At 37.1% G+C, this 288358-nt stretch overlaps 2 protein-coding genes, 2 long non-coding RNA genes, 2 other non-coding genes and 2 pseudogenes across 22 annotated transcripts; 3 read left to right on the forward strand and 5 right to left on the reverse strand.

Moving 5' to 3' along the window:
* Nucleotides 1-39922: 39922 nt before the first annotated feature.
* BBS10 (Bardet-Biedl syndrome 10) lies at nucleotides 39923-43244 on the reverse strand. Its single transcript, XM_007088749.2, has 2 exons — nucleotides 42851-43244; nucleotides 39923-42417 (listed from the first exon to the last, which is right to left on the reverse strand). The coding sequence occupies exons 1-2, from the start codon at nucleotides 43033-43035 to the stop codon at nucleotides 40437-40439; spliced, it is 2166 nt and encodes a 721-aa protein (XP_007088811.1). The 5' UTR covers nucleotides 43036-43244; the 3' UTR covers nucleotides 39923-40436.
* Nucleotides 43245-47907: 4663 nt separating this feature from the next.
* OSBPL8 (oxysterol binding protein like 8) lies at nucleotides 47908-198772 on the reverse strand. 14 transcript variants are annotated; one of them, XM_042992790.1, is made up of 27 exons: nucleotides 198677-198772; nucleotides 149499-149607; nucleotides 145850-145929; nucleotides 138074-138244; nucleotides 135861-135899; nucleotides 129911-129947; nucleotides 119616-119753; nucleotides 93596-93666; nucleotides 87504-87581; nucleotides 85641-85742; nucleotides 83448-83651; nucleotides 80584-80668; nucleotides 79131-79302; nucleotides 75939-76176; nucleotides 75140-75324; nucleotides 71886-71967; nucleotides 71518-71616; nucleotides 69489-69585; nucleotides 64410-64508; nucleotides 62014-62111; nucleotides 60065-60154; nucleotides 58674-58810; nucleotides 56739-56924; nucleotides 56322-56409; nucleotides 53408-53513; nucleotides 51475-51577; nucleotides 47908-49455 (listed from the first exon to the last, which is right to left on the reverse strand). In XM_042992790.1, the coding sequence occupies exons 4-27, from the start codon at nucleotides 138095-138097 to the stop codon at nucleotides 49323-49325; spliced, it is 2691 nt and encodes an 896-aa protein (XP_042848724.1). In that variant the 5' UTR covers nucleotides 138098-138244; nucleotides 145850-145929; nucleotides 149499-149607; nucleotides 198677-198772; the 3' UTR covers nucleotides 47908-49322. The 14 variants fall into 14 exon arrangements, with proteins under 14 accessions (XP_042848724.1, XP_042848726.1, XP_042848721.1 ...); XM_042992792.1 differs by lacking the exon at nucleotides 145850-145929 and having other exon boundaries at nucleotides 119616-119744; XM_042992787.1 differs by lacking the exon at nucleotides 145850-145929.
* Nucleotides 92509-92639, reverse strand: LOC122240668. Its single transcript, XR_006220440.1, has one exon. It is a non-coding gene; the product is annotated as a small nucleolar RNA SNORA41 (small nucleolar RNA).
* LOC102958951 lies at nucleotides 108398-109417 on the forward strand (annotated as a pseudogene).
* On the forward strand, nucleotides 197552-214533 carry LOC107180234. 3 transcript variants are annotated; one of them, XR_001511000.2, is made up of 5 exons: nucleotides 197552-197797; nucleotides 198310-198478; nucleotides 199787-199924; nucleotides 211848-211937; nucleotides 214197-214533. It is a non-coding gene; the product is annotated as an uncharacterized LOC107180234 (long non-coding RNA). The 3 variants fall into 3 exon arrangements; XR_006220068.1 differs by having other exon boundaries at nucleotides 214201-214533; XR_006220069.1 differs by lacking the exon at nucleotides 214197-214533 and adding an exon at nucleotides 212403-212421.
* On the reverse strand, nucleotides 209334-238062 carry LOC122240392. Of its 2 annotated transcripts, none has more exons than XR_006220071.1 (5): nucleotides 237815-238062; nucleotides 233092-233227; nucleotides 229067-229160; nucleotides 226870-226948; nucleotides 209334-209408 (listed from the first exon to the last, which is right to left on the reverse strand). It is a non-coding gene; the product is annotated as an uncharacterized LOC122240392 (long non-coding RNA). The 2 variants fall into 2 exon arrangements; XR_006220070.1 differs by lacking the exon at nucleotides 209334-209408 and adding an exon at nucleotides 224807-225176.
* Nucleotides 238063-239802: 1740 nt separating this feature from the next.
* On the forward strand, nucleotides 239803-246549 carry LOC102960937 (annotated as a pseudogene).
* Nucleotides 246550-268505: 21956 nt separating this feature from the next.
* LOC122240694 lies at nucleotides 268506-268666 on the reverse strand. Its single transcript, XR_006220464.1, has one exon. It is a non-coding gene; the product is annotated as a U1 spliceosomal RNA (small nuclear RNA).
* Between the last annotated feature and the right edge of the window lie 19692 nt (nucleotides 268667-288358).

Raw genomic sequence — 288358 nt, forward strand, 5'->3', positions numbered from 1 at the left:
CATTCTCTTCAGTTACTGAGCACCTCCTATACACAGAGATTATTCTGGGCTCTGAGGAATACAAGGACAGAAAGATCTGGTCCTCTCCTTTAAGCGACAGTGCCATAGGAAGATGGACATATAGATGCACAAATACAAATCAAATTCAATTTCTAGAAAGTAGGTGTATATATATATATATATATATATATATATATATATATATATATATTCAAGCAGTGGAATCCAGGAAATAGAAATAGTTCTGCTCAGTTGGGGTAAAGGTGGTGATGGGAAATTCTATTTTGACAGAAGGCAAATGATAGACAGGAAGACACCAGTTTCAGGGCAAGATGTTAGCTCTGCAGCTTTTTGGTCTTGAGTTTTTGCATCTGAACATGATACATTGACAACCTCTAGGGTGGTGGTCGGAGAAAAGGGGATCTAGACAAACTGACTAAATTGACCTGGGCCTGAATTCAAGCCCCGCCGCTTACTGTGCCTCAATTTGCCAGTCTTCTCAGGGCATCCATTCTCTGACTGTTAATGAGAAGGATAATGACTACTTTTCAGGACCCATGGGGGATTAAATGGCAGTTCTCTTTCCTCCTTCTCCTTTTTAAAAAAAAAAAAATTGTTTTAATGTTTATTTATTTTTGAGAGAGAGAGAGACAGAGTGCAAGTGAGGGAGGGGCAGAGAGAGAGGGAGACACAGAATCCAAAGTGTGCTCCAGACTCTCAGCTGTCAGCACAGAGCCTAACGCAGGGCTTGAACCCACCAACAGTGAGATCATGTACGGAGCTAAAGTCGGATGCTTAACCGGCTGAGCCACCCAGGTGCCCCTCCTCTAGCCTCTATATTAGTCAGGTTCTCCAAAAGAACAGAAGCAAGAGGATGTATGTGTATATATATTTGTCATAGGGAATTGGCTTACATGATTATGGCGGCTGACAAGTCAACAATCTACAGGGTGAATCAGCAAGCTAGAGACCCAGACGAACCACTGGTGTAGTTACAATCCAAAGGCCAGCAGGGTTAAGATCCAGGGAGAGCTAATATTTCAGTTCTAGTCTGAAGGCAGGAAAAAGCCAGTATCTCAGTTCAAAGGTCATCAGGCAGGAAGACTTTCCTCTTACCAACAGGTAGGGTAAACCTTTGTGTTCTATTAAAGCTTTCAACCGATTTCACATTAGAGAAGCAATCTGTTTTACTCAAACTGGTCTCAGGAATCATCCCCCAACTATGCCTCCCCAAGGTCCAGTTACTGAAGAGTTAATGCCTGGAACAGTGGTGGACCTCCCGGAGCCAATGTCTGATTGGCTGGTGCCTTGGCCACACTTGCGATTAAATATGCCAATGTCAGCCCTGGCTCTCCCACTCACTCACTACATTGGTTCGAACATAAATGGCTTAACTTACTGGCCTTAGTTTCCCTTCTCACTGAAATGAGGAGTGAAAATACCATCTAGCTTGCTGACATGATATGAGGATTAAATGAGAATATAAAGTAAGTGTCCAGCATAGAGAAGGTACTCAAGAAACAATAGCTATTACCATTATTAAATGAGATAATCCTAGGGGTGCCTGGGTGGCTCAGTCAGTTGAGCGTCCGACTTCGGCTCAGGTCATGGTCTTGCAGTCTGTGAGTTCGAGCCCTGCCTCAGGCTCTGTGTTGACAGCTCAGAGTCTGGAGCCTGCTTCTGATACTGTGTCTCCCTCTCTCTCTGCCCCTCCCCTGCTCATGCTCTGTCTCTCTCTCTCTCTCTGTCAAAAATAAATAAACATAAAAAAAAATTTAAATGAGATATTCCTTGCAAGGCACTTAGCACTGTGCATAGAATTAGTGCTCCATAAAGATGAGGTATTGTGACCTCCTTACTGTTTAGAGAATAATAGAAATTATTTCAAAAATAATAGAAAATAAAATTATCTAGAAAAATTCTTCACTGATTGAGAGGTGAAAACAAAGGACTCCTATCTACTAACTCAAAAATTCTGCAACTCTATGGCAATCTTTGGCAGACACATGCCTCTGATATCTGAAACTGTCGTGCTATCTGAAATTCCTTCCAGAAGAAAATTCTCTCTGAGGATTGTTACGTAGGCTTTTCCACTGCTGATGGAATAATTTCAGATGCATTTGCACACTTAAGCAGGGTTAGCCATTAGAAAACTGACTGAATATTGTCTGTGCTCCAAGAGGGTAAGAACAGGAATACCCTGATTGTGCCCAGATGGTTTTGGCTACTTATGTGAGGCTACCTAGCTGATGCACTATGTTATCAGCATCGAATCAGGAAATGTTAAGCCAGCAAAAAGAGAATCCAAATCCTCCTTTGCATAGCCTTATAATGTGCACACCCCAATCTGGACCCTTCTATAGAAAAGTGGGATGATCTTCCTTGGCCTCCAAATCAATCCATGTGCTTGTCAACATCCCCATGGCCATGACTCCCACGTGCTGCTGCCAGCAGTGATCTTGTATTGGCATCTACGTTTCCTGATGGAACAATGGTCTCTTATTTAGGTGACCTTTTTAATACAATGGTCCAAAAATAAACATATGATATATAATCCCATATCAAATTCTAATTACTATAAACTTTCACCTTGCTTTTCATAGCCCAAACAAAGAGCCTAGACAAATTTCCTCCCCGCTTGTGACAGTGTCCCTGTTCCCTTGTGACAGTGTTCAGGATATGCTTTCCCAAACAGTGGCACCTTGATGTATTGAATATTTTAAGCTGAAGGAATTTAAAAAGTGACATGAGCAGAAAAGATTGTCTGCCCTTCCCCTGAAGCAGGATACAAAACCCTCAGGCAAGAAGTATCCTTCTTACAGCTGGAGGAAAGGAATGTCCTTATCTCGAAGACACAAAGAGGAATCTGAACCCACAGGCCTTGCTGCTTCCCCATGTTTACCACTGAGTTCACACCCCTTTTCATTCTGTCACATTTTCCCACGACTTTTCACTCTTCATCAGACTTATCATAAAAACACACCCAGGTTCTTCGGGTCTTCATTTCCTTATGAAGTCCCCCATGTCATGTAAAACTTATGTTACATAAATTTATATGATTTTCTCTTGTTAACCCGTCTTTTGTTACAGGGGCCCCAACCAAGAACTTAGAAGAATGGGGGAAAAAGATATTTTTCCTCCCCTACACTTGCTTCCCTCACATTCCCGAGAGGTCTTAGTAATTTATCTTCAGCCAATCATTGTCTCCCACACTGAACACACTTCCCCTGCCTAAAACTTTTGAGATCTAATACGTTTCATACCTCAGACTTTGCTGGACTTTAGAAAGGTAACATGGTATATATACTGTTTTGGTTTTTTTTTTTAAATGTTTCATTTATTTTTGAGACAGAGAGAGACAGAGCATGAGCAGGGGAGGAGCAGAGAGAGAGAGGGAGACACAGAATCCGAAGCAGGCTCCAGGCCCTGAGCTGTCAGCACAGAGTCTGACGCGGGGCTCGAACTCACAAGCCATGAGATCATGACCTGAGCTGAAGTCGGACACTCAACCGACTGAGCCACCCAAGCGCCCCTATATACCTTATTTTAAATAACACCTCCAAATGGGTCTGGGGAAACAACCCATAATTAAACACATTTATATTTTAGTAGCATATGAATATTCAACCAAATGGCATAAGGACCATAGGTAACCCCATATCATTTCAGGTCTGATTTTGCTACCATGTGAGTTTTCCAGAAACTTACAAGAAAATGTTTTATTTCAGGATTTTGACTTTGGAATCACTGATACAGATTTTGGTTCATAAAATAACGGCAGAAGAAACAACTCTTGCATTTTATATTTCCTTTCAAATTAATGGTGTCCTGTTAGTTACACTCCCAGCCTCTCTCCCTATGGCCCTACAGTCAGCCATGGGTATGGGGGAGAAGGCGGGGGTGCTGGGCAGTGATTAATCTAATTGGTACACTTGGCAAAAATAAACTGGGCATGCTCCACCCAGCTCCACACATTTTGCTCTTGAGAGGAAGTTGGCGCTCTGCCTTCTTAGGCCTTGGCCCTTTGCCTAATTCAATTATGATCCTTATTTCAGCTTCACCATTTATTATTATCATTATTATTATTATTATCTAAACATTTTTAAAGTGCTTTATTCATTTTTTAGGAGAGAGAGAGAGAGACAGAATGTGAGCAGGGGAGGGGCAGAGAGAGAGGGAGACACAGAATCCCAAGCAGGCTCCAGGCTCTGAGCTGTCAACACAGAGCCTGATGAGGGGCATGAACCCACGAACCGTGAGGTCATAACCTGAGCCAAAGTCGGAAGCTTAACTGACTGAGCCACCCGGGAACCTCTATTACTATCGTTGTTGTTGTTATTATTTTAAATTGTATTTATTTTGAGAGAGAGAGAGAATGTGTATTTGTGCATGTGTGAGTGGGGGAGGAGCAGAGAGAGGGGGAGAGAAAGAATCCCAAGTAGGCTCCATGCCACCAGCACAGAGCCTGATGTGGGGCTCCACCTCACAAACAGATCACGACCTGAGCCAAAATCAAGAGTCAGAAGCTCAATCGACTAATCCACCAGACACCCCTTTGTATTATTATTGTTAATGATGATGATATTTTGGCCTCTATCTGCCTTCCTTTGTTTTGCTTCTCAATTGGCTAAGAACTCAGATGAGAAGAGACCTGACCCCTCAAAGACTCCAGCGTTTGGTCCTTGGCTGGGAATGTTGAGAAATGAAAACAGTGGAATTTTTGAGAATTAAATAATTGAGAAATTAAAACAGTCACAGACCTGTGACTCTGGGGCTTGGATTTGGATGTGTGGGCGGGGCCTTTGACTTTAAGGTTTCTAAAGGTTTGAATTAGGCCAGGCAATTCACAGTTGTGCATGAAATCAAGTTGTAGAACTTGAGAAGTAAATGTCAAGTATATGTCAAAAGTATTCTGGAATGTTGTAGAAAAAAAAATCCCAGTCATGGAGTACATCTTAGATCAATCCTGGCCAGAGTGCAACTGATTTAGACAGAGACATGAGAAACAAACTATATGATTTCCCTAAAAATGGAAACATAAGGACTCGATAAACTCAATAACTCAACATGGTTGACTCAATAAAACTATGATCTCAATGAATTGGGAGTGGGAAGAGTAGAAGACAGGAAATGGAGGGAAAAAAGACAAAGAATCACAGACTAGTAGAGGACCACATGATACTATTTCAGGAAAACAAGGCACCAGGAAAGACAGGAAGTTGAAACGGGGGTTTTGGTAGTTTTTTTACAAGAAGATAGACAGCCCTGGGCCTGAAACCTCTCCGAGGTGCCTGTGCCAACAAGGAGAGTGAAACCTATAGGGATTCTAAACTTGAGAGGCTGGCGGACCCCATGGTCCTGATCTGTAGTCTTACTTGGGGCCCATGTACCTGCATTTACATGTGCTCTCTAGTTGATTCTGATACAGGTGGTCCATGGTCCACACTCTGGGAAATACAGATAAACTCAGGATTAATGATTTTTAATGATTGAAAGAAAAACATGTTACACATGCAAACACAAGCACTTCCTCCAGATCACAAGGTTAAATTCCAGGCCCCTGCAGAGCCTGCCTGTGGGCTCCACTCACAACCATTTGCCAATGCCCGCAATCTGAGGTTCTGACTCTGCCGTTGGATGGGCTTCTCAATTTCATAAGCCACTTGGATGGTAAGGAAGGTTCTCCCTGAATCTAAAAGCTATTTTCTCTCATGCAAACAGTTCTTCTAGAACACTGTGTAACTGTTTTTTTCCATGTTAGGGTAGGAAATAGGTGAATGCAATAGTCCTTTTTCTGGGTTCAGAAAAGAATCAGCACTTGAGTATAAGGAGAAGCTTAAGTTTTCCAAATGCCCCTCAGCTTTTAAAAGTAAAGTTTTACAAATATTTTTAAAAATACTTCCCCCATGCAGTTGAAATGTAATTACTTATATCAACATTTGCCATATAATAAATTAAAATGATCAAGGAAAGACCTACCATAGGTGATAAAGAAAGGTTATTCAATAGGCCTCTTTCCAACACTTAAGGGGCTGGGAGACAGACAACCTGCCTAATCCAACTGGTGCTCAGAATATGTTTACAAGGATGAAGTCCACTTTTTTTTTTCCATAGTCATTTTCTTTAATTACTATATTGTGTTCATGTACCCAAAGAAATGAATGGATTTGAAGGTTATTTAATACAACAGGTATTTCTGTTGTCTCAGAATTTCAGCTGAAATCCAAAGCTGAGAAATATAGCTAAGGAGTACAACAAGTTCTAAAAAGAGAGATGTGGGGCACTTCTACTCAGGGCTTGTTAAAAGTGGCCAGATGTGATCATATGGCCCTTAGCCTGTCACCACCTCCAGCTTGTCTAAGAGAAGGCTAGGGATTTAGTGGCAGAAAAAGGCTTTCTATAAAGAGAGTTGCCAAGGGGCACCTGGGTGACTCAGTTGGTTGAGCATCTGACTTCTGCTCGGGTCATGATTTCACGATTCATGAGTTCGAGCCCTGCTTTGGATCCGCATTGACAACCTCAAGCCTAAAGCCTGCTTCAGATTCTCTCTCTCTCTCTCTCTCTCTCTCTCTCTCTCTCTCTGCCCCTCCCCAGCTTGTGCGCTCTCTCTCTCTCTCTTTCTCTCTCTCTCTCCCTCTCCCTCTCTCTCTCTCTCAAATAAATAAATAAACTTAAAAAATTCTTTTAAAAGTATAAAGAGAGTTGTTGGTTAGGAGAGCAGGTTCTGGAATGTTCCTCCACCCTAAGCCAAGTGAAGGAAACATCAAGAGAACCTCTCAAATCTGCCAAGGGAAAGAGACAGCTCACCTAGTCCTCAATTAAATGCTCACTGGGATGCACCAGTTCTGCCACGAGAGCAGGAAATCTACACGTAACCATGAGAGTTTAGGTGTGTACCTGATGAAGACAGAGGCTGCCACAGATGGCCACTGGTGACAGGGCAAGGCGAGTGGCCTGATCTTGCGTGGCTTCAATGGGAGCAGGGGACAAGAGAGACAAGCCTGCACAAAGAGTTCTGGGAGGCCAAGTGGACACCAGGGAAAGAAGGTGGGCACAAGAGAAAGAGCTGCATGGGACTTATCCAAAGTGCGCATGACACACAGCAGAGAATACAGCACTGTGGAAGTCTGGAAGTGGGCATGAAGAGTGTCCTCCAAAGAATCCACAGACGTTCCTCACAAGAAAAGCAAGCCAGCATTTAGGCTTTTTCCATAAGAGAGAAGGCATTCAGTAGCCAAGAGAGATGTTCAAATAGCACTGGCTAAATAATCGCATTTTGCCCCATTTCTTGCCATCCGTCTTCCCCTCCACTCGTTGCTCTGAATGTTGAAGAGTTAGTAGCACCCGGGATACAGGAGAGGTTGTGCAGTCAGCGCAGACACCGGCCCTCTCCCGAGTCCGGGATTCTGAGTGCAGGTTAGGCATGAGCAATGGAAAGGGAAGGTGCTGTGAACTACAGGAGACAGCAAAAGTCTACCATTGGATCGGTCCAGATTTCCAAATTACTGGAAATAGAAGTGTTTTAATACTTGGAAGTGACAGGAGTTCAAGCCAAGAGATCTGCCAGAGATTTTTGTCCAAGGGCAGAGAAAGGAGAACCAACAGGACGTGTGATGGTTGTGGTAGAGGAAAAACAAAACCAAACCAAAACTGGACATTTCCTGATGATTGAATCCTCCTGAATCCTGCCCATTTGTGAAGCCAGATATTTTTGCAATGTGCACAGGCTGCAAAGGATAGAAACCTGAGAAGGCTATTGCTGTCATCAGGTAATGTAGACAAGTGTGGCAGGATTCCGGATGGAAGAACTCGTGTTTTGTTCTCTGCCTCTGCCAGGCTGAGAAGGTCGCTGGGCTCACTGGCTCCTTTGCCTCAGGGAGGTTTATGTTACAGAAATACAGGAAGACAATCTTTTCTTCAATCTTTTGTGAAAGGCTTTATGATTTTTGTGAAAATATTGGATAACCAGTAAGGAGAGGCAGAGAATGAGGATTATCTTTGAAGGCCAAGAGAGCCGAAGGATTCCCCACCCCCACTCCTATAGAAAGGGAATAGAATTCAGCTGGATCCATGGGAGGCAGGAGCCTGTCCCTCCTTCTACCAGCACCATAAACAGGAGGACAGACCTTAGCAGGGAAGAGTGGGCCATGGAAAGAAGGTATGTCCCAGACAATTGGCTTCCTTCAAGGAATTGCGAAGGCTCAGATCACGGGACCAAATGATGGGCTAGAAACTAAAGGCTCTTAACCTTCATTACCTGTGGATACCATGGCTTCTTAGATTCTCACTCATTCCTGGAGAAGATTGATTTTTCCCACTCATCTGGAGGCATTGGGACTCAGAGTCAGATATATATGGTGTTTGAACTGACATTTATTGACATTCTGAATTTTATTGTATTTTATTTTTAATTTTTTTTAATGTTTATTTTTGAGAAAGAAAGAGACAGAGCATGAGCAGGAGAGGGGCAGAGAGAGAGGGAGACAGAATCTGAAGCAGGCTCCAGGCTCTGAGCAGTCAGCACAGAGCCTGATGCGGTGTTTGAACCCACGAACCCTGAGATCATGACCTGAGCTGAAGTCAGACGCTTAACCAACTGAGCCACCCAGGCGACCCTTGCTGTTCTGAATTTTAGTTGTACATTTATTCCCACTACATAAGAAAAGAAATAACCAAACTATAATTGTCTTGATAAATGTCAGAGAGAGAGAGAGATGCTAAAAGGCTAAAAATACAAACAAAAAGGCTAAAAACAAGAGAACCTTTAAGCTGGGGTCATTAGAAAGTTACTTTATGGAAGATCCAAGGTTGCTGCATAGGATTCCAAATGACAGCAAGGATGGAGAGATGAGCATAAGGCATATCAGTATCAGCAAATGCACAGAGATAGAAAGGCCAGAGGGAAACAGTATATGAAAGTGCTTTACTGTTTTTATCTGTAGGAGATATTACATGGGAGATCAGGGATGAGAAATGAAATTGGGTGAAGCTTGCATGGGAGTCTGAGCATTTGTATTTATTTGGGCAGCAACAGGAAAATATTACTGGCTTTTAAGGAGTAATGGGACATGATCAGAACAGAGCTTTAGAAAACTTAATCTGTTAGAGATATATGGGATGGATGGAAAGAGAAAGTGATTGAGTGAGATGGGATGGGAAACAAGAGGCTATTGCTGTAATCCAAGCAAGAGGTCATGAAGGCCATGACAGAGCAGTGGTAGTGACCTTGGATCATAGAGAAGGCTGTGAAAGACATCAGGGAAGTACATCTTAGACCTGTGTGGGAACAAGACAAGAGGGACTTCTAAGTGTTGAGCCCAGCTGATGAAAAAATCATAATGCCATCATAGAAATGGGAAATAGTGGAAGAGGAGCTAATTTACAATGAACACACGTTCTAAATTTGAAGTTCAACATGATATCTGACTTTACAAGTAATAGAGATGTCAGGGGAGAGGAGGAGGCCAGAGACAGAGTTAGCAGTGCTTTCATAGCCAAACTGCCCATCTCCATAGCTGCCCCATAGTGCATGGAGGTCACCATGATTTGGGAAGAAGGAGGGAGGGGTTGGGCTGTGGCAACAGAAAGAGAGCTGAGGTACAGTACTGGGCAAAGAATGAGGCTCAGTCCAGATAATGATTCTGAAAAGAACAAGCTTTAAAGAATTTTCTAGTTTACTTGAGACTTTCTCTCATTTTCCTCAGTGCTTTCTTTAGCCCTGGGCCTTCATCTTTCCCAGAACCTTTCAAGCTTCCTGTATCACTTTTCTCAAAAATCAGGTGAATACACCTATACCTAAGAGCCAGAGAGTTCCTGAATTTGGAAAGATTCTGCCACTTTCAACTTGGTGGACCTGGGGAGCATTTCTTAACCTAATTTGGTCTCAATTTCATTACCTAAAAAAATCTTTTTATTACAACAAAATGAAATTAAAAGGTTTTTTTGTGGAGAAGAAATGCAATAATGCATAACAAAACACCCAATAGAGTGACTAATAAATATTAAACTCTCAACAAATGGTAGCTCCTTCTCTCCCATCCTGCACATGTCAGTAGTAATTCCTAGTACTGATAAGGACCTTTCAGTGGAGCAGTACTGAATTCCAAGCACCAGGATGCATGGAGACCTGCATCCTAGTCCTAGGTGAGCTATTTAGTTGGTTATGACCCTGGCTAGCTTCTCAACTAGGGCCTTCATTAGCATGACTGTTGGCCAAGAGCAGTGGTTGCTAATTTCTACCACCAAGGAATGTTTTGTCCTCTCTTCATGCCCTCCGTCTTTTGAAAGATTTTTCTACTGATCTGCAATTTGTTAAATCATTGATTCATTTCTTATGTGATCACCAGAATTACAAAACTGGATTGATAGAGTTATCAAAGCAGATTAGATAGACTTGATATAAGAAATTGTGCAATAGCTATTAGGATAAGAAATATGGCATATGGACACAATGACAATAGCTTGGAATGTTAGATTCCAGGTGGACGCCACTAGACAAGATAAGTTGATCTCAATGTTTCCCTCTAATGCTCTCTGAATCCATAAAGGAGTTTAGGGTTCCTGCTATGTGCCTTTTGGAGGACTCAATCATTGGTTTTACTCTTAAAGGCAGTAATTTAATGTAGTAGACCAAACATCTAAACATTCGGTATGATGGGCAATCAGAACAGATATTAGTGTGGGGTAGAGTAGTCAGATACAATAGATGTTTACAGGAAGTAGAGTTTTCCCCAGTTTTTTAATGATGGTTAAATTTTAAGTAGCCTGAAAAGGAAAGGGAGGCAAAGACTGGGGAAGGAAAAGTATCATAATAGGATGTACAGAAAAGAGAGGCCAATGGGAAAGAATCATTGTTCTCATTCTCCCAAATAAAAAAAAAGCATCTACCTCTGCACCATTAGTTTTGGACTCAGAAGTCCTTACTTCTGGATTCAGAGGAAAAAGCCCCAAATGCTTTGTGATTGAAGTCATTCTTTCCCTCTAGCTTCATTTCTAGCCTCTTTCTTCCCAAACTCCATGCTCTAGCCATGTCAGAAGATAATACCCCATCCACCAAGTATCTCCAGTCAATACTAGGGGGGGGGGGTCTTGATTGGAGGGGACTGGATCATCTTGATTCCTCCCTTACCCTACCCCCTCCTCCCCAATCAATCTTCCAGAGAGACCTATATATTCCATCTCTAGAATTTCCACCTCATGTTTATAAAATGCAAACCCGATCAGTCATTTCTCTGCTTAAAATATTTAATGGCTCTCCATCAGCTACAGAATTAAGTCAAAACTTCTTATCCTGGCATGCAGACTGTTTATAATCTAGTCACTGATTACCTTTCCAACATTATCTCCTTTGATTTCTTTGCTCCATGGAAAAATCTATTGGATAGGAAGCTTGAAATGTCTGGAAAAGACATAGGGGCTAAGAGCTAAACCTCTTCAAGTATCATACTTTCCAAGTATTAGAAGAGACAATGAGAGCTTAAAGTAACATAACAGTAATAGGGACAGTGATGAGAATATGGATTTAAGAAATATTTAGAATACAGGGTAGAACAGAGATGATTTAATGACGAGTTAGATTTAAGGATAAAAAGAAAAAGGCAAAGCTGGGATGATGATGATGATGGTGGTGGTGGTGGTGGTGATGATGACGATGGTGATGATGGCAACATCCAGAGATGTCTGCAACAATAACATTTTCTGTGCACTTACAATATACAAAGCATTATTCTAAAGGTGACATGTGTTAACTCATTAAATCTCCAAATTACTCCTATCAGATAGAATCTGTTTTTATCCACATTTTACATGTAGGAAAACAGAGGCACAGAGAGGTTAAATAACTTGTCTAAAATCACACAGGGAGTAAGAGCCAAATTTGTACCCATATAGTATGGCTTTGGATCCTGCACAATTAAGCACAACACAAAACTGCCTGTTTTGTCTTGTCAGACCAACTGCCATCTCCAAAATATGTCATACTCCTTTGGGTCTTCAAGTCCTCCCCATTCTTTGTGTATGAAATGCCCTTATCTTTTCCTTGGAGTAGAAAACTTCTGTAGGACACAGATCGATTGTTACCTCCCCTGAGAAGTCTCTGTGTTCTCCCCCAAGTGCAGCTATTTACTCCTTATTCCATTGTACCATAATACAGTGTGCATAATTCCACTGGTGCATTACATGACGTGGCAATTACTTGTTAATGTGTCTATCTCCCCTAACTATACTGTGAACTGCTCAACAGCAGAACCTGTGTCATATTCATCTCTCAACCCCCAGGCTCTAGGATCCTACTATGGCCTCTGGTTCTCGATCCACAGTAGGCATTCAATGTTTCTTTTTTTTTTTTTTTTTAATTTTTTTAATGTTTATTTATTTTTGAGAAAGAGAGAGACAGAGCATGAGCAGGGGAGGGGCAGAGAAAGAAGGAGACAGAATCTGAAGCAGGCTCCAGGCTCTGAGCTGTCAGCACAGAGCCCAACACGGAGCTTGAACCCACAGACTGCGAAATCATGACCTGAGCTGAAGTCAGATGCTTAACCGAGTGAGCCACCCAGGCGCCCCAGCACTCAATGTTTAAGTGAATGGATAAGTGAATGAATATATGAATAAAAATATGGAGGTGAGAATTGCTCCACACTGCCCTGTACTGATTGGTGATGGTGTGAGCTCTTAATGCAAAACTGGGCCAGAGATGTATAGTAGTGTAGTGATCAGTTAGAGTGGAGAGGTCAGAGATGAACTTGAGACTGGCATGCCTGAAGAGATTAGCAACATGACCTCCAGAATAGCCAAGTAGAGGAATATTTTTCCATTTTTTTGTGTGTGTCTTCTTCAATTTCTTTCATGAGCTTTCTATAGTTTTCAGTGTATAGATATTTCACCTCTTTGATTATGTTTATTCCTAGGTATTTTATGTTTTTTGGTGCAATTGTAAATGGGATCGATTCCTTGATTTCTCTTTCTGTTGTTTCATTATTGGCGTATAAGAACACAAACGATTTCTGGGCACTGATTTTATATCCTGTGACTTTGCTGAATTCATGGATCAGTTCTAGAAGTCATTGTTAAAATGTTGATACTACCCAAAGCAATCTACATATTCAATGCAATACCTATCAAAATAACACCAGCATTCTTCACAGAGCTAGAACAAATATTCCTAAAATTTGTATGGAACCAGAAAAGATCCTGAATAGCCAAAGCAATCTTGAAAAAGAAAACCGAAGCTGAAGAATCACACTCCCAGACTTCAAGACATATTACAAAGCTGTAATCATCAAGACAGTATGGTACTGGCACAAGAACAGACACTCAGATCAATGGAACAGAATAGAAAACCCAGAAATGGACCCACAAACGTAGGGCCAACTAATCTTTGACAAAGCAGGAAAGAAGGTCCAATGGAATAAAGACAGTCTCTTCAGCAAGTGGTGCTGGGAAAACTGGACAGCAACATGCAGAAAAATGAACCTGGACCACTTTTTTACACCATACACAGAAAGAAACTCAAAATGGATGAAAAACCTAAATGTAAGAGAGGAAGCCATCAAACTCCTAGAGGAGAAAGCAGGCAAAAGCCTGTTGACCTCAGCTGCAGCAACTTCTTACTCAACATGTCTCTGGAGACAAGGGAAACAAAAGCAAAAATGAACTATTGGGACTTCATCAAAATAAAAGCTTCTGCACAGCAAAGGAAACAATCAGCAAAACTAAAAGGCAACCGACAGGATGGGAGAAGATATTTGCAAATGACATATCAGATAAAGGCTTAGTATCCAAAAATCTATAAAGAACTTTTCAAACTCAACACCCAAAAAAACAAATAATCCAGTGAAGAAATGGGCAAAAGACATGAACAGACACTTCTTCAAAGAAGACATCCAGAGGGCCAACTGACACGTGAAAAAATGCTCAACATCACTCATCATCAGGGAAATACAAATCAAAACCACAATAAGATACCACCTTACACCTGTCAGAATGGCTAACGTTAACAACTCGGGCAACAACAGATGTAGGTGAGGATGCAGAGAAAGAGGATCTCTTTTGCATTGTTGGTGGGAATGCAAGCTCGTGCAGCCACTCTGGAAAACAGTATGGAGGTTCCTCAAAAAATTGAAAATAGGATTACCCTATGACCCAGCAATCGCACTACTAGGTATTTATCCAAGGGATAAATAAAACAGGCGTGCTGTTTTGAAGGAGCACATGCACCCCAATGTTTACAGCAGCGCTATTGACAATAGCCAAAGTATGGAAAGAGCCCAAATGTCCATCGATGGATGAATGGATAAAGAAGATGTGGTATGTATATACAATGGAGTATTACTTGGCAATCCAAAAGAATGAAATCTTGCCATTTGCAACTACATGGGTGGAACTGGAGAGTATTATGCTAAGCAAAATTAGTCAGTCAGAGAAAGACAAATATCATATGACTTCATTCATATGAGGACTTTAAGATATAAAACAGATGAACACAAGGGAAGGGAAGCAAAAATAATATAAAAACAGGGAGGGGGACAAAACATAAGAGACTCTTAAATATAGAGAACAAACAGAGGGTTACTGGAGGGATTGTGGGACAGGGGTTGGTCTAAATGGGTAAGAGGCTTTAAGGAATCTACTCCTGAAATCAATTTTGCACCATATGCTAACTTGGATGTAAATTAAGCAATAAATGAATTTAAAAGAAATAGCCAAGTAGAGAATGCTAAAGTCTGAGGAGGCAACTTGGGGAAGTAGACGCATTGAGAGCATCTTAAGATCAAGTCTGAAAGGAGGGAAAAAACTGATATTATTCTGGTTTCTGGACATTGGTTTCACCAATTCCCCTGCCATTTACTACCTGGAATACGACTGTCGTTTGCTTATTTCCTCTTTTCCAGAGCTTCTGAAAATATGTGAACTGTGGAATAGACACCATTACCAAAATTATCTGGAGAAGAAATCAACCAACTTTTGGAACTATCATGTAACAACCATCAAGTCAACATTTCCAGATGGAAGCCAAAATTGCTTGAATCCCCAAATATAATATCTGATCATTCATTTTACTCTCATGGCTGAATGGGCAGGATGCTCCTTTGGGCAGTCTTTATCTTCCATATCTCTCCACCCACTACTGTGGACACCATCTTATAGGACTTTCTAAGATCTTAAATGACCATTGTTTGTGAAAGGACCTTCCTTGTGTGCTTGGCTGCTGGAGCCATTTTGTAATCTGTTTCTCAAACTTTTCAGAAGAAATAGGTTAGCTCCCTTTCGCTGTGCGTGTTAATATCATCTTCCTTTCTCTCCATCGATTTTATCAGTGCTGGCAACAGAGTCACTTTGGATCCCCATTTGGAACTCTCTTCTGTTACTGGAATTCTAAGAATTTTTCTGGACAGCCCTCTATCCAAATGCCCCTGTGTAGTAAACATGTCTGTGCAAGAACTAGGGTTTAGTCCTAGTCCAGTGGTTCTCAAAATGAAATCCCTGAGCTAGCAGCATCAGTATCACCTGAACTTATACAACGGAATATTACTCGGCCATCAAACAGAATGAAATCTTTCCATTTGCAACAATGTGGATGGAGCTAGAGTGTATTATGCTAAGCAAAATAAATCAGTCAGAGAAAGGCAAATATCAGATGATTTCACTCATTTGTGGAATTTAAGAAACAAAACAGATGAACATAGGGGAAAGGAAGCAAAACTAAGATAAAAACAGAGAAGGAAAAATATCATAAGAGACTCTTAAATACAGAGAACAGACTGAGGGTTGCTGGCAGGGTGTTGGGTGGGGGGATGGGCTAAACGGGCCCTTAAGAAGGGCACTTGTTGGGATGAGCACTGGGTGTTATATGTAAGCGATGAATCACTAAATTCTCTTCCTGAAAAAAAAAAAAATCAAAAGAAAGAGAGAGAGGGAGAGAGGGAGAGAGGGAGAGAGAGAGAGAGAAAGAAAAAAAGAAAGAAAGAGAAAGAGAGAAAGAAAGAAAGAAAGAAAGAAGGAAAGAAATATAGAAAGAAGGAAAGAAAGAAAGAGAAAGAAAGAAAGAAATGCCAATTCTCTGGCCCCATCCCAGAGACATGCCAAAGACAGGTGATTCTGAGGTGGCCTAAAATTTGAGAGCTGCTTCCTTCATCAATGCACTCTCCCACTCTCTGAGACAATTTTACACTTTTCTCTCTCCTCCAACGTCAAATAGCCCCTCCCTCAATGCATTCACAACTTCTTAGATTCTTAATTCATTAAGAAAATTTGAAGAGAACTTTCGTGTGCTCCCAGCCCCAATTCCCCTGAGGAACCTGTGCCAGTACTCACACGTGGCTCCCTCCCTGCCACGGTGACCGGCCCAGCACTCACCAGTTCTGCAAAGAGGACCCCAGCCCCTCACCTGCTCGAGCTTGTAAGGTCCTGCCTTTGTCCTTCTCTCCCTTCCTATTGAGATGTTCCTGTCAGCACTGTGTATCTCCCGAGCTCTTTTTAAAAAGAAAAGGAAAGAAAAACAGAATTGTTCCCTTAACTCCACATCCGCCTTCAGCTAGTGTTCATTTTTGTGATGCCCTTTAAGCAAGACTTCATGGGCTTATCTTGGACACAGTGGCTTGCACACAGGAGGCTCTTAATAACCCACTGTTAAGTGAGCGGCTGTGCGAGTGCACGTGAACCAACTGGGAAGGGGGAAACTGCCATTTCAAGCAAACAAAAGAAAATCTGGCCGTAGGTGCTTCCAGCTTCTTAAGAGGTGGCGTATTCTTTATTATGGAAGAATAGACTTTTATCCTGCTCCCTTCCCACTTAAGAAGACTGATGTGCCAACGAGTTTGATCTTACTCGAGCAAAGACTAATTTCTCAGCCTCTGTGGGTACTCTGTGCTACTAAAGGGCAAATATCCTGAGAGAATGGTCTTTTGTTTCGAAAAGAGGCTTAATGAGGTTAAGGATTTACCAAGGGAGGCTTTCACGAGTTCAGAGCAGTGAAGTGGAGAATAAAACTGTTCTACATTAAAATGAGCGGTGTCTTACTTTGCTCGGGCTGCCATAACAAAGTAAAACAGACCGGGTGGATTTAAATAACAGAAATTTCTTTTCTCACCGTTCTGGAGGCGAAGTCCAAGATTATTGTGTCAGCAGGCTTGGCTTCTTCTGAGGCCTCTCATCGGCTCGTACATGACCATCTTTTCGCTCTGTCTTCACATGGTCTTTCCTTTGCATATGCCTGTGTCCTAATTACCTCTTCTTATAAGGACACCAGTCATATTGAATTAGGACCCACTTTAATGACCTCATTTTAACTTGATTGCCTCGTTAAAGACCCTATCTTGCCTTCTGTGACTGGCTTATTTCACTTAGCATGAAATCCTTCAGGTTGACCATATGAACCTGGATTTGGTTGTTGCATATGATAGGGTTTCCTTCTTTTAAAAGGCTGAATAATATGCCATTGTATGCATATGTTGGAGGAGGTCATCAAGAGGCTGTGACTGTCAGTTGACCCATGAACCGGCCCTGGGCAACTGGAGGCTTCTTACAGCCCTCCCCGGTTCTTACAACGTGGGTTCTGCTTGCCTTCCCTGCTCTCAGAGGCTTCTCCAAGGACATACCCTTGTGATAATGTTGTGCTATTGAGACCATCTGGATGGTATATATGACTGAACCCAGTTAAGCCTCTATATAAACTTTAAGGATTTGGTAGGTGGGTGCAGAAATTTAGTTATCTTGCTGCAGCCCAGGACAAGCCTCGTATGTAAGTTTCTGTGCTTGTTAAATCTGCCACCTACCAATCTGAAGTGGCCTGCCTCTTTTTTCCCTCTCTCCCTGCCCTTCACTATGGGGGCCAATTTCAGATTACACCTGGGGGGCTTGCAAATCAACAATATAAACAACATTTTCTTTATCCATTCAACCATCAGCAGACACTTAGGTAGTTTCTGTATTTTGGCTATTATAAATAACGCTGCAATAAACATGAGAACGCAGATATCTCTTTGAGATCCTGATGCCAATTCTTTTGGGTATATACTGAAAAGTGGGATTGCTGAATTATATGGTAGTTCTATTTTTAATTTTGTTGAGGAGCTTCCATACTGTTTTCTATAACAGCTGAACCAGTTTTACATTCCCCCCGCCCCCCTCCCCCCACACCATACAAGCATTCCAGTTTCTCCACATCCTCACCAACATTTGTCTTTTGGTTTTTTTTGTTGTTGTTTGTTTGTTGTTGTTGTTGTTTGTTGTTGTTGTTGTTTTGTTTGTTTGTTTTGGTAATAGCCAACCTCACAGTTGGGAGGTGATATCTCACTATGATCCCAGTATATAAAGAGTCTAAAATAGTCAAATACATAGGAGCAAAGTAGAATGGTGACCACCAGGGGTGGGAGGGAGGAGGAAATGGGGAGTTGTTGCTCAAGGGGTATAAACTTTCAGTTATGCAAGACGAATAAATTCTAGAGCTCTGCTGTACAACATAGTGTCTGTAGCTAACAATACTGTAATATACACTGAAAAATTTGTTAAGAGGGTAGACTCAAGACTGTTATGCAAGAGTGTAACAAACATGTACCTTATCAGTCCTGTGTTTTGGAGACTGTCCTGGCAGTCTGTTACCTAACTGACAAAGACAGCAAAATATCTTCATGATCTCGTGATCAATGTATTTTTTTAAACTCTTATGAAAACTATATAACTTAAATAAAAATCACAAAAATGGTATAATTAACCCTATGTAACCATCTAGTTTTAGACTTTATCAACTTTTCACCACATTTACTGCATCTATTTTTCCCCCAGGTTTTTTAAGAGGAGGATTTTTTTTTTTTTTTTTTTGAGAGAAAGAGAGAGCATGAGCAGGGGAGGGGCAGAGAGAGAGAGAGAGAGAGAGAGAGAATCCCATGCCCAGCATGGAGCCCAACGCAGGACTTGATCTCACCACCCCGTGATCATAACCTGAGCCAAAATCAAGAGTCGGATGCTTAAGTGACTGAGCTGACCAGGCACCCCAAGAAGAAGCATGTTTTATCTTGAATCATCTGCTGTGCTGTTTGGCATCGTGCAAGTACTGTTTATCTTAAACTTTGATAAATGCCTTGCTACATATGAACTTTTGGCATTGATGAGAAAATCAGAGAAACATGTACTGTTTTTCCCTTATACAGTAACAAAGGATGGAGAGGAGAGAAGAACCACAGAAATGGAATGTAAGGTGGACTGAGAGTTTAGTGGGACCAGGAAGTCTGAGCAAGGAGTGAGCACAGCAATGGTTGCAGCTTGGGGTTTGCAGAAATCTTGGGAAAGGCACTGAACTCTCCATAGTGTAAGATAGAGACTCAAGCCACCTCTGTTTCAACATTAAATATATAAGCAACTACATAGACTAGAGGACTTAGGGACACCAAGATGACAGTCAGCATGTGTTTAGGATGTACACTAATGAAGAAATGGATGATGGAAAGGACCTACTGGTGTGCTACTGAGTACCATACCAACTTCGGTATTTAAGCCCAAAGGGCCATCCCAGAACAAGAGAAAAGCATAATAAGTGGGGCATACGTGTACAATTCCTCTCAGTATGGAGACCTGTAATCTAGAATTTTATCTGATGCTCCTTCACCTGGGTCTGTAGTGAAACTTCATTTGGCTTTGCCTTTGCAATCACTGACCCTCAGCTTCTGTCTCCACCTCTGTCACAGCTATGAAGTGGGAAGCTATCTAGGAGGCTGAACTTCCACCTGTTTGTAGTGTTCAATTTTCCTCATTTGACCAATTTATCTCCCATTTGTGAGTAAATACATCCACCATGAGCTCTCAGGAGCAATCCCACCAGATCATGAATATTTTTATTTCCTTTTTTAAAAATTTTTTTAATTAAAAAATTTTTTTTAATGTTTATTTTTGATAGGGAGAGAGAGAGACAGAGCACAAGTGGGGGAGGGACAGAGAGAGAGGGAGACACAGAATCAGAAGCAGGCTCCAGGCTCTGATCTGTCCACACACAACCCCACGCAGGGCTTGAACTCACAAACTGTGAGATCATGACCTGAGCCGAAATAAGATGTTCAATGGACTGAGCCACCCCATGAATATTTTTATTTCTCATCTTTACTGAACCAAAAGTGATACATCACGTTTCCTAATATAAAGTGTTAGGATGAAATATCCAAATAGAAGCACAATGTGTCCAAGAGGCAGGTGGGGGCCAGATAACAGGGGTATTGGTTTTTACAGGTTTTTTTTCCCCCATGATTTTCAGGCTTTCCTACTTGGGGTTATAAGTCCATAATCAGATGTGTGTTTGTCTGATTTTGAAATCCAAACCGATTCCTTCCTACAGAAACCCTAGCTTCTGAGTAGCAGCCCATTTGTACATCCATCTCAAGTTGGGGAGCCAAAGGCTTGTGACAAGGTTTCCCAGATGACGTGCCTGGCTAACCTGCCACAATTACAATCCATGGGGAAAACCAGAAATTCCAGTGCCTATTATGTTGTTCCAATGCCCACCAATTGGGCTGGGGGACTGTCTGAAAACAGTATTTTTAGTTTGGCGGTAGTTTATAGTGTCATTTGGCAGGAAATGTCTGAAATTCAGTTATTCAAATTCACTTTTTAAGCCAGTCAGTAGAGCCTGTGTAGAAGATCAGATTGTACAGATGGAATTCTTGGCAAAATCTCTGGAAACTTCCAGGATTATCTGATTCTACAGGGGTCTGTGTCTTTCACTGTCCTTGACTATTTTGCCAGTCTGTAGAAACTGAAGTTAACCTGTAAAAGGCTGACAGAGATGCAAATAATTCCCATCTAAGAAATGCAAATGAATTTTGTCCAATGAGGATGTATTGATTTCTACTTAGTGCAAGAGGCCAGTTTTGCCTCTATCAGCAAATTCAATTCAATATTCCAGATTACCTGTAGATATGTTTTCCTTGGAGTCTCCTTAGAATGAGTTTTTTATTTTTATTTATTTTGTTTATTTATTTCTAATGTTTATTTATTTTTGAGAGAGAGAGAGAGAGAACATGAGCAGAGGAGGGGCAGAGAGAGAGGGAGACACAGAATCAGAGGCAGGCTCCAGGCTAGGCTCCGAGCTGTCAGCACAGAGCCCGACATGGGGCTCGAACTCACGAACTGTGAGATCATGACCTGAGACAAAGTCGGACACTCAACCGACTGAGCCACCCAGGCGCCCCTCCTTAGAACGAGTTTTTATTTCTTACTATAAGTTTCCTCATTAAAGAATGAGTAAAATAAAATCTTTGACACGTACTCATTTCATATTTGTATGAATCACATTTTTAAAAATTACCTTTAACACCTTGGTTCTCTAGCAACTTAGTTCATCCCCAAAAGTGAGGTCAAGGAGCACCTGGGTGGCTCAGTTGGTTAAGCTTCCGACTTGTGCTCAGGTCATGATCTTGCAGTTAATGAGTTTGAGTCCCACATTAGGCTCTCTGCTATCAGCGTGAAGACTGCTTCAGATCCTCTGTCCCCCTCTCTCTCTGCCCCACCCCACATCCACTTGCATCCTTTTTCTCTCTCTCAAAAAATAAACTTAAAAAAAATCAAAAGTGGGGTTGACAAGGAGTGAGGGGAGAACCCTGAATTTTTGACTGAGTATTTACCCAGAAGTGACTAGTGGAATGAGCTACTTGAAAAAATAAGATAATATTTACCCTTATTCCTGGATATAGAGGTTCTAGATTTGGGTTGATTTCAGTATAGAGTTATAAAAGCATTTTATGTTTGTATAGGCAAATTTGAGGACTGCTGTGATTCTCCTTTTTTTTTTTTTAAATCCTACCATTTTAACTTGTTCACTTATATAACAAAAAAAAAAATGGTAATAACAGATGTGCTAGGCTTAAGAAGCAGGATGGAAACTTGAACACCATTGGATATCACTCTGTCTCTGCCTCCATCTCTGCGGCCCACCCCCCCTCACCTCTCCAGCACCTGTTCCCGTGTTAATTTCACTCTCCCAGGCTGCCTTCTCCATCAGTTGTGGTCCAGCTGCTAGCATCTCAGCACCTCTTACTCATATTCTCTGTGGAAAAAAACAAGAGCACCATTAGCATAAGTCTTTTTCAAAACTGTCGGCATGAGAAGGAGCGTTCTAACTTGAGAAGGAGGTGGAATCTTGTATAAGGCTTCAGCAGGCAGGGTCAGCTGAAGTTCAGCTAGTTTCAAGAATATTTGTTCAAGGGTGGTACTCAGGGAAGGGAGTAATTATTCTGGTTAATGAACAGCCGTGTTTGGACAATTTGGATTTTACTAAGAGAAGTGGAAGGAACAGTGAGGGGTTGAGGTCATGTGCAAGAGGGGGTGCAAGCTACAGTGGACAGGGACACGGAGGGCCACAGTGGACACTTTATAGTTCTTCAGCGTCTCTTACACCTCATAGTCCTCAGACCAGAGAGACCATTTCCCCACATGCAGTTGGCTAAATCCTAGGGACGAATTTTGATTGATCGTGCTTATTTCTGGACCACTCACTGTGCTCAGGGAGTCAGAGCCAAGAATGAAAAGGCTGTTCCTAGGCAGATCCAAAGGCTAGAACAAGGGAGGAACAGCTCTTATAAGGAAGGAGTAGCCCAGACCTGGCCCATGGGGGCATCACAGTGAGTGGGACAGCCCCCACCCCTCATCCTTATCTGTGTTCACAAAACCCTCCTTTTCCTCCTTCCAGGTGAACAGCTCAATTTTGCCTTTAGGGGACACTGCTTAGGGGAGGACCACTCAGAGATCTATTTGCCTAATGCACAGAGATGAAAATCCTTCTGAGAGCAGCCCTAAGCACAAAAGCTGGACACGGCCTTCATGCCCAGATTTCTTCCACAATCCTGAGAACTGTCTAAATGATCACCATGGACACTTAGGGAAGATAAACAAGTTTGGTTTGAATAAACATCCCAATATTGGCAGTGTTCCCCGCCTCTTCATTCTTTTCTCTCTCCCCTTTCAGGTATTCAGTGCCCATAACCCCTTCTTTCCTATGATAGGGGCCAAGGGCAGGCTGCCCCAAGATGGGCCACTTTGGCATAAAGATTATTTTGAGTTAAAAGTAATCAAAACCCAACAGATGCAGGAAAAGCTCTCTGCCTCCCCCTCAGCTGCCTAAATTTATATTGAAAAGGAGAGTCTGTACCAGGAAGAGAGCTATTAAGAGACTCTCCTTTACCTAAGAAGCTTATCTGCATAATAGAGCAAACTTGCTTTTCCAAACATCTTTCACCTTCCTGCTAATGGGTTTTCTCCCCTTTGCATCCTCAGACCCTACCCCATCTTTAGCTCATATAAACTCCACGTTGCCTCATCATCTTTGCAATTTCATGTTTGGGTGGATTCCTTATATGTGTTCCTATTAAATGTGATTTTCTCCTGTTAATCTGTCTCATGTCAATTTGCTTCTAAGTCCAGCTGGGGCAGAGGAAGGCCTTCCTTCCCAACATGGTAAAAGTAAGACAGATCTGCCCTACAAACATAGTTAAAACAATTAAGATTCAGGGGAAGGAAATATTTGTCCTTATCATTTGTATTTTGCTAGAAGAACAAGTTGGTGACATATCATGGACTTTAAAGTTCAAATCCCCAGAATATGAATCTTAACTTCCCACTTACTTGCTCCATGACTGTGGGCAAATACTTAACCTCAGTAAGTTCCAGTATTCTCATTTGGGAAATGGATAGTAGTGCCCACCTCACAATTTAAAGGGATTATGGATATAAAGAATATATGGAGTATATTAAAATCCAGTCACTATCATTTTTTTCTGGTGATGATGTGGTGATAATTATGAAGGCACTAAAACCTCACCTATATGTTTTCATCCCCACTTACTATTTTTAAAATGGAATTTCGGGAATAGAAAGGAACTTGCAGATGACCTCAGCCAGTGGTCAAGCCTTTCTCAAGAGATCTCTGTCGCTCCAGGGCCAGGAAGGAGGGGAATAGGGTAAGGACTCATGGATGGAGAAGAGTAAACCTCTGTCCTGCAGAGCGGGGCTAGTGAGCCAGGGACAAAGGAATGCTCATTTTAGAGACTTGGATCCAGACTTGCTTTGTGTGTGTGTGTGTGTGTGTGTGTGTGTGTGTGCATGCGTGTGTGTGCACCCACGCGCGCACGTGCGTGATCATGGTGTATGTATCCATGTATGCCTGTGTGTCTGGATCTGTGTATGTTCATAGGACGTGGCTGTTAAATGGAATAGGACATCAAGAAATTATCAACACTGACACTGATTACAGATACTGGCAAGTTAGCAGTATAGAAAGGGGAAATGAAATTTGGCTTAGCTGTGTAAAAGTAATACTAATTATAGTCACTTACATCAGCCCCTCACCATTTATGCCTAATTACTGTGCAGCACAATCATAATCATGTGTGACATTAAGTATATGCCCAGTTAACTTTCATGTAACCTGTCTTGGTTAGGATCAACATATCTGTCCCACTTAGACACCTGCTTGGAGATACACCGCCTAAAGTCTTTGCTACTTTCGGGGCTAACAAGAGGGACTTGACTCCCTGAAGTTCTAGAACTGCCTGCCAGGTTGTACTGACAGTTACTCTAGTTTGGGAAAGCAGTCCTCTCAAACATACCTGAATGCAGGAGGAGGCACAAAGGATCTGAGGTTTTTTCCCTCTCCTTCCACACCAGAAGGTCTTCAGAGGGCCCAGGGAGTTCATCTCCCACAGCTGAGGGGACAGAGACAGAGAGAGTGAGAGAGTATGAGCAAGACATAGCAACAGAGAGATTTAGAGATAAACAAAGACATGCAGGCCAAGAAACAAGGAGCCGGTCAGAAAGAGGCGAAGGAGATTCAGAGACACAGACAGAGGTGGCGACAGAGAAGAAAGTAGACACAGATAGATATAAAAAGTGGGGGTAGAGGCCCAGAGTCAGTTCAGTGAGGAGAGTGAATTCAGATGCCTCTGCAGGCCTGGTTGATTTTCTCTGATAATTTATGATACAAAATAGTTCCCAGAAGCAGACTCAGACAATTCATTGGAGGGTCCCTCATTGTCCTGGATGGTGCAGAAACAGGAGGAGCAAGGTGAAAAGAAATGGGAGGTAGAGAGAAGAAAGATAGACAAAGACAGAAAAACGGAGAGATGGGGTAAGACAGATAGACATGGAGGGGTCAGGGAAAGGGAAGAGGGGAGTGAGGGGGTTAGTGAGTCTTCTGGATGCTTGGTCAGTACCAGGCTGTGGAGACAGAGAAACGGGGATATATTCATGACTTCCTTGTGGTGATAAAATTTCCATGTCCTTAATGCACAGTGGGGATATGATTCGTTTATTGGGCATCAACTATGCACTGGAACCAGGCTAAATGTTTTTACCTATACTGACTCATTGAATCCTCAAATGACACTAGCTGGCAGGTACTATCATGATGCCCATATTATAGAAAAGGAAACTGAGGCATGTAACCCGCCCAAAGTCACCCAGGTGGTAAATGAGATTCACATCCTGCCATCTGGCTGTAGATCCTATGTTCTCAGGCATGACATATCACCAGCAAAGCTAGCAGTAAAAACCAGTTAAGGGATCCATGATTTCAAAACATTCTTGCTTAATGATAATTAATTTTTAACTTTTAGAGAGAGAGAGCTAGTGGGGTAGGGGAGCAGAGGGAGAGGGAGAATCTTAAGCAGGCTTCACGCTCAATGCAGAGCCCAATGTGGGGCTCAAACACAAAACCCTGGGATCATGACCTGAGCCAAAATTAAGAGTCAGATGCTCAACTGACTGAGCCACCCAGGTGTTCCAATTTTATTAATTTAATATGCAAGTCAATCAACATTTCCAGAATGTAACATTTCATTCGCATGAAGACTTCAATATCTTGTTAGCTCAGCAAGAGAAGCAGGGGCAGAACCCTACTGTTGTGGCTGACAAAGAAATAGAAGGCTGCAGGGGTCTTATTCCCTCATGACTTTCACACAGTGAGATGGGCAGATTGCCGTGTCTCACCTCTGTAGGTCCTACTTCCGCAGTGAGTGTGGCTCCTGTTGCTTTTCCATTAAGTGACCTTGAAGACACTGGAATTTGGTTTCTCAGTGACTCCAGTTTTCCCTGTGGAAACTCAAGCAAAATCTCTTCATCAGCTTTCTGATCTGGTAATAAATAATGATAATTTGTAAAAGAACTCATTTGGTTATCATCCTTGGAGATTAATTGAGTAATTAATTTTAACCAAGTGCTTATGAAATATAAAGTGCTTCGTAACTCTTAAGGATTTATGCTCCAGTGTTCTTATTAGGCCGGCAGGGCAGAGATCCTCTGCTTCGAAATGAGAAGCTGATTATGAATGCCCCTGATCAGGGCTGTTTCTCACAAGACTGCACCAATCCCCACTCAAGAACTCATCGGGAAGGCAGATGATTGTCATTTTTTACTTGCCAGACTGAAACTCTGAGCACTGAACTGCAAATTGGAAGGAACCAGAAAGAATTTGGCTTCCTGGTTACTCAATTGCTGGTCGTGTGTGCACCATATTGATTTTTCAGTAGGGGGGATCTTTTCTGGGAGTGGTGGTGCTGGTGTAAATGGCTTCCTATGTCCGTGGAATCCTTGCCACACCAAGCACCAGGGGATACTGGCATGATTGTAGCCCGTGCTTCCTTTCCGTCACTGCTCACTTTTGAACATACTGACAACTAACACACACAGAAGGCAAGAAGGTGACCTTATTAGTTAGTGATTGAAACATAAACTTTGGAGTCATACAGGCTGGATTTGAATCGGGCATAACTGTTCCCCACCTCCCACCGTTTCTTCTGTGCAGATAACGCCTCAGTTCAACTTATTGTAAAAAATGACTATGCTAGAATCTTTAGAGCACTTGGTGACTGTGGTAGACAGAGCCAAAAAGATCTGTCCACGTCTGAATCCCCAGAACCTGTGAATATTATCTTATACGGCAAAAACATATATGGGTTACCCGATCATGGCAAACGATGTGATTATGTTAAGGGTTTTTTGAGGAGGTGTTTACCTAGGATTATCCACGTGGGCTGTAAATAATCCAGTGGCAAGTGTCCTTATAAGAGTGAGGCAGAGGGAGATTGGACAGAAGAGGAGGAAGCAGCAATGTGACCATGGAAGCAAGGACTGGAGTACTGTGGTCACAAACCAAGAAAGCCCTGGAGCCACTAGAAGCTGGAAGGGGTAAAGGACAGATTATCCCTGGAGTCTCCAGAGGGAGCACAGCCCTCTTGCCCCCTTGACTTCAGACTTCTGAGCTCCACAGCTGCAAGACAATACATTTCTGTTGTCTTATGCCATTCAATTCATGGTAGTTTGTTAGGGCAGCCACAGGAAACTAACACGGTGACTAATGGGATGAGGGAAGTGGTAACAGGGAAGCTCGTTTTGCTTGGTACCTGTTAGTGGCGTTGCAACAAAATAGTGGTCTCTTAAATTCCGCTGTGAAGTATTCTTGTTGATCTTAGAACGGCATTCACACAACAATGTCTTTTCAGAATAAAGATAGAGCAACCAAAAAGTCAGCATTTACATTAGAGCGACTTGATTTATTACCTTTGAAATTTTCCCTCCCTTCAGGCGTTACATCGTTGTGAGGACATGTTCCTTATAATGCCAAAAATGATACTATATGTAGTTGACTTTGATATGTGTTTATTCCCCCTGCAGAACACACACACTCACATTGAACTCACTCCTATGGACTGCGTGCAGGGTTTAGCTACAGCACCGCTAGATAGGTTAAATTTCCTTAGGACACTCTTCTGTTGATATTGCAGGCATTAATCCTTTTGGGGAGAAACCCAAACCCATATCGTAGAAAAATTCAATGTTATGGTACCCCTCCATTAAAGTGCCTGAATAAAAGCGTATTTTTTTTTAACCCAGGTTTATTGAGATGTAATTTATATGTAGCAAAACTTACCCTCTTTAGTCTACAGTTCTGTGAGTTTGAACAAATGCATAGTCTTATAACCACCACTGCAATCAAGATACAGAACAGTCTGTCATCCCAAAAATTCTTTCACACCCCTTTGCGGTCAGCTCTGCTTCCTAGCAACCAGGGTCTCATGACAGACACAGATAAGCAGGTGAGTTACCTCTCCTGCCTTTGTGCACAGTGCTTCCTTGGCCGTGGCCACACCAGCCTTAGTGGGTCCCTTGTCCTCTCCACACCTCCACCCTCAAGTTTTACCCCTCTTGTCCCTTTCAGCTAGAATACTCTTCTCTTTCTTTTGCACCTAGGCAGCCCCTACTCATCCTTGAGATCTCAGCTTTGACACCTTTTCCTCAGAGAAGGCTTTCCTGAGTAGTTCCAATCCCTCTCTGTTGCACTGAACACATGTCAAATGGCGATTTCACATTTGTTTGTGTATTCTTTGGTTAGTCTTCCCTTTAAACCATAAGCTTCCTGAGGGCGGGGACTGGGTTTTGCTCATGATCTAATGCTGAGCATATAATACAGTAGTAGGGGGGGTGCCTGGGTGGCTCAGTCGGTTAAGCATCTGACTTCAGCTCAGGTCACGATCTCGCGGTCAGTGAGTTCAAGCCCTGCATCGGGCTCTGGGCTGATGGCTCAGAACCTGGAGCCTGCTTCGGATTCTGTGTCTCCCTCTCTTTCTGCCCCTCCCCCCTTCATGCTCTGTCTCTCTCTGTCTCAAAAATAAATAAACGTTAAAAAAAATAAAAAAAAAATACAGTAGTAGGTACTCAATAAATACTAAGTAAATGAATCCATACTTTGAAACTAGTGATGTTCTAGATGTTTACTTTTGATTCTTTAAGATCAATATTATCATTGCTGTTTCACTTTAGTGATTTTTTTTCTGATGTGATGATCTTAAACCATACATTGTTAGACATTCCTCCTTTTACAAGGTGGACTCTAATTCCTCTCCCACTGAATGTAAGCTCAGTGACTCACTTCTAATAAACAGAATACAGCAGAAGTGACAGTATCATAAAAGGTATGGCACTTTCTCCTTGCTTCCTCTGGGGACACTCAGCCTGGGGTAAGCCAGCTGCCATGCCATGCAGACAATTCAGCAGGCTTATGAAGCCCACGCAGTGAGTAACGGAGGCCATCTGCCAACAGCCATGTCAGGGAGGGAATTGGATCCTTCAGGCCCCCATCAAGCCTTCAGACAGCAGCCCTGGCTGTAACCTCACTGTAACCTCATGAAAAACCCTGAGCCAGAACAATCCAGCTAAGGCCCCTCCCAGATTCCTAACCCAGGGAAACTGTGTGAGAGGATAAATGTTGGCTGTTTCACGCTAGTAAGTTTGAAGATGATTTGTTACACAAGAGAAGCTGAAAGAGGTGATGAGGGAAGAAAAGAACAGCAAGCGTAAGTAACTTGTTTTAAGGTCACACAACCAGTAAATGGCAGGTGCGAGATCCAAACACAGGTCACGTGGCTCCAAAGCGTGCTTCTCTGTGTCACACCATGCTGCCTCCTAAAGGTGCTTAGCATGACAAATGCAAAATCGTTGGGCTGCTTTACAAAATCTTTGCAGATTTGTTCATGTTACAGTTTCAGGAGGCTGCTTTCTGGATTTCCAAAGAAGCTGCTGACTGGAGGAGTTTCTCAGAAAAGAGTAAGTCAAAAGGCAATTCTAATGGAGAAGTTTAAGTGTACTGAACTATTTAAAGAATTTCTGTGAAGACGTTCTGTTGGATGAGTGGATTGAAGCAAGTTTGTTATAAATTTAAAAAGAGAAAGTTTAAAAACCTGAAAGTAACTTTTTTTTTCTTTAGCTCACTATTGTGGTGTAGTAAAATAGTTTTCACACTGTGAATGCATTATACTAGATTGCTCAATTTTTATATATTCTACGTATTGATGTGTTTAATATTTTATATATTACACATCTTTAATAAATATTTATAAATATATATATGATATATATATGGTGTATATATATATGGTGTGTGTGTATATATATACATATGATGTGCTTATATATATATATATATATATGTATATATATATGGTATACATGAGGGAATTACTGAAATTCGGTATTTCACTCAGATTTCCTAGTTATTATTCCAAAGGTCCATACCTTGCAGTAGGCAAAGATTTCTTCGACAGGACACGAAAGCAGGGATCTCAACATACAACCTTATGTAGCCATTGCAAGCTATTTACATGCCTGGTGCCCAGTGGTTTTGCAGTCTATGCTGATTAGCGCTAATACCTTCATTCCATCACCCTGGAACAACTCATTTCCCTTTCTCCTTCTATTCCTTCCCTCTTCTCAAATTAACAAAACATTTTTTTCACCTAATCACTCCACTCATCTTTACTGTCTTTCTTTATTAAAGCATTGTCACTAGTTTCCTCCTCACGAGTATTGGACTCTTTAAGCTAATTTATGACGAGATCCCCTGGCACCTGGAAGCAGGAATGTTGCTGCTCCGTGGAAAGTTCTGCAGTTGTGAACCAGAGACATGTCTCTCCATCCCTTGTATGTGATGTGCAGGAGATTTAACTTGAGAATTGCTCCTCGGTGGCAAGGAACATGGAACACTTTGGTTCTCCCAATAACTTTGCTTTTAAGAATCTCAAATCACCCTGGAGCTGGAAAAAAAATTAATAATGCCAAGTAACAGCACCTAGGTCTCCTTGGCTAAATAAAGCCCATTCCAGTGGTTGCTTTTATTTTTCTTAATTTTTAAAAATATTTTATTTATTTTTGAGAGCGAGAGACAGAGGCAGAGTATGAGCACAGAGAGGGAGACACAGAATGTGAAGCAAGCTTCAGGCTCTGATCTGTCAGCACACCGCACAACGCGGGGCTCGAACTCGTGAACTGCGAGATCATGACCTGCACTGAAGTCAGACGCTCACCCGACTAAGCCACCCAGGCGCCCTCCAGTGGTTACTTTTGGAGCCGATAACTAAAATCTCAGAATCCTGTCCTCTTCACAGCCCATCCCCCAACAGGAGCTCAGTTGTCTGTGACGTGGAGTTTGGCCTCTCTTTTCCATTCCTCTCCTGGGGCCTGCTTCCCAGCTGGTGGGGTGAGGAGAGGTGGGAGAGGGTTCAGGCACGTGTAGATGTGAGTGCTGGCACATTGGAGGTGATGGTGGGGACATGAGTAGTTCCAATTGGTCCTCACTGCTTCTTTACTGACCCTTGGCAATAAAAAGCTGGTGATGTCTCTGGCAGGGATGGGACTTTTGGGGACTCAGTAAACAACTCCCCTCTCACTGGGAGGCAGACCTGGGACTCAGGCTGAGGGAGACAGGAACACCACAGTAACTCCTGATAATGCTTATACTGGTCTGCAGGGCTTAAGGAGCTAAGTGAAGCAGGCGAATGGATACTCCATCTCTGCCTCAGACACATGGACCCAGTCACGATCCCCAGCCTTGCTGATTCCTGTTGCAGGCCTGCAGGGGGTGAGGCTGACCATGCTTCCTTTCTCATAACCAAGAGAAAGAAAGGGAGTGCCGAGTAAACACATAAAATTCTTCTACCCACATTCACCAGTCGGGCAAGTCCCTCTGCCTCCTGGGATGGGCAGTGAGTGAGACAAGAGCTGAGGGAAATCTCAACCAAGAAAGTAAAAAACAATCTGAATGCACATGTAGGAATATGTATGCACATTTTTATCTTATTTTGTAAGCAGCAGAGTGAGAGATATGGAAGTATACCTGGTAAGTAGTTCATAGGATTGCCCAGTTTGGCGGGTGGTGGCTGGGATACAATGTGAAAGGAGAAGAGGAACACAGTATAGAGAGATAAGCAAAACAGGAAAAATCACCAAAACCCAGTATTACAGTGTCATCACAATATATATATTATTGTAGTAAGAAGTGATATTCAGGGCACCTGGTTGGCTCAGTCAGAAGAGCATGCGACTCTTGATCTCAAGATCATGAGTTCAAGCCCCATGTTGGGTGTAGAGCTTAAATAAATTTGTAAAAATCTTAAAAAAAACAAAAAACAAAAAAAGAAGTGATATTCACAATATTTCAACCTGTATGGCATGGTTAATACTCTACCAATTAAAGTAGATACCAGGGGCGCCTGGGTGGCTCAGTCAGTTAAGCATCCAACTTTGGCTCAGGTCATGATCTCATGGTACATGAGTTTGGGCCTCACGTTGGGCTCTCTGCTGTCAGTGCAGAGCCTACTTCAGATCCTCTGTCTCCCTCTCTCTCTGCCCCTCCCATGACCCTGCACACGGTGCTCTCTCTTTCTCTCTCAAAAAATAAACATTAAAAGAATAAATAAAATGATGTTTAAAAAAATAAAGTAGATACCGAAAAACTGGGGCAGGATCCCTGAAAATTCCCTCACTGAACCAGGCGTTAATCTGAATTGTAGGGTGCTCCAAGGGGTCCTGGGAGGAGACCGGGAGACCAGGGTGGTAGGACGTGATTTTGAGGATTGCAGGGAGGGTGGCAGCACTTGAAAGGCTCAAGACCATAGCTATTTACTAAACCACTTCAGAAGCACGTCAATGTTTTGACAATGTGTACAGCTCTATCGAGGCATTCCACTTAAATAACATACTTGTTGACTTACTCATAAATTAACAGCAAATCCTTAAAATATAACTGGAAAGTTTTCTTCCTATACTATGTTATCTAATTCAACTGGGAATAGGCATAGCTTGTATGAAGAAAACCTCTGAATTCTGGGTGCTGGAGGATCACTTTAAAGCCTCACTCAAATGACTGGAAAGTTGATGCTTGGCTATTGGCTGGAAACTTCATCAGGGCTATGGATTAGGGCCTTAGTTCTTCTCCATCTGGGCCTCTCCTCAAGCTGCTTGAGCTTCCTTACAGCATGGTGGTTGGGTTCCAAGAGAACCAGGAGGTGGCCTTTTATAATCTAAGAAGTCACACAGTGTCAGTTCATTATAGTCTATTGGGCAGGGCAATCGTCCAATTTTTAGGGGAGGGGACCACTCCATGGGAAGAGTGTCAAGGTCTTTCAGATTCTGTGTCCCTCTCCCTCCCCGCCCCCACACACTCTTATCTCTCAAAAATAAATAAACATTAAAAAAAATAAAGAAGAGCATATGGCAAGGAAAATATGGGAGGAAATACAATACGCCACAACAAATTTCTGCTATGTCTGTGATATCCATAGTCCATGCTGGCATGGGTCCCAAAGGTCTCTGCTTTTTTCCATGCTGCCACACGAAGGGCAGCGATTAGCTTGTATAATTGAAAAATTGGAGGAAGAAGGGAAAAGTTGGTATTTTATAGTCAACCAAAGGAAGAAATAAAGTTAACATTTGTTAAGTTCCTATTTAACAACGTGGCAGGCTTTGTGTTGGGCACCTGTCATGGATCTTTATTAATTTCAAGATTTCAAGATCCTTATTAATCTTCACCACATAATATGGACTATTACTGACACTTCATAGATGAGGAAATTAAGACAGAAGAGGTATTTAGCAACTTGTCCAGCGATACAACCAGTAACTGATGGAGTCAGGATGGCAATACTGGACTGCTTGACTTCAAAGACTATGTTCTTTCCGCCATGCTGTGCCTCAGAATGTAGACTATAAACACAATCTGTAAAATGTCCCTATTTTGTTTTTTCTATGTAGTTAATTTTGTTTCTTATGCATACATAAAAGATCTTTTCTTGCTTCTCAAAAGGGTTAGAGTAAAATATGGCAAATAGTATAAATGTATGAATGGACTTCTTTTTTCTAAATAACCAACAAAGTCTTCTCAAGGAGCATTTAATATAACTCCCTTCTCAATTAATGCCCACGTTATCATTTGTCCATGTAAGAATGTAGAAATTACTACATGGGGGAATTCTATGAGAAACCCACATTAAGGGCACCTGGGTAGCTCAGCCGGTTAAGTGCCCAACTTTGGCTCAGGTCATGATCTCATGGTCAGTGTGTTGAAGCCCTGTGTTGGGCTCTGTGTTGACAGCTCAGAGCCTGGAACCTGCTTCAGAGTCTGTGTCTCCCTCTCTCTCTGCCCCTCCCCCACTCTCACTCTGTCTCTCTCTCAAAAATAAATAAACATTAAAAAATAAAAAAAAATAGAAACCTATGCTAATTATTATGCTAATTATATTGTAAGGTAATGTAAATTTTAAGACATATAGAGGAATTCAGTATGGGAGTTAATTAAGTACAAAATGATGGGTAAATTGAGATACAAGTTCCATGTTTTGTACATATGTACTTTAGGAATACATATTAATATTAAATATACCATGGGACTCCCTGTGTAGAGAAAATGGACATTTCTGTTGTTGCAGCAGGGATTTCCCTATAGTGGGGCACAGATAATGGAGTTCATCATAATTAGAACCCCTCAATCATCAATTAGGTGTGTTTGATCTGGGTGTAAAGACCTCTGTTGCAATGATCAGGGAGGTTTTCACTCAGATATCTATTTATAAGATCTGGCACTGGTGATGGCGGGGATAAGAATCCCCCTCTCTTACGTGGTGCTAAATCCAAATCTAAAGGAGTAGTGAATGGCAGAGACTGAAAGAATTACACATATTTTACCATACTGTTAACCCAAGCAGGGATGCGATTCAACCGTAACACAGTATGTCATCAATCCATGCTGCTGAGAGGCTTTTGACACTGACTTGGAAATAAAATTTCCTACTGAAACCTACTCTTTATTTTACTCATTTATTTTTTTTTATGTTTATTTATTTTGAGACAGAGAAAGAGAGAGGGGGAGGGGCAGAGAGAGAGGGAGAGAGAGAGAATCCGAAGCAGGTTCTGTGCCATTAGCACAGAGCTCGATGTGGGGCTCAATCTCACACACGGTGAGATCATGACTTGAGCGGAAATCAAGAGTCAGACGCTTAACTGATGGAACCGTTAGGCACCCCGTGGTCTACTCTTTAAAATGAATAAATGATTGTTCGGAACAGAGACATGCTAAGTCACTTGGAGGGAACAGAATGGCTTCCAGGCCAGCAGGGCTTTGCGGTGATTTAGTGTTTTATGAAAACACCGTCGTCCATCAGAATTTAGGCGGCTGTGAACACAAACAAAAATGGTCATTGAGGCAAATGTTGGTTGGGTCTATTTGATCATTGTTCAGGAGGAGGAAGCCTTAGTCTTTTAAATGGTCCACTCTTATTCATTCATTAACTGAACTTTATCAAGAGCCTACCCGGTCAGGCATTACCCTAAATGTTGGAAATATGGAAGTAAAGAAGTCAAAGTCCTTATGAAGTCTACATTCTAGTGGGGAAGGCAGTCAATACAAAAAAATAAACACACATAACAATAACATGTGCTCCGAAAAAAAGCTTAAGAAGGTAGGAAGACTGTGATGGGCAGTGATGAGGAAGGAAATGGCATTACTTTAGATTAAAAGGTCAAGAAAGGCACATCTGAACAGGTAACCTTAAGGCAGAGATTCTTGAATTAAATAAGAAAATGAGCCATATAAAGTTAGTGGGGAAGAGAGTTCTAAGTAAACACAACAGCAAGTAGAAAGCTCAGAGGTTGGAATGAATTTGTATGTTCAAAGAACAGAAAGGCCAGTTTGGGTACTCATTAGTGCTATTTGCCAAATGTGCTGGTTCTCTCTCCTTCTAGGTACAAGGTAAGATTGCATTAGCTAGTTCTGTGCATAGGTAGGACCATATAACTTATTTTAGACAGCGAATCATGAGCAGAAATGACATGTGCCATTTAACGGACAGGGTGAATGCAAGGCTGTCTACAACTCTTTTTTCTCTTTCTGGCATGATGATTGGAAATACTTCAGACAGTGACTGCTCCATCAACCAGAATCTAAGAATGAGGAAGAAAACAATGGGGGCAAAGTTCCCAGCTGACCCCTAATAGACATAAATGTGAGCAAGAAACAAATTGTATTGTGCCAAGCCTCTGAGATTTGGAGTTTTTGCCTCAGTATGGCATAACCTGTCCTAGTTGATATAGTCAGCGTAACTGATGGAAGAAAGCTAGAGGGAGAGAGGTAGGAGATGTCATCTAAAGGATAAGCGGTGGGCAGATCATGTGGAGCCTTGTAGATTATGATACATTTGGATTTCATTCTGCATGAAAGAAAACTCTTTGGAGAGCTTCAAGCTGGAGAATGACGTAACGACTTGCATTTTAAAAGAATCATTGGGAGCATCTGGGTGGCTCAGTCAGTTAAGCATCTGACTCTTGATTTCAGCTCAGGTCATGATCTCACAGTCATGGGATCAAGCCCCACGTTGGGCTGTGTGCTGAGGGTGGAGCCTGCTTGGGATTCTCTCCCTCTCCATCTGCCCCTTCCTTCCTAAAAAAAAAAAAAAAAAAAAAAAAAAAAAAAAAAAAAAAAAGAATCATGCAGTCATGTAGGGGAAGTCCTTATTCATGGGAAATACATAGTGAGGTATTTAGGGATAAAGTATAATGTCCTCAGCTTACTTTCAGTATGTTCAGTATGGTTTAGTAAAACATGTGTTTGCATGTATGTGCATGTGCACATGGACAAAGGGGTAAAATGGCAGTTGGAAAATCTAGATGAAGGGTATGTAGGTGTTCATTGTATGGTTTTTTCAACATTTTTGTGGATTTAAAAATTTTTAAATCAGAGCGCCTGGGTGAGCTCAGTCGGTTAAGTGCCAACTTCGGCTCAGGTCATGATCTCGTGGTTCATGAGTTCGAGCCTTGCATCAGGCTCTGTCCTGCAGCCTGCTTCGGATTCTGTCTCCCTCTCTCTCTGCTCCTTCCCTACTTGTGCTCTGTCTCTCTCTGTCTCTCAAAAATAAATAAACATTAAACAAATTTTTAAAAATAAATAAAAAATTTTAAATAAAAAATTGGGGGGAAATAACTCAAGAGAAGTACAAGATGAGACAGAAACAAAGGCTGTAGGAGGCTGCTGCAGGTCAGAGATGAGGTGATCTGGGCCGCACCAACAATTGTGAGGATCTGAAATCTATTTTATATGTGGAACCAGAGGATTTGCTGATAGACTGGCTGTGGGATGTGAAGTTTAGAGTCAAGTTGTCTCTTCAGGTTTTATCCTGAGCATGTGGACAGGTGGTGGATACCATTAACTTAAGACAGGACAGCAGGGAGAGAACCAGGTTTAGGGGATGGGAAATAGCAACCCTGTTTTGGACAAGTTAAGGGTGAGTCTCCAAGTAGAGACTAGGTTGGCAGTTCAGTGAGTGAGCCGAGGCTTCAGAGAAGAGGCTGGCTGGGAAAACAAAATTTGTAATAACCAGCACATAGTGGCATACTGAGAAATTACCTTTCTACCTCTTCCCTATGCATGTTCCCCCCAAATTACTGCCCCTACCCCTTTTAGTTTGTGTATCCACTTAGAGTTTAGATTGTCACCAATCTCTTTCTTACAAGCTGCAAGGAATAACTATAACATGATAGACAGACAGATAGATGGCTCCTGAGCTGTAGTTTTTGTTTTTCTGCTGCGCTGTGATGATGGGAAAGACCTATTCTATTCCTTTTGAGAGGGGGTAAGTAGTATCTGATGAAAGTTCAGGCTGCAATTGCATTCCTCCTCCCTCCCCTAGCGTGACACATGGACACCATGCCACTCCACTTCCAGTATAAAGTGATTAAATAGCTCCCCTGGCTTCAAAGAGTTAGGGCTATTCAACAATCTAATGCCTATTGTTTAGGGGATAAAAATAGCTTGTGCTGGCCCAGTGCAAAAAAATCAGGAGGTTCACAAAAGTTATCAGGGAAATGCATTTGTGGGAAGTGGTCATGTAACTTCAGGACACAATAATAAAAATCCCAGTTGAGAAGTTAGCACGTATTTGTCCTTTTCTCCCTTCCGTGGTGTGGCAGATTGTATTTTCCAAAGATAGCTGCCTCAACATATCTCATCCCACATGATCTTCTAATAATGTGACATCGACACTCTTGCCATTGAGTGGTGGGGCCTGTGTTCCCTCTCCTTGAACTTCAGCTGAACTTTGTGACTGTCTGAACCAACAGAATACAGTGGAAGCTGTCCAGCTAAGGTTGGGTAACCCCCACAACCATGGGAGGTAATAATATAGTAGTTCAAATCTAGTAAGTTAGTTTTGAAGTTATTCATTATGCAGCAACAGAAAACAGGAACATGGGCTTGACTTCATCTTTTATATTTTCTTTGGTCTTGATTAATTTATATTCAGATTTTACAGTAATTTTGTCTGCTCTTGTTGCAGGCAGGCCGTCTCAAATTCTTTGTGGAAGAGGGTTTAAATACAATGTAATTACATTTGTAAAAGTGCTCTCCTGTCTAACCCAGTGATGTAAACTCCCTGGTGTTATTCTGTAAATGATAAAGATAACCCATGAAAGCTCTATCACCATTTTTGAGGGATATTTTTTAAAAGAGATTAGAAGAGATTTAAAAGAAAAAAGATTGCTTCGTGTAGACCTGTTCTACATTTTCTGCTCTTTCTCCCCCAAAACAGATTCTTTCCCATGAAACTTTGACAGAAATAATTATGACCTCCTCTATGACGATCAAATGACTGATTCAGTCAACAAATAGTTCTTCAACAGACATTTATTGGCTACTATTGTGTGCCAGATATTAGACCAGGTGCCAAACATACAAAGGCCCAGGCCCAGCTTACAAAGGGGTTTCTGGACTCCTGATTATTTATAGCTATAAAATGCCTACCATATGCAAGGACATATGTCTGGGCAAGGACATATGTCTGGGCACAGCTAGAAAAGTCTTTGAATGCCTTCAATGATGGTGTATTTAAAATAGCAACAATAAAATAAGGTAAAACTATCTAATGATCTAACAGGCAATTTAAAAAGTGAATGGAAAAAATTGTACAGCAATATTACAGTAGGTTCATACATCTATGAATTCAGTACAAGAAACAGAATTAATTTACTCTCTCCATCTCAGAAATGAAATAATGCTATCATATGGCATAAACCTTAAAAAAATGAAATTACAGTTAATTTAAAAGATCATGAGATACTGCAAGATGTTAGTTTAATATGTTCTTAGTCATCGCTTTTTCAAGTTTTACTGTAATTAAAATTTTTAAATCAGGTTTCCTAAATTCAGTATCAATCCAAGATAGTGTCATTACCTTTTCAGGAAAGGGGTATGGAGGCAGGAACTACAGTTTATCACAGTGGAGTCAGCATTTGGCACATGAAAAGCACTCATTAAGGATTTGTTGACTTTGTGAGATGCCTGGGTGGCTCAGTGGGCTAAGTGACCAACTTCAGCTCAGGTCATGATCTCGTCGTTCCTGAGTTCGAGCCTCGCATCTGGCTCTGTGCTGACAGCTTGGAGCCTGGAGCCTGCTTCAGATTCTGTCTCCCTCTCTCTCTGCCCCTTCCCCACTTGTGCTCTGTTTCTGTCTGTCTCTCGAAAATAAATAAAAACATTAAAAAAAAAAAAGAATTTGTTGACTTCATAAGTTGGAAACATGTACTTAGGAGAATGGATTAAAGGTAATAGTTTTATTCAACAGGCACTTCTGAATACTTGGTATAAACATAGTGGTGTTTTGGGTGTTACAGAGAACTATTAAAAGTAGAGGACACTGTCCTTATCTACGGCTAGATGCACGTCATTTGCACTTATAAACCTTTATAATAAAATATAAATATATGAAATTCACATTAGAAATAAATAATTTTCAAATTCTTTATTACAAATTAACTCTGGCTATGCACCAAATATAAGAAAAACCAGCAAATATGTGAATTATTTTTACAAGCTCTTAGAGAACAGGAGAAAATACAGTATGAATTTCATAAGCTTTCTGAAATTAACTTTTAACTACAGAAATGAAAGTAAGTTTGCAATGCACAAGGTCATATTTCTAGTTACATATTCAGTGGTGTATGGACAGTGAAAAAAATATATCCAGGCTTTTCCACATAAAACAGAAATAAATAAAGGGATATATAAAAGTAAAAACTAATTTAGTTTATATGCTTCTTGAGAAAAGAAATCAAGACTTTTTATTCATTGCTTTTTAGAAATTAGAAATAGAGAAAATACATTATTTTAAATGAAGCAAATAATGTTTAATATTATAAACAATTAGAATAGGATGACATTTGAAGACCTTATCCAAATCTCAGATTAAATAATCCTATGAAGTAAATAAATACAGAAAGGCAAGGAGGACAGATGAAGAGAGTGAAAAAATGTACAGAAAAGTAAAAAGGACTATAAAGGAACACCCTCTCACATATACACGGACTAACACAGAGCTGAGACACAGGGAAATTCAAGGGGAAGAAAGACACACAGTCATATCTTGGCTTCCCTCATGTGGAAGGCTTCATCCTTCCAGAATGTTCCAGAATGTTGTCTAATATTTGCATCTGAATGTCTGCTAGCCTGTTACTGTAGTTCTTCTAAGGATTTTTTTTAAGTTTTGATGTTTTCCTAACTAGACCAAATTGATTTGAGAATCAGTGGTCACATTTTTTACTTTATGGCTTGAGTTGGGTTAAAATTTTGGTTAATAAAAAAACTTCCAATTTTATACTTCCTCTTCTGAATCTTGATCATAAACTTCCTGAGGTTGTCTCTTAATATTGATTACCAAATCAATGGTTAAAATTTTTGTTAAACATTGAAGAACGGAAGTTAGTAATTGGTATTTACTAGCTACTGATTCCAAACCTGTCTGACTGCTTACCATGGGTGGATGGGTTTGTATTGCATGGAGAGTTCTTACATATATTTGTGGAAAGCTATAGTTTCCCTTCTTAGACTTATACAGGATTTTGGGAATGCCTAAAAGAGCATTAGCTATTATCACGCTAACCATAGTTTCTTCTGATTGGTGACATTTTTTGGCGTAGTTCAGAAGATAGTAATGTAACAAAAACTCAAAATTACCACCCACTGGCAAAACACAACCTGCTGGTATAGATGAGAAGCAGTAACCGTGGGATGTACACATCTCCAGTGACTTCTCTCTCACTGGTAACATGCTTCCCCTTCCAGCAATTTCTGTGACTTGCAAATTTTCATCAGAAATTTCTATTCTAGTGTTTTCTGTTGTTGAATTAGCAGAATTACTCTCCATAAGTGGTTCACTGTCATCAACTATCCTGGTTTTGGCTAGAGATAAATATCTCAATGTTTCATCTGCCTGGTATGTATCTGTTGGTGTCACTTTTTGTATTGAACGTGGAATATGTGTTTCTAATTCTATACTTGGAACTACAAAATTTGAATATACTTTTAAATATGTTTGAGTTGTTGCCAGCTTACCTTTGTTCTTTACAACTGTGCCCTGATATGGGCTTTGCCTTGAGCCATTAACAATTTCTGGCAATGGTGTACTTTCTCTGCTATTCTTGTAGGTAAGAGGACTTGATGCATAATTTTGATCACTGGCTTGTATCATGTAATTTAGATCAAGGTCTTTAAATAACTGCCGAAGCATTTTAAATGCTCCATGTAAAGCACTTTTATGCTGTTCCACAAGACCCTGCACTGGTGCACAAAGTACTATACAGTGTGGTATAAACGAACATGTGCCAATCAAGCCAAGATGAACATACCTTTTGGATCTAAGGATAAGGGGCTTACAAAAATTCATCAAAGCAGTGTTACAGATTTCATACTGCGAGGAGGTATGCGGCAATACAAAGGGAGAAAGACCAACAACCCTCTGGATAAGAGAGACTTCTTCAGAGGATAAACACTCCACGACAGATATGCCATTCAGTCCTGCATAATAAATAACTAAATCTGGTTGTTTCACACTAGACAGCAGCAATTTTACATTCTGACTCTGTAAATGTTTCATGATTGCTTTTGTCCTTTCCATAATCCAAAACTGAGATGTCCGAAACTGTGCTTCTGAATTTAAAATAAACTCTGATCCAGAAGTTGAAAAAGGGGGCTGAATAGTCTCTGTTACTATCACTATTCTTATGTCACCATCTGCTGGACAGTATACAGAAAAGTCTCTATGAAGCACAAGCCCAGCTATGATCCTGGAATCTGAGACAGGAAGGCCAGTGACACCAACGTTCAACTCTATAAAATAGTCATCCACTAACTCAAATACTTCTTCATATCCACTTTCACAAGCCATACACTTGAAAAAGTAGTCACACATCAATTGTGAAATAAAGTTTTGATTATTTCTTCCCACTCTTCCACAAAAGTATGCTTCTAAGAGCAACTCTAAAGAGCTTCTACACAATGTTCTCTCTTTAGTGGATGAAGAAAAGATAGACAAAAAGTGTTTGCTTAAGTAGTGGCCCATAATATAATCTAATACTTGTGTCTGAAACTTCAGAAGAGCCTGAGAAATAAATTTCCACTGACAACAATTTTTCCAATGCCTTCTATGGGTTTGAATATTTTTGGAAATCAAAGAATCCTGTTCTTTGTCTGTGACTGCATGAAGTCCTCTGAGTAAGTGACAAAGAAAGATAATAAATGTTTTAGCACCATCTCCTGTTTTTCTTAGATGACTGGAAACACAGGCTACCATCATCCTGTACAAAAAAAGAAATAAAGCAACTCAGAATTTCAGCGGGCTGCCTTCTTACAAATAAATCAAGTCGAAACCATGGCTTCACAGGTAAAGGCATAAAATAATACTATCCTTTTGATGTCTTTAGTATTACTTTTTCCTTTTTTTCAAGTTACTTTGTTCTATTTCAAGATTCTGGGGTTAGGTGGAGCAGGGAGGAGGGGGAATCAATGTTCCTGGAAGTTTGGTAAGATTTGACGTCCCCAAGAACATTCCATTGCACACCGCTCGAACCCTGAGCATACAATAGTCTCACCCGAGGTCAGTCTTCCCAATAGTACATTCTAAGGAAGGGTCAGAAGATAGCCTGCGGTGCCCGGCTCTGGGCAGGAGAATGGGACAATAGTACCTGGCTAAGGGACACTATAACGAGGTGGAACGCGGGGCACGGGTACCTGGCTATGGGATGTTCTAAGTGTAGCGCCTCCAGAAGGCAGCCTCCATCCCGACTGATCAGCACCTCGCCGGTGGGCTTCGTACACAGAACTTGCCGCCCCTCGGGGCCCACGCAGCAGCTCACGATGGTCTCCAGCACTTCCGCCACCCGCAACGCCACCTTCGCGGACCCCGCGGCGGCCATAGGGCGTAAGAGCCGCGTGGCTTCTGGCCGCCGGCGGCGAAGCCCTAGCACCACCAGGAGGGAGGAGCCCGACGGAAGCGGAAGGGGCGGGGAGGGGGCTGTCAGCTGGCCCAGCTCGGCTCACTCCCCCCTATGACCCACTAGCGGAGTAGCCTGCTGTTCGGCCACCTGGGACTAGCGTTCCAAAAGCTCGCGAAGCTAGGAAAGCGGGCAAGACTTCCCGGGAGCTAGCTGTTCCTGGAGCGGAAACTGCTGGCCCTTTCCCAGCTCCCTGGGTAAATTCATTCCCTGCAGCGGCTTCAGCTGCCACCAAATCTCTCCGTCTCCCAGGAAACGTCCTTCCTCTCTGGAAGTCGGCACGCCTGGGGAGCGTATGTGAAGGAGGGAATGGGCACCGCGGGCGGACCGGGGCTCGTGCCCCACCCCTGACAAAACCTCCGCGTTGGACTCATGAATATTCTGTCCACAGTATCATCAGTTGCTTTTCTTCCCATCACAGAGGCCGGCTCGGGATGCAGGACGGATGGGCAAAGGCCTGGCCTTCACGGTCACGAGCTGCAGGCTTCATGCTTTCCGCAGGGGGCTTTGCCAGATTTCCTTGACGTGGATATCACTTTAAGTCCCCCAGCCACTACAACTTACTTTTTCTTTAGCAGAAGGGATAGATGGGAAGACTTAGCTACACTAGTGATCACTACTATGCCTTTAAAGCACATAAAGCACAGGGGCGCCTGGGTGGCTCAGTCGGTTAAGTGTCCGACTTTGGCTCAGGTCATGATCTCATGGTCCGTGGGTTCAAGCCCCGCGTAGGGCTCTGTGCTGACAGCTCAGAGCCTGGAGCCTGTTTCAGATTCTGTGTCTCCATCTCTGACCCTCCCCTGTTCATGCTCTGTCTCAAAAATAAATAACTGTTTAAAAAAAAAAAAAAGAAAATAAAGCACAGTGACCTAAGATTGGTGGGTACAACTGCAGAAGAAAACAGGCAGAAAGAACATACACCTGGGTTTGCGATGACACTTATCTGTGACATTCAGTAAGTAACCTCTTCCATCTCCAGTTAAAAAAAAAAAAAAAAAAAGTAGTATATAAAAGAAAACCTCACAAGAGAGTGAGAATGTTTGCAAAGAGCTTTTCTTTTTTCTTTTTTTTGTATGGTGCCTGGCATATATTAAGCACTCAACGATTATTTACAGCACCCCCCCCCAATAACTGTGATATTCAGTCGCGTATTGACCCACTCTCTCTACAAGAAAAGGATATTTTGTAAATTGCAGAAGAGCCAATTAGGATGATAGCACAACACAGGACGCCTATTACAGTGCAGTCAATATTAGTAACAAAATTACTTATCTTGCAGCTTTTTCATTGAGGTTGAAGAATGAGGGACTGTTCTCCTTTCCTCTCATCCCTATACATAGGCTAGGGAAAATCTGTAATGCCCTCCTTTCCATTCCCCCCAATTAGTAAGACAGAACCAACTATTAGCCAGAAGCAAGTGGATTCTGAGGAGAGAGCAAAAATGGAAGGGGAGAAGGACAGAGGAAAAGAGAGGAAAACCAGGCAGGAATGATTTGGAACTCACCTGATGTTGACTCAGTATGGACTAGTAAGTGATTTGAGGGAGGGGGAAGAAAAAACTTCTATATAGGTTTTGTATATATACTTGTTTAATGGTAACATTTTTTCTGGTTCTACCCATCACAAAGCAGCAGTGGATATAGCTATAGTATACTGATTGAAGCAGTGGATTAATCTAAAAACATTTAAAAGTGCTACCATCAGAGTTCTACTTAAGCGTACAGTGGAAGGAGAGTGGATATTGAAGTCAGACATGGATTCAAACTTATGCTTGCTATCACTTTTACTGTATAGCTTTTGGAGTCATTTAACTTCTCTGAGTCTCAGACTCTTCATCTATAAAGTCGGGCTAACTTCCACTTAGCTTAAGGTTATTATGAGTAGTTAAGAAGAATGAATATAAAGCACCAAGGAAAGCATACAATAGGGATTCTAACTATTAAATCCCTTCCCAGCCCTTCACCCTCCTTCACAACTACCCCTACAAAAAAAGATTTTTTTTTTCAATTTAAAAATTAGGATGAAGTAATTCAGTCACTATATGTTATATTCAAAGTCATTTGATCACAGTTTACTCTTTTTAAGAATTTTATTCAGAATGCCTACCTGTAGAAGCTAGCATAATTTTACAGATTAGAAAAATTCAATTCTTTTGTCTCTGCAAACATTTATAATAGGTTAGGAATAATAGATTAGAAATGTAATACATTACAAAACAGTTGCCTATGACTATCTGTACATCTACTATGCACCTTAGGGAAAGGATGTGACAGTGTGCTGTACTTACACTGCAGATAACACACTTTTTATTCTATTATACAAAACTGACCAGTGGTAGTGTCTGAATTTATAAATGGCTATTAAACAGGATATTTAACTTAAATGTATATTTAGCATGCTAAAAAGTGAAAAAATTTTCAACTGAAGTAATTCTGTGGCTTATCAATTCAAATGTTTCATGGCATTTTTCTTTAAATAAACATCAATATTGTAATACTAAATAATTTTACATGATAAATGCAAAAAGATAAAATTTTCTAAACATTTTAGAAAGTATGTTCACATTCATTTTGTCATGGGTTTCTTGTGGCTCTTCTAAATGTTAATCATATTAAGGAGACACTGGTCCTATACGATTTTAACAGTCCATCTTCAATTAAAAACTGTAACCAAACAAATAGTATGTTAAAGAGTAACAAAAAGTAACTTAAATATACTAAATTCACACACTATACGTAAACAAAATCAAGTCAAATTACATAAAGTCAAATGACACAATAGTGGCAGGTTATACATTTTAAAGAATTTCTTTATCCATGTAGTCATATGAAATAGAAGCTGAAATGTAAACTCAGTGATTTGTGTGGTGTTACCCCTTACTGGTTCAAATTGGAAAATTTGGTATAAATGCTAATATTAGTATTTTATTTCTGTACATGTAACATAATTCAAAATAATCTACAGCATCAGGTATGGCTCATCAATTTTGCCATCATCACCGTATATCAACCAAAAAAAAAAAAAACTCAAAAATATATTCATTGCTCGTTAGAAATGCTAAACACCGGAAAAAATGGAATTTTGTTTTCTTAAATATTTGACTAAGATATTCTTCAAAAAGTTAAAACTGCCTTCCACAGAATTTTATGTGTAGTATGGCACAAGTTGACACCCAAAACAGTGTGAATTCCATCAAAAAGGCACTGTTTACAATACTCAGAATAATCTGACAAATCTACTTCAATGATGTCTGAGAGTGAAGAATATACTTGAAATAGTTAAATAGACAAACCCTTATAAAAGTACAGCATTACTGTTTAAATATACTATAGCTATATAAAAGGAAATAAAATGACACAGAGAAATGACCCTTTATGGCAGTTAAGCCTATAAACACTTAGAATCATATTGTAGTTCTGTAACACAAAAATAACAAAAAGTAGTTCTTAAAGGCACAAAAGCGTGAATACTAAATGAGTGTTGTATTTTACAAGGCCAACTTTTTCAATGGAATGGTGACAAAGATTACACTGTACCTTTATAAGTGATGCAAAAAAGTACTGACATGAAATACAAGTGAAATATCTATTGCTGAAACTTACTTATTTCACATGCCCTATTTATTATCTGTTCCTGGGCCAGCTACACCTCACTAAATGGTGGATAATTGAAGGCATAGTACATTTCATAACTAAAACAAATGCACATGTCGATAATTATTACTCATGTACATTTTCATGTGAAAAAATAAAATTTTTGATCAAATGAAAAAAAAAGTGGTCATAAGATCTTAAATCCTAGAAACCATCATGAGGCTCTCAAACAACTGGGAACTGTAAATCACAATTTTTATGAATCCATGTTTGAAGGAGTATTAATCTCAGGTAGGGAACATTCAAAGTCAATTACATATATGGCTACATACAAAGTTAATTACGTGTCTTAAAGGATTCACATACTAAGCCTAGTATAACCACTGATCTAAAAACTAAGCCACCAATTCCTGAGTTTTGTGTTCAGTTCACAGAAAGGAACTCATACAACTAAAAGCATAAGAAGACTATTAGATTAGATGTATGCTTTCAGTGTATAAGAAACAGTCATGAGTTAACCCTGCTCTTTTTCATGAAAGTTTTTGACTCCTTGAGTAATAAGAACCCAAAACATCTGCTCTAAAAAGAAAAACATAAAGAACATAACTACCTTCCCAGTCTTAGAAGATACCTATACAAATAAAACACTATTTAGACCAAATGAAAAGAACGCACAAGTGGATAGGACTAAAACCCCAAAAGGGGGTTATCAGCAAAAAATTTTAAGTTTTCAGGGTTTAATGATGAAATTATTTTTGTGATCAGCCAATAAACTTATATATAAATACTAATTGAAACCATAAAAAGGATCAAATTGTACAATATTTACAAAATACCATATATCAATCAATAGGCAGTTGAGCATGACATTGGTAACAGAGAGTGAGGACAAAAACGACACAAGTATGAAATACAAACAAATCTCACCTGTTCTAGTGTAGACATATCTATACTTATACCAGGTATAGGTACATCTTACTTATATTTCAGTCAATTAAAAAAAGTGCTTTCACATGTACATATGGAATACAGCATTATTTTGCCCAAACTATATGGCTCTTCTTAAAACCGAAGACTAGTAAGATAGCTAAATTGGTAAGGGAGAAAAAAAGCAGGCTCTTTATCACTTTCAATTTTTGTAATTTAGCAATCATTCCTTGACTTTATATATCTTGGCATAAACAGTTGATTGTAATTTTGCTAGTGTCTCACAGTCTCTTCTTAGTCAAAGGCAAATGTAGCCAGAATAATTATTCTGACTTTTCATTAATAACCATTCCGAAAGGTATACTTTCAGGATTCTAAGACATATCTTAGGACAACATGTTCCTAAACTTAGCTACACTTGCAAAAATTGCTTCTGAGGGCTATAAATATTTATGACAAACATTAAAATATTAACCTGAAAAAAAATTAGGAAAAAGTGTGCCTGAGTCTGAACAAAAAAAATCTTGAAGTGTGGTTTGTCACAGAATGAAGTTACTGAGAACAGAGGAATAAAAAAAATTGAACCTCAGAACTTGATGCTCTTCTTAGATGCTCAACTTATTGCACATTTTAAAGAAATAAATTTTAATGTACACATAAATGCTACGACACAAAGTTTTTCTTACTGCCTTTCTCTTATTTGGCTTTTGAATAAAATATTGGTTATAATTTTTTCTATTCTATTTACTCACTGAATACACTAAGTTCTAAACGAAAGCTAAAATAAGTTTTTCATAATGAAAAACATAAATTATCATATGCCCTATAAACAACTCTAGAATTTGGCCTATGCTACTGGACCAACAGGGTTACAAGAAACAAAAATAAGAAAAAAGGACAGCAATTTTGACCACAATTTTTTAAGCAAGTGCTTAAGTGGTATTATATAGGTATAAGAAAGATATAATCAATAGATCCAAATAGCTGCATATCGGTTTTTTATGTTGATAAACACACACACAGATTTATACCTGTCTCTATAAATATTAAAATTCTAGGGGTTAAAAAAACTGTGTGTAAACCTTTAAAAAAGCAATCTGCCACCTTGTCTCTCTCAGTACACCAATTTCGACTACACTTTTTTCTTGCTGTTTCTAAGAACACAATTGAGCTGGGTGCTTTGGAAATGATATTTCTAACAGGACAGTGTTTTGAACTATTTATAATATGTCTATTATGCCATCATTTCCCATTCTGTAATTCCTTATTGATAAAAGTCTTGTGCCTGTTGTATGAAGAAAATAGACTGCTATGTATATAAGATTGATAGCATTTTTGTTATGAATGTTAATGTTATATCTCAGAACACACTATAGAATACAAAGACTACTGTCAGGTATACATAAGACACAATTGTGTATACATGTGGACTTATTATACTCACATGTAAACACACTGTCACAAAAGCTAGAAATGTTCTGGCACTTAACACATAGCTCACTTTAATGACCAAGAGTTCTTATTTCAGGTTAAGGAAAAAAGGTATGAAAGGTCAACACCTCTACATTTATCTCTAAGATTTTTGTTTTAGAAATATTGTGACATTTTAACAAAGACCAAACCAACTTGAACATTGGTCCCAGGCCAAATTTGATCATTCCAGTTCATTGATTCAATTGTAAGGAACTTCTACTTAAACATGAAGTTTATTATGACTTGAAGCAAAATCAGGAGGAAAATGATGAAGTAGTCTTTTTGTTGCAGAAAATAATCTGTGGCAGGTGTGCTTGAAACTAAATGATTTCGAAGAGCCATAATATTTCTACAAAAATAAGAAACAATAAATTTTAAAATTATTTGTCAAAATGTTAGCATGTAACTCACAATTTGATACGTGAGACTTAATTAGTAAAGTCTTAGTTAAGAGAACACTTAATTACATTATCTAAGGTAACTTGTTTAATCAATTACTACTACAACATCAACAGGAAGCTGATTATGTTACGTGAAGCCGTTATTAGGTCTTGTCTAAATCTACATTCCACATTGTACCAAATATATTACTCGATGATGTGCATCAAACAGAATTATTAAAGTTAGATGATATAAAAATATACCACTTTTCTCTGTTATCACAGTGGTTTTAAAACAAAAATTGTGCTTCTTAGTTGGTCTAGTAAAGTTCTTTTATCTTTACTTTGGGGAAGATAGAAGTAGATTTGGAGAAAAATTCTAAATTCTCTAAGAAAACATAATACAATAGATTTCATGACATTCCTAATTTGAAAAATGCTATATAGGCATTTCATATACTAACAAAAATAAAATGTTAATTTACTCATGAAATGAGCTTACATTATCCTCATGCCATCCTAAATGCTTTTGGCTTAAAAAAAAAAAAAAAAAAGCTGATTTCATTCCACCCCCCCGACTTCTACACTGGTATACCAGTATAGAGAAAGAAAGGAGGCAAATGAACAAGTAGGCTCATTAATTTATAAAGACAATTAAACTAGGAAATGAGCATTTTATATTAAGGGCTGATGATATCAAGATGCAGAAGACATGTTCCCTCCTCTAAAGGAGCTCATTGTCCAGTTGTGGGAGGGGGTGGTGGCCGTGTGGTAAACGGACACACACAATAACAACTCTGTAATCCAATAAACGCTCAAAAGTAGCATGCATAGGGAACTGTACAAGGACAGTGCAGGGATTAATAACTCTACAGGGCAATGTGGATAATTAGAAATGTTACAAAAAGGGTGACATGTGAATTATATTCTGAAGGATAAACAGGGATTTTCTTGATGGGCAGGGTGGGAGGAAGAACAATCTAAAAAGTGGATTCAGTGTGGGCAAAGCTCCAAAGATGAGACAGTACAGTATATTCTGGAGCTGTAAGGAGTTTCACAGAATTGGAGCATGGGACAGGCACAGGGGAATGGCAGGAGATAAGGCTATAAATGAAAAAAACAACTAAATGTAAGCTGTAAGATCACTAAGAACTGAGAAAATCTTTTTTTTTTTTAATCCTCTAATATAGTAATGGGAGGAAACCAATCTACACTCCTACTAGCCTTAGCAATGGGGCAGAAAAATCAGGAGTTCTCCTCCAAAGAATTTTCTTTTTTTTTTTTTTTTTTAATGCTTATTTATTTATTTTTGAGAGAGAGAGAATATGAATGAGCTGGGAGGGGCAGAGAGAGAGGGAGACAGGGAGTCCCAAGCAGGCTCTGGGATGTCAGTACAGAGCCCAATGTAGGGCTCGATCTCATGAACTGTGAGATCATGACCTGAGCCCGCTTAACTGACTGAGCCACTCAGGTGCCCCCTTCAAGGAACCTTCTTAAGTGTTAATGATTTTTTGTTGCTGGATCTGGGGAGGAAGGTGTGAGGAAGGGTCTGGGACTACAAAAAGAGCCCTCAAAGGTCTCAGGGTGGTGGCTATTTACCCCTTGCTATGCAAGCATTTCAATATGTCAACACATGATGCACTCCTATTAAATATTAGCCAGGTACAAAGGGACTGCAGAAACCTTTGCTAGCCAACTTTCTCAGAAACCACCCCTCTACCACATCCAACACACCTACATTTCTAGGTATGCTACAGCAATAAGATAAAGAGATTCCACTTGTATAATCACAGAGGAGAAATCACCACTCTCCCCCAATATTTGAATGGTGATGGAATTTCACAAGTTGCAGTTGTCAGGCGACAGAAGCCAATCTATCTTAATAGCTCAACAATGTTATAAAAATGTAAAGTTTGCATATGATTTCCTACATAACAGATTCTTAACTACCTCTCTAGACTTAAATAGCCACTGTCCATATATATTACCTTTTAATTTCTTCCTGCGTTTGTTTTATAGATTCGATGGAATTTTGAATGTCTCCCAGTTCTATCCCTTTCTTTCTTCTCGTATTTGGTTTTACTGATTGAGCTAAAAAGACATTTGGAATAAAGTTGATGAAAATAGCAAACACATTTAATTATAAACAATTTACATTTCAGCTTAATGAGCCTTATATAATAAAATTTTTCCTAGGCATTATTTTTATGGCTTAAAATGTAACATAATAATAGTAATACTCTGCATTTTTAAAAAATGTTTAGTTTTGAGGGGGTGGGGGAGAGGGGTGGAGAGAGAGACCGAATCTGAAGCAGGCTCCAGGCTCTGAGCTGTCAGCACAGAGCCTGATGCAGGGCTCAAACCCACGAGCCATGAGATTATGACCCGAGCTGAAGTCAGACGCTTAACTGACTGAGCCACCTAGGCACCCCAATACTCTGCATTTTTAAAGTTTCAATCATTAGTTGAATTTTTTTGTGGGATCAGTTACATTTTTTTTAACTAAATGAAATAGACAACAAACAGTTCATTAAAAATACACATATTAATTTGGGGGAAGGTATTACTCTCTTGTGTCTCTTGTCCATTTGCTTACTTCTGAAGAAGTCAGCTTCTTAAGCTCCCTTTTCAGTGTTTTATTAATTGTTATCTTTATTTCCCTGGTCACCCCAATTTTAAGCCTTTTCAGTTGATTTTGCTACATCTTCTACAAATTTTTACCGTCAACCAGTAAACTTTTTTTTTTTTTTTTTTACCTTCAAACCTCTCATATCATTCCTTCCTTTCCATTTTTGTTCATTTTGGTTCTCATTTGTAAAATAGGGATAATAATACTACTCAAACTCCATATGGTTGTGGTATGGTATGTTAAACATCTAGCTTGGCACATGTTAAGTACTTATAAATTACAGGTAAATAGTGCAGTGGATAAGAGAGTGAATTAAGGAGCCAAAATATCTTCATATATTACATGTATATATACTGTCTTATGGGATATGTGACCTTGTGCAGGTTAACCTGTATCTCAGTTTCCTTTTCTGTAAAATGGGAACAAAACAGCGTAACTAATATTCCCCGTCTAGTACATTGGTTCCATATGACTCCTACTTTTAAACTTTTATTCCTTTTTGACTGCAGTATCTTGATCCCACCCACATCTCTCAAGCTTAGACTGCTGTAATCCATTAGAAATCCTAATAATTCATCAGGGTTCTTTTAAAAACTGCCCTCAAAGTGAATTCAGCTCCCTCTGCGTTAAACTATTATTTGTTATCTACTCATTTCCCGGCATTTATCATTTATTCACTTCTAGTGTCATCTCTGTAAAAATAAGCTCCCAGCTTAGAGTGAGCTTAGTAGAGAACTATGGCTTTAAAAAACTGTATTTTCTCAGACATTCATTACTTTAATCCTTTCTTGATTATATGTCAGTGTAATTCAAGACATTTTACACATTATCTGGCTTGTACAAGAATGGCATACTAGTTAATCTAGTTCATAATTTTGATATAGTTATATTTTTACTTGTCTGTGACTTATAAACACTACAATAATTTAATCTAAAAGTGAAAAATTTTTTTGAAGCATGGAACTGAGTTCAAAGCTCAAAAACTGGTCCCTGCATTGAATCTAGGAAACCATCAACAACTTTTCAGGAGCTAACAAGATGTAAAAAGAACGAGTACTACAATGTGGTTCTTGATTTGCATGTTTTCCCTCATCTTTCCCTTGTGGCCTGGTCTTGCAATTTATCTATAATCTAAAACTGCTTTTTAGGCACACCATCTCTGTCCCCACCAAAACTCCCAAATTATCTTGAGTTAATATGAAAAATGCTTTTTATACATTAAACATAATACAGTAATATCCTTTTAAAAGTTTAGACGCTTATAGTGAATAGTCTGTAGTAAACATTTTTACCTTCACTTCCAGATGAGTCTTGGATATCAGGTTCTGGGGAAGAATAGCCTTTTGCCACTTTCTTCTGTTGCCTGGTTGGCTTATGTTTCATTTTTGGGACACTAACCTGAAGAAAAAGCCCAAACTATAATGTGAATTTGCAGTGAGTTTTGTAATTAAATACCAATGTTGTAAAACTGTCAAAACCATCAGTTCATGGGCACTTTAAGTATACTGAAATAAAAACAAAGATTAAATAGTCTAATTAAAACCTAACAAGAGGTGGTAACACTTATACAATCATTTGATCTTAATAGGAAACATTAATTCAGCACAAACAAGAAAAATATTAAAAAATATACAGTGAAGAGTTTCTCTTCACTCCTGACCTCTACTAGCAATGCAGTATCTCCATCACAAAATAGATACTGCTATTAGTTTGTATATCCTTCAAAAGACAATTTTATGTACAAATGTGAATACAGACGCCACCCTCCCCCCCCAAGCTTCTAATTGCACCAGTCAGTACCTTTTTCAGTCATACTTATCTTATTCCCAACATTAGAAACCTTCCCATTGGATGATGTTGGGTTTCCAATAAAATTATTTATTTACTTTTAATAATATCTGGATATTGCAGAAAGCATCTTATAATAAATAAAAATATTATTTGGCAGAGCATGATTTAAACCTACAGAAAGCATTTGAATGCATGCACAAGATTCAGAAGTATAGTAAATGTTCAACTAGGACTAAATTTTTCTTAAAATAATATACTTTAGAGTCTACCCTATTAATAGGCTTGCAATTCTGAAGGTCAATCCTAAATATAAAAATTCAAATTCAAGAGGAGAAACTAGAATTAGAAGGGTAAGGTAATTTACATGCTTAGAAAGAGGGAACCAGTCATCGTAAGTCTGTAACTCTATTCAGACCTGTTTACTATTCTAAATAGGAATTATCCTCTATTACCTATTCTTTTACAAAATTTTATTCAAAAGATTGAAATTAAAATAAAATTTCTATAATTTTATTATAGAAAATAAACAATGAGCAGGTAAGTTCTGGATTCAGCCTATACTATGCCCTCTTACTTCAAGTCATAGAGACCGAACACTGTTACATTAGAATCCAAATCCACCTTAGAGTAGGTTCAAATTGGAGATTGATGAAGGCTGGTGAGAAGTATTTAAAATGACAAAGGGAGTCAATAAGCTATGTCTCTGTATGCAAAGATTTACTGTCATCAGTAAACTCTACTTTTAGGAGGAAATACAGAAGCCCTGTCTGTCTCTACCATGTTAGTGTTGTTGAAGGAAGAAACAAAATTTTAAAATGTTTTAAAATTTCTAAATTGTAATAACGTGTGTGTGTGTGTGTGTGTGTGTGTGTGTATACACACACACACACTAAATTTTGTCATCTTAGCCGTTTTTAAGTGTACAATTCAGTAGTATTAAGTAGATTCACAATATTGTGCAAATATCACAGCTACTTCCAAAACATTTTCATCATCCCAAAGAAAGACTGTTAACAATTAAGCAACGACTTCCCATTCCCTCTTCCCTATAGTCAATAGTAACCTCTTTTTCACTTTAGTTATTGTATTTTTGAACCTCAGAAGTTGTTTGGTTCCTTTATATATTTTCTCTTTGTTGATATCCTAATTTTGTTTATGTATCTTTTTCTTGATTTTCTTTTGTTCTTTGTTCCTGTTTCATTTAACTCTTTGGGCACATTTAAGACAACTGTTTTTGAAGTCCTTGTCTGCTAAGTCTCGTGTCTGTCTAGATTTCATCAGGGATGGTTTCTGTCAATTTATTTTGTTCCTTTTAATGGGTCATGCTTTCATGCTTCTTTCTATGCCTTGCAATTCTTCATGGAAAACCCTGGACATCTGAGTGTGATAATGTGGTAACTCTGGAAATCAGATTCTCCACCTTCCCCAGGATTTTTCTGTTTCCTGGATTGATGAAAGCTATAGTACTCCATTTGTTCACAGAAGTTCCTAAACAATTTCTGCAAAGACTGTAATGTTGTTCATGGTTACTGAAATTTCTGTTCCTTAGCTTATGTTCGGTTAGCATTTTGACAGAAACTTCCTTGAACACCAGTAGCCAAATAAACCAAAACAAAAGACAAAAACGAAAACAAAAAAATACTCTCCCACTCTTAGCAGACTGTTCAGTGTAGGGGCACTAAGCCAGGCTTGCAGTGAGCTTAGGTGTTAGCTCAGTGTTCTTTCACTGTTCTTTTCTGAGCATAAGCACCTTACCTTGGACATTTGGTTTTCTAAAATCCCTGATGCCCCAGTTTTCCAAACAATCTCTCCCCAGCTTTTGTTCCTAGGCCTTACACAGTCTATTGTATTGTTTCAATGATAGTCTTTTGCCCCAAGTGTGTGCAGGATGTCAGTATGGTTCATAGCACTTCCAAGAAATGCCTGCAGCCTTTCTGCTTGGGCTCTGAGTTATCAGCAAAAACAGAAATGCCTGCCCTGTCAGCATCCTTAAAGTAGCCCCTAGACAGGTTAAAATAGATGTACACAATTTGTGAATAAGATCTACTCTGTTCCCTCTGGAACCAGGGCTCTCATTGAGAATGTGGGGGCCCTTCAAGACAACCAGTGCATCAGTGAGGAGCTGGGGCAAGGGCAAGTAAAAATAACTGCTTTGAAGTCACTTCTCTCTTGATTCGTTATTCACTCTGTTGCTGCAAACCTATTTTCCATAGTTTTGGCAAATTTGGTTCTGACAGCTCATGCTTGCTTTTTTGTTTCTTTGAAGGGAAAAGAGCTTGGAGCTGCCTATTCTGCCATTTTGCTGACTCAACATTTTAAATTTTGAAGTCAAATTTTGAACATTGGCTGCCAAAGATACTATGGGTTTGAAAAGTTCATATGCCTAGCAGATCTTGTTACTTTTTTATTACATACCATTGGAGTGCGATGTTTCACTTTGGTCTGGATAACACCATCTTTTTCAAACTGTATCATATCATTAAGTGGGTCCCACGGTCTAGTACTGCATAAATGAAAAAAAACCCATTTATCTAATAACGAAACACTCAAATACTTTTCCAAAAATGTTGTCTATAATTAGATTTTCATTAGTAATTATGAACCTAGCTGTAAGATTAAGAATTGTCATATCTAATCTTCTGATCCTCAGCTTATTTTATAGACCACTATCATGGCATCAAATTTACAATGAATGAAACATCAAATTTAAAATCTCATACTAATTTACAGATAGGGTTTAATAAAAAAAATACCCCAACAGTAAAAATTCTAGAAATAAAGGCAAAAAACAATGCTCATATACTGTTTGTTATTTATGTTTTAATTACTTACTCTGCAAACTTGTAATGCCATTCTCCTGTGAGTGAATCAAGCTCAAATAACTTGCATGCCCACTCTTCACTTTTTGTTTTCCGATCTCTGGCAGCTTGTCTTTGAGCTTCTTCTAAAACGTACTTCTCTTGAGTAGCTTCTGTTTGGTCTTTGGCATTTATGGCTCGAGTTACCCGCTGCCAGAGTCTAATACGTGTGCAAAAATAGCATTAAAAAAGCAAAAGAAAATCAAATCTACATAGAATAAACTTGAATCTCCTTGAGAGAAAAATGATGCCTACGTGGGTTTTTCGTTTTGACAAAACTTATGCTCACAGGCTTAGAAATGAGTCGAGATATAAAAAGTGGTGTCTTGAGTAGAAATACACAGTGGAAACTAAGTTTCTTCTTGCCAAGGAAAAGTTTTTACCTGGGTTCTTAAACATATGGTGATGAATGGTGCTGACCCAAGATAATAAGAATGTACTGAACGCTCAAGAATCTACATTTTTAAGTTCTTTGGATGATTCTTATACACACTGTATAAGATCCACTAGCCTCAAAGATCCAACACTGTAATGCCATGCTTTTCAACCTTGAATGTAGGAATTATCAGAGAACTTTTAAAATCAGAATCTTGAAAGAAGGCCCAAGTACTGGTTTTTTAAATGTTTTCTGGGTGATTGTAATGTGTAGCCAATGTTGAGAACCACTGACTGAGGTAAAATCTTTTCCCCTACTAAAGTGTAGTTTTTTTATTGGACAAATAAAACTATGACATCTATATTACTCTACCTGTGAAGACAGCATGTTGTGACTGAAAGAACACAGGTTTTGGAATCAGACAGACTTGGGTTGAATCCTGTTTCTGTCACTGCTTGGCTGGTGAACTAAAAGTTACTTATCCTAAGACTCGTTTCCTCATCTTTAAAATATGTGAAATTACATCCACACCTCAAAAATTGTTGTATGCTTTGCAAAGCTTCACCCTGGATAGAGGGCATCATGTGGTTACAGCTGAAACCATTTTTAGAACTGCCGCATACATATTCTTTCATTTCTGACGGCCCCAATTTTGGGTGCAAAAGAAAAGTACACAGACTTGAATCACCATGACAGAGAATGATATGCATGTGAGAACATGTAGTGAGGACTAAACTAGTGTGTAAAAAAGTAGAGTGTGTTTTACACAGAAAACTTCTAACACAAATAAATATAGTAAGAATAAAACTGGGCAATATTCATATAATTTTTTGGTTCAAAAGCATAAGAGATCCAGCAAGAATTCCATGACTTAAGAATAGAAACTATGACAGGGCGCCTGGGTGGCTCGGTCGGTTAAGTGTCCGACTTCGGCTCAGGTCATGATCTCGCGGTCTGTGAGTTCAAGCCCCACGTCGGGCTCTGTGCTGACAGCTCAGAGCCTGGAGCCTGTTTCAGATTCTCTGTCTCCCTCTCTCTCTGCCCCTCCCCTGTTCACGCTCTGTCTCTCTCTGTCTCAAAAATAAATAAACGTTAAAAAAAAAAAAATTAAAAAAAAAAAATAGAAACTATGTCTTTAATTATTACTCAACTAATGGAAGTCCTCTAGAAGCCTGCATATCCAGTGACATAGTTCATATATTTTGCAAATCAAGAATAATTAGTCCCATAATTTTATACAAACAAAAGCTTTTGTTTTTAAATAGGCCCTGGAGCAGATAAGAGAAAGGAAAAATGGGAAGTTTTAGTTTAGAGCTGCAGAAAACCAGTACGATTTTTTAACTAGTATGATTTGTATATTTATTTGACGTTCACATATACAAAAAAAAAATCCTGTCACATCGCACAAATGTTAAACTATTTTTGCTGAATTAAAATGTGACTGAAAAGTGACAGAGAAAAGTGGCCAACTATTGAGGGATTAAAAAATACTCTTCGATGTTCATGAAGTTGGCTGAAAAATGGTATACTTACTTCTCTGATTCAAAATCTCCCTGCTCCTCAAATTTTACAGTGTGCCTTATTAATCTCCACTGCTTAATGTCTGGTGTTGGATTCCAGAAGACCTCTGAATTATCAGTCTTTTTGTCATTAATAAAAACTTCACTGTCCTGTATTTAAAGAAATTAAAAATTAATGTAAAGAACTATCATTATTTAAATTAGGATTATTTAGTATAGTAATATAATAATTTTTTCCTGTACTTAATCCCACAGTTAAACACATTTCTAAAACAAATACAACTAGCACTTTTCTAAAAGCTCCAAATGTCTTGTCATTTCATAAAACCATTAAATAAGTACTTCTAGTCATTTAAAACTTTTGGTTGAACACACACAAAAAAAAGTTCATGAGATTTCACAAGTTTTACTTAATAAACAAATTTCCAACAATTACTTCAAAACCTCAACAACGATTTCTGAATTGTCACAGAGGAGCACAGTATTTGCTAACAGCTACAATGAGATGCTGCTATCTACGTACTCAACACAAACCTCAAAGAACCTTTCTTAGCATTAAAAATTTGAGTACAATCTTAGAAATTTCATTTTTTAAAAAAAGATAGTTTTCTCTTTTTTTCCAAATGATTTTTAGATAGAAGTAAAATTTTGAAATTACAGAGCATATGCGGCCTCTTGGTTGAATCTCCAGATCCAGTTTCACTTTCTCATCACATTTCTCATCACTTTCTGATTATAATGCAGAAAACAGCATACACTCAGTGTTCACAGTGACAGTGCATCTAGGCAGTACCATGATATACCTTTTCATTTAAGCTTCTCTTAACAAAATTAGGTAAGTGCCAATTTAGGTCAGCAGAGAAATAAATAAAAGCTGTTGCTTCCAAATACCACTATACCCTTTCCATGTCCCTGAAAAGGAACTGTAACTCTAATTGGAAATGCCTGTTTCTTCTAGGTGAGGGGCAGGACACTGCTCCGAGAAGCAGCCCTGGAGCCAGAGTGCACGGGCTGGAATTCTTGCTCCATCACTTTGAGCAAACTGTTTAAACTCTCTGTGCCTCAGTGTCCTCCTCTGTAATACGGAAACAGTATTACCCACTTCATACAGTTCTTCGGTATCAAATGAGCCAATACGAGTAACATTTTTAAACAATGCAGTATATTCTAAATGATAAGTGTTAGCTATTTTTATTGAATTAAACTTTTGGAAAGGTAAAGTATTATTACAAGACACTAAATATTGTTGATAACAGATCAATGCCAAAATATTTGTTAAGCTGAAGCTTATAGTGAATAGTGATGTTTTTAGCAATGGAATAAGTGAACTTTTAAAATGTGATTTTTAATTTTTTTCACAGAATAAAATTCTTTTTGTTAAAGCTAAAATAGAAAAATACTTACCCAATGGCCTTCCAAAGTAGCTAGGACTTCTTTTCCCAATTTAAGTTTCCCTGATATTTGATTAACACAGTCACTACTACCTAGAAATGGCTTTTAAAAGAGAAAATGTTACAGAAAGAGTTTACTTTTATCTTATATTTACATATAATGTAGACAAAAACAAACGAAAGAAGTAAGTATATAGTTACAGTGCTACTAAAGCATGAAGGGTGAAATGCTGACTCAAATTTTAGTCAGAAACGTTCAATGAAATCGGAATTTGTTGCTGTGGAAAAAATCGGCAAAAATAAACAGACTGTGTGAAGTCCAAATAAACATGTTGAGGAAGATCACAAATGATAACTCATGCTCTCTGCTCTCTCCTGACTCAACTGAGCTGTCAATGCTACGGTATGTTGAAGCAATAACAATTCAGTAGACTTAAGGGACTTAACTCATCTGTTAGAAGTAATAATACCCCTGCCTTCAAAACTAAACAGTAAAACAATACTTAACCAAAAATCCTCCAAAATTAAATTATAAGGAAAACACTTTGAGTTACTATATTGCCTTACTAATGTCACTCATCTGTGACAAAATTTTGATGTTCCAATCTAACCCTTAAAAGTATCATAAATTACTTAAAACATCTTTAGTCATGATTTTCAAATAACACTATCACCATACAAAAAAAAAATTTGCTAAGATTAAAAAAAAAACAACAACAAAGGGCACTGCACCAAATAATACTTAAAAGAGATACTTTTTATTAGAGCAAAGTTGCTGATCGGCTAGATAGCAACATAGGAGAAATTTAACAAATATTAAACAGTTCATATTCTTTGAATATAATATATTGTCCTATACCAATAGCAGCCATGGTGAAAAGGTCTTAAATTTCCCTTTCACTCAGAGGCAGAGAGAATTTTCCAAAGATGGCCATCTTCCCACTGAGAAGTGGGGTCCATATCTCTTCCCCTTGAAGTTTTTTTTTTTTTTTTAATTTATTTATTTTGAGAGAGAAAGTGCAAGTGGGGGAGGGTCAGGGACAGAGAATCCCATGCAGGCCCTGTACTGTCAGCGCAGAGCCTGACATGGGGCTCAAACTCATGAAGCATGAGATCATGACCTGAGCCGAAGTTGGATGCTTAACCAACTGAGCCACCCAGGTGCCCCTTCCCCTTGAATCTGAGCGAGCTTATAACTCTTCAACTAATAGAAAATGGTGGAAGTGATGTAATTTGACTTCTGAGACCAGGTCATGGATGGCAATACAGCTTCCACCCTGGTCACAACAACACTTGCACTTGGAACCCTGAGCCACCAAGTAACAAGTCTGACTACCTTGAAGCCACTATGCTGTAAGGAAGCCAAGCCAAATGGAAAGGCCACATATACTAGGTGCTCAGATCAGTAGTCCCAGTCTTTTAGTCTTCCCAGTCCAGGCACCAGACATGGAAGTGACTGAGCCTTCAGATTATTGGCCCCAGTTGCTGAGTCACTCACAACCTGCAAGGCTTCCCAACTAAGGCCCCAAACATGATGTGGCAGAGATAAGCCATCCGCAATATGCTCTGTCCAAATTATAGAACCCGTATGGATCAGAACAAGGTTGTTTTTAAGGCTGTGAGTTTTGGAGTAAATTGTTAGGCATACAATTCTTAGTGTACACAACTATAGCTCAAGCTGATACATGCTTTGTGGTATTTTGTAATGTTTTAATTTACTGAGAAATTTCTATCCATTTACTCTATATATCTCATTTGTTATATTATACCAACAGTTTTATTAATTAAAATTAAAACAAAAAAAATGATGGTTTTGTGTGGATTTGGATCTGCCAAGGCTGTCTTTTGATGAATTCTGTGTTCTTATATTTATTTTTTAATAAGGAACTAAACTGTGCTCTTTGTTCAATATTTATAGCACAGATCTTCTTTAATTGGGTGATACCTTCTCTCCCTACTAACCTTTAGTTTGAATTCAAGTATTGCACTGTATCCAGTTTTTTGACACGTAATATTGACTATTCCACCAAGCTCCAGTGTCATTGTGCCATAAAGAATTCCTAAAGAAAAAAAAACAATTTCGACAAAAGGTTGGAGAGAGAGCAACACTGGCTAGTAACCAGCAGAACTTTATAATCTAATCTTCTTCTAGGAAAAACCAATAATTCAAGAGCGTTCTGTCCCACCCAATAACAATCAGTAACATACACATAAAGTTGTTTCTGTAGGACTTAAATAGAGGATACAATTATTTGCAGATTTCATTCCATTTGTAGATGGAACTATTTCAGAATTCACATTCTTACTAAAATATATTAGCAATCCCCAAATAAATACTCACAGCACTCTTGTAATCATTCATGGACATGTACAGAGTGGTGAAAAATTTGAGTTGTCCAATGTGCAAACTGCCAGCTGAGGTTGAACAAGGTAACACTGCCTTCTGGTTTCATCTCTCATTTGGTAAACAAGTGCCTTTTTTGCAGTATATTTAAGTGCCACATTTTTCACATTTTGGTGCTTTTTGTTGGGGATTTTGTTGTTTAAAAATGACCCCCAAATGGAGTGCTAATGTACTGTATAGCCTTTCTAAGTACAGAAGGCTATAATGTATCTTGTTAAAGCTTGACTCAGGCATGAGTTATAGTGCTGTTGGCTGTCAGTTCAATGTTAATGAATCAATAATATATAATAAGGCGTCTTTGAATAGAAACAAGGTTAGGTATTGATTGATTGATGAAAATGTGTCAAGAGGCTCACAGGAACCTAACCTTGCATTTCTCCTAGGATCAATAGTTTAGTATTCTTTAAAACAGTGTTTGTGATGACTTTATGGAACATAGCTATTACAAATAACAAGAATCAACTGTATAAATAAGACAAACATATAAAAAATTCCCTCAAAAATAGGTTCTGTGGTGAAAAGTTGAGAAAATTCATTTAACTCTGTTAAACTATGTGTGTTCTTGTATGAAACTGTTAAGGCTGCCTTTAATATGCAAATGTACAATGTTAATTTCCAAGAGGGGACCAGACTATGCAATGTTTCTCATACTTATTTGGCTATGGAACTCCTTTTGTAAAGCAATTTGTGAGATTAATGATTTGGGGAACACATCTTAGAAAATACACAAGGGTAGAAAGCAATCATTATTTCCTATGCTCATTCACAAAGGGGTTATTATAATCTCCTTTTTCATGCCAAAAAAAAAAAAAGCCACTGGCATTGGGTATCTATATAAAATATCATTTTGTTTATTCTAAATGATATAAAATTTAAAAATATATTTCTTCTCAATTCCGTTCATAATTTCAGATATTTCACTTCATGTCTATTTTAAGAATCACACATGAAGCTCTAAGAGTTATCCAGCCTGAGGCCACAAGGTGGCCGCTCCTGTACTTCACACAAAGTAGGTCCATGTTACAGTCGATAGGAGTCAACAAGCCTAGAGTTTAGTCTCAACGTTCTTACTAAGTAGCTGATTTGGCCTTAGGTAAGATTCTTAAAACTCTCGGTTTTTGTTTCTGTGAAATGAGGCCACATTAAATAATTTCCATGTTTACATGAATCAGTCCCTAAAAGAGGATAAGTACCCAAAAAAGTTATTTTTAAAAAATGGGCTGGGAAGGAGTATACAGATAATGACCAAGCTGATGCCCTATAGTGTAGCAGTGCAGGTCACAGAGATCTTGACTCTGCAACATCCTAGCTATGTGATCTCTGGCAAATTAACTTCTGTGTGCCTCATTTTCCACATCCATAAAACAGAGACAATATTATCTACTTTATAGGGCTGCTGGAATGATTAAATGAGTTGATAAATGTAAATGCACAGAATGGCTGGGCACCTGGACTGTTGTAAATGATAGTTTAGTATCTTTATTTTAATTTTAACTATCTTTAATAATGGGGGGAAAGTATAATACATTAGTTTTTAAGAAATTGCCAAATGAGAATAAGAAACATTTTTAAAGTATTTAGTACACTGAGAATCAGGAAATTAAAATTTTAATAGGGGGTGGTAGTACAAGAAAATGAAAATCACTTTTGAAGATTTTGAAACAATGGGCAGTTTTATCAATTTTAAAACCTGCACATTAGGCAAATGAAATTCGATTATTATAAATCAGCCTCTTCCAACTAGGTATGTTTTATAAAAAGTCTGATGTAGGTGAATTAATTCACCACAGAAATATTCAGCAGATGATAGCAATAATCTTCAGTACCTATAAACCAAGGACACTTTCAAATGAAAGGCTGACTCCATCAATCAAAAAACACAACAGATTACAGCCATATACATTTACTTAAACAGGTTTAAGGAATATCTAACTCAAGTATGGGAAATACTTACCTTTACAATGAGCATACGGCATTGTCATGACATAATCTTCGCCTCTATTCAAGAAAGTTAATCGTGCTTCTCCTTCTAATATTGCGGATAATGAATTTCCTAAATTAAATATTATTTATTAAATTTAACAAAATCAATGCAACCAATTCAAAATAAAATATATTTAGGACACCCTTCATAGATCTACAGTGGAATGTCTTAAAAACATCTCAATCTCAATGTGCCCAAATATATATTTGTTATCTTATGTCCAAAACATACATGACCCATATTCCTGGTCTTATAAAATGAGCACGTTAAAAAGGTACAGTTATGTGCTTATTATGTTATTTTATATGAGGCTCTTAAAAATCTTAGAAGTGTGGGACGTGCAATAAAACATTGCTTTATGGTATGGCTTAATGTATCTAATGTTTGAATAAAAACATTATTATTTATCTTCAAGTTACATAGTTAAGGCCCAAGCTTTAAGTACTAAAACGGACACAATACTACTATAGATAATTTAGAAAAAGAAAACATAAGCACAAACCATCAAAATTCAATTGATGATAGAATTTCATGGTATTTTCTTCTAGCTTTTCTCCCAAGTGTATTTTTCTTTTCCCCTATCATCAGTTTTATTGAGGTACAATTTACATACAATAAATGACCCACTTTAAGTGTGTATTTTGATACTCTTGACAACTGTATACAGTCACGTAACCATCACCATCACAATCAAGATATGGAACTTTGCATCAGCCCCATAGAGTTCCCCCTTCCTCCAGCCTCAGGAAAACACTGGTCTGTTTTTTATCACTGTAGTTTTACCTATTCTAGAATTTGTATAGATGGAATCATAAAATAGTTTACAGTGTCCGACTTCTTTTACTTAGCAAAATGTTTCCCAGATTCATCCATGCTGTCGTAACAACATTTCATACCATTTTAACAACATTTATTTAAATTCTTTTTAATTTCCTCACCAATGCTTTTTAGTTTTTCAGTGTACAAGTCTTATACATCTTTTATTTTTTTCCTAAATATTTTATTTTCACATACTATTATAATTAATGAGTTGTTTTTTAAATTTCATTCTGCAAGTGCTCATTCTGAGTATACAGAAATACAAGTGACTTTTTATTTTGGCCTTGTATCCAGCAACCTTACTAAACTCATTTATTAGTTCTAGTAGTGCTTGGTATACTCTTGAGAATTTTCTATATAGATTAGGTATGCATATGGTTTTTAACTTCCTCCTTTCTAATCTGTATGCTTTTTCTTTAACTTGCCTACTGCACTGGCTACAACCTTTAATAACAATTTTATAAAGAAGTAGTGAGAGTCAACATCTTTGCCTTGTTCCTGATCTTACTTAAGTAAAAATTATTTAATTTTCACCTTAAGAGTATGAAGCTGGCTATTATTTTTCATAGATACCTTTAATCTAGTCCTAGTTTGTTAAGAGATTTTATTATGAGTGGGTGTTGAAATTTGTCAAATGCTTTTTCTGCATTTATTAAAATATAGTTTTCTTTTATTCTATTAACATGAACTACACCAGTTTTCAATGATATACCAACCTGTGCCTTTAAGATAAATCCCACTTGATAAACTGATCATGATATGTATCATTTTAATATATCCTTTTATGTGTATACTACTCTTCATAAATACTGATTTGTTACTAATTTGGTAAGGATTTTTGCATGTACTATATATTCATGAGAGATAATAATATGTACTTTTCCTATAATATCTGGTTTTGGGATTAGGGTATGTAAGCCTCATAAAATGAGCTGAGAAACATTTCCTCTTATTTTCTATAAACAGTTGTATAGAATTGGGTTTTTTTTTTTTGTTTTTGGTATTATTTCTTTGGTATATATTTTGGTATTATATATATTAAATTTTTTTTAATGATTTTTAATTTTTTTCTTCCAAAAATTTTTTTAACGTTTATGTATTTTTGAGACACAGGGTGCCAGTGGGGAAGGGGAAGAGAGAGAAGGAGACACAGAATCTGAAGCAGGCTCCAGGCTTCAAGCTGTCAGCACAGAGTCTGATGCGGGACTCGAACCCATGAACCATGAGATCATGACCTGAGCCGAAGTTTGACGCTTAACTGACTGAGCCACCTAGGTGCCCCATGATGTTTATTTTTGAGACAGAGAGAGACAAAGACAGAGCATGAGCAGGCGAGGGGCAGAGAAAGATGGAGACACAGAATCCGAAGCAGGCTCCAGACTCAGAGCTGGCAGCACAGAGCCCGACGTGGGGCTCAAATTCATGAGCCGTGAGATCATATCTGAGCCGAATTCGGACGTTCAACTGACTGAGCCACCCAGGTGCCATGGTATAATTGCTTCTTTAAATGTTTAGAAGAACTGAAAACATCTGGAACTGGAATATATCTCTGAAGGAAGACTTTAAATTACTAATTCAATTTCTTTCCCTGATTTAAGACTATTAAAATTTTATGCCTTTTTTGGGTCAGTTTGGTAATTTTTATTTTTCAAGGGATTTGCCCAATTCATCTAAGCTGTTCTAAGGAACATTATTGTTCATAATGTTTCCTTATCATTCTTTCAGTATCTGTAGGATCAGTAGTGATTCTGCTCACTTATTCCTGATTTGTACCTTTTTTTTGATCAGTCTACAATCAACTCTTAGTAATTTCTGATTTTCTGTACTGTTTGTCTACATTCTACACTGACGTCTGCTTTTCATTATTTCCTTTCTTCTACTTAGTTTGAACTTAATTAGCTCTTTTTCTAATTTCATAGGGTAAGAAGTTAGATCACTGATTTAGATCTTTCTTCTTTTCTAACTTAAAGTTATAAATTCCCCTCTCAACACCACTTTTGCCGCATCTCACCAATTTTGGTATGTTGCATTTTTATTATCATTTAGTTTAAAATATCTTCTAATTTCTCTTGCAATTTCTTCTTTGGTCCATGGATTGTAGAAGTGTGTTGTTGAATTACTAAATATTTGGAGCTTAAGTTGGTATCTTATTATTCATTTCTAATTCTATTTCCTTGAGGGGCGCCTGGGTGGCATCCAACTTTGGCTCAGGTCATGATCTCACAGCTCGTGAGTTAGAGCCCCATGTCGGGCTCTGTGCTGACAGCTCGGAACCTGGATGGAGCCCGCTTCGGATTCTGTGTCTCTCTTTCTCTCTGCCCCTAACCCACTCGCATTCCATCTCCATCTCTCTCAAAAATAAACATTAAAAGAAATTAATTCTATTTCCTTGAGGTTGCAAAACATACTCTGTATGAATTCTTTTAAAATTTATGGAGAGTTATTTTGTCATCAAATATCATCATTACCAGTGAAAATACCATATATATACTTAAAAATAATGTGTATTCTGTCATTGTCTGTTGTAATATTTTAGAAATATCAATTAGGGTAAGGTGGTTGATAGTGTTCTTCAGGTCTTACATGTCTTTGCTTATATTTTATCTAGTTGTCTCATCATTTGCTGAGGAGAGAGTGTTAGTGTACAACCATGGTTCTAGAATTGCCTATTTGTCCCCTTAATTCTATTTTTGCTTCATGTATTTTGAAGTTCTGTAGTTAGGCATATTTATTATTATGGTGATGTATTAAACCTTTTATCTTTATGAAATGTTCTTACTCTGTTAATACTTTGTCTTAAAATGTATTAATATAGCCACTCAACTGTACTTAATGCTTGCATAACACACCTTTTAAATTTTTCATTAACTACAAAACGTCAAGAAAGAAACAGAAACTACATGTTAAGAGGAATACACTCTATCCAGATGTCTTTAAGTTTAGCTTCATTTAGACTAAAAAAAAAAATGAATTCCTAGACCAATATAAACTTCTCTATACAAACAATTCAAAAACCAAATGGAAGAAGGAAGTTATCAAAAAAGTGCCCCTACAAGGCCTGAATTTTGTAAATTCTTTCAAAATATAAAGTAACAGATAGCTCTGATATACACAAATCATAATGTAACAGAAAAAAACAAGGCTAACTGCTGAAGTAATCCCAAAAAGTGAGCGATGCACTTGGTACTCATAAAAATTTCTCAAGCGCAGAACACATGCTCATAAAAGTCATTTATGTTATAATCAGAGGAGGGGCATGGAGGGACGGGAGGTAAGCGGGGAGAGAACAACCTAAATATAGAAGAAAAAAAATCATCTTCTAAAACAAGCAAAATGTAAAACTAGGCAAAAAACCAAAATCAAGACCCCAAACATCAAAACACATAATGGATACCTTAAAGAAAAATAAAGGCATATACCATATTCTTTTATCAAAAACTATTGTTAGATTTCCCTGTTATAGACCCATCTATGGTTCTCCACTCTATCAGGTAACCAGACCCTTAGTTTCTGTTGACATATTTTCCCAATCTTAGAATAATTATTTTTTTCTCTCAGATTTAAAATTCTTCATTTAATTCATTGATTTTTCTCCATTTAAAAATTAATTTAAAAAAACAAAAGCAATTAAGGTTAAATACGTTCTACTAGTATATAGCTTTAGCCATTTGCTTGTTTGAATTGTCATAGTTTTTAGATTAAGGTTTCCTACAGTAACCATATTTCACTATTTTCCCTTATACTAATGAAAGTTTTTATTAGTATGTTGTTTGGCCCAAGATTAATTATCATTACTGACTGACCCTGGACCAAGTATTCTAACTGTACTTGTATTCTTTCCCTCTTTATTCAAAGACTAAATAGAATGACCAACCCCTCAGATACAATGAGATAGAACAAAAACCTTCAGTGGGACTAAAAGCAAAAAAGTACATTATGCACTAAAATGGCTAAGAGTGGTCATTCTGTCTTTTGATAAATGGTGCTTGTGATGAATTTACACATATGTGATGAATACTTATACAAAATGAGTCCTATTTATGAATCATACTTATGAATGGGCAAAGAAAAACACTACAAAGGAAAGGCCATTATCCAAGTAAAGATGATACTTAAAATGACATATAAATTCCTTTCTGGAAACAACCCAAGACATTGTCTATAGAAAAGCTCACCAGGAAATACTACCTTCCAGAAAAAAGGGGCAGACTGAGACAAGGGGAAACTCACCATAGAACTTGGACTTAGCCAGGATACTACCACTAAGGCAAAATCCATCCTTTCGGTTACTAACATAAAAGGCAGATATTGGTGGATGATGGGACACCTATTGAACACAGAAAAAAACATAAAATAAGCAACATAAGCATATTATTGTACTATTGTCAAAGTTCAAGTCTTAACTGTATACTCTAATAATTAGTATGAAGAAATGTTTGGTAAGTGGTAAAATTAAACATTGATTATAGTAACCAGCCTCCAAGATATCTCCCAAGGAAACCACCTTCTGGTATTCACACATTAGATAGGCTCCTCTTACAGTGTACCAAACCAAGTTTGTATAAAAGTGATAGTATGTCACTTCTGAAATTAAGCTACAATGCACCATCCATTTTGGTCTCTCTCTCTCTCAGATCATTAGCTCTGAGCAGCCAGCTTCCATGTTGTGAACAACTCTACAGAGAAGCCCATATGGAGGGGAACTGAGTGCTCTTGTCAAAAGCCACGTGATGAGCTTGGAAGTGATATCTTTCAGCCCAGCTAAGTCTTTAGATGACTGCAAAGCTGGCTGACATCTTGACTGCACACTCATGAGAGACCCTGAGCCAGAACCACCCAGCTAAGCAGCTCTCAGATTGCTAAGCCTCACTGTAGGAGCTAATAAATGTTTGTTTTGAGCCATTAAATTTTGGAAGCCATTTATTTATACAGCAATGGATAACTAATACAGTGGCTATTTTTGTATAGATTACTTAATAGGCTGTAGGAAACAAAAGTTTTAACAAATGTTACTTCAGTAATCTAATATTTTCAAAATATATACACATTATGTTTTCTGAAATGAGTCAAAGCTAAAATCAAACTCTTCTCAAGCTTCTCAATTTAGCAAGGATTTACAATGAACTAAAATGCAAGGTGGCATAATCAGTTAAAAAATTAATACACAGATAAGTGGTTTCAATTTGAAAGGTATATCAAAATTTCTAGGGAAGAGGAAGGTTTTTCAAATGAAACATAGTCTCCTCATTCTTCTTAAACTTCTCATGAGAATTATTATAGTAAGGGGTCACTGTTATTGAGAAATAATGTCATATTCCTCAGGACCAGGGAGTAAAGGGGAGGACGGGGGAAAGATTGAGAATCATGAGTAAGATGTATATATGTCTAAATTAATGAAAGATTAAAACCAAGAAAAAATTTTTAAAGATATTTTATCTCTACCCTCAACGTGGGGCTCGAACTCACAACCCTATGATCAAGAGTTGCATGCTTCACTGACAGAGCCAGCCAGGAGTCCCAAAATTAAGAAATATTTTTGACTGCCTACTATATATACAACAAAAAGATTTGTAGGAAGGGCATTCCTTCGAGGAGCTGACAATTTGATTAGGGAAATAAATATTCTGTAAAAAGTTAATGTAAGTGTTAAAATAACAGCTTAATGGAGATCACAAAAAAGAATACAGAAGAGAGAAATCAGTGAGAGGTGTAGTCACTTGGATCATGAAAGAGGAGTAGGTTAGGGTTGATTTAGATGGAAAATAGCAGAGAAGAAATATTGGGATGGGAGAATTAAATTTAAAAATAATGAGGCAAAAAAGTACAGTATCAGGTTACCTAGTTGTGAATGCACAGACAGGTCGAACTACTGCCAAAGGTTCAGAAAGGCATCAAACTTGAGATTAATTTAGAAAGATAAGGAAGACCTTGAATGCCAGACAAACAGGTGTAAAATCTGATTTAGGAACTAGGAAACCACTGAACAATTTTGGTCACAAAGAAGACAAAACCAGTGTGGGAGGATGGCTCAGGAAACATAAAGATTTATTTTTGGTCACAGGATTCCATGACTATAATAGTAATACCTATAAGCATGGTGTTTAGTCATATTCAGTACTAAATGATTAAGTGCTTACCAAATGTTCACTAATAAGAAAGGTTAATAATCAACAGTGAGTTTACTGAGTTAATATTTTTTATTAAAATATCCCAGTAACTTCTGAACCAGTTTTGTTTCTGTAACATGCACTTCTAATACCTGTTCAGCAATATAAAATGTTTTGCTGTTTGTTCTGGGATGAATCCATAAACAACGGAAAGTCTCACCAAGTATAGGATTGTAAGGTTTCTTCAGTCCCTAGGAAAAAAACATACAAGTTTCAAAATACACATCTGGAAGATTTCACCTCCTCCCAGTCAAAATGGGTTTAACTCTTATCCTTATAAAATTTCATAGTAGAGACAGGAAATAAAGTGAAGTAACTTCAATCATAATATAGGTCTAAATGATAAAGTATTTTACAATTTTTCTAACTCAGAGGCCCTGAAATGCTTTTCAATAGATAAAGATAACATAAAAAATAAAGAACTCATATTAGGCTAAAGAAAGTTAAATATAAACATTACCTTTGGCTTTTTATAGAATCCTGACAAATACCATTTCACTACTTTCTTCAAACGGAAGTAAGGATTTTCTTCAAGAGCAGCCCTAAAAACACAAAATGGTATAAACAAAACTTTTACAAAATATCTCACAAATTCTCCCTTGTATTTATCAAGTAAACCAACTGAGTATATGATTGGAAAGTGTAAGTCATATTTAAAAAAAAAATTTTTTTTTAACATTTATTTATTTTTGAGAGACAGAGGGAGACAGAGTACAAGTGGAGGAGGGGCAGAGAGAGAAGGAGACACAGAATCCGAAGCAGGCTCCAGGCTCGGAGCTGTCAGCACAGAGCCCGATGCAGGGCTCAAACTCACAAACCGTAAGATCATGACCTGAGCCACCCAGGTGCCCCAAGTATAAGTCATATTTAAAACATATGGCAAAAACAACCATGTAAATCAGTCTGTAAGAATAACTTTTCATAATCTGGTTATTTTTCTCCCCATTTTTCCCATTGTTTGATACACCGCCCAGGTCTTTGTTCAAGTAGTTTTTACAAACTCTCCAAACCAAGGTTTTTCAAGTGGGGTTCTGGAGAGCCTTAGATATTGCCAGGGGTTCTGTGAGAAATTATGATTGAAAAAAATGAATGTATTTTGAGATTCAAGAACTGCGTGATGCCTAGTATTTGCAATGATGGGGCAATGGCCAAGCAGCCTCATCAACAATTTTGTGAGAGGTGTTCAGTTCCATATGTCAGAGAAGGATCACGTTCATTTGATTTAGTCTATTCTCAGTCACTTATTTCAATTAGAGGAGATTAAGGATAACTGGTGAATGCTGCCCTACAAGAAGGGAGGACAAGAGGTTGATATTAGCCTCTCCCATGCAAAATGCCCCCCTAGGAATAGGACTGTATATCCCTTGAGCTCCTATTACAAAATAGAGAAGTTTCAAATCACAAATATGGAAGTTTTAAGATAATTTAAGTCAATCAGCGCTATTTTTAGCCTTCAACCCTAAGTGCTACCAAATGATTTTCCAGAGTAAATAAATTCGATCATTGTAACAGATAATCAAAGAACAATTTTCATCTTAAAGAAATTTTTAGAAGCCATGACTCAGCTACCCCTTTACCCTTTTGCTATTGCTCTAAACTGCAAAATGTTGCAAAACATTGTAGATGTCAGAAGTGAATTCTGAGTTTTCACATGTATATGTATGCATATATAATATATACATTACAACTTCGTACATACGTATATTACAATTTAATTATTACTTCCTTCAAGCATGTCTGAAGGTTCAGTGTGTGATTTTTGAAGATGAAGTGTGAAATGGAAGAGACCAGGCTTAGGTTTACTGACCACTGTGCCAAGTTGAAACGCTGCTCTTACAGGGAGTAGCAACCTTCTGTGCTCTTCTTATCTTGATTTAAATTCTCTTGCTATTCAACTTTACTTGCTATTTTGTATTTGCATAGTTCAGAACGCAAAGCAACATGGAGAAGTATACACGTCTTGCCATTGTCCCATCTCTCCATATAGGCAACTTTTTTTTTTTTTTTTTTTAGTTTTTAACAAACAGTTTTCTTTAAGCATAAAGAAGCAAATAAAAATACGCAGCCTTCCTTTTCTTAAAAAGATAAAAAAGGAAGCAAACCACATATTTTTTGTACCTTGCCTTTTTCACATACACATAATCCTGGAGATCCCTCCAAATCAGGTTACAAACTTCTTCCTTATATGCAAATGCACCGTATGTTATTAACCCACCAGTCAACTGTGGCTCAATACTTGAGTTATCTAATCTTTTTCTATTACAAGCCCTACCACAACAATCTTGTATATACGTCATTTTGAATATGTAGAGATATATTTGTAGGGGCTGTTCCCAGAAGCAGAATTACTGGATCAAAGGACTGACTGCATCTATAATTCTGGTAAATACTGCCAGGTTCTTTTCAAAAGCACTGTGCTGGTTTGTGTCACGCAGCAGTGGCGGCAGCAGCAGCATACAAGTGCCTGCTGCCCCACAGAGCCTTGGCAACAGGGTGTGTAGCCAGAAAACTGCAACCTTTCAACTTAGGAAAGTGGGCATCTCTCAGGAAGATCTCACTGTGATTCATAGGAACCTGCCTCACACTCAGAGAAATGAATTTCTACACAGATAAAAGAACTATAATATATAAAGCAAAACTGGGGTATAAAAGCTTTTGGATTTTGGTCACTGTGATCGATAAAAAACAGTATCTTTTTGTTTGAATCTGCACTTTTCATATTTTGAGTGAGATTTACACATTTAAGCACTGTTTCTATTCATCTTTGAAGTACCTGGTCATTTCCTCTACTTCTTTTTCTATTAGGTTGCTGGTCATTTTCATTAAATTTCTAAGAGCCCTATTTATTTTAGGGAGATTAACAATTTGGGTATGCCTTAATTTGCAAAAAATCTCCCAGTTTTTCAATTATCTTTTGATTCAGCTTATGACTTTTGCAACGTTCACTAATGCAACTAACAGCCTAATAAAGCAACTAATAAATTCAATACAGATATTGATAAAGAATCTAAAAGCCAGGCCACAGGACCAGAACCTAGCATCTTAGAACATGCAGTGTCTTGAACAGCTGGAATGGGGGCAGCATGTGAAACCTGGAAAGGTATACATAAAGTTGATGTCTTTTACTGGTTCCCCAAGAAACCGCTGGGAAAGAGATCGGCAGTTCCTCCTCCACCTCCTTTACGCCTGCCTTCCCCAGAATTACATCCAGGATCAGCTGGCAGGAAACAAAGCAAAGATGAAAGTGGGGATTTATACCGTGAGCCAGCAACTGGCGGAGCATTCTGGTTGTGGAAAGCAGCACATCCCTCATGAGCATGCAGACAGGATAAGTACAAACAGAAGCACAAGCCCCAGGATGGGACCTGAACAAGAGCTTAGGTGACCTGGGGGAGAACAAGGAACGCTACCACCTCTCCCATGTTAGGTCAGGAAACAGGGAGCCTGTGAAAGCAGTACTGTCTGTCAGGTAAGGGATAGACTCCTTGTCTTCCTCACACTTGTGATCTCTCAATTCAACTGCATAAATGGAAACATTAGAGCCAAGTATTAAGTATTCTTCTTATTAAGGTCAACTGTAGAACTGGTGGAGAGAGGGACATCTCATTAGAGCCTAGTTTTGGTAAGGCATAACCACTGTAATTTGCGCTCTGAAAAAAAAATCTCTTAAAACCATGAAGCATCTTTCATTTTAAGAAATGAGAATCTACTTACTCAGATAAGAAATCTGCATGATAGTAATAATCTGAAAGTTTATCCAGGAAAGAACGAGGTTCCAAAATAAATGTCGGCAGAACCACCCTGGACAGGTCCATGCCAGGACGGACTTGTTTCAACAGTGTCCAGATAAGGCTTTTGTTTTCTTCAGACACAGTTTCTGTTTGAGAAGCCTCACCTGCCTTTAGCAATTGACAAAAAAATACTCAAATATCATATTTATCTCAGACACATTAGATATGTAAAAAAACAGCTGATGTTGAAATATGCATATTCTGTAAGACTATCCCAAGCATTCTTAAAATGGGAAATAACTCATTAGGTAGTAAGTCTATAGCTATAAAACTTAGGTAAAAAGAGTAGTTGTTAAGAGACATCAAAGTGAAGGATATACACAAAGAATTCATTACAAAAAATATTACATGCAATTATTTTATACCATATTCACTTCTAAGAATTAGCAATACCAGGAACATTACAAACTCATGTGTCCTTGCAATTCACATTGTACCTGGCAATGACATTAAGGAGTACTAGTACTATCCTATTTCAAAAACAAACCTGAAGAAAATGTAAACTTTAAATTTAATAGAATTTATTGGTACTCATGTGAGTACACATGTTATTTATAAATCCCGAGATATTTCACGTGTATGCAATTTTTAAAATAAAATAGGTATCATCTAAATGTTCTCTTTCAGAAAAATAAGCAATAGGTCAAAGAAACGTCTTCAATTTCAGCTGAAAATTTCCAAGGATCAGAAAACCAATATCCCTGAAAATCATAGACTTTTACCTCTCCTAGTTCTTCATGGCTCTGTTCAGTGTAGGTAGTCTCCTTTAAAGGCTCAACGGGCTCAGGTTCGATATAAGAGTCATCTTGCCTTTCGGATGTATCTGTGTCACTTTCTTCACTTTTCCCCATCACCTCATTGTCAGACTCATCATGTTCTTGATCATTTTCTTTATCAGATTTATCAGAATACATATCTTGGTCCTTAAAATGCTGCCTTTCAATTTCACTATCATTTAACCTTGAAGGTAAGAAATATTAAGAGAAAGAATAAAAGAGACAAAGAATATTTAATTTATAAATCAGAATGATATGAACATTTATTCAGAATTTGAGTGTCAGGCACTGTTCTGTGTTTTAGATAATTTTACTCAGTTAACACTCAAAAATAATCCTATGAGATAAGTAATATTATTATTCTCACTTTACAGATTAATAAATAAAAAAACAGAGAAATTAAATAACCTGGGAAATATTACAAAAGAACACTCTGAACTCTGCCTCTTTACCATTTAGGGCAAAAAGCTTCCAACAGTAAAGTTTTGGACTTTGCCTTGCTAGATTTTTTTCTTGGTTTTACAAACATCATCACTTGAATCAACCTGTCACTTCTGGCCTAAAGAAAAACTTCCAAGTCAAGATTATCAGATTCTCAAGTGAACTCAAATGAATTATGACTTTCCCTCTGTAAAGGTCTCTCCAAAGTCACTTGAAGTGAGTGAAAATGTAAAAGGTAAGTAATTATATCTCTTTAATACTTGACTCACAGGTTTAATCTTGAGAAAAAAAATCCAAGGAGAACTAGAAATGGATATTTCAGTTTATGGAAATAAACCTATAGCCTAAACAGATTAAGATGCTACCCCCACCCTAGTCATACAGTGATTAGGGTTAATAATCTGTACAAAATAGAACTTATAAAAAAAACTCACTTCCAGCTTCAAAAAATTAAAAAAACTTATTTTCCAAAATCTTCATTTGGATTCTAACCAAAGAATTTCTAATAGAAATTCATTCTTATGGTAATTATTTTCTTTCTTTCCCTTTATAATCATGTATTTTTTTTAAGTTTCTTTATGTATTTTGAGAGAAAACAAGCATGCGTGTGAGGGAGGGGGAGAGAGACAGGGAGAGAGAATCCCAAGTAGGTTCCTCGCTGTTAGCACAGATCCCAATGCAGGGATCGATCTCACAAACCGGGAGATCATGAACTGAGCCAGTTAAGAGTCGGATGCTTAACCCACTGAGCCATCTAGGCACCCCTATAATCATATATTTTAAAATAGCAGTCTAAAATTGCTGTCTCTGCTTTCTTATCACCTATTCACTCTTTAATCTCTCATGATCTGGTTTTCACTCCCCTAAATCCACTGAATCTGTTCCTTTAAAGGTAACTAATGACAGCTTAGTTGACAAATCCAGTGGCCTTGTATAATCTTCACCTTCTGTGACTTCTCTGCATTACAGGATTGTGACAATTATTTTTCTTAAAATGGTATTAGTGCCTCAGTTCCATGTAACTGGTTTGACTTTTTGAGCTCTCTGATCCTTTTTACCTCCTTCCATCTGTAAGATATTTTAATCTTCCTTGACCCTCTTTTATTTTCTCTGTCCTCTCTCCCCTTTGGCAGGCTTGCCAATTTCAAGCCTTTACCATCATTTGTTTGATTTTCAAACCTATGCATGCAGAAATAAGCTTCAGACCCATGTTTTTAAACACTTGGCTGATATCACTTATATGTCCTGGGGCCAATGCATCCTCAACATGTGCAATTATTTAATATATTATCATCTCCCAACATGGTCCTTTATTTTACTATCATCTTATCGGTCACTGAGATTTAAAACTTGTAATCTTCTTTAATTTTACCCACTCCCTGTCCCTTACATCTAGGCAGACTATGTATCTCAAAGGTAGGCCTCCACTTCCCTGGTCTCTGCATCTCTTAGCTCATGTTTTGTCATACAGCCAAATGAAAATGTTGCTATGTTGACTACCTTTGTAAAAATCTGTTATATTGATCTTCCCTCTGATTCCCTAGCTGAATGTTATCTTTCCAACTTCTAAATTCTCCTGATCCTGTATTACCCTACAGCATCTCTCCTTTGGTTGTTTGTGTCATTCTTATCTTCCTATCATTTATAGTTGCCTGCCATTTTATAGGTTTTAAACAAAAAAAACCATCTCTCCAGGATCAGAAAGCTAGTATGCTATTGCACTGGATTCAAATTTAGGATCATATCTGATACATCTCCCTATTTATAATGCAGTGAATAATACAGTAAAGTGTATGTCTCATACACAAAAGAGGCTCAAAAATTTAAATGAATAAATATGTGCAGATGAATTTTTAAGATTCCAAAATAAGAGCATTTAAAAATTATCTGGTATTCAATAAAAACAATGGACTATTTACAGCTGAAGAGCTTCAAGGGAAAAATCCTGGGAAGGGGCGCCAACAAACACCCATTCCTAACTTTGAGGAAAGTAACCTCAGTGCTGTTGGGAATAAGTAGCTTCAGAGCAGAGGCTGAATACTGGGGCAAGGGAGGAGAAGTCTAAGTTTCCCTCCAAAGCAACAAAAGAGATCTGAACCTCAACTAAGGTACTTGTTTGTTTCCCCAGGGAAATATTTTTTTTTAGTATTAACTACAATGAATGTTTCAGGGTATAAAACCACAAATAGGATACAGTTCCAACTTGAAACACCTGTGGTATAACAGGAGCATTCCACAAATACCAAGTAGAGCAAGTCAAGTGCCATTACCAAAAAAATTAAAAAGTGCTACAAAACAGTAATAGAAGAACAGATTATATCTCACTATTGTGAAGCAAGAAACGCTTTGCATTTGATGCAATATTTGAGATTGGTCTTGAAGAATGGGATTATGAAAGGAAAAAAGAGCAAGGAGGACTAGAAAACATTCTTAATGGAGGGAACACCATGTATAAAGAAAAGGTATGTATTTGGGAAAGAACAACTACTTCACATTAGCTGAAATAAAGGAAATAACTTTCTATACTTTATTATAGCAAATAAGCAAATGGTAAATCAGGCCTCAGACCATATAATGGGAAGAAAATAGCCACGTTCAATTCTAGATACACCACAAAAATTCTAGGCCTGCCAACTAACCTAGTGAATAACATCGTCCCTTCTAAAAATCACCAAATTAGTGGCAATAGCTACTTACTGAAAGTTGTCACCACTGTGGAGATTGTTAGCACGTAATAAGCCATACAAAGTCACATGTGTGCTCTCTGATGAAATGCTCAGGTCATGTTCCTTTCCTTCTCTGATCATTGTACGTTTAAGAAGACTAGAACATTTCAAGGCCAACTCCAAAGCATCCATCCAGCACCTTCCTAGAAGAACACAGATTCATAAGCAATATAGTTCAAGAAACTATAAAAACCAGCATCCATCTTAATTTAATACTGTTAACCTTTAAGCATACTATTATTTCTTTGAGAAACATTCACTGGAAAAGTTCACGTGAATATAAAATCTTGCAAGGATTTTTTAATGCAGTTTTTCAGTTTAGCAAGTGCTTTTCACAGACCAAGCATCTAAAAACCACTGGTAAATGAACAGTATATAGAACACATTAGAAAGTACACCTAATCTAAAATAAACACACTTTACTTCTAAAATCTTAGAACATTAACAGGTAGTATAATTTGTAGCTACCAACGAAGGTACAGAAAATACACTAAACGGGTTATGCTTCTACTATAAACAAACTTATCAAATTAATATTTTGTTTCTGATAAAACGTCTAACTTCAGGTTTACCACCATCCACTTTACTTATAGGTATGAAAATTCTGAAGTCATGGAAATAAATGCCTGTACAATATTGTCATTAACTGCCGCATTAGTAGAAACACTAATAACTTTATTTTTAAATTAAAATTTAGAACTGTATTAGCAAAATAAAAGTTAGTTGCTCTTAAAATGTATATATGTATTTCCATATCTGTTGGAAACATCAGCCAAGTAAAACGCTTTTCATAACATAAGCTTGTGCGTATGATATTTTAAAAATAATCATCAGGTAAAAGTAAACTCTAAAAGGTTACAAGATTCCCTAGGCTAAGTTAGTCTAAACTATAAAACATAAAAGTGAGGAAGAAATCCATTATCAATTATTAAGGTTTTAAAGCTAGTGTGACTTTCCCATTAAATAAGTTTTACCCTCTCCATATTGCTTCAAGAATTAAGTTACTAACTGCAGAAAAGTTTGTATTTGAATCTTCTATATAAAAAAACTCAAAACAGCATATACGTGTATAAATGTTAATTTTTAATAACAAAATACAAATAATATTAAATGTACCTCTAAAAGTACAAAACCTAGTGAGTTACCACAAAGAACACTAACGAAAGTAAGAAGAGTGTTAACATATCAATGGAGGATGAAGAAGAAAACTTTACGCTAATTCATCACTCAATTATACAGTGCTTCCTATCAGATTGTTGTCTACAAAGTTAATGTTTTTAGTGTCATAAGCAATTTATAATTACAATATGTCTGCTCCAGTACCATACTAAAGAGATTTTTCCCAAAGGAAAATACACAGTGGCATATAAAATAAACCCTTAAAAATGAGGGCCAAAATCTAATCCATCAAAATCTGTATTTACCATCTGACTCTGAAGTAGCTCGGATGATCAAGTAACTGCTAGGTAAGGGTTGAGTTATAGATCCAACTGCTTCGCCTTTGGGACCCTGAAAAGCAAAGCAAAGCAAAGCAAAGCAAAGCAAAGAAAAGGTGTACAGTTCATATTATGAAATCTCAACTTCATATTATCCACTATTACCTATAATAATCTAAAAGCAAACAAGCTTTAATTTTATGCTTAAAAAGTATTAGGTAAAGTTTTAAGAAAGTAAGTATTGAGGAAAGTTTTCCTCCTCCAACAAGTATACGTCTTTAATAGAAAGTTGAACAACTTAGAGCTATCATTAAACATGATCTCTATTTATGGTTCACATAGTAAAGAAAAACCTGCAACTTATTATACTAGACCAAAGTTTAATTTAACAGAGAATTTCCATCCCAAAGATACTAAGTAACATTAAATTTCTAGAGGCCTAAAAAAAAGCTGGAAATAAAATTTATAAGAAAAAGAGAAATGAATTTTGAATAGGTCTAGGGGAAAAAAAATCTCTATTTTACAACCATTGATATACTTGTTATAAAATACTTGTTATGAAATACTAACTAAAAAAGTTAATTTTATTTTTCCAGAAAGAAAATGGAATTTTGTCTTTGTTGTTGTTGGCGAGGGTTATTTGTTTTAGGAGTATATAGAACACCAAGAACCCTAAATAATTAGTATCTCCAAGGCTAATCTTAGGTGAACGCAGTTCTTCTTTGGGAAGGAAATCTGAGGATGAACTCACAGTATAATTTTGATATTAAACAATTTTAAGTTGTAAGATCAAAGAATAAAATGAATTTGAGAAGCATAAACATAAAGAAGGTAAAGATTCAAAATGAAAAAGTAGAAAAAGTCAATATAATTTTAACTAATACTGTAATATCCCTTGGGTATTTTCAAATAGCTTTCTAATTTATGAGCCAGTTCCTAGAACCATCACAGAGTAGGATCTAGTCACACTGCTTAGGTTTCAAGCTTGGTTCCATGCTAGAAAAATTTCTTAGGTAAACTCTTTAGGCCTTAATCTCTTTACCTAGGTAACAGGGGAAAATTATAACCTCCTTAAAGGTATGAAAAAAAGAGTCCATATAAAATGTTCGAGTCCCTAATACAAAGTAAAAACTCACAAATATTACTTTTACTTAATCATAGATACTGACTTTGAAGGTGTTTAAACAATATCCTGAGCATATTTTGCTTGTGGAAAATATTCTGATGATTGTCTAATTGTGCAAATTTTCCTCCCACCAGTATTGGGAATTCAATAAATTTGACATTAAAAATTTTTAATAATTTAAAAATTCATTAAAATTCTGGGGCACCTGGGAGGATCAGCTGGTTGAGCATTCGACCTTGGCTCAGGTCATGATCTCACGGTTTGTGGGTTTAAGCCCTGCATTAGGCTCTCTCTGCTGTCACCAGAGAACCTGCTTCAAATCCTCTGTCCCCTTCCCCAGTCACACGCTCTCAAAAATAAATAAAACATTAAAAAAAAAATAAAAATTAATTATAATCCTTACAATTCCTAAGAGTAGTAGTAAAGAATACTGTACATAAAAGGTTTTGAAAGGGTTTTTTTTTTTTCCTTACTTGAGAATCACATGATATATAGTTAACAGAGGTTCTATAGGTTAAATTCTTTCCCTATGGGAAGTACCTAATTCCAGAATGAAACTAACTCTCTAATCCTAAATTTATTCCTGGTATGACTACAGACTACTGAAATAAAGGTTAAAAGTCCAGGTTTTTAAGAGGTGTATGTATACTGCCTAATTAAGCAACACTTAAAAAAAAAAAAAAAAAAAATTAAGCTGAAACTACTTTAACTCTACATCTCAATTAGGTGGTTTTCCTTAAGGGAGAACATCTAAACCCTTTATTCATGTATAACTGATCTTCTTAGAAACTGAAACAATTATTGCTTTGTAAGAATTTAAACTAAATTCATTAATTCTGTTAGTGTATATGGAATGTCTGTTTGTAGAATCCCTTGGTAGTTAATCAAATAAGGCGTTTCTATTTTCCTGATTAAGTTTCTGCTTTTATAACACAGGAGTGATCACAGTTATGCTTTTTAGTTTTATTATTTTAAAAATATTTTTATTTATTTTTGAGAGACAGAGCATGAGTGGGGCAGGGGCAGAGAGAAAGCAAGACACAGAATCTGAAGCAGGCTCTAGGTTCTGAGCTATCTGCACAGATCCTGACGTGGGGCTTGAATCCACAAACTGTGAGATCATGAACTGAGTCGAAGTTGGACACCTAACCAATTGAGCCACCCAGGTGCTCTGGTAATTGCAAATTTTTAAAAACACACTACAAACTGAATCCCCATGGATAAGAGTTTATAAGGTACAAAGTAAATTTGGGAAACATTTTCCTCAAAAAATTTTAAGTCAGATCTTTTTATAGTTTTTTTTAATGCTTATTTATTTTTGAAACAAAGAGAGACAGCTCACTCACATGCAAGCGGGAGAGGGGCAGAGAGACAGGGAGACACAAAATCTGAAGCAGGCTCCAGGTTCTGAGCTGTCAGCACAAAGCCCCATGGGTGGCTCGAACTCACAAACCACGAGATCATGCCCTAGCTGAAGTCAGACACTTGACTGACTGAGCCACCCAGGTGGCTTAAGATCCCTTAAGTTAGATCTTAATGGTAGGTAAACAAAGCCTTTTGGTACACAATTCATTGTGGGTAGAGAAAAAAAGAGGAATAATGCACTTGAAAACAAGCAAATTTAGAAGTGCTTAGAGAGGTTAGCAATCATTAGGTTAATTGATTTATCTCAGTGCTACTCACAGATTGCCATCTTTACCTTTCACCTATATAACAAAGTGCTTACCTTCACCGCCCAAATAGACTGCTCCAAAGGATGAAAAAGTTTGAAACAAAAGCCGTCCTTTTTTGATGGACGCTCAATGATTTCACAGGCATTCAGAAGGACTGTTCCTACCCACTGACCATTTTTCTGGGTTTTATAAATCAGTAGCACCCCAGGTTTCAAAACACACCACAACTTGGTCCAACTCTTTAAAGTACCACGAATCTACAGAAAGATAAGTTAATTTAGGAAATAAAGCTGTTTTTATCTTTTTTGCTCCACAAGATACAAATTCAGTAATGGCAAATATCTAAAATTTCTACAACATATACACTTAAGATTCAATAGATTTTTTTTTAAGCTACTAGATGTCAAGGACTGCACAGAAAGACAAAAAGCATGGCTCCTGCTTCTGAAGAACTTAAAGTCTACCTAGAGGCTAGGTCAACAGTTTCAAAATAATGTGCCAAGTAGAATAGAATGCTTTTCCTAACCCTCCACGCCAGCTCAGGGGCCATTAAAATATACTTTTCCTAGTCCCAAGATTCTCTTCTTCTTACCGTCCATTGTAATTTTATTTGTGGGAGTATAAGATTATTCCATCTTTTAAGATTCTTTCCCCCTTTACCCCCTACATCGACAGTACTGAAGTCACTGCCAGCATGCACACCAGGCATTCCCTAAATATTCACTGAGTGGTAGGAAGAGGGAAGAACCTCCTTCGAGCCCCTAAAATTACCTTTTTTAAGTTACTCTGTTCTTAGTAATTACATAAAATGTGCCATTTAAGTTCTTGGAAAAATTTTAAAACACAGTTACATGAATCTCTCTCTAGTCTCAAAATGTTCCTCGTCCCAGGGTTTAAGGCTATGTCAATAGGTCTATAACTGGTTTTTCCTATCAATGTCTATTTCTGTCATCCGTTAAAAATGTTTCCATGCAAATCACTGAATTCACAATACTGAAAAGAATGCTAATCTACTTAGAATAAAAACTAGGATTATCCTTTTATTTACCATAAAACATCTGCTCTCTCAAAGCACTTACCTGAATTATGAAATAAATATAGGGCTCCCTAACCCCTGAAATAGGCATACCACAATAACTCTAAACAAGAAAAAGTTAGAAATGGGGAGTTTGGAGTCAGGAATGAAGAAGAGAGAAAATCTTTGAGAAAAGTACATGTTTATGTAAAAGAAACGGAGAGATAAGAGAAGCAAATGGAGAGTTACCCTGAGATAACATTTTGTATTTGGGACATGTGACAGTATAACATGGATGGAAAATGATCAGAATGAAAGGTTATGATTTAGAAAGTCAGCCAGGGGATGTGTTAGGGACACTTTTAGGGGGTTAGCTGCAGAAATCCTATGTTAGAAGAGGAAGCTTAGCTCTGAAAAACCCACATGAGATATACAGCATAAAGATTTCTAAGTAGAGTCAATATAAGTCAGAACGTGTCTTTAGCACAACACTGAAGAAGATCCCAGCACTACCTGAACTAACAAGGAAACTATCATTGGGTTCCCATTTTAGTAAGAGAACTTTGACAAAAGATCTCATAAGGATTATACGTTGGAGGCTGGACCAATGTTTTGGGAGAATAGAAAGCTTTCAGGGCTGGGGTGACTTTTAGATTAATGCCAGATACTAAAATTGCCTGGGAGACAGAGTCTCACAAGATCATTCTTACACTTTGCATTTAGTCTGAAAGATTCCTACCAAAGAAGAATGAGAAAGAAAGAGTAGGATGATAAAAAAGTAAATAAAAGTAAGTGGAAATAACCAGAGGCCAAAACAAGGTATGGAAACAACAATATGCATGTTTTTCTGAAAATTAATCCTTTCCAAATAACAATTTTTATATTAACTTTGTTTCATATCTTCTCAATAATGCATGCCACACCTATAAAAATACTAATGCTAATTTAAACAGCAAAATTAGATTATATAAATGTCACACAAATCAAAAAGCCCTTTAAAAAGAACTGCTATCCATTTTCAGTGTTATTGTCAAGACAGACAATATTAAGTTTCCTTCTCCCCATTATGACTAGAACAGAGAACCTCTGGGATACAATTAATAGTTTGCCAGTGAAAAACAATCATCCCAGGAGTTGTTTTTGTCTTGTAGGCTTTAGGTGCTCTTTGGGCTTTCCTATTCCTGTAGGTAAACATCCAGCAATTTGAATTCAAGCTTCAATACAAACTGACCTTCAACCAATCAGCCATAACAATAACAGAAGGATCTGTGATTGTACTGAGTAACTCCTTTGTGGCTCTTTTCTTTTCTTCTCGGTAATTTTTCTTTTGCACCTATTTTACAGAAATAATAGAAAAATTAAAAATTCACTAGAAATGGGCAATTTCTTTCCAAAATTTTTAGGTCTATAGAATGTAGAGTGTACAATTCTAAACCTCTTTTGGAATTCTAGCTTCTTAGGATAAAAGAACTTTTAAAGAGCTGGTAGGAATTTTTAGAGTTTAGAATCTTGTTTTTCTGATCACTAGCTCTGTATGTTTTTGAAGAATTTTACTTTTAGTCACACAATACTACATGAATCCAATCTCATGGTCAGAATTTCAAACAACACAAATAAAACTAAAGCTGTCTTTATTATACCCTATCCTATTCCAATCCTCAGAACTGACCACTGTTAACACTTCCAGAAAACACTATCCTTTCAGGCTTTTCTATGTACACAACCTAAAAAATATACAGTTTTTGTGGTTCTTTTTAAACACATTTTTAAAAAAGGTTCTTCTATTCAATATTTTTTGGAGCATTTCCATGCCTATCTCAGTAAGAGCTAATATTTACTGGGCATATTCTATGCACCAATTACTGTGCTAATTAGCACTTTACATGTACTACCTCATTTAATCTTTGAAATAACCTTGGCAGTAGGCCAATTATTATCTTTATTTTACAGATGAGAAAACTGAGGCACAGAGAGTAACTTGCCCAGGATCACACAGCTAGTAAGTCATGCAGGCACAACTCAGACAAAGGCAGACTGGCTCTAAAAGACATAGTCTTAACCACCATGCTATACTGCTTCTATAATTTTTCTTAATAAGTTCTCTCACTGATGGAAATCCACTCTGTTACCAGTTTTTCATTTTACAAACAATGCTATGATTATTTGCAACTGGCAATTTTGTTCGTTCTTTGTACTATGATGTAAGAAATAATTAAGAAACCACAAAGTGGTATTTATTCAATCAAAATATTAAAGTTTTACTTTCAGAAGTCACCTGTGAGATAGTCTAGGAAGGCAGGAGTGGATTAACATAGTCTCATTATTGCTCTGTTGTTATTACACAGATGAGAGAAGAGTAGTGAAAAACTCCCAGTGATGAACTTCTCTTAGCTATAAAACCTTCTTAGTTGCACTTAATAGTAAAGAAGTTTTAATAATTATACAACCAAAATACTTCAGACTTTGGTCCTTATTAATATTCATATCTGAATTAAGAGATTTAATATGGGATTGCAAATACAAATGCATATAGGATCAGATATGAGAAAAAAATGGGGGGTAAAATAGACCATGCAGGGACTTAGAGTGGACTGGAAAGCATGTTATTTCTTAAGGTCAAGGATCTGTGGTCATTCTGGAAGACAGTCCAAAAGGAGTATTTCTTAGACAGGGGTTGGAAATCTGAACTTGTAATTGTTACTGCGAATTTTTAAACCATTGTGTGGGTCAAACAAAATATCTATCTGTGGGCCAAATTCAGCCCATGACTTTTAGTAAACTTGAATGTCAAAAAGCATCACAGCTTCCCATCATGTGTTCTACAACACAGTGATATGCCTAACTCAGGTACAATTGTGCAGATACACCAGTCCTCAGCCTCTGGACGGCAAGGTGAGGCCTGAAGCGGCACTGGATGGTCATCAAGTAGCCTTTTCAGTTGACTCCAGTGTGCCACACAAATAGTAACAGTTTTTATGTGTGCCTGTCTGACATTATTTTTCTTTCTTTAGGAGATACATCTCTTTCTGTTATCCTACTTTCAAAAGCACAGGCAAAGCATAATGTTATTTATGAAATAGCTGTGGAAACTAACCTTGAGAGATTCTTTTTTTGTGAGCTTGCTTGAAGCTGAACTATCCTTCTCCGAGCCATTATAAAGTTTAGATTCAGACTGAAATCACAGGGAAATGAACAAAAGAGAAATAATAATTAAAACCTTCACTTATTCTATACATACAGCATATAAAAATTAATGTTAAAGCTATGTTTGTGACATTCTTCCCATTTATCACTGTGATACAGCCTATACAAATTATATACATTATACACAAATTATATACAGCATATACAGCCAAATACAAATCTTCAAATGTCAATTTTCCCTATAAAGCATTTGTGTTAAAAACTAATCCATGTTAAACCCACAAAAGTACTAAAATAAACGCTAATCAGGGGCGCCTGGCTGGCTCAGTCAGAAAAGGATGCAACTCTTGATCCTGGGGTCTTGAGTCTCAGCCCCACACTGGGTGTGGAGATTACTAAAAAAAGTAGACTTAAAAAAAACCTAGTCAATAAATTAAACCACATTATAAGATTAAATAAGATCATTTGTAAATTTTTGCATTCTATTTTCTAGACTATTTCTAGGAAACATACACAATTATTTATTCTTAAAACAAAAGTATCCAAAGGAATGTTAATTTTTTAACACTTAAAATATTCCAAATCAAAAAACCAAACCACTTGTATTCTAGCAAGTTACTGCACGTGCTGCCTTATTGCTACTTCTCCAATGGAAAGAAATATATAGATCTTCTGAAATTAGTATTAAAACACTATCTCATTTGTAGTGTTTAAAAACCAATATTCCTAACATCTATTTCTTCCTACCTATCCAGTGCCCCTTGAGTATTATGGTCTTAAACTTGTTTCCAGACTTTGTTTATATTTGTTTTCATTTGATCTTCACAAGAACCTTGAAAAATAGACTTAACAAGTGGTTTTATCTCCATTTTACAAATCATGATCTTCTAAACTAACAATAAATAATAAATATACAGGGATCAGAATCTAGGTCTCTTAATCCAATACTCTTTTAAGGAAACTACATTCTTTACCTGAATAAAAGAGCATAAACATGAAAACTGCTTCTGTAAATCTTGGAACAATACAATTAAACATGTTTAGTGCCTTGTGTTCTATGATTTTCATTTTTATCTATGGTTTTATCTATTGTTAGACACAGGTACTTAAAGTTCTAAGCGTGATCCTAGTGCCAAGAAAGTATGGGGGGCTTGATCCAAATGGTGGCTTTCAAATGCTGAATTGCCAATGTGCATATCACTAGGTGTGCTCACGGATAAAAAAAACCCAAAAAAACAAAAAACTTTGGGTATAAACTCCCTCACTCAATTTTAAAAACCATGAAGGCAGGGACCATATTTTTTCACCAATGATACCCAGGTAACACCTGGGGAAAAGAAAGGGCTCACCAAATACCTGATGAATTAATAAAACGAAAATTAAACTAGCATTTGCAACTCACTTCTTTTACCTCTCCTGAAAATGCCTCTGCTACTAGGTATAAAATATGGGTTATTACAGTGGTGGTAATAATAACTGGCTGAACTAGACAGAAGAGAACTACAAACTACTGGAGGTGGGGGTTAACCCAATTAAATTTTTGTTGAAGTCACTCCTTTCAGGACTAGACTTGAAACACCATACAATTTACTCTGAGAATGGCACAGATTATGATATCAAAACAATTTTACAAAATTCCTCAAGCCAAACAGGTCTCTGTCTTCTTCTTGCCGCTGAGAAGCCAAGGATGGCAAAGGTACTGTCAGAAGAACAGGATGACTTCTATTTCCCACAGCTTAATAGGAAAATGTGTGTTATAATGTACTTCTTAGATACTAGTAAATGAAGAATAAATGCTAATGAAAATTCATGGCTACTTATTCTTTACCAAAAACTATTCTAAATACTTCATCCTCACAGCAACCCTATGAGATAGTAGTAGTATCTCCCCTTTGCTAATAAGGAAACCAAGACTAACCAACTAAAAATAACTTCCCAAAGTCATAGGGGCAGTAAGTAGATGAGCTGGGATTTGTTCCCTGGTCTACCTAATTCCCAGTCTCAGGCTCTTGGCCACCTTTTTAATGATTTCTCACCTTTTAAAACTATTCACACAGACTCTCAGCCAGACTCAAATTTAAGATTTATCTTCACGAACAACAGGAATTAATGATTCCTTTGATGATTAAATGAGGTAGTGTATATGATGTGTATAGCGTAGTTGTATGTACTGTGTTTCAGGTTTGTGACTATCTCCTAGATTGCAAATGCTGTCAAAAATTTGACCTTTAAATGAACATTATATGAGAATACTTTCAACTTGCTTTGAAAACTAAAAAATACTACATATATAAGGGATGATGATGACAATAAGTTACTATGACTGTATCAGATATTCTGATTTGGAAAGTCCTTTTAAATGTCCAAGTAAATATATTTTTTATAGCAAGTGATAGATGATTCAGAGTATCTATAGATAGGCAGATGTACGGCTGAGGGGAAAATCAAGTCAATAAATAGATCTTGGCTCAAAAACCCACTATCCTTGTAACAGGATTCCTTTTATCCCACTAGACACAGTACCCTTGCTGGTAATTCCTTCTGTTGAGATGGACAACATTTCTTTTAGGGGCGCCTGGGTGGCTCTGTCAGTTAAGCACCTGACTTCAGGTCAGATTATGATCTCAGGATTCTTTAGTTGAAGTCCCACCTCTGGCTTCATGCTGACAATGCAGAGCCTGCTTGGGATTCTTTCTCTTTTCCTTCCTCTCTCTCTGCCCCTCCCCACTCCCCCCTCTCAAAATAAATAAACTAAAAACAAACTTTTAAAGTAAAAATTCTTTTAAAAATGCTAACAGGGTGGCACCTGGGTGGCTCAGTTGGTTAAGCATCCAACTTTGGCTCAGGTCATGACCTCATGGTTCATGAGTTCAAGCCCACATCGGGCCCTGTGCTGACAGCTCAGAGTCTTGAGCCTGTTTCAGATTCTGTGTCTCCCTCTCTCTCTGCCCCTCCCTCACTCGCATTCGGTCTCTCTCTCAAAAGTAAATAAACATTAAAATAAAAATGCTAACAGGAAGATGGGATGACTTCATTAACTGACTTTGCCAATTCACACTCATTTACAGAATGCATGAGAAATAGAAACCGTATTTTTTTAAATGGGGTGTAAAAAAAATTCGGGGGTAAAAAAGGGTGTATTCCAAAAAAAGGGTATATTCCATTGTGCTCACTGGTCTTAATCATGTATTTTAAGAAATAACTTAATCCCAAATCTTATGATCAAAATGGCAGTATTATTACTTTTTGTATCAAGTTCAGAAAAGTATACAGTTAAAATTATGATGGGCTCAGTTATGCATACTGATTTTTAAAAATTTTTTTAATGTTTATTTATTTTTGAAAGAGAGAGAGAGAGACAAAGTGCAAGTGGGGGAGGGGCAGAGAGGGAGACCCAGAATCCAAAGCAGGCTCCAGGCTCTGAGCTGTTAGCATAACTCATAAATTAAAAAAAAAAAAAAATTTTAATGTTTATTTTTGAGAGAGAGAGAGACAAAGTCAGTTATGCACACTGATTAAAGAAGGAATAACAAAACTTTAAGACTAAAATGTTCAGAATTCCATGTGAATGTAGTTTAATGACAAATGTATAAATTTTAAGATTGTTGTGAAAAACAAGAGAATAGGTTATGGGTTAAAATATTTAAGGACAAACTAGCAATTATGCATCTCTTCAGCTAACTGAATTAACAAGTATTAAACCTAAAGATGGAATCAATAGGTTCCAGCTTGGAAAATAACAGGATGAGTATAATCTTACTTACACTAGTTATCACATTAAGAATCCCCAGTCATTCGTTGTAATTCTTTTTTTGTTTTTTTTTTTTTCTTTTCAAGTAAGCTCTATGTCCAAAGTGAGGCTTGAACTCACAACCACAAGATCAAGAGTTGCACACTCTACCTACTGAGCCAGCCAGGTGCCCCTCACTGTAATTCTTATTCAAAGAAAGAAAATGAATTCTCAAATACCTACTATTAGGTACTCTGCCAGGCACTTGCGGTATCACAGTCTGGGGTGTGGATCTTATTTGCCTTGCACAGGCAAGAAAACTAAAGCCTCTTTGACTCTTTTGAGAGTTACTTAATTTCTCTAAGTTTCAGTCTGTTCACTTATAAAATGGGGCCGATATACCCGTATCCTCAAGTATCGTTATGAGAGTTAAGAGGACACACAGTAAACTCTTAATACAAAATAGCTATTAAAATCACTGTAATTAGTATCTATATAGGTAATGTACGTAAGATTCAAACTCACACTTTTTATTCTAAAACAGTTCTGTCCAACAGAACTTTCTGAATGACAGAAATGCCATATGTGGCTACTGAGCACTTGAGATGTGGCTAGTGTAACTGAGGAACTAAATTTCTAATTTCAGTTAATTTTAGTTAATTCAAATTAAAGAGTCATATATGATCAGTGCTGTTGTTCTCAAAGTGCATTTTTAAAGGCTGTGCTTTTTTCATTAATGCACCCTGCTCCAGTAAGGTATGTAAACTTTCTTTTCAGGCTCCCTGCTTTCTGTCGCCCACCTCCCAATTTAGAGACTTCATATGGGTGACTGCGATATGTAAGTATTTAAGTATTTAGGCTTCTGAATAGGAATACTGCTCTACTACATATTCACCAATTCTGGCATTAACTGCCTGAAAATAGGTCTTTACAGTTCTATAAATTTCATTGTATTTCTAGCACTGAAGACCCAAGATAAATTATTTCCTCTTTAATTTTCTTTAATAACACATCTCATATAAAATGATCAAGGGATTTCTCATTCATATGTTTTATATATATATGAATTACTATTAAACTTTCATCCCGAGTACTTTTACACATATGATATTTATGTAATGAATACTTGAAAAGTGTGGATAAAATTTATGTAAAATTATATATACATATCACTCCTCCCAATCATTCCCATGAATGGAAACAAAAATGTAGGGTTTTTTTCATCTTCTGTTTGTCACACATATGCCCACTTCAATTTTGTTAAGAAAGAGGTGTTTAATCATGGAACAGTTTCTCTCCCACAGCGGTATGCCACAACTGCTACATAAGAACAGCTGCAGACCAGTAGCTGTGGAAGAAAAATAAGGTTTTTTTTTTTTTTTTTTTAACGTTTTATTTATTTTTGAGACAGGGAGAGACAGAGCATGAACAGGGAAGGGTCAAAGAGAGGGAGACACAGAATCTGAAACAGGCTCCAGGCTCTGAGCTGTCAGCACAGAGCCCGACGCGGGGCTCGAACTCACGGACCGTGAGATCATGACCTGAGCCGAAGTCGGCCGCCTAACCAACTGAGCCACCCAGGCGCCCCTTAAAACCAAAATCCAGTGCTGAGAATAGCAGAGAATTTACTAGTTTAAGAAATAGGTTTTCTTACAGTCACTGAAGTTTGATTCCACAAACAAAAGCTGCTTCTGCTATTAAACCTGACCAGAAATAATAGTCAGAAGTCAAATTCCTTAAGAAATTATAGCAAACCTCGTGAATTAAGAAAGGAAAACCAATGTGTTACACAATGTTTCTCAAATTTGAATATCTACCCTTTAAAGAACAAATTCTCAACAGTAAGAATATGCACAAGTATCCCAGTTTGAGAATCACTAATTTAGGAAACTTTATCTTATTCTATCTAAGAAGAGATCTTTCAACTGCAGGCTACTGCAGGAGATCTTCAGCCTTTGGTAAAATGTATGTATTTTGATAGTCATTCAGATAAACTCAAAACACTTAAGAATTAAAACAAAACAAAACCACACACAAATCCTGAGAATTTATCTGAATGGAACCCTCAGACTTCGGTCTGTTACTATAATAGACATACCAGAAACAACAGAACTCTGGAGAGAACACACTGGTTACCAACAGACTGTATTCCCAAGTAACCAACAGCAGCCACACCAACCCCAGTGGATCATGGTTTAGATAAACCAACATAAAAACATGTCATAAAAATTGGATATGATTTTAGTGTAGTTCCTCATCTTAAATATTAGAAAAATGCCATAATAATGTATTTGGGGACAGCACATGCTTACCTTGCTCTTTGACATAGAAAGTGAAGATTCATCTTTATTTTGAGAAATGTCTTCCTTTCCTCTGTCAAAACCTTTAAAACACATTGTCATCATTTCAATATTACTATATAGCATGTAAGCATTAGAAAGTAGAGGCATATAAGTCATCCAATTTCAAATATACATTATATTTTATGAACACTGGTATAAAAAGCCTAGACCAAACATAGCGTTAAACTATTATAGTTTAAAAGATTTCTAAGGGATCATATGTAGCTTAGTAACTCTTTAAAATAAATTAAGGCTTACAAAGGCAATGAAGTCTTTTCCTGAATCCATCAACATCAAGCTCAAGACCTCTTTTCTGTGATCTCAGAACACTTTGCATAAATTCAGGCCTCGTGGAGCTTTTATTCTAGTGAGCTGTTTTCTAATGAAGAATCCTAACTGACAGAAACAACTCAACATACTTTTCACACCTCTTGCCAAATTGGAAACAACTCCAGAACTGGTTTTGAGAGACTAGGGAAAAAAATCTAGGTTGAGGGACAGACTTAAAAAAATCTAACAATGTGCTTACTGTGAGAATTACATGAGGATCCATTAGAAAACACTTAGCATTAAAAAAAAAAAAAGAAAGAAAGAAAGAAAAAGAAAACACTTAGCATAGCATTTTCCACATAGTACACATTCAGTTAATATTGACTCTTAAGATGATCGTTGGCACTAATGCTGCACAAATTGTAAAAAGATAAATCTAAAATACACCAATGCACTGGGATGAACATGCACAGATCCCTGCACTCATGTAACACATTAATGTAACACTGTGCCAAGGCAATTAACAAATTAATGTTATTATAATACAATGAGAGAAATGTTAATACTGAAATTTTTGTGTCAAGTAAAAGGAGTACTCATTTTAATAATGTTCTTTCTACTTTTGAGGGAAAGTATTATTAACTCTTCCCTATAATTATTTGTTCTAAGTCCAATAAAAGCCTGTATTAAATAAATATATATATATATAATTATTCATAAAGCAGCACTTAAAAAATCATCAGTAGCACCACTGCCTGAAGCATTTAGAAATCAGTTCTAACATACCAGTGATACCATTTATTCTGCATTTGGTTTATATTAGCTAAAAACAAATCCATTCCAATTTCCTAATCCAGAGATTTGGTTGAATTATTTTCTGTAATATGAAGAAGGAATCTCCCCCTGTCCTCCCAACTATGGTAAGGAGAAGGATCACTCAAACCCAATACTAGGGGGAAAAGAACTTTCATAAATGCAACATGAAATTTTAAATAACCAAAATTCTAGACTTGAGTATAAAGCAAACTGAAGTTATATATTTACTCAGAATAATAACATTTTGTTAATATGTAACCCTTGATACTAACAAACTCACATAAGTTATTTCAAAGATTTTCTACACATATGTACAAAAGAATAAAATTTTCTAAAAGTATATATTGTAAATATAAAAAAATGACATCATTTATTCTCACAAGAACAGACTTTCACTTCAATTTCTCTACTGAGATCTTGGGTTTCAGCTGAATCTAGCCCAATCCATTTATTAGATTAACACCCATTTTGAAGTAGAAACCATTCTACTTTCACACATTATTTTAAAAGCGTAATAGTAAATTAAAACAAAAGTGAAAGTTATAAATCTGAATAGACTTTGACATGCAAATAAGTCTCACAGAAAGTTTCTAATGTTAAAAAAGGACATCATAAACCTTTGTTGTATATTACCTGCCAAACCCAGTAAATGAATATACCACTTTATAAGATTCTCTATACCTCAAACTTGCCAATCGTTATTTTAGAAGCTGGCCCTGATGACTCCCAAGTTACTTAAAATTATAGAGGGATAAAGCAAGATGCCAAGTCTGGTCAAATACTTGGGAGTTTCAACTAAGGATAAATACAAGTAGATAATCAGCATAATGTGCAAGGAACGTACAAAAATGTTCAAAAGCCTTAAAAAGGAAATATTGCCAGATTGTACACTAAGTTTTCAAGGGTAATTCCAAAATAAGCAAAGCACAAAGTGTCACTCTAGACACTTTAGTCTGTATAAAGCTGGTTTCCTAAAGACGTGTAAAATAAAAGCATATTTATTAGAAGCAAAAGCCTACTTCTTAGGCTTTTATTTTCCACCATGTGTGGGTATTCAAAATACTTTAAAATTACTCCTTTATTTTATTTTTAATATTTATTTATTTTTGAGAGAGAGACAGAGTGCGAGCGGGGAGGAACAGAGAGAGAGGGAGACAGAATCTGAAACAGGCTCCAGGCTCCGAGCTATCAGCACAGAGCCCAACGCGGGGCTTGAACTCACAAACTGTGAGACCATGACCTGAGCCGAAGTCGGCCGCTCAACCAACTGAGCCACCCAGGCGCCCCACTCCTTTAATTTTTTAAAGTGATATTTATAGACAAAATCCTAAAGCCTATGACACATTATTATTGACCATAATTATTAATAATGCAGAACAGGGGCGCCTGGGTTGCTCAGTTGGTTAACTGTCTCACTCTTGATTTTGGCTCAGGTCATAATCTCCTGGTTTGTGAGACCCAGCCCAGTGTCTGGCTCTTCACTGACAGCACGGAGCCTGCTTGGGATTATTTCTCTCCCTCTGCCCCTCCCCTGTTCCTGTGCACCCACTCCTCAAAATCAATAAATAAACTTAAAAAAAAAAAAAAGCAGAACGGTTTCAGATCATGACTTTTTACCAAGTTTGTGTATCAGTGACTTTAGCAGTAAATTATCTTCCTGCTATTCTCCCTACTGCCTCAATGATACAGAGACCTATATCCCCATCAAAATGCTAAAACTAAAAAGGCTAACACTTTCCAAGTACAGATGAGAATGTGGAGCCTCTGGAAGTCTACTTGCTATTGATGAGAGTATAAAGGGGCATAACTACTTTGGAAAACTATTTGAAAGTATGTACTTAATCTGAATATATGGGTATTCTACACAAACCAATTCTAATCCTAGATATACCTGAAAGAAATGGTTGTATATATATCAAAAGAAAGTACAAAAATATTCAAAGCAGCTTTATTAATAGCCAATATCTGAAACCAACTCAAATGGCTATTAATAGAATATATTGCAGTATATTTACACGATGGAATGCTGCACAGCAATGAAAAAGAGCCAATTATTATTACAGAAAACAGACATAAATATTGAGCGAAAGAAGCCATGTCTTCCCATTTAAAAAAAAAAAAAAGCACACATTGTATGATTCCATTTATATAAAGTTCAGGCAATGGCAAATCTAATCTATAGTGTTAGAGGTTGTTACAGTGGTTTATCTTTGTTGTAGGAGGAACTGATTTGAGGGGCATGAGGGAGTCTTCTGCGGATTTGGGAACTGGTTACATGTGTCTATGTGTAACTTAAAATTCAAAAAGCTGTGCATTTAACTATATGTAAGTTATGCATCAATTAAAAAATAAATAGGGGCACCTGGATGGCCCAGTCAGTTGAGTGTCCAACTCTTGTTTTCAGCTCCGGTCATGATCTCACAGTACATGAGATCGAGCCCTATGTTGGGTTCTGTCGGGCTCTGCACTGACAGTGTGGAAGGAGCCTGCTTGGGATTCTTGCTCTCCTCTTTCTCTGCTGCTCCCCCACCAGCATTCTCTCTCTCTCTCTCTCTCTCTCTCTCTCTCTCTCTCTCAAATATTTTTTTTTAATGGGGAAAAATAAAAATGAAAATAAAAACTCACCCAGCCTTCTCTATTCCATTAGTTTATTAGACTTCCACTTTGACATCCTTCCTCACTTAGTCTATATCCCTTTAACCAATTTTCTACCTAATTCTGATTCATTCATCAATGATAAGTAACACATTAATGAAAACAATAAAGCAACCAATATCCATTTGTAAAAACATTTGTGATTATGACACTTATGCTAGTGCTTTAGTTTCTAATCTTTAAAACACCACAAAAAATTCCAAATGTTGGGGTGCCTGGGTGGCTCCATCAGTGAAGTGTCCAACTTCAGCTCAGGTCATGATCTCACAGCTCGTGAGTTCAAGCCTCACGCTGGGGTCTGTGCTTTGGATTCTTTGTCTCCCTCTGTCTGCCCCTCTCCTGCTCATGCTCTCTCTTTCTCTCAAAGATAAACATTACAAAAAAAATTATTAAAAAATCCCAAATATTAACTATTTTATAGAATTGAGGAAATCAAGGCTCCCAGAAATTAAGTAATTTGATTAATGTCAGTAAGTCAAAGTGTCAGAGCAGATAGAAACTTAGGTCTAACTTTAAAATTCATGCTGTTTTTATGGGGCACCTAGGTGATTCAGTCAGTTAAGTTTCAGACTCTTGATTTCCACTCAAGTCATGATCTCACAGTCATGAGATAGAGCTCTACATCAGGTTCTGCACTGGGTGTGGAAACTGCTGAAAGTCTCTTTCTCCCTCTCCCTCTGCTCCTCCCCTGCACGCACATGCTCTCTCCCTCTCTCTCAAATTAAAAAAATAAAATTAAAAAAAATAGTAAAATAAAATTCATGCTGTTTTTAGAATGCCAGGGTACCTCTGAAGACCTAAGGCCACCTCTTCTGATAGGCCTTGCTTTGACTGTGTAGGCATAGTTAGCAGTCCTCTTCTCTGAGACATAGAGCATTTCATACATTTGTACTACCATATTTATCACAATCTGCTTCAATTACTTTTCATGTTCATATTCCATACTTGACTGTGAATTCCTGAAGAGAAAGGTCTAATCCTTATTTACCCTTTCAAACACAGAAATTTGATAAATTGATCCAAAAAATAACAACAGTGTACTCTGTTACTTGCAATTATTTTATTAAATATGTGAAAGACAGCTTCAGAAAAATGCATAAAACATAAATGTGTAATTTGATGTATACAGTGAATATCTGCATAACTACCACCCAAATAAAAAACACAGAATTGCCAAAATCCTGTAAGATCCTCCCCACCTCCCAGTGCCATTCTTGATCACAATCCACTCTTCTCAAAAGTAACTACCTTGACTTTTGCAAACATTCTTTACCAGCATGTCAAGCAGGTATTTCATTCAGTTGCATTGATGATTAGAATCCTATTGCATGACTATATCACCCTTTATCCATTGATTGTAGATAAACATTTGGGTTGTTCCCAGTTTGTCTCTTTTATGAACAATGGTGCCACAAATATACTCTGAAACGTATCCTAGTCAACATATGTATGTGTGTGTGTGTGTGTGTACACACACACTGTATATATATATATGTATATGTATATATGTATGTATATATATACACACACAAATATGTCCGTGAGTTTCCCTAAGTTTAAACCTAGAAGCAGAAATTTTGGCTTATAGTATATGTGTGTCTTCAATTTTAAGGATAACAAAATTGTTTATTTTTCTACTAATAGTGTGTAAGAGTTCTCCTTTCTCCTTATTCATGTTCACATCAATATTGACAAACTTATTATTTTTGCGGATCTGTTGGGTGTGTATTATCAATGTGTATGTATATGTGTGGATATATATGTGTGTGTATATATCCATAAGGTTCTAGTTTGCAGGTCCCTGACTATTAACGATGTTGAGCATTTTCTCACATTAGTCATTTTAACTTTCTCTTTGTGAAGGACCTCTTTAGATCGTTTGTGCATTAAAAAACAAACAAACAAAACACAACTTATTGCCTATCTTTTTCTTATTGATTTATATAGCAATTCTGATGTATTTCAGATACTGCCCTTTACCAACTGTGTTTTATAAATAACTTCCTATTCTATGACTTGTCTTTTTATTCCATGTATTTTTTTTTATAAACAGTTCTTAATTTTAATGTAGTCAAATTTCGTCATCTCATCCTTTAATGGTTAGTGCTTTCTGGTCTTAAAGTCTTCCCTAAATCTGTGGTCATAAAGATATTTCCAAGTAGTGTAGTAATACACAGAGTTTACTTCCTCCTACTAATCCAATGGAATATTCTTTTTTTTTTTTTTTAATTTTTCTAAATGCTTATTTATTTTTGAGAGATGGAGTGTGAGCAGGGTAGGGGCAGAGAGAGAGGGAGACACAAAATCCGAAACAGGCTCCAGGCTCTGAACTAGCAGCACAGAGCCTGATGTGGGGCTCAAACCCACAAACTGTGAGATCATGACCTGGGCCGCTTAACTGACTGAGCCACCCAGGTGTCCCTGGAATATTATTCTTAAACAAATGAACACGCTGTCCTTAACTTCTACATTGTTAACAAAATACAAGTGTTATCATCATTGATAAAGTATAATTTTTTACATACTTCCATAATAATTCCATATAATCCCAACATATTTGTTAAGGTACAAGTGACAAAAAAGTAATTTTTTTCCCAAGGAAACTAAAATGAAAAGAAGGTTATGCTCAAAATAGTAAGACAAAATTATCTTTCAATGTCACTAGTGGAGAACCTCTCCTCTAATAATGTCAGATAGACATTATTATGCATCTAATTATAATTATAAATGCATCTAAATTTATTTTTCAGTACAATGAAATGTCCCAGAAGAAACATATGTTTTGTTTTGTTTGTTTGTTTATTTATTTATTTATTTTAATTTGAGAGAGAGAGAGAGAGAGTGCATGTGCAAGTGGGAGACAGGTGCAGAGGGAAGAGAGAGAGAGAGAGAGAGAGAGAGAGAGAGAGAGAGAGAGAGAGAGATTGAATCTTAAGCAGGCTCCATGCTCAGTGCAGAGCCTGACATGGGGCTTGATCCCATGATCCTGAGATCCTGACCTGAGCCAAAATTAAAAGTCTGAAGCTCAACTAAGTGAGCCACCCAGAAGCTCCTATGTTCTACTCTTGAACTGGAAAAACAACAACAACATAAAAAGCCACTTCTTTGAAGTACCTAATTCCATTCTATTTCTTAGCTGATAAAATATATTGAAAATAGCTTTCTATCATGGCTAGTTGCAATACAACTGTTGGTTGTAAAAAGGGGATGTGGAAGCATCCCTATGAATATGATTTTCTCTATTTCAAGAATCAGAAAACAAAGATAACCATTTACTTTTTCTTTCAAATAAATCAATCCAGGGTAAACTTTAGTATATTCTTTGAGAAGATAAACAGACAATTCTGCCTTTAGTTACCTAATTAAGTAAATACCAAACTTTTAAAAAGTGAAGTTTTCTGTTGTTTAGTAGAGTCACATGATTATTCTTTAATATTAAGTAGACTCAGTGCATGAAGGTTAGCAAACATTTGCTAGCAACCTTGCTGGCTAAAAACTGAAATAGACAAATGCAGAAACAGAACTAAGTCACACTGTAAAAGCAAATAGAGTATTTAATAACATTAAAAAATTTCAGTACGTTGTATTTTAAAAGCCACTTCTGATAAATACAAATACTAAAAGGTACTTGTACACCATTCTGAGAACATAAGAAGCATGACAGTAACCATGCTATACTGAGAAGACTAAACACAGATTATGAATGCTATTTACAGCTTATGCTACTTAGTTCAGGCCTATGGTTTCCAATTCTTTTTTGAAACACTGTTGGACAAGAAAATGAAATCAGTGACTTTATAATAAATTAATTGTCCAGGTAACACCTTCCATAAGGTGTTTCAGTATTTCAAAATGATGCATATAACCACCTGTCAGCACGAATCTTCACAAAAAGCCAAGAAAAAATACTTGTGTGAAAGTAGAAAATATAATTCAAATTTAACAAAACGTGTCAGAAAAATATATAAATGGTCAAAGCAAGCACCAGTTTCAGTCAGCATTTCTTTGTCAGGAGTATTAAAAGAATATTTTTATTTTAAAAGAAAAATATAACCTCAAAAGAATAGATAAAATTATGAAAGGATTTATTTAAAATTTTGAAAGGAAAACAAAGATTTTTAAATATTTTAAAATCTATATCCAAATATTTGCTACAATAAATCTTTTTCATACAATAAAAGACCAATTTATATCTACATCTTATTAATCATTTAATGTCTAAATCTTAACTGTCAAATGGCTAATTGCAATATTAAAAATATTACCTTAAAAATAACAATTTCTTAGCAAAACCTAATTATACACAAATACATCTAACAAGAAGGGAGGCATTTCAAAAATTATACTCAGGTAGAAAATTTCAGTTTAGTCAGGACTTGAGCTAATTAAAGTTTAAACTAAACATCAATTGTAACGTAGCTACTATTCTGCAGAAAACAGCCAAACAAGTATCAATATTAGATATTTGGGTTTCATTTGCAAAAGCCTCAGAGATATTTGTTTATTTATAGAATTTTACATTTATCTCAAGTCCAGAAAATGTTTAAATTTTATCGAAGGGTCATGATATTTATTTTTACAATTAAACAAAGATTCATGCGATCAGCATGCCAGATTTGTACTTCACTGAATCACTAGTTCTCAAGTTTGAGATTAAGAGATTGTAAGAGAAAAAATGGAAAAGCCAAGCCATATAGCAGCAGTCACTAAAACTGAACCTTTCACTATATAATCTGTTTCATTTAAATGAAAGCAGTTTTTAGACTTTAAAATACTAGTTTAATGAAAAGTCGGCAAGGAATTAAGAAAAAAGTGCAAGATTAAACAAACAAACCTGGCAATAAAGGAGAAAGTTCATTGTATCCTCCAAATGAAGCATTCCGGACAAGCTTTCGGCCATCAATTCGTGGAGGAAATAAAACAGGCGAAAACACAGTACAAGAAGAAAATCTACGTTGTTGTGAGCTCTCTTCTTTCATGGCTTAGAAGGTCTATTTAACGTATACGTTCACCCAGAAGGCTAATTAGATCAGTACAGCAACAAGAGGCTTTTCTCTCAAATCCAAATGTAGCGAAACCCACCAGCACAAACAAAGGACACACACATTTAACAGCAAAGGAGAAGGACCAGAGACTCAGATCAGCAATAAACAGAAAAGGCATTAAGCCATGCTAGTGGGTTTTTTCTTTTTTTAATGAACTGATAAACAAGAAAGGCTATTCCCCTAATGTTTCTCCTTTTTATCAAACCAGCAATGCCCTGAACTGAATTGGTGTCTTAGTAAAACAAAGCAAGATCAATACTTAGAGATTCAGGATGAAGTAAAATGCAACCCTTTTCTCACATCCGTTATGTTTTTGTAGTATCCGCCACACTTCCCACCTCTTCCGATTCTTTCTAGTTTTTGCTTACTTTAGAAATGGATATAAACACAACACTGTTTATCTTTCCTGACACCTCTAGATCTATATCTAACCTACTGCTTGCCTCAGCCATGATTAAGAATTCATAAGGAAAGATACTCTTTCAAGTGCAATTTTGATGGATTCTAACAGCTAAAGCAGAAAATAAATATTTAAGTTTTACCTCTAGCAAAGATACAGGAGTCATTGACAGCATTACTGCAAACCAATCAACAGAAAAGACTGAAAAGACACCATAATAATGCTGAATGCTCCAATACATTTTCCTTGAAACAGATAATGAGCTGCTATAGTTCGTCTTCACTGCATTTAAACTTTTCAAAATATATCATCTACCAATGAGGATTTTGCACTTAAAATTCTCCTATTTAAAGTAAAATGCAGCTTTATTATCACAATAATAAATGGAAATATCTTTCTTTACTAGGTTAATACTAAGTTACTAGTATTATCTCACATCATTAAATCTACAGGAAAGTACCAACAGCCAAAACAATACACTATGCTCTCTTTATAACTAACCTTTAACATTTCAATGAATTCTTTCCTAGTTATATTAAAATCCATTTTCCTTATTCTACCTTAATTGAAATTAAAAAGCTCTAGTCAATTACTTCCTCTATATATCCTGAATTTTTTCTGGTCAGAGTTCCAACCTAGAAATACACTCTCTTAGTTGAAAAACTAACTCAGTTACAACTGACTTAGTGGTTCATTTTTACAGGTACTTTACCATAAGATCTCAGTTTCCTTCCTTTTATTATGCATATGGCTCCAGGCTAGTTCTCTACTCCTATACAACAGCATCCTGTATAGTCCAAGACTGTTTCTCTTTACTAGACAGGACATTTAACAACAAACAAATTCAATTTCCTTTATGTAACGTGATCTTTCTTGGGCAAAGGCATTTCAAAATCAATTAGTGGTAAAAATAAGTTAATGGTTGATAATTACAACTACAACAGGGATTTGAGGGTTTTTTTTTTCCTTTCTCCATGTCATGAAATATAAATGACCATTAATTATAGACAAGAGAGAAATAATTATAATTAATTCATGCAGTGGTGCTTGCCTCTCAAGGCATTATAGTGTAATGGTTAAGCAGGATTTGAAATTAAATTGCCTGGGTTCAAATCCCAGCTGGATGCATTGAAGCAATTAAGTTAATTTATGTGGGTCTCTGTCCTCTCATTTATAAAATACTACTACCTATATTGTCAGGTTGTTATAAGGATCAAACTGGAGAATATATATAAAATCTAGCAAAGTTCCAGATTAAAATGGCAGAATAAAGACACTAACCTAATGTGTTCCCTCCTAAAACTCAACTAAAATTATAATAAAGGGTTAATTTTTTAAAACCATAAAAAAGTATAGGTATGTATCCCACAAGTATGTATCCAGGACAGGATACATTAACAACATATATTTGACACTGGAAAGCATGAAATTAACAAAGAGTCATTGTTTTGCAGATCACACAAAGCTTAAATCACAAACCAGCAATGACAAAAACTGAGAACCAGCCCTATTTATGCCAAAGAATCCTTTTGCACGTAATTGATACCAACAAGTTCCTCTAGATCAGAAATCAGATTAAGCTACTGATATCAGCAATTATTCTGGAATTAGGACAAAAATACAGTATAAGCAATGGTTTCAAGTTGGAAGGAAAATGACTTTCAACTTAGAATTCCATACCCAGCCAAACGATCAATTACATATTAGGGTAAAATAAAGATATTTTTACACATGCAAGACCAAAAATTCACTTTCCATGCATATTTTCAAATAATTTACTAGAGTAGTCCCTCTCACTTAGGGTTCATTAGGGCTAGTGCACTAAAATGTCCACTCTTCAAAATGAAGTAGTTTTTCTTCCATACATCTATAATAGCTCTAACCATGCACCATAATCCTTGGGAGAACTTAGAAAATACTCACTTAAATTATTTTCCACAGGCCTTACTTCCCTCAAAAGACACCACTTGAAAATGGCTGTACTACAATACATATTCTATCAAAAAGTGATAGCAAAAGGTGATACAGGAAACAGGATACTCAATGTAAAAGAGCTGTCATCACCCAAAAAGTCCTGTACCATTGTACTATTTCTTTGTAAACCATGGAAAAATTGTTTGGGTGAACTCTGCCCAATTTTTTTTCTGAATTTGGCTCTTGTCTTGATAGTACACTGGTGAAGTTTCTCCTCTTTGCCCTATGCCGTGATGTTTGGGTAAGGTGAGTATACTTCCAGTACACTGATTTTTTTTTTTTTTTAAGATTTTATTTTTTAGAGTTTTAGGTTCACAGCAAAATTGAGATCTCCCATATATCCACATAGCTCTCCACATATGTAGTCTCTCCTATTATCAATTTCCCTCACCAGAGTGATACATTTGTTATAACTGATGAACCTATATTGACATATCATAATCAAAGTCTATAGCTTATCTTAGGGTTCACTTTTTTTGATGTACATACCATGGGTGTGGACAAATGCATAATGACATGTATCCATCACTACAGTATCATCCCGAGTATTTTCACTGCCATAAAAACCTTCTGTGCTCTGCCTATTCATTGTTGCCTCCCTGTTAACTCCTGGAAACCAAGGATCTTTTTACTGTTTCCACAGTTTTGCCTTTAACACAATGTCATGTAGAACTCTAATGAATAACATTATTTCTAAGTCTCTGTTGTGTTTCATTTGTCTTTATTTCAGCACCAACACCTACTGTCTAACTTACCAGAGCATTATGGTAAGTACTAAATAACCCCTGACCCTTGCCTGGCTCTGATTCTTCAGGAGGGTCTTCACTCTTCTTTGCCCTTGGTTATCCTTAGACAGTTTAGGATAATCTTATCAAGTATCATGAAAAAATCCTGTTGAGATATGGATTCAAAATACATTGAACAGATAAAATCAATTTGATAAGTGCCATACTAAATAATACTGAATTTTCCTACTGGAAACATGGTATGTCTATTTAATTGAAAATATATCTCTCCATTTATTGAGAATACATCATCTTAATGTTATACTTTTCTACATAAAGATATTCTGTTAGATTTATTAGATGTATGCCTATGTACACCTTATTTTCTGTTGTTTTAAGTGGCATTTTTTGAACTGCATCTTTCCAACCATTTGTTACTGGTACACAGAACTGGAGTTAACATATATTCAGTAATTTTTTAATGATTTTAATAATTTATCTGTGAATTTGGGAGAGGTTCTATATAAACAACTATACACTAGCTGCAAATAAATTTTGTTTCCTCCTTTATTTTTTTTACATTATTCACTAGCTAAATTTCAAGTACAATATCGTAATGAAGTGTAGACGGTATACACTTTTTCCTTGTTCCTAATTGTTACAAGGTTAAGAAAGCATTTGTTCCTATTTCTAATTTGCTACAATTTTTTTTGTTTTACCATAATGGATGTTAAAACTTTCAAATACATTTTGTTAATGGGATGACAACATAGTTTTTCTCCTATAATCTGTATGTTAAATGACAATCACAGATTTTCTAATACCAAAGCCATCCTTATAATGCCTGAAATAACCCCACTGTGGTTATAATGTATTATTTCTTTATATCTTGCTTGATTCAACAGTTTGCTAATAATTTGTTAGAACTTCTTCATCTAAATTCATGAGCAAGAATATCTTGTAGCTTTTCTTTGTAATGTCTGCTTTCCATATACAAGAATTTTTATTTGTCCATTTCTATTCTAAGATGCCATCAACTATCAGCTACATTCCTGACTTCAGAGATGTCATAAAAATATGAGGAGAAGAAGACTGATGGATATTATTACATTGTAAAAGAGATCCCAAATTCAGAGATGATATCAAGTGTTTAACAATTGCCAATGGAGATTGCAAAACACTATCAATTAAAGATCTAACCCAATTTCAGAGATGTTAAAGTCAGAGGACGGGTACTGTTTTAGACTTAATGAAATACAGTATTAATGTGATATTGGAATTATATTTTTCCCTAAACATTCAGTAGAACTTGCTTGTAAATTTATCTGAGCCTATGATGTCTTTGTAAAGATAATATATATTACTAATTAGATAACAAAAATCACTAGAATTTCCTATTACTGAATAAATTTTGGGAAGTACTCTTTCTAGAAATTTGTTCATTTAATCTAATTTTTCAAATTTATTGGCTAGAGTTGCTGCCTACATTTTTAGTTGTGTCTTTTTTTCCTAAAAATATTTCTACTTTTTTTCCCCTTAATCCTGCTCATTTTGATATTTCTTATTAGCCTTTTCAAACAACCAACTTTATCTTTCCTGATAACTCTCACCTATGTCTATTATCTTTATTATTTCCTTTCTTCTACCTACTTCAGGTTCATTCTATTATTTTTCTAACACTAAGTTAAATGCTTACTTCATTACTTTTCAGCATTCCTGCTTGTCAAGTATTAGCACTGAAACTATTGTTGTTTAGATTTCCTGCTTGGGAATTGTGAGGCCTCCTTAATCAGAGGGTTGTTGTCTTTCATCAATTCTGAAAGGTTCCCAGCATTATCTTTCAATATTGCCTTCAACCCAGTAAATCACATTCTGTCATTTATAATTCCAGTTGGTGCAGATATTGGTTTGGATGGTAGGTAGTTTGTGTAGATTCTGACGGTGCCTTGCCTCCTCATGTTTTTCCTCATTTTTCCATCTTTGCTAGCATTTGGTACTGTCAGTGTACCCGATTTTAGCTATTCTAATAGGTGCATGATGATATCTCATTGCTATTTTGTTTACTGATTTTTAGTTATGAGCTCATATGTAATTTTTGGAGGCTTGTGCTTAAAACTCTCGCGTAACAAGTATCTGTGTTGATTCGTCTAGGCCCCTTTGAATACTAAAAACTCAAGATCATTTTAAACTAAATGGAGGGATGTTTTTGTTTTTGCCACAGAGACAGTGTGAATTCTGGCTCCAAGCCTACATGAGTATATTGTGTTTCTCAAAGTATTGAGTCTCTCTCTCTCCCCCATTCTACCTAGAGTCACATCAAAGAAAGGCAAACACACTAGTGTCTTCCTCTATGGGTATGTTTTCCAAGTTTGTTTTTGTTTTTTGTTTTTTAACTAAGAAGGACTTGTAATTTCACATGGAGAGCTCTCCAATCCAAATTTCCATCATGAATGGGCTGCAGGCCTTTTGTCCCTTTTTCTTGCTAAAACTCAAGTTTCAGACCTTCAGAAAACAGGACAAATGCTGGTTGCAGAGCTCATCATTTCTCTGGATTCCCACTCTCAATAACCCTGCCCCTCCTACTAATTCCCTTACTTTGCTGACAGTTCAATCACACATTAAAAATAGAATGTTGAAACACTGTATCCGAGTCTGAAGGGGGTGGCCTGAGGAGGAGATATGCTACCTGGTAAGGGACAGCCTCAGACAGCCTCAGCCTCTTCTCGGGTTATGCCTGGGACCTGCTGCCAGGGCGGCTTTTATCCCCATGGCTCTACATGGTGCAGTTTCAGCTTTCTTTACATCCAGAAAGAAAAAAAGTTGACACCTTGCATCCTGGAAGTTCATTTAAGACACTGAAAATTAGGGCCTTCTTTCAAATCTGGACATGGCTAATTGAGGAGCAACAAGACCCAACAGGCCAAATACTGGAAATAATATATGCCAGTTCACACTAGTACTTCTGGGAGAGTCTGCTGTTGGCAAATCAAGCCTGTAACTGCATTTTGTGAAGGGCCAATTTCATAAATTTCAAGAGAGTACCATAAGACACTGTTGTGCCTTGATGACACAACAGTAAAGTTTGACATATGGGATACAGCTGGTCAAGAATGCTACCATAGCCTAGCACCATGTACTACAGAGAAGCACAAGCAGCCATAGTTGTATATGATATCACAGATGAGTCCTCTGGCAGAGCCAAAAACTGGGCTAAAGAACTTCAGACACAAGCCAATCCAAGCAATGTAATAGCTTTATCAGGAAACAAGGCTGACCTTGCAAATGAAAGGGCTGTCGATTTCCAGGAAGCACAGTCCTACGAAGATGACAACAGTTTATTATTCATGGAGACATCAGCTAAGACATCGATGAATGTAAATGAAATATTCATGGCAGTAGCTAAAACGCTGCGCAAGAATGAACCACAGAAACCAGGAGCAAATTCTGCCAGAGGAAAAAGGGTAGACCTTACTAAACCCATGCAGCCAACCAGGAGTCAGTGTTGTAGTTACTAAACCTCCAGTTTGAGCTTGCTGAAATATTCTTCTGCTTCTTAAATGTTAAGGACAGTGGAATTAGAGCATTTAACCAGCCCAGTATGACTTTCAAAAAGAAGAGACCTATGACAGAGTCAAGTTTCTAATACAGAATTATTTTAAGTGTTTTGAACTTAATTTTTAATAACATGCAAGTGACCCTCTAATGTTTCAGAAGGAGGAGGGGGGAATGAGAGCTATGTATGTGCATATGTTTCTGTGGATGGTTAGGGGGAATCACTTCTCATCACCATGGATAGGCATAAATGAGGATGTAAACCCACAGTTAACCATCCAGTTCTATGAAAAAGATTTGGAACTTATCAATTAGGGTTTTTCAAAAAACTTTTTTTAGAAAAGATTCTAAAAACATTTTTGTTTAACTACAGTATTCAGGCAACTGGTAATTTCTCTTAGTATGCACATTTAAAACGTACATTCCATATTTTAACAAATTAACCACAAGAAAACAAACCCACATCTTTAGGGGGAATAAACGAACATTAGTGGAATCTAAATTATAGCCAGTCCTGGTATTTTTAATGGGGTAAAAAAAAGTCTAATGTAACCTCATCCTGTTTTAGGAATATGAAACCTAATAAATGCATCTTAATGGACAGTGTTCCTTTCAAACATGTGAACTCTTCAACAGAAATGCAACAAACCAGGTATCTGTAATTTCTGTTCAATCATTGTTGGCCATTATACACAGGTTTTGTTGTCTGGGAGCAGAGAAGGGGCTTTTGTTCCCCTTGGACATATTATTGTCAATGCACTAACAATTATGTACATTCAAACTTGATTATTTGAAATTTGATCTTCAGCCATACTATAAATAAGGTACTGCACTATAGTCTCTGTAAATGTTTATTACTCTTCTGTGATATTTACGAGTTGCTTAAAAGTATACAAAATTACGAAACAACTAATTTTTCCTTACTCTCCCTTTGAAAGTAAGGGGCTTAATTTGTTCCCACAAGGACTAGAACCATGATAAACAATGTACCAGTAACTTGTAACATAAGTATTGCAGTATGTTAGCAAAAATCTTGCAGACTTGTTTTCCAAAGTTCATTTTACTTTGATCAGTTCAGTATATTGCACTGTTTTAGGTATTTTCCTTATAGTATGAAATCTACCATGTGTCAGAGATGATTTAATCTATTTAAGTGTTGAACTGGTAGCACAACTTGTACATTTATAGTAATTCAGAATTAGTAAGGAAAACCATTCACCAGTGTTTAGTTTTATATTGAAGACAACTCATGTTGTCCCTAAATTCCTAATTATAAATTAAACTCAAGGCAGGGGCTGAAAATATCATTTTTGGTTTGTCTTGTTTTCTAGTATAGAACTCTGTACCAAACAGAATAAATAAAGGCCAGCTTGATGGAGGAGACCCTTGGGAAATCCTGTACTCCATAGGAGGAAATGTCCATTTGTCACAAACATCCTTCCTTCACTTGGAAAATATGAGTTTGCTAAACTTTCACTGTTGCATTCTTTCTTCTTTTTTAAAGTTTATGTATTTATTTTGAGAGAGAGAGAGAGAGAGAGAGAGAGAAAGAGAAAAGGAGAGAGAGAGAAAGAATGAATGAATGAATGAGCAGGGGAGGGACAGAGAGGGTGAGAGAATTCCAAGCCAGGCTCCACACTGTCAGCATAGAACCTGATGTGAGGTTCAAGCCCAGGAACAATGAGATCATGACCTGAGCTGAAATCAAGAGTTGGATGCTTAACTGACTGAGCCACCCAGGCCCCCCTTACTGCTTCACTCTTAAAATTTATGTATGTTCAAACTTACAACAACCAAAATGAAAACCGAAAAATTTCTATGAAACTGTTTATTTTCTCTCAGAAATTATGCAAATATTCCTTGGTAAATTAAATTCATATCATCTTGCTATAATAATACAGAAACGTGCCTCTCCATGCCTCAAATTAGGAAAGGAAAATTGTAGCAATCAACTCTATAGGTGAAACTATTTTAGCAGTCTTGCTAAGAAGGTGATCTCAACCTCTCAGACTTTGGAAACAAATGGGAGGAAATCCCAACCGAAAAAGCACTGAGAAACTAGTGCAAGTAGTACCTTATATATAATTCTTTAATGTTATCTTAAGTAAACATACACACACACACCTTTCTAAATATTTTTCTAGTTTTTATTTATTTTTGAGAGAGAGAGAGTGAGTGTGTGAGCAGGGGAGGGGCAGAGAGAGAGAGAGAGAGAGAGAGAGAGAGAGAGAGACAGAATCCGAAGCAGGCTCCAGGCTCTGAGCTGTCAGCACAGAGCCCGATGCAGGGCTTGAACTCACAGACTGCGAGATCATGACCTGAGCCAAAGTTGGGTGCTTACCCGACTGAGCCACCCAAGCGCCCCCACACACATACATATCTTAAGTAAATATAAATATGTACACACGCATGTATTTTAATTAAATACACACATGCATACACAAATACAGAGAACATTTATAGGAAAAACAGTGCTTTAGTACTCTTAATGTTAATCTTGCTGCTTTGTTAAAGAAGCAATTAACAAGGTCTGGCAATGGTAAGACAGACTCGTCTCATCTTTGCAAAGATGCTTAAAACAGAGCTAAATTATTTTCAATAAATGTTTTCAAAGTATTTCAGTTTTATCTACAGGAGCATAGGAACATTTGAAAAACACAGATATAGCAACATTTCACAGGAGGGATTTAGAAAAATATTGCGTTCTCATTTTTTTAATTTGCCAAATGTTTTAATTTTTTAATTATTTAATAACTTCCATACCTCTGAAGCAACTATCTGAACACAAGGAATTTCAAACAGAAAACAATTCTGTCTTAAGAAATAACTTCAAAAGTCCAACAGTGAGGATTCAAAAACTGAGAAGAAAATTAACATAACCTCTAACTTATATACTATTTGTAATGAAAATGACCTATGGCTACTAATCAAAGCACAGCATTTAGGAGAAAAAAATAAAATAAAAATGGTGGGGATAAATTCAGGTACTCTTTCAGGTAAAACAATTTTCATGAAATACAGCACATACATTCAAGACACATTTGTTATGTGTCTAGAGTCTTATCAGTGTTTAAGAATTGATCCTAGGAATAGCTTACCAAGGAAGGAGGAACTGCTTCGATTCATGGAGGAAACTGACTTCTTGGTCTCCTTTCGTCTATAAACCACTTAAATGAAGGTGTCACCTGAGACTTATACCAGCGATGTCTAAAACTGTCACCCTGGGGAATACGGTACAACATCTTCGCACTAGTAAACTCTGCAAAGAAAATCCCCCTTTACTTTGAAGTCTTCTATTAAGTAGTAGATACACACCCATCACATCATGTTTAATGCTACCAGGGCATTCAAGGTGAAGGGACTTTGAGGTTTCAGAGAATTTACTAAAGGATAACAGAAACTCACTGTACCTTTAATTCAAAGCATGTACCTTTTAATTCAAGTCTAGATAAACCAAGCATGGTCTAAATTAATTTAGCTAAAACTAGTTAAGCAGATAACTGATTAAATAGGTAACTTTTAGTTTTAAAAGTTTTAAAATTTTTAACATTTAAAAATTAATTTGAAACCTACTCCTTTAAGTTTTGACAAAACAACATTTTATATTCTCTCACAAAGCACTACAACTGAAAGATGGTTTTATAAAACTAAAAGTACGCAAAATCGCTTTTTATGACCAAAGAATGAAAGGGTAGCTACAGGATGAACTACAGTTAACTCATCAAGCTTCGATAACAACTGCAAATGTTCTCTAGAGGGAACAGAGTATATGTGAGACTATAATTTAGTCTCTAGGCTCCCTGGGCACTGTTCTTATTCAAAAGTAGAAGAAGAAAGGGGAGACAATAACCTAATAAATATACATATTTCTCTTTCTTGACAAACAACTGAATTACATAAAATATGTCAAAGAAGTCAGCATAAAACAAATACCATCCTATCTAAGAGACTGTAATCATTCTAAAGTTCAAACTATTTTTAAGGAAACTGGTATACTTAAGGTAAAAATCTGGCATGTAAATAAGTTCTGGAATAATCTCATTACCATAATTTAAACATATAACAAATAAAAGACTATCTTGATATGTGTGGGCTTTAGTGAGAAGAATCAGTCTCCCTAGTTTCTTCAAAAAAAAAGAAAAGAAAATCCTAAATCAATGGAAGGAAACCACACCACAACAAAAAAACAAAAAAACAAAAAAAAACAAAAAAAAAACAACTAACAACTTAACTGTTTTTAAGGGATAATGACCTACATTAAATTGGTATGAATCAATATGCATGAAGGAGACTCAGCCAGAAAACAGGAACAATCAGACTCTGCCATTCTAAAGTACCAGCAAAACAAACTTCTAACATGACAGCATGTATAAAACAAAAAGAAAACAGCTGACCCTGTAATTTACTCCCGCAGAGTGGAGTATTAAGACTATAGGCTATGACAGTCCTGAGGTTGAAAACTGCCTCTGACATTTACTAGTTTTGTGAATTTGAACAAATGTCTTAACATACCTGATCCTTAGTTTTCTCATTTGTGAAGCAGAGTAACTGCTTCTATGTTTTATGAGGTTGTTTCAACAGTTAAATATAATTTTGCACATAAGACTTTTAGCATATTAGCCAAACTTGGTAAGTGCTCAATAAATGGTAGCTAATAGCAAGAGTTCAGCAAATGGCACCAATATAATGCCATTTTTTCCTGATGCATTGTCATCCACTCTCTTGTGGGACTTTCTCTTTAGCAAACATGGGAACAATATCATAGATGAGATTCATGTTAGAGAACAGGTGAACATTGCCCCCAGAATTGCATCTATTCAGTAAAAAAAAAAAATGAGACTAAAGCTTCACAAGGGCAGGGACTAACACATAAAAGGTGCTCAATATAGGCATTCATTCAGTTATTCAACACAAAAGTACTTACCGTGTTCAAGTTACTATGTATGCTAGGAACAGATGAGTATTTTTTTTTAAAAAAGGACAATCTCTTTCCTGAGGAGCTTACTGACAATGTCATTTACTCTCCATACCTTTCTTCCATTTACATTAACCCTCCATTATTCTATCAATTCAGTATTCATCTGTTGGAGCTTGCCTCAGCCCCCAAAGCCACTTACTTACACACTGAGCTGTCCACTAATTCTGACATTTCCTCCTACAGATCCCACCCCCTCCACCGAAGCAATTAACCAAACTCATCCATTAAACCTCCACTCCCCTGCCAGCATCCCATGCCTACTCTGCCACTTTTATTGCACATACCTAGTAAAGCCTAACCTCACAAGACAATCTCACACTGAGACAGGTTAATATCAACCTCAACTGAGGCCCAAACACTATCGGGCACCCCACTACCATGGTTCTTCCACTTTCCAGCTGTGTTCCTAGGCCTGTCAACACCTCACCTTCACACTGAACCCCATCATGGTTGCCTCCTCTGAGACCTGCCCAACTAATTATGTATTTCTCTTTACTGACTTTGTCCTGTCAACATTTGGACATGCTCAAATATCGCCTTTCTTAAATATCAATTTTGCCCCATTGTCTTTCTCTAGCTACCATACACATTCCTCCCCTTCAAAGGCACAATTCCTAAAGAGTTTGCCAACTGTCTTCAATTCCTTATCTTTCTTACTCATCCTATTGCTCTCATCTTCTACCTTCATCACTGTCCCCAAAACTGAATTCACAAATGTTAGCAATGATATCTTGTCAATGGATCATTTTTCTTAACTGGCTTGACTTCTGAGCTGCACGTAAAACTACAGGTCACTCTTCCTCCCTCATAAAACCGTCTGTTTCATTCTTCTGGGATACAACACTCCTTTACAAAGCTCCTCTGCCAATACTTTCTCCATCATATCCTTAAATGTTGACATTTTTTAGGATGGTATTCCAACTACTTTTCTCAAGCTTCAATTCTTCCCAAACTTTTTACAACTTACAATGAGAAATATATTTTACATAAGTACACGTATGAGTGTATGAAGATAAAAATTTCACAGATCACACAAGCTTTGATCTTTTGATTCTATTTTACTTCATTTAAAACACAATACTGTCTGGGAATCTCTAAACTGATGCATATGGTTGTTTTAACCATCTCAATTACTCTATGCTGATGACTTCCAAATCTACACTTCCAGTGCAGAAGTGTCTACTAAACCCTGAACTCATAAAGCCAACCTCCTCAACATGCCATGTGGATAGCTCTAACACACTTCAAACTCACCATGTCCAAAACTGGAATCCTCAGCATCTTTCCCCCAAACTTGGGTCTTCCTCCATAGTTCCCTATCTTGGTAAACTTTTAAACTAGTTTCCCAAGCAAAATATGTAGGAGTCATTGCGGATTCTTCCTTCCCTCTTTCCACTGTCGCCTCCACCCAAATCATTCACTAATCCGGGACAAATTTTCCTTTTTTTATTCCTACAACTGTCACTCCCATCCAGGCTGTATTCACCTTACCTAGATAGTACAGTCTAGTAGTGAATCTTCTGATTGGTACTATATTCTTCCCAATTTATGAATATAATTCTAATCACTGTGTTGCCTACTATTATAGTTATCTATTGCTGTACCTTAAACTACACAAAACTTAGTGCTTTAAAACATTAAATTATTTGCTCACAATGCTGCAATTAGGCAAGTTGAGGTTGGTGGTGGCTTGTCTCTGATCCACACAGTATCTGCCAGAACACCCAATATGGCTTGTCACTCTTACGGACCTTCAGCTGGGATGACTATAGCAAGCTGGGGCTAGCTATTTTGGGCTTCCAGACTGCACGTTGAAAGGGTAGGGGTAAAGGAAGAATAAACTCCATTTCTTGATGGGCAAGTTGCAAGAACGCATAAAAAAAAGGCATGTAAGATGAAAGATATTGTTGCAGTCATCTTTGAAAATGAAATACACCACAGGCCACTTAATTCACATTCCTTCTACATCCAAAATACACTCAATGTCTCCCCCAAGCCAAAACATCATTCTATTATAGCACTGACTATAAGGCTGGGTCTAATTATTTAAATCAGGTGCAACTGCAAATGGTACTCCTTGGGTTTAGTTCGTCACATGTAGCTTCTCAGATGTACCTCCTCTGAAGCCAAAATCCCATCACCTCAAAAGATAGCTTCTCTGCCCCACTATAGTAAGCCTGGGGTAGGACTACAATGGACACTGGGGTTCAAAAGATGAAGGGGATGAGGAGTTACACAGAAGGCACAATAAATAGTCCCACAGCTGTTGTGAAATCTGCTTGGCACATGTCATCAGCAGTTTGATTAGAACAGTTATGGGGATGCCTGGGCGGCTCAACCGGTTGTGCATCTGACTCTTAATTTCAGCTCAGGTCATGATCCCAGGGTCATTGGATCAAGCCCTCCATCATGCACTGAGAGTGGGGCCTGGTTGGGATTCTCTCTCTCCTTCTGCCCCCTCCTCCACTTGTGCGCTCTCTCTGAAAAATTAATTAATTAAATAAAACAAACAAACAAAAAAGCACAGTTATGTTCTTTGAAAATAGTCCTTTGGGGCTCTTGACTCTGCCTTCTGGGCTCCTGGACTCATCCCCTGAGTCAGTCTTCCCATTTCATAAGAAATGGTCCATGTTTGCAACAGTGTAGTTTTCTCAGCCTGCTTCATGCCCACACAAGATTGGGATTCTCCCCACACACAAAGGCTCTTTTTAGTTGAACTATCCTTTTCCATCTACGCTGGTGGTGTTTCTATTAGCACCATTCTTGTAAAAACATTGTGAGTCTCTTATGAATTTTATTAGAATTAACTCAATTTAACAGATGCCACATCCACAGATTTCTTTGAGATAGCCAGTTCACTACTCTGGGCTATGTCATGGTGCTGTAGGACAGCGGACTTAAAAGCCTTAGAAGCTCTTCTGGCTAGCTGAGATATTCTGAAAAGTACACCTTTTAGACTCTTTAAAGCCCTTTTGAAAGGCTCCAAGAGACACTGCCTTTCTGAACTCTCAACACAGAATCTTACAGAAGCCTGATCTTGATTGGATCCTTATTCTGAGGCCATTTTTTACTAATGGCACCCTGGGATTTGAGAAGTGTTTAGATAAGTAAAGGGAAGGGAGAAGGCATTCATTCCATTCCATAGTGGAGGATACCAGGATAAATAAAAGCACAGTCTTGCGGGAGAATAGCAAAGAAAGTCATCCCGCTGGATTCATGATGAGGGGAAACACAAAATGAAATTGGAAAGGTAGAATAAAATCAGACAAATTAAGAGTCCTGATTACCAGATTATGGAATCTGGAATTTAATTCACTCCATAAATATTAATCAGGTGCAAATTAAGATATAACTGACACTAGAGCTGCTTTAAATGCAAAAATTAGAGGTTTACATGGGTCACTAAAATAATTTCTAAATGAGCTTAAGATGCTTAAGATGCTTAAGTACAGCAACAGCTGAAATATCAGCTTACAACTCAAACAGAATAATTTATTTAAAATAATCATAATTATTATTTATTAAACATTTCCCACTGAAATAAAGTACAAAATGATCATGTAACTTACTATTTACCAATTAATATTCATTTAAAAAGAAGTCACTAAAGCCTACTTTTAAAGAATAATTCATAGTCACAATCCCAAAACCCGAATAATTATAGAGACATTGTGATAGTTAAGACTCCAAATTAAATTTTTAAAATATTTGATAACCTAAGTATACATTAGCTTTAAAACACCAAACTTAAGTGCTTAGTTTTAAAAGCAGAAATCTTTCCACCATTGCTACTGTAGTACCGCAAGAGAGTTCAAAGCATCTGATTAAATAAACTGTGCTAAGAAGCAGAATTCAAGATATGAAATTTATCAAATATGAATTAGGAAGTGAGATCCATAATCCTTAGGAGTCCCCAAGACTCTTTTAGAGAGTCTGCAAGGTTAAAACTAGTTCCATAATAGATTTTCATCGTGTTGACGTTTGCACTGACGGCACAAAAGCAATGTTCAAAGTGCTAACACCTTAGCACAAATCAACACAGAGAGACTAACTGTTGTAGGGTCACTGATTTCTTCACTGCCATGCACTTACAGTAAATGGCCAGTTTCACTTACAGATGTTGTTGATGAAGCATTAAAAATTATTCATCTTAAACCCTGATGGTTTTAACATTTCTGTGTGACAAGATGAGAAGTATGCATAAAGTACATCTTTGTATTGTATTTTAAAATGTGTCAACACTTAGTAGATCTACATAATTCAGTAACTATTTCCCAAATGACTAATGCTTGATGTTAAAAAAAATCATGCATGAGTAAAGAACCATTCAAAGTTCAAGAGAGATGAATGGACTTTAACTTAAGAGAGTATGAAAAGATTATTGATGCGGTTTCAGATTCTACTCTGCAACCAATATTTAAGAAACTACCACTTGTGCGGTGCCTGGATGGCACACTCTGTTAAGTGTCCTACTCTTGATATAGGCTCAGGTCATGATCTCATGGTTCATGGGATCGAGCCCTGTGCCAGACTCTGCACAGACAGCACAGAGCCTGCATGGGATTCTCTCTGTCCCCTTCTCTCTCTGCCACTCCCTCCGCCCTCCCTCCCTCCCTCCCTCTCTCTCTCTCAAAATAAATAAATAAACTTAAAAAAAAAAGAAACTACAACTTGTCAAATTTTGGTGTGTATCAAAGACTATTTGCATTTATGTATAAAGCTATTAATGTAATCCTCCCTTTCCCGACTATGTATGTGTGTGAGGCCAGATTTTGTTCATATACTTCAGTCGAATCATTACATCATGATTGCAGAAGCAGATATGAAAATCTGGGTGTCTGTTTGTAAACTAGATATTAAAGAGATTTGCAAAAATTGTAAATAGTAGTTCTCAACCAATGACAATTTTGTCCCTCAAGGGACATTTGGCAAAGTGTCAGCTATTTCTGGTTGTATACAACTGGAGAAAATGCTATCGTCATCTAGTGGGTAGAGGCCAAAGATGCTGCTAAATACCCTACAATGCGCAGGACATCCCCCGCAAGAATTATCCAGCCCATAATGTTAATATTGGCAAGTCTGAAAGACCATGAGGGAAAAGAATACCACTCTTCTCAACACTTTTTTTTGAGGGAAAGGAAGGAGGAACATAGTTATTTTTAATAAAAACGTTATTCATATTAACCTGCAAAAGGCTTATTATTATAAATTTAAATGATTAAGTATAAACATTTTTAAAATTTCTTCCTTCTATTTTACGATAAATATCAATAGGTTAATCCACATAAAAGTTCTTTGAGGTCTCCAATAATTTTTAACAGTGTAAAGGAGTCTTGAGACCACAAAGTTTGAGAATCACTCAATTAGAACAGTATAACTAACCAAGTACACTGGGGAATATAAGAGGAATTAAAAGGACTCTAAAGGAAAATAAACTCATTTCAAGAGTAAAATAGATGACCAAAGCAAACAAAAAACCCATAAAACCAAATAGCTACAAAGAAAAAATTATGATAGACCTAAAATGTCATTCTCCCCTTATAACCACAACTAAATTAAAAGCACAATTTCTTACCCTGACTATGAGGACTTGCTGGACTAAAAGATGGCTGATACAAATCTTTGGTTGGTGTTGGATAAGCTTCTTTCCCTTGGCGCTGACTCATCTTTCCTGGTGTCAGATGTTGAGATTCGTCACTGTTTGCTACCACAGCTCAAGGAAAGAAGAAAAAAAGAATTAGTACTGATGTTACACATTTACATAATTACACAGTTAATAATACGGTACAGAACTATGATTGAAATAGCCTCAATAGTTATATTTGTTTTCCAACTCTGTACTTTAATAAATCTGCATAACTTTTATTTTCTTTTAATTGTAGTTTGCCATCAATCCAAGAGGAACTGATTGCTAGGTATGGGTCCAATTACACAAAATTTAGACATTATAAAAATGAAAATACAGTCAACTAAAAATGAAAGGTACTCCAAAGTTTACTATGGCCTTTTCATTGTGCTATTAACTCTTTACATTTGCCAATAAAGCAATAAGCAAGAGACAAAGTCATTTCATTAAAAAAAAAAAAAAAATGGGGGCACCTGGGTGGCTCAGTCAGTTGAGAGTCTGACTTCAGCTCAGGTCATGATTTCACAGTTCGGGAGTTTGAGCCCCATACTGGGCTCTGTGCTGACAGCTCAGAGCCTGGAGCCTGCTTCAGATTCTGTCTGTCTGTCTGTCTCTCTCTCTCTGCCTCTCCCCCCCCACCCCCACACTCTGTCCCTCTCAAAAATAAACAAACGTTAAAAACAATTTTTTTTAAAAAGAAATACAAACGGTCACTAAACATATGAAATACTCAACCTTCATTAGTAATCAGAAAAAATACAAATTACTAGCAATATAAAATATTCATATTCACTAGAATTTCTACTCTAATTTCTAATTTTCATGAAAAATAGGTATGATTCTTGTTTTAGAAACAGGAAAACTTGAGGTTCATTCAGAGACTGCTTTACCTAAGACTCAGTAATAGAGGTAAGATGTCTAACTCAGGAGCATTTGGTTCCAAAGTCTAATCTCTTAAAAGCTTGCTTCCCCAATAATCAATTTAAATAGTGTTTAAAGTCGTTATTCACCCATTTGGTAATGAAGAAGAGCAATACGCACTTGCAGGGAGGGCAGAAAAGAGAAAAATACTCAAATGAAGGAATAGGGCAAATTGTGATGAAATCCACAGTGCCCTAGCCATCTCCATGTCCATTCATTTTATGTTTCTGTGCTTTCTGCCTACAAAAGCTTAGCTTTATCTTGAGAAAGAATGATTCTGTCTTCACTACAGATTTAATTTGTAACTTAACCAGAACATCATGTTCACATTTTTATCACTGTATCTTTTAAATCAACTCCTTTAAATTAAATTGTTTTCTATTGTGCTCAAGTTTTCAAGATCTATATTTTAGCTCTGTACATTTCAATGTAAAAACTAAAACAAAACAAAACAAAACAAAAAAACCCAAAACACAAAAACCTTTCACTTAACATCCAAGTAAAGATATAAAAAGTTTATGTTCCCATCAAGTCCATAAAAAAAAGAATCTATACACTGAGGACTCCTGAATTTATCTCTTCCTGAACTAAACTCACACATCCAATTGCCTGCCTTACACTAGCCTCTACTTTTTAACAGGCATCTCAAATTTATCCAGAGCATAATTCTTGATTCTGTTTATCCTCCAAACCTACCACTCACTATTCTCCTCCACCACTTTCTCAGGCTAAAAACTTTAGATATATTCTTTTATTTTTCTCTTTCTTAAACACTTCACACCTGATTTATTTGTGAGATCTTTATAGATTACCCTCAGAATTTATCTTGAATCTTTTTACTTCTTCCCACTTCTACAATTATCACCTTATTCTAAGCCAACATTACCTGTCCACTGGATCACAGCAACAGATTTTTACCTAGTCTCCAGACTTACTGTCTTGCTCTTTGCTTGTTTAGAATTCATTCTCTACACAGAAACCTGAATAATCTTTGTAAATCATGAATCAGATCTGCACCACACAGAAATATCCTCAACGCTTTCCATTATACTTGAATCCCATGGCATACAAACTGAAAAGTGTCTGGCCTCTGCTTACCTTTACAATCTCATTCTCTACTACTCTCCTTAGTCACTTGGCTACTTGGCTCCAGCTAGAATGGCCTTCGTGGTATTCCTTAAAACATGCCATTTTGCTCCAGTGTCTGGGTCTTTCTATCTCTTGTTCTCTCAACCTGGAAAACTCCTACTGCAGAGGTTCACATTATTGACCCCTCTCTACATGTTGTCTGTGCTCTAATGCCCTATCTTCAACAAAGCTCTTCATCATGCCTATGAAATTTATCAATTCTTTTATTATTTTGGTTAGTGTGCACTCTGCCACGATTATACTCTATCACTTTATCATACATGATTTTCACTGTTGCTCTTATCACTATCTGAAATTATATCATTTGTTTATTGTCGCCTTCTACAGGAGACCATTAAATTCCATAAGAGAAAGGAGTTTTATCTGCCTTATATTTCCATAAATCCTCAAGTCCTGGTATGGTTCTGACATAATGAAGGTGTTCAATAGAGTCTTGCTGAATGAACCAATCAACAAATTTTATACCTTTATCAAACTTTATTATCATAAAGTAAATGGCAGCTCCTTTGGTTACTAAATCCAAGATCCACTTAATTCCTAAAAATTACTATTAAAGATGTATGGTATAGATGTAGGAAGAGACAAATTGACCTAAAGAACAAAACAGAGAGATCTCATAATCAAACCCATGCATACGCTGAGCCTAGATATACAACAGAAGTAGGGACTACCTTCATTAATGATACTAGGAAAATTAAGTATTGGAAAATCAGGTCCCTACCCTCATACCATGCACAAAGAACAGTCTTAGGAAAATTAAAGACATCACTGTAAAAAGCAAAACTTAAAACCTTTTAGAAGAAAATATAAAAAAAATATCTTTATAAACTTGGGATAGGGAATGATTCCTCTAAAAAGACACAACAAAGCACTAACCAAAAATAAAGAACTGATAAATTCCACTATATTAAAATTAAGATTTTAATCAAAAGGTACCATAAAAAGTTAGAAAGAAAAACAGGATATTTGCAACATATATAATTAACAAAGGGTTGGTATCCAGAATATGTTAAGAAAGATAACAAGCCTATAAATCAATTAGAAAAAGACCAACAACACAGTAGAGAAATGTAGGGATACATCAAAAAGAATAAAATACCTAGGAATACATTTAATCAAGAGGTGAAAGACATGTACAATGAAAACTATAAGACAGTGATAAAAGAAACTGAAAACACAAATAAATGGAAAGACAGTCCATTCTCATGGATTGGAATAATTAATACTGTTAAAATGTCCACACCACCTAAAGCAACCTACAGATTCGATGCAGCCCCTATGAAAATTCCAATGGCATTTTTCACAGAATTAGAACAAAAATTTCTAAAATTTGTGTGAAACCACAAAAGACTCTGGATAACCAAAATAATCTTGAAAAAGAAGAACAAAGCTGAAGGCATCATGTTTCCTGGTTTCAAACTATAAAACAGAGCTACAACAATCAAAACAGCATGGTGAACACACATAAATTAATAAAACTGAACAGAGGGCCCATAAGTACACCTGTGCATATATGGTCATATTAATTTGGGACAAAAAAGTCAAGAATATACAAGAAAATGGCAGTCTCTTCAATCAATGGTGCTGGGAAAACTGGACATCCATATGCAACAAAAGAAAGAAACTGAACCACTATCTTACATCATATATAAAAATTAACTCAAAATTAATCAAAGACTTGAATATAAGACCTAAAACCCTAAAACTCCAAAAAGAAAACATAGGCAGTAAGCATCAGACTTGGTGATGGTTTTCTGGACCTGACACCAAAAGCAGAGGCAACAAAAGCAAAAATAAACAAGTAGGACTACATATCAAACTAAAAAGCTTCTGCACCACACAGGAAACCATCAACAAAAGGAAAAGACAACCTCCTGAATGGGAGAAAATATTTGCAAGTCATATATCTGATAAGGGGTTCATGTCCAAAATACACTAAGAGCTCATATAACTCAACAGCAAAAAAAATAAGCAATTTGACTTAAAAATGGGCAGAAGATCTGAATAAACACTTTTCCAAAGACAAAATGGCCAACAGGTATATGGAAAGATGCTAAACATCACTAATCATCTGGGAAATGGAAATCAAAACCACAATGAGCTATTATCCCCTCACACCTGTTAGAATGGCTATTATCAAAAAGAAAGGAAATAACAGCATTGGCAAGGATATGGAGAAACATGACTCCCTGTGCACAGTCAGTAGGAATGTAACTTGGTGTAGCCAATTCACCACTGTGGAAAACAGTATGGAGAGTCCTCAAAAAGTTAAAAGAAACAACCATAGGATCCAGCAATTCCAGTTCTGTGTATTTTCCTGAAGAAAATGAAAACACAAATCTGGAAAGATATATGCACCCCTATGTTCACCATAGAATTACTTACAGCAGCCAAGACATGGAAACAACCTAAGTGTCGATTGACAAATGAATGGAATACTCAACCATAAAAAAAGAATGAAATTTTTGCCATTTATGACATGGATGGACCTTGAGGGCATTATGGTGAGTGAAATAAGTCAGACAGAGAACGTCAAATACTGTATTATCCAAGTTGAAAAACCAAGTTCATAGACACACAGACTGGTGGTTGCCAGAAGCAGGGCGGTAGTGAGTGGGAAAAATGGGTGAAGGGAATCAAAGGTTACAAACTTTCAATTATAGATAAATAAGTCATATTAATGCAATGTACAGAATGATGATTAATAATACTATACTGCATATTTGAAAGTTGCTAAGAGAATAAATCTTGAAAAGTCCTCATCATAAAAAAAATTCTGTAACTATGTGTGATGATGGATATTAATTAGACTTACTGTGGTGATCATTTTGTAATATATACAAATATTGAATCATCACTGCATACCTGAAACTAACATAAATTTGTATGTCAATTGTGTCTCAATAAAAAAAAATTTTTTTTAATTAAAGAAAAAGAAAAATGGGGCAGGGACCTGAACAGTGAATTCATGGAAGAAAAAATGCAAATGGCCAAAAAATATACAAAAAAGATGTTTATCCTCTTGGTAACCAGGAAAATACAAATCAAGATCCCAATGAAATAAATATTTTACACTCAGTAAAACTGACAAAAATTAGTAAGTCTGATAATACTAAGTGCTGATAAGGATGAGAATCAATGAGACATTTAAGCACTGCTGCTTGAGAATAAACTGATCTAAGCACTTTGGAAAAGAAATTTAGAACTACCTTATAAAACTGAACACCAGCATACCATAGGGATCCAACAATCCCACTTTTAGCTTTATACCTAGAAATAATACTCTTATATGTGTTTACCAAGAGACAATAAGAATGTTCAGAGAAAAAATCAAAACCATTTCAATATTCACCAACTGAGGGGCAACTGGGTGGCTCAGTCGGTTAAGCGGCCAACTTCGGCTCAGGTCACGATCTGGCGGTCCGTGAGTTCGAGCCCCGCGTCGGGCTCTGTGCTGACAGCTCAGAGCCTGGAGCCCATTTCAGATTCTGTGTCTCCCTCTCTCTGACCCTCCCCCGTTCATGCTCTGTCTCTGTCTCAAAAATAAATAAACGTTAAAAAAAAAATATTCACCAACTGAAAATAAATGGCTTTGTATACTGTGGTATATGCATTTAATGGAATAGCATATAGCACTGAAAAGGAATGTTCTATATCTATACCCCAAAACATGGCTGAATCTGAACATAAAATATTAACTACAAAAAAAAAAAATCCTAGAAAATGACATACAGCACTCTCATTAAATTAAATACCAGCAAAACTTAGTGACATATACAGAATTTAAAAATAAGTGCCTGCTGCTAGGAATTTACCCAAGAGATACAGGAGTACTGATGCATAGGGGCACTTGTACCCCAATGTTTATAGCAGCACTCTCAACAATAGCCAAATTATGGAAAGAGCCTAAATGTCCATCAACTGATGAATGCATAAAGAAATTGTGGTTTATATACACAATGGAGTACTACGTGGCAATGAGAAAGAATGAAATATGGCCCTTTGTAGCGACATGGATGGAACTGGAGAGTGTGATGCTAAGTGAAATAAGCCATACAGAGAAAGACAGATACCATATGTTCTCACTCTTATGTGGATCCTGAGAAACTTAACAGAAACCAATGGGGGAGGGGAAGGAAGAAAAAAAAAAAAAAGAGGTTAGAGTGGGAGAGAGCCAAAGCATAACAGACTGTTAAAAACTGAGAACAAACTGAGGGTCGATGGGGGGTGGGAGGGAGGGGAGGGTGGGTGATGGGTATTGAGGAGGGCACCTTTTAGGATGAGCACTGGGTGTTGTATGGAAACCAATCTGACAATAAATTTCACATATTGAAAAAAAAAAAGTAAGTGCCTGGCATCTCAGTTGGTTGAGCAGTCTGACTCTTGTTTTTGGCTCAGGTCATGATCCCAGGGTGGTGGGACGGAGCCCCGTGTCAAGCTTTGACTGGGCGTAGAGCCTGCTTAAGATTCTTTTCTTTTCTCTCTCTCTCTCTCCCTCTGCCCCTCTCCCCTACTCGTGTACTCTCTCTAAAAAACAAACAAAAACAACCACAAACAAACAAAAAACACCCAAAAATAACAAAAAATACACTTTTTAAAAAAGCAAAGAATGATGAAAAATAGAAACTAGTCATCACCTCTTGGGGGCAGGCACAGGGATGGACGAGAGAAGAAGTACATAGTTGAACATGAGGGATTTTTAAGACTCAGGTTCTTAAGTTGAGTAGTAGGTTCAACACATATTGGATGATTATGCTTTATAATCTACGTATGCTACATAGATTCATTTGTAGTATCAGACAATACTTTTTAGGCTAATTTAAAATACATTATGAGAAGAACAACTAATAGAATTAAAGTATGTTTCAGGATTCCATCAGTAAGATATAGGTATCTGTATCTTAAGTAACTTCACTATATAAAAAAGGAAATAGTCTTGAGAATTGTAAATTTAGTTGTATTCACCTCTAACTCCTTACCAGTTGAGGTATTACTATTTATGATTTTGAGAACCTTGAAGTGGGAGGGTTTATAAAAGTACTTAGAAAAACAATTGTTTCCTACTTGTTCTCTCTTGCCCCACTCACAAGTATTAACAACTATACAGACAAGTGGATTTGCAGAATAGAAAAATCATTTTGATGTCCTACATCATTTGTACAATCTTAGACTATTTGAATGTAAGCTCAAGTAAGGAACTCACGGTTTTGATTTGTACCCTTTGGCATAAAACTGACAATAAATACTTGCCAAATCACTGGACAGATTTTGATAAATGAATCACTGCATGATTCCAATACAGTTTCTGACACTACAACCGCCTCATCTACTAAAGACAGCATAGCAGTGCCCTCTCCTGGTTCTACTTTGTAGTAGAAATAAAGTAACCTATTTTGCTATTCATATTACATTACTATCTTAACTACTGTAGAAACTAACCACGCTGGAATAATTAATAGTAATATAATTAACTTACCAACTGCAACTTCTAAGGAGGATATGATTCTATAACTACTATCTTTACTTTCTGAATTCAATACATCAATATAAAATCTAAAGAATTTTCCAAGCTTCATAGCCTGGTATTGGTCCTCAATCTAAGGAAGCTAAAAATCAAGTTAAGTAATTATTTTAAAGTCATAAATAATTTCTACGTAAATCCTAATATTCCCCTTTACAGATGATGTACATTTTCTCAAATACTTGAAGAATTTAAGTATGTTTGTATATATCGTTATAGCTTTTTTATTCAGTACAAATCCTAATATTAATGAAATTACTTTTCACTCTAAAAGATACATGATCTCTAGTAAGTAATTATATATCCTCAGCTTTTTAAGAGTTGGCAGAATACGATATAAACTCACCTCTAATATATATTGTATATTTCATCTGTGTATCCAGAAAATGTATAATCACAATAAATTTTCTCTAGTCCAAGCAGAAATTAAAAACCTATTATAAAATCCAATTCCTAAAATAGGATAACTGTAGTTGGTATTAAAAATGCAACAGTAGGGCACCTGAGTGATTCAGTCAGTTAAGCAACCATCTCTTGATTTCAGTTCAGATCATAATCCCAGGGTGGTGGGATTGAGCCCCATGTTAGGCTCTGTACTGAGCATGAAGCCCACTTAAGATTCTCTCTCTCCCCAACTCGTGTGCATTATGTGAATGAATTAATGAATAAATAAAAATTATCTTTAAAAAAATGCAATTCTACTGGTCAGTTCATCATTGCCAATCAGTTCACCTGAGCCAACATCTAAATACATAAGGTAACTAAAGGACTTGAAAATCCATTGAAAATATCTGCCAGGTATCACAAGCAAGGCTGACAAGAAAACATAAAAATGTTTTCATATTTGTATACTTTTTTCAACCTTTAAAATTTCTACTATTCTAGGGGTGCCTGGGTGGCTCAGTCGATTGAACATCCAACTCTTGGTTTTGGCTCAGGTTATGATCCCAGGTTTGTGGGATCAAGCTCTGTGTCGGGCTCTGGACTGAGGGTGGAGCCTGCTTAAGATATATTCTCTCTCTCTCTCTCTCTCTCTCTCTCTCTCTCTCTCTCTCTCTCTCTCCCCCTCTCTCCCACTCATGTGCTCTCTCAAAAAAAAAACCATTCTACTATTCTAATAATGCTGGTTGTGTAATAAAAAATATATTTAAAATACTATGAATTGTTAAAATTAAGAATTTTAAAAAGGAATTTTAGCATATTACTTTAAATCACCTCTTTTTAGAAAAAAAATTACATTATATACTATAATCAATATTAGAGACAAATAGCAACCAATCCATACCAAAGAATTTTACAACTAGAAGAAAGCTTGCTATTTCACCTTGTTTAGTCAATGGGAAAAAAATGAGCCCCAAAGCATTGAGCTGACTTACTGTGGTCAGATAACGGTTTAAGAAGAAATACTAAAACTTCTTAAATCAATATAATTTCTACATTACGCTTCAATAAAGTTTAATTTTTGTCTGATTTATGACAGTAATATTTTAATTATTTGGTCAGATTTGAATTTAGCAAACTGATGGTTTCATCAGGATTTTTGAACTCAAAAGAATCTTGCTGAAGACACAGTGGCATAGTACCCATTTCTAACTCTTTTTGGTCATGTAAGTTCTTAGCTTCAGGCTCTTTGTCTAGAAAATTAATGCTTGAAGGGAAGTAGAAAAAATAGTTTCAAACAGAGAGGGAGGCAAACCATAAGAGACTCTTAAATACAGAGAAAAAACTGAGGGAGGGAGAGGGGAAAATGGTGATGGGCATTGAGGAGGGCACTTGTTGGGATGAGCACTGGATGTTGTATGTAAGTGATTAAGCATGGGAATCTACTCCCAAAGCCAAGAGCACACTGTATATACACTCTATGTCGACAATACACTCTAACTTGACAATAAACTATATTAGAAAAAAAGATGATATTTTAGGTTTCTTTTACCTCAGTAATACTATGATTTAAAAAAAAAAAAGTTGACCCTGTCACAATGCTCTAAAATTATCTATTCATGGGTGTAACCCCCCTGCTAGACTATAATGTAAGGGTACAGGCAGGGTGCATATTTTATTCATCATATATTCCCCAAAGCTAGCACAGTGTCTGGTCAAAAAAAATTTTTTTTCAGACATAAATTTAATGGGTACATCTTTTAAATCACTAAGATGAAACACGTTTAACTTATAAAATCCCAGAGTAAAAATAAATGTGTTTCATTACCAAATTATCTATTATGTAAAGATTGTGACAAAATAAAACAATATTTCTCATTTTCACATGAAAGTGAATTTCTTTCATCATGTCCAGTCTCAAAGAAGTCTGATCTATGCTTTATGATGACTATAGAAAGGAAAACTATGAAGAGGTCTTTTTCTTTTTAACCCCTCCCACTACGCCTGAAGATGAGGTCTAAAATTATGAATTAGATAATTTAGCTAAGTATATAATCCATCTTTAGACAATCAAGAAGCAAATACACAAACATTATCAATCTCATATGGGCACTGACAACAGATGGGCACTGAATCACCATTTATATTCTTTGCATTTCAGTGCTTGGGAAGAAAAGTAGAAGACTTCTTAAGAGAAATACTGTATGCCTTTTATAAGTACACATCAAAACATTCTGTCTCCAAATATGCCATTCAAACTTTGGCTACTTACTTGATGGCCCAAGGACATCTTTGCTATCACCAAGAAGCTTTTAATGCAGGGTAATTGAGCAGCAAACAAATATAATCCAAACCAGGAAGAAGCAAAATGCATCAGGATTGAAGCAGCAGTGAAACAAAAGGACAAGGAAAATAAGCATTAGTTTATAAGTAGAAAGCACATGCAAATCAATCCTAATAATCATAATTCACAAGGAATTTCCTCTGCCACACATAAAAAGATCTTGGCTTAAGCATTATAAAATATTTGTTTAAATTTTGGAAAATAAAGATGGAAAGGCAAAACCAAAATCAACCAAGTACTTTGTTTTGAAAATTATTCAAGTCAAAAATTACTTTCAAATTTTAACTCATGATATGGGTTAGGAGTGGTAAAAGTATTCAGAAATGTAAAGGACAGCCCAAAGTTATTCATTCTTTAAATGTAAGTGGTTTAAAAAATCTGTAACACCCATGCACTATTAAATATTAGTTCTGCATGCCATGAGAGCACTTAACACTACATACAAATTCAGTCTGTTTCTTACATAAAAAGAAAGGAACATTTACTAAGTGCTTATTATATGCCAAGCGTTGTGCAAAGAGCTTTTACAAAGACATCAACAAAGTAAATTTTTTCTCAAATACCAAAAAAAGAAGAAAAAAAAAACCGAAGAGGAATATTGATTAGAATGATACAATTTTATTGTCAGACAAAATTTTCTTGGGACCCACTAAATATGAAGTAAAGCACCTGGAGCTACTGGGCTTTAAGAAGGAAGAAGACCCAATTCTTAAATGAATAACATGCAATCACCTAAAAGAAACTGGGAAAGACTGGTGACCTTTTGTCTGGAAACTGTCTTAACATACAACATTATGCTAAATGTTGCTTAGGGACAAGTGTTTTGGTCTCCCTTGGCAGAAACAGAGTCTTCAGCTTTGGGGTGCCTGGGTGTTCAGTCAGTTAAGTCAGTCTGACTCTTGATAATTGGCTCAGGTCATGATCTCGCAGTTTGTGAGATGGAGCCCCACATCAGGCTCTGCGCTGACATTGCGGAGCCTGCTTGGGTTTCTCTCTCTCCCTCATTCTCTGCCCTGCTCATGCACTGTCTCTGTCTCTTTCAAAAATAAATATAAACTTGAAAAAAATAAAAGAAAGTCTTCAGCTTTACTTCAGCTCAAATACCAAGTACAGTAACATCAAACCTAAAGTAACAACAAAAATAAAAAATGCCCACTGATTATATTATTGCTTGCTCTTATTTGAAGGGAATGAAGCAAAATTATCTGTGACCAAAAAGAAAGGTAGCAGTTGTTCACTCTGCCTCCTAGGAAAAAACTCTTGGCCCTGTTGCTTCCCTAAAGTGATGGTTATTTCACAGTACTTTAAACCATGTTCTAATTCCTTTAAATGCATTTGCTCTAGTCATTTTCTGTAGTTTCCTATTCTTCTATAGACTGGTTTCAGCTTCACAGATAAACTAAAAAAATACAACTGGAATGACAACAAACTAATTGTGCTCAAATCCTTATTACTGATGACCATGTTACCACAACTCTCAAGCATGTGGAAAAAGATTAAAGTATTTGTGGTAGGCAATCTCTGCAAAGGCTCCAGTGATCCCCATATCTTGGTGCATAATCCCCTCTCTTTGAGTGTTTCTGGACTTACTGAGTCACTTCTAATGAACAGAATATGGCAGAATTGAATGGATGTCACTTTCAAGATTAGACGGTAAAAAGACTATGACCTCCATCTTGTTTATAGTCTGTTACTCTCTCTCAGATAGATCACCCTGGGGAAAGCCAGCTGCCGAGTCATCAGGCAGCCTGGCAGGGAAGCCCATGAGGTGAAAGAATGATGTCTGTCAACAACCAGTGAGTTTGTAAATGAATCTCCTGCCTTGACCTTTCCTCCCTCCCTTACACCCAGTCAAGCTTTCAGATGAGACTGCAGCAGCCACACTCCCCAGTAGCTTGACCACAACCATAGAAGAGATTTTTGAGCTAGAGACACCTAGTAAACTGCTCTTAGATTCCTGACCCACAGAAACTGTAAAATAATAAATGTTAATTGTTTTATACCACTTAAATTTTGGAATATTTGTTATGCACCAATAAATAACTACTATGATATTGGAAAACTGAAAGAAGTTAGAAAACTGACAGAGATAACCATGGTAAGCTTGACAAATATTTCATAGACATCCTCTAAAAATATCTTTCTCTATTGATATGAATAATTACTACTTTCCCTGAATTTACCAGTAAATCTAAATTTCTTAAAGGAAAGCAATGATTCTAACCACATATGCAAAGTTTGGAGTATTTAATTTCACAAGGCCAGTCATTTTTGAAGGTTTTTTAGTTGGTCTTCTATTTAGGGTAAGTGATTAAGTTCACTTTTATTGTACATATTCTCAAATTTTGTTAAGTAACAGCATTACGTCAACTTCTTTGTAGCTGTACTCCTTGCCTGTTTGCTCCCAGAAAATAATCCCTAGCATATACAGCAACTTCTGAATATTTGTTTCAGATTATGCTTTCAACATTATACCTTCAAGCATGTTTGGGTCATGTAAATCTGATTCTAATTTTTTTTCATATTGAGACACTGGAGAATAATCAAAATAAACACGGTCTATTCCTATTATTGAGCCATCCATTCAAATACTTGTGATATGATAGGTATCATACAGACAGTAATCATTTTAGGCACCAAAGGATACAGTGAACAAAAAAGACAAAAATTTGCCCTTTGGGGTAGTTATGTTCTAGTGGAAGATATGAGTAACAACATAGTAACAATTAAAAATTTGTTACATAGTATATAGTAAAAATGCTAAGGAAAAAAGCAGAAAATGAGGACACATAAAATATTAAGGAAGGGGGGGGGTCATAATTGAAGATAGGTTGGCCTAAGAATTCTTCACTACAGAAATGAGTAAAATGAGGGAGTTCAGCATAAGGACATAGAAGAGTATTCCAGGCAGAGAGAAGAACAAGTATAGAATGGAGGATTGGGATGAGAGCAAGTCTGAAGGGCTTGGAGAAGAGTAAAAAGGCCAGAGAGGCTGGACTAGAAGTACGAGAGAAGCAGGAAATAAAGTCAAAGAAGTAAATGAGTGCTAGACTGTGTAGGACCCAGTCAGGACTTTGGCTTTTTTTCTGAATGAGATGGGGAGCCACTGGATTTCTGAGAAAAGGAGTGACATAATTTGAATATGTTTTAACAGGATTGTTCCAGCTGTAATGTTAAGAATAGAGTAGAGGAACAAGGGTACAATCAATTAGGAGTTACCATAATAATCTACAGAAGAGATGAAGGAGACTTGGACCAAGGAAGTAGCAGTGAGGGTGAGAAGAAGTAGTTGAGTTCTGAATACATTTTGAAAAGTCAACAGGATTTCCAAACAGAGCAAGTATGAAATTAAAAAACAAAACAAAACAAACAAACAAAAACCCTGGAGGAATCAAAATGGTGTCAAATGTTGGGGTCTGAGCACCTGGAAGGATGGAACTGTCACTGTCGGAGATGGAAAGGACAGTGAGAAGGACTAGTTTACAGAAAGAAATGTAAGTGCTAAGTTTGGGACAGGTTAAGTTTGAAGTGTTTGTTAGACATTCAAGTTGAAATGTCAAACGGGGAGTTGGACGCACAGACCTGTACAGGGAAAGGTTCAGGTTTGTAAGAAACAGTGTAAATTATGATATGTATGAAGTTAGGGTATATGACCTGAATGGCTATTCACAGAAGACTGAAAAATGCCACAGAATAAAAGAACAGGCAGGCACTAGAAAACATACATTATAATGGAACAACGGAACTAAGAATTAAGCTGAAACACTCCAAACAAAAGTGGAAAAACAATAAAAAAAAATAAGCAAGACTTCAGAAACCTTCCCCAGAAGATTGTGGATGCAAAAGCATTAAACTGGGATACAAGTGAAATTATCTTCCCAGAATTGCCTGTAAGTGATGCCAATAGGAAAAGTGATTTAAGTAATTGAAGATTACATATTAATTTTACCATGTAACTTACATCACTGGTCCTGTGTGCAAGGCAAAATTGCACACTACACTTATTTTTACTGCTTTTAGGACACGGGCCTAATTCGCACAGTCCCATGTTGTGTAACACATGAATAAAGACAGTGTGAAATTACTGATGTGGAAACATTCCATATAAGTATCTTGTAAGATAGTTTAAAAAATATAAAGCTAGCCAACTCTTCTTGGCTTTTGTTAGAGAACCAAAATACTACTAGAATCTTGGAAGAATCCAGGAACTTTTCCTCACCGTGTTCAAAAAAAAAAAAAAAAAAGACCATTAATATATGATGGAAACATTTCCCCTAATTGAGTAACATCGTATTTATCATTATCCCTTCAACAATGTCCACACAGTCATTTCAACAATTTGTGCATCATATAAACAGATTCTCTATTTTGGCAGAAACTATGGATTGAAAATAGTAAAATAATACTAAGATGCCTAGCATTTTTCTATTTATTATTAATGAGTACACTATCAACTACTTTTAACTAAAAGCATGAAATATAGCCATTACCTAAATCTCTACCGGTTTTAGTCTACAAATCTCAGGAAAAGAGCATTATGCAAACACTGGGATTTTATTTTAATGTGCTTCTAAATATTTACCATGCCACCAACTAGCATACACCATCTTTCAGAAGTGTAAAGGAATAGGCAGAAAAAGTTCACAATCACACACTCATCCTGGGAAACCCCTTAATCCCAAGCAATTCAGGACAGATGACCACCCTAAAACACAAAATCAATCCTATAAGAGCTAGAGCTTGAGTCCACTGCCAGTAGCATAGCATCTCCCTCTTAGCATACATATTGATGTGACTTAAGTCATCCTCTGAGCTTAAGCCAAAGTACAGCTCATCAAGCATTGATACAACTTGAAAATAAAGTTTCAAGCAAGTAGCGCCTCTTCCCTCAATGAAGTTGATCGAGCTGTACTCAGAGAAGCAATCCTGCTGCAGCTGGCTTGCAGGAGCCACAACTGGGAAGGAGGATTATGTAACACATCCCAAAAGTACTGTATTTATTGTTATCTTTGGCCCTTAGAGTAAGAATCTTCAGTGAGAGATGTTTGTTCTTCTGACAGGAGTCATCTCTCTATACTTAACAGAACTTTTCCTATTCCTACAATCATCAGCAAAACACACACTGTGTACATTTTATCCCTGAGTTTTACAGGAGATATTTTACAGAAGTGCTTTTCTAGGAACTAGAGCTTATCACTGTTAGATAGAAAATATTAACTGTCCTGCTAAGCAGTTATTTTAAAATAACCTAATCATCCTTTTGACCCAGCAAATGCACTTCTAGGAGAGTATACCAAGATGATCATCTGAAATATCCAAAAAGATGTATCCATAGGTATTTATCACATCATTTGTAGTAATCTCCAACAGTAATCTATTATGAAATAAACAATAATACCTTCACATAATGAAATACTGTGTAGTCGTTAAATTTTTTTTCACTGACTGAACAATTCATTATATATTAACTTTTAAAAATAGGCTACAAAAAAGTTTGTAGGACTCTGCTTTTATAAAATTACATATGTAAGATATACACATATGAATAAACTTAGTAAATTACAGAGACCACCAGAATATTAAAAGTAGTTGCCTCTAGAAAGTAGAATTTTATTTATTACATTCTTTTGTATTGTTTAAACATGCCACATTTGTATGCATTATTTTTACAGTAAAAAAAATAAAATAAACCTATTTACATTTTGGAAAAAATGAAAATTTTAAAGCTGATCTTTTTAACTTATATTAGCTACCTTGTATAATGACATAATCATCTATGATAAAATACAGTGAAAAATATATTTTAAGAATCCAACTTTAAATCCTGAAAAAATATAAAAATGTTAACATTTCAAACATAGCACCACATATTACTCACTGTCTCTTGAACTTCAGCAACTTCTGAATATGGCAAGATCTAAAAAAAAAACAAATTTTCTCAGCAGTGATTTAATGTCATATACTTGAATCTGAATTTAGAGAGCACCCATGGTTTATCAAATGAATTAAGTGGTGCATTAATCTTTTAAGAAGTAGGAAAAAAGTGCAATAATATGTTTATACTGGAAACTAAATCCTTTAAAAAAAAAATTCTGAGGCTCCCGTAAATTCCAGTCAATCTGCCAATCTGTGAAGTCCTCTCTGGTCTGTTCTGGAGCTTTTCACAGTTCTGCCCTCCCTGTAGGCATATAATTCTACCAGCCTTTTCCCCATGCGAGCTTTCTCTTCCCTTGGTTCCTAAAGTACTCTACTCCTCTGGCTTCCCTTCTCCTATTTTCCTGCCTCTAGTTTGTTTTCTCATTTGGTAAGTGAATGGCCATCATCAGTGCTCAGTCCTCAACTATTTGTTGTTTTTTCTCTGCCGCTCTTTTCCAGTAGACTGCATTCATTCTCTAGGCTTATTTATTACCTTTATTTAGACAACTTTCAAGTTTCCTCTTCAGACCTAGTCTATTTCCAAATCTTCACTCCAAAATATTGCTACCTGTATGTTCAAACATTGCAAATTGACTTCTGGTTCTAAAATTCTATAAACAAGGGCACCTGGGTGGCTCACTTGGCTAAGCATCCAACTCTTGATTTCACCTTAAGTCATGATCTCATGGTTTGTGACACTAAGCCCTGCATCAGGCTCTGCACTGACAGTGTTAAGCCTGTTTGGGATTCCTTCTCTCTCTGCCACTTCCCCACTTGTTCAAGCATACTCTCTCTCAAAATAAATAAACTTGAAAATAATAAAATTCTGTAAGCCAATTTTAGAAATTATTTAGCTTGTTTTAGAAAGCATCTTTAGGTCAAAAACAGCACTCAGTAGCTTCCCTCTGAAATCAGCTTTGATGCCAATCTGCCCAAGTTTTCCAATGACAGCCTCTTTCTTTCACTCAGACCTAAACCCTTTAATAATCTGAGATTCTCTTTCCCCCCATCTTACGAAGTCATTACGTTGTGATGATTTTTACCTAGACAATGTCTACCTCACATCTAGTCTTTTCTTTCAATTCCCATCAATACTACTACCTAAGCCAGACCAATTATCACCTTTTCTCATATCCTTGCATTCAGTCTTACCTCCCTCATTCATTTACTATGCTAGGTACAGGAATTCAAAAACACAATAAAAACATGGTCCCCACTGCCAACAAGATCACTTGAGGAGGTGAAAGACACTTCACTCACCTTTCTCCCTCGACACTTATAGCCTAACCACCATAGTCTGCCTAACAGACCTGCAAACTCCACACTTGGCTCTTATCATTGCCTAGAAAACTACTTTTAGGATTCTGTTCAAAAGTAACTTCATCAGAAGACTTTCATAATATTCCCAGAAAACAGCAATACCCATCCCCTATTCTGCCATTCTCTATCCATCTTACCATCACAACAATCACCACATAACAGTATATATTTATGTATTTTTTTTTTTTTTTGTCTTCCTCCACTGGAATGTTAGCTCTACTGAAGTAGGAACTTAGTCTGTTTTGGTCACTGTTGTATCCCTTAAGACTAGAACAAAGCCTGGCACATGGCAGACACTCAACAAACACTGAATGATAAATGCACGAATGAAAAAAAGGTTTAGTCATTATTGTAACCCTAATCCCTAGCAAAGAATTTCTTGTATGTGGTTTGCTGAGTTCCTTTGTTTATGAGTCAAATTCTCTTACAGCAAAAAAAAAAAAAAAAAAAAAAAAAAAGTCTTACACATCTTTGTATTTTCCAAACTATAACATTCTGCATGCTTAATATACACAAAGAACTAATATGGACTTGAATTCTGAAATCTCAGTTTTAAGCCTAGCTCGATTCCCTGGGTAAATCTGAATAAATATCTTGAATTTAGTTCTCTTATTTGCTTATAAGATCTGTTCTTAATCCTAAAATTCTGTTATACAAACAATTCAACATAGAAAATCACCTCATTACCTCAATTCTTAAGATTATTTTTAGTTGTAATGTAGAGCATATTCATATTTTCTTTTCTTCTACTATTAGTCTCTGGCCATCATAAGCCCAAATACCTTTGTTAGGAATTCCCCCATCCTTTTTCTTAAATAATTCTGTCCTTCATAAATAACACTATTATAGACTCACCACTGATTTTTGGTAATGGAGCATAAGTTATATTTCTTCTGGTAATGGTGGTCTCTTGTTATGATTAAAGCAACCTCCTTCATCAAGGACTTCATATACAAGGGAAGTTCAAAATCGACTGTGTCAGCTGTTAACTAATGTCATGCATCTGGTGAGACTGCTTGGTGAAGTCTGTGGTTATAAAACCAAAAAAAAGTGAACTGCCCATTAAAAGAATGAAACCCACGACCTTGGCCTCTGACCTCATTAACATACTCTATATCTGACCTAACCATTCTTAATCACCTGAAAAGCACAAAAGAAACCATGTTAACACATCACAATCATGCCAAGTTAGATAAGACAACTGGTTATAGGAGACAGCTCATATACATAAATATTTCAGTATATGGCACTTAATCTTATGACCTATTTAAATAATTTTAATTTTCAGTCTGAAGTAAGAGTTTATTTTACTTGAAATTTCATTTTGGTCAATTCCTTACACAGATACATAAGCCTATATTCTATACTGAAGCATGACTAGGATCTGAATTAAGACATAAGAACCATATAACAAATACCTTTTTTTTTCTATAGTTCTATTTCTAACAAATCACTGATTAGGGTATCATGCTGTTCAGTATCAAGCCACAGGAAAGACTGATAATAATATTATGGAAACATCAATCTCCATGACTCATAATATCTACCATACATAAAAATGTAGTTAGCAACTGTTCTTTATGTTTTAGCAACAATATACTGCCTAAATGCCAAAATATGCACCCAAGCCAGAAAAATCAACATTAGTTACAGGAGAACAAAGCTTTGAGTTAAATAAAATAGATCACAGGGTGCCTGGGTGGCTCAGTTGGTGACTGAGCTTTTGGCTCAGGTTATGACCTCTAGTGAGGTTGAGTACCGTGTTGGGCTTTGGGATGACAGCTTGGAGCCTGCTTTGGATTCTCTGTCTCCTCTCTCTCCCTGACCCTCCCTGGCGTGCACGCTCATTCTCAAAAACAAACATTTAAAAATCAATAAATAAAATAGATCATGTATCAGATATTTTTCAAAGTACACATTAGGTAATGCACATACAAATTTTAAAAGGCTAGGTATGACACAGATCAATTTTTAATATAAAAACATTAGCCTCATTCAATGACAAGAATAACAAAATTAAGAGTATCTGTATTTAAATCCTAATATGTCCCACTGATTAGCTATGTGATCTTAGAAAAATTACTAACCCCTTCAGAGTCTCAGTTTCTTCATTTCTAAAAACAATAATATCTACCCCACAGTATTATGAAGAAGATTAAATGAGAGAGCATGTGAGACATCAAGTCAAGATCAGGATAACACAGTAAGTGTGCAAAAACTAATTTTTTTTTCTCTCCACACTAATAAAGTAACCCAAATATGGAAAGTACAAATTCTAGAACCAGGGAAAAAGGCAAAATCCAAAAGGGACATATTTCCCATTCAGCTACTACTACCCTACAGGTTAACCTAGATTATACAACTGCTTGCTTACTTGTTCTCTGAGCTAACTACCTCTATTTCTATAGTTCTCAATTTTGCCCATGCATCGAAGTCACCTAGGAGACTATAAAAAAGTACTGATGTCTGGGGTGCCTGGGGGGCTCAGTTGGTTGAGCATCTGACTTTGACTCAGGTCATGATCTCACAGGTCATGGGTTCAAGCCCTGCATCAGGCTCTGTGCTGACAGCTCAGAGCCTGGAGCCTGATTCGATTCTGTGTCTCCCTCTCTTTCTTTGCCCCTCCCCCTGCTCACACTCTCTCTCTCAAAAATAAATTAAAAAAATTAAAAAAATTTAAAGAAGTACTGATGTCTGCATCTCACCGTCTGAGATTTTAATTTAATTAAATAGGGGTGCAAACTGAGTACTGGGATTTTTCAAAACACCAGAGACAACTCTATAATGTTCAGCTGGTTACCACTGCAATAGTCCATAATTCTGCCAAGATCATTTTCCCAAGTCACAACTCTAAACAGGTTGTTTCTTAGCTCAAAAACACCAAATTCAATGGTTTGACATTACCTTAAAAAAAGAAAAATTCCAAACTGTAAAAATAGTATTCAAGGATTTGTATATGCTGATTCTAACATGGTTGAGTTGTAGTATAGGAAAATAATTAAAGCTTGGCCTGTGGAGCCAAAATGTATCCCAATTCTGCCACTTACTAGTTGTATGACCCTGAACAACTTACTTATCTCTCTGTGTTCTCCTATATTAAATGAGGGTAGTAATACTACCCTATAGGGTTATGAGAAAATTACATAAGTATGCCTTCAAAGAACTTGCGATCTCTTCTGGCACATGATAGAAATTTAACAAATGTTAGTTGCTATTCATTTCCTATAGTTTTATTTTCTACTAATTCCCCTAAAGCAACAAACAATATTGCCTATGATCTTACCCAAGTGCAAGGTACCCTGTGCACAGATGTGCTCTGTGAAGGTAGGTTAGTTTTCTAAACCCAGTAAGTGTTTGACCAAAAAGTAAATTTTAGGTGTACACACACACACACACACACACACACACACACACACACACTCATTTCCCCTCTCCTTTTCTTCATTGCTCCATCACTATTGTTTTTACCATATTAGACTTCTGAAGTAGTCTTAAGTTAATGAAAACCTACTAAGGTGATCTGAGGTCTGGATAAAAATCCTTCAATTGCTCTATTCTCCTAGACAGTTGAACAGGTAGAGATTTTCTTGAAATTTTAATCAAATTTCATCTTCATGTGTCTCTAACATGCTAAAATTCTAATCCTTCACATTCTAATCTGAAGTTTGATGGAACTCTCAGCTTATTTTTCTAAAAAGCAAGAAGAAATGTAAGATTCTTAATGGACATAATTTTTAATTAAGAGCTAAGTGTAGAGCAGTGGCTTTAATTATATTGTTTATAAAAAACTTAGGAGAAACAGGAAGTAAAAACATTCATGAAAAATCTCCAAACCACACTTTTAAAAACTGAATGACTAAATTATTTACGGATATTGAATAAATTATAAATTTTTAAGCCAGCTTTCCTCCTCAAGTCTAGTTTAGCAAAATAAATAGCTTTCTTTTTTGTTTATTTGTTTATTGGGGGGGGGGGACGAGCAGGGGAGGGGCAGAGAGAGAGGGAGAGCTGTCAGCACGGCTGATGTAAGATTTGATCTCATCACCATGAAATCATGATCTGAGCTGAAATCAAGAGTCAGATGCTGAACCTACTGAGCCACCCAGGAGACCAAAAACAAATAGATTCCTATTGGGTAAATTACATAATCTATTTACTTGTGAGTTAGTTGCCTTAATCATTCTACTTTTGCTTTTTAAACTAGGGGCATGTCACAACTGCCAAAGATCTTAATAGGAAAAATAAGTTAAACAGTGCTGCTGTTCTTTTGATTTTTTGGTCCCGATTCAGCCACCACCTCAGCCATTCTACATACAGAGAACACAAAACCAAAAAGAAAGTAACCAATTTATTTTGCAAACGGGAACTGAGTTACTTACCGGTGAAATAACCAATACGGTCCTTGAACCCATCCTTAAAAGTAGATAAATGGGAAGCAAACTCAGACTAGAAAGAGAATACAGTACCACAGACGGAGGTAAGACCAGGGGTCTGACAGTAGGAGGGAGGGTTGGAAGTCATCTTCCTGTGCACTTTTCTCTCACTAGTAATAAGCAGACCATTATCTACCCTGTCTTTACTACCAGGGCAGAACATGATTTAATACCAACCAGAGACATTAAACACAGTTCCAAACACTTTTTTTTTAAACTGTGCATGTCTATAGAGTTGTAGCATGCACAAAACAACACATGCAGGCAAAAAGGCTGACCACTATCTCTCACTGCCCTTTTCCCCAAATGAATTGATTACAACTAGGGAGGCAGAGGAGATGGACAGAAAAGTTCCCTAAGAAAAAGAATATATTGGTGGGAGGAGCAAATGAAAAATAATGAAGCAATGATTTTAACAAGAGATTCTCTATCCTAAGACATATATTCCTAGATTGACCAAAAGAGTCCCTAGGCTCTTTCCTTTCTATCTAGATCAGTATCAATCAGATAAAGCAATTAATATTCCTGAGAGAATATTATTTCCAAGGAAGTATAAACTCACAAAAATAATATCCTAAGGAGTCCAAATGCTATGAAAAAGAACTAAAGAACCTCAGCAGGAGAGAGAATTAGTGAACCAAGCCCATCAAAAACTTAAAATAACCATAATAAATATGCTCAAAAAGATGTGAGAGGATACCGAAAAAAGGAAGTCTGACCATACATCCACAGAGAAAACAGCTAGTAATACTGAGTATAAAAATACTATGATGGAATATATACCAGGTTTGAACAGCAAAACATGTACTACAATAAATGAGCTGGAAAAGTGATGAAGGAATTCAACACGAAGGCATAATGAAAAGAAAATATGGAAAACATGAGAGATAAAAGAAGCAAAAGGGCTACATTCCTAAAACAGGAGACCCCTACATAGGACATGATGGATTTTAAAAAGTAACAAAATAGTCTATCTTAAATAATTTTGAAAGTTACACAAAACGGATGAGTTTCTGGAAATTAAAAGACTGTATATAAACACTCTTCCAATTCCCACCCGCAGACATACATACTGTATAAAGATTAGAAAGAAATAAAGTATTATTTGTAGAGGATATGAATCAGACAAATCATTAAAACTCCTGAAGACAAAACACATGTATCTGTAAATGCCAAAATGAAAACAGCAACAAAACCAAAGCTCCTTGAAAGGTACAGCTCAGGGGCACCTGGGTTGCTCAGTTGGTTGAGTTTTGGTTGACTCCTGATACCGGCTCAGGTCATGATCTTGCAGTCATGAGATCAAGCCCTGCATTAGGCTCTGCACTGAGCATTGAGCCCGCTTGGAGTTTCTCTCTCTCTCTCTGCCCCTCCCCTGCTCCTACACATGCACTAGCAGGCTTGCGCTCTCTCTTCCTCTCTAAATAAATAAAAACTTAAAAAGAGAAATATGTAGATCATGTCTTAATGCTAGGTACAATTTTCAAATAGTCAAAGTTTAACTTGGTCACCACTCCCTCATTCCCGAAGGCCCTATCATTTCTTCTTCCTACCCTGTTCCCAACCCCCGTCACCTTCTGGATCCCTCTTTTCCTATCAGGTAACAGTCAATTATTCTTCTTTAAAGTGCTAGTTCCTAAAGGTTTAATTGAGGAATTCTCAAACCTTTGGGTCTCCAGATCCCTTCACTCTCCTAGAAATTACTAAAGACTCCAAAGACCTGTTGTTTATGTAGATTATACCTACTGATATTTGCCCTATTATAAATTAATACGAGAAATTCACCATCTCAGCCAAGTGATGAAACTAACATCAGAAATGACAAGTCAGGTTGACAGTATATACCCTTGACAATGATGTGATGAAATGGCATTTTACCTTTGAGGTCTCTTCCCCCAAACCCATAAGGACCAGTTTAATTAGAGAAAAACAGACAAATCTCAATTGAAGGACACCATGCAAAATATCTATACCAGTACTCCTGAAAATTGTCAAGGTCATCACAAACAAGGAAATCATAGCCAAGAGGACCCTGAGCAGACATGACTACTAAATATTATGTGTTATTCCAGATGGGATCCTGGAACAGAAAAGGACACTAGGTAAAAAACTAAGGAAATCTAAATCAAGTATGGACTTTAATTAATAATGTATCAATCTAGATTCATTAATTATATCAAATGTACAATAAATGGGTTAATAATAGAGGAAATTGGGTACAAAGTACATAGGGACTACAATTTTTCTGTATGCCTAAAGCTATTCTAAAAAATAAAGTTTATTTTAAAAAAACTGGTTAAGAAAAGAATTAAACTAAGAAAACCTGAAGACTAAGAATACACAAGCACACACTCCATTTCACTAGCCAGCAGATTATGACCTCATCACCTCACATAGTCTCTGGAAAAGTACACCATATACTCATGACAGAATGAGAAAAAGGGCAAATAAAATCAAATACCATTGTATTACTCAAAAAATTATTCTAATATCACAAACTTTCTGAAAGGGTCTTGAGGAGTTTCATAGTCATGTAAACATACTTGGACAAGTTCTCCAAACATAAAGGAAATACAAAAGATTGCTGGGTTAGAATTCTGCTAATGTACTGTGTAGATCACTGTTTATTTTTCTTTTTCAAAGATAACTCTTTCTCTGACTCCCATTAGAGTTTATTACAGTTCCATTATATCTGCAAATTTTTCACATTATATTATTCAAGCTTCTAATAAGTACAAGAATATTTAGCAAATAAAAAAGAAGATACAATAAGAATCTAAGTATTCATACAATAAGAAATAACTAAGTGAGGGGCACCTGGGTGGCTCAGTTGTTAAGCATCTGACTTTGGCTCAGGTCATGATCTTGTGGTGAGTTAGAGCCCCACATCGGGCTCTGTGCTGACAGCTGAGAGCCTAGAGCCTGCTTTGGATTCTGTGTCTCCCTCTCTCTGCCCCTCCCCCATGCATACTCTGTTTCTCAAAAATGAATAAATGTTAAAAAAAAAAAAAAAGAAAGAAAAAAAGAAAGAAAGAAAGAAAGAAAGAAAGAAAGAAAGAAAGAAAGAAAGAAAGAAAGAAAAATAACTGAGTCATATTTTCCCCACTCAGGAAGTTCAAACATTACAAATATTTAAGTACTAATTTGTAACTTTCATAAGTTAAAGAAGATAATAAAGCATAAAGTATACTTATCAAATTGTTTTATCCTTTTAAAAACTGTCTCCCTTTAGAAGTTTCAATAAAGTTGTAAAATGGCAAAAAGATTCATAGTCTAGAAGACAAAATACCTAACAAAATATAGGTTGGCTAGTTTGTTTGCTTGAAAAGTATGGACTAGGAGCGCCTGGGTGGGTCAGTCACTAAGCCTCAGAATTTAGCTCAGGTCATGATCTCACTGTTCGGGAGTTCAAGCCCCACGTGGAGCGCTGTAGGGCGCGGAGCCTGCTTCTGAGTCTGTGTGTGTGTGTGTGTGTGTGTGTGTGTGTGTGTGTGTGTGTCTCTCTCTCTGCCCTTCCCCCACTCACACTCTGTCTCTCTGCCCTTCCCCTACTCACTCTCTCTCAAAAGTAAGCATTAAAAAAAAATTAATCAAAAAAAAAAAGTATGGACGAGTCACAGTTATTCTCTCGAGCCCCCATTTTTGTAAACCAGTTAGGATATTAATTTATACCTTAGTGAATTAACATATCTAGGCAATGATCATCAATGGCTGCTATTAATACAAGAAGAATGACTAACATCATATGCCTCCTGATGGTAACACACAATACCCTTAATGTATTCTTGTCAAAAAAAAAAAAAATTTAACCTGAATTTGAGGAAGCCGTTCATTCTAATGACCAATTTGCAACAAACATAAGAGACTGATGAACACATGAAATAATCACCATGGGGAAATCCACATTGTGGGAAATTTAACAAGACAAACTACCTTATTTATGTATTTCAATAAGTTGAAAAGGAAAAGTTAAAAAGAGATGCAAGGGAAACTTAAAAGATTAAAAAAATCTCAGTGACTTATCAACCAAGTCCAACATAAAAATTATAAAAAAATATTTAGGAGACAATCAGGAAAGTTTAAGCATCGATTAGTTATGTGACTAAAGAATTACTCATTTTTAGGATTCTAATGTTGTTTATGGTTAAAGTTTAAAGAAAAGTCTTTAGATTTTATAGATACATACTGAAATACTTACAAATAAAATGATTTGTCCATAATTTGCTCCAAAAAAAATATGGAGTGGGAAGGTGGGACTATAGATGAAACAAGACTGACCTGAAATAATAATTGTTGAAGTGATGGGTACATGAGGATTCATTATATTAGTCCATCCTTTTCTAAATATATTTGAAATTTTCTATAATAAAAAGTTCAAGATAACACCATTCATGAATGTGTAATTAAAATACAAATTCTTATACTTAGCGAGCAGCTATTGGAAAGAGACAGAGCTGTATTAATATGAGAGAGAATGAGTACGTACATGACCAACTGGTGACTAAAATTTCTAGTTATTTTATTACTTCATAGAAGAAGATCTCTGGCCAACTAATCTTTGACAAAGCAGGAAGGAACATCCAGTGGGGGGTAAAAAAACAGTCTCTTCAGCAAATGGTATTGAGAAAACTGTGCATCAACATGCAGAAGAATGAACCTGGACCACTTTCTTACACCATACACAAAAATAAACTCAAAATGAATGAAAGACCTAAATGTAAGACAGAAAACCATAAAAATCCTAGAGGAGAAAACAGGCAACCACCTCTTTGACCTTGGCTGCAGGAACTTCTTATATGACGTATATCCGGAGGCAAGGGATGAATGAAGCAAAAGCAAAAGCAAAAATGAACTACTGGGACCTCATCAAGATAAAAGTCTTCTGCACAGCAAAGGAAACAATCAGCAAAACTAAAAGGCAACCAACAGAATGGGAGAAGATATTTGCAAATGACGTATCAGATAAAGGCTTAGTATCCAAAATCTATAAAGGACTGAACAAACCCAACACTCAAAAACAAATAATCCAGTGAAGAAATGGGCAAAAGACATAAATAGACACTTTTCCAAAGAAGACATCCAGATGGCTAGCAGACACATGCAAAGGTGCTCAACATCACTCATCATCAGGGAAATACAAATTAAAACCACAATGAGATACCACTCACACCTGTCAGAATGGCTAAATTAACAACTTGGGCAACAGATGTTGGCAAGGATGTGGAGAAAGGGGAATGCTTTTGCCCTAATGGGAATGCAAACTGGTGCAGCTATTCTGGAGAACAGTATGGAAGTTCCTAAAAATATTAAAATCAGAGCTACCCAAGGCCCAGCAATTGCACTACTAGGTATTTATCCAACGGATTAAAAAAAAAAAATGCTGATTCGAAGGGGCACATGTACCCCAATGTTGACAATAGCCAAAGTAAGGAAAGAGCCCAAATGTCCACCAGCTGATGAATGGATAAAGAAGATGTGGTGTATATATATACAATGGAGTATATTACTCGGCAATCAAAAAGAATGAAATCTTGCCATTTGCAACAACATGGATGGCACTAAAGTGTATTATGTTAAGCAAAATCAGTCAGAGAAAGACAAATACAGGATTTCACTCATATGTGGAATTTAAGAAACAAAACAGATGAACATAGGGGAAGGGAAGCAAAACCAAGAAAAACAGAGGGAGGCAAACCATAGAGTCTCTTATACAGAGAACAAACTGAGGGTTGCTGGAGGGGTGTTGGATGTGGAGGTGGGATAGATGATGGCCATTAAGGAGGGCACTTGTTGGGATGAGCACTGGGTGTTATATGTAAGTGATGAATCACTAAATTCTAATCCTGAAGTCATTATTACACTATATGCCAACTGGGATTTAAATAAAATTTTAAAAATTAAAAAAAAAAAGTTTACTAATATTTTAAAAACCAGTGCATGCAATTTTTAAGAACACTACTAACTCATACTGACATGCTGCTCATATTTTCAAAGAACTTTCCGGTTTCACTAGATCATACTGTCCCTATCAAGTAGTCAGAATGAGTATGCCTGCCTATATATTTTTCTATTGTAGTAGAATATTTGCCTCAACATTTTAGGAAGAAAAACTGAGATTCTGAGAAAGTATAAAGCCAAAATTACCGAATAGCCTAGGCTTTTTTCAATGTTTTATTGCCTCTCCTGCCTTGTATTTACCTTTTTGGAGAGAAGGGTTAATATAGCTAGTTATATCAACAGTAGTAGCTTTTATTTATTGGATATTTATAATGTCTCTGACTTTGTAATAGGCACTTTATAGATATCTTATCTCAATTATAACTTAAAACAACTCTAGAAGGTAGATATTACTATCACCTTTATATAATAGATGAAAAAACTGAAAACCTGGAGAATTTAATTAATTACCCAAGTTATACAACTAAGCAACCGAGGTTAGATTTTAACATGCAGCTAAATGTCTACAGAGCCCATGTTCTTATCCACTTCTCCTAGATCTAATCAGTAACCAGCTTAGGCTGTGCAGTTCAAAGGTGATATTTTATAAATAGGTAATTCAAAAGTAACTCTCAAGATTAGTTTCAAAAACAGAATATTTCAGTAGTTTACAATGAAATTATTGGTAGTATTACAATGAAATTATTGGTAGTATTCTCCCTAAAATAAGCTACAATATTTCACAGAAGCTTAATGAAGACAAAGAAAATTGTCTCATTGCTTTTTAAATATCTTGCCCAAACCTCTCAGTATCAACAGGAATTATTTTAAAAATGAATAAAACTTTATTAATACAGCACCAGTGTTCAGTAAAGAATTTAATACTACCTGTTTAGATATTAGTTTAAAAGATAACAAATTTAAAGCAATTCTATTCAGAAAGACAGGTACGGAGTCAACACATTAGTGGCAAAGTACTCAGAGACACCTCTTAAGCTGTGAGCTCTTAGAGAAGATAATTAACCTCCAGCTTAGAGCCCATTTCTCTATCTATAAAAGTAAGGATAAACAAATACCTACCTTTAATGGCTGTTGTGAGGACAGTCTGACAAAGTATACACTTAGAGAATAGCAACTGTTGTTACTACTGGCATTTTTATTATCACTAAGAGATTAAAAATATTTCAGCTAAAAGAAGTTAAGAAAGCCCATTAGTTTTAAATAAAATATTTATGGCAGAGTAAACATGTTCTAAGAGAAGGCTTTAATCTTAACTTTTTGCTGAAATCAGAGCGAAAATAAAATAAGCTACCATCAGTTTTCCTTTTATAATCACTGTGATAATAACCTTCATAAAACAAATTCCAGGTCCATTTTATTTTCTATTAACAAATTATTTTAAAGTTTAACTTTTTTTGACCCTTTAAGAAACTAAAACAAGTTTAAACCAGAAATCCAAAAAAGGCTGGGAACAAAGTAACACAAGTAAACAAAAGTGCATTTTGCTATCAATCATTAGACTATTCTTACCTTTGAGCCTGAACGAAGGACATTCACTAAATTAAAATTTATAAACATCTCAATATAATAGTGGCTTTCAATTCCACAGCAATATGAAACACACAAAAATCGGCCTCTGCATTAACCCAAAGAACCTACCATCCCAAGGGCTGGAACCAAGTCAATATAAGTAAGCAGAGAAAGATATAGGACAGAAATATCAGAAAACTGGGTTATGCTTCAATAAGTTTTAAAATATGTCATTTTCATATAAGCATAGGAGTTAAAGTGTTACTTTAAAATTCTTTTAAGTTTGTTTTAAATACATTTTTAAAATAAAACGATGGCTTGTATCAAACACTTTACAGCTAGATGATAGTACCTTATTATGCTGTATTTGAACCACTCACCAAAGTTTGATCAGGTTCTCCATCAGCCAAACCTGCATCCATAGTGAAAGAAGGTAAGTTTACGCTTCTCTTTCCATTAATCTTTAGCCATCCTGTAAATATGGAAATCCTAGAAGAAAAAAATTACATGTATTAGGACTAGTATAAAACTGTGATAAATGAGAAAAAAGAAGGATTAAGTATTTTAGGAGAGAGAAATTATTTTAGGCTGAGGTAATTGGGAAATCCAATAATGGGAAAAACAGATTTTGACATGGGCCTTGAAGAATAGTGAAGGTTCAGAGAAAAATGGAAGAAGGACAGACAATATTCCAAGTGAAGAGGCATAGCAAGAGCAAGGTTACAGGCATGAGACTGTTCAATGTTTAAAAAGATGTTTAAATCTACTTTACAATTAAGGAAATAAAATGTTCTTTTTTCATGATTATATTGGCAAAAACTTTTAAAAAGTGTGCTAATATCCAACACTGACAAGAATGTAGGAAAACAGGTATTCTCATACTTGTGTGAGAAGAATATAAATCATAACAATTTTTAGAAAGATAATTTAAAATATGTACACTTTAATCCAGTAATTTAGAGTCTAATAATTATGCCATATGTACTTGTTTATATAAATGCACAAAGATATATAAATACATCCAACAAAGTAACAGATATGATGGGAAGAACTGGAACAACCTTAATGTCAATCATTAGGAGTTTGCTTAAATTATACTATATACATACAATGGAACATCATGCCAGCAACTTCTAAAAATGAAGAAGGTGTTTTTACATACTCTTTATGTATTTACTTCATATAAACTAGAGAGAAGGCCACATTAGGTGGAAAAGGCAAATTACAGAACATTATTGATAAAATACTCTGCATTTTCCCAATTTTACAATGAATATGTATTACTTCATAGTTATTTTTATTTTGAAAGTCTTACAAGCACGTCTTTATCACAAGTCTTTTTCTTCCGAACTTTGCAAACAAAACCTCCAAGTTGAAGTCTTTTTTTTTTAATGTGCATTTATTTTGAGAGAGAGAGCAAGCACAAATGGGAGAGGGGTAGAGAGGGAGAGAGAGAATCCCAAGCAGACACCATGCTGTCAGTGTAAAGCCTGATGCGGGGCTCAGATCTCACCAAATGCGAGATCATAACCTGAGCCCAAATCAAGAGTCAAGATGCTCAACCAATTGGGCTACCCGTGTGCCCCCAAGCTGAACTCTTATCATATAAAACTACATATATTCAAAAGCCTCTAATAAACTCTCTAATAATTCTTCCTTAAAAGAGCTAATGAAACCAAAATCAACAAGTCAGCAGAATTCTAGTCATTTCTTGAAGTTCTAAAATCATTTTGTTTCTGCAAGTATAAAATAGCTTCACTGAAGTGTAAATGCTGGTGAAAATACTTCTTAACTGGGATTTGGAGGGCTGTCATTTGGTTTCTCTCATATAAACAATACAATTAGCCCAAGCTAAGTGAACTTGCAGTTTATAAACCTTAAGTATACTTCCCCACTATATGTATTACAATGCACCGTAATTATTTATTCTCATGATCTAATTCTCTTCAGGGACAAAGACTGCATTTTACTGATCTGTCTACCCAGTGCTGGTTCATGGTAGACATTTCATAAACATTTGTTGCACTAAACTGTCACTTCAATTACCTATATGAATAAAAAATAATCCAAAACAGATGATACAAAAATTATTTATGTCTATGTGATGCACACTATAATTCATGTTTGAATACTGACACACATATTCTAAAAATTGGCAATATTAAAAACAAAACGATAAGACACCCACTGGAAGCTTCAACTTCAAAAATATTTTACTGGGGAGCCAGGGTGGCCCAGTCAGTTAAGTGTCCAACTTCGGATCAGGTAATGATCTCACGGTTCATGGGTTTGAGCCTGCATCAGGCTCTGTGCTGACAGCTCAGAGCACACAGCCTGCTTTGGATTCTGTGTCTCCCTCTCTCTCTCTGACCCTCCCCTGCTCATGCTCTGTCTGTTCTGTCTCTCTCTCTCTCTCAAAAATAAGTAAATATAAAATTTTTTTTAAACTTTACCAATTTTTTCATCTTATCCATTCCATTCTAAGGATTCCTTTATTACTAGACATTATATTAGGCACTTAAAATGCATCAATGAAGGAGTTCCCCTCTACTTGGTAGATGGGATACTGCCTGATTCATAAATCATTTAATAAAGCCAATTAGATCTATAAAATAAAATTAAAATAGAGATGCCCAGGTGGCTTAGTCAGTTGAGCATCTGACTTCAGCTCAGGTCATGATCTCACAGTTCGTGAGTTCAAATCCCACATCAAGTTTTGCACTTATACTGCAGAGCCTGCTTTGGATTCTCTGTCTCCCTCTCTCTCTCTGCCCCTCCCCTACTCTCTCTCTCAAACATATATATTTTTAAAAATTATGTAAAATAAAAATACATCAATAAACAAAACAAAGCCCTACTCTCATGGAGCTTATATACTAGGAGACAAAACAATAAATACAATAAATTAGAAGTTATATGTTAGAAAGTGATGCTATGAGGACAGGCTTGGTGGCTCAGTCAGCCAAGCATGAACTCTTGATTTTGGCTCAGGTCATGATCTCACGATTGTGAGATCAAGCCCTGCATCAGGCTCCAAGCTGGGTGTGGAGTCTGCCTGGGATTCGTATTCTCTCTTTCTCTCTCTCTCTCTCTCTCTCCTTCTGCCCCTGCCCTTCTCTGGCGCTCAATCTCTCTCTCTCTCTCTCTCTCTCTCTCACACACACACACACACACACACACACACACACACACACAAAGCACACACATGCGCGCGCGCGCTCTCTCCCTCTCTCCCTCAAAAAAAAAAAAAAAAAAAAAAAAAAAGGTGATACTAGGAGAAAAAAATAAAGCAGGCTAAGAAAAACCAGGGAGGAAAGGGTTACAATTTTAAGTCAGATATTTATGGAAGGTCTCATTGAAAAGATGACATTTGACCGAAGATTTGAAGTAGGGAGGAAAATAGCCACGTAGATATCTGAAAAAGAGTTTTCAGGTCAGAGGAAATAGCCAGTGTAAATGTTGTAAGTGACTAACTTGTAAGTCTGAGGAAAAGCAAGAAAACCATGTGGCTAGAACAATGTGAGCAAAGGGAATAAAGAGCAGCAAGAGATATGATCACAGAGGTAAGGCCTGAAGGACTGAAAAGATGGCCATCAGACAAGAAGAAGACAGATGGGAGAGTAAGGTTTTTTTTCTTTGGGGGAATTTGGGAGGGGGTAAACAGGTGTTTGGTTTGGGGCATGTTAAGTTTGAGAGGTCTATTTGATATTCAAGTGGGTATGTTGAGCAAGCAGTTGGAAAAAATATAGCACCGTGAAGATTCAGATAGCAAAATGAGGGGCAAAGTTTTTGAACACGTTTAGTTTTTAAAGACATGAATGTATTCTTGATATCAGGTATGTGATAAATGTTTGTTAGCCTGTGAATAGCATATAGATACTATACTTCTCAAATGACTTTTTTTTTTTTTTTAATTTTTTTTTTTTCAACGTTTTTAATTTATTTTTGGGACAGAGAGAGACAGAGCATGAACGGGGGAGGGGCAGAGAGAGAGGGAGACACAGAATCGGAAACAGGCTGCAGGCTCCGAGCCATCAGCCCAGAGCCTGATGCGGGGCTCGAACTCACGGACCGCGAGATCGTGACCTGGCTGAAGTCGGACGCTTAACCGACTGCGCCACCCAGGCGCCCCTCAAATGACTTTTTTAAACCAGTATTTGGTTTTGCAGTAAGTTTATAATGAGGAGATTTGATTCCATGAGGAGTATTTTATACTTTAGCAATAGGCAGCTCTCGAAAGCTTTATGAAAACAAAACAGTAACAAAACCATACATGACAAGGAATATGTAAAACAGAAGTCACAAAATGTAAGGCAACTGGCTGTGGTTTTGGTTCTTCTTTCCAAACCAGTATTTCAAAATGTATACATAACAATGGAGTTTTAAGACTAGTCCTAACACTATGGAAAATGTGGCAACACTGAGGAATGACTGATTACAGCTGAGCAGCAGCCAACTACTCGACACAGGTAAACGTTCTCCAGTTTGCACCCACCTCTCACACAATATTTGCATCTGTACTTTTCATTGCTTCCCTCATTTTTTGCTACCTGCCTAGGTTCTGTAAGTGCTTGAGTTCTGACCACTCATTTAAGGTAACTTGTACAGAATCTTTGCTAAAACAAAGAAACACATTCAATAACATACACAACTGCTTTCAGTAGAGCAATTTTGTAAGCTCCCATTTTGGATTTCTTCTATCAGCCACCATCCTTTCTGTGACTAAGTGTTCTACCTATGCTTTCTGAGCTATCCCTTCTAGTACCTAATGATAGTAAAAGCCTTACTTATATATCAAGAACTTGTCCTGTCAGTCCTTCTGCTTGTCCCTAATGCTCAAACCCCACTGATTGTTAAAAAGGCCTTTCTCAGTCCTACCTCCCTAAAAGCTACCCTCCTCTATTTTACCTCCATTGGAAAGTTTCTTAAATATTCATGCTTCATTTCCTCTATTTCGTTCCCCTGACTTCATGCCTACATGTATTATGTTGGTTCTACACCTAGGTTAATCTGAAGCACAGATGTATGTGCATATATGTGTGTGTTGTACGTATAGCTTTTGATAATTTTAATTAATGTTTTCTTGACTTTATCCCAATTTATGATTAAAACAAATACTATGCCTTCCTTGACCATCACTGCCTGGAAATATGGATTTCCTGCCAATATAATTTTCACTTAACTGTACCTTCCCATGCTATATTAAACAAAAGGGCAACGATGGACATCCTTGTCTTATTGCTGATCTTAGGGGGAAAGCTTTCAGCTTTTCACCACCAAACAAGATGTTAGCTGTGGGCTTGTCATATATGGCCTTTATTATACTGAGGTACATTCCCTCTATATCTGCATGTTGAGATTAAACGGATGCTGAACTTTGTCAAACACTTTTTCTGCATCTATGGAAATGACCATATGATTTGTATACTGGAGTTTATTAATATGGTGTATCACAGTGACTGATTTGTAGATGTTAAACCATTCTTGCAGCCCTAGAATAAACCCACTTGATGATAGTGTATGATCCTTGTGATGTATTATTTCAGTTTGCTAATATTTTTTTGAGGATTTTTGCATCTATGTTCATCAGGGATATTGGCCTGTAATTTTTTCTTGTGGCATCTTTGTCTGGTTTTGGTATCAGGGCAATGCTGGCCATATAAAATGAATTTGGGGAAGAGTCCTCTCCTATACTTTGGAAGAGTTTGAGAAGGATTGATATTAACTCTTCTTTGAATGTTTGGTAGAATATACAAGTGAAGCCATCTGATCTTGGACTTTTGTTGGTAGGAAGTTTTTAAATCACTAATTTGATCTCTTTACTAGCAACTGATCTGTTCAGATATTCTATTTCATGAGGATTTAGTCTTGGTAGCTTGTATATTTTTAGAAATGTATTCATTTTTTTTTCTAGATCGTCCAATTTGTTGGCATATAATTATAATTGTTCCTGGTAGTCTCTCACAATCCTTTGTATTTCTGTGGTGTCAGTTGTAATTTCTCCTCTTTCATTTCTAATTTTATTTGAGTCCTTTTTTTTCTTAGTAAGTTTAGCTAAAGGCTTGCCAATTTTGTTGATCTTTTCAAAGATGCAGCTCTTAGTTTCAATGATCTTTTCTACTGTCTTTTTAGTCTCCATTTCATTATTTCTGCCCTAATCTGTTAGTTCCTTCCTTCTACTAGTTTTGGGCTTACTTTGTTCTTTTTCTGTTTCCGTAAGTGTAAAGTTAGGTTGTTTATATGAAATTTTTTCTTATTTCTTCAGTGAGGCGTTTATCACTATGAACTTCTCTCTTGGAATGACTTGCTGCATCCCACTAATTTTGGTATATTTCTATTTTTGTTTCTCTTAGGTATTTTTTAATTTAAAATTTTTTTTTAATATTTATTTATTTGAGAGAGAGAGAGAGAGAGAGAGAGAGAGAGAGAAAGTTCAAGTGGGGGAGGGGCAGAGAGAGAGAGGGAGACACAGAATCCGAAGCAGGCTCCAGGCTCCCAGCTGTCAGCATAGAGCCTCACATGGGGCTCGAACTCATGAACCATGAGATCATGACCTGAGCCAAAGTTGGACGCTCAACCAACTGAGCCACCCAGGCGCCCCTTGAGGTATTTTTTTAAATTTCTCCTTGACTCAAATGGTCAGTCAGTAGCATGTTGTTTAATCTCCACATATTTGTAAATTTTCCAGTTTTCTTCATGTAAATAATTTCTGGTTTCTAACCACTGTGGTAAAAATAATGCTTGATATGATTTCAATACTCTTAAATTGATTAAGACTTGTTTTATAGCCTAACATATGATTGATTTTGGAGAATGTTCCATGCGTACTTGAGAAGAATGTGCATTCTGTTGCTTTTGGATGGAATGTTCTATATGTCTACTAATTCCATCTGGTCTAAAATGTTTAAGGGCAATGTTTTCCTATTGATTTTCTGTCTGGATCATCCATCCATTGATATTGGAGTATTAAAGTCCCTTATTATCGTATTGCTGTCTACTTCTCTTTAGGTCTTGTTAATAGTTGCCTTTTACATACTTAAGTGCTCTCATGTTGGTGTATAAATATTCATAAATGTTACATCCTCCTGTTGGATTGATCCCTTTATTATATAATACTCATCTTTGTCTTATTACACTTTTTGTTTTAAAGTCTATTTTGTCTGATATAAGTATAGCTACTCCAGTTTTTAGTTTCCATTTGCATGGAATACCTTTTTCCATCCCTTCCCTTTCAGACTCTGTGCGTCCTAACATCTAAAGTGAGTCTCTTACGGAAGCATGCAGATCGGTCTTGTATTTTGTTCTTTTTTTTTTTTTTTTTTTTTTTAAATCTATTCAGCCACTCTCCAATCTTTGGAGAATTTAATCCAATTACATTTAAAATAATCACTTTTTTAATTTTTAAAAAATAATTACTACCATTTTGTTAATGGTTTTCTGACTATTTTCATAATTCCTCTCTGTTCCTCTCTTCTCTTACTCTTCCTTTGTGGTTTGGTAACTTTGTTTTAATGGTGTGCTTATATTCTTTTCATTTGTTGTGCATTTACTATCATTTTTTGCTTTGTGGTTATCATGAGGCTTACATATAACAACTTCTAACTACAGCAGTCTATTTTAAGTTGATAAGTTTGATCCAATTGTAAAGCTTAACATTTTTATACTCTTCCACAACCCTACCCCCCAAATTTAAAATTTAAAACCATGAGACTGGATGATATCTCCTGGGAATCTGTGCAGACAGAAAAAAGGACCAAGGTCAGATCTCTGAGGTACTTCAATATTAAAGGATCAATATTTATAGAATGAATCCCATTTTAATTTGCAGAACTACTCATATAGTTTATGTAAAGACTGAATTAACTAATATAAAAGGCAAAGAAGATACACACACACACACACACACACACACACACACACACACACACACAGTAAAAGTCAAATCATAACATGACTTTTTAAAAAGTGGGGGGGGGGGGGCACCTGAGTGGCTCCGTTAGTTAAGCGTCCGACTTTGGCACAGGTCATGATCTGGCCGTTCAGAGTTTGAGCCCTGTGTTGGGCTCTGTGTTGACAGCTCAGAGCCTAGCCTGTTTCAGATTCTGTGTCTCCCTCTTTCTCTCTCTGCCCCTCCTCCATTCACTCTGTCTCTCTCTTTCTCTAAAATAAGAATAAACATTAAAAAAAAAATCTAAGGAATTAGGAAGCAGGAAAAGAAAGATAAAATTAAGGATAAGTGCCCTAAATTCCTTACCTTTGATAACAAGAAGTTGAGATAAGAGACACTGCTAATAAGTCAAGAAACAAGTTTTTAGTATTTTCTTTCAAGCCAAAGATCACAACTAAAAGTATAAAACAAAAATCCTAGAGGAAAGGTTGACTGACTAGTGGCCTAAAGTATAAGCACAATAATTTTCCCATCGTTCAGAGGTGAAAGTCAAAAGATGTTTAAGTGATAATAAGTCTAAGAATTACAAAGTTTAGTTTTTTAAGTTAAAATGGTAATTAAACACAAATTTAATGGCAGGAGGCCCTAGGGAATAGGTTGAGAAGAAAGGCAATCTCTCCTGACACTTAAAAAAATTTTTCAACACTGTATGTTACTACTATAATCAAAAAGAAAGTCTAATAATTTTTTTTGCAGAAGAGTACAATATATCAAAATCCTGAAGGCTCCTTTCTCCAAATTGCCAGGCTAGAGCTAGGACTGCATCCAAATTTAAACATAATTACTAGCTAAATTCAAAGTTTAAAGAAGACTTTGTTCTCTCTTTTGTTCTTTTTGTTATCAGTACTTTAGATGTTGTTTGGAAACCTGGTGCCTCGTTGTCTACACTTAAACTAAAAAAGTTCCTAGAAAAGGTAATTTTTATAATAATTCTTCTCTATTTTGGGCTTAAATTGCTATTTCAGTCACAGAAAAAAGGAATGATCAGCCACTAAGCAAAGCTAACATCTTTAACACATGTCATTTAATAGTAACAACCTTCTGATGCTATAATGAATGATGGCTGCTTCTGAAGGCATTGACAGGTTGTGTACGACTGGTACGATCTCATAGGATGCCCCAAGGTTTTTGTTTTGTTAAAAATGTAGCAAAAACAAAAATTCTCAAAAGCAAGAATGCTTATCAATGAACACACCATACTTCCAAAGAATAACACACCGAAAAGTAGGATTGGATTCAAGAATTTTAATTTCACTCACTGCCAATTTGGCAATAATAGGTTGCAAATAAAAACAATTTGGTTTGGGGTGCCTGGGTACCTCCATCAGTTAAGCCTCTGGCTCTGGATTTCGGCTCAGGTCATGATCTCAGCGTTCCTGAGATGGAGCTCAGTGTTGGGCTTTGTGCTGACAGCGTGGAGCCTGTCTGGGATTCCCTGTCTCTCTCCGCCCCTCCCCTGTTCTCACTCTTTCAAAAAACAAAACAAAACAGAAAAACATTTTGGTTTAGTTAGTCTGAACTAATCTACAGTATTTACACTAAGTCAAATCCTTAAGGTAAGCCTAATATGAGAAATTCATTACATAAATGTGATAGTTCCCAAAAAGCACGCCAGCACCAACATCCTATTCATAAGTACTTTGACAAGGATGCCTGGCTGGCTCAATCAGAAGAGCATGAGACTCTTGACCTGCGGGTTGTGAGTCCAAGCTCCACATGGGGAATAGAAATTACTTAAATAAAACTTAAAAAAAAAAAGCACTTTGACAAAAAATAAAAATCATGTAAGTGAATTGCTCAATTAGAGCAGTCTGATATATCCAAATGGCTTTCATCTAAATTATTGCAAGATAATGTAATATATACATTTCTTACAGTGTAATAATATTTTAGCACCTATGAATTATGTTAAAATTCCTTCCCCTCTAAACGTAACAAGAACAACAATGATGATGATGAAATACACAATATATAGAGTTCAGCCAAAACAATACCATTAGCAATTTGCCCAGAGGAAAACCAACAGCGTTGGACTAAGTTCAATGAAAAACAGAAAATCACTACTACCAAATTTCTAGCAAGTTACAAACCAAATTCTATTTCCCAATTTCTCTAGACCAACCATTAATATACCAACCATTAATATAATTCATAAAACTTATGGCTTATAAGCCTTTACTTATGTTGCTTCATGATCAATTATATGCCCTTTGTAGGGCTCAAAATACATTCATCAAATATTTATTTACTTCTTGTCACGTAGAGACACTATTCTGGATTCTGGACATATATAGAACAATAATCATCATTCCTGTCCTAGCTGAAAGAAAGCAAAATAAACTGACTAGTACGCTACAACATAATGAGCGTATGACAAAGCTACATGCATGATGTTACCTATAGAAACACATAAGGATATTAAACTCAGACTTTTGGAGGCAGTAGAGTAAGAATACAAAAAGCAAAAACAAAACAAAACACTTTGCAAAGCCTTTTTATATTAAATAAAACAAATTAACTACCAGAAATAGAATACATAAATAATCCTAACTAGAATTAATTAATGCAAAATCTTTTATAAATCTTATAATCTAATGGCTTTTTTAATTTATGCAGACTATTTTGAACTTAAGTTTTCATTTTTTTTTTTGAGATTCATCTATTTGGCTTTGGACTTAGTGACAAACAAAACTAGTTTACATCATCTCCCAATCTATACTTAATTCTACAAAAACAAACAAAAAAGAACTGAAGTAATCTCAAATAAATTACTATACAGTTTACAATCCGCCTAAAAAAAATACATGTGGGAAAGGAATATATCAGAAATGTAACTGCCTAGTTTAAAAATAAATAAACTTTGGTTACAGCAAGACTCTATCACATATAAATCCCTGGACATTTTGCACAGTTGGATACAGGGAAGAACGTATGGATAGAGCTCAATACTTCCTTAAAAGTATCAAGCCAACCTGCAGAAAACTGCGTAAGATACCTTTTACTATACATTCATACTTCCCTTTTAAAACTTCAAGAAAAAAACTATTCTGAAGTGAAATATCTAGTTTTATAGGTTTTAAAGGAAATAGCAAAATAGTACCCAGTAGCAACCAGACCCACCACCCAGTCTGTGATCTCCAGTATTTCTCATTAAAAGACACCAGGGCTTCCTGGAGAAATGGCATATTCTAGGTCTAAGACAACAAATGCACAAGGTGAGCCTAGAGTATCTTACATTCCAGTATCTTGCATATCCAAGCAAGAATGCTATGAAAGTCTACCAGAGTTATATAGTGAAGACTCAGGAGCCACCTCAAAAGGGCTCCCAATAGCCAAAGACAGGACCACTTTGCAGAGAAAACTTATACCTACATAAGACAGTATGAAAGTCAAGGGGCTAATTATCCGATTCATATAGGGTTCAAAAACAAGACAAACTAATGGCATAGAAATCTAGATAATGGTTTATCTTTGAAGAAGCTGTATGGGATAAAGATAAGGATGGGACAAGGAGGTTTCTGAGTGCTATCAATGTTCCATTTCTACGCTCTCTAGAATATGCTTCTGGAAATAATTATAATTTTAAAAATTTAGGTCTTAAAAACATTTTACGCTGATTAATAGATAAAATTCTAATGATAAAGCTAAGTTATTAGTGTTTTATCAAATACTATGACAAATATTAAATATAAGTATTATCTACTTGTTGATGTATTCATTTATATTCTTCTATCATCTGGTACTTAAACTGTTTTCTAGTTTGTTTGTTTTTAATTTTAGAGGGAAAGAGCATGCAAGCAAGGCAGAGGGGCAGAGGGAGAGAGAGAATCTCAAGCAGGCTCCACAGTCAGCACAGAGCCCAACAGGGGGCTCAATCCCACTACCCTGGGATCATGACCTGAGCTGAAATCAAGAGTTGGACACTTAACCCACTGAGCCACCCGTGCACCCCGAAACTTGAACTGTTTTAAGAATGGTAAATGATATCTAATTGTATATATATATAGCACAAAAAGGTTATTTTTTTCTGAAGCAGATGAATATGGTAAATTTCAAATATTTGGCTTCAAGAACCTAAAAAATCAAAATGACATACAAGGAGCTTGCTTATAAGTTTAATAAAGACCACTAACAAAAAATATCTAATTGTATATATATATATAGCACAAAAAGGTTATTTTTTTCTGAAGCAGATGAATATGGTAAATTTCAAATATTTGGTTTCAAGAACCTAAAAAATCAAAATGACATACAAGGAGCTTGCTTATAAGTTTAATAAAGACCACTAACAAAAAAGTATCAGTTTCCCCTATTACTTACCTTCCACATACTGTTCTATAAAACATCTCCGAGACAACAACTCAAAACAAAAGGCTACAAGACCCAAAATATGGGTAATTTCATCATTTTGAAAAGCTTTGTGATAAACTACTTGGCATTAACAGATACTATAAATGTTTTCAAATGAATTAATGCACTTGAAAAATACATACTAATATCACACTAATTTTAAAAAAAGAACAGACAAGACCAAATGGATTCCACTTCTTCTCTATTACAGAGGTATTTCCTTCTCTTTGCACTCAAAGTGCTTCTAGTACATCTGCCTTCTTCATTTAGATCCAAAGCCCCATAAAGACAGTTTATACAGAGCACATGGTAAGTGCCAAGCATTATACTACCCCCAGGAGAGCCAAAGTACACAAAATACACATGGTCCATGACCTCAAGGACTTTACATGAGGTTATGGAAAATTTCTCATAGAAAATGTTTTAAGTTGGGACCTAAAGCATTAGTGGCAGTTAGCAAAGTAAAGAATGGCAAGCAACACATTCTCACCAGAGAATATGCACAAGCCCTTAGGCAGGAGGCCACTCACATATTCTCCCATACTTCCAGTAATACAGTGCATAGTAAATATCTCACATTATTGATAATAATCTGATAGAGGAGCGGTGTGAGAAGATGGAAGGGGGCAACGTGTATTCTGAATTTGATAACTGACATTTAAACATGCTATTTAGTTAGACGTTTTAAGAAATGACAATCAACTATTGGTTTGGGTCCATTCAGTAGCTATTTCTATTCGCCACAAGGTAATGTGGAAGAGAAGCAATTAGAGTGGGTAAAATTTTGATGTTTTTCCTTCTCCAGAACAAGAAAGTTGTCAAAAAAATAATGTGTGAGGCAAAAAGAGCTACATATTTCTTTCCATCACCTTATTCACTTGCCATCTTCTTCCTAAAAGCATTTCTTGTACTTTCAGAATCCAACAACAAGGTCCAAATCTCTCTTACACCTACTAAATCAGCACTTAAAATAGTGTGAATAACATCCTTAACTGTTTATAATACACACCTTGGGTTTTCACAGCGGCCAAATTCAATGCCTAATTATGCAAACATGCTGTGACTGTAAAGGAGTGTAAACAACAAGGCTAATGCTTCTGCCTACCAAAATGAGTTATTAAAAGTGGTGTGTGGCAGGGGGCATGTGGGTGGATCAGTTGGTTAAGTATCCAACTGTTGACTGTGGCTCAGGTCATGATCTCATGGTTGTGAGATCAAGCCCTCTGGCAGGGGAAAAGAGCCTACTAAGATTCTCTCTCTTCCTCTCCTTCTGCTGGTCTCCCCAGCTCACGTATGCGTGCACTCTCTCTGTCTCTAAATAAATAAATAAAGTGGTGTGGCAAATGTATTGAAACTGGAACCATCTGGTGAGAATGTAAAATGGTACAAATGCTGTCACAAAGAATATAGATGTTCCTCAAAGACATTAAAACTAGAATTACCACATAATCCAGCAATTCCACTTCTGTGTATAAACTCAAAAGAACTCTAAGCAGAGTCTTGAACAGGTACCTGCACACATCCATGTTCACAGCAACATTATTCACAACAGCTAAAATATGTAAGTGTCCACTGAAGAATGGTTAAGCAAAATTGGTATATACAGTGGCCTATTATTCAGACTTAAAAAAGAAGGAAATTCTGGTACATATTACGACATGCATGAACCATGAAGACATTATGCTAAATGAAATAAATCAGTCACAAAAAACCCACAAATACTGTAGGATTCCGCTTATATGAGTAGTCAAAATCATAGAGACAAAGAAGAAGGTAGGATGCCAGGAGCTGAGAGAAGGGGGAATACAGAGTTACTGTTTAATAGTATACAGTTTTCGGTTTTGCAAGATGAGTTGTTCTGGAGATGAATGGTGGTGACGGCTGCACAAGCACTGAACTATCATACACTTAAAATGGTTAAGACCAGGGACCCTGGTTGGCTCAGCCGGTAAAGCATGCAACTCTTGATCTCAGGGTTGTGAGTTCAAGCCCCATTCTGGGCACGGAGACTACTTAAAATACATACATATGTATAAACATATATATAATTTTTTTAAAAAATGGTTAAGACAGCAAATTTTAGATCATGTGTATTTTACCACAATTTTTCTTAATTTGGTGGGAAAAAGCAGTGTGATTCCTTTCTTCCTATTTAGAAATAACTTAATTAGAGATCAGATTCAAGACCTATCAACTTTCCTCAAAGATGACAGGTTTGACTGGTTCTATTTAGAAATAAATCAATTATGGTGGCACTGTGATCCCTTTCCATGATGCACTACTTATTCACACTGAATCATTTAAATCTAATGATCTCTTGTCTCATTTGTGCACAAAAGATCCTCCCCTTCCTATTAACAGGTTAAATCTTAAATCTTTCAAGTAAACTGGACTGTAACTTTGCTGCTTTTTAAGGACTGCTCATAAATTAAGTAGTTCTAGAACTCCTCAAGTTTTAGAAGAGAAAGAAAAGTTCTTAATAAACTAACACCTGAAAAAAAATGTCACAGGGTTAACGTACACTGATAAGGTCCTAAGCCACTATTTGACTTTTGTGAACTTTAAAATGTCTACTTCCGGGGCACCTGGGTGGCTCAGTCAGTTAAGCGTCTGGCTCTTGATTTTGTCTCAGGTCATGAAGTCACGGTTCGTGGATTTATGCCTGGCAGCAGACTCTGTGTTAACAGCATGGAGCCTGCTTGGGATTCTCTCTCTCCCTCTCTCTCTCTCTCTGCCTCTGCCCTGCTTGTATGCACACACACTCACTCACTCTCAAACAAACTTTAAAAAATAAAAGTAAAAAAATAAAATAAAATGTGTACTTTCAAAGTGAAAAAAAATTGGGACCACAACAAAATTAACTGCAGATCAAGTAAGACAAACATTTTAGGTTAAACTATGAGAAGAGGAATGAAAATGGAATATTTACCTAATGCATGAATAACTTATCTTTAAAGGTACATAAGAAATACAGGAAAATGGTTAGATGTTATAACATTTTAAACATTTAAAAATATATAAAAATTATGTAGGAAAAAATACAAAAGGAAAACTGTTAAGTTTAATAATAATGTACAAAAAAATCCCTTCAAGTATATAAAATCTTAAGGCCTCATTCATTTATTTCATATTTTTGAGTACTTACTATGTGCCAACCACTGTTCTAGGAGCTTAAGAATTAGAGTAAAGTGATTATCTTTGGAGGGGGAGTTACTGACAAGATGGGGCATGAGAGAACCTACTGGGGGACTGGAAATGTTTCGTCGCCTGACCTGAGTGGTGGTAACCTGGGTTTACACATATGTAAACATTCACTGAGCTGCACACCTACAATTTGTGCAATTTAGTATATGTAAATTTTACATCAGTTTTTTGTTCAAGTTTATTTATACTGCCTTCTATTTTTGCTAACTGTTCTTATATATACTACTTCAATTTGAATTCAAAGAAGCTTGCAACAAATTCCTGGCATAGCCAGAGTACTACACGTTTCAGCGTGATGACAGATGTTTTAAATAACACAAGAGGAAAAAACAGATGTATATATTAAAAAGAATATTACTATTAATAGACAAATAATTAAAGCATTGGGTTCTATTAACAAATATAGCACACAAAAGTATTAACTGAATTTTTTAAAATGTTTATTTCTCCATCAGCCACATAATTATGCTGCCAGATATGAACTTAACTATTTTTCTATCAGTGTTTCTCAATAGCCATTTGTATACCAACTTCACAATTTCTGCCAGTACTACTACCAGCATACAGTTATTTACTTAACTTTTTTACTTGTCTTTATTTTAAATCTAATTAGCCTTATCTAATAAAATCCATAAATCTATTGATTTGAGTCACAAGTTCCCATTTTCCTAATACACATAATACATAACTATAAAAAGGTAAAATGCTCATCCAGATACCAGTTGAAGTCATCCCACACCACCATACCAAATATAATGACATAATCACTGCAATGCACTGCAAAAGAATATAAGTTGTAAGGTACCATCTCCACTTTAAGGTCCATACTAGAAGTATCTTCGGAGTGATTTATATATAGGGGAAAAAAGAATGTGAGGCATCTTACAATAACCTCAACCAATCAATAAAACTACATTACAGTTTTCTAAGTTTTTTCAAATTCACTTAAAAACTTTTTACCCTACATAAAAAAAAAAGTTCAAGTACGTAATTAGAGCAATATTTATACATCTTAAATATTTTATTACAAGTGAAATACACACACGCCCATACACCTCTAGGCTTCGAATGGAAAGGCATTTTCATTGAGTACACATGTGCATATTAAAGTTGAGCATCACCTTTCTTATTTAAATCACAGGTATGATACATATTATCTGAGATCTCTAGTGTTAGTTCTACAAATGAAGGAAAACTTAAAAATACTTGTACAGCAATCAATTTAGAAAATCCTAAATGTTTATCATTACCTTTCGTATCTTTTCTAGTTATCTAAGCCCTACCAAGTCCCAAGGAAGCCATGTGCACAGGTCCAGAAAGATTCCTATAGGAACTGTGGGTTACAATGCAGGAGAACTCTGAGCTTAGAAAATCCATATTTTTTATAATGGTAATAAGTATGCCTGCCCTTTCCTTGGAAGACACTAGCTCTGTCTTCCAAGATTATTCACTACCAAAACATCCTTAAATAGATAGTCCAGAACAAAGGGCAGTTAGTACTTAACTTGCAAGATATGTAAAAACACAAGACATCGATAGAGAATTGTCTTCTGTCTGTTCATCCCTATCTACTTCACTACTATCCAATACAATACTCTGCGCTAACATTTCACCTTGTACGATCTAGCTATCCGTAAACAAAAAACAGCTTTAGGAGCGATCTTAAGTCCATTAAAAAACTTCAGCAACGAAACAGAAAAATGGAGAATAACTGCACAAAAAGGGAAGGAAAACAGTTTTATTTTGCCTGCATCACCCATTCCCCCAGGACACCATTGCTCAGTACAAGAGGGAACTCCCTAGCTAGAAAGAGATCCCCTTGCCAGGAAAGGGAGAGCAAAGTGAACTATCAGGTTCCCCAGTCCTTCTGGGCACTGCACAAAGGGGCTGCTTCTATTTCACCCAAGTAGAGACCGGAAAAACTGAAACACATAGGCATGGCTAGGAACATAGGCATGACTAGGAACAAGGAAGAAAAGCAGGGGCTACCCAGCAGCTATACAATGGAAGCAACCACAGTTCCCAGTGACCTGCTGTGCAGAGGACCCTAGAAACTTTCTCCATTGACAAAAACCAACAGTCAGCACAGATACCTGTCCCCTCCAGAGCCTGGGAACCACACCAGCAGCCAGCCCAGGCCTCTGTGGCTGCTGAGTGCAAGATACCAGCCCAGACCCCCAGTGCTCACCTCTAAGATTTGCATGTGTTCAGATTAGCCCCTCCAGTTGTGTACTTGCATACGACTGCCCTGACATCTGGTACCAGCTTTTATTACCATGTACAAGTACATGCACATTTGGGAGGAGACTGTAACTAAAGAAGAGCACACCAATAGCCAGGGCCACTGTAACTGCTGTGGGTCCAAATCAGGCCCTATCTTATGTCACTGGCCTATACCATTGAACTCACCTGCAGCTAGCCTCCTGCATGCCATAGGTCCAACCATATCACTGTCCTCCACTGCCATGCATGCATAGCAAGACACAGTAAGCATGACAGTGCACACCTACAGCCAAGGTCCCTGCAGCCATCTATCTGCCCTGAGCCCCACCATTACATGTGTGTTTGCAAACACACCTGCCACTAGCTGCACCTGTAGCTGGCCCTTGCAGCTGAATGTGTTCCAGCCACAGGTTCCAGCCACTACCACTGCTTGCCCTGGACTCTAGCTGCTGAACCAGCAGGCCCTACTGAGGACCTCAATAGTCTTCAAAGACTCCACAGAGCTAGCCAAAGACCCACACATTTGTTGATGCTGTGGACCCTAATGTCTTTAGCTAGTGAGCCAACATGGCCACTGAGGAACCAGTGCTGTCACATGCCTGTATACCACTAAACTCAGGGACACAGCATGCTCCAGTATGCCCCACCTGCAGATAAAAGTCTTCCTTACTGAAGTCAGTCTATAAAATCAGGAAGGGGTGACAGATTCTTCAAATGCACAGACACAAAGCTGTAAGGCTCACAAAATATCAAAAAAAACACAGCTCAACCAAAGGAATACAGTAAATCTCCAGTAACTAAGTGGCCCTAAAGAAATGGAGATCCAGGAATTGCCCAACAGTTCAAAATAGTCACTCTTTAGATGCTCAGAGAGCTACAAAAGAACAGAAAAACAATTTAACAATGTCAGGAAAATAATACAAGAAGATGAGAAGTCCAGGAAAGAAACAGAAAACAAAAAAGAACAAATTTTGGAGCTGAAGAATATAATAACTAAACTGAAGATTTCAATAGAGACCTTCAACAGCAGTCTAGGGCACAGCAAAAGAAATAACCAATGAGCTTGAAGACAGATCTTTTGAAATTATGCAGAAAGAACAGCAAGAAAGAAAGAAGAATGAAAAGGTATGCAGAAATCAATGGGCCTTGTAAGACACCATTAAGAGAATCAAGTACACATTATGGGAGTCCCCAAAAGAGAAGTAGGGGAAAATAGAGTAGAAAGTTTATTCAAAGAAATAATGGCTGAGAATTCCTCAAACTTGGAAGATATATGGACATCCAAGTTGACCCAAATTTTCAATCTAAAACAATGTTCTCCAAAACACATTATAATAAAATGGTCCAAAATCAAAGAGAATTTTAATTTTTGTAATGTTTATTTATTTTTGAGACAAAGAGAGAGCATGAACAGGAGAGGGTCAGAAAGAGAGGGAGACACAGAATCTGAAGCAGGCTCCAGGCTGTCAGCACAGAGCCTGACACGGGGCTCAAACTCACAGACCATGAGATCGTGTGACCTGAGCCAAAGTCGGAAGCTCAAACCAACTAAGCCATCCAGGTGCCCCAAAATCAAAGAGAATTTTAAAAGCACCAAGAGAAGCAAAACTCTTGCAAAGAAGGGAATCCCAATGTCTAGCAGTGGATTTCTCAGCAGAGACCTTGAAGACCAGGAGAAAACGGTGATATATTCAAAGTATGGAAAGAAATAAATTGCCAATCAGGAATGTTTTACCCAGCAAAGTTGTCCTTCAGAAATGAAGACAAGGTAAGACCTTCCCAAACAATCAAAACCTGAGAAGTTCTTCACCACTAGACCTGCCTTACAAGAAATACTGAAAGGAGTTTTTCAAGCTGAAATGAAAAAACACTAACTAGTAGTAAGGGAAATTTATGAAAATAAAGAGTACATTGGTAAAGGCAAGTAAGAAGTCAAATACAGAATACTCTAATATTGTAATATGGTGGTGTATTAACTCAAATGTAAAGGTTAAGGGACAAAAATATCAAAAATAGTTATAGCTACAATAGTTTGTAAATGGACACACAATATAAAAAGATGTAAAATGTGGTATCAAAAACACAAAATGTGAGGGAGAGGAATGAAAGAGCAGTTTTGTTTTGTTTTGTTTTGTTTTGTTTTTTAATGAGACCAAAGTTGTTATCAGCTTAAAATAGACTATTACATCTATAATATATTTCAGGTAAGCCTCAGAGTAACCACAAAACAAAAACCTATAGAAGGTATACACAAAATAATGACAAAGTAATCAAGGTGTACCACTATGGAAAATCATCAATTTACAAAGAGAGGAAGAAAGGAACAAAGGAACTATAAAATATCCAGAAAACAATTAGCAAGATAGCAATAGTAAGTCCTTACCTCTCAATAATTACTTTAAATGTAAATAAACACCCCAATGGAAAAGCACAGAGTGGTGGACTTGATTTAAAAAAAAAAAAAAAAAAAATGAGGCACCTGGGTGGCTCAGTCAGTTAAGCATCTGACTCTTCATTTCAGCTTGGGTCATGATTTCAAGGTTTGTGAGACTGAGCCCTGCATCAGGCTCTGCACTAATAGCACAGAGCCTACTTGGGACTGTCTGTCTCCCTCTCTCTCTCTCTCTGCCCCTCCCCTGCTTGTGCTCCCCCCAACCCACCAAAATAAATAAACATTTTTTTTTTGTAGTGACTCAACTATATGCTGCCTACAAAAGACTCACTTCAGCTTCAAGAACACACATAAGCTCAAAAGAGAAGGAATGAAAAACATCTCATGCAAATGGAAACCAAAAGAGAGCAGAGGTAGCTACAGTTACATAAGACAAAATAGACTTGAAGTCAAAAACTTTAACAAGAGACAAAAAAAAAGGTCATTATATGATGATAAAGGGGTTAATTCATCATAAGGATTTAAAAACTGTGAATATATATGCATCCAACATTGAAGCAACTAAGAATATTAAGAAAACACTAACAAATCTGAAGAGAGTACCAGACAGCAATACAATACCCCACTTTCAAACATGGATGAATCATCCAAACAGAAAATCAAGAAGGAAACACTGGGCTCATATATATATTTCAAAACAAATACATATATATAAACAAATAAATAAATATATATATATAAAACAAATAAACAAATATATATAGACCTAACAGACATATACAGAACATTCCACCCAACAGCAGCAGAATACACATTCTTCTCAAGTGCACATGGAACATTCTCCATGATAAATCTTATGTTAGGTTACAAAACAGGTCTTAAAAAATTTAAAAAGACTGAAATCATGCCAGTGTTTCTTCTAACCAGCAAAGTAAGAAACTAGAAACCAATAATAAGAGAACTAGAAAATTCACAAATATGTAGAATTTAAACAACAGACTCCTGAAAAACCCATGAGTCAAAAAGGAAATTAACAGGGAAATAAAGAAATATCTTGAAGTAAATGAAAATATAAATACAATGTACCAAAATTTATGGAATCCAGCAAAAGTAGTGCTAAAAGAGAAGTTTATAGTGATAAATGCCTAAATTAAGAAAAAGAAATGATCTCCAACAACCTAACTTTACAACTGAAAGAATGAAAAAACAAGAACTAAGCCCAAAGTTAGCAGAAAGATCAGGGGTGAAGTACGTAGAGAATAGAAAGACAATATAAAGACCAATGAAATTAAGAAGAAAAAAAATGAAAAAAGAGACAGTACAACAGACACCATAGAAATGCAAGGATCATAAAAGACTGAGATGAACAATTATACACCAAAAAATTGAACAACCTACAAGAAATGCAGAAATAAAAAACAGAAAATCTGAGCAGACCAAATAACAAGTAAGGAGACTGAATCAATAATCAAAAGCCCTCAATTAAGAAGAGTCTAAGACTAAAACATATGCAAATCAACAAACGTTATATACCACACTACTAAAATGAAAGACAAAAATCATATGATCATGTCAATAGCTGCAGAAAAAGCATTTGAAAAAATCCAACATTCTTCATGACTAAATGAAAAAAATTTTAAAATTCAACAAATTGGGTAGAGAAGGCACACATTTCAACATAAAGGCCATATATGAAAAACCCACAGGTAACATCATATTCATTGGTGAAAGGCTGAAAGTTTTCCTTGTAAGATCAGGAACAACACAAGGGTGGCCATTCTCACTTCTCCTGTTCAGCACAGTATTAGAAGTCTTAACCAGAGCAATTAGGCAAGAAAAAGAAATGAAAGGCATCCAAATTGGAAAGGAAAAATAAGTGTCTCTGTTTGCTTATGATACAATCTTGTATACAGAAAATCTTAAACACTCTATCTAAAAACCTGATAGACTTAATAAATTCATTAAAATTTGCAGGATACAAAAATCAGTAAACAAAAATCAGTTCCATTTCTATATCACAATAAGCTATCTGAAAAAGAAACAAATCAATCTCATTTATAATAGCATCTAAAAGAATAAAATCGTCGAGAATAACATTTTTTAAAGAATTGGCTTTATTTTATTTTTTTCAAGTAAGCTCTACTGCCAAAGTGGTGCTTGAACTCACGACCCTGAGACCAAGAGTCTCTACTGACTGAGCCAGCCAGGCACCCCCCTTAGGAATAAGTTTAACCAAGGAAGTGAAAGATCTAAACACTGAACACTGTAAGACACTGAAGAAAGAAATCGAACAAGACACAAAAAAGTGTAAAGACATCTCATGTTCATGGATCAGAAGAATTAATAGTTATATGTCCATAGCATCCAAAGCCATCTATTGATACAATGCAAGCCCTATCATTGTTTCAAAGGCACATTTCACAAAAGTAGAAAAAACAATCCTAAAATTCATATGGATCCACCAAACTCTCCAAATAACCAAAACAATTTTCAGAACGAAGGAAGAACAAAGGTAGAAGCATCACAATTTCCCTTTTCCAATTATATTACAAAGCTACAGTAATCAAAATAATATGGTCCGGGCATAAAAACAGACACAGACCCAATGGAACAGAATAGAGAACCCAACGATAAACTCAGACACATATGGTCAACTAATATTTGACAAGGAAGCCAAAAACACTCAGTGGAGAAAGGTAGTAGTCCCTTCAGTAAATGATGTTGGGAAAACTGGATAGTCACATGCAAAAGAATGAAACTGGATCCCGATCTTATACCATACACAAAAATCAACTCAAAATGGATTAAAGACTTAAACATAAGACCTGAAACCAAATAACTCTTAGAAGAAAACATAGAGAAAATGCTCCTTGACATCAGTCTTGGCAATGAGTTTTTGGATATGTACCAAATACACAAGCAACAAAAGTAAAAATAAACAAGTTGGACTATATGAAACTAAAAAGCTTCTGCACAGCAAAAGAAACAATCAATATGAAAAGGCAATCTACAGAATGGGAGAAATTATTTGTGAACCATATGTCTGATAAAGGATTAATATCCAAAATACATAAGGCACTTATACAACTTGATAGCAAAAAAGTAAATAAATTTAAAAATCTGATTTAAACACAGGCAGAGGACTTGAATAGACATTTTTCCAAACACGTACAAATGGCCAACAGTTACACGAAAAGGTGCTCAACATCACTAATCATAGAGGAAATACAAATCAAAACCACAATGATATATCAACTCACACCGGCTAGAATGGCTGTTATCAAAAAAACAGAGGTACAAACGTTGGTGAGGATATGGAGAAAAGGTAATCCTTGTGCACTGTTGCCAGGAATATAAATTGGTATACCCACTATGGAAAACAGTATGGAGGTTCCTCAAAAAGTTAAAAACAGGACTACCATACAATCCTGCAATTCCATGTCGGGGTATTTATCTGAAGGAAGTAAAATAACTATCTTGAAGAGATATCCCATATTCACTACAGCACTGCTCCCATGTTCATGCAACATTATTCACAACAGTCAAGACACGGAAACAACCTACGTGTACATCAACAGATGATTAAAGAAAATGTGATATATGTGTATACATCTGTGTGTGTGTGTATAATGTATTTATAAAATTATTCAGCCATAAAAAAAGGAAATCCTGTCATTTGCAACAACATGGATAGACCCTAAGGGCATTATGCTAAGTTAAACTAAGCCAGAGAAAGACAAGTACTGTATCACCTCAATTATATGTGGAATCTAAAAACACTGAACTCATACAGAGCGCAGAATGATGGTTGCCAGGGGCCTGAGAGGTAGGGGAAATGAGGAGACGTTGGTCAAAGTGTACAAACTTCCAGGTATAAGATAAATAAGCTCCAGGGGCACCTGGGTGGCTCCGTCGGTTGAGCATCCAACTTTGGCTCAGGACATGATCTCCCAGTTTGTGAGTTCGAACCCCACATCGGGCTTGCTGCTATCAGCCTGTCAGGCAGAGCCCACTTTGGATCCTCTGTGCCCCTCTCTCTGCCCCTCCCCCACTTGATCCTCTATCCCCATCCCTCTGCCCCTCCCCCGCATGTGCTCTCCCAAAATTAAATATTTTAAAAAATAGGAAGATGAATAAATTCCAGGGATGTAACATACAGCATGGTGACTATAGTTGACAATACTGTATTGTATACTTGAAAGCTGCCGTAACAGCAGAGCTTTAATGATCTTACCACAACATAACAAAATGGTAATTACATGAGATAAAGGATGTGTTTAACACATAATTGTGGTAAACATTTTGTAGCACATACATGCATCAAATCATGACACTGTATACCTTAAACTTACACAATGTCAATTATATCTCAAAGCTGGGGGGAAGAAAGCATATTTGCTCTTACTTATTTTTGAAACCTCAGCTTCTTGTGCCAGGGCACATAGCAAGCGCCGAAAAAAAAATTCATTAAATGAATAGTGGAAACAAAAAACTTTCTTACAAATAATTAAGATTACATGGTTTAAACAGTCACTTAATAGTATGAACAAAAGAGAGAGGAAAAGCAACTGAAGTACAAAGCAGACCAGTCTTCATGGGCATTTAATAAACGGTTTATTATGATCATGGCAAATCTATAAAGGCTGAAACGTCTGGGTTCAGCCAAGAAATAGTTAACACTGCATTATAAGATTAAAGAAATATTATGTCACCCAAGAAACTATAGCAGTAATTGATTTTTTTTTTAACCTGTCCACATCCACTTCCCCTTCCTGTGGTAACATGCACCTTGATCTTCCTTAAAGAAAGCATCCCGTCTCTACTGTATGCAATCTTGGTACCCTGCCTTCTCCTAGCAGAGAGTGAGCAATAAACCCAAACCAAGTCAATCAGTCCCCATCTGACTCACTGAGATATGTGAATCATGCGCAGAGTGATCACATGAATGGAAAAACAATTAGAGAACTATGTAGCTTAAGGGAGGCTCTACAAATGCAAGACTATTCATTGCTTCCTGCTCTCGAGATCCCTGGAGCTGCTTACATGCCTATTCTAAAACTTGGTTTTTCAACTTTTACTTCAGAAAATAAGCTTATCATTCTGGTGTATTACTTAAGTCAGCCAAAGCTACCTGTTGCTTAACCCAAAGAACCCTAAATGGACTAAAATAGGCGAACTTTGAATAACAAAATGAAAGTTAACTCCAAAATACTTTTAAATGAATCCACAAAAGTGAAATGAATGTAGACCTGAAACATAAAACACCATATAAGCTATAAAGTAAAAAAGGCAACAATACCTATGTGTTTCACCTATGTGTTTCTAGCTAGATGTTTTAATTCTAGTAAATAAGACCTATCACATAAACATCATTAAGATCAGGTTTTGATCAGAATCATAAGGAAAAACAACTGTGTTTAATTGGAAATGTGATCTCTACCTCAATTTTAATTTGGTCTTAGTATCCAAAATGCTTCCTCTGGAGCTCTTGCTTATTTTCTCATCCACTACCAAATGAAGGATTTGTGGTCAACTGCATGATTACTATCAAGAGGAGAAACATATCTAAAAATATCTATTTAAGCACCTGACTGACAGTTCCATTTGTCTGATCTTATAATCTACTGCAGTCTTTCTGAAGCAAATAACAGGAGTGGAAACAAAGTGTATGACCAATCCTTTTAATGCCCTGGACCATAATCAATGTATCCCAGCAACCAAAAAAAAAAAAGGGAAGCTATAAATCCCTATCTCATCACCTACCTGGTTTCCAAAATTCTAAGTTGTGTCAAGTGCAAAGCTTAGAAACATCCCTCAAGGATAAATGTCATCTCAATAGGAAGAAAAAATACGCACATATTTCTAGCCTAGACTTATTCACAAGAACAAGTTCATTAAAAGGCATAATCAAGACTCATCATTTCCAATATATGCAAAGTAAAGAAAAAAGATACAAAATAAACAGATGATGAAGTCCCTAAGAAAGCATGCAATTGGAAGGACAAAAAAAAAAAAAGAAGACAAATTAAATAAAAGATTAATAAAAATATGTGATTGAATATGTTACATTTACCTTTTCTATTATTTTTATTCTAAAGTATGACAGCTTAAGAAAAATGAAAGCATTTGGGTGCTAATTTAAAACCACAAATAGTATTCGTTTTTTTACTTCCATTTACATGTAGTTAAACCAAATTAAATGCGATCTGCATCTAACATTTTTCTTCAATTCAACATGTTCCCACTTAGACACCCTTTAGTTTTGGCAACTGCCATTAGTGTTTCTCAAATATTCATGCAAAAGACTACTTTAGGTAAGGCTAAGATGTCTGTTAAGGAGAGACAGAAAAGGGAGAAAAAGAAACATGATTTTAAAGTAATTGAAAAGTGTTACAATTTCATATCCTGTCCAAATTCAGATTTGGTATTTAAACACTTGGCTTCTGTAGACCCTACTTCCTGACCTACTCCAAAATCATATAGATATACCACTGGAACCTACAGTTGCTTACTACCAGTGATTTTGAACAAAGGGAAGAACATCAATTGCTGCCTAACTCCTTCTATCCAGCTCAAAGTACTTAATGTCTTCCTTAATATAAACAATATCTGCCTCAGAAAATATCATGCACAAAGCCCTGTTAGTGGCAACAAAAAGGGTAAATGAAAACAAAAATCAGCATGTACAAAAACACAAGCAGTGAAAGCAAGAGAGTAAATTATGCAAAGACTTTTTTTTTTTCTATTTCCAAAATGATTTGGGGTTAAGGGATTTATATTACCTTCAAAACTTCTTAGAAAGCAAAAGAGGTGATATTGGCATACCACAGTATACCAACAGAATAGCAAGTCCAGAAATGGACCACACATATATAGTCAATTAATTTGCAACAGAAGTGCCAAGAAAACCCAATAAAAAGATTTTAAATAAAAACTTCATTAAAAGGAAAAAAAAAAAACAACACGTGACTCTTATGCTAAACACAAAAATTAACTCTAAATGAATCAGAGATTTAACTATAAAAGCCAACATAGGTGTAAATATAAATATTTCAATATAAAGCTTTTAGAATAAAATAGGAGAGAAAATCTTCACAAATCTAGACTAGGCAAAAATTTCTTAGGAGACTAAAAAACACAAAAGAAAAAATTGGTATGCTAGACTCCACAGGAGCTAAAAGCTTCTCTTCAAAAACAGAGTTAAGAAAATGAAAAGGTAAGCCACAGGCTAGGAGAAAACATGCACAATACATACATTTGACAAAGAACTAGGATCCAGACTATATTAAGAACTCTTAAAAGTCAATAATAAAAACAAAAGTTTTTAAATAAACAAAAGATTTAAACAATTTACCAAAAACAAACAATAATACAAATGACCAACAAACCCATGAAAAGATGCTCAATATACCACTGGTCATCAGTAAAACGTAAATGAAAAAAACCGTAATGAGATACTACTACACAACCACTAGAAACACTAAATTTTTTAAACTGACAATATCACTGTTGACATGGAGGAGGAACAACTAGAACTCTCATGTATTGTCAGTGGAAATGGAAAATGGTAGATTCATTCCTAGGTATATACCCAAGAGAAATGGAAACATATCCAGCCAAAAACTTGCAAATGGGTTTTTCATAGAAGCTTTATTTGTAATAGCCAAAAACTAAAAACAAGTCAAATTTCTACCAATGGGTAAAATGAATGAACAAATTATAGTATATTCATTCATATAATGGAATACTATCCAGCAATAAAAAGGAGCAACCTCAAAAATAATGCTGAGCAAAAGAAGCCACACAAGAGTACACATTCTATGCATATTTATATGAAATTCTAGAACATACAAAAACAATGTATAGTGGATAGAACCCAGATCAGTTGTTGCCTGAAGAAGAGCTGGGACAGTGGAGAAGGAGATATATTAAGTGGGGAAAGGGCACAAGGGATTTGGGGGACTGATGAGTATGTTCTATATCTTGACTGTAGACATAGTTATGTGGGTGTATACATTTGTCAAAATGCATTAAATTTTATACATAAAATGGGTATATTTTACTCTATGCAAATTATATTAAATAAAACTTTTAAAGACCCAAAGCAAAAACTATTTTCAGTGCTGTTGGTCAGTTAAGTTGATAGCAAGAAAAGAAAGACTACAGAAATACATAAGGCAGAATGACACTGTAAAAAGTGATTTTTTTAGTGATAAGTTCAAATTCTAGCACGGCTAAAACTAGGACTCTCATGGAATTTAATTTCATCTGTAAAATGAGTATAACTCGGGGTGCCTGGGTGGCTCAGTTGGTTAAGCAGCCGACATCAGCTCGGGTCATGATCTCGCGGTCCGTGAGTTCGAGCCCCACGTCGGGCTCTGTGCTGACAGCTCAGAGCCTGGAGCCTGTTTCAAATTCTGTGTCTCCCTCTCTCTGACCTTCCCCTGTTCATGCTCTGTCTCTCTCTGTCTCAAAAATAAATAAACATTAAAAAAAAATTTAAAAAAAATGAGTATAACTCACAGGATAGCTGTAAAAATTAAGTGAAGTTAACACTATACCTGGTATGTCAGAGAAACACAACTCAGATTGGTCCAATCTGTATCGATCCATGTTAAGTGTTAAGGTTAAACCAAGAAAACAAGTAACGGTTACACGGAATAAATCATGAAAGAACTTTCAGAGGAAATAACTTTAGATGCCAATTTTAAAAGGAGAAAAGGAAATGGATGAAAAAAAGAAGGGCATTGCAGGTGGAGGGAATGGTAATGTGCAGAAGAATAGAGGCATAAAGGAGCAAGCATGTAGGAGAAAAATTAGCATGACTGTGGCAGCAAGTCCATATACAGGAATAACAGGAAAAAAAACACAACAGGGTAATCTTCCCATCTGACATAAATATTCATTTAAACTTTACAGTAGGATCCAAAATAGTAACTTCATCCAATTGATGCCATGGCACAACATAAATAAACTCAACTTCACAAGAAAAATAAATTCAACTATTTAAAATAGGAAAAAAAAAACAAAAAGTTCTTTCTGTTGAAAAAAACATAAATGATTACGACCATCAGCTTCAGTCTCTTGGAGGTTAGCCATAGTTCTTTCCCTAAAGAAAAAATTATTAAAATATAACTATAGCTAAGTAACATATGGACTTACTGTGCAGCTGTCCTTGCACTCCTAAAATTATGAAAGCTACATTTTCCAGTATGTAAAATCTGTGATTATTTTGAAAAACATAATATAAAAAATCTCCTCAAAAGAACTATTCAGCTACAACAAAAATTATCGCATGGCATGCTACTTAAAAGATGTCAAAATGCTAAAATTATTTTTCAGAAGACCTAAAGAGACCAAGCTCAGGATTCTTGAGCATTTATAATTTTGGAGTGTTATTCCATATATGCATTTAAATATGTTTAATAAAAGAATGCAAAGTTAGCATTCTTATAGCATTCAAATCAATTTAAACCTTTATTAAGATTTTACATATTAACCAAAGTAACTCCTTTCTATATTCTATGCATAGAACAGGAAAGTGTCATTTCAGGGTTTTAATTCTGGTAAGTGACAGCCAAGATAGCTACTAATAACTTAAGCTAATTTAGTTCCCAGTTAAGACAGAAATGTACAGAAATGTAGAAAGAGAATGAGATGCACAGTGAAAGAGGAAATATTAAAGGGCAATAACACTGACCTTTAAACAGAGTAGCAGCAATGTAGCTATGGTGAGGACAACATAGCTACAGGACTAAATTAACTCAAGTCTCTTATTGAACAAGAATGTAATGTAGTGACAGTCAGATAACACAAAAGGTTTTATCTGTTCCATCTACACCAAAGCAATATCCAGTTAGAAGCCTTAGCTGAAAGAACATGTAGGGACTAAAGAATGACCTTATTATCTACTTTTGCTTTCTTGGGCTCACACGATATACATCAATGTAATATCTGAAATAATTATGAATGCATGAAAAAATATTAATGTGTTATATCATTCAGAATCATGATTTTCCCTTTAAAATTTCCTTTGATGACTGTATTTTATACTATAAAATACTTTTTAAAGCATCTCATAAATACACACACATACACACTAAAAAAAAGGAAGTTACTATTTTAAGAAATATAAAATAGAAAAAAAAGCTTTTAATAATAAGATTAGCAATAAAATATTAGTTAAGTCCCAACACTGTTTCTTGCTGAAAGGAGATTTTCAGGAGGCTGAAACTGCTAAAAATTATTCTTTTTAAAATGAGGATTGTGAACTTTTTAAATTAAGCACCTTCAAAATATCTAAAGGGATGACAATCAACATGAGAGCAGTCCCCTTCACATGTACTTCAAAGGCTTTATCACTGTAAATAATCTTACTTTATTTAGAGGTGGGAAATTTGCCCATCACACATCTGTATTATTCAGATTAAAGCTTTGACGAAGAGGCTTAAAATTTAAAAGAATATGAAAGTCTCTTATGAGAAGCACTGAAAGCTACTTTTAGATAAATGGAAAGGAGTGGGGGGAGTTGCCTGAATCTCTTGCTGAGAGCATGAAGCATCTTTTTGTTTATCTTAGAAACAGCCACCCAACAGCCAGCTTTATAGAAAAAATAATATAACAATAAAAAGTAAATCTAAATTAAAGCTCTCCTTGGGCAAGCCATTGTTGGAGTCACTAGTTTTCTCAATGCTTCTTCTTGATAGTTTTTTGTGTCTCTGCCTTACTAAAGTCTTACTTTAGAAAAAAAATAACTAAATTTTAAAAAAGAGATTAAAGCAAAAAATCAAATGAGAAGGCCAGATAAATTTAAAATATAAAAGGTAATATTAGAGAAATAAAAGCTGGGCACCTGGGTGGCTCAGTCGGTTAAGCATCTGACTTCGGCTCAAGTCATGATCTCAAAGTTGTGAGTTCAGGCTCCGCATCAGGCTCTGTGCTATCATTTCAGTGCCTGGAGCTTGCTTCAGATTCTGTATCTCCCTCTCTCTCTGCCCCTCCCCTACTCAGGCTATGTCTGTCTCTCAAAAAATGAATAAACATTAAAAATTAAAATAAAAAAAAGAAAAAGAAAAGCTAAAGATTAGGAATAAGAGTGCAGATAACCGGGCACCGGATGGCTCAGTTAAAGGTCTTCCAACTTCGGCTCAGTCATAATCTCTTGGTTCGGGAGTTCGAGCCTTGCATCAGGCTTTGCGCCGGCACAGATTTTTGTGATTTTTAGTCAAAAAACCCAATAGGCTCTGAGAATGTCTTTTTTTGGTTTTGTTTGTTTGTTTGGTCAGCACAATCCTAAAAGCAACAGGTATGCACACTGAGTACACTAGCAAATAATAGGATATCATTTTTTTGAATCTTGTTTCTAAAGTGCTCCCTCCCCCAACTATTGTGTTTTTAACTTGGCAAGAACTTACCCCATTGGGTGTAATAGGCAGGTTAACATAATCACTTTTCATATAAAATTCAAGGAAATGTCTGTCCTGTGAAATCCTAGCATTCCTAAATAAATTTTAGAGCTATCAGAAATCTTCAAATCATCCATTCACCATCTCTAAATTTTACAGATAAGGAAACTAAAAACAGAAGGGCTAAGTGACTTGCCCAAGATCAGGAAGCCAAAAGAAACCAGAACCCAAGTCTCATAAGTTCCAGTCTAACGTTCTAAGAACAAAAAATAAAGTCAATGGAAGGAATTATTAGGATTTGGCCTTTTATATTTAAGATGTACTGACTGGTGAAAAAACTGCAAAACAGTACTATAATACCACTTCTGTTTTTTAAAGAATTATATATACAAATACCCACACAGGGCATGGAGAGTGGGGAGTAAGGAGACTACCTAAAAGAATAACACCAAACTGCACATACATGGACTATTCTGGACATAAAATGGGGTCCAGTAGCAGCAGAGATTAACTTTATGAGTTTCTGTAGCTGTTGAATTTTATAGTCAGCACATGTTGGTGTAATAACCTAATTTTTTCTTAAAAAAAAAAAAAATTAGGTCACCTGGCTAGCTTAATCCATACAGCATGCAACTCTTGATCTTGGGGTCATTAGTTTGGGCCCCACATTGGGTGTGGAGCCCACTTAAAAAATAAAAATAAAAAATTTAGACAAATACATACTTCCAGAAAAGGAAATACATCTCAAAATGGTTTAAGTCTCAATCTCCCTCTCTCACTGTCTCTCCTCCACCCCACTCCTGAGTGTTAGTGTGTGCATACATATGCTTCAAAGATATTACTATGTAATTGGGGTTCACCTTCAAATTATCTTAATTTGTCTTCACATTAAATGTGGTCGTCCTTTAAGAATAGCACAACATTTATGTGTTAGAATAGTTCTAACGTATAGGGTAATTTAAGTAAAAGACTGAATTATAAAACTCATTTAAAGACATTTTCCTTTAGATACATAGTAGTAATACAAAGTAAATTAATGTATTTGTAATAAATAAGAGTATTTGTAATTTAAAAATTATTTTTACATAAATGCATATTACTAAAGTGGTTTTAGTCATGCTAAAAACATTCTTGGGGCATGTGGGTGGCTCAGTCAGTTATGCGTCTGACTGTTGGTTTCCACTCAGGTCACGACCCCAGGGTCCTAGGATCGAGCCCCATGTCAGGCTCCACACTGAACATGGAGCCTGCTTGAGATTGTCTTTCTCTCTCTCCCTCTGCCCCTCTCTCCTGCTTGTGTTCTCTCTCTCTGTTGCTAAAATTAAAAAACAAAAAACAAAAAACATAATTCTTAGTAGGCTAAACATTCCTCCACATAGTTTATTATTTTACTATGGCATTCCTTGCAACATGGTAAAGACAATGGTAAACTTGAGCTCAGTCCTCTATGTAAATTATGAATTTCAGAATCAATGAGCTCAAAAAATGATTTATATAGCTTTCCACAGACTCTCATGCTGTCTCTCAAGGTTATTTATGGTACTTCTCATGGAGTCCTCTATGTTATTTTTATTTCCCATAATGTTGGAATATTAAATATCTGTCCAAAGAGTAGGGTAGGTGTTAAATGAGTAAATTATATTTCCTTCACTCCTCTCCCCATTTCTTTTTCAACCTGTTGACACTGGTGCTCACCTGTAATTCCACTACAATCACATAAAGATCATTCATTGGTAAATTTAATGCTTGCTTTGCCACACCCTTATTCAAAGACTTTCCAGACATTCTAGTCCCTGCAGTCAATCCTTTCACTAGCTCCCTTCACTCTGTCCAAGACTTTGAGTCTAAATTTAGTGTCTCAGGGTTTCATTCTGTTGGAACCTCTTCTCTACCCCCTCACTTTCAACTACCACTTTCATGCAGTAACTCCCTATTCATACCATCAGTCTAGAACTTTCTCCTACATTCAAAACCACATGTCTAATGACCTGCAGAAGTTCAAAAACGACCTGCATCAGAACCATCTGGAGGGCTTGCTCACAAAGAGATTTCCAAGCCCCACCTCCTAAGTTTTTGGTTCAGTAGGTCTGAGCAGAAACCCAAGAATCTGCATTTCTAATTCTCAGGTAACACACTTTGAGAACCACTGGCCTACATGATTCTCCCTTGGATAAATTGCAGATACCTTAATTTCAACACAACCTAATATGTCTCCCAGCATCTGCCCTGGCTGCCTTCAAACCATTCTTTACATAGCATCCAGAGTGATCATTCTAAACCATGATCCTTTGTTTAACATATTCTAATCATTTCCAAGAGATCTTAAGACAAAAATCAAAATCCTTAACATGATCTATCAAGCCTTACATGACCCAGTTTTTTGCCTACTGCACCACACTGCTATCAATCCTTCTGTTTTTTGTTTTTTGTTTTTTACACCCCCCTCCACAGTGGACTCTTTCAGTTCCTAGCAAAAGTCAAGTTCCTTGCTGTTCCAGGATATTTAAACAAAATGTTCTGCCAGAAATATTTTTTTTCCTCAGCTGAAGTCACCTTTCTTGGCTCCCCTCCCCCACTAGGTCAGCAAATTCTTGTATCACCCTATATTTCTTCCTCTTAGCACTCTCCACATGATAATTACAGTGAATTGTGCAATTAGCAGTTTACAGTCTATTCCCCATCCTTGCCCCTTCAAGCTCAAAGAGGTCAATGTCTGTGTAGTCTCCTCTGAATTTTTTTAGCCACTTGCATAGTGACCTGTACTCAAATATCTGTTGAATTAATGGTCCTATAACATTAAATTATTTTGAAATCCCAAAAGGAAAAGTATTATTAAAAAGTGATTACAGGCATTTTTTTACTATCTTCCAATGTCTACAAATGAGGAAGTTTCATTAAATTCCACTACCTGGAAATTTAAATCAAGAAAAATACCACCTTCAAAAGGTAAAATGAAATCTTCCTATCATAAGTTCCTCTACAACAAGATATATAGGCATATTGTTTATTAACTGCAGTAATAAAGTACTGGTATCCATGGGGCGCCTGGGTGGCTCAGTCGGTTGGGCGGCCGACTTCGGCTCAGGTCATGATCTCGCGGTCCGTGAGTTCGAGCCCCGCGTCGGGCTCTGTGCTGACAGCTCAGAGCCTGGAGCCTGTTTCGGATTCTGTGTCTCCCTCTCTCTGACCCTCCCCTGTTCATGCTCTCTCTCTGTCTCAGAAATAAACGTTTAAAAAAAATAAATAAATAAAATAAAAAATAAAAAATAAAGTACTGATATCCAAAACCTATTCACTAATATTTAAGCGTATAAGGCAACCTAAGATGATTTTTGCACAAAAATTAATTTACATGTATACCTGCATCAAAGAGTACATCCAGGCTTAGCAACAGAAGTAGTTTTAGTTCATGCCAGGAAATGAGATGGGAGTAGCTGTTCAGAATTAAACCTATATATGGATAACCACAAATATTAATATGACCAAAAATTCAATTAGTGTGCAAAGAAATGTTCTATACACTCTGATCTCCTTTAAAATGGAAAGAATATCTGCTGTCTGTAATTCATTCAACTCTTCTTCTCTAAAGTACATGCTAAACACAAGGACCATGCTCTCAAGTGGTGTTCAGATGAAGGCCAGGACTGAGCATCAGGTGCCCAGGACCCAAGGGCACTGCTGCCCACCTTGCCTAGCCTGCCCCAGTGGCATCTTGGCCCCTGCGCCTCCCCAGAGCTTCAGTCCACAGCCAGGCGGGCCGACCTGGAAGGACCCTGTCTGGCTTACCCTGCCAACCACAGTGAGAATGAGGCCTCCTTGCCTGGGGTCTCAGCCCTGTCTCTGCACTTCTCCTCTGGGGAGAAAGGGCACTGCCTCCACTACTAGTTGGGCCCACACTGCTGCCTTGTCCCACAATGGAGGCATTTGGATCCTCAGACCCCAACCTCATTCAGCCAAGTGTCTTTCTGTGTCTGCGGGGAGGTGGGGGACAGACACTAGGTGGTTCAATGTATTTTGAAGCTCCTTGAGCAGGTGGGTCAGTGTCTGCATGAAGTGGATTAAACTGTGCCCACCACCAAAAGAAAATTAAAAATTAAAAAAGCAATAATAAAGCGCATGCTAAGTCAGCATAGTACTAACCTACGTGGCAAGCAGAACAGGTATAACTATCTTAAGATGTAACTTTAACAAAGCAGAATTTACATCCAAATAAAGGTTAACTCCATTCAGAGTAGTCATTTTTAGGGGATATTCCAAGTTGTCATCACACAAAACAATTTTGGAACTCCTCTTTTCTAATCTCTTTCTTAACCACCTTCCAAGTGACATTACAGTGATAGGTTTCATCCCTTTTGGTCTTCTGATTTTTAACTAAAAATGTCATTCCTTACTTTGACCCCTAATTTTATGTATGAGACTTGGTCCAGAATGACTTCCCACTGTTTCCGCGTATCAAATCCATCCTCAAAAAAATGTCATTTGCCACCACAGAATGTAGGTTAAAAGAATGTGACTGAGGAAACAAAAGAAACACAGAAAGAATAGTTCCAAAAGTGTTTCTGAACAACAACATTACTGAAATAAATCTAAATAACTGTGAACACCAGTTATATCTTAGGCAAGTTCTAGCATATTTAAAAATTGGTCACATTTCTACTTTAGGCACAATTCATGGATAGGCCTGACCCGTGACTTCTGGTTTTCTTGAATAACAGATGCTGTAAAGCATAAGCACATTTACTATGAACTAAAGATTAAAAAATGAAATAAATTTTAGGAATAAAATCTGGTGGTCTACTGTCACAACATGCCTTGTGGAGGCAGTTTGGTTCACTAAATAGAATATGAATATAAAATGAGATAGGCCAAGATTCAACTTCCGGCTTGGCCTCTTTGTAGCTACATGACTGAGCATGCTACTTAAATATGGAGTCTGTACAACATGAATCACGCCATTGCTAAAAATGGGAATAATGCCATCTATTTCACACTATTATAAAGATTATATTACATAGTATATCATCTGACTAGAATTCTAGCCCTTAACATTTTCAAGGAATCCTCAAAAGAACTTAAGCGGCTATCTGTTCCAAGCTCTCAATTTTACTAAGATCCACAGGACCAAGTGGTTTGCCAAGGTCACACAGTTACTTAGTAGGAAAGACAATACTTCTGGCAGGTTTCTTATTCTCCCAGTGCATCAGTTTACTAAATTAGTTGGTGTTTGTAATGTTATGTAGCCCAAGCCTGTGACAGAGGGTCTCAAAGAGCATTTTTGAGACAGTAATAAATCAAGACCACTTAAGGACAGTGCTTGCAAATAGGATACTGGCAATCATATATTAATAATTTAGTCCTACAGGTTAAATGTCTCTCTTGGATTTTAAGTCTTTGTTTTTAAAGTTAGGTACAATATTTTAAATTACAGTTAAAACTACTTGATTATGCATAAATTTTGTTTTCTTGAAAGGTTATTTTCTAAGAAAAATATGAACCTTATCTTAAATCAAGATACTCAGAAAAAATGAATGTGTTTCTCATTTATTAAGTATGGTAACTGGTTATAATAAACCAAAAGAGTTACCTACTTTCCTACAAGTAAAATTAATGCCCATACTTAAGCTAAGAGTTCTTATCAAGGATCAACATTTTAAAATTCAAAATCTAAAGTTAATTCAAGACAATCTAAAAAAATTTTGGTATTGACTTTCTTATTCAATCCCAAAATCAGTTTCTTCATATTTTGATACAGACAGAGAATGGCTTTCTACCTTGGACATGAAAGAAAAATGAGTATCTGGGTACCTAACTCTGGCCTAGATGCTTTTGGGTTTTGAATTGTAGGTATAAATTACCACAACCAAAGTACTCATCATCTTTAATTTATCATGTGAGAACCAAGACTCATAATTATACTTTTGCATGCCAATTCAAAAGGGATCTATGAGAACCAACACAATTTTTAACACTTTAAGAATGACTACCAAAAATGAAAAACTATAAAGATAATTCTTACACTGAAATCCTGTTCCTAAAAGAAAACTAATAAATATGATGACAACGAAAACATTTTTAGAGAATACTAAAAAAGCATATATTTTCTGAATTAAAATCATACTTTGCCCCACAGACACAAAATGTTTCACTAATTTCAACTTTTGAGTTTGAAGAGGCTGTGAATTACAATACTGTGAATAAAGAAACCACAAAGATAACCAAATACATGAGACCTTGCTAGTTAAAATGTTAAATATGTTAAGCAATAAACCTTTTAAGTGTATCTCCATTTTTCCTGACGATTTTTTGGTCAGTAATGACAGGCTTTTTTTTTTAATCCTACATCGTAATCATAAATTCTTGGGAAAATAAAGATATAAAAACCATAATCCCCCAAACAATAAAACCTTTGAAAACAGTTAAATATTATCTATATAATACTAAAGATTACATTTTGAAATTTCAGAAGTGTAAGAAAAAGTACCAAAACTCTAAACATAATAGAAACAGTAAAGGACACCGTAACAAGCCAATCAAGAAGGAAATTAATTGTGACAGTAGATACCTGAAAATGTTAAGGATATGTGAAAAAAGTAAAGCAAAAGACCTATAACCACTACCTAGTCCAATCTCTGAATTCTAAAAATCAAGAGTTTCAGAGAATATAAAAAAAGTTCATAAAATAATCAGTAAATAGATGTCCACTGTATTAGGGAATATTTACAACATTGACCTCCCCTGTATTAGGCAAATAAAGAGCCGACTTATTTCCTAAGCTACTTTAAATTTCAATTAAGTATTTACTGTGTAGTTCCCATAATATATAATCAGGCCAAATCTGGGGGTTTAAGTCTTCCATATCACAACCCTTCTGACAGGATTTCAAATGCAAAATAGTCAGCATTTTTAAAATCTAAATTGTAAAAACTTGATTGCAGGAGAATTATGACTCTAATCATACACACACATTTCAGCAGCAGATATCATAGCTATAGAAGAAAGAATTACGAAGTCATAAGAGAAAACTTAACAAGAATAATGGGAAAATGCAGCAATACCACAGAAGAGAGGGGAAAGAAATAGATAAATTTAAACGTATTTCCCGAGGATAATTTATAATCAATCAATCTGATATCTAAAGATCCAGTAAAGAATGGGAAATAAAAAAGAGAACAGGTTAAAGAAATTTTATGACTATAAAATGAAAGAAGGAGATAAAAATTAAGGCCTTCAACGAACTAGCTAGGCAATTTAAGTTCAACATTTTTTTTAAGTAGGTTTCACACCCTAAATGGGGCTTGAACTCACAACCCTGAGATCAAGACCTGAGCTGGAACCAAGTTGGATGCTTAATCAACTGAGCCACCTGGGCGCCCCTAAGTTCAACATTTAAAGCACCAAAGATTATAAGGTAGAAGTGAAGGAAAATAAAGAAAAATATCAGTAACTACTGAACCAACGTAGCTATAACAATTAAGGGAGAGAAATAAATATAAAAGAATAAGCCCTCACCTATCTGGACACAGTGAAGACACAGAAAATAACATTTCTCAGTAATCAAAATATCACAAGAGCCATGGGCTTAAAGCTAATATGTTATTCTCTGGAGCAAAGTCAATATTTTATCCACAATTTTAAATGGTCTCATTCAGTTTCCAAATAACAAAGAAGAAATGGCAGAGAATCATAATGACATGTGCAACCAGGATAGAGGACAACAAAAGGGGAATCAGAAAAACTAAGAAGCAAACAAGAATTCAAAAGGAGTACAAGTTTTAGGACCAACTGGCATACAGATATAAACACCTATACAAATCACTAATGAAGGAACATCATTATATTTTAACATAGTATCACGATCACAATTTCTATGAATAAGCCTGCATTTAAAAAAAATAATTCAATACTTCTACATACCTGACGTTTAAGAAGCTAGAAAAGGACTCTAATAAAAGATGACTAAATATAAAATTTCCTTCCAGTTACTCCATCCCATTGAAATAAAAATTCATACAGTTCATACAGAAAGAAGTAAAGCCGTAAGAACAAATAAATTTAAAATTGGAAATAGGGGTAGTGTGTGTGTGTGTAAAGCTTGACATAATAAGCAGAGAAAACCACACGCCCGTTATACCCTTTAAGAGTGACACAAAAGGGTGGGAACCCATATGTGTGACAGGACCCAAGAGAGGCATGATTGCAAACTAAACGATACAGCAAAGGGTGAAAATTGTGGGGTGAAAAACAGAATTAAATGTTACTTGACTGTATGAGAACAACTACATTTCCCATCCCCCATCTCCAAGCAAGCACCTAAACAACTAAGGGCAACATTTACCCCGAGGCAAAAAGACACTGCTTTTCTAGAAGATATATGACTAGGAAAGACTAAAGTGAGGATGATGGCAGAGTAATAAACCCTTTTCATCTGGCATTTAGAGGGCCAACAGGCTGGAAACTAGCTCCTCTCTCGTACCCTAAAACAATGCTTGCCAATAGACAGGCCCTACCCTGTACTGTCCAGCCCTGAAATGCTGTGGCTAGAGTTCCTATTCAAAGAAAAAACTAGTAGGGAAAACAGTCCAAGGAACAGGGTGGGAGAGGGGAGACCCAGACCAGAAGCCCAGTCCTTCTTTCTAAACATGAATGGACAACCAAGAAACACCAGGGATATAAGGAAAACTAATCATGAAAAATAATAATTACAAAAACAAACACAGAAAGTGACCAGAATGGAAAAAGAGATAATCGAAGAAGCACAAAAGAACCTTATGTTTCAAAAAACTATTTTACATATTCTGAGACTAAGAGCAGCAAGTATTACAACATAAAACAGAGAAGAATGATAGGAAAAGAAAAACAGAACAAGAAAATTCACAGATTACCCACCCAAAAATAACAGACAAAAAAACTAGGGAAAAAAATCCCCTGAACAAAGAATCACAAACTATGAAAATAAAATGAGACAAAGATGATCAATCCAAGAGAGAAAATACCTGCCTACCTAAGAGCACATAGGCAAACAAAAAAGTGAAGGCTGGAAAATAACAAAGACCTAAGAGAATTTCTGAGAATTGAAGACTCTCATTTAGACAAGAAGAACAACGGAGTGCCTAAAACAAATAACCAAAACAACAACCTAGGGGCACCTGGGTGGCTCAGCTGGTTAAGCATCCCTTGGTTTCGGTTCAAGTCATGATCTCACGGTTCATGAGTTCAAGTCCACATGGGCTCTGTGCTGTCAGCTCTGTGCTTGGGATTCTCTCTCTCTCTCCCTCTCTCTGTGCCCCTCCCACCCTCTCAAAAATAAACTTTAACAACAACAACAACAAAACAAAAACAATCTTTATTAGGACAGAATAAAAAACAAATCATCATGTTGAAAAAATAGTGATTAGCCAACATATGGCTTCTAATCAGCACCCCTGGATGCTAGAAGACAACCAAGCAATACTTTCAGAGTTCTAAAGGAAAATTACTTGCAACCTACAATATTGTGCCCAGCTATCAGTCAAATGTTAGAATAGAATGGAGACAATTTGTACATAGAATAAGTTAGAAGTTTACCCATCAAACACACTTTTTCAGGAAGTTACTCAAGGACTCCAGAAAAAAGATCAAGTAAATTTAGAAAAAAAGATCTAAAATAGAATGGATTAAATTCAAGAGTACACCAAAAGGAAGTTCCCAGAAGAGACTTAAAAAGCAACTAGTGCAAACTGAAGCAGAATTAGAGGCAACTCCAGATAAATAGGGAACACAATATAAAGCACACTATGCCAAAGAATTGAGGGGAAGGGGGAACTGATTTTGACTCAGGTCATGATCCCAGGGTCATGGGATCAAGCCTTGCACTGGGCTCCATGCTGAGCTTGGAGTCTGCTTGGGATTCTCTCTCCCTCTCTCTCTGCCCCTCTCCCACTCACTCATTCTCTCTGTCTCTGTCTCTGTCAAAATAAAATAAAAAGAAAAAAAAAACAACATAGCTTCCTTTTTTGCATGTTCAGAAACAAACCTCTCCCATGAACTCTACCTCTCTCCTAAGAGGAGAAAAAGTCTTTTAAATAAAGCTAAGTGTCTTTCAGTTTAAAGTAGTTTCTTTCAGCTTAACTTGGTTAAGACAGTGGTTCTCTACCAGGGGCAATTTTGCCCCCAAGAGGACATTTAGCAATGTCTGGAGACATTTTTGGTTGTATGATCAAGCGGAGGTGCTAGTGGCATGTAACGGATAGAGGGATGCTGCTATACATACTACAATGCACAGGACAGCCACTCACAGCAAAGAATTATCCAGCTCAAAATATCAATAGTCAATAGTACCAAGATGGAGAAACCTGCTTTGAGGGAACTCTTCAGACTTTTATAAAAGAACTTTCATAATTTCTCATGGCTTCTCATTCTTATAATGGTGTCTGAGCACAGAGCATTCATGGGCACAAGAAGTATTATGATGGATCTAAATGTAGATCCATGCCCTCTGGGTCCTCATGGGCTTCAGAGTTTTAGGAGAGTCATAACGGCACATGCTGATGAGAATATTATAACAATATCCAGTGGATCTATTAACTTGGTCCCACCTCAGCTCTTGCTGGTATGGATATTCTTAGGAGCTCAACTACCTATCCTAGGCAGCCCAAGCTTACAGTTAAAGCAATACTAGCTGCTTAACAAACCCCAGATCTTCCATTAACTTTACACAATTAAAATCTCTCATTAAAATTACAATCTATTATGGGTACACTCCTCTTTGATGTACAGCTTTCTTCCACATGGTAATTTAAGGACTCTAAATCCTTCCAATCTCATGGCTCTACCACCCTCTTAAGTGCTCCTGGTTCCTTGGATTGGAAAAAAAAAAAGTTGGAGAAAGAACAACTGCTTTTCTGTCACTCTATGCTAAAGTGAAAACACATCATTTCCATTCACATTCCACTAGTGAAAATCAGTCACATACATGGCCCCACCTAGATGCAGGGAAGGATCACAAGGGTAGAGGAGAGAATGACAGAAATGCACTACTAGCTGAGCAACTACTTCCCAGTGTTAACTATACTACAGCAAGAGGGAGTACCAACTGTGGTGGGCACTGAGCTGAATCTTACAGAGCTGCCCTTCCCCCCCCCCAACAATTACTGCATGGTCCCTGCCTTCACAATAGTAGCTTGCTGGCTCCCACTCTGTTAACTTCTATTTTTTTCACTAGGATTATGTGAGAACTTCTAGATCTCTTTCATACTACATAAGAACCATGGAAAACTCTGGGCCCTACTCTGCCTAAATATACCATCTTCTTCTGCCATGTCAGCACCAGACCAGGTACAGGGCAATAAGCTAATAAGAGGCTGTGCAGGTTGTGAACTTAAGTAGTCTGGCTCCAGAGCCTATGCTATTTGGCCTCCTTAGATTTATAAAATAATAGGTAGTAAGAGAGTAATTCTATGATCATTAATAAATATTTATAAAGCCCCCATATCTTGCAAAACAGGCTAGGAACCATTACAAACTCCCCAGTATGATGCACAGCATTGTTTTTTCCTTACTTTTGACTTGCTGATTTTAAGTGCTATTACAGTCAAAACAGGCAAAAATATACAGTAACAAGGCTGGTCTTCAGAATTTCCTCACCCCCAATCTGTACTTTAAAAATGTACCTGCGCCCTCATGTTCAAGGTGTTCTACCTGTTTACTCTTACCCAGATAATGCTACTTAGAGTGGACTGCTCTCTCCCCAGACCTACCATACTCCCACGCCATCAAAACTTACCTACCCAGATTTCATAATTTCCACAGGGGCCCGAGTCTTCTCTGTAAGAAATTATGTAATCTGATAAACTACTGTGGCACTTGGCAGTCAAAACACAAGTTGCTTTTTCAGTGGTGAAAAATTTCAATAGGATAGATTGCAATTACACAGATTTGTGACCCTCAAATATTACTATATAAAAATCCTCTGTACTAAGTCTGTACGTCAGTCTTACCCTAAAAAAGTATGAATTCAAAAAATTTTAACAAGTCACCTTAAAATACTATATCCACTATGTTCTTTTTTTTTTTAATTTTTTTTTAACGTTTATTTATTTTTGAGACAGAGGGAGACAGAGTGTGAGTGGGGGAGGGGCAGAGAGAGAGAGAGAGAGAGAGAGACAGAGAGAGAGACAGACAGAGAGAGAGAGAGAGAGAGAGAGAGAGACAGACAGACACAGAATGTGAAACAGGCTCCAGGCTCTGAGCTGTCAACACAGAGTTCGATGTGGGGCTCGAACCCACGAACCATGAGATCATGACCTGAGCCGAAGTCAGACGCTCAACTGACTGAGCCACCCAGGTACCCCAACATGACAAATACTTCAAACTAGTAACTGGTACATAGCAATCAACACACATTAGCTGTTATTAGTAGTAGTATTACCAGCAACAACACCTACTAAGCTACCTGCCGGAGCTCTAACAATCTCCTTCTGAATCCATCATGTTTTTAACAATCCTAAATCAAAAGTTTCTCCTTTTTATGTGAAGAGTCTCCAACCCCAAAACCATTTCCTCTTTTCTTTGGTGGTTTGTGAATATGGAAGGTAGTAACTGGCATCTTTATCATTTCAAAACTCCAGACTTTTTTTAGTTTTTTTTTTTTTAATAAAATTCCCTTCCAAATATTATACAAAGGACAGATTGCTCCAAGGATTATAAACACTACAAAGAGTTCACAAAGTATAGTGAAAAATTGAGATTCATAGCCAAATAGCTACCACAGCAAAAAGCTTAGATAAGAAATGATACAGAAGTCCATTAGCCTACTCAAAAAATACCGAATTCTAAAATAAAGCACACAGGTAGAGATCCACCATGGTTTATAGTCATTCAAATCACCAAAAACATAGAGGATGTTTTGGGTAATTTTTTTTTTTCCTTAATAGCAGGAAAATCCCCTGTGTCTTCACAACAATGAACACATAACATGATAGGCATGGACTATTTCTTCAAAAACAAATTCTATAAAGAAGAAAAGCCTAAAGGCTCAGATTTTCAGCCACACGTATCCCTTACTTAAAGCTTTAAAAATTTAAGGCATCTAGCATTTTTCCTGGTAACATTAAAATGAAACAAGCCTCATTTCTGTCAGAAAACATTATGTTTGACTGAAAGAAAACTAAGCATCTAAAATTTTGATACTTATAAATTTAAAGGTAATTTAAAGGGTCAACTCAAAGATCAAGTAGATATGAGGTCATGATAAATACACCAAAATATTTTTTAATAATCTAAAGACAAAGATCCATTTTAAACAATTTAACATAAAGTTCTATGTCTTAGATATTGAAGTAGGCACTTCCATACACATTATGAACCTTCATTCTCCCAATAACCATATGGGATAAGGATTATGGTCTTCCTTTTACAAATGAGATAACTAAGGCCCAGTGATTTGCCCAAAGGCACTTACTTGTATAAGATTTAATCAGAAATCCATTTCAAATTTTCTGAACCCCCTAGTTCAATGCTCTTGCTTTCAGTATACCACTGTCACTTCCAAAACTCAAGTCCTCTAAATCTTAGTTCTTATAAAGTGTGCCAATCTTTTTATCTGGGAAAGAGAACAGTTATAAGGGGAAGAAAAATTATTCATAATTTACCAAAAAAGACTCACTGTGCTTAATCCCATGATTACCCAGTCCAATTTAAATGCTTTGGTTCATGCTGTCTACCCCCTTAAAACACCTGCTTATCTTCAGATATACAGCTTTCTGCAAAACCTAACTCACGAATTACCTCCTCTAAGAAAGTTTCCCAGTTATGACCTGCTCCCTTCCTCCCAATCCAACATCCTTCCTTATCACCTCACTCCTTGTATCTATTTCGGACTACATTATCACACACTCCTTTTCATTCTCCTGTCATATATCTGGAACTGTATGTTTTCATTCAGTAACTATTAAGCATTTGCAGAGTGGATGGTGAGCAAAAAAGACAGGCCCTTGCTATCATAGATGGTTTACAGGGTTCGCAACTTTAAAAAAGGTAAAAATAACATGGGGTGTAAGAGTATGATCAAGGACAAGCATTCATTTCCTACAAGGCCTCTGAAGAAAGCTTTCTCCCTTGCATACTTGATAAAACTTTTCAGGGAGGAAAAAGTCTGGAAGGTCTCTCAGATCAGACCTTCAACTTCATGCCTTTGAGAAAATGAGGGAATGGAATGGGGAACCAAGATAGAAAGGACAGATCTAAAATCTCTCAGGGGTTTCCCACACATGGACGTGAAATCTACCTCTACAGGTTAGTCCAGACATCTCTTCCTGAGTTGTATCCACAAGAAAATGATACTTTAGCTACAACTGCTCCAATCAAGCATCTCCACCAATCTCCTTGCACCCAGCCACCTTCATTATACAGTACTCAGAGGCTTTTCAATTCAAATTGTATATATGCATTACATGTACGTCATATTCACAAAGCAAAAGCAGGACTTAACGCCTTCTACTTTTGAACTCTTGATGCTCCAAGATCATTGCTATAAGTGTGTTCAGCTTGGGGTATTATATTCAAATATAATACTTCAGGTGTTGCTATTAGCATAAGAATTTTCCACAAAATTTGAAAACTACGTCTAAGCATCAATTCCTATTTTGTCACCCATGCTCTAAGAAACCTGCTCTTGAAGGATTATTTCTAAACCAAGTTTAAATGTAGGAGGAGTACTCACTAAAGAAATTCTGCAATTTGCTCTTTAACAAGGCCAAATTTATAAGTGCCAAAAATGTGCTATAAGAAACACATCTGATTGCCTCCAAAATGTAATAATATTCTAACTGAAAAATGACAGCAGCATCTTTCCGATATCACAGATACCACACTAATATTCAATAAGAAATAAACCATAGCCATTTTTAATCAAACCATTTCTAAGCAGCTGTAACGTATTGTGGCTCAAACGGTTCACATGGAAATTGACCGCAACAACCTAATCTCCATAATTAGAGACCTAAAAAGTAATTCTTATGTTTCATCTATTCCCTTTCCCAGCACTTTGAACAGGCATATTGTAGTCATCTCATACACAGTTACTAACAAAAAAGGGGCAACAAATATGTAAAATTAGCTATATCTTCTATAAAGGACAAACTGCATACCCTTACTCTCCCTTCCCCAACCTGTTCTATAAAACTAGCATGATCTTAATTTCACTGTAAAACAGGTTCTAGCAAGCATAAAAATTGGCCATAGTCGCTAAGCATGATCAACTTTAGATAACACCTGATGGAATGAAGAAGCCCTAACAAGCAATTCACCCATGTCTCTCCACAATCCTTGCTTTCTTTGGAATCCTAAGGGAGGCAAAAACAAAAAACCAAAAAACCCCAAAAAAACAAACAAACAAACAAACAAAACAACCACACACACACACACACCAAACCTGTTTTAAATGATTATCTGAAAAGACCTAAAGTGGCATTAATTTGAGGCTAAGTTTCAAGGGGCATAAATAAAAACTAATAACCCTACCATACATAGGACATTCTAATACTAATTAGAAGTCACTCAGCTCCTCTAGGATTAGAAAGGCAAAAACTTCATTAAACTATTGAACGCAAATATGCTTACACCATAAGTTAGAGAAGTTTTCCCATCTGTTTAAATAGGCGCCCAAGGTATCTATTATTTCAAACAGCATTTAGATAAAATGAAATTAGGCAAGTTCCCCAAGGCAGATGTCTTTCATAAAGAAGAGTGTGTTAAATGACTTTTGTGAATGGAAAATCTGCAAGTACTGTTGCTTCACTCAGCTGGTCTTGAGTGGGTGGCTCAATGAACCAGAAGCATGCTCCATTGGAAGCTCCTTAGAACCGGATTCCACCCTTGAGAAAAGGCTTGGAAACAAACAATACATTTAAAAGTACAGCAAAGGCTTCGCCTTCCTCCCATGTTACAAGGAGGCCACAGGAACTGAGTTGAGAGCAACAACACCGTGTCACCGTGTCGGCTCTGCAAGGGCGGGTGCGGTCTGCGGTGCGCGGCACAGCCTCCTCTAGGGCTGTCACAGGAAAACTGGAGCCTCGCCTTAACCGCACCAAGTGACAAAGCGCCAGCTCTCCCCCGGGCGGGGGCTTCCGGCGAGACCCCGAGGTCGGCCCAAACTTCGGGAAGAGTCACTCGGGGCAGTCAAAATGCTCTTACCAACCGCCCCCCCACCGCCCCTTCCGCGGCTATGTAAGGTTTGCAGACGCACGTCCTGTGGGCCCCAAAATACTCCACCCCCGCCAGCCTTTGGAATCCCCCACTCCGAAAAGGGACAAAGGAGCCAAAGAGGAACTCTCCGGCTCGGGGAGTCCCCACTGGCCCGAGCTGAGAACGTGGGGATGGGGGTGCAGTCTCCCGGAGGGGTGCGGACCCGCCACCACCACCCCCCCCCCCGACCCAGGGACCGGCGTGACACTCACCGGTGCGGAGCCCCCGGAGAGGCGGGGAGGAGCAGGCCGATTCCTCCGGGGCCCTGCACGCGCCCGGGCGGACCCCAACTTCTCTAGGCTGCTGTCGCCGGAGGCAGCTAGGGCGCGAGCCCAGACCGAGGGCGCTGGCTCGCGGCCGCGGAGGCGCTGCCGGCTCAGCCCGCGAGGGGGGCGGGAACTCGCGGCCCGCGGTCCTCTGGCCAGGGCGGGCTCTACTTTCCCTCCGTCCGCCCGCTACTGGCTGCGACCACTGCCGCGGCGAAAGCTAACGCTGCAGCCACTCGGGCTACAGCTCCCACCACCGCCTGGCCCCGAGTGCGTCGCGGCCTAATGTTGTCATGCGCCGCGTCGCCGCCTCTCTCAGCACCCACAGCCGCCAAGATCCTCTACATTTGGGCGCCCTCCCCCTCCAGGCCCCGCCCCCAGCTCGCGGGCTCCAGCCACCAGCCCCCCTCCTCTCTTTCCCGTCACGTGACGGCGCGCGGAGGCGGCCGCGGAGACGCCTCCCCGGCGGGCCGGGAGGGAGTCGCGCGGGAACAACTGTCAACACCTAGTTCTGCCAGAGCCTTATCGCATCCGAATTGCCTCCGCACACCCGAGGGCGGCTTCGGGATTCGAGCCCACCGCCGCCCGCCCGTGATCTACTGAGGTGTGGTCTGGACCGGTCTTGCAGGGCCCTGCCTAACCTGAGAAGACTGCACAATAGAGCTCACTGGTATTGGCCCAGGACCCCACGCCCACTCGGAGGCCCGGAGGCCCGAGCTTGAGACCCGCCTCCCCAGCCTCGGCTTAACTAAAGTTTTAGACAAACAAAGGAAAAAAGAAGGCATCGTGGTGTCTGGTTTGAAAAGCAGTAACAAATTGTTCCTATTTCTAGTACCACGTTAATTGTGGCATTTAATTTACTGTCTTCCTCATTAGAGTTTGTGGTTTTGGGTTTTTTTTGTTTTTTTGTTTTTTGTTTTTTTTTTTTTAGGAAAGGATGGTGTGTCTCAATCACGCTGGGATGAAAATAGCCTAGCAAACTTATTTTTGTTCCTAGTCAGGTTCAGCATATTTCGTGCCAGTTCTACAGTCATTAAGTCTCACAATGTGTTAGGTTGGTGGCAGTTTAAACAGATCCACAGGATTTGGCAATTCGTTGCAATTTTAAAATAAAGCCTAATCTTTTTTTTTTTTTTAAGTACCTAACTGTTGGACGTAAACTTGCTTTCCTTTTAAACCCAGGTCCGAGGAACTCTCCCCGCCTACCCCTGGTGATGAGAGGAAAATAATAGAAATGCCAATCGCCAGAGGAAAGAAAGTAACAATACAGAAATGAAGGAAGTAGAAAAGCAGAAAGATCATAATCAAACCCTGCTAACCATGCAAGCACATGAAGAAGTTTGCTCAGTTTGTAAGTCATTTTTCCTTCTGGCCCAGAACTAAGGGTTTTTGCTTAAGCAAGTTTTATGCCCTCATTACGTTTTCTTAACAAGACCTCAAAAAGCATTCTGATCACCTGGATACTTGAATAACCAATAGAGTTTGGCCTATATGATCGTAATTATCAATGTATTTCATGACACACTAAGAAATAGACTTTAGGACTCACCATTATTTCATGTTAAGAAAGAAAAATACTGCCATTTAAACTATGCAAAGCCACTGATATTTTTTAAGACACATCTTGAATTCAGAGATGTTAAAATGTGAGAAACAATGGGTCTTGGAATCTATGAGATATTGTAATGAGCTGGTGTTCCGATGAGGGAAAGATTCTACAGGTTCTGTTCTGAAGTCTGAGATACTGTCTTTGTAGTTCAAATAAATATGAGAAAAGTTTTATTATTGTGTGAATGACACTAACTCAGTAACTTTGGAGTTTGGCATCAGATTGAAATGTCTTCTATTTTCTAGAGCACTATTTTTTAAATTGACTTAAAATTCAATTTTATTTTTTAACAAATAGGCTGGAATGGAATAGAATATAAAGATAAGAGTACACATTTAGTGTGGACAAGAAATTGCTTTGTGAAATTTTTGTTTCATTTGTGGGGAAGGATAAGAGTGTGTCCTATGTTGTGATTTAACCTGTGTTTCTTAGTGTGAGTTGCAATCAAATAGATTTGAAAAAGAATGTTCTTGGAGCACAAATAACATGCAAAATATACCCTCTGGGGTCTGTTTCTCTGGTTCTTTTCCTTTACTCTGGGAACTAAAACTACAGATCAGTAAAATAAGGCAAATCTCCTTGACAATCCTCTCCTGCGTCAGCCCAAATTTCTTCTATTGGTTGTTGAAAATAAACAGTCTTTTGTTGGAACGGAAAGCACCGTTTTGGAAGCAAGGTGGTGGTGGTTTACAGACTCTGCTAATTAGATGTGTGACTGGACGAATTACTCTCTGCATATCAAGCTCTGATAAAAAGTAGGGAGTTGCGGGGGGTGGGGGGAGGGGTGGCGCCTGGGTGGCTCAGTTGGTTAAAGCATCCAACTCTTGGTTTTGGTTTTGGCACAGGTCTTGGTTTCAGCTCAGGTCATGATCTCACAGTTTGTGAGTTCAAGCGCTGCATCGGGCTCCACACTGATGGCTGAGAGTCTGCTTGGGATTCTCTCTCTCCCCACCCCCCTCTCAAATAAATAAATAAATTTTTAAAAAAAAGTAGGGAGTTGGACTATATGCTGTTTAACCAATGTTATTCAACCTTTTTTTTTTTTTTCAGTGAATGATATTCACATTGGAAACAAACAGCCAGGATTATGCAAATTATTGTCTGACTACCTATAACTCCTATCAACCACACTCAAAAAAAAAAGTCAATGCAAGTTCATGAAAGTGAAGATATTATGGGACAACAAATGTAAGTATATCTTTTGTAATTGTATTTTAACTGTTGCTAGTAATAGTTGCTTGTCATGAATGATGATTTTGACATACCTCACAATTGATTGCAACAAAATGATGTATCAATACATTGCAAATGAGAAATACATACTTTTCAGATCCTTTCACATCTAATATCGTATGATTTCAGGAAATGATCAAACTAGCATTTTGATGTAATCACAACATAAACACAAACTGTAATGTGTGATCCTGTGCTATAACTGAAAAATATCCTAAAACTCCCATTTGCTATGTTTATATACCCTGCAAGTTTGCTACTCTTAAAATTATTTTGAGAATAATATTTTTAATAAAACTTTTTAATATAATTGTCCAATTTTATTATAACTATTCCATTTTAACTCCAGTAAGAATCTCTTACGCCTAGTGTTTAATTCATTGTACATTTCTGACAATGAGAAGTTCTTTTTCCAAATCAGTTAAAGCACTGACAGGCACGATAATTTTTCCCACAGAATATGCATCATCCCTGACCTAGAATGAGAGAGATTGGCTTGAAGTTGTTTTCTGTTTTTTTGTTTTACTTTTGCCTATCCATTTAGACATTTATGTTGCCAAAGATTGCTAATGGAGATTTTAGGTTAAAATCCTCATTTTCTCAGAGAAGATTAACAGCAACCTCAAACATAAATAAGGTATTCAATACAACTTTGAAGACTGTGGTAGATTATGTTATTACTCTTGGCCATGTAACTTGCTCTAACGAATGGCTTATGAGTAGATGTAACACATGCCAACTGCTTTTTTGAGTGCAACATTCAGGTCAATCTCTTGGTCTTGTGCTGCCTGGCCATGAGAAAGGCGTGTTCCAAATAGGGTCTCAGAATGAGAAAATATGTGGAGCAGAACTGAAACTGACCTTTAGAGCAGTACACCAGCACCTGACCTGCAGCTACTAACATGAAGCAAGAGTGAATCATAAATATTTGTTGTTCTAAATCACAGAGATTTTTGAAATTGTTATATAGTATAATCTCACAAATCAGCTTAAGTGAATTTAAGCCAACAGATAAGTGGTTCAAAGGCTAAATGCACTGTAGAACAATAATAATCTTCAATTTAATAAAACAAAATAATAGACATCTACAAGATGCCTGGCTGGCTCAGTCGGTTAAGTGTCTGCCTCTTGGTTTCCACTGAGGTAATGATCTCATGGTTTGTGGGTTCAAGCCCCATGTCAAGCTCTGTGCTGACAGCACAGAGCCTGCTTAAGATTCTCTCTCTCTCTCTCTCTCTCTCTCTCTCTCTCTCTCTCTCTCTCTCTGCCTGCTCCTCCCCCACTCAAGCACATGTGCATCCCCAGACTCCCTAAATAAATAAATAAATAAATAAATAAAATAATTAATAGACATCAACTAGGTATGTGGTAAGCACCCAACCAAAAATTTATATTAGGGGCTCCTGGGTGGCTCAGTCAGTTAAGCATCCGACTTCAGCTCAGGTCACAATCTCACAGTTCATGAGTTTGAGCCCTGTGTTGGGCTCTGTGCTGCCAACTCTGAGCCTGGAGCCAGCTTCAGATTCTGTGTCTCTTTCTCTCTCTGCCCCTTCCCCACTCGTACTCTTTCTCTCTCCCTCCCTAAAAAGTAAGCATTTAAATAATTTAAATAAATTAAAATTTTTTTATATTAAAAAAGTAGTCTGGGGTGCCTGGCTGACTCAGTTGGTTAAGCGTCTGACTTCGGCCCAGGTCACGATCTTGGGGTTCGTGAGTCTGAGCCCTGTGTCAGGCTCTGTGCTCACAGCTCAGGGCCAGGAACCTGCTTCGTATTCTGTGTCTCCCTCTCTCTGTGCCCCTTCCCCAGCTCACACTCTGTCTCTCTCTGTCTCAAAAAGAAATAATTTAAAAAAAAGTCTATTTGAAAAATCTACAGATTTTCTTGCAAAGTATTTACATATTGATTTTAAGTATTTCTGTTTAATATTATTTGTCTTAAATATCCCTCGATGAAAATTTGGATAATAAAATACAAAGAATATAGGCTTGTATTTCTGGCAATATCATGGCTTATATACCTCACTCAGTGATCACACTGGAAACAAAAATCCTGGAAAAATGTTTTAAATGCTATTAAATATATTGATTAACTGGTAATAAAGAAATTAGTAGTTCAAAACTGGAATGAAGGCAGAAACCTAGAGAGTTTCACTCCAAATGACCCCAAGGGCATTTGCCAAATCCAGTTAACACGAGCTTTGGTGTTCATGGCCTTATAAAAGACAAAACCCATGACCTGCCCTATGCACACAGAAAGCTGCATTTCCAAGGATTATTCATTTACTGTAAAGATGTATTAGAAATAAACTTGCCCCTTAGTAGCATACACACCTCTCCCCTATATTCTACAAAGAAAATTACTGTCTTAAACGTGGCACCTAGTGGAGAGGGGAAAAGCAAAATCATATCTGAGAATTTAGACTCACAATCCAGCTCTTATGCACACAAAAAATATAACTTGAATTCATATTACCTGGATGATCCCAGAAGGTATTCAGCTGATAATTGAGAAGAATGTTTGACTGATAGTACTTTCAGACATCTGGCAGAAGCAAATGCCAGCCCTCTCTGGAGGAACCCATCTTCAATTTAAGCCTTAAAGAATAATAAGTAAAAGTCTTAGGAAAATAGCTCACATTTTAAAAAATAACAAGCACAGAAGAAAATAAGACACCATTAGTGAGAAACAGTGAACATAAGATAGCAAAAACATTTAAAAAGACTTCAGATATTGAAATTACCAGACACAGACTATAAAATAACTATATAAAATATGAATAAGGGAATAAAAGATGACCTTGAAAATACATACACAAAACAAGAAAGTATAAAGAATAATCAAAGATATTTTTTAAATGGAACTTAAAGAATTAAAATATATAAGTTATTAAAATTTAAAACTCAGGGGACACATTTAATAGTCTATTTGACATAGCAGAAGTACAATTTAATGAACTGGGAGGTAGAGATGAAGAAGTTGTCCAAATGCAATAGAAAAAGAAAAAAATGAAAAATATAAAAGAGACTTTATGTGACATTGAAGACATTGTGAGAAAGTCTGAAATAAATTGATACTCCAAAAGAATAGGAAAGAAAAAAATGTGGCAGAAGCAATATTAGACATGATAATGGTTGAAAACTTTCCAGAACTGATGAAAGATTCCAATTCACAGATTAAGAAGTCCCCCAGATCCCAAGCAAATTAAAGAATAATAAATCTACACTTACATACATCACAGCAAAACTATAAAACACCAAAAAAACAAAAGGAAAAGAAAACTTTGAAATTAGTGGAGAAAAAAAATAGATTATTCTCAAAGTGTCTGGTAATCGGCCTTCATTAGTAACAATAGAATCAGAAGACCATGGAATAACACCTTCAGTGGGCTAAAAGAAAATCCAATGCCTATTTGAAGAGGTCTTTTAAGAAAGAGGCCAGGGGTGCCTGGGTGGCTCAGTTGGTTAAGCATCAGACTCTTGACTTTAGCTCAGGTCATGATCTCACGGTCATGAGATTGAGTCCTGCATCATGAGATCCAGCCCCAAGTTGGAATCAGGGCTGGGTGTGGAGCCTGCTTAAGATTCTCTCTCCTCTCCCTCTGCCCTTCCTCCCCGACCACAAAAAAAGAATGGGGCCAAAACAAAGGCATTTTTAGGCCAACAAAAGCAGAGTTTGCTGCTAATAGTGATTCTCACTAATAGAAAGTCTAAAGAAATTTCTCTCTTCAGACAAAAATAAAATGATCCCCCTATAAAAGATCTGGAGTTAAGACTGAAGTAAGAGCATTGAAAGTGGTAAATACTTGCATGAATCTAAAACCCACCAACTATGCAAAACAGAATTGTTAAAATTATTTAATAATATTTTTAAAAGAAAATATAGCTCTCACTCATATTCCTAACATCAGAATAAGTCCAATCAGATTCTTACCTTATACCTACTATTAAACAGACCTCATCAGAGCAAGTATTTTTCCCATTTGTATTATTATTTCCATCTGGTATATGTCCTTAAAAGCAAAAACACTAGGGGCACCTGTGTAGCTCAGTCGGTTAAGCATCTGACTTGATTTCAGCTCAAGTCATGATTTCATGGTGGGATAGGGCCATGCATCTTGCTCTGTGCTGACTGCACTGAGCCTGCTTGGGATTCTCTCTCCCCATCTCTCTCTCTCTGCCCCTCTCCCACATGCTCTTTCTCTCTCTGTAAATAAATAAAAATTTTTTAATTGAAAAAAAGCAAAAGCACTAAACATTTTCATTTATTTTTTTCTCTTATCCATATAGGCAAAACTAAATATTTTATTGATATTCTCTTTTTAAATAACTGTACTGCTGTAACATTTTAAGTGTTTTTCTTCATGACATTTTTATTTCAAATTTGCATAATGTACCAGCGGAGATGATTTATTAATAATCAGACTAAGAAATTAGCATATATTTAGGAGATCATGATTTAGAGTAATAGAGTATTAGAGTTATTTTTCACATATCTATGAAGAATTAATGAGTCCCACCATAGAAGTCTAAAAATGAAAGTTCATCATAACAAATTATATAATTATGTATTCACAGGTTAAGGGCAATTAAGTCTTATTGAAAAGCTCTGCCTACCCTTTCCACCCACATTGCCTAGTCAAAATTAGATGCATGCTATGACTTTTAACACTATCTCTGGAAATAGTTAGAAAATTTATGCTCAGTCTGTAAAGATTGACTCCTGAGGTTTAAGTCAGCCCAGGGGGCATCCTGAACTCCAAATAAATTTTTAAATGAAGAAGAAGAACCCATTTCTTTCTGATATCTACCTGGACTACACAGTCCCAGCTATAAGTATGATTTTCATTTCAATTTCAGGAGAGCATAGGGGTGCCTGGCTGGCTCAGTTAATGGAGTGTACAACTCTTGATCTCAGGGTTGTGAGTTCAAGTCCCATGTTGGGCATGGGACCTACTTAAAATAAGAAAAAGAATTTTTAAAAAGACAAAGTGTATAAAAAGCTGTTTGTCACAATTATGTAAACATGAAAAGCATAGGATGCATAATTCCTTAAATTTCCAAAGTTGTGGTAACTACAATGCAGAGAAATTATAACTTACTTTTTTTTTTTTACCAAAACTTTACTCTCTTTGTTTTCCTCAACCACATGAGATTATTTGAAACATACTTACTTCTTTAATGCTTTCTTGATGAAACCAAATCTATAATTTCACTGCAGAATGTCCAAATGAATTCCATTTCTTTATAGTTTTTAATGTTCGAGAGATTCTATATTATATTAGTATAGATTATTTCAGTTAGCTTTGTCCAACCTGTATTATACATCTATAAACTTTCTGACAGTTCACAAGTAATTCATATGAACTAGATTGTACATTAATTCTTTCAATTTAATAAGTTATCAGTTTTTACTGGGTCCAAGGCCCATCCTAATTACAAAAAAAATTAAGTATCTGTAAGTTACTCCACCTCTTTTCTGAAATGAATGGGAAGCTATCAAGAGACTCGCCCTATAAACTAACAGTGTTTCAAAACTCTCATTTCTGTTGTTCTCTGCTGGGAATGAAAGTTCCATACACACAACATCATCAGGTAGAAATCTACGTACCACTCCCAACAAGAGCAGGTGTTACCTAGATGCCTTTTGTCAAATCTCCTAAGTATTTATTATCTTTCTAACTCCTCCAGAACACTGGTACCCAAAGGTGGCAAGGTGAAGAAAGAAGACACCTATCCTATATTCCAGTAATGTCTGTCCAATGCATTCTTGTCAGGTTCATCCCTCTGTTCTAAGCCCTGCTGATATTTTCCCTTAGTTGTTTTCTGTCAATTCCCATGGGAGCCTAACTTTTGCCTGCTATTATATGCACAGACAGCTGAGACCAGACTCCCAATCCAATTCTGCCACCGGTTTCCTTTAACCCTTAATCCCTATAACACCCTCCTGGAAATGGACTGGAGTTCGGATACATCTATTTATGATTTCATTTTTAAATGTCAGCTCCTTTCCAGAGATGGCCAAATACTTCACTGCTTGTGGTCCTACGGTGTTGATTACTTCTGACTATCTTTTGCTGTCAGCCAATAGTCTTGGACCTGACATTGTTTGCATCCCAACCCCTCCTTCCTGAAGTTATTACAAAAGTAGTACACCATGAAGACAATTATCTCAACTAAGAACAGGGAAAATTATAGAGGAAAATGACCTTTATGCCAAAATAAGGTCAAGAAAAAAAAGGAAGTTACTATTAATGTATTAAAATAGACACATTCGACATATCAACCAAATGCAATGCGTGGACCTCTTTTAGATTCTGATTCAAAGCACTTTTACAAACTAGTTGGATATTACCTGATATCAAGGAATTATTTTTAATTGTTTTAGATATGATAATGATATTTGATTATGGTGTTTTTAAATGTCTCATTATCTAGAGACACATGCTATATAATTGGGCCCATGCTTTAGGGAAAAAAAAAATCCTTCATATTATGTCACTTTCTTTTCCCTACCTGTAGGTCAAATCCATGGGCATGTACTCTACACCTACTACTTGTTATTTTCTACCTGTAAGATAGTAATCATTTCCTCTTTGTCGTCTCTATGATTATTTTTTGGTAAAAGTATTCAAGTCAAAAGCAGCTCATGCAATCTGTTATTTGCTCCAAACCTCTGTTAAGCCATGGTGAAAGGCCAAACATCATATGAACTGTGGTAAATAAATCTGATTAAGCACGTTAACATGTTCAAATTTATATAAAGCCTTCTGCAAATACAGATTAGAGATGCTAAGAAGCAGATGTACTGATCTCCTTGGCATTCACATGATTCAGCTGCAAATAGAATTTGAACAGATTCCAAATGCATAACTGTCAAATTCATAAAAAGTAGCAACAAAAAGTCAAGTGAAAGTTTAAGCTTTGCCTGACTAGCACTGACTGTTTTCTGGGGGGGTGGGGGGGTGGGGGGGGGGAGTTGAAAGTATTCTGTTAACGTTTTATTTCTTCAGTGCTAATATTTGACAAGAACTAAGTGCTTTCATTTTATGCATGGATGTTCCCATTAGGTTAGCAGTTATAATCCAGAAACTGTTACGAGTTAATATCACTATCAAGTCCAAAGAAAAATCTCAATCAATTTAATCAATGTTACAAAGCTTGTCAATATAACTTTGACTCACTGAACTAGTACAGTATAGTGCAGTTAACCTCCACCTCTAAAGTCAGATATATCTCAGTTCTAATGTTAGCCCTGCCATTTACTAGCCCTGCCACCTCACCCAGCCTCTTTCCTCATCTGTAGAGTTAAATTTTTTTTTATTTTACAGTGTTGTTATGAGAATTAACTCAAGAAACATGAATTATTATGATTACTATCTTTGGGGAATATTACATTGTACACAATTTTACTAACTGTATTTTCACTTTACTCAGTGGTAAAAACAATTACACACAGACTGTATACTCTACCAACCTTACGTTGATACCAAGGCTTTGTGGCAGCTGGCCTAATTCTGAGAATTATAGAATATACATAGATGGGCATAACCTCAGGCTACGGAAGTAGATTTATCTAAGAATCTGTACATTCCCCAATTTAGGTATCAGTCTCACATGTGATGTAAGAATGAAAGCTTCTTCTACAGCAATCAGGAGATAGACTCAACTTCAGAGTTTTGTTTTCCATTCAAGTAAGACTTCAAACAGCCTTTAGAGTGTTGCAGTACATGGAGTCCACACTCTAAGCCAATCCCCTCTTGCCAAACTTATTTCTTAAGTTTACTATAATTCGGTTTACTACGAATCATAGTAAAAAAAAATTATCTTTAAGCACAATACAGGAATACATGCATTTCCTTATTCTTCTACCCTCACAATGTTTCTGATATTCAATAGAATATCCAGGATATCTTGTTTATGATATTCAGTAGATGTAAAAATCGCTTTTTGAAATGTTTTAAAGATATCAGATGTAGAGATTTGATGGATTCAAATTAAACATTTGGGGCTAGAATATTTATAGGTGATGTAGTATATTGTTTTTACAGCATCTTTCATGCTATTTGATTGATTCATAGTTATTGATGCTCAGACTGATAATTGAATTAATGATATGGCAGTCTCATTTCTACTTTATAAACTTGTGACTGGGAAGTAATTTGTTTCGTATTACTTTGATACTATGCATATACCCAGTTCCCCTTCTATAAACCTCATGTTTTAATACTTGTTGTAAACCCTTGCACAAGTCAATAATCTTAATAAAAATTGCAAAATAATTTTAATTCCATTATTCATTTTATATTCTGACATTTTTTTCAGTAAAATAGAGCTTGCCTTTATACCTAGAACTATTTGGTTACCTTAAAATATGGTTTATGCAGGAAAGGAAAAATAAATAATTCCTTACTTTTAGTTAGTAATCTTCAGAGAAAAGATAACTTGGAGACTAATGGGAAAATCTGAATTTGGGTTTTAGGTAAGATGAAAATTCATTTATTGGAAAGGTTAGAGATTGTTAATTTTTAAAAAGCAAGTTGTAAAACTGCACAAGTATGAAACTATTTTGGTTAAATATATATATATTTATACGCATATATAGGGATAAATAAAGGTATGCAAAGATATACAATAAGCTGTTAACAGTGGTAATAGATGGGAAATATGGATGTTTTTATTCTTCTATTTTACTTATATATAGTTTCCAACTTTCTGTCCTGCACGTACTACTTTCATAGTAACAGAATTTTTTTTTTTTTAAGAAAATCACTATTTCTTACTAAGCCTTAACATATAGCTTCTGAATCATCATCAACACAAGACTAAACATTCCAGCATTAAGAGGCTGCCAGGGCATCAACTTAACTGCTTACTTTTTTTAAAACCTCTCTGCTTGCAAATTTTCCTTTGCCTTTTCATCTTACCCATGGTTCATAGGGCTCAGCTCTAGATTCATGTAGCCTTTTCACTGTAGCAGTCCTCACGAATTGGCAACTTCTTTGTATGCTTCTGTTGATCTTTGGCAGAAATTCACTTATTTATTATTTAGTTTTTATGTCATCATATTAGTTTTCTTCTTACCTTTCTGACTCTTCCTCATTCTTTGCAAGTTTCTCTCTCTCGGCTATTTCTTTTTTTTTTTTAATTTTTCTAAAATTTTTTTAACATTTATTTATTTTTGAGATAGAGAGAGACAGAGCATGAACGGGGGAGGGGCAGAGAGAGAGGGAGACACAGAATCCGAAGCAGGCTCCAGACTCCGAGCCATCAGCCCAGAGCCCGACGCGGGGCTCAAACTCACGGACCGCGAGATCGTGACCTGAGCTGAAGTCGGACGCTTAACCGACTGCGCCACCCAGGCGCCCCTCTCTCGGCTATTTCTTCATTGCTCCAAAATTTCATACTCAGCCCTCTTCTCTTTTCACTCTATATCTTCTTCCTAGAAAAGAGAGGAGAAAATGGATCTTGTGTTCTCATTCTTTTTAGTCTATCTAATATGTATTTCTAGCCTAGTCCTCCCTCCTGAGCAACATAATCATATATATATAATCTCTAATTATTGTAATCTTCAGTTAGACATTTATGTATTTATAAATTTATATACTTATATATTTAGGTGTTCTCCTACCTGGATCTTAAATTAGAAATATGCTACTTTCAGAACTTTAGGGAAGTGTACCTTCCATTTTTATTTCTGCTATTTTCCCTAAGTAGAAAGAGCTATTTTATTTAATTGGTGATTTAAGAAGAAGAAAATAAGACCTAGCCCCTTTCTTGCCATATTTTTCAAATCTACCTATCCACAACAGATTATGTTCTGTCCTGTTTCTCATTCTGTGTAATAAACTAAATACACATGGATCAGAGCCTGGGCTTGCTTTTATAGGCAGGCCTGAATCCTAACCCTCATTCTTTCTACATTTGACCTTACTGAGTGTGGAGCACTGATTCTGTCCAAGTTTATCTGTCCTGAAGACCCACATTTTCCTTTTATTATGCCATCTCCCATTTGGACCTGGGGAAAAGTATTGAAAAGCTTCATTGTGGCTGTACATTGAAGTCCTTTGTCTAAGCAGCTTTATCAGTAAGAAGGTAGTTTTCATCTTTATCTGACACCCTATCAATTGTTTCTGAATTCAGAAGAGAGTAAGATATATAAGGAGCTGTCACTGGCTAAGCCCCATTATTGATAGAACAATTATTGAGAAGCTAGGTCTAATAAAAAAAAATGGAAAATGGAATCTTGCCAGTCTAACAAGAGAATAAAAGATCTCAGAAAAAAATGATAGCAATTATCAGATAATCAGCAAAACAAGAATTTGTTCATTTATTGCTGAATGCCTACTGTGTGTTAGGCAATGTTCCAAGGAGAAGTTCAAAGAGTTAGAATACTTTAAACAAAAGTTACCTGGTACTCTAATTTGACTGAGTTTTGAATCATTATAATAATCAACAACAAAGTAATGCTTTATATTCGTTGATTCAATATCAATGATTGATTCAACATAATAATTACAATATTTGAGTTCTTACTGTTTATCAGACAAGCAATTCTCATACTATGATTGAATCATCAGAACAACTCCGACAGAACAGAATAGTCTAGGTTATTCTGCAGCTGGAAAAAAAAGTCAATGATTTAACTGAACAGAGATTTATGTCTAATTCCAAAATGTTGGCTCTGGCTCCAGGTTGGCTCTGGCTCATGTCTTCCATGTGATGACATAATAATCTAGGCTCTTTAACCTTGTGGTGCCACCATCTTAATATGAGTCTTTTTCCATGATTGTCCCAGTAGGAGAATAAACACTAAAAAATCATATTGACCTTTCATGGCCTCATCTAGAAACTGACACGTGTCAATTGCACAGTATTTCATTGACCAGACAGAATCACATGTGCCCATCCAGTTGCAGCGGTGCTGAGAAATGACAGTCATTCTACTGAGTGCCCAGAAGAAAAAGAGAACTGAATATTGATTTACACTAGCAATTTGTACTATGAATGGCTATTATTACTGTCCTTTTTGTATAGGTGAGGAAATGGAGGATTAGCAAATTTAAGTAACTCATCCAATGTTACACAGAAAGTAAGTAGAGAAGGCATTATGTGAACCTGGATAATCTGACCCCTGAATTCATACTTAACCTTTATCCTATAGTACTTCCCAACTCCACACAGGAGCTCTGGCAGAACTCCACCACTACTAGACATATTTAATTCAATTTACTTAAATTTAGTTTAAATTTAAACTAGTTGTGCCAGTTATTGTAGTTTTGTCTGGAGGAAGTTTGGATTATTTGACCATATAGGTCTCTCCTAACACAGTTGGTTCTGTTTCAATGGAGAACCATGACTAATATAACAACCTAAAAATTAGTCTTAAAAGAAGGTTAGGAAATGATACTTTATTAAATTTTAGGTTAAAAATGAGATTCTATGCAAATCTTAATTACTTTGATCTTAGAATATCAAGTGAAATCTCAGAATCCTAGAATAACCTACAGATGTATGTCAATGTGTATTATATATTATATAACACAAAGTTAAAAAAAACTCAGTGGTTATAAAATTCATAGATTTTTGCAAAGAACCTTGTAGACTGAAAAAACAACCAAAACAATCTGCCACATATAGGCCTTAGTATATAGATTTTACTTAGGGGAGTGTTCTAATTGTCTTCACAAATGCAATATTGTGAGAATGTATGGCTAGGTGTTACTTATCATTTTAAAAAGAATTAAATTCTGTACAACTGAGAATGTTCATAGTCTCCAATTTTAATTTGTTTTCCTGTATATGATGCTGTTTCTGAAGTATTTAGTTGCCCCCTGCTGGTCACATAATTATAAAATTCCTAAAAATATATATTTCTCAGATTGCTCGTGATGACAAACTTCTAATGAGATACATTAAACTTTTTCATTAAATGAATTCACCATGGATTTCCAGTACTCAACTGAGATATGTAAGTAAACTGAGAGTTCTTAAATACAATCTTCTTCCTATAATATATATTTCATATTTTATGTCTCTTCAAGCCCTTTTTGAAACCATGTAGGGATAAATTATCAAACTGAGAGGGAAAAACAGTACTTTTTCAAGAATTTTTAAAACTGTATTTTATCCTGTCTCTACTACCGCCTCTCTGGCTAATCTTGGACAAGGGACTTTAACTTCTTGATATCTATTTCCTCATCTGTAATATTAAGAATAACTGACACGCAATAAACTGTACAATTTAAAGTATGATTTGGTAAGTTTTGACATGTATTCAACTGTGAACTATCGCTACCATAGTTCAAAATAGTGAACATATTTATCATTCCTAAAAGTTTTTTGTGCCACTTTGTATTTCCTTCTTCCTGTCTCCTGGCCCTCCCAACCCTCTCCCATCCTCCAGTAACCACTGATGTGCTTTCTGTCACTACAGATTAGTTTGCATCTTCCAGAAGAAAAACAAATTTTAAGTTCACTAGTTTAAGATAGACTAAAATGAGGTACGGAAAAACTTAAATTATTTTTGAATATTAAAAACTTTTTTGAGATTCCTCTATCTTGAAGCCTGAGACAACACTGTAACGCTGTGGCTAAAGGCTTTAACTTTAGAGTCAGCAGGTATGCTCTGGCATCTTGGCTATCTCATTTACTTGTTGTGTGACCTTGGGCAAGTTACTCAACATCCTAACTGAGATGAACAATTTCCCCATACTTAGGAGAAAGGATTGAAAATAGCATCTATCCCATAAAAATGTTGTGAAATTGTGGCCTGTACATACAATACATTCAACCAATGGTAGCCCTATTTCTTTAGACATTTCAAAGAACACTAACCCAATTTTAAGTAAAGGAAACAACCCTATTTAGCCAGTATAATCTTAAGGTAACCATTTTAGAAGTTTTATGTGAGAATTTTAAAAATTCAGTGTGCTAGCCATGGTGTCAGATGACTCTGACTCAAGTCCTTTTCTTAAGTCCTCCATTGGTTTTCCTTCCTCATAACTATTTCCCCAAGTGTCATGATTTTCCTTTCTTTGTAATTCCATCCCTAGCCAACATGTGACCTGACAGTCATCTGATTTCATCTTTATGATTTGACAAATGACCAAAGTAAAGTGAATGATAGTCATTCTAGCAAAGTAGAATGAGTGGTGGCTACCACTTGAGGTGACAGACACCATGGAAATAGAGATAACTGAAGAAACTAGTTTTTTTTTTTGTGATAAATGTTCTTTAACAGTTTTCCCCTTTATATTCAATTACTTCTGTTGCTCTTTCTGAGCTGTCAAGATCTGCCAGGTTCATACTTGATAAAATGCTCTGTCTACAACAGAAACTAATTGAGCTCCACTTACCAGCCTAGCCCAATCTAATATCCAGGGCAAGTTCTGCTTTTATGGAGGAGAGATACTGCATCTCGGAATTCCTTTGTGTGCCCTTTTCAATGAAGTTTTAGCATTGCATCATTAAAAATAGTCCTGAGAAATTATGTGTGTGTGGCAGATAGACCCTAAGGTAGCTCCCAGTGGTCTCTGTCTTCCAATATTAATGTCCTTCTTTAAGCTCCTACCCCTAAATATAGGTTGTAAACCTGAAAAATAAAAGGTATTTTGCCAGCCAAAAATGGATTTATTTTGGAAAAACAGAATTGCAATTCAGGACCAGCAAGTTATAGCAAAACTATTGATTGTCTAACAAAGGCAAAGAATGTTATTTTATGGAAAAGGAGGACATTGGGAGGGTTTGTTTTTGAACAAAAATCCATTGGAGAAAAGCACGAGTCTAGGGTAGTGGCAGTTTCTCATTGGCAGGGTTACAGGGGTAGTTAGTTTCTTGTAGCAGATGCAGTGTACATCTTTCCCTCTTGGGGCCTGTGATTAATGATTCTTGCCTGTTGAGAATGCTTGTTTCAGGGATCTGTAATAGACAATTCTTCCTATAATTGACACTAAGTGGTATGGCTTCCCATTCCAGCTTTTCCTTCTATTATCCCAAGTCCACTTTAGTGAGGTTTCCCTTTATTAATTTTCATAAGATGGAGCCTGTAAATTCCTTTGAACCAATATAATTTGGCAAAGGTAATAGGATATTATTCCCATAATTATATTATATTATAATATCATAGATGTGGTGGGATACATCACTCTCATCATTATGTTACATTATGTAAGAATCCATCTTGGTAGCAGAATTGTTCTTTCTCATTTTCCTGCTGGCTTTGATGAAGCAAGCTGCTGTGTTGTGAACTGCCTATGGAGAGGACCATGTGGCAAGAAACTCAGGTGGCCTCTAGAAACTGAAAACAGCCTCTGGATGGCAGCCAGCAAAAAACATCTACAGCCCCGAGTCCTACAGCTGCAAGGAAATGGATTCTGCCAAAAATCTCAGAGAATCTGGAAGCAGATTCTTCTTTGCTTGAGCCTCCAAATGGGAACAGAGTCCACCCAAAAACATTCGGTGTAACCAGGAGAGACCCAAAAGTGGAAACCCCAACTAAGGTGTGCCTGGGCTCTTAACCCACACAGAAACAGAGATAATAAAGTGTATTGTTTTAAGCTGCTAAATTTATGGGATTTGTTGCACATAAATATAAAATATACAGATTTTGGTATCTAGAAGTGGGGTGCTCTTGTAACAAATACCTAAAAATATGTCCATGGTATAGGAACTGAGCAGTGGGTGGAGGCTGGAAGAATGTTGAAAAGCATGATAAAGCATGAACAGATTATCAGTAGAAATATGAAAATGAGGACATTAACATTGAGAACTCAGAAGGAAATGAGGAACATGTTATTGGAAACTAGAGGAAAGGGAATCCTAGTTGCAGACAACTTAGTAAAATTACCTCCTGCCGTTATGTTGAAAGCAGAACTTGTAAATGATGAATTTGGTTATACAGTTACGGAGATTTCCAAGCAAAGTGTTGAAGGTGACTACTGGTTTATTCTTGCTACGTAAGAGTAAAATTCAAGAAAAGAGAGACAGTTTAGGGAAGAACTATTAAACAAAAAGGGATCAGGACTTGATAATTTTGAAAATCTTCATCCTCCCCAGATGGTAAAAATATTAACACTAGGAAATGGATTCTGAACACTATCAGGAAAGCTTGTTCTAGGGATGCCTGGGTGGCTCAGTTGGTTAAGCATCCAGGTTTCAGTTCAGGTCATGATCTCATGGTTTCATGGGTTCAAGCCCCATGTCAGGCTGCATGCAGGCAGTGGGGAGCCTGCTTGGGATTCTCTCTCTCTCTCTCTCTCTCTCTCTCTCTCTCTCTCTCTCTCCCCCTCCCCCTCCCTCCCTCCCTCCCTCCCTCTGTCTCTGTCTACTCCTCCCCTATTCACACTGTCTCTGTCTCTCTCAAATAAATAAACTTAAAAAAAAAAAAAAAAAAAAGCTTACTCTAGAGAAAATTCCCAGGGAATAAGTCCACAACCTTTTGTTAAAACCTGAAAGAGATCAAAGGACAAGGTCTTTAATCACACAAAGGGCTTTTTCAGTAGAAGGGTGTGCCTCACATCTTCTCAATCAAACCTCTTGGCCTCTAAGAAGTTTAAAGATGCTATTTCTCAGCCCTAGGCTCTCAGCAGGAGCCAAAGATAGAGATGAGGTTATTTTGAAACAAACTATAGCTTGTGTGGTCTTTGTCTAATGGAGTAAACCTCACTGAAATACATGAAGACCCATCAAGTTCTTGAGGAACTTATTTCAGCAAAAACAATGCCAGTTTGGAATGAGAAAGACAGAATTATAAAACAAAAGGAGGCTGCCAGACCCCCCCAAATTTTACTGGCAGGAAATAGGCTGATAAACCTACTCATGTGTAAACATGCTACCTTCCATAAAAAAGGAAAGATGACTCAGAGGGCTGAACCCAGAGGGCAGAATCCAGAGCCATGGAGGATTATCCCAAAGACAAAGAACCTAATCAAGGAATTCCCAACATTTACCTAGTTGTATTTCAAAATGTTATGGACCAAGGACTTCTTTTTACCTTTCATTTCCCCCCTTTTTGAACTGTAATGTTTATAACTATTATACTAAATCTGTGCCAGCATTGAATGTTGGGTATGTTGGAGGCAGATAACTTGTTTCTTTTAGTTTCTCAAGTCCATAAATGAAGAGTAATTGTACTCAGGAACTATCTTTTTCTGAGTCCACTCAAAACTGGCAGCCTTCCAAGTGACAAGTGTTGCTGTATATGATGGTTTCCTGTGTCTTTTTCCTAGTGGTAAGATGCTTCTCCCTCATTTTCCTTTCTGATCTCCCACTACTACCTTCTATTTGCTGAAACTAACTAGTGACCAGTTGGCAAACGGATACTGGGAAATATGGTTTAACCTGGTCATATCCTGTGATTCAGAGTGTAGAGCAAGGGAGAGCCTGGGAATGATGAATCTGAGAGAAAATAGGCCAGTGACCACCACAGAGTCTGCACTTAGAGTGCTTTTTACACCTGGAAATTTGCTACAACTCAACCCTAATTTGGTCTGTTCTCATGAAAGATTAGACCCTCTTTCCCATTTCTATCCTGTTTTTGTCAGTGTCTTTTTGCCTGTTAGGTCAACATTTACTTTTTCCTTTATTGACTTATTTCCTAATTGACAAATTCCTATTGACAATTTCCTAATTGACAGGACCATTGCCTACTATCAAGACAAATAATTAGATCATTTTTCCTTTTCATTACTGAATTTCCCCAATAGCAATGATATAACCTTCCATTTTATAATGGAACCTTCCCTTCCACATAAACTATATTTTCCATTTTCCTAGTGCTTCATCTCTTTCACTGTACTTTAGCCATGTACAAACCATTTAAACCATCTACAAACCATTTAAACAGATGCTCATTCATCAAATTGAAGCAATCCCCAAGGTCTAATCCAACTTATATCAAGGAAACTCTTGCATACAGGAAACTAAATTTAGGGTTGTTTATGAAATCTCATTCCTAAAGCCCTGTAAACATTATCCAATCTCTTCTTGGGTCTCCTCCCCACCACCAAGATCATAAAACTGAAGCTTCTTTTCATTTTCTATATCTATCCCATATTTCACCAGTTTCTCCTCCTCTAAAGCAAAATAAGCACCCCAGTTTCTTGCAGCCCACATTCTCCACTTGCATCCTAGTGGATGATATAGATTATGAGCTTAGACCACGTGATTACCTAACAATGGTGAAGATAATTGTCATTTTCTTAACTAGGAAGGGTATGATTCGTAAGAACAGACCTAGGAGTTCTATTAATCTAGTAGTATTGCCAGTCTGTCCTTGAGAGGCTACGTTGAGGTGAGGATATCAGAACTGTGACAAAATAAAGCTAAAGTTTGGAATAGACATCAATAAACCAGGGGATGCAGGTAATCCTAACTTCATCTGACCTTAGATTCTCTTCTACTTTGGCCCAAGACAGATTTGAACAATTTCTGAACCAAAACACACAGCCACTTCAACAGGGGAGCTATCCATTCCTTAACCTCTGTTTCCTAACAGTCCTAAGAAGGCTGCCCTGGGCAGCTGTCAAGAGCAGCAGTTCTTAAATGTTTAATGTTAAAAAATTATGGAAAATTCCAAAGAGCTTTTGTTTATATGGATTAAATTTGTTGATATTTATTGTGTTAGAAATTATAGCAGGATTTTTAAAAAATTAATTCATTCCTGGGGCACCTGGGTGGCTCAGTTGGTTAAGCATCTGACTCTTGGTTTTGGCTCAGGTCATGATCTCACAGTTCATGGGTTCAAGCCCCAGATCAGGCTCTGCACTGGTAGCACAGAGCCTATTTTGGATTCTCTATTGCCCTCTGTCTTTGCCTCTCCCTCCCCCCAACTTCAAAATAGATAAATAAAACTTTAAAAAGAAATTGATCGATTTCTGGGGTGCCTAGGTAGTTCATTCAGTTAGGTGTCTGGCTCTTGATCTCAGCTCAGGTCTTGATCTCAGGGTCATGAGTTCAGGCCCTGCGTTGTCTGCGCTGGGTGTGTGAAGCCTACTTAAAAATTTTTTTTGATTCCTTTAAAGATTACAATACCCATTATATTTTAACATAAATAACATTTTTTTATTAAATGTATTTTCCAGAATAATTTAGTGAGTACTATTGGTTTTACATTTTTGCAAATCCCTTTAATGGCTGGCTTTATAGAGGACAGCTCAGTTCTTTTTTTAATTTTAATTAAAGTATAATTGATATACAATATTAGTTTCATGTATACAATACAGTGTTTGACAATTATGTACATTACAAAATCCTCACCACAATCAGTTTAGTTGCTGTCTTTCACCATACAAAGTTATTACAATAACTTTGTATTGATGATATTGATGATATTCCCTGTGCTGTACTTTCCATTTCTGTGACTTATAACTGGAAATTTGTACCTGTTTTTTTTTTTTTTTTTAATTTTTCAATATTTATTTTTGAGAGAGAGCGATAGAGCATGAGTGGAGAAGGGGGAGAGAGAGACACACACAGAAATCCAAAACAGGCTCCAGGCTCTGAGCCATCAGCACAGAGCCCAATGCAGGATCAAACTCATGAGCTGTGAGGTCATGACCTGAGCCAAAGTTGGACACTCAACCAATTGAGCCACGCAGGCCCCCTGGCAGTTTGTACCTCTTAGTTCTCTTCCACTATTTCACTTATGCCATAATCCCTTCCCCTCTGGCAACCCCCAGTTGTTCTTTGCATTATATGAGTCTCTTTCTGTTTGTTTGTTTTGTTTTTTAGATTTCACATGTAAGTAAAATCGTGTAATACTTGTCTTTCTCTGTCTGACTTATTTTACTCAGCATAAAACCCTCTATGTCCATCTATGTTGTTGTGAATGGCAAGATTTCATTCTTTCTTGTGGCTGAGTAGTAATCCATAATCAATTGTGTATGTTTTTTTTTTTTAACGTTTATTTATTTTTGAGAGGCAGAGACAGATAGAGACAGCACAAGTTGGGGAGGGGCAGAGAGAGAGGGAGACAAAGAATTTGAAGCAGGCTCCAGGCTCTGAGCTGTCAGCATAGAGCCTGACACGGGGCTCGAACCCTGAGCCATGAGATCATGACCTCAGCTGAAGTCAGCCACTTAACCGATAAGCCACCCAGGTGCCCCCATTGTGTATGTTTATCACATCTTCTTTATCCATTCATCTATCTGTGGACACTTAGGTTCCTTGCACATCTTGACTATTGTAAATAGTGCTGTAATATGCATAGAGCTGCATGTATCTTTTTGAATTAGTCTTTTTGTTTCTTCAACTAAATACCCAGAAGTGGAATTACTGGGTTGTATGATATTTCTGTTTTTAATTTTTTGAGGTAATTCTGTACTGTTTCCATAGTGGTTGCACCATTTACAGTCCCACAAACAGACTGGTGTGAGGTAATACCTCACTGTGTTTTATTTGTTTGTTTTTATTTTAGAGAGAGAGAACACGGGGGAGTTGGGGAGAGGGGCAGAGGATGAGAGAGAGAATCTTTTTTTTTTTTATATATATATTTTTAACTTTTATTTATTTTTGAGACAGAGAGAGACAGAGCATGAACGGGGGAGGGTCAGAGAGAGCGAAACACAGAATCTGAAACAGGCTCCAGGCTCTGAGCTGTCAGCACAGAGCCTGACGCGGGGCTCGAACTCACGGACCGTGAGATCATGACCTGAGCCGAAGTCGGCTGCTTAACCGACTGAGCCACCCAGGCGCCCCTGAGAGAGAGAATCTTAAGCAAACTCCATGACCAGCATGGAGCCTGACTCAGGGCTCAATTCCACAGCCACAAGATCATGACCTGAGCCGAAATCAAGAGTCAGACACTCAACTGACTGAGCCACTCAGACACCCCCCTCACTGTAGTTTTGATTTTCAATTCCCTGATTATTAGTGATGTTGAGCATCTTTTCATGTGTCTGTTGGCTTCCTGCATGTCTTCTTTGTAAGAATGTCTATGCAAATCCTCTGCCCATTTTTAAAATTGGATTATTTGCTTTTATGTGTGTGTTGAGTTGTATGAGTGTGTGTTGAGAATGTATTTTGGATATTAACCTCCTATTGAGTATATCATTTGCAAATATATTGTCTTTCAGTAGGTTGCCTTTTCATTTTGTTTATCATTTCCCTCACTGTGCAAAAAAAAAAAAAAAAAAAAGTTTTAATTTGATGTAGTCCCAATTTTTAATTTTTGCTTTTATTTCCCTTACTTGAGGGGACAGATCTGGAAAAATAGTGCTAAGGCCAGTGTCTAATAGTTTACTGTCTATGTTTTCCTTGAGGAGTTTTATGGTATCAGGTCTTACATTTAGGTCTTTAATCCATTTTGAATTTATTTTCATGTTCAGCATAAAAAAGTGGTCCCATTTCATTCTTTTGCATGTATCTGTTCATTTTTCACAACACTATTTATTGAAGATACTGTCTTTTCCCCGTTGTATATTCTTGTCACATTTGGCATAAATTAATTGACAATATAAGCATGTGTTTATTTCTAGGCTTTCTGTTCTCTTGATCTATGTGTCTATTTTTGTACCAATACCATACTGTTTTTATTACTATAGCTTTGTTATATAGTTTGAAATCTGGGATTGTGATACCTTCAGCTTTGCTCTTTCTTTCTCAAGATTGCTTTGGCAATTCAATGTCTTCTTTGCACAGTTCCATATAAACTTTAGGATTACTTCTTTTAGTTCTGTGAAAAAATATTATTGGTATTTTGATGAAGATAGCATTGAATCTGTTGATTGTTTTGGGTAAGTATGGACGTTTTAACAGTATTAATTATTCCAGTCAATGAGCATATCTTTTCATTTGTTTGTCATTTTTCAATTTTTTTCATCAATGTTTTATAGTTTTCAGAGTGCAGATCTTTCACCTTCTTAGTTACATTTATTCCTAGGTATATTATTCTTTTTGGTGTAATTATAAACGGGATTATTTTCTTTATTTCTTTTTCTATTAGTGTATAGAAATTCAACAGACTTCTGTATAATTGATTTTGTATCCTGCAACTTTCCTGAATTTATTTATTAGTTCTAATAGTCTTTTGGTGGAGTCTTTAGGGTTTTCTACATACTGTATCATGTCATCTGCAAATAATGACAGTTTGACTTTCCCCTAATAGTTTGGATGCTTTTTGTTTCTTTTTGTTGTTTGATTTTTGTGGCTAGGACTTCCAGTACTATGTTCAGTAAAAGCAATGAGAGTAGACATCCTTGTCTTATTCCTATCTTAGAGAAAACACTTCCAGCCTTTCACCATTGAGTGTGATGTTAGCTATGGGTTTGTCATATATGGCTTTTATTATGTTGAGGTATGTTCCCTCTAAACCCATTTTGTGAAAGTTTTTATCATGAATGTTGAATGTTGTCAGATGTTTTTTCTGCATTTATTACAATGATCATATGATTTTTATCCTTCATTTTGTTAATGTGATGTATCACATTGATTGGTTTGCTGATATTGAGTCATCCTTGCATACACTGGACATCCTGAATGATTCTTTCAATGTATTTTTTTTCGGTTTTAATTTTAATTCCAGTTAGTTAACACGCTAATGTATTTTTATTTTTTTATTTTTATTTTTTTTACATTTATTTATTTTTGAAAGACAGAGTGAGACAGAGTGCAAGTGGAGGAGGGGCAGAGAGAGAAGGAGACACAGAATCTGAAGCAGGCTCCAGGCTCTGAGCAAGCATTCAGCACAGAGCCTGATGCAGGGCTCGAACCCACGAACCGTGAAATCATGACCTGAGCCGAAGTCGGACGCTTAACCGACTGAGCCACCCAGGCGCCCCCACTAATATATTTTTAAATTCAGTTTGATAATATTTTGAGGATTTTTGCATCTATGTTCATCAGGAATATTGGTTTGTAATTTTGTTTTTTTGTACTTTGGTTCTGGTAGAATGAATTTGGAAGCAGGCCTTCCTCTTCTATTTTTTAGAATAGTTTGAGAAGAATATTAATTTTTTTTTTAATTTATTTTCAGTGTTTATTTATTTTTGAGAGAGGGAGAGCACAAGCAGGGAAGGGGCAGAGAGAGGCTCTGAGCACAGAACCCAACTCAGGGCTTGAACGCACGAACTGTGAGATCATGACCTGAGCCAAAGTTGGACGCTTAACTGACTGAGCCACCCAGGTGCCCCTGATATGGCCTTCTCTTTATGACTTTACCTGTGGAAGGTCCATTCTGCTAGTCTTCAGGTCGTTTTCACAATGAGTTGCATTACATGTAGTTGTTGCCTTGGTGTGTGTCCATGGGAGGAGGTGAGCTCAATCTTCCTTCTGTTGGTGAATCTTCCCCTGCCTGTTGGTGAATTCTACTTTCTGAAAATCTAAAATCATTCTTGTTCAGTACATTATGATTGTTACTATTTAAACAAGAGAGTACTATTAACATCAGCGAACGTTTTACTTCCAAAATGAGGCTACCTTCTGAGCGGGGTTGCCACAGAGCAAATACAGGACAACTCAATTCTTATATCTGCTTCTATATTTAATCTGTTCTGATATGTTGTTTTAGTTGAATTAAATTTAGAGAATCCAGTCTCATACACATATGTAATTGGAGAAGGAAGGAGAATTTTAATAGTTTTTTTAAAAAGATAATTGTGAATATTCTTCTTTGATATCACACCTCCAAAACCCTACAAGTGATAGTTTCTTAAAAATTAGTAGCAATGTGGAATCTGAAGCTGTATGGATGGACATTTGTATACTGTAACATTAAAATCCACTGATGTATAATGGGGTATCTTGAACTTTGAATGGAACTATGCATTATTTTGTAACATCATGCATTGGTCATTTGGAAAATAGTGGTTCACTGAGGTATACATATCTTCCAAATTCTGATACATCTCATTTTGAATTATCAAAAACTCACATTTATTACCATCGTCACTGATCTCATCAGAAAAGTCCTTAAGAATTAGGAAATTGTCAGGGTGCCTAGGTGGCTCAGTCGGTTGGGTGTCCGACTTCAGCTCAGGTCATGATCTCACGGTCCATGAGTTTGAGCCCCGTGCCAAGGTCTGTGCTAACAGCTTGGAGCCTGGAGCCTGCTTCCGATTCTGTGTCTCCCTCTCTCTCTGCCCCTCCCCGCTCATGCTCTGTCTCTCTCTCTCTGTCAAAAATAAATAAACATTAAACAAAAATTTTAAAAATAATAATAATAAATAAATAAAAGAATTAGGAAATTGTCAAACTCATGGATGGATACAAGTCTCCCAAAATTCTGAGTTTCTCTTGAAAGCTCAAATTTTATCTTTAACAACAAATGCCGCAGTTTGTTTTCATTGAAGTGACAGACTTCACTAAGTTTTGAGACAATATCTGCCAAATACCCAAGTCTGAATAGCTGTAGTTTGTCTGTCATTCTTTCAAGTAAAAATGGTGTTCCATATAAAAAAAATGGCTTGTTCAACTCACAACCGAATCACATAAATCCTCATCCTCAGGACAACCATTGTGCCTAGGTATGCAGCAGGAATGCTGTGTGCATTTTGTATCATAGAATTTTTAAAAGACATGGAATTAGTAGTTCATGTGAAATAAAATGAGTAATTATTGCTATTTTATCAAGCATATTATTAAATGAAACTTTTTTTTTTCTTTGTGAGTATATAGCAGTGAAGAATGCAATGGCTATCAGTATAGGCTGGTATCACTGCGATGATTTCTGTTAAGGCACCAGCAATTTTACCACCATTGCCTTCGTATTATAGTACAAATGTCAACACAGTTTGAAAGGCAAGTAATGTCTTAGTATTATTTTGTAAATAGTTTTGACCCTGCGGTTACTTGAAAGGTTTTCAGGGACTTCATGTCGTCCACAGACCACATTTTGAGAACTGCTGGCCATAAGCGAACCTAACTTGTAAGTGTGGTAGCAATCCATTTTCACATAATTTGCATTTATGCACAACTTTTCACACTCTCAGACCAGTCTATGCTATTATAACCAATACTGGCCTAACTGCTCTCACCAACTTACTGGTAATCATGACCCATCATAGTCTATTCTGGCTCTAGCTCAGTCCCCCATTTCTAACCCTCTGTTCTTCTTGCCAAAATAAAGACTCCTGGCCTCTATTTTTGTCTAACTAGTCAAACCCCCACACTAATTTTCTAATGATTTCATTTTAATTCTTAATCTTGTTGCCAGGAACAAACCTAATCCTTCAGGGTAGAATTTTATTTCATTGTATGTGTTTAATGAATTAAAGAAATTCATCGATTTTAAAATGAATTTTCTGTAAATCTATTTCACTTGCTAGAGAGATGGCATTTGGTTTGGCCTTAAAGAGTGACATGAGTTGGACAGGTGAAATGAGATTGTAGGTTTTTCAAAGTATGAGAAACAATAATAGTTGTATGAAGGTAAAAAGGCACAGGGACTTCTTGGGAAGAGGCAAGATGGATGCAAATAATAGAGTAATTAAAGATAAGGTCAGAAAGGTAGTAAGGGGTCATCTTGTGGAAGGTGTTGAAAGCCTAGAGTTTGGTAAGCAATGAGGAGCCACCAGAGGTGTTTCAGCAGAGGCAGAGGTAATGGGGTAAAACAGGTTCAATGATAGAAGCATTATTTGCTTAAGATTTATTTGGGAATTAGAGATGAAAAGAATTTGATGGCGAAAAGGGACTTGAGGCAAGAAAACAGGGTTGGAGGCCTGAACTAGGATGGTGACCCTAGAAGGGGAAATAGGTAGAAATAGAGTTTGAAAATACTGTGGGAACTATGATCAGTTAAGTGGTGGTGAGGGAGAAATGGTTGTGAAAAAAATGATTAGAGCTTCAAGCACGAGTTACTGGGAAATGTTTGATGTTATTCACAGGAATCAGGAAGTCAGAAAGAGGAACGGTTTGTGTGAGGCAAAATGGTGTGTTCAGTTCTCTACCTATTAGGCAAATAAGTAGCATACTCAAGGGGGAACTAATTTTGTAGCACTTACAAGAACTGGAACCTAACACATATTAGAAGATTGTGGTTATTAGGCATATAAGTGGCTATCCTCAAGGGGAAACTAATTTTATAGCACTTACAAGAACTGAAAGGTAATAGATAGTAGGATGTTAGAAAATGGTGGTGAGAGCTGGACTGGCTTTATATTGTCTCTTTACAATATAAACACAAAGGGGAAGATGCACTCAGTATTTTAATTCTCTGTAGAGTTTCTTTGTAGACATCTGTAGCTTTTCTGTGCTCCATATATCACAAAGTCATCTGTAATAAAGTGATACATGTTTATTGAATGATTTGTATGTGTTCTTTATTATGCTAAATTGTGTCAGTTGATCCTCACAACCACACTTAGATATTTTTAACTGGATTTTCATAAGAGAAATCAAGGTGCAAAGAGGCTCAGTAACTTTCTCAAGGGCAAACGAGAATGACATTTAAAACCAGGTTCTGTACAGTTTCAAAGCTCTTGTTTCTTCTACTCTATATGGCTAAAGTATTTACTTGCCCTTGTGCTTTTTCCTTTTCACAAAATGAAAAGGAAGTAGTACCTTTTAGCATGGAGTATTGGTTTTTACTATCTGATTGTATCCAGAGATTCATGTAATTCCTGCTTAGGACATCTATCTTAAGAAAGGCTTGTACTCAGGGACTCTTTTTTTTCTTACAGTTTTATTGAGATATATTTGACATAACATCACTGTATAAGTTTAAGGTTATAGCATAAAAATTATGTTATTAATTTATTACTGCAATAAGTTTAGTTAGCATCCATCATCTTATATACATAAAATAAAAGGAGAAAGTAAAAAAAAAAATTTTTTCCCTTGGTGATAAGAACTCTTTGAACAATTTTCCCATCTATCATACAGCCATGTTGACTATAGTCAGCATGCTGTGTGTCACGTCCCTAGTACTAATTTATCTTATAACTGGACCATCTTCCTTCAATTCCCCTCTCGTTACTCCCTGCCTCTGGTAACCACAAATATGATCTTTTTTTTTATGTGTTTGATTTTTTAAAAAGATTCTGCATGTAAGTGAGGTCTTTCAGTATTTGTCTTTTTTAAAAAATATTTTTAATGTTTGTTTATTTTGGAGAGAGAGAGACAGAGACAGAGTGAGAGCAGGGAAGGGGCTGAGAGAGAGACAGGATACATAGCAGGCTCCAGCTCTGAGCTGTCAGCACAGAGCCCGATGCAGGGCTTGAACTCATGAACCATGAGATCGTGACCAGAGCCGAAGTTGGATGCTTAACCAACTGAGCCACTCAGGCTCCCTTACAGTGTTTGTCTTAATCTGTCTGACTAATTTCCCATAACATAATGTCCTCAAGGTCCACCCATGTTGTCCCAAATGGCAGGATTCCCTCATTTTTATGGCTAAATACAATTCTGTTGTATATAGATACCACAGTTTCTTTATCCATTCATCTACTGATGGACACTTAGGTTGTTTCCATATCTTGGCTATTGCAAACAATGCTATGATGAACATAGGGGTACAGATATCCTTTTGAGTTAGTGTTTTTGTTTCTTTCGATAAATATTCCCAGAAGTGAAATTGCTCGATCAAATGGTATTTCTATTTTTAATTTTTTGAGAAATCTCCATACTGTTTTTCATAGTGGTTGTACCAGTTTACAGTCTCACCAACAGAGCACAAGGTTTCCCCTTTTCCCACATCCTTGCCAGCATTTGTTATCTCTTGTTTTTTTGGTGATAGCTATTCTAACAAGCTTGAGGAGAGATCTCATTGTGGTTTTCATTTGCATTTCCTTAATGATTAATGCTGTTGAACATCTTTTCATGTACTTGTTGGCCTTTCATGTATCTTCTTTAGAAAAATGTCTATTTAGATTTTTTGCCCACTTTTAATTGGATTATTATAATTATGGCTTTTACTCCCTGTTATCCCTAGGGTTGAATGGGTAGCATTTTGTATTGCAAAAACATACCAGTTGTTTAATTTGACAGTTTTCAAAGAAAGTCTCATGGAAAGTCTTAGACATGAGGTGGAGATCAGGTTCCTTCAGTCTGTGAAAAGAAAAGGGAAGGAAAGCACAATGGTTTGAGTAACTCAGGGGAACCACAGATCTCAAGTTCTCTAAAGGAGAGTAGGAGGGGGTACCTGGGTGGCTCAGTAGGTTAAGTGTGCAACTTTGGCTCAGGTCATGATCTCCCGGTTTGTGAGTTAGAACCCTACATCAGGCTCCCTGCTGTCAGCATAGAGCCCACTTTGGATCCTCTATCCCCCTCTCTTTCTGCCTTTTCCCCATTCACATTCTCTCTCCCTCTCTCCCTCCTTTTCTCCCTCTCTCTTCCCCTCTCTCTCTCTCCCTCCCTCCTTTCCTCTCCCCCTCCCCCTCCCTCTCAAAAATAAACATTAAAAAAAAAAAAAGTAGGAAGAGTTACTCCAAGAACATTGTAGGTGAATTGTTTTTTCCTCAACTAGTGTCTGACATGAGGAAACTAAGAAAATTTCCTTATTACACTAAATTCAGACCCTGCAAAATCAGAATCCTGTATATCATGAGATGGTTAAATTAGGCCTCCTAATTGCTTTTATATAATCACCTATAAAAGACAAAATGGCATTCTGATAAGCCAGAATACCTGCAAAACAAATTTAAATGTATCTGCATTGGATCCAGTATCTATGTATCATACCTAATATCTATATTCTTTTAGTTCATTCAATCAATATGTATAAATTCCCTACTATATGCCAGCACTGAGGATACAGTGTTTATAAGACAGATATGATCCCTGAACTAATGGAACTTGCAGTCTCCTGGGGGAAAATAGGCATTAAATTAACAATGCATTCACTTTTACCTGCATAACAAATATCTTTTGAGGTTTTATGCTAGGTGTAGGAGATACCAAATTGCTGTCCTCAAGAAAGTGAAAGTTGAAGCTACTTGGTGGGAATGCATTACATTGGTAAAACTTTTCTAATTACTACTTTAAAAAAATTTTTTTAAGATTTTATTTTTAAGCAATTTCTACACCCAACAGAGGGCTCGAACTCACACCTCTAAGATCAAGAGTTGCACACTGAGCCAGCCAGGCACCCCTCTAATTGTTATTTTTAATGACCAGTAATGCTGGACATCTCCATTGCCTCATAACATGATCCAACTCAAATACCCTTTCTGTTCAAATCCCCATCTCAATCCATTTGCACCTATTATGAAATACTATCACTTGTTACCACTGAAGGCTAATCGAAAGACCCTATGAATTCTTCCACTGAACAGAATTTGTTTGCCATATTGAACCTCAGCTGACATGAAACAGGCCTATTCATTTCTGTTTCAGAAAGCAGAAAGCTGCTTTTTCTTTGATCTGAGGGTTTATGGAATTCACAAGGTCTGAAAGTCCCATTTTAGAAAATGGCATGGTAGAGAACCTGAACATAAAGACCCTGGTCCAATAGCTTTATGTGTAGGAGTTGTCCTTATGTGTTAACAAGAGATTGGATTGTAAGAAATGAATTCCCTCACATTTATGGTTTAAAACGCCTCTTTAAGGCAATGTCACCTGAGGCAAAGGTAAGCTGATCACAAGTGCTCTCAGAAAGTATCAGAGGGACTGTTTCTGAGTCATCAGACAAATAAGAACTTATATCCTTTGAGTTCACCCCTCTAAAAGGAAGGTCTCAAAGCATATAGAGCATTTAGGTTTCTGGTCCCAATTTTGGAGCTATGTAGTTAACCATCACTCCTATTAGCTGACGATCATCAGTACAAGGAATCCAAATGCCAGGACTGGTAAAGACTACAACAATTTGAGATCTGTTACCTTTATGCAATAATTTTAATAATGAATAACCTTTTAAAAGTTCACTCTGGTCTCCTCCAACTAAAAGAAAAATATAAAACTCAAATAGTATTTCCTAAAAAATTCCATAGTGTTCCAAAATTTGGAAATGTGTATTTAAGTAGAAACTTAAAGTTTTGAACCGCTTCATGGAATGCTTTTTTTTTTTAATTGGTAGACTCAAGGGAGAACAGAGGTATGTATAGTATGCTGCTAAACTGATTTTCTGAAATAAAAGCAAAAACAAAAAAAACAACAACTCTGATTTCAAGTATCTCCTGATTTCTGTAGCAAAAATACCCCCACCATGGCCAGTTTCAAGTTACCAACCTGAAATCACTGAACTTAGAGTTGGGAAGAGATGTGCACAGTCAGCTCTCATGAGCCTATGGAAGCCAGCTCCCCAGCACCCACTGACTGTGATCTGGGGGAAAGATAAATATTAATTTATTTTTTGTTAAAGAGCCAAAAGGCTACATTTTTTTCCAAGGTAGTTCTTAGAAAATCCAGTTTTTGGAATTATACGTGTGTTTGGTTTTAATATTTTATCAAACTAAGGATTCCTCTTATAAATCTTTCCAGTACTGTATACTTTGATGTGATTTAGGTTTAAATGTTTTCCCTAATGAGAAATACAAAGATGTAAATGTTTGTTAGCAAGACAGTGATATTAGAAAGACTTATGTTGGTCAACTTGGCAGTAATGTTTCTATTCCATTGGATGAGAAAAATTTACATCTAAATTTGTATTTATTTATGTCCACCAGATGGCAGACATTTCACGGCAACCTTACAAATAAGGCACATCTTCATTTCTACAAGACTGAACAATAATTTTTGAAGATTCTAAATGAAATTGAAAGCACTTTGATTAAACAACAAATGTAGGAGCACATTTGCAAACTGGATTGTTCTCTTATTTTCCCCACTCCAGCCCACACCTCTCTTTGGGTTCCAGAGGGCATTATCTGAGTGTTCTTTTCTGATATTTTCATTATGGAAACATCTAAATTTGAACATGGCTGAAACTGAACTTTGAATCTTTCCTTCCCCTCCACTTCTCTTTTAGCTTTTTCTTCCAGCTGCTCATTTCAGAAACCCTTGATAATTTCACATTTCCTGCTTTCTATATTGAAGTCATCATCAATCCTACTGATTTTTTTGTTTATTTATTTATTCTGAGAGAGACAGAGACAGAGACAGAGACAGAGAGAGGAAATCCCAAGCAGGGCTCCACACTGTCAGCCCAGAGCCCAGCACTGGGCTTGAACTCACAAACCATGAGATCATGACCTGAGCTGAAGAAATCCAGAGCCAAACACTTAACCAATTGAACCACCCAGGTGCCCCAATCCTACTGATTTTTGTCTTATCATCTTTCCTTGGGATGATTGCCATAGCCCTCCCATGGCATCGCCTTTCTATTCTTCACACAACAGAAACAGCATAGTTTTAAAAATGTAAATCAGGGGCGCCCTGCCTTGGTGGCTCAGTTGGTGAAGCTTCTGACTTCGGCTCAGGTCACCATCTCACGGTTCCTGTGGTTCATGCAGTTCATGAGGTCAAGCCCCATGTCGGGCTCTGGGCTGACAGCTCAGAGCCTAGAGCCTCCTTTGGATTCTGTCTTTCCCTCTCTCTCTCTCTCTGCCCCTCCCCTGTTTGCAGTCTCTCTCTCTCTCTCTCTCTCTCTCTCTCTCTCTCTCTCTCTCTGTCTCTCAGAAATAAACATTTAAGAAATTGTAAATCAGAACATGATATTCTTTTTAAATCCTTCAGCGACTTCCATGAACTTGAAAAAAAATTTTTTCTTTCACTGTTGACTGTTTTTTCCTTTAAGGTTATTTAGCATTGGCTTCCTACATATTAAAACAGAGTCTCAGAATGAACTAGTAAATGTGAGCAGATAAAAGGAAAAGCAATAAACTGCAGTAATTCCATTGGATGCAGCTACTTGGTTCTGTAGTGTAGCACAGTTTCTGTCAACAGAAAATAAGTTGTTACTTTAGTGTCCTTAGAGTCATAATCTACATCCTACCTAAGACAGGAAAATTATTTGCTTGTTTACCTCAGAGAGGTTAAAGGCACATCTTAGGATCTTATTTTGAAGGTATGAAGGTCTCTTGAGAGAAATTGTGAAGAGAACTTTAGGATGATGGTTAGATCTGAAGACAATAATACTAAGTGCTTTTACTAGAAAATGTTAAGAAAAAGCTGCCTCAGTTTCTTAGTAGAATTCTTCACTGTTCTAATTATCAATAGCTGTGTGTAATAAACCACCTCAACTCAGTTGCCCAGAACAATAGTCTATTTGTTTATTATTATTATCATCATCACTCATGGCTTTGGAGGCTAACTAGACTCAGTTAAGCCCAGGCTCTTGTGGCTGCAGTCAGACTGTGGCTGGAGCCAGAGTCATCTTGAGGCTTCTGCACCCACATGTGTACAGGAGATGTGGGCTGTTGGCTGGGACCTCAGCAAGGGCTTTTGGCTAGAACATGTATACATGTCCTTTCTCTGTGGCTTGGGCTTCTTCAAAATAATTGATCAGTGTGGGAGTATAAAGATCTACTCTTTTTGGCCCACCTTGGGCAGTGCAGAAGGACCATTCTAGCTCTAGAGTTCCCTGTAGCATCAGGTCAGCCTGTCATTGGGACCACATCACAGCAGCATCAACTTCTTCCTCTGTCTACTCTTGCTTCCTTGCCTTCCCTTCCACAGTTGCATATCCCAAGGCATCCCTTAATGAACATCATACACATTAACTTAGTCTTAGAGTTGGCTCCTGGGGTCCCAGCTTACGACAACATGGAAACTGTAAATTCAGTAGGGAAAGCTAGCTAGTGAGAGCCAAATGAGCTTTAACCATATGAGGCCAGTCAGTATTGGTGCCAGAATTTCCATTTGGGGACATTGGGAACAGCATTTGCTTTCGTGTATGTGTGTTTGAAGATATTAGGATGGGGGAGGGGAACTCACTTTGGGAGCTTATTTTGAAGTTGCTTGTATATAAGTACACTATGACTTCATTGTATATTTATTTGTCAGGTTTGTCTGGGCAGCTGATAGAGATAAAGGGATGAGAATAAAAGTCCCTGCATACATATACACGTCCCCTTACTCCACCCTTACCACTCTTAGGATGACCATCTAAAAGGTTGGCTGAAAGAGTTGTGCCATTCTCCAGAAAGTCTTGTAAAGAACCGAGGCACTTAGCATTGTTGGTGGTGTTTTGTAGCCCAAGATGAACAAGAGAATGATGGTGGGGGCAGAACCAGAGATTGCAGTGGCAGAGCTGATGGAGGGCACATGAACCAGTACATTCACTGCCTAAACTAAGATTGTCCTGTAGGAAAATTCACTTGATGACTTTAAGAAGCTTGTTGGAGTCTGTTTGGGAATCAACCACACTCAGAATTTCAAAACTCATTATCTCCCAAATATTAACATAGTTTACTCCTTTTATTTCCTTTAGATTCTTGTCAAGTATCACCTCAAAGAGGCTTCCTTGACCATTCACTCTATTTAAACTAGAACCTCTTGCACTCTTTCCCTTCATACTGTTTTTATTTTCCTTTATATTTCTTATCACCACCTGACATAATTTTATGTATTTACTTGTTTATTAACTGTCTCTCCCACTAGATGTAATCTCTGAAAGGGAAAGGAATTTGTCTGTTTTGTTGGTCACTGTATGCCAAGCACCAGACAATAGCAAAAACATAATAGATATTTGTCAATTGAATAAATGGGCATTTTCTTGAGTAATCAAAATTTTCTTCAATTCTTTATATTCCAAATTCTCCCACAGATGGAAAGCATAGGCAACACCAGCTTTTTACTGAGTGGTTCCTAAATAGTGCTTATCTCATATCTATTTTTATGAAATTAGAAAAATAGATTATTATGATAAAATAGAAGAAAATAGATCATCTGATAAAAGTCAAACATCCATACTCAGACTTTGGTAAATTGAACAATATCTTTTACTCCCCAAGTTTTCTTCCTTGTTTCTCTTCATAAGACAAGGTAAGACCATTGCTTCTCAGTGCTTATGAGCTTAAAAAGACACCTCTAACTTTTTAATGGATAGTTCATGTGAATCAGAATTGCATATTAGCATATAAACTTGTTTCTTGCAAATAAATCAGTTGAAATGGAAACACTAGTTTATTTGAGTGAGCTTGTTATTACTGCTCTGAAAACACCATCACAAATAGGCAATGATAATAGCTTGAAATGTACTGATACAGAGTTTATTATATTTCCAATGTAATAGGGTTACTTAACCTATGAAATGTATAAAGGCAATCACCTGGAATGGAATCGTTTTGCAAGAATGAGGGACATACACTCACCCTGGGGATCAAGATGGGCCAGTGAGACTCCTTCCCTGGGGATTTGGAATTAGGCCTGAGGATTTCAGCTGTCTTGAACTCTGGAAAAGGAGTTGTTGATGGTGGGTATTTTCTGTCCTGTGGCCTAGAGAGACAGCTAGTGTGCAGGAAGAGAGAAGAATGAAGACTTGGAGGGGAAGCAGAGACCTAGGGTAGAGAGCCTCTTTTGATTTCCCATTGGTGCTTGAGGCCCTGGTCCTGCATCTCTGCCATTTTCCCTTTCTATGTAGCTCAGCTGGGTCTCTATCAGTTGCCGCCAGAAGTTCTAACAAACTTAAAGTTTTTCCCTTTTCCTGCTAAGTATCCCTGGAATTTTTCAGAAAAACAAAGAAGGGGAGAAGTGTTCTTTCTTTTATTATAGAGAAGCAGACATTGTTCAGCAGTATAAAGGTATTTCTGATAAAAGGTTGAATCTAGAATGTTCAGAAAAGTATCAGTCTAATTTTCCTGTTCAGTTTGGGGACACTCATAAAAACATAATACCTAACTGTTTTCTGTTGTTATAAAACTCTCTTTGAAAGGTATTTATACAAAGGAGTCTTTTAAAGGCAGCCAGACCTGAGAGGTTGAAAAGTTCTCTACAACCTGCAACAGTCTGCAGGTCTAACTGGTTATCTTAATAATTTGCTTCCCCAGTAATTATTTTAAAAATGACATCTCTGGGGGCGCCTGGGTGGCTCAGTCAGTTAAGCATCCAACTTCGGCTCAGGTCATGATCTCACAGTTCATGAGTTTGAGCCCCACATCTGGCTCTGTGCTGACAGCTCAGAGCCTGGAACCTGCTTCTGATTCTGTGTCTCCCTCTCTCTCTGCCCTTCCCCCACCTGTGCTCTGTCTCTCTATCTCTCAAAAATGAATAAACATTAAAAAAAATGTTAGTGACCTCTCTACTTTTTAAAAGGTAATTAAATATTTATGAGGTTCTTTGTTAAGAAGAGTTTTAGCATGTCTTTTTCCCCTATGCACAAATGAATAACACATCTTTGACTCTTGGTTTCCTTATTCAAATAGGTGAGAGCTTTGTCTCATTAACTGGGACCAGTCAAGGTTGCAACTACTCCCCATTTCAAACTTACCTTAATTGTTATCACCTTAATTGTTATCACTCAGTTTATTTTCATTAAATAAATGAAATGAAATAAATTTTCATACTTTCCATCCCTAGTACTGGGGAAAGTATTTTAATGCCATGGATCTTTATTTCCTATTATTTCCCAAAGAATATTAAAAGACAGGGGTTTTCATATCTGTATTATAAACTAGCTGCTTATCAGGGTCTTAGGAGGCTGAGTATGAGTGCTACTTGAAGAAAAAATAATTTGATTTTCATAGTCTCTTAGAAAAGCATAAAACTCTGCAAAATCATTTTATCAGGAAAGCAAACTGGCTTTTGTGTACAAAGCCAAATATTTATCTTATCTCGTGTGCTTGAATGGTGTCTCCTGGATTTTAGAGATCTGCTTGGTTCCAGAATTGTTTGTTTTGTACATAGCCTAGGCCTGAGTAACACAAAGGAAGGAAGGGAGCTACGTTGCTGGTGAATTGAGGCTTTGTATCTTTGGTGAAACCAGTCAAAGGTATCCCTTAAATGGAGGTTGCCTACAGTTTCTCAAATGCAGGTGTTGTTTTTATTTTTGCCATATCTACCCAAAGAATAGATTTTGTCTTCTCCTTTATTACTCTTGATCAATACTGGGTCATCTGCCTGTTTTATCTTAGCCATGCAATTAAAGCACAAAACTTTTGTACTATATTTGAGGAAATCTTGGTACACATATTATATACAAAAAGGTAATCTGATTCAGAATCTAATTTCTTCATTTTCTTCCAGTCAATATAGAGAACTCTCTTACTTTTCTTGATTTCTTACAAAGTGAGATTTCTTTCCTTCATTATTTTTCTAGGTTAACTTTTAGATTCAGAATGAAGTTCATTTTATGGCAGCTTATAACATCCTGTATGTTTATATTTTTTAAGTCTCTTACTCATTGAAGCTTATTCTTAACAGGTCCCTCTTTCTCTGGGGCGGGTAGGCTCTGGGCAATTCCCTTGATTTTTTCTTTCTTTAAAAGGAATATCCCAATTGTTGGAATTTTAAAGCCACCTAACTAGTGGGTGGAGAAGCCATAATTCAAAACCAGGCAGTCTTTCTAGAGCCTGGAATCTTAGTCACTACAGTACCTCTACTAAAGAATGGACATGGGATGGGCATGAGACAGAGGACTGAGGCTAGGAGAGAGGTTCCAGTGCAGTTATTCTCCACACCTCAGGGATCCTCTTGAGAGTAGGCGGGGTAATTTAAAAGGCCAGTTTTAAAAAGACAAAACCAAAGTCAGGGTGGGTATAATTTTTGTCTCATCACTGTCTTGTAATAAGACTGTCTTGTAGTAAGTATTAATTGTGGAAAATACTATGATAGCAATTCCAAATCTTCATACTTTCTTCACGTAGACTTTCGGGTCCATATGAAAATAGAATTCTTAGATAATCTTTTTTTTGTTTAAGTTCCCAAAGTAGAGCGTGCAGATTGGTACCCTCCTCCCCGACTGGGCACATATCCATGAGTGCTTGTGTACACTCACCACCCCCCACCCCTGCCACATACACAAACAAATCCATTCTCTATATGACATGTGCTGTAATTAGCTCTCTAAAAACTACCGAAGTGCAGACTTCTCTCGTTTTTACTTCTTTCCCTCCCAGGTATTCCCAGTCCTTGTTTATTTCTTCCAGTAATATTAACTTACTTGCTCTCGTCACAGTGCTTTGTAATAAACCACCTCCAGCTTAGTGGAGTAAAACAACAACAGTCATTTTATTATGGTTTCTGTGAGTCAGGCTCAGGGACTCTCATGCTAGTGACATCAGACAGTGACAAGCTTTAACAGTATTAGGGGCACTTTAGGGCTATAAAACCAGAGTGTTCCAGCCAAAAAGACAGAAACTGCATCACCTTTAATGACCTAGCCTTGGAAGTCATATGGTGTCACTTCCACCATATCCTTTTGACTATAAGCAAGTCATAAGCCTGCCCAGATCGGCTATCCCATTGCTCTCTGCCACTCCATTGCTAATAAGGTCATGATGGAATCCTAGGTCCAAAAGGAACCTCAACAAGTGACTTAGTCCAATCCTCCATTTCATACAAAGGTTAATTACTCTCTGAAAAAAAAGTTCTGTTGTTTACATTGACTTTCTCTTCAAATTTCAATCATTTTATTTATTTGTTTATTTTTAAATTTTTTTTAACGTTTTATTTATTTTTGAGACAGAGAGAGACAGAGCATGAACGGGGGAGGGGCAGAGAGAGAGGGAGACACAGAATCAGAAGCAGGCTCCAGGCTCTGAGCCATCAGCCCAGAGCCTGACATGGGGCTCGAACTCATGGACCGCGAGATCGTGACCTGAGCCGAAGTCAGCCGCTTAACCGACTGAGCCACCCAGGCGCCCCTCAATCATTTTATTTAAATGTGATCTCTAACAAATTTTGCACTTCGTTTAATTTTAATGATCATATGTGTTTTTGCAGAACTACTAAAAAATCTCAATAATACAGTAATAATTACTTTCAAGGAGTTGACAGTTTAGATGAAACAGGGTAACCGTATACACAGGAGAAGGACAAGCCCAGGCCCATACTGTAAATAAGAGCTCAAGGAAAGGACAGTTTAGGAAATAGAAATGCCTACTTACAGACCACATGAGGGTGGGGTTCTCATGATGAGATTAGTGTTTGTGCTCCTCTCTCTCTCCCCTAACTCCCCAACCCCCATATGAAGACACAGCAAGAAGGAACCATCCACAAACCGTGGAATGTACCAACCTTGATCTTGGAATCCCCTGATTCCAGAACTGTGAGAAATAAATGTCTGTTGTTTAAGCCACCAGTCTACAGTATTTTACTGGCATGAATTGACCGACACCAAGGAAATTGAATATTTGGATTTAAAAATGTAGTTTCCCATAGGAAAAGTTGATTTAAATAACGATTCATTTCTGAGGTGATGTCATTAACTGAATCCATAATGTAGTTGAATATTCAATATTTCATAATAAAAACAGTTACAATATTGATTTTTAAATAAAATGGGTCAGGGGCACCTGGATAGTTCAGTGGGTTAAACACCTGACTCTTGATTTTGGCTCAGGTCATGATCCCAGGGTCCTGTGATCTGGTCCCATGCCGGGCTCTTCACTGAGTGTGAAGCCTGCTTAAGAGTCTCTCTCTCTGCCCCTCCCCCACTCACACATGCATGCACGCACACTCTCTATCAAAATACATAAAACATTTTTTAAAAGTCAAACAGGTAAATAAAGCGTTTGTCTATGAAGCAAGTACCCTGGGTTCAGTCCTTTGTTCTGCTCTTCTCTGTCTGTGTGAATCCGACCAAATCATTTTATCTCTCTGGCCTTCAATTTCTTCACTTGTAAAATGAAAGGGTAAGAAAGGCTGTGGAAAAAGTACATTAAAAAAAAATTCCTTCCCATTCCATACTTACTAAAAGGAACTGAAAGAAGCCAATTAGAGAAGGGAACTTTGTCCACGCTGAAACTAAGAAATGCCCTAACCACATACTACAAACTCTGAAGAACATGACCCACGAGCTAGCTGAGAAGCCAGGCTATGGTGCAGTGTTCTCTTGCTCCTGCACATATGTAAACCATGTAGAGAAGATTGAAGTACCTCTAATTCTATTCAGTTTAGAAGAATGAGGGCTTCAAAGGATAGAATGTGGCCTTCAGGAAAAACAGCAAACTCCTGCTTTGAGTCATTTCCCTGATAAAGGTCTCCAGGAGACAATGGCATGTCCAGAAGTTCTATTTAGGATGGATGGGAGGCTGAAGTGTGGTTAGAAGGGGAGCCCTAAAGCTGATTTTGCAAAGCACTTTATATTAGACTGAGGAACTGTCAAAGGTCAATATTAAAGAATTGGGGAGAGGACATCCCTGAAATTATGGGACCAGCAATTCCTAGGTCCCTTTCAGCTCTGCCATTGCCAAAAACAATAGGATATGAGAAGAAAGCCTTCAATAAAGGAGATACTTATTTTTTCTTCTTAGAAACTACTTAGAGAGCGGTAGTGGGAAATAATGCTGAAACCCTAAGCTCAGAACAGCTGACAACTTTGCCATCCTTTGTGCCACTCTTGGCGTCCCTAGTGTAACAAGAGGAGTGGGGAATTGGGGCCGTGGAAGCCTAGCAGTTAATCCATCTCATGGTTAACTCCTGTCTAATGGAAGGACAGGAGAGTTGTGCAGGTTTTGGCGTTGGTCAAGAAAATAATTATAACTGGTATTAGCAAAGAGTGAAGCCAAGTTCTAGCCCTGACAGGATTGCCTCTTTGGCAAATGATTTGAGCAACAGCGTAGCTATTGTTCTTTTTCCGGCTACAGCTGTGGCTGTAGTAGATGGAGCTGGATACCACCTTATTACTCAAGACACCCAGCTAAATCTTCAGTTACACCCGAGGAAACCACAGATCTTGGCTGCAAACTAAGATGAAAAGCTACTAGAAGATCCAAATCTTCATTTGAATATTGAGGAATTAAAGAGTTTATGGTGAAGCGTGTAGAACTCTACAGCTCTTTCATAAATTGCCACTGGCAGCCTCTGGATATACTTCACTCTAAAATCCCAGATGAGACCTCAGAGAAGCAAGATGTTCATTAAGCTACCCAACTATCATATTAACTGTTAATTGTATCTTGTTTTTGTTATATATATGTGTATACATATATATGTGTGTATATATATATATACACATATATATATATACACATATATATGTATACACATATATATATACGTACAGACTATGTATGTGTGTATATATATATGTATGTACATATATATATATATATATATATATATATATATATATATATATATAGTATTTTTCCAGGAATGTACTGGCTTCTGTTTATAAATACAAACTTCCAGGATTTAAATGTCATTGACATAATAGAATGTAATGTAAATAAACCAATAGATAAACCAATAGCACAACAACAAAGAAGTGAGACCTGCCAGAGGCATGGCATGCCTAATAATTGAAGGAGCCCATCCTAGCTACCAGCATAGGCCTTCCTTTATGAATGAGATCAGGGGCTGTGGAGAAAAATGTAGAATCAGGAAGGAGACCCAGTCATACAATAAATAAAAGGCTCCCTATGAAATGGATTTTAGGTGGCAAACAGAGTAGAACCTTAAACAGAAGGGTTAAGTTCCAAATGGTCTCTGTGGCTCCCTCCAACTCTAATATCCTAAGACTAGATGGATGAGAAATCTTTATCTTGAATGTTGGTGTTTAGCAAAATATGGATTTAAGTGAAAGAGAATGAAGTGGTCACTGAGGACTTCATGATGATTCTGAGAGGGAATGTGAACAACTTTTAAACACATTGGAGTCAAGTTTTCTGTTATCATTGATTTTACCCCCAGTATTGGGACTCTTCTGCAGGAAGGTCAAGAGCATGATCCTCAAGGTGGTAGACACATGGGAAGTACTCTTTGAGTTTGAAAATGGAGCAAAAAAGTGGGAGTGAAATTTTTCTGTGAGTAAGCCAAGATTTGGAACTGAAAAGAAAGACCAGTTGAAAATGGTGTGTAGGCCACAGCCTGCCCCTTGCCTCCAGGAGGGTCCTCTGCTAAAGCCAAAGGTAGATCAAAGTGGCTGCAGAGATGAGAAGGCTCTTGAGGAGGACTCTTCCATATCTTGTCAGTGCTTACTCCCTCAGTGCCTTGCCCTCACTCTCCTCTGTGTCCTCGTCCTGGAGCCCCACCAGCCCTGAATGCAGCCTGCACACCAAAGAGAACAAAGAGTGATCCAGAAGGCGAAGCTGGCCGAGCAGGCTGAGTGCTCCAACATACCCACCTGCATGAAGGCCATTATGAAGTCTGCTCTAGGTGGCCTATAAGAACATCTTCAGGGGCTTCAGGTGCCCCTGGAGGATCTTCTTGAACATAGAGCAGAAGAGCAACATGTCTGATAAGAAGTTGCTACTAATTAAGAACTACTGGGAGAAAGTAAAGTCTGAACTGAGATCCATCTGCACCACTGTCCTGCAGTTGTTGGATAAACACTTAACAGCCAATACAACTAACCCAAAAAGAAAAGTCTTTTATCTGAAAATGGAGTTTACTTCTAGAAAACTTTGTTGCACATGGTGAAGACAGAAAACAAACTATAGATAATTCTGGAGAAGCTTCCCAAAAGGCATTGATATAAACAATAAAGAGATGCAACCCACACACCCATCCACCTTGGGCTGACTCTTAACTTTTCTGTACTTTACTATGAGATACTTAATAAGCCAGAACTTGCCTGCACACTGGCAACACTTTTGTTGTTGCCGTTGTTGTTGTTTTATTGAAGTATTATTAACATATAGTGTTATATTAGTTTCAGGTGTATAACATAATAATTTGGCATTTCTATACAGTACTCAGTGCTCATCACCATAGGTTACTCTTAATCCTCCTTATCTACCCCCCATTCTCCCCACCCGCTTGCCCTCTGGCAACCACCAGATTGGTCTTTGTATTTAAGAGTCAGCTTTTTGGGGGCACCTGGGTGGATCAGTTGGTTTAGTGTCCTGACTCTTGATTTTGGCTCAGGTCAGGATCCCAGGGTCATTGGATTAAGCCCCATGTTGGGCTCTGCATGAAGTGTGGAGTCTTCTTAAGATTCTCTCTCTCTCTCTCTCTCTCTCTCTCTCTCTCTCTCTCTCTCTCTCTCTCTCCCCCCCCCTCCCCCCCACTCTCTCTCTCTCTCTCTAACATAAATAAAATGAAGCCCAAATGTCCATTGACTGATGAATGGACAAAGAAGATGTGGTATATATACACAATGGAATATTATTTGGTGATCAAAAAGAATGAAATCTTGCCATTTACAACAACGTGGATAGAACTTGAGTGTATTATTCTAAGCAAGATAGGTCAGTCAGAGAAAGATACATGTCATATGATTTCATGTCATATGTGAAATTTAAGAAATGAAACATGAACATAGGGAAGGGAAGGAAAAAGAAGATAAAAACAGGGAGGCAAATCATAGGAAACTCTTAAATACTGAGAGCAACTGAGAGTTGTTGGAGGAGAGGAGAGTGGAGGGATGGGCCAAATGGGTGATGGGCATTAAGGAGGGCACTTGTTGGGATGAGCACTGGGTGTTGTATGTAGGTGATGAATCACTAAATACTACCCCTGAAACCAATACTACACTATATGTTAACTAACTTGAATTTAATTTTTTTAATGTTTATTTTTGAGAGAGTGCAAGTGGGAGACAGAGGATCTGAAGTAGGCTCTAGGCTCTAAGCTGTCATCACAGAGCCCCACGCGGGGCTTGAACCAACGGAACTGTGAGCTCATGACCTGAGCTGAAGCCTGGTGCTTAACTGACTGAGCCACCCAGGCACCCCCACTAACTTGAATTTAAATAAAAAATAAAATGGAAAAAAAAGCATTTTTTAAAAGAGTTTTCTTTGTCTTTTATTTTCTTTCTTTATTTGGTATTTGTCTTTCTCTTATCTTTCACTTAGCATTATACCCTCTAGGTCCATCATCTATGTTGTTGCAAATGGCAAGATCTCATCTCATTCTTTTTTTTTTTTTTTTTTGGCTGAGTAATATTTCACCCCACACATTCTTTATCCATTCATCTACTTTTTAAAGTTTATTTATTTACTTTTGAGAGAGAGAAAATGTGAACAGGGGAGGATCAGAGAGAGAGAGGGAGAGAGAGAATCCCAAGCTGATGGCACAGAGCCCGGCACAGGGCTCAATCCCATGAACAGTGAGATCATGACCTGTGCCGAAATCAAATGTTGGATGCTTAACTGACTGAGCCACCCAGGCACCCCTACCCATTCATCTATTGATGGACACTTGTGTTGCTTCCATATCTTGGCTACTGTAAATAATGCTGCAAAGAACATAGGGGTGCATATAGACTTTTGAATACCCAGTAGCGGAATTTCTGGATCACATGGTAATTCTATTTTTAATTTTTATTTTTTTTACATTTTTTAACGTTTGTGAGGGTTCTTTCTTCTCTACATCTTCACAAACATTTGTTTCTTGTCTTTTTGATTCTGGTCGTTCTGACATATGTAGGGTAATATCTATGGTTTTGATTTGAATTTCTCTGATAATTAGTGATGTTGAGCATCTTTTTATGTGTCTGTTGCCCATCTCTATGACTTCTTTGGAAAAATGTCTATATGAGTCTTCTGCCTGTTTTAGTCAGATTATTTGTTGTTTTCCTTTTTGGTATTCAGTTATATAAGCTCTTCATATCTTTTGGATATGAACCATTTCTTGGATATATAATTTACAAATATCTTCTCCCATTCAGTAGGTTACCTTGTCATTTTGTTGATGGTTTTCTTTGCTGTGCAAAAGCTGTTAAGTTTTATGTTATCCCAATAGTTTATTTTTGCTTTTGTTTCCCTTGCTAGAGGAGACCCATATAGAAAAATATTTCTGTGGCCAGTATCAAATAAATTATGCCCTATGTTTTCTTTGAGGAGCTTTATGGTTTCAAGTCTCAAATTTAGGTCTTTAATCCATTTTAAGTTCATTTTTGTGTATGGTGTAAGTAACTGGTCCTATTTTATTCTTTTGCATGATGTAGATTAATTGACCATATATGCATGGGTTTATTTCTGAGCTCTCTATTCTGCTCCATTAATCTATGTGTCTATTTTTGTGTTATAGCTAAAACCACTTTTGATGAAGCCATCACAGAACCTAATGTACTGAATCAAGACTCATACAAAGACAGTACTCTTATCATGCAGTAGCTTAGTAACAACCTAACATTATGGACATTAGACAATGCAGGAGAAGAATGTGAGGTACAGAAAACAAAATGTGTCCAGAGTATCATCCTTTTTTTCCTTTAAGAAACCTTTTTACACATCTCCATTCCTCACTTGAATTTTCTATAGCAAAGAAACTCTTTCATGTTTCTGAAATCATCCATTTGGTATTTCACAGTGGATTAAATTTCTTAGAGTAAGTGTTTTACCATAGGTGTATCATAAGCCATCTCTTCTTCAGATGTAAATGGTATGTGTTGAGTATTGTGTGGAATAAAGTGGATATTTAAAACTAGAAAAAAAAATGGGGGTGATGTAGGACAAAATCCCACCAGAATAGGATTATAGGAAAGGTACTGAGTCAGATAGTTTCCCATGCTGGCCAACAGGTGGCATTAGAGTAGCTTGAATGCCAACTAGAACAGAGGATGGAAATATTTAGGATCAAGGCAGCTTTTGGGTGAATATATGGGGAGGCAGTGTGACTGGTTGTCTGTATTTAGGTATGTCTGATCTCTCTTTCTAAATTGTTTATTGCTTGAAGCTAAGAACATTTTCACATACAACAAAAAGTACTGAACTTTTCTGTGTTTTAGTTTTCTCCCTTTAAAATGGATGTAACCTACCTCATAGTGTTATTGAGATCAATGAAGAGTTAATGCACATAAATAAAGAGTGCAGATTACAGAATAAATATGCAACAAATGTTAGTCAGTATGACTGCACAATGACCATAAGGCACATAGTGACCACATGTGACATCAACAGGTATTAGTGGATGCATAAATGCACAGGATACTCATAAGCCTGATATTTATAACTGAGACTGCCTAGCATTAAAATATCCATAGAACATTTAGTAAGGGAATAATCATTCACATGGGTAATAGGATACTTTATTTAAAAAAAGTATATAATCTCAGGGCCCCTAGCTGGCTTAGTTGGTAAAGCGTGTGACTGATCTCAGAGTTGTGAGTTCCAGGCCCCTGTTGGGTGTAGAGATTACATAAAAATAAAATCATTTAAAAAAATTTTTTATGTTTATTTATTTTTGAAAGAGAGAGCGCAAGCAGGGGAGGGGCCGAGAAAGAGGGAGACACAGAATCTGAAGCAAGCTCCAGGTTCTGAGCTGTCAGCACAGATCCCGACATAGGGCTCAAACCCACAAACCATGAGATCATGACCTATGCTCAAGTTGGACTCTTAACCAACTGAATCACCCAGTGATTCACCCCAAAATAAAATCTTTTTTAAAAAATATATAATTTCAAGAGTCCATTGAAATGGTATCTCTCTGAGTATCATTTAGAGTTCATGTATTTTTCATTGAATCTTTCAAGAGAGGTGTTGTATCAATATTGCAAAGCTAGGGAAACCTATTTTGGTGTATTCCTTAGGTAAGAAGTGCCAGTCCCTACACTTTTGCCCAGACGCAGGTGTGATCAGCTTTATGAACTTAGTTCTATCTTTACCTAGAAGGCTACTCAGAAAAGAGGCTCAAACTCATCTTGCTGTTCTAAGCTTGATAGTCAGTGGACTAGATGAGGACTCTAGAGTACTTACTTAGCCATCAATCTGCATTTTCCCTTCCTAAATTTTGACTCCAGGAGTTCAGGTCTTAATATGGGGCTTCTAGGGGCACCTGGGTGGCTCAGTCGGTTGGGCGTCCCACTTTGGCTCAGGTCATGATCTCGCGGTCTGTGAGTTCGAGCTCTGCGTCGGGCTCTGTGCTGACAGCTCAGAGCCTGGAGCCTGTTTCAGATTCTGTGTCTCCCTCTCTCTGACCCTCCCTTGGTCATGCTCTGTCTCTCCCTGTCTCAAAAAATAAATAAAACGTTAAAAAAAAAAATTTAAAAAAAACCAGAATGGGGCTTCTACCCAGATTCCTGTTTTTCATGTCGATTTTTCCTGAGATTGGAATTTTTCCTGGACCTCAGCCAGGGCCCTGACAACCTGCCTGTTCATTTCTTACCCTCTTAACCTGATACCCCAAGTATTCCACTGTCCCTTAGATGCTGAGTGAGAGTTGCTTCAAACACCATGGATCCCTCTGGAACAACTATCATTGTCCCGCTGACAAAAACTTCTGTAGTCTAGGAGTCAGTAATAATCATCATATCCTCTCTTGGATGTGGACCCAAATTAGTCCTGCATTCTCCACACCACTTCAGACCCTGTTATTGAGATTCCTGACAGGCCAGCAAAGGTGGGCCAAACTGCTGGGTTATCCTTCCCTTCTCTTGTCCATGCCTATTTCCACTTTCCATACAGGCTCGGAAAGCTTCATTCATGGCTGACAAGAAGGAAAGATTGGAATGGAATAAGAGAAAGGCAGATATTTCAAGAAAGAAAAGTGATAAGAACCCTTTAGCTCCAGAGATATAAATGCTATGCATAAGAAATGAAAAATAAAGTGATTCTGAAATTTTAACATGAGGAGGGAAATATAATTTCAAAGAGGCAATATGGAAATAAAATGGGATTTAATTATGTTTGAGCCCTTACGCTTTTATTTATAGATTATTTGACTTAATGCAAGCTTAAGCTCTCTGAGTCTCAGTTTCCTCATGTGTAAAATGGGATTATAAAAATGTTTATTTTGCAGGGTTGTGAGGATTAAATGAAATAAGGCATGGAAAAATGCTCCATTTTGGAGCGGTGCTTGTCCTGCCCATGACCAATTCTTAGATTAGAAGTTAAAAAGTAATATCCTGTGGACTGGACATGGCTCAAAGATAAGTTTTGTTTGGGCTTGTGTCAGGAGTCCTCAAGACCACCCCCAGGTTTGATGATTCACCAGGAGGACGTACAGGACTAAGCATATAGTCATACTCAAGGCTATGATTTATCATGGCAAAGGATATGCAGCCAAATCAGTGAAGGAAAAAAAAGCAGGTGGGAAAAGTCCAGGGTAAACCAGGCATAAGCTTTCAAGGGTCCTTTCCCATAGAGTCACACATGATGTGCCTAGTTGCCCCCAGCAATAAGTTATGACAACACACATAGAATGCCGCCAGCCAAGAAGCTCATTAGAGGCTCAGCACCCAGAATTTTATTGGGGACTGATCATGTAGGCAGCTTCTGCCAGGCATGTACCAAAATTCCAGACTCCCAGAAAGAAAGCAATTGCTTGGCATAAACTATATTGTTTGTACAAACAGTTCAGGCACAGTGAGTCACTCTTATCAGTTTTAGGAATGGTGGGAACCCTCCCAAAGTTCAGGTTCCCAAATGCTAGCCAAGGGTCAATTATCAGTAGACCTTTCTAAGAATAAGCAGGTAGACCTGCTAAATTAACCATTTTTGCATAGGATTTGTCCATGTAGGGTTTTCTTCTTCTTTTACTTTTTTTTTAAGATTTAAAAAAATGTTCATTTATTTTTGATAGTGGAGGGCAGAGAGAGAGGGAGACAGAGAATTTGCCCATTCAGGGTTTTCTTCTTTGCTTTTTTCTTTTTTTTTAAACTTAGTTGCCGTCCTTCAAAAATTAAGAAATTTTGCTCAGGATTTCCAGCTCCTTGTAAGAAGTCAGACATTGTGGCAACAATAGATCCATATTCCCACATGGCAACAATTGGCAGTCCATTTTAAATAAGGCTTAAATTCCCCTAAATTCACCACCATCTCCACCACTGTCAATAGTCATTCCCACACTGAATGCCGACTGCCATTTAATGTCATGTTTTTGTAACTCTGGCCATGAGCTGCTTGAACCAGGAGTGGCAGTTGACCAGAGTACAAGACAAGGAGGCAGGCATGTAGAATACCACTGAGTCATGGCAATTAACAATAATACATAAGGATCACATTTATGAATTTCTGCTGTTGGAGGTCTCCAAAAATCCAGAACTCCTCTCTGGCACTATTACAGCAATTCTTTATGAGTGTTCTTAGATTGCTTTGACAACACGTCTTTGCAATATACTATAAAGCCTTTTCATTAAAGTTAACTTCAATAAGTTTTTGTTCCTATTCACCCAAAGATTACTGACTGGAATAGTGGTAATATAAATAAAACACTGTGTATATTGTCAGTTAGTAGTTTGTAAATCAAAATTGTTGTTATCTCACTGCCAAGAATTGTTGGAATGGACTAAAATATGTCAACAGAAAGGCAAATCTTGTTCAGAGGAAATAGATCCAGTGAATATTCAAGTAGCTCTGCATATCAGTGTATCCACTTACTTACTTACTCAACAAATGTTTGTCAAACACCTACTATGTGTTAAGATAATGCTATTTAACAAAACAAAATTTCATCTTTATATTCCTAGCATCTAGAAAAATATGAGGTATGAAGTTTGGATTCAATAAATGTTTCCTGACTTCAAAAATAATGTTCACTTATAAGGAGATCTAAAAGTGCCAGGATAGAGATAATGAAAGGAATTTGATTGAATATAAAAAGGGGAAAATGCAAGTGATATTATTGTAGGATTATGCTGCTTGTCACCTAATCAGACAGATGTTCCAGAAGCTGCTTTCCAATTCCAGTTACAAAACTGACACAGAGGCAATTCAGAGGAGAAATGGCAACTCTTCCAATGTGTATCGAATGTTCCATTCTACTAAAGGCAAAGAATTAGAAAAAAATTCTTTACTTTCATACCTGATAATTTTATTACTCAGAAGACTAAGGAAGCAATTAGGGAATTGACTTTTACTAATAAATAAAAACCAGTCAGTGAAGTATACAGAAGCTACAAGAAGATTAAGAAAGAGAGGCAGTGTCACATTAGAGTTGGACACTGGGAGTAGAGTATGAATTTGTTAGTATTCTTTAGTTGTAAGTGGCAGAAATCTAATTCAAATGGACTCAGGCACAGTCGGATCAAGGTTTTCAAAATAAGTCATCAAGAAACAGTATTTTTCTTTTGTTATTATTTGCTTTTCTGTCTACTGTCTTCATTCTTAAGACAGGGTCACCATTCATAGTGGCCAGATGGCCTCCAATAGCTCTGAGCTTCTGTCCTTCAAGGTTAACAAGCTCATTAGAGATATCTCTTTCCCAACATTTTCCACAGATTTCTGGGATTGGAGAGTCATTTGACAGGTTTGTGTTATGGGCCCATCTCTAAACCAATTATGTGACCTGTGTGAGGGGTGGGGGTAGGAATATACTAGGCACATACTAGGTCTGAAGCTGAGGAGCTGAAGTCAGTACTAATGGACTGAAAAGGAATCGTTCCATAAAGGAAAATTAAGGTTCTACTACAAGAATTACAGGTGCTGGGGATTCATTGCTTCACCAAATATTTACTGAGCGCCTACTATATGTAGGCTTAGTTTAGATTCCAGATACATAACAATGAATAATAAAAACAAAAATCCTTGCTTCATTGGACTTTGCATTCTAGTTGGGATGAGAGAGACAATAAACAGCTACATTAATAAAATATGTAATATTTCAGGTGGAGATATATACTGTAGGAAAATATCAGGGAAGAGGAATAGGAATTGCTGCAGTTTTATGTAGGGTTATCAGAAAAGCCCTTATTGAGAAGGGGACGTTTGAGCCAAAGCAGATAAGAGAATGAGCTCTGTAGATATCTGGGTAAAAGGGGGGAAGGAACAGCGGTGCATATGTGGGTTTTTATCTTGCTCAAGTGGGCCAGGGAAGAGTAGGAGAGGAGATCAAAGATTATAAAATGTCTTGAAGGCTATTGACTTTGATTTTAATGAGTTGAGAAGCCACTGGAGAGTTTGAACAGAGTAGTGATATCATCTAGCTGACATTGAAAAACGTAGACCAAAGGGAAGAAGCAGGAGATTAGGTAAGAGATCAGTGCAATAATCCAGATTAGAAATATTAATAGTTTAGACCAAAATGATAACAGTGGACTGGGTTAAAAGTGGTCAGATTCTGGGGGTGCTTGGGTGGTTCAGTCAGTTAAGCGACCAACTCTTGATCTCAGCTCAGGTCTTGATCTCAGGGTTGTGAGTTCAAGCCCCATGCTGGTTTCCATACTGGGCATGGAGCCTACTTTAAAAAAAATGTGGTCGGATTCTGGATATATTTTCAAGGTAATGAATTGGGGGAGGGCTGGAGAAGTAAAATAAAGTATCAAGGATAACTCTGAGGTTTTTGGTAAGAGTGATCAGGAAGGCTGGAGTTAACTAAGATGGAGAAAATTGTGAGAGGAACAGGTTTGTGGAAGAACTGGAGTTCCACTGCATCCTTATTAAATTTGAGATACTTGTTATGATTCAAAGTGGAGATGTTGATGGCAGCGGAACATATGAGTCTAGGATTCAGGTAAGAGTTCTTGGCTGTGGAGTTTATCAGTATATATATGATATTTAATGACATGAGACTGAATGAGATCACTGAAGGAAAGAGAGAGTATAGAAGAAAAGAACTCCCAAGGATGAAGTACTTCAATGTTTAGATGTCAGGATGATGATAAGGGATCCCTAAAGAAGACTGGAGGATGAGAAGCAGCAGCCAATGAGATAAGAGGCAATAGAAGAGAATGTGGTATCCTGGAAGGAAAGAGAATAAAATACTTCAAAGAGGGAGAGATCACTGTGTCAAATAAAGAGAGGTCAGGTGAGGGACACCTGGGTGGCTCAGTCAGTTAAGCGTCCGACTTCAGCTCAGGTCATGATCTCATGGTTGGGGAGTTTGAGCCCCACGTTGGGTTCTATGCTGACAGCTCAGAGCCTGGAGCCTGCTTCAGATTCTGTGTCTCCCTCTCTTTCTGCCCCTCCCCTGCTCACACTCTGTCTCTCTCTCTCTCTCAAAAATAAATAAACATTAAAAAAAATGTTTTTAAAAAGAGAGAGATCAAGTGAAAATAAGGACTGACCTTTGGATTTAACTACTTGGAGGCTTTGTCATGAGCAGTTTAAATGTCTGAAGGTGAAAAAACCCGATAGAGTCTGTTCAAGAGAGATATCTTCATGAGAAGAGAATTTGGAGGCTACAAATATCAAAAACAACAATACAGGGGCACCTGGGTGGCGCAGTTGGTTAAGGCCCCAACTTTGGCTCAGGTCATGATCTCACAGTTTGTGGGCTCAAGCCCTGCATTGGGCTCTGTGCTCACAGCTCAGAGCCTGGAGCCTGCTTCAGATTCTGTGTCTCCCTCTGTCTCTGCCTTTCTCCTGCTCACACTGTCTCTCTCTTTCAAAAATAAACATTAAAAAGAAATTAAAAAAAAAACAATACAGTTTATATCTGTGTTTTGCAATAAAACAGAACAGAGAAATGGAGCTGTAGCTAGAAGAGGGATGTCAAGAGAAGATTTTTTTTTGATGGGAAAATTTTATATGTTGGTAGAATGATCTAGTGGAGAGAGGAAACTGATGATAATAGGAGAGTAAAGGCAGGATTGATGGAGCAGTGTTCTTGAGGAGACATGCAAAACAACAGATGTCCACTATAAAAACATATGGAAGATTTTAGAAAAACAGATTTCTAAAAGCTCAGAGTAAAGACAACTCTGGTTTTATGGCCAGCATCATTAAAAATGGACAATAGATTAAGAAAAATGAGAGAGACTAAGGGGTAGAATTGTTTGGATGCAGTGGAAGATTCTGGCTTGAACCTAAATTTTAATCACCACTGGCATTCAGACATGCCTGCATGTATAGTGTCAGGGCATGAGTCCTCCATTATTCGCATGATAGGAAATGGAGTTTCCTGGGAAAGAATTCATTCTAAAGGAAGAGAAAGTAGTGCTCTTAGGTTTGGACCAATAACTGGCCACACAAGAGGGGCAATTAGTAGAGCACGGTGTCTATGTCTCAGGTCTAGCCTCTGACCCAGAGTCTGTAAACCCATGTTAGAGTCCTAAGGAGGGGGGAATACAAGAAATGAAATCTCTGTTTCAACGAACTGTGTAAGATACTAGGATAACAAGACAATCCTATCTTGTTACTCATCTGTTAATGCTAACACACAGAGGGGAAGAGCTGTGATCCTACTTTGGTGCAGCAGGCTTCAGCGCATTAAAGACTCTAAAAATTGCCTCCTCCAACTCTAACATTTAATGAGTCTACAATGGTGACCAGCTGGGATGGTGGTAGCAGCAGTAAAGGCCAGCCCTCATTACCCTGCAGCAGTGAGAACCAGTTTCAAGAGTGGGAGAGATTTTAATAGTTTGTAGCTATAGGAGAAAACACCCTTGGTATGGATATCACCTGCAGTAGAGGCAATGGCCAGGCACTATCAACTAACTTCATGGGAAGCAAAGGTTTGGACAGCAGATGTCATCAAAGAGGGCCTGAGTAGGAGAGAATCACGGCAGACAGAGGTGATAGCTGACATGACTTGTTTATGAGCACATGAGCTTCCTCACACCTCCTATGAGCTTCCTAGAGACAACTGGACGAGACTTTCAGAGCAGCGACAGGGGGCGCCAGGGTGGCTCAGTTGGTTAAAAGTCTGACTTTGGCTCAGGTCATGATCTCGTGGTTTGTGAGTTTGAGCCCCGCATTGGACTCTGTTCTAATAGCTCAGAGCCTGGAGCCTGCTTCGGATTCTGTGTTTCTCTCTCTCTATCTCTACCCCTCCCCTGGTCACACTCTGTCTCTCTCTCTCTCTCTCTCTCAAAAATAAATAAACATTAAAAAAATAAAAAATAAAAAAAGTTTAGCTACAAGTCCCACAATAGAGGGTTGGGATGAAAATCAGAAAAAAATATTATTTATTAGTGTTCTATGGTTCCATTTTATCCTTAGGTTTATCCCTTCCATAGGGAAGCATGGGTTGTAAGAAATTACAATCACATATAAAGCTGATAAGAAAATACCAAAGAAACAACATGTGGCTGAAAAGAATGGGGCTCTGCTAAGATAAATGCTGATGATAGAAAGAGGTGTTCACAACCAAGGACACACATGGAAGAAAAACTCAGGAAGGATAAAGTGCAGAACCAGCTGAAGTTGAGGATAACAAATACAATTCAGTTAAAACAAAACAAAACAAAGCTATGTTTGGAGGTAGAAAATGATGTAATACTGACAGATGGCAGAGAAAGTGTAACCACTTAACTGTTGCTTTGCTTCTTTTTTGTTTTTTCAGTAAAGAGAATAGTCTTCAAAGGGGAAGGTAGAAAACATAAGCAGGAACTGATATGAATGCTATCATTATGAGAGATTCTCATTATTTTTACCTTTCTCTGTGTTTTGAAAGTTTTAGAATGAGAATTACTTTACTTAAAAAAAGATTTTTAACATTTAATTGAAAATGAGAAAATTAAAATTTGATATATATGAAAGATTTAGTAAGAGTCTAAATCAATGCTTTAGAGGGTGCCAAGCCCACAGTTCCAGATGAATTCTATCTATTGGGAGAGTACAGCTGTGATAATGGGGCAATGGCTGATAGTCTTCAGGTCATGATGAAGAACAGGAAAGTTGCCAATAGATTATACCTAATGTTTACATTTTATAAATCAACGTTATATGTCTAATATTAGCTACTGTCATCTGCTATGGGCTAGGCATGGTAAGTAAAGTATGGCTAATAGGCCAGTTTCAGTCCACTGCCTGCTTCTGTGCCAAGAATGGTAAATTAAATGGTTTGAAAAATATTGAAAGGAGAATATTTCATGTCATGTGAAATTTATATGAAAACCAAACTTCAGTGTCCACAAAGGGTAGCAGGATTCTCGCACAGAGAGTTGTGACACCGAGCCTTTTCTTTCCAGGAAGCAACTTTATTCCTGCTGGCACGGCTCAGTTTGGTTTGTACCCGAAGAACTGAGCCCCGAACGCCATGTGGCTTAGTTTTTTTTTTTTTTCCTACTTCTTTGTGTCTCATATATGGTAGCACACAGACATGTAGTCTGATTAAATGGTCTCATGTTACAAGGTCATGAGGGATGTTGTCACATACGTGTATAGCCAGGTTGCCTTGAGGTTTGTTTTGTTTTTTTTCCCCTTAGGAGGGGACCCTACCACAAAAGTCTTATTAGAACACAGCCATTCCAGGGCACCTGGGTGGCTCAGTCAGTTGAGGGTCTGACTCTTTGTTTTGGCTTGGGTACAATCTCACAGTTCGTGAGTTCGAGCCCCACATTGGGCTCTGTGCTCACAGCACAGAGCCTGTTTGGGATTTTCTCTCTGTCTCTGCCTTTCCCCCACTCTTTCTTGCTCAATAAATAAACAAATAAAACTTTTATTAAAAAAAAGAATACAGCCATGTCAATTTGTTTATATACTGTCTATGGTTGCATTTGTGCAATGATGGGAGAATTGGGTAGTTTGGCAGAGGCTTATGGCCTGCCAAGCCTAAAATATTTACTGTTCAGTCTTTATGAAAAAAAATTCACTGATTCATGGTCTAAATATATATCTGATGCTATCTTCAACCTATGCAACTATGAAAATTTGTATTTCATTAGGTTCCCTCTAGGGCCTACCTAGGGAGGTGGGCTGTACAGCTACTATCATTCCTGTGATAAAACCAGAAGCTCAGAACATTTAAATGACTTGGGCAAGGTCACACAGCTCACATGGGACCTGTATTGGTCTTCTGTTCTCAAAACCCACACTTTTTATACTATACCATACTAGACAGCTAGAAGACTAGTGATGGCAAAACGTTTCTTTTATTTTTAGTGGAGAAAAGGACACTGTAGAAATTTTATTCTAATGAGTTTCATTTTAAATCTCAGAAAAAGGAGAGCCTGGGTGGCTCAGTTGGTTAAGCATCCAATTTTGGCTCGGGTCATGATCTCATGGTCCATGAGTTTGAGCCCCACATCGAGCTCTGTGCTGACAGTTGGGAGCCTGGAGCCTACTTCAGATTGTGTCTCCCTCTCTCTCTGACCCTCCCCCATTCATGCTCTGTCTCTCTCTGTCTCAAAAATACATAAACATTAAATCTCAGAAAAAAATTAAATTGCTAAATAAGTGACTATAAAAATGTAAGAAAAGAAAGTATTCATTCAGAATACTTTCCTGCTTTGATCATATTTCTATTCTATAAAATATTTCATATAATTAAATGCATTAAAATAAGGTTTATAATAAGAGAAAACTATAAAAAAGGATTTTTGACTCTTTTTATTATATAGTGCTTTACAGTTTTCTAAAGCACATTTACATGTACTATTTTATTTGAGATCACAACCCTTTCAGCTTGGCAAGGCAGGGATCGTGAGCCCTGTTTTGCAGACAAAGCTCAGAAAGGCGAAATAACTTATCTAAAGTTACAAAACTAGTGACAGAGCCAAGACTTGAACCCCGGTCTTCTGACTTCCAGTTCAGTGTTAGGGACATAATAAAATAGCTATATTTATTGCCTTTTAAATTTGTGCCAGGAACTGTTCTAAATTCTTTACCATATTAACTTATTTGAGTGTCACAATGATATTGTGAAATATGCTCTATTATTATTCCCATTTTACAGATGAGAAAACTGAGAGCAGAGTGATCCATTTACTTGCTTAAGACTGCAGAACTCATAGTAGATGATAGAGCCAGGATGTGAACTATATACTATCTGGCTCTAGAGTTAGAGCGCTTAGCCACTACAAACTCTGCTTTTTCCTGGGGTATCTGACATAGCTTCCCATGACAGCACTCTGGACTGATAGCAAACCTGTGTGCTGGATGAAAATGAAGTTACATGATTACACTGCCTACTGAATAACAATACTAAGAGTAGTAATTAAAGGTTTGCAGTATCCTGAGTGGTGGGTCCTCAGAGGACGAGGGTTATTATAGTGAAGTCTTAAGTTGATTGTTGATTTTTTGCCTATTGCATTGTATTGCACTGTATTACAAATATAGGAAGTGGATTTGAAGATTGTATTACCTGCATTTATCTTCTCAAAACGAGAGGATTGTCTGAAAGGATCCATACAAAGAAAATGTGTGTAGTGAGTAGTTTATACCAATAAATATGTATGAATTTGCACATTCTAATAATGCAAGCACAAGATGATAGAGCTGCTACCTGTAAAGTGAGGGGCAATCCTTTGTGAACAGCAAAGACATAAAACAATTGATAATCTAAGCATATCTAATATATGTAGTTTCATTACTCTCTTTGGAAATATAATTAAAAATACAAATTATAGAGAATCATTAATAAAAATAATTTCGCAGTCAAAACAGAGAACACTGACATACATCATATACAAAATAATACTGAACCTTGGGCAGTGAGCTGGATCATTGAGTTCAGTAAATAGCAGGAACATTTAGATAGATAGTTTAATGTTTGGGGCTTGTTCCTGTGATCTGTACAATTTCTATCTTGTTCTTTGTTTTTCAGATGTTACAAGCAGAATGTCTAATTTGAGTATTGTAAACAACACCCTGAAGTTATTTGCTATCAGTCTAAACTAGTGATTCATGGCACATATACCTGGACCAACAAGAGTAGCATCACCTGGGAACTAGTAAGAAAGGCAAATTTTTGGACCCCACCCCAGATTTACCAAGAGAAAAACTGTGGGTATCAAGGTCCAAAAATCTGTTTGAACGAGCCCTCACGTGATTTTAAGAAATGTATATTGTATGTGTCTAGAACAGTTAAATTAGAAATAGCTGGGAGGATAGAGAGGAGTTTCTTAATATTCAGAGATAATTAGTATTGAATAAAGGCCATGTAAAGTGAATCTACTGAAACCACAATTTTACAGCCTTATTTTTCAAGTAAGGGCCAGAGACTACCAGAATCAGCATTCCTGGGAGTTTGTTACAAATGCAGACTCTATGGCCCCTCTCCTGACCTGGTTGAATCATCATCTGCATTTTAACAAGATCTCCAGGTGATTCCTATGCACGTTAATATTTGAGCTACTATGTTATAGAAAAAAATTTTTTAAATGTTTGGGAAAAAACTTAAAATGTTGAGATTTTAGCTTTTTTCTTTTTAATATAATTTTATCGTAGTATGGTATAATATTCTTCACCACTTTATGGCTGACATTTATAGTACTATCATAACTTTTGTAACAAAAATAATTTGAGGGCTTCATTATTTTCCAAAGAGCCTCTTGTAATGTTTAATAGTCGAATCATTCTCTTTTGAAGTGCTTATCATCAGACCTGTTTATTTTCTTTTAGTACAGGCACATCGGGTCGACTCCTTATTTTTCCATGGCTTTTACATGACCCAGCAGTTTTCCAACATTATGTTCACTGACTTTATGAAGTATACCTTGATTTTTTAGAAAATTATAATTCACTTTAGGGTCAATTTCCATTACATTTGTGGATGTTTATATCCAACATTCAGGCAATGGCTGCCTGACCAGCACTTTGACAGGATGGGTGGGGATGAAACCTCATGTTAAGCTAGAGGATGTTGGATGGGAACAAATTTTATAAGTGGTTGGGTCATTATGTCCATATTATGATAAATATTGCTTTATTAGGTAGCCTCCTAAATGGGATGGTGGGATGATGGAAACTCAGATAACAGTGACACAAACTGTTAAGGGTGATTATCTCTGGGCAATAAAAGTCCACATAATTTTTATTTCCTTCTTTGTGCTTATCAGTATTTTCTAAACTTTCTAGAATGAATGTATGTTATTTTTGCAACCACAAAGAAAATCTCTATTACTTAATAATTTTTTAAAAGTTTATTTATTTTGAGAGAGAGAGTGCGTACGAGTTGGGGAGGGGCAGAAAGAGAGGGAGAGAGACAGAATCCCAAGCAGGCTCCACAGTGCAGAGACTGACTCTGGGCTCAAACTCATGGACATGAGATTATGAACTGAGCCAAAATCAAGAGTCCAGCGCTTAACCAACTGAGCCACCCAGGAGTCTCTCTATTACTTAATAATTTTTCAAATTGAGTTATAATTTATTTGGCATGATCTGATAGGGTAGAGGCCAGAGGCACTGGTGGTGAAAGAATTCACCCAAGGCAGAACAAAGGAAATAGAAGTTTATTGACTACACTGCAAGGGAGCAGCAGGCTAGACAGCAAAGGAGAGACTGTCAGCCAGGAGGCAGTGGTGGGAGGCTGTAGTGGGGGGGGGGGGGGGGCGGGCAGAAAGTAAGAAGGTATGGGAACTTAAGGAATTTTCCTTTTTAGGTACCTGTGCCTGGGTATAAGTTGGTCAGCTAGGGCTTATGGATATTTTGAAGTGGGCCACCTGATGGGCCTGTTTGTATTCAGCCCCAGTGGCCACTATGGGATCTTTTAAACTTATTCAGGTTTCCATTGCTTAAGTTAGTTGCCTAAAAGCAGCCTCTACAATTGACATTCAATAAAATACACAGAGATCCTACGTGTTTAGTTCAGAGAGTTGTGGCAGTTGTATACACCCATGTAGCCACCACTCCAACACAATATGAACTATTTCCATCACCCAGAAGGTTCCTTGGTGCACCCTTGAAACCAGAAATTACCTTAATATAGCACTCCTCCTGTAATACACACTGCTTCCGAGACTTTCTAACCTCTACAGTTTTTTCAGCACATTACATCCAGATTTTAGCAAATACACATTTGTGTTGGCCTCAAGCATAGAACTTAGGTATGCAGAGGCAGTCTGCATTTCTTTCCATGTATTCCCCTTTGTGTATTCCTAACTCAAATTTTAAGTAGAAAATGAGAAAAATGTTTTCCTCTCACAATTTCCCACAGCCATTCGTTTTACTGTTTTTCCTTCCTGCTTTGAAACAGCTACTTACTGCACTGCCAGCAGAGGATTCTATTAAGATGAAAGCTGTGTCCTTGCCAAGGCAGACAAAGGGCTCTAAATGGAGCCTGCTTGCCAGTGTCTAGGAGAGGAAGAGGTGTGTCTCACCCCTCTCTCCCATATCATATCCCCACTGACACCCACATCTGCCCCTCAAATGTCTCCTTCTTATTGTTCTGGTTCATGGTAACAACAAAAACAGCAAAAATAATGCTGATTAAAAGGTAATGAAGTTTAAAACACACAAAGCACTTTCATAAAGATTATCTCATTTTCTTGGGCATCCCTACAATACCACTTAAATTGTAGAGAAGTACCATCATTCGTTAACTCATTCCTTTGTTCATTCACAGAGCACATATTTATATATGTAGATATTATATGCCAGACAAAATACTAGGCAGTAAGTAACAAAGGCATAAAAGAAATAGTTCCTCCCAAAGCTTATTGTCCAGTGTAGGGAAACAGATGAGTAAATGGGCAATTCTGACTCAGAGTGTAACAATTTGTCTAGGAACATACTGAACCCAAGTCAATTATACTGAAAAATTGGAAACAACCTAACTATCTTAACAATAGGAAGATGTCAAATTACTACACAGCTGCTTGATGAAATGTTTTGTAACCATTGAAAGTCATTTTGGGTGAAGACACATTTGAGGATATATTAATAGACACATATTTCTTTTATAATGAGATAAAAAAATTGTAATGTGAAGAACAGGATTGCTATAAATATGCCAAGGTACTGGCTAGCACCTAGTGATGGAAATTTTTATCTTCATCAACATCTTAATTCTTTTAATTTTAATTTTTTCTTTTGAAAGAGAAAGAGTGCATGTGAGAGAGATCAGGGAAGGGTCAGACAGAGGGAGAGGGAAAGAGAGAATCCCAAAAAGGCTCTACACTACCAGTGCAGAGCCTGACACGGGGCTCAAACTCATGAACCACGAGACCATGACCTGAGCCAAAAGTCAGATGCTTAACCCACTGAGCTACTCAGGTGCCTCTATCTTCATATACATTTTAAATTGAAATATATTTTCTAATGAAATTTTAATTTTATTGTTTTTTGAAATTTTAATTTTAAAATGTGCCTTTATAATTCTTCTATTAATAGGTTATCTACAAGTATTTTTTTGTTTTACTATCTAATATTTAAAACACTTTTCAAATATATACCTGTATTTATATAACTGTTTACAGTGCTTTCATACATTATTTCACTTCATCTCAAAAATAATCCTGTGAGGTAAGCATTGTTACACCCCCTTTACAGAGGGAAACTGAGGCTCAGTGACGTTCAAGAACATAACCAACATCAGAGTTAGTGAGTGGCAGATTTAGAACTCCAATTTAGGCTTTTTTTTCTTTTTTTTCTTCCAAATCCAGAGTTTCTTGCATTTCACATTGGAACCTCACTGGTTTTGTTTACATCCCAATGGCCCCAGACATTTCAATCAAACAGGGGTGTTTGAACTAGCATAGTGTAACCACTCATGTTCTTAAATTTATTTTCACTGTTGCTTCTTAGAATTAATTACTGAAATAAAATCAAATACTTAATAAGTATAATACTTGTAAGTATAAAATGTAGAAGGACCGTATCAGTGAGTCCAACTCATCTATGCTTTATTTATATATTTTAAAGTATTTTTAGTATGTATGTATATTTTCCTGATTATAAAAGTAACAACTGTTCATGTAGAATTTTTTATAACTGGGATTATTCTGTCATATCTGTTAAAAAAAACTTTTTCCTTCTCAGTGTGGTGGGTCTGCCATATAGTTTTTTCAAATTTAATGTTTTATCAAAATAATGCATGGATGCAGATTAAAATAATAAGATGTCATGATTAAAATTGTAGTGAAAAAGAGCAGTCCTTTTTCTATTCCTCCTAGTCCAATTCCCACTCTCCAAAAGATAACTTCTGCAATTTTTTAGCTGTATGGGGGTGTATACCTTGATAATCTGAAATAATATGTGAATTCCACTCCTTTCTGTCATTGTTGTTTTTAATTGCAGTATTAGCTTTTATATGCTGATTTCTGTTGGGGCCCTTCCTCTCTCTCTCCTCTGGCATTCCCTCCTCTGTAGAGGAGGAGTGACTTACCTGGCTAGTAAGGAGGCCTGCCTCAGCCCACTCTTCTTTCTCTTGTGTGCACCTGCCTGAGGCAGGGTGCCTTCTGCTTCCATTCTGTGAACATACTGAGGCAGAGTCTGCCCTCTGTGTGTGAGGCCAGTGATAGAGTGGCTAAGTAGGCCCAACTCACAGTTGAAATATTAGGAAGCTCACCCTTCATGGTTCAGTCCAGCGGATGTCTGACAGAAGCTGTTAGCACCCCACCCCTATGCAACACCCGTCTCTAAGCTTACCTGCCTGTGGCTGTGGCGATGGCTTCCATCTGGCTGACCCCTCTGCATCTTTGCTTTTCCACAGAAGGGCTTTCTCTGGCCCCACAGGTGCGCTTATTGCTACTGGAAGCGGAAATGCAGAGCAGTCAACACCATCTTCAGCTAGTGGGACCAGCTTCCCCGTTCCCTGGTAGGACAATTTTAAGGTGGGTTCCACACAGTTTCTCAGAAGTTTCCCTGGGGGATTGAGTTCCCTGACCCATGTTTTACTGGCTTTTCTCCCTTCCCTGTCTCTTTCCCACATCCTCACTCTACTTCCTAGGATCCCTTCCCCCCCAAATCTTCCAGAACCCAAATCTTGTCTCTCAATAGGAAAGTTGATATTTTTATCTTAGTATGTCTGACTCTTACGTCCATCTCTCAATTCATTCTGAGCAACCTCCTATTATGAAAGATGAAGGTTGAAGCCTACCTCATCACTTTCTCCTCCCCACCACACACATGCTTTTCCAATTCCCATGCTTCAGATATAGTTTTATAACCTGTATTAGGTTAAATTAGTATTTATTAGTAATGACTTAATTAACATTAGATTAGATAATTACATTATTATGGCCATACATATAAATCTGATCTGATCTACATACATACTAGATTACATTGTCTTTCTGCCACAACTTTTGTTTGTAAAACTCCTCTGACCTGGTCAAACACACTGATAATCAGTCCCAATTTTCTTTGGTGACATTGCTCCTGCCTCCTATTTCAGCTTGGACTGATTGCTGTTGGACCTATGCAGACTTAATTTGTCAGAAGGATTGTTTCAGTTTAAACTCACCTATGCTATAGGAACCATACCACTGCAACCATTGATGACCTCTCTCTGTCTTCCTCTCTTTCTCTCTCTCTCTCTTGTTTTTAATTCACAAATTTAAAAAAAAATTGCACTAATTAGATACAACAATTTTTTGGGTGTTTATCAGCCATTACTACGTCTTATTTTAGAAAATATCTTTCATGGGCGCCTGGGTGTCTCAGTCAGTTAAGTGTCTGATTCTTGGTTTTGGCTTAGGTCATGATCTCACAATTTATGAATTAAAGTCCCATGTTGGGCCCTGCACTGGCAGTGCAGAGAAATTCTCTCTCTCTCCCTCTCTCTGCCACTACCCTGCTCATGCTCTCTCTCAAAATAAATAAACTTAAAAAAAAATAGAAAATATCTTTCATAGTTTTTTTAGTAAGCAAGAAATTAAAAATAAATCAGAACAAATACTAAAATGCTTCTCTGGCTCACAAAAAAAGGTTTTCTTCTTAATTGTATTTATTTAAAGACTTCTAAAGCTTTGCAAACTGAAGTCAAAATGATACATAACAACACAAAAATTCTCCAATTCCGCCAACCTAAGATTTTCTCTTCTTCTTCTGGCAGATTCTAGTATTTATAGTCTACAGTTTCTTTTAAAGAAGAGAATAAATTCCCATGAAATGCTTCTTACTATAATCATTACTACCAGATATCTTACAACATTTCTGTACTTCCGTGCTGCCAACAGAGGTATAAGGTCAAGTCCAGTATTTATTGATGAAACAATCCTTTAGCAAAGCAGCCATAGGCACCTTAAGTATGAGGGAACAAGTGCTTGACTTGAGCTAACAAAAATCACCTGCATAACTCTGGCAGTTATTTTTGAATTATGAAGACCTGATCAGAAGGTTAAGGAACAGCTGGAGACACTAAAAGGATTTTTCTAGGAAAATATTGTTCACAGGTGTATGCGTTGCTAGTTCTCCAAAACAGTGAGCAATCTGAATTTGATAACTGGGGTCCAAATTTTCCCCCCAGTGACTTGGCCTAGTGGTTTCCCGCTTCTTAGAAGATCCTAAAGGTGGGTGTTGTAGGGTATGAGTTAGCTGTCACTGACACACAGCCTCTATTCAGCTCATTACCCCAGGGATGATTCAGCCGGACTCAGCTTGATCCCACTGAAGGGTAATGGCTGTGACCGCATTTGTGAAATTGACCCGCAGAAGAGACTTCTTGCTAAAAGTAACTTTTCTTGGGACTAAGCAGCACAGAGGATGGTGATCAGGAGATAAAACAGAACTGTCTGAAAGGATTTAAAGACACAGAGAATATCAGGGAACGTAGCTTGGGGTACATTTTTATAAGTGGATAGAAGACTCTAGTGTAGAAGATGTAAACCAAGTATTTCAGCAGTATTTGCCAGTGGCCTGTCTGGGTTGTTGAAAAATGTCCCTGAGAGCTGAATATAGAGGTTTAAGAACTTGAGCTCTGGAATCTGACAGACATGGATTGAATTCCAGTTCTACCACATACCAGGGACAGGCCCTCTGGTGGTTTGCTCAACCACTTTGTTTCAGTCACTCATACAAAGATATTAAAACCTCATAGAGTTTTTTTTTTAATTTTTTTTTAATGTTTATTTATTTTTGAGACAGAGAGAGACAGAGCATGAATGGGGGAGGGTCAGAGAGAGGGAGACACAGAATCCGAAACAGGCTCCGGGCTCTGAGCGGTCAGCACAGAGCCCGACGCGGGGCTCGAACTTACAGACCGCGAGATCATGACCTGAGCCGAAGTCGGACGCTTAACTGAGCCATCCAGGCGCCCCAAAACCTCATAGAGTTTTTATGAGGATCAAATGAGAGAACGCATGTGAATGTTAAAACACTGCTTTCTTTGCAAGTACAATAGTAACACCCTGCTTTGCTAGCAGTTTATATCCATTTATCAAGATTGTCATATAATTACTTAAAACTATAGCCTTTTAAATACCAAGAGAGACATGTGAGTGACTCAAATAACTTCTCTAGAGAAAGACAGAAATAAATATTTTGTTTGTCTCTTTGAAATAGCAAGTCTTAAATCTCAGCTTGTGAATCATCATTCTGGAGTCCAGCGTAGGACAGAGAAACCCGGCTTAGCAACAATCAAAGTGGCACTTTACAAAGCTTCCCTGAGAGTGGGTGGTTCTTGTTTCTTCCCGGAGTACATTGTCAGTGACCAACCAAGAACAAAAAGTCTTCAGAGATTATAAATAATAATATTAATGACTAAAAGAAACAGGTGACAGAGGCAAAACAAGTTGGTTCTGAAACAAACTGACAGGGATGGATCCTGAAAAGTCTTGTACTTACAAGGAAGATACGGTGGGTGGGCAAAAAGGGGCGAAATCTACAAATGAAATCGTAAGGTTCTTTTAAATGATTATTGTTTGTGTTGCAGAGGGATTTAGGTAAAGCTGATAGATTTGTTGCTGATCTCCCTCAAAGTCAGATAGGAGACCTGCCCAGATTTTTTGCTTTGTCTCGGAGTCATTTGTTTTTGTTTCCAACAGCCTTGACAGAAGTAGGAGTGGAGGAATAAGAATCAAGAAGTGAGGAGCTCTTTCCTACTTAGATATTAGCATGTAAAGTAAATTAAAGTTAGGATAACAGAGATCTTACATTTATGAACTGTACAGTGACGAAAAAAACTGTAGGCCTCGTTTGAATTTTTATGCCTCAAACAACCCTAGTTTTATTAAGACAATGTTTTACCCTCAACAATAATTGTCTTGTTGAGAAGAGAAATCTTGCAAATGTATAAAACAAATTGCTAGCAGCGTATCTGACTGCAGCATAGCATAGTAGTTACCAACTTGGAACCTGGAGTCAGACTGCCTGGGTTCAAGTCCAGTTACTGGTTGTGTAACTTTTGGCAAGCTGTTCAACATCCTAGCGTTTCTGTTTTCTCATCTGTAAAATGGGGATGATAATATCATCTACCTCATAGAGTTGCTCTGAAGATGAAATGAGTTTATACATGTAAAGTACCTAGAATATTATTATCCATGATAGTCTGGTATACGCACTTGGTATTTATTATTTTTTTAAGTCCTCATAACAATCCTATAAGTAGGTATTATTAACTCCATTTTTCAGTTGGAAACTACTAACCTTCGGGGCCTGAAAGACCTTGATTTGAATTCAACCTCTTAGATGTTTGGCCTGGCCAAGATATTTAAAAATCCCTGAGCTAATATTCAGGGGATAATGCCTATGTCCCAGTATTCTGTTAGAATTGCATGAGTTGTTGAAGGTGAAGTGCGGTGCCTGGCAAATGTTACCAGGCCTGCTGCATTCCACATGTCTAGAAAACATTGTTCTTGTTACATTTTATTTCATTTCTAATACAGAAATCCTTATTTAATCACATTCAACCTTATTTGAAGTTTTTAGCAATGAAAAATTCATTACTTTATGTGGTCTACTGTTTTTGAGGATTTTTTAATTTTTGGGAGATTCTCCATTATGTTAACTGAAATTTGACTTAATTTTTTTTGCCTGTTATATAATCTTAGTATTTATTTCTAAAGTATTCATCAGAAATGAAACATACTGTTACCCAAATGTTTTTACTGGTAGATGTGGGCTTTTTTTAAAAAAAAGTTCCAGTGTGGTTAACATACAGTGTTATATTAGTTTCAGGCAAAAATCTGTCTTTCTTATAACATGAACCCACTGAGCCTGGTTCTGCTCTTTTGAATGGCACAGAATAAGTCTAGTACAGGGTCCTTATAGTCCTTACACAGGATGGGTGAAAGGAAGGCATGAACCAGGGATAACTATGCATACATTTCAGGGTCTGTACACCTAGATAGGGAAAAAAAAAGACATCTTTATTTTAATTTATCTCTAATTAAATTCATATTTCCTTCAATTATGAATGAAAGCAATGAACAAAAGTCTTTTTTTTTTAATCTCTGGTCTTGTCTTCTTTCTTTCTTTCTTTCTTTCTTTCTTCCTTTCTTTCAGAGAGAGCATGAGTGAGCGAGGGGTAGAGAGAAAGAGAGTGCAGACCCCAAGCGGGGCTCAGGCTCACCCAAAGCGGGGCTTGGGCTAACATATCTGTACTTTATTGACACTTATCAAGAGAGGCCCATTTTTTTTTTTTTTTTTTTTTTTTTATGTAGCCTATCACTGAGTTTCATAATAGTCATTCAGTTCTATAATGGTCACAAGACCAGTGTAAGGGAAATGTCAAGATGTTTTAAGTGGAACCGTATTATAACATGGTTTAGTATAAAGAAAACTCTGTGTGTGTGTTTGTGTGTGTGTGTGTGTGTTATTGGTCAAACCACAGTCTGAAAAATTACCACATAAAATAAAACCCCTTTATTTAACTGATTATGGTGTTAAGCATCTTTTTACATAATACCAAAAAGACTTTTATGGAATTAAAATCAATTTTCCTGTCTATATTAGTATGTGAACTTTCAACCACATAAATTAAAATTACTTTTATGTGTATTTGGAAATGGAAAGAGGTCGTTAAAATTGAAGCAGCCATGGCTTTCACCTTCAGAATATTTAATATTCCAATTAAAATGTAAATTAGGACTAGTTTGAAAACTGAAGCTTCTTCCTTAAAAATCATTTTTTTTGAATTTGAGTACTTGAATAAAATGGAAAATATATTTCACACTTAAAGTGATTTCTTCTTAAGGTTCACAGAGATTTACAGTGTGAAATAATGTGCGAAAGCATTAGCTCTTGTTATTCATGACAATTCAGTTAAGGAAAGGTAAAAGAATAGTCTTCAGGACATCTCTTTTTAAAAATAAAGTTCTTTAACTATTGCTATTGTGATTTGCAGTTAAGTGCCATATGTTGGGGTTAAGTTTTTAATCTTTCTTGTAATGCAGGTAAGCCCCAAGGAGCATGTAGGCCAAGGAAAAGTGGCTCAGAGGACATATGTAACAGTGACAGGGGAGCAATAAGATGTGAAGCTAGTCAGAGAGGAAATGCCCAGGCAACTGGAGCCCCTCCCAAGTTCCTCTAAGACTTAATACCTCATGTCCAGAACAATCCCAAATCCTGTGAGAACACACCTAGGACTACCATTTGCTTAAGGGCTAACTCCTGTGCCTCTTAAAGATGGGTACTGGATGCTGTGAAATATGTAAATGGAATGGTGACAAGAAAGTGTCATTTCCTGAAGTGTGAATATGCCCTAGGCATTCTAAAAATTTAAAAATGATAACTCTCCAGCAGAACATTTCTTTAAGACTCATACTCTTTTAAACCATTTTATCCCTTGTTGTTTTGCCACCAGCCACCCACCAGAGGAAGGAAAAGAAAAACAAAACAAAACCCTGAAGTGTTATTCAAATAATATTCAATAACCATTAGCAGAAATCATAGTTCTAAAATATCAGTGTGATGTTAGGTATTCCAGAGGCACATGAAAGTGTAATGTGAATATCAAACTTTGTCAAAATTTGGAGTTTTAGTAATAACTACAAACATTGTTAATTGAAGTAGATAAAAAAACAGCACCAGAAACCACCCCCCCTTTTTGTAGGTCAGTGTTCACTGCTGAGTGTGCTGTAATTATGTACACTAAATGAGCTACAGCTTGAGCTAATAATACCATACTGAGTATTAGAAAGCTGTAATTATGCAACTACATAATGTATGCTTGGCAAGATTTTCAGTATTGGAGAATCCACTGTCAAATAGCATCTGGCAGAGTTAAAAGTCCAAGTTGGAGGTTAGAATAATTGGTCTAGACTGAACTAATTCAGGGTATTGTGGCTCAAGCAGAGTAAGTCATATGCCTATTAGACAACCCAGTGATAGTGAATACATCTAGAAATAGTTCAAAGTCTTAAGTCATATAATCAAATCACTTGAAAACACAAAGCATTTCCAAGATTGAACACCTACTACACACCTATCCACCATGCTGAGTACAGGAAATTTTAAAACAAACAAACAAAACAGGAGAGGAAGGGATAATTTCTGAATGCCAAGTGCTCCAAATTATGACATAGTGTGAACTTGTGTTTTCACAGAGATATACACAAAGTACAGTGAGTTAGCAATACCATTGGTGGCTCTGCCGCCTTTAGTGATGACCTACATTAAATCAGTACTGTTCTGTTTGAAAACGTTTCCATTAAATGTCACGTTCTCGTGTCTTAGAATTATACGGGATCATCTTCATAAAGATGTTTCTGTTATGATTTTCTCCCTTCTTGCTAAGCCATTATATTTTACTTTGAGTCCTACTCTACTAAAGGCAGCTAAGATTATACCATTGTTACAAATTTGTCTATCTGTCCCGCTTAATGGATACATAGAAGTCTGTTCTCTTAAATAAGAACTAATCTTAGTGTTTCTTTTGTATGCCTTAGCACTGGATTTAATTTAGCTTACAAAAAGCTTTATGTAGAAATCCAATTGATGCTGTTTAAAATACATATGCTTAGGGACACCTAGCTGGCTCAGTCAGTAGAGCATGTGACTCTTGATCTTAGGGTTGAGTTCAAGCCCCATGTTGGGCATAGAGCTTACTTTAAAAAAAGGTTTTTGTTTTTGTTTTTGTTTTTTTCATTAAAATACGTATGTTTAAGTTTTGCCAAGTGCTACACTTTTATTCTGGTAGAAACTACTTGTTGGCCAAATGATTTCTTGGATTTTTTAGGTGGTGAAGAAATTTTCAGTCCCAATTGATTTAATCATTTTCAGGAACTTGTTTCTAAAGGCATCTAGTTTTGGGGCACCGGGGTGGCTTAGTCAGTTGAGCATCCGACTTCAGCTCAGGTCATGATCTTGTAGTCTGTGGGTTCGAGCCCCATGTTGGGCTCTGTGCTGGTAGCTCAGACCCTGGAGCTTGCTTCGGATTCTGTGTCTCCCTCTCTCTCTGACCCTCCCTTGCTCACACTCTATCTCTGTCTATCAAAAATAAATAAACATTAAAAACATCTTAAAAATATTTAAAGTCATCTAGTTTTTTTCTTGTGACTATTTGGGGAAATTTTCAGATTCTATAGTCATATGTTTGCATGGAAACTTTGTCCAAGTTTGTTGCAATGGAGCATAATTTCATTTTGTAGATAGTGTTCAATTTAGAGAATGGTATATTTTGATGCAACTAATCTCTTAAAACTCTTATTAAGCAATAAATTTGGATCATCAGGCAAATAGGATCACTTTGACATAGCCATTTTTGATAGTCATCATTCAGGAAACTACTGAAGAGATTTTTTCTTCCTCCAACACATAGGACTAATTTTTTTCCTCATTTTGAGTACTGGTGAGAATGTTCAGAATTATTAATAATGACTGTTCAAAGAAAGACATAGAATATTGACTACTGTTCTGCTTGCTGAGATAAAGCAATACAAGTGGTTCTAATCTTTTGTAATAAAATACCTTTCTGAAATTCATAATTATAGAGGGCAAAAAGGACTGAGCATATTAATAAGGAAGCCAAAAGTAATTGTAAGTATTTACGAGGCAGAATTGAATAAGTTGATCATTGCAAATGCAAAGCAGAAATTGCCTGTGCCATTAAACAGACCAGCTGATGATTATAGTGTGTTCCACAAAGGTTCAATTCTCTGTTCTTCCTGCTACATATAGGTTACTAGATTTGCTCCTTATCTGCTTCAGAGAAAGTATTTCTTTTTCTTTCCTCTTCTTTTTTTTTCTTTCCTCTTCTCCCCTCTCTCTTGTTTTTGGATTGTTTTATTTTGTTTTGCTTTTTGGTGTGGTGGCACAGGGAGGGGAGAGCATGAACACATTTCCTTACTACCACAAATTATGCAGTCAAGTTTCCCTCATTTGGGGAAATCCCAAGAGTCAAGACATCTGGAATGCAATGGATGAGCCTCATCCTGGGAAAACTACCTTCGTGATCATGGTATCTCCCCTGCCATAGTATCTCCTCACTCTTTTTTTTTTTTTTTTCCAGTTGAGATAATCCCGAGTAAGTTAACAGAAAGACTATAGATCTCATAAGAGATTTCATAAGAATGTCAGATATAAGATCTATTTACAAAAGTCAGTAGTGTTCCTCTGCATCAGCAATAGCTAACTAAAAATATAACAGATTCTGTGATGCCATTCCTAATAACAATTAAAACTATACACTATGAATTTAACTGAATAAATAATGCATATGATCTCTAAGAAAAGAAAATTTAATTTATTAAGGGCATAAAGGCCTTAAATAAATGGGAGTGCTATACCATGCTCAAGGAATGGAGCCATCAGTGTAAAATGTCAGTTCTCCAAAATTAATCTGTAAATTCAGTTCAATCCCAATGAAAATTCCAGTAAGACTTTATTTTTTTATTATTTATTATTTGTTTTTAGAGAGAAAGAGAGCATGCATGAGCAGGGGAGAGAAACAGAGAGAAAAGGAGAGAGAATCTCAAGCAGGCTCCATGCTCAGTGCAGAATCTGATGTGGGACTCAATCCCATTACTCTGGGATCATGAACTGAGGCAAAATCAAGAGTTGGACACGCAATCTACTGAGTCACCCAGGTTCACCCCAGTAGGACTTGTAAAAAAATGAATTCAACACTCTTATTCTGCCAGGTATAAGAAGACTAAGTGTGTTAGGAATAATTGAAACAATTTTGAAAAAGGACCTGCGGGTGCTCAGGTATTATACAGCTGATAGGTGCAGGCGGAGAAAGGATTGATGAAACATTTAATAGATGGTATTAGGAAAGTGTCATTTTATGGAGAAAAGTAATGCTGGATTCTTAGCCTATAGCAGTGTTTCTCAACCCTTTTTCATATTGCCTACTTAAGAAACTTTTTTGAACTCCCCCCCAATTTTCCATCTTTTCCAATGACATTTTAATACCACAAGTATTATATATATGTATATATATATACACACACATACACATATGTGTGTGCATATATATGTATATGCATATATACACATATATATGTATATGTGTGTATATATATGTATGTATATATATATACATATATATATACACACACACGCATATATATGCATATATGTGTATATATACACATATATATGCATATATATGCGTGTGTGTGTATATATATATATATATATATATATATATATATATATATGTTTATGTCCCTTGGGAGAGTGAAATTTACTTGAATTAAAGTCATAAATGGAAAATGTAAATCTGAAAAACTAATATAAAAGAAAAAAGAGAAACGTAGATTATTTTTCTGACTTTGGAGTATGGGAAAACTTAAACTAACTCCAGAAAGCACAAACTCTAAGATAAAAAAGAAATGGATGGAAAAGACATTAAAATTAAACGCTTTGCTTCATCAAAAGATATAATAAGGAAAGTTCATGTGCAGATTACAGATTGGAAAATGATATGTGAAATAACTAAAGTCAACAAGGGATAAATATCTACAGTAAATAAGACATTTTGTTAATTACAAGAAAATGATAAACCCAAGAGAAAAATGGGTAAAGGATATGAAAATGGCAGTCACATAAGTGAAACACTAATAACTAACATATGAAGTGATATTCAACTTCAGAAATAATCAGAAAATAGAGGTTAAGATTATTGAAGGAGAAGTCATGGAACCAAAAAGCTATGGTAGTAAAGGATCATCAATACACTGATTTCTTCAGAAATCTTCAGAAAATGAGAGAGAGTATCATAAAGTTTGTAAACAATTGCAACAAGAAAGAGTTATTTGATATTATAAGCTTCATAGGGGGGTGTTTGAGAAAGAGAGAAGAAAATTGCCTATAAGGAGGTTTGGGAGACAATCTCCAAGGGTTCTCTTAAATTTTGCATATCTCATGAGTGGACTGCATTTGTTCTATCTTTAAAAGGATGCTTATATAGTGAACAGGTTTGGAAGATAGATAACAAAGGACAAGTTTGTTTACTGTTCATTATAATAAAAATAATGTCTCTCTATATGGCAAAGATCAGGCAGGCTTATTATCCATTTTAAAAGATTTGTGTTCCCTAAGCTCAGGGTTCCTCTCCTGTAATGCATCCCCATGTGTGCAAGTATTACCTGACTCTGTGTCACCCTACAGGAATTGGTCTTTGACAAACTGGTATAAGAAAAAACAGTGATGGGGCACATGGGTGGCCCAGTCGGTTAAACGTCCGGCTTTGGCTCAGGTCATGATCTCACGGTTCACAATTTCGAGCCCCGAGCCAGGCTCTGGGCTGACAGATCAGAGCCTGAAGCCTGCTTTGGATTCTGTGTCTCCCTCTCTCTCTGCCCCCCCTCCCCCGCTTTCACTCTCTCTCTCTCTCTCTCTCTCTCTCTCAAAAATAAATAAAACGTTAAAAAAAAAAAGAATAAACAGTGATACTCTGGCAGTTGCTATTGCTGTGAATAATAAACTGTTCTTTGTCCCTGACCTAGGAGTCTCGTGTCTTCTGCCAACATCTGTGAAACTATGCCAGGGTAGCTTTTAGCTTGCAAGTGGAGTAAAATCTCAGTCTCTTACAATTCTTTTTTTTTTTTTTTTAGTTTATTTATTTTTGAGGGTGTGTGCAGAGAATCTGAAGCGGGCTCTGCACTGACAGCAGAGAGCCTGATGTGGGGCTTGAACTCATGAGCCATGAGATCATGACCTGAGCCAAAATCAGTGTTCAACCTACTGAGCCACCTAGGTGTCCCTCAGTCCATTACAGTTCTTGACATGAACATTCTTAGGCACCTCCAAGCCCAGTGGAGCATGGTATATGGGCCAGAAAAAAAACCTCACAAGTATTTGGTATTAGCTCTGTTGGTCTATCTATAGGCAGATTGTGGTGAATGTGGTAAGGTAAGGAGTGGGAATCTTTTCAGATGCACAGGGCTCTGGGAATGTGAAAATGAGGGACATTACTTTTCATTACTGGAGCACAGTATGTTCCTTTGGACATATTCGAATATTGACAATGAAGCTGTAGAAGTCAGGAGAAAGTGGGTCTTACCTAAATCATGTTGAAGTTCTTTCACATAGTTACTATACATAATTTGGAATTTACAAATTACAAATACAGACACAAAATAATACTATATGTTTTACGATGATATAAACATCGTTAAGGACGTGTATCGTTTATACACTAGGGTGGGTCCTTGTGATGGAGAAGGGAACAAGAGTGGGAATCAAGGATTAAAGAAGAAAATCAAACAAAACCAAATAAAAGGGAGCCCTTGCCCAGACTGATAATAGCAGTGTGCCATCAGTAAATAAGTTCTCTCTTAGGTTCAAATCAAAAACAACAAAGTATAGGTTTGATTACATTCCAGCAAGCAACCTGAAATGGTCTGAAACATGTAACTTCCAACTTCAATTTGACTTGTTTTCATTCATTTTTTTTTTTTTAGCTCTGTTGCCCTTTTATGATGTTACCTTAAATGCTTAAAGTCTGACTCTCTGCTCTCTCGAAAGGCTTTTTTATCAAACATATCCCTCATTTTCACAAATGCTTATTGTCTCAGGGTAGGATCCTCCTGGTCTTTGAGGGCCCAACCTGCCTCAGCCCACATGGCTGGCACTGTGCCAGGCTATAGAGGACCTATAAGTGGAACCACACAGTACATGGAAAGTATCCTGGGTGAGCAAAGGTTGCAGAATTGGTTGCGGATATGAACACTTCCTGGGGATATTGTGAGCAAGTCTTTCTGGAACAAGGCAGTGGTGGTGGTGGGTGGTAGGAAATAATTGATGTGTGGGAGACATAGGATTAAGGAATAAGGAGAGGAGCATAAAATAATGAGAGAGGAGTGAAGGAGGTGATTATGAAAGAAACTACAACTTGTTCTCATTACATTTGATCAGAGTTCAGCATGTGATCTGTGAGTTTCATTGAGGGTAGGAAGCCAGCCACACTTGAATGACCTCAGGGCAATGGAAGGACAGGAACTAGAACATTTGACTTCAGCCTTTTGGAGTTGGACCAATGGATATTTACGTGGTTGACACGTGGTTGTGGAAATGATGAATGCTGAAGGGGAGATTTTTCTCTCATTTCACAATTGAAAGACTTAAAATATTAGAAATTTGATAGTTTATAAAAGAGATCCTGACAATTCCATATGCCAGCTACTGACTTATTATGGTTGTTTAGATATTAAACTCCTTATTTTGTGCCAAGAGCATTTGTAAGGTATGATAAATAAGAAAATAACACTGACCGTTTCCTTGGAATGACTATTTTTATATACAGCACACACCAAAGTGATTATTCCATTATTTTAGTTAGATAGAAATTTATTTCTCTCTCACAGAATTTCATGGTTTAGAGGTGAGCAGTCCAGAGGTGTTGTGATGACTGTGTTGTCAGGTCCCAGGATCCTGTTAGCTGTTTTTTTCTACCATGTCTAGAGGGGGGCCTTTGTCTTTAAGGGTGGAGATGGTTCATCACCAAATCCGTGATCCAAGATGCAGGATGTGGAGGAAGGAAGATATTCTCCTTCTGTATCCTGGCACAGACTGGGAGTAACACTCAATACTTCACTCACAACCCAGTGGCCAGAACTACAGTATTTACTGGGTTGTTTTAGGTCCGCCTAAGATTTTTATTACTCTTGAGGAAGAGGGAAATAGTGTTTGTGATAGCTGCTAGTCTTAGCCATGGTGTAGGATATTCACAAAAATATTTGATCTCAGTTTTTTGGGGGCGGGGGGGGGTGGGGCTGAGCTTACTCTGACAACGATGAAGGCTATGAAGAGTTCAATTCAAATGTCTGATACAATCCCTGTCCCTGTAAGTTCCATCAAGAGCCTATAGGCTCACCAAGAGAGACAGGAATATAAACCAATTATTTAAATATAAAATAAAATTTTAAGTTAAGTATACACAAAATACAATAGAAAACAAGCATGGAGAATTGATCCAGATCTGAGCTCTTTGAAGATTTTCTCATAGAACACCAGTGATGAACCAAGTCTCTCAAAAAAATAAACATATAAAGAGCTACAGAAATTAAATGTTAAAACAACTTTTCAACAATACTCCATAACATATTTGTGATAGCTGCTAGTCATAGCCATGTGTAGGATATTCACAAAAATATATGATCTCAGTTTTTTGGGGGGTGGAGCTTACTCTGACAACGATGAAGGCTATGAAGAGTTAACTGTAGTTTAATTCCTTCAGTGGAGTGCTAAAATTATCAGTAGTCCTGGCAGTGTTCTCGGTGACATCTTCCGTGGGTCAGCAGCACCCCAAAAACAAACAGCACATTCCACTTTTGCTACTCCTGGTGCCAAAGCACTTCAGGAGCTAGGCTTGGGCAACATGGCTCTCCATCTGTCCTTTGAAAGAAAAACCATCAAGAGTCTGTTCTCTTGGTTATTCCCTGCAAAGTAAAACCACACTTAGGAAAAGAATCAATTGTCTTCTTGGTTTCACTGGCTCTTGTTCCCATCTGCTAATACAAGATCTCAGTGTTCTGTAAAGGATCCTCTCAAACCAAGTATTTATGAAGGTCCCCAGGGTGTCACTCCAAACAAGGCTGTTCAGTTAACCTACAGAAACAGCCATTTTCGTTCCATCCTCTCACCTCTACTCATCATGTCACCCTCCTTCTCTAGATGGAAGCAGTCTGTGAGACCCTGCTCTCACTTACACTGGCTATGCCTGCTGGGCAATACAGATTCCTCACACTTGATACTTCTTATAGAGCAAAGCCCTGTAGGTGCCAGTGATGTGTGCAAATTGTCTCTCCTTTTAGACGTTTGCCAAGACAGTTCTGGTGTCTCACCAAATTTTTGTGAACAAGCAATTTTTACTTAGAAGTTTTCTCAACTAGCCATCCCTACATCCTATATGGAATGTGAGTCTTTGGGGCCTGATCTAACGGCAAGACTGGGTTGAGGACACTATGTAGTATTCAGAATTGCCTCTCCCCTCCTACAGCTGTAATGTCTATTCTCTTTTCTCTGGGAATGATTCTCCCCAGAGCACTCCTCTTGCAAATTCTTGAAGCCCCACCCTTGTTGCTCACCAGGAGAGCCCTGAAATGTCTGAATTCCACTTGAGTTCAAAGTGCGGCACCTTCCAACAGCAAGTCAAGGAAGGAGGAGGCACATACTAAACTACACTCCCTATTTCCTGACATTGACTGTGAGCCACAACTCCTCCCCCAACCTAGCTGTAAATAGCAAATTTCATTGGAAACCTTGAAGCCCATCTCTTTGCTATTTGGGCACAGAACAGTCATCTAGAGATGTGCAATAAAGATTTAAATACTCAGTGCAATAAAGATTTAAGAACTAGCTCCTGATGTGTTTTCCCTTTGCCAAATACCATTTTGTAAAAGAGAAGGATGGTGTGATGTGTGGACACTTCCTGTCGGACAGGAAAGGGAAATAGCCTTTCCTGTATTAGATGAGAGGGAAAAAAAAGGAAGCAAAGGTTACACTGTCGGATGGGAGAATGCAAGCACCAGGAGAGAAAACAAACAGTTTGCTTAGGTGAGCCAACAAAGGCCAGGAGGCAAGAAACTGGAAACTTCAAAAGCCCTTCTTTTTCATGTTAATAGACCCTTTGGGTGGGTGGTGCTGGTGGAGGCAGCTTTCTGCAGAGATAATTACTGTTTGTTTTGTTTTAGTAATCTCTGTGCCCTATAGTGGAGCTTGAACTTGTGATCCTGAGATCAAGAGTCTACAGCTCTACCGCCTGAGCAAACCAGGTGCCCCTTTTGTCTTTGATTCCAGCCAAAGCTGTTGGTATCTGGCTCTTGACAGCAGCTTAGCCTTTTATTACTGGAATTAATCTGAGTAATGCAAAGATAGAGTAAATCCACATTGGTTTGACAACATGGATTCAAGACTTTTACCAGCAGCATAATTCATGCTGGCAAATAAAAATTTCTTCACTTCTTAGGTGATTTTAGAAGTGAGTTACTCAGAGAGCATCAGCTCTAACTCCCAGGGGTAGCCTATTAACGATGTGCCGAATGGCAACAGATGCCCGCAGCGAATTGCAAACAGTGACTATGCAATCAGCTGTGCACTTTTAGAGCCCAGCTTCTGTGACCATTTAACCACTTACACTTCTGCCACACTTTTTTTCCAAGGAGATACTCCATGTTTCATTTAGTTGGTCAAGACAACAAGGACCCTTAGCTGGAAAGAAAATAATGATTTAATGGTTTGTCTTATTCCTAGTGAGGGAGAAAAACATTGTATTAGTGAATTCAGCATTTAGCTGAATTGTAATTCCTGTCATGGCAACAAAGAACAATAAAAGCAATTCTACCTGTTCTGAAGCCTTGCTTTCCCCCCAACCCCTCCCTGAGGATTATCCTGAGGATTATCCTGAGGATTATAAAAGACTACTGGATGCTTTGTAAGATGGGGGAATCTGAATCCTTTAAATAGAAGAGATAATGGTCTCTGAATTTCATCAACAATCTATATTCCTCAAATAGAATTAGAACTGCTTCCTGTATAGAAAAATGTTTACTAAATGGAAATTTTATTACCTGAGTATTGAATTCAGTGATACCAAAGACATTCCTTTATAGACAAAGGTCCTGTCCAGGTTTGATTTCTATCCTTTTACTAATGTAAGTACAATTTAATAATGCCTTTGAAGTACTGTTCAATTTTTTTTTTTTAAGCCAGTTGAACATTTCTTTTGGAGCATCACTCCTTTTTTTTTTTTTTTTTATTTTTTTTAACGTTTATTTATTTTTGAGACAGAGACAGAGCATGAATAGGGGAGGGGCAGAGAGAGAGGGAGACACAGAATCTGAAACAGGCTCCAGGCTCTGAGCTGTCAGCACAGAGCCCAACGAGGGGCTCTAACTCACAGACTCTGAGATCATGACCTGAGCCGAAGTCGGACGCTTAACCGACTGAGCCACCCAGGCGCCCCAACATCAGTCCTTTTTATACACGTTCTTTTTTACCCACTAGTAAGGAGAGAGTTACTAAGGATCCATCATCTGAGGGAGCATGCCTTCCGCAGACACCTAGGGGTGAGTATAAAGAAGACTCCTCTCTTGGACTCTTTTCTTTCCTGATGTTGACGCTGCTTCTTCCAACATTTTTTCATCACGGTCTGAAAAGCAGTGATTTGGGGGGACATTAAAACTGGTGAAAGTAAGCCACTACTGGAAAAGGTACTCAGGAGACAAGTGCAGGGCCCACTTTGTGGCTTCTTGCCTCCCTGCAGGCAAGCAAATTCAGACATGAATCATCCTTGTCTAGCACTGGTTTTTGACTAGATAGCTGGGACGATTCACTCTGATTCAAGTTTGTTTTGATAACATAATTTTTCCCTGAATATTTTGAGCTATTTTGAATTGCTAGGGGGAGGAGGAACAAGTACTCAAAAAGAGATTAATATTTAACGTGCATGCTGTAGATAAAATTATATCTGGATTCACAAAACATTTGAATTTGTGTTCAACTAATGACAGATTTCTGATATTTAACTGCCTGTGGGTTTGAGCCATCATATTTGAAATCCACTTCTTTCATGCCTCCCTTTACCTTTGTTGGCTTATGTAAGTGAACTGGAGATTTACTCTTACTGAGTCTTGTTATGTCCATTTCCAGTGTTTTTCAAAAACTCTCTCCTAAGAGCTTGAAATCCAATCATTTGCACCATCCCTAGGCCTATATTGGCCCTAGGAAGTGGGGAGTGTAGATTGCCACTACTTCCACTGCTTGGTACCTTTGCTCTCCTCTTAGATTCTGCATTATTGACTTAGACTGCATTCCTCCAGGTGGGTGGGACTTCTTGGCCACCTTGGGCAGGTGGGGCTACAGACTTCTCCAACATGGAGCCTTGTGATTTGGGTAGGAAATAATGGGAGTCTAAGCTGTGTTCCCCAAAACCAAATCCAGTACTCATATCAGAAAACAAGGCTTCCTGGGGTGCCTGGGTGCCTCAGTCAGTGAGTGTCCGACTCTTAGTTTCAGCTCAGGTCATGATTCCAGGGTCATGGGATCAAGCCCTGCATCAGGCTCCATGCTGAGCATGGAGCCTGCTTGGGATTCTCTCTCTATATCCCTCTGCCCCTTTCCCCTGCTTGTGTGCACTGTCTCTCCCTAAAAGAAGAAAAGGAAGAGAAAGGAAAAGAAAGGAAAGGAAAAGAAAAAGAGAAAGAAATAAGGAAAGAAAGAAAGAAAGAGAAAGAAAAAAAGAAAGAAAGAAAGAAAAAGAAAACAAGACTTCCATTTCTGTAGTTTTCTTGGGCAAAGTATACTTTTCAAAAATTTAAAACTATGTTTCTCATACATAGAATGGGCAATATCAGAGATTTGTTCAGTCACTAATGAAGGAGACAATAAAATGGCAAAGCTGATTCACAGAGGATTTAAGTAAATGGGTATTTAAAGACATTAGAAAAAAGAATATTAGATTAAGATTGTTAGGGTGCATATAAAACTGGTTAATGTCCTATAAGGCAATAAAACCATAAGTTTAGGATAATTCTTCCACTAGACAGAGATCATTTATATCTCTCCCAGAAGAAAAAAAAAATCTGTAAGGTAAGATGTGACTTCACAAAATCTGGGTGGTTGTTTTTTTTAATCAGTGCTAGGTGGTGAGTCAAACAAAGGTATAATCCCTTAGATACTTAAATAACCCTTGAGTGGCTTTGTTAAAATGTTTAATATTGAAAGAACATGGTGCTTTTCCTTTGCCTTATTTCTAAGTTTTGGATTTTTCTTTTTCTTTAAATTTATTTATTTATTTTGAGAGAGAGGGTGAGTATGAGAAGGAGAGGGGCAGAGAGAGAGGGGGAGAAAGAGAGAATCCCAAGAAGGCTCTGTGCTGTCAAGGCAGAGCCCAACACAGGGCTCAGTCTCACAGACTAAGGGATGATGACCTGAGCCATAATCAAGAGTCTGACTCTTAACCAACTGAGCCACCCAAGCACCCACTGGATCTTTTTTTTCTTAACACCTCTTTCCTTCATTTTAAAGTAGTCCAGGTGTGGGGATTAAACACCCAGGGCTGTGTGACTTAGCTACATATGGTAACTATTTCTCAATACATCTGCTTGAAAGCTGTGATGACATGCTTCATGAGGTGGTCCACTGTGGGCCAAGGTATTATGGAAGTGTGGTGGGGAATGCAAGAATGACACAGAAGTCATCTCTTTGTCATAGCAATATTTTACCTTTAAAATTTTATTGTAAAGGAGCCAACTTTTGAAGCTTATGCTCAAGCAGAACACATGTTACCACCGCATTTGGTCTGGTAGATAGGTGAGAGAAGTATATAGGTCTTTATTCAGTAAAAGAGCATGAGCATGTTTCAAGTGCCTACACTGTATAGCAGCTAGAGAAGCAGATCATTTCTAGGTGTGGTAATTCAGAGAGGCTTTTGCTGAGAGAGGAAGGAAGGAAGGAAGGAAGGAAGGAAGGAAGGAAGGAAGAGACAGGGAGAGAAAGAAGGAAAGAAAGAAGAGAAAAAATAAAGGAAGGAAGGAAGAAAGAAGAAAGAAAGAAAGAAGAAAAGGAAAAGAAAGAGAAAGAAAGAAGAAAAGGAAAAGAAAGAGAAAGAAAGAAAGAGAAAGGAAAGAAAGAAAAGATAGGCAAAATTCCAAACAATTTATAGACACTATTAGTTCATATTTTAGACTCTTTACCATATTCAAACCCTAAATGTCTCATTGAGAAACAAAACAAAACTAACAGTTTTTGAGCTGGGCTTCAGGTAGCACTCAGTAACAGCTTCTTATGACAGCCCAAGTCAACTGCAAGGTACAATATCACAAGTCAAGCCTGGGTGGTGGCCCCTTTTATAAACCAAAGCCTCTGAAGGTGATGGATGAAAAGAAATTCTTATTTTTATAGGATCTGCAAAATCTAGATGGTACAAGATCTCATGTGCCACACCTAGCAGAGTGCTGGACTTGTAGTCAACATTCAACCATTGTTGATTTCCTTGAACCAAATGTGCCTAAGGGTACTTTAGTTGTGACTTGCAGACACCTGAAGTGGGAGAGACTGAACACAGATGAAGCAAATTGTGTCTCCTCTGTCCTCTGCAGTGAACTCTACTACAGATGCTTGGGGTAGAGGAAGGAGGCAGGGCAAAATGGTGCTGGAACTTAAAAGCCAAAATATGACAGAGGTTAAATTTGGTCCCAGAATCAGAAGTGCCTGTGAGAAGCAATTATTTGGTAATACCACAGTATTTCCAGAAGAAGCCTTTGCCAAGTTTGTTGCAGAAGAGGGCTCCTCTCTGTGAGGCTCTGGAGAATGCCAAGAGTTGGGATTGGCCTGGCCACAACTAAAACCGTTAAAGAATGCAGTGATTCTCTGGTTTTCACAGCACAACATAGAGGTTAAAGAATATGGTCTTTGCAGCCAGACAGTCTGAGTCCAAATTTCAGTTCCTTTGTTAAGATTTGGAGCCACAATATCCAGATTAAAATCCTGGTTTAGCTACTTACCCCTGTGACCTTAGGCAAGTTCCTTACCTTCTCTGTGCCTCTGTATGTCCGTCATAAAATGGGGATAATCAGTGACTATCTCACTGGCTTCTTTGTGAGAATTAAATGAGTAAATATATGTAAAGTGCTTACAGGATTCTGGCCACGATGTAAGTGGTAGATAAACGCTTGACCTTCCCTTTCTACCAGCTTAACTTAAACATCTTATGCAGAAAACATGTATAGCTAGCTGAAGCCAAACCAAAAAAGGTGTGGGGTTTATTATAAGGATATAACGATGACTTATAAAAACCTAAGGACAAGAATGAAGATGGGCCTCTGATGAAGATATAGGAACTGAGATGCCATCATAATATTTTTATCCAATGCTTTCACCCCAGTTTCAAATGACTAATTGACTTCTGAGTATAATATCCAATAACATTTTTTTTCCCATTTGGATCACCAAGTGTCTGAGCACTAGTTATTGAATATCTTTGTCCTTTTCCCACTGACTGACAATATCACCCATATAATATGTCAGGAACATTACATGTGTGGATTTCTTCTTGTAGGTTCTTCATTTTATTCATTGGTTGTCTATTCCTATATCAATATCATATTAATTAATGGTTTTATAATGATATCTACCAACAAAATTTCCATAATTTGTTATTCTTTTTTTTCAGGAGTGTCTTAGTTATCTTTGGGGCTTTCTTCTTTGGGATAGTTTAAAAAATATGGGAGTAGATTCTTTAAATACTTCCCATTGAGAGGTGGGATCTATGTTTCTTCCCCTTGTCACATAGCATCACTTCTGTTATATTCTATTGGTTGAAGCAGTCACAAGCCCACCCATTTAATGTGTTATCCTGGACTAGAAAAGTACAATAGTGAAACAATTGGTAAAATTGAACAAAGTCTGTAAATTAGTTTATTAGTTTAGTTATGTAAATTAATTTACTGTAAATTAGCTATATCAGTGTTTCCTGGTTTTAGTCATTGCACTATGATTAAGTAAAATGTTAACATTTGGGGAGAACTTTAGAACACCATAAATCTGATCACCTCCCTCCTGATTATAATGATCTTTTGTCCATTATTTTACCCTTTAAAAAAACCTCTACAATACCCTGAATAGCCAAAGTAATGTTGAAAAATAACACTAAAACTGGAAGCATCACAATTCCAGACTTCAAGCTGTATTACAAAGCTACAATCCTCAAAACAATATGGTACTGGCACAAAAACAGACACATAGATTAATGGAACAGAATCGAGAACCCAGAAATGAACCCACAGTGTATGGGCAACTAATCTTCAACAAAGCAGGAAAGAATATCCAGTGGAAAAAAGACAGTGTCTTCAGCAAATAGTGTTAAGAAAACTGGACAACGACAGACAGAAGCATGAACCTGGACCACTTTCTTACACCATACACAAAAATAAGCTCAAAATGGATGAAAGACCTAAATGTAAGACAGGAAACCACCAAAATCCTAGAGGAGATAACAGGCAGCAACCTCTTTGACTTAGGCTGCAATGACTTATTACTTGACATGGCTCCACAGGCAAGGGAAATAAAAGTAAAAATGAACTATTGGGACCTCATCAAAATAAAAAGCTTCTGCACAACAAAACTAAAAGGCAGCCAGCATAATGGGAGAAGATATTTGCAAATGACATATCGGATGAAGGATTAGTATCCAAAATCTATAAAGAAGTTACCAAACTCAACACCCAAAAAACAAATAATCCAGTGAAGAAATGGACAAAAGACACAGATAGATACTTTAACAAAGAAGACACCGAGATGGCTAAGAGACACATGCAAAGGTGCTAAACATCACTCATCATCAGGGAAATACAAATCAAAACCACAATAAGATACCACCTCACACCTGTCAGAATAGCTAAAGTTAACAACTCAAACAACAGATGTTGGTGAGGATGTAGAGAAAAGGGATCTCTTTTGCACTGCTGGTGGGAATGCAAACTGGTGCAGTCACTCTGGAAAACAGTATGGAGGTTCCTCAACAAATTCAAAATAGAGCTACCCTACAACCTAGCAACTGAACTACTAAGTATTTATCCAAAGGATACAAACATGATGATTTGAAAGGGCACATGCACCCCAATGCTTATAGCAGCACTAGTGACAATAGCCAAATTAGGGAAAGAGCCCAAATGTCCATCGACTGATGAACGGATAAAGAAGATGTGGTATATATATACAATGAATGTTACTCAGTGATCAAAAAGAATGAAATCTTGCCATTTGCAACAATGTGCATGGAACTAGAGAGTGTTATGCTAAGCGAAATAAGTCAGAGAAAGATAAATATCATATGATTTCACTCATATATGGAATTGAAGAAACAAAACAGATGAACATAGGGGAAGGATCAAAAAGAATGAAATCTTGCCATTTGCAACAATGTGCATGGAACTAGAGAGTGTTATGCTAAGCGAAATAAGTCAGAGAAAGATAAATATCATATGATTTCACTCATATATGGAATTTAAGAAACAAAACAGATGAACATAGGGGAAGGGAAGGAAAAATAAGATAAAAACAGAGAGGAAAGCAAACTGTAAGAGGCTCTTACATACAGAGAACAAACTGAAGGTTGCTGAAGGGGAGGTTGCTGAGGGGGGGATGGGCTAAATGAGTAATGGGCATTAAGGAGGGCACTTGTGATGAGCACTGGGTGTTATATGTAAGTGATGAATCACTGGATTCTACTCCTGAAACCATTACTACACTAAAAACTAGCTTGCATTAAAATTAAAATAAAATAAAATAAAATAAAATAAAATAAAATAAAATAAAATACCTCTACAAATTAGATGATAATATTTGTTTTTCACAGACAGTATTTAAATAGCTCTAGATTTTTACCAGGGTCTTTGCCTGCCATTTGTCTTGCATCTCAGACCCTCCTGGGATCATTTTCTTTCTAAAGAAACCTTTAAAAATTTCTATGGTAGAAGACAATAAATCATTTGTAATACCTGATTATTATTCTCATTTGAACAGTGAGGCAAATACAGGGAGTAATTTGGTGTGGTGAAAAGATCCCTGAACTGGGCATATATTAATATAAATTCTAGTTTCAGCTTTGCTACCAATGGTTAAACTCTTGTGAGCCTCAACTTCCTTGCTCTTAAACTGGATGATTGCTACAGCCCCCTGCAAGTGTAAAATGAAGCTCACAGTCAGATAAACTTTTAAAATGAAGTATTGGCCCTTCTGTCCTTATCACTTATATGCAACTTCTCTCAGAAAGTACAGTTGCAATACAAGATTCACGTATGATAACTTAGAATATTTCAATAAGTATAGAAATGTGAGATATTTACTCATTTCCCATTTTAGACATTTTCCCCATAAAGATCTGCCATTCATGTAAAAGTACTTGTCAGGTATTAAAAAGGACAAGTATTACATGTCTTCTCTCAAAATTGACAAAAAATGAAAACATCATATTCTCCTAAAAAGAAAATGCAGCCAATTTACCTCCCTATAAGTAGAAATAATGAATAAAGAGTAATGATATCCCCTGAAATATTACCATAGATACAATTAAATATGAAAGAACTCAGAAAAGTCATGTCTTTGAGTCGGAGAAGCTTTGTGGTAAGCTTATTATAATTTTCCATCTCATGTTCCTTAGAGGGCTAGCAATGAGTATTTCTTGATGGATTTCTTTTTCCCTTTGCATATTTATGACTATTTCTGTCCACAATGAATTTTATGCATATTTTTCTTATTAAAAATATTCCTTATACTTTAGTTAGCTTCTCCAACCAGTCTTCAGATGGAACTTGGATGTGGAAATGGTCCCTCTCCAAGGGCCTTACTGCCTCTTTTTACATGGAAAAGAGAGTCTCTTCTCTGGAGGTACTTTCCAATCCTTGTTTCCTTTTCCTTTCCTCAATCAATTAAAGCTAATTTCACAGAAACAGAATAGAATATTGGTTGCTATGGAAGGGGAAATGTGATATTGGTCAAGGGTACAAATTTTCAGTTCTAAGAGGAATAAGTTCTGAGGATTTAATATACAGCATGGTGATTATGGTTACTATGGTATTGTAAACTTGAACGTTGCTGGAGGTAGATGTTAAAGCATTTTCACCACACGTACACAAAATTACTTTATGTGATGTGATGGATGTATTAATTATCTTCATGTTGGTAATGATTCTACAATGTGTATGTATATCAAATCATCACACACTTCAAATATATACAGTTACATTTGTCAATTATTTCTCAATAAAGTTTAAAAAAACTAGAGGAAAGGATATAATTGCAGTCATTTGACAATTCGGTATGAACTTGAGTTAATATGTTACACTCTCTGAAAGTATCTGTATCTTATGATCTATAGCTTTATTATTTATTGTAGAAACACAAGTTTTATCTTTCTGATGATATCTTCTGATCTCTCCAGTTCCAGGCATCAGAAAAGTCTATATGGTGATGGGGTGCCTGGGTGGCTCAGTTTGTTAAGCGTCTGATTCTTGATTTTGGCTCAGGTCATGATCTCATGGTTCATTAGTTCAAGTCCCACATCAGGCTCTGTGCTGACAGTGCAGAGCCTGCTTGAGATTCTCTTTTTCCCTCTTCTCTGCCCCTTTCCTGCTCTTGCTCTCTCAAAATAAATAAATAAACTTTAAAAAAAGATTTTTTAAAAAGTCTATATGGTGAGACTTTTAAAATTTTGTTCTGACTCTTGTAAGAGTCGGGGGAACGGGAGGGTGGTCCCAACATGGTATCACATGGCACGTATAGCCCAGCACAGCTCTTTCCCTCCTGTGCTTGACATGTGAGTAGAAGCTAAACTTCCTCAATATCTGAGGAAGCTTTTTTTTTTCCTCCTGCCTATTTTGTGAGAACATTTCTACAGAGAATAAGTCAATTAGGGTGTTAGAATTTGAGAACTGAAATTCATCAACTTTTTTTCTCCTGTCTCATGATGTTCATAGGTACAAGTCACCTTATGAATACAATCTCTCAAGGAAGTGGGGATAAGCATTCTCTGGTGGACTCTTACCCAAATAAATCTCCTCAGTACACAGATGGCGAATCCAATCTAGTGGAAAAACCTTATACGACGAAGGGGGGGTGGGGTGGTGGGAATCTTCTTTAAGATAAAGAATACACAAATATGAATGAAACAACAGGCACACAAGCAAATATCTACTTATAATGAAAAAAATTCACAACACATAAATTTTTAAAAGCTGATTAACTATCACAAATACTACAAAATCCAAAAAATACCAGAATATTCTGATTAACCATCTGCTCAACACACCTCTGGTATTCTTTTTTTTTTATTATTTTTTTTTAACGTTTATTTATTTTTGGGACAGAGAGAGACAGAGCATGAATGGGGGAGGGGCAGAGAGAGAGGGAGACACAGAATCGGAAGCAGGCTCCAGGCTCCGAGCCATCAGCCCAGAGCCCGACGCGGGGCTCGAACTCATGGACCAAGAGATCGTGACCTGAGCTGAAGTCGGACGCCCAACCGATTGAGCCACCTAGGCGCCCCACCACACCTCTGTTATTCTTTCCTACCTTTTTTGACTGCATACTTCTTAGTCACCTCTCCAAATAATTGAAAGGTAATTTGATTTTTCCTCCAACATGGTTGACCAACGCTTATTTTTTATTATAGTTCTTAGAAAAGTTTTTTTTCAGTTTTATAATTCTGATTAGTAGGATTGTGTAAATTTTTAGGATTGTCAAATTTGAAAAAAAAAAATCCTCTATCAAGTTTTTTTCATGTGTAAACTGCAAGGTTCTCAGGGCATTTAAGTTTTCTTGAGAAATGACTAATTTTATCCTCTTTAAATTGATAATAGCCGTTAACTACTTTATCATCAATGTTTTCCTTGTAGTTGTGTAGAATGAGTTTTGTGTTATTTTCATAGATATGAGCATTTCATATTGTCTCAGTCTGGGTCCAATCAGGAGAGAAAACCACACAGTAATCTGATAGGAAAAAGTTTAATAAAAAGACATAAAAAGAATAAACTAAAAATAATATAGAATATAGACATAGCAAATAATAGAGGCAGCTACTACCTTCAGGGCTGAGATAGAGCATCCCAAACCCCCTCGCCCCCCAGTCAAGACTGACATACATGGTCTGGCTGTAATTCACTGAATGGCAGAGAAGTTGCTATGGTGCCCCCTGGCGGAAATAGCTGGGGGTCTGGCTATGGAATGCTGACGAAAGCTGATGGTGGATCTAGGTCGCACCTGAGGAACTCCTTAACAGAACTGCCCCAGAGGCTTGCGGGGTTGGGTGTGTGTGTGTGTGTGTGTGTGTGTGTGTGTGTGTGTGTGTGTCTGTGTGTGTGTGTGTGTGTGTGTGTGTGTGTGTGTGTGTGTGTGTGACGGCCAGGGCAGAGGGAGCTACAGGCTACAGTGTGCGGCAGGAGTTGGGTACTGGAGAAGCTAAAGCACTGTAGGAGCCCGATGGTGGCAAAACCACACACCCGTAGGAGTCTAATGCTGGACAAGCTGTGAGCACTTCTTGTGTGCTGCAGGAACCTGCCCAAGCACACCGGGAATTAGGAAGCAAAACTCTTTCCCTCCTGCAGTGCTTCTCCAGCACCCTCTACTGACAAAGACTCAATGCTAGCTAGGAAAGAAAAATTGTTTTAAGGGCCAACATCAGTTTTTCAAAGAGCGGACAAAAAAGGGTGATTTGAAACTGAGAGGCAGTATACCAGTAACCACGCATCTATCAAATAAGTGAGATATTTCAAACTTTCTCCATGTGATCTTCTTTTGATGACAGTATCAAACCCCTTTTCTTCCTTTTTCTTAACAAAAGTTATTGCTTTTGTTACGGTTTGAAAAAAATCTTGTTACCATTTGCCTCTCAATGTCAGAATAATTGCCATTGGTTTTATTGTTATTCTTCATCCCTTTTGTTTCATGCTGCATTAAATTTTTACCAGAATTTTTTATCAGCTCTTTAATAAATTTAAAGCTGACAAAAGAAGTTACCTTTGTATATTTCCAAATTAAAAGTCTATCATTTCTGACTAGTTTTGCTAAAATGGCTTTCCAAATTGTAGTTAAAGTGGCCCCTTTCCAACTCAGCTTTCCTTAGCTGGATTCTAAAAATGCCTGTTGCCATTCCAATGCCATCTGACATGAGAGAAAATCTAACAAATGGGAATTCTGAGTGGAAATAAATAGTAGTTAAATATCTTATTTTTCCTAATTTTAGAAAAGCATATAATCATATAAAAACATGTGATCATGTAAAATTACATAGCTGCATAGCAGCAGAGCGTGACCACCAGTTCGTTCTTTTTTCCATCTTACTAAACTTTCTGCTCTACTCTGCACTTTTTAAAACACAGAACTTATATACTATTAAAAGCCCATGGTGGGACCAGGCAAAAAAAGTGATCTCAGATGGCTACATAGGTGTCTAGGCCTGCTCCCCACTGCTCCTTAGCTCCTGGCTTTCCAGATGCTTTGGATCCATTCCACACCACATTTTGGCCCCTGTTCTTTTACTAGCCCAGGGTTTGAAAGTTTTCCAGAATTCAGAAGCAAGCAGGTATTGCAAATGAGAGTAGCTAGGTTAGGAAAGGAGGATTTATGAAGAGGAAAGACATTTCCTGTTGAAAAGAATCTTGTTGCCATGCAGACATACCCACCCAACACAATTCTATCTTCTGATTTTTCAAGGGAAGGTAAAAATGTAGATTTTTTGGTGAAATCTCCCAAATATTAAAGATTGGAAATCAATTTAAAAATATTTAAAACACTGTAGATCAGTTTTCTCCTGGAGTCAATCTGACATCTGAACGACCACTCAACCAAAAGTGGCCATCTTCTACCCTCCAGTCCCACCTTCTAATTACATGATCTTGTTTTATTATAACAATAGCACTTATTGCTATCTGACATTTATTATCTGAAACACACATACTCCATGCAAAGACAGCTCTGTAAGGACCCTGTATAAATTGTTAACAGATGTATCCCTAGCACCAAAAGAGCACTAGACATCCAATACACTCAATATGTCTGTTGAATCAATGAATGAATAATTTGTGATTTAATGCTTTTGAACTGGCCATCTTTGGGTTTGTTTTTTTTTTTTTTTTTTTTAAGTTTATTTATTTATTTGGAGAGAAAGAGCAGGGGAAGGGCAGAGAGAATGGGACAGAGGATCTGAAGCAGGCTCTGCACTGGTAGC

Source organism: Panthera tigris, chromosome B4 (assembly GCF_018350195.1).
Source record: "Panthera tigris isolate Pti1 chromosome B4, P.tigris_Pti1_mat1.1, whole genome shotgun sequence".
NCBI classification, from domain to species: Eukaryota; Metazoa; Chordata; class Mammalia; order Carnivora; family Felidae; genus Panthera; species Panthera tigris.

Excerpts from the sequence above, each read along its gene's own strand:
- BBS10 (XM_007088749.2), bottom strand. The coding sequence starts at position 43,035 with ATGGCCGCCGCGGGGTCCGCGAAGGTGGCGTTGCGGGTGGCGGAAGTG. Across the intron at positions 42,418-42,850 it reads TTAGAACATCCCATAGCCAG|GATGATGGTAGCCTGTGTTT; the intron begins GTACCCGTGCCC and ends TTTTTTGTACAG.
- OSBPL8 (XM_042992785.1), bottom strand. The coding sequence starts at position 149,540 with ATGGATGCAGGTTTGGCTGATGGAGAACCTGATCAAACTTTG. Across the intron at positions 80,669-83,447 it reads AGTCTATTTGGGCGGTGAAG|GGTCCCAAAGGCGAAGCAGT; the intron begins GTAAGCACTTTG and ends TTTGCTTTTCAG. Across the intron at positions 62,112-64,409 it reads GCCGTATGCTCATTGTAAAG|GAATTCTTTATGGCACAATG; the intron begins GTAAGTATTTCC and ends TTTTTTCTTTAG.